At 38.3% G+C, this 288,358-nt stretch overlaps 2 protein-coding genes and 4 non-coding genes across 9 annotated transcripts in view; 3 read left to right on the forward strand and 3 right to left on the reverse strand.

Annotated features, from left to right (window-relative positions):
* Positions 1–47,790: 47,790 nt before the first annotated feature.
* GPD2 (glycerol-3-phosphate dehydrogenase 2) lies at positions 47,791–195,702 on the reverse strand. 4 transcript variants are annotated; one of them, XM_030795707.1, is made up of 17 exons: positions 195,315–195,702; positions 155,913–156,022; positions 135,756–135,927; positions 120,954–121,078; positions 119,552–119,649; positions 118,368–118,531; positions 84,567–84,731; positions 83,593–83,737; positions 76,454–76,647; positions 65,112–65,246; positions 64,534–64,709; positions 63,856–63,987; positions 62,779–62,937; positions 55,067–55,179; positions 54,905–54,983; positions 54,297–54,395; positions 47,791–51,323 (listed from the first exon to the last, which is right to left on the reverse strand). In XM_030795707.1, the coding sequence occupies exons 2-17, from the start codon at positions 156,012–156,014 to the stop codon at positions 51,198–51,200; spliced, it is 2,184 nt and encodes a 727-aa protein (XP_030651567.1). In that variant the 5' UTR covers positions 156,015–156,022; positions 195,315–195,702; the 3' UTR covers positions 47,791–51,197. The 4 variants fall into 4 exon arrangements, with proteins under 4 accessions (XP_030651567.1, XP_030651566.1, XP_030651568.1 ...); XM_030795706.1 differs by lacking the exon at positions 195,315–195,702 and adding an exon at positions 194,623–195,026; XM_030795708.1 differs by lacking the exon at positions 195,315–195,702 and adding an exon at positions 138,728–138,867 and having other exon boundaries at positions 155,913–156,001.
* Positions 195,703–208,792: 13,090 nt separating this feature from the next.
* Positions 208,793–208,896, reverse strand: LOC115831074. Its single transcript, XR_004026620.1, has one exon. It is a non-coding gene; the product is annotated as a small nucleolar RNA U13 (small nucleolar RNA).
* Positions 208,897–223,198: 14,302 nt separating this feature from the next.
* Positions 223,199–223,301, forward strand: LOC115831081. Its single transcript, XR_004026626.1, has one exon. It is a non-coding gene; the product is annotated as a small nucleolar RNA U13 (small nucleolar RNA).
* Positions 223,302–232,352: 9,051 nt separating this feature from the next.
* On the forward strand, positions 232,353–232,423 carry TRNAG-GCC. The gene has a single exon. It is a non-coding gene; the product is annotated as a tRNA-Gly (tRNA).
* A 306-nt stretch (positions 232,424–232,729) lies between these two features.
* Positions 232,730–232,801, reverse strand: TRNAA-CGC. The gene has a single exon. It is a non-coding gene; the product is annotated as a tRNA-Ala (tRNA).
* A 55,257-nt stretch (positions 232,802–288,058) lies between these two features.
* Positions 288,059–288,358, forward strand: part of NR4A2 (nuclear receptor subfamily 4 group A member 2) — a 17,644-nt gene continuing 17,344 nt past the window's right edge. The window contains exon 1 of the mRNA XM_030795710.1: positions 288,059–288,108. The gene's annotated coding sequence lies outside the window, so the exon portion shown is untranslated. The remainder of the gene's footprint in view (positions 288,109–288,358) is intronic.

A 288,358-nucleotide genomic window follows, 5' to 3' on the forward strand; every position in this document is an offset into this window, starting at 1 on the left:
ACAAACAAGGATCAGCCCACAAACAGCAGCATTCACAAATGCTTTACATAAACTGAGTGTAAAATGAACACATGATACAAAATGTGAATGGGAATTCCCATATTGCAGCATCATCTCCAAAGCTAAGGACCACAGAGCTACACTATAAATCACAAAGGTCGCCTGTAATCTCAGCACTTTGGGAGGCCGAGTTGGGCAGATCATGAGGTCAGGAGTTTGAGACCAGCCTGACCAACATGGTGAAACCCCATCTCTACTAAAAAGGCAAAAATTAGCTGGGCATGGTGGCGTGCACCTGTAATACCAGCTACTCAGGAGGCTGAGGTAGGAGAATCGCTTGAACCCAGGAGATGGAGGTTGCAGTGAGCCGAGATCGTGCCACTGCATTCCAGCCTGGGCGACAGAACGAGACTCCGTCTCAAAAAAAAAAAAAAAAAAAAAAAAAACTCAAAGGGCGAGTCAAATTACCAGGTTGTCATCTTGAATAGATAATGGGATCAACTTCAAGGTAAGAATTTCTCACTTTCAAAGTTAGAATTTGTGAAGCTAAGCACACACACACACACACACACACAATATAACCATGGTTAAACAAAATACCAAGTTATAAATTTTTTGAGGCCAAAGATCCCAGTAAAATGTGCTTTAAGTCTCCATGACAGAGAGCTTAAAAGATATTTTTAAGTGAATTAAAAAGCTGTACCTGGCTTTGAAGAAAAAACATGGAAAAACAATATGATTTACACAACTTTTTATACCTTTATGATTCCACAAGAAACTTCCCAAAATTTGTCCCAGTTTTCTTTAATATTATTCTGTTTCTCATTAAAATAGAACTGGCAAGAATCTCTTGAGGATAGCTCTTTTGCAATTTAAATGATTCTTATTAAACAAACCTGGAGAAGAAAAGGTGTTTTATCTTAATATTTTTTAGAGATAACTGAATCATAGTATTTAATCAATGACCCATTCTGTCAAACAAATATTTAAAAGTGTTAAGTGACTCAATGGAATACAATATCAATTCATGACAACATTACTTAGGATTTTAGAAAGATGTCACTGATTAAGGAATCGTTTCAAAGATCTTTCCTCTTTGTATAGAGAGTGACGATGAGGAAGAAGAATTAATACAGTTTGGAGTTATAAATGACTCCCTTTTAAAAATGAGTTTCACCAGGCTCACAGGGCAAGGTAATCCTAGCACTTTGAGAGGCTGAGGCAGGTGGATCACTTGAGGTCAGGAGTTCGAGAACAGCCTTGCCAACATGGTGAAACCCCGTCTCTACTAAAATTACAAAAATTAGCCAGGTATGGTGGCTGGTGCCTGTAGTCCCAGCTACTCAGGAGGCTGAGGCAGGAGAATCACTTGAACCCGGGAGGCAGAGATTGCAGTGGGCCAAGATAGTGCCACTGCACTCCAGCCTGGGTGATAGCGCAAGACTGTCTCAAAAAATAAAAAAATAAAAAAATGGATTTCTTTGAAAGAACTATGATACATATGAAGAGAGCCAGAGACTGGCATCAAAACCAGCTATTGTACATTACCTATCAGGAGGATGCTTCAAAAGGAAGGCATTTGCCGCCACAATATCCAGTTGCCAGTTGAAAAGGTTAATATTCTTTTAAGCAAACTACCCATCAGAGGAAAAAAAAAAAAACCCATGAACTTACTAATAAAATCAATCTGAGCTTCAAAATCAATTTAATACTGTATATTAGGAGGAAACTATATTCGTTATTTTTAAATATTTAGCTGACAGATTGTTTATCTTCAATCACAGATCTGTATCTGCTGTTTAACTCGTAGAACTAAAAATATTCACTTATTTGGCACATTCTCCTGGTGAAATTATTGGCAGAAATTTTAAATTAGGTAGAAATCTTATGTTGAGAATGCAAAAGTGGGTTGGGTGTTTTTTTTTTTTTTATTGTTGTTGTTTGTTTCTTCATAATAGGAAGTTTATAAAGACACCAGCAAAGGTTAAATGTAAGTATTGAGAATAGAGGAAATCTAATAATTCTCAGCTTAACAAATCATTTCACAAACCTGTGTGTATATATATTTTTCACTTTAAGAAGTAGGTCTAAGCCAAGAACTTTGGTATTCTTTATACTTAAAAGAAATAGCCCTTTAGCTACTTTGCAGTCATATGAATTAAGCAAATGAAAATTACAAAGAGGCATGATTTTTTTGGTGGTTTTCTTATCATCATAGCAAATTGAAGCCCACACATAAATGATCAGTGAGCCGGTTTTCAAGCTTACTGTCTTCAAGAGAAAGACAGATTCTAGCTGTCACTTCAAGAGTCATCTAGTTCACAGCAACCAGCAACAGGTAGCCAGCAACCCTGATGAGGGATAGAAACAGCACCCATAGAGGACCCCTTTCCTAGCAGAATTTTTTGACACCACTGAATCCCAGAGGAATGGCTTCACAGAGCCAAAGACAACTTCAGGGTGACTCAGCTGTCTGTAGGTTTTCTCTAGCAAATCTGGAAGATGTATTTTGCATTTTGTTGTTATCTAAATTAACGAATTCCTTATACTTTGATTTAGATATTCAGATGTCCCATCCTTCCCCCTGTATCCATGCTGGCACTGGTTAATGTAATCTTCATAGGACACAATCCTTAGATACATGTTAGGTTGATTGTTCCTATAACTTCATGGCACTATTCCATTTACAAAGCACCCACCCATAAAAATGGCAGCTGTTACCCTCTCTCTTTGCCCCCCCTTGAGAGTCCCCTGTCCCTACCATGGGAACTACAAAAGCTTGGCTTTCTTAGAAAATATGTAGATTTAGAATTAGAAAAAGAGAAGACATTATAAAAAATAGAGATAGTATTGGGGACTTGACCGAAGCATAGTTAGGCTGATTTCTTTACTGCAGAATTTCTTAGAGCCTTGATAAATTAATGTACAAAGTTATTGCATGAGGGGGTATTAGAGAAGGAATTGTTTATAAGTCACTGTGCCTACTGGATAGTTCTCTGTTTAAAAATTGTATCAGCCCATATACACTTGATATTGTCACATTGATGAAGATACACACCTCTCCCCTGCCCTCCATTGCAGTTTTATTTAGAACACAAGCATCTTTTTAAAAGTCAGATGCTTGGGGAGGGTAAGGAGATTGATTGGTCATATTTTATACCTTAATGTGATTTACTTGGAGAAGTTCTCATTGTGTGAAATTACACTGGTATGCTGAACTACACCAGTCTTCTTTTAGAAAGAAAGGGGAGAAGATGGTCTTAGAGCACTGTGCAGTTGGATGGGTACATTTGTGGGTGGAGGAACAGCAGGAGGGACTGGGGGCATGGGGAGGTAAGAACTGTGTGTGTGGTTTTGTTTTCCTTGGGTCGGATTAACTGGGGTTGGAGTTTGTGGGGGAAGTGATAGGAGAGTAAATATAAAACCTAACTCTGCTTATTTCATAAATAGGCATATTTTCCACAAATATATCCATCTTTTTCCCGTACAACAAACATTCCAACTCTCAAAATTTTAGCTAATTGAATTATAGGATCCCTGAATTCAAAATTTAGCTACATTTGGGTTAAATATACTAAAGATGGCTAAGTGAGACCCTTTCATTTTTTTGAAATATTATATCTTTATTTATGGCATATAAACAAAAACAAAACCTTTTCCCAAAAGGCTACATAAACACCTTACTTCAAGTATTATAAAACTTGTTATTATATCTTTTCCCTGATTTGACTTAGTTTCAATAAATATTTTGTTGGAAAACCCTTTTTCCCTAACTATAATAGTGATGCAAACTCATTATAGAAAACTGGGAAGCTATAAACATGTTTAAAGTTGAAACTGAAAATCACCTAGCATTTGTTTCTATGACAAAAGATCTTCTAAATTTCAAAACATGAACTTATAGGTAGGTGCACTTTTCCAATATAATCTATTGTAATATGTAGTCTACTTAGTTTTTTTTCCACTCAGAATCATTTTTCCCAAACTCAGGTAAAAAATCCATCCTCCTAAGTGTGGGAATATAATTACTAGTCAGAGAGATGTGCATCTGAAAAGTTTATATCAGCATTTTTCATTTGGAAAGCTCAAGCTATTGCCAAAGTTCAAAAGACATGAAGCTCCAGAAATATTTAGTATCTTGTCTATCAGATTATAATAATATCTTGAGATAATATTATATAATGATACTCTAGCTTAAGTAAAAACAAACTAAAAACTTCATCATAGGCAGTTATAAATATTGATAATTGGAGCTGATTCTATTAAGGGGCAACCCTCCTCCCTAGTCAACACAAAATGCATGTTTCTTGTTAGAAGACTGTGTTGACTTTATTTTCTTATTTTCTGTATTCCTGATGCTCTGGCATCTGGGGTCTCTCTAACTGGGCAGAGACTGCCCTCTCTCCCCAAGGACAGCCAATTCAAAGAGATTAGCAAATGACTAACCTTGGAGCACAGCTTTCACTTGCAAATTCACCAATCCAAAGCCCACAACTTCCCCACACCTCTTCTATTTGGCTCTGAAACTCCAGGCCAATATTCCCCTATCCTAATCACTGCAGGGCCAGTTACCAAACAACTCAGGACAGCCTCCTACCCCAAAACCCACTGAAATTATTCAAACAAACTCATCCTAAACCTGCTTACCTTGCCTCACCCATTCTTTCTTGCAGAAACCACAATAATGCCTCTTGCCCATGCTTTCCTCCCACTCCCTCTGCCTCTTGACTGCCCTGGTGCTTCCCCTTGTGGACCTGCATGGAGTTCTGTGCCCCCTTCTCTTGAGAACTGTGAATAACAACTGTTTTTTTCAATGACAATTGTCTCCTGATCTGTTAGTCTCACCATACTTGAATAATAGCAAAACACAGTTTAAAACAAAGACTTTAAATTCATGCCAATTAGTGAACACATAAGGTTGTTTTCAATTCAAAATGCCTAGAAATAATAAGAGGGTGACATACACATCTGTAGATGGAGATCGAATTCACCCTTTTTTTCAAGTACCTCTTCTTGCAATAAAATATTAGGATGTATGAAAATTTCAATCCTTTGCCAGGTTAGCTACACACTGTGAGGTCTGAGCTGTAATGCCCTTATTGGTGAAATGAGGGATTTGAACTAGATAATCTCCATAAGTCCTTCTAGATAGAGCATATAATCTCTTAGTGTTTCTGCTAATGTATTTTTATTAACAAAATCCCCTTTGTTAGATGACTCCACCCAATCTAAAGCACAGTGGTAATGTTATTTCTCTATTGCCAATGCACTTGAATTTCTCCACGGCAGTTACTGGATTTTACTAATTCTTCTATTTCTTACGCCTATTATGGTCCAACAGCAGAAGCTCAACAACAAGAAACACAATGACTGACTGAATCAAATTACAGTGAGCTTCATTTTGGGTAGAAATAGATAGACATGAGAATAAGATTATGAAAACTGTCATTTTCACTGTAGCCTTGAATAAGAAAACTCTACACCCAAATATTTAATCCAAGTCTTTTTTGCTAATAAATGATTGGATACTTGTAAAATGAAAGAATCAGTCAACTGTCACTAGAAATATTCTCAACAACTAAGATAGGTCAAATGAAAAGCTTTTTAGGGATTTTTATTTCTGGTTGTTTTAGGGTTTTTTGGGTTTTTCTCAACATGACTGTTACTGGTTTGCAGTATTATTTCAGAGACTGATTTGAAATTTTTTTATCGACTAAAAATCAACAATTGGCATTTTTAATTTTATAGAAAAATGAAAAAAATATTAATCTGCAGCCATGCCAAAAAGGCAAACAAAAAGAGCAGCTTTTAATTAAATCTAAGGGATAGAAGTCTTAGTACATTTTTCATTTCTCTCTTCATTCCTCTCCCAGCCACTAGCTGAATGTTGCATTGTAGCTGTTCCTCTCCTGATTTACATTTTTCTCTCTTCAGAAGGAAGAATATTAAAAGTCACAATAATATACATTTTAGAAGAAAATTTTAATTACTAATTCATAAGAAGTAATATTCATGTGCCAAGTATGTTACATGATCTAAATTAAAATACTAAGTTGAATTTGCTCTGGGGGATTTTAATACCAGGTAATATAGGTAAAAGCATATGTGGATGTTTTTGATGTCCTGTAAGAGAAAATTCTGAGTTTCAACAGGTAAATACATTTCAGTATCTGAATAAGGGGCCCTCTGTAATCTTCGTTTTGGGGAGGCCCTTATCCTTGAAATGAGATCTAAGTAACTGAAGTCAATCTCAGATTGTTCCTGATCCTGGCCACCAACCAGCTTTAGGGTACTTTGAACCTGTCTTTCTTGGAGAAACTCTTCCCCTGATTTGTCATTAGGAGTTTAGGTGCACAAGTTAAAAGGAGACTAGAAAAATTGGTTAAGTAAATTGGTTAAAACTGAGTCTGAATTATTGCTTTGCTCTCTGAGTCTTCTAATCACTAGACTCCATTTAACAATTTTAATAAGGATGGCAGTTATTAAAATAAGAGATCAGTGTCCAGCCCAGCTTTAGAAACACACCATGAAAATTAGAAATTCTCAGATGAGTATTCCTAAGATGCACAACTCAAGCAACTTGAACAGAATCAAAACTCACAGAGAACCTTTAAGAATAATACCATAACTGTTTCTATATAAGTAAAGTGGATGATTAATAATTTTATTTAAATGAGTTACAGTTAAATAACTGAAAAATACATACAATAAAAAGAAATGAGAGATCGTGTGGCAAGAACATCTCTTTAAAATGAAAGGAAGCAATCTCCCTAATTGTAATCATGTCATCAACGTGATCATTTTCAATTACCAGGTAATACAAATGCATTACTTTTTACTCTTCCCTAATCCACCTAATGCCTTACAGAATAAATTCTCAATAAATATTTTAAAACTGATATTGTCTACTCTTCAAATTCAAGATAAGAAAATCTGTGTATATAATATACTAACAGGCTAAACTAAAAGAAAATCATATAATCTTTTTAATACAGGGTAAAAGGTAAAAATATACATGCTTTATTTTGTTTATATATAAAATTGGAGATGGAATGACTGCCGTATAATTTAAAATATCTATTTTGAAGTAAAAATTGTCATCATAGTCAATGAAAAATTTCTAGAACTATTTTTTAATAGATATTATAGATCTGGCATAATAAAACAAAACTGATACTGCATAAATACAAATGAGACCAATTTTTAGTAATCAACATGTTTCTGGTTCACCCCACCCTGTAATGCTTTAGCTTATCCCCTATCAAAAGTTTCCGTATTCATCCCATCTATGAGTGTGGGATGTAAGCTTTGGCTTCCATGACTACCAACATCTCCCTGATCATTGGTTACATCCACTGAGGAGCAGCTTCCCTCTACTGCTGGATCCCCTGCACTTACCCTTGGAAGTCTCTCTCAGTAGGCATGGATATCACCTCAGGGTCTCCTCACTCAGTTCTAGGGGCACAGTTGCCCATGGCAGCTCATGATAATGTCAGACCTATCACCACTCACCGGTGCTGGTATCACCATGTCCAAAGCAAGCATGGCTACTGCCTTGGGTCACAGAGCACCAGCACCCCGCTGCACAGGAGTTGCAAGAACTTCTCCTTGCAACCTTTTCAATACACCATTACTTGATTTACACTATCCTGACCTGTATAGATCGTAGAGGTTTCTGTAAGAAACAATTTTTAATAGTCATCAATTTTTTGTAGTACTAATGGGAGATGCAAATTTAAAAAATGAGATGCTCTTTTCCTAACAAAATAATAATAAAATTGTAAATTGATGAATTTCTTTTGGAGCTTAGATATCTTTCAAAAATCACAGCATTCATACTTTTAAACTAGTAATTTCACCTCTGGGAAGTTCCTGAAAAAGTAATGCAAGATGTAGAAAAGCTTGTGTAATGGAAATATTTATCCCAGCATTATTGATAATCATGAAAACAAAAACAATTAAATACTTAAAAGTAGGAGAATGAGGCCTTGTGCAGAGGCTGACACCTATAACCCCAGCACTTTGGAAGGCCCAGGGAGAGGGATCACTTGAGCCCGGGAGTTCAAGGCCAGCCTGGGCAACATAGTGGGACCCTATCTTAAAAAAAAAAAAAAAAAAAAATTAGTTGGGTGTGGTGGTGCATGCCTGTAGTCCCACTTACTTGGGAGGCTGAGGTGAGAGGATTGCTTGAGCCTGAGAAGTCAAGGCTACAGTGAGCTGTGATTGCACCACTGCACTACAGCCTTGACAACAGAGTATGATCCTGTCTCAAAAATAAATAAACAAGAGAATAAGTACATTAATTCTGAGTGAATGATTGCAGCAACATGGCATATAAGCAACTGAAGAAATAAATAATAGCAAATCTCTATTAATGTCCATATAAAAATATGAAAAGTTTAAAAAGGAATATATAAAAATTGTATTTGTTATTGTGACAGGGTTGTAGAAATCATTTTTTCTCTCGTTTCATCTTAGAGGAATTGCTGTTTTACTTTCTAAATTATGACTTCAAAATATGGTGAAGGATAAATAATGATGACTTATGATTTTTTAATTAGAGAAATTACATAGCTCCTACACTGAGAGTTAGCCTTAGTACCCTGAAGCTAGTATACTATCAAATGGCAAATTGCCAACTGCTATATTAATAAAAAGTTCAAATTGCTCCTAACCTAGCATCATGGAAGTCCAGCTGAGTGTCTTTCAAGCCCCCTGCTGAATTTCCTGGCATTTTTACCAATTGCATTTCATTCAATAAGACCAGCCAGGGCTCTTGGTCAATAAGGAGACGCACAGATCCTCCTCCATGGCCTTTGTCTAATGTCTCTGCATCTCAGCCAGAAGACAACAGCCCCTGTAATTGTGAATCACCTTCTAAGCTTCTGATGAAAAGTCAGCTTGAAATACTACTGTTGTCAACCATATCACAGAGGTGCTGGAGATATTTAAATCACACTACACCAAAGCAATGAAAGAGCATGGAAGAGAGGAGCTATAATGTAATGTTTCAGATGACATCAGGATCGTGTGACAAGGTGATATGTGGCTTTGGCTTCAGAGTGGCTTTAGCAGAGCCCCAGGAGTTGAAAACTGAGAGATGGGGCAAGGTTATGCACAAAGAAGCATCAGCCATCGTGACCATGGAGGTCAATGTGAAAAGCAGTGTCAAGGCCACAGGTCACATTCCTTGAGTACTGTGCTTCATTCAAACATATACAGACCCCAGAGGGTCTTTATGGATGAAGAATTGTCCCCAAGAGTTGACACCTTGTGGCACAGTGAAAATCAGTGCGGTTATAGACTTCTAAGTCTTGTCCCCTCCTTCAAGGTCCAGTTATTATTTCAGCTTTGTGATTTGAAAAGATGGAGTCACTTGGTCTGTCTGGGATTCCATTTCCATCTTCAACAGAGGCCTAGGACTAGAACATTTCTAAGATTATGTCCAATTCCAAAATTCTCTGAATCTGATTTAAAAATTTCACAAATATTCCAGGCCATACTATTGCTGTCTTCTCTTGAGCTTTCAAAGCACTTACACTACCAGCAACTGGCAACTTGCCATAAAGCTACCTTTAGCACTATTTGAATGTTTTTACTGGGTTATTTGTTACAAATTGATCAGAAACTTGCCCTCAGTGTCAGGTTTTCTGTCTGTCCCAAGGATGTGACATTACAGGTTAAATATACTCACTTGAGGGAAGAATAAATGGGTTATTACAGCTTATTGCTTCCAGATGCACTCAATTCTTAAAGATGAAAAGAAAAGAGGAAAAAAATCACATCTGAAAAGCTGAGTCTTTCTTTGTCTGAATGGGAAATGATACTGGGACCCCAAGGAAGCAGATTCAGAGACAGAGATTACTGTGAATAAAGTATATTAGGGCATGTTCTTGGACTTAATACCATTGAGTTCAAGGAAGGAAGTGGGATGGGGCAGAGGGAGAAAGAAGATGGGCTGTTGTGTGGTCACAACAGAGGACGCAGCCCATGCCACTGGGAAGACCTAGAAGTGGGATGACCCCTTAGAATTGTTCCAAGTTGGGCAAGGAGCATTTCTACCCCCCTCCCTCCCTACCCCCCCACATAGCTCAGCCACTGGATGCAGGCTGCCCTCGCAAAGTGAATTGTGACCTTGGGAGAGGCTTTCCAAAGAGCAATTCCCAGAGAGGGCTAACAGCTGAAGGACTTCAGTCAGCAGAATTCCCAGCCACTGGGAGAAAAAGAGATTTAGTGCTGTGTGGGCAGGACAGATTCCGGCAGGGCAGTCCAGCATCTACTCTTCAAACAGCCCATTTTATGCCACACTAATTGTTTATTTGTACAGAACTTAACTGTTTACTAATGCTTTTATACAACCTACCCCTCAATTCAGACAACAACCCTGCGAAATGTGAATATTGTTGCCTCTAATTAATAGATGACAGATGAGTGTTGCCAGTTGTAAAGTGTCCCAGGGAAACTCTCAAAGGTAGTGGAAAGAATTTGAAAGTCCACGGATATAGGAGATTTGGATTCTCACAATTATGGGGTAGGTGAACCCATAAGATAAACTATTGATGACTACTATCATTGTGATCATTATTACCCTGAACCTGCTGTGACCTGAAAAAACTAAACCACATTAATATTGTGTTTATTTTTCTAACGTCCACTTCATTTAAGACTATGATTGTCTAATGCCTTGACACTTATACATATGAATAGCTATGAAGTCCTGTGCTTGTGCAAATCATTTTTTTCTATAATGGCAGAAATTTTATGCTTATCCGTTGTTATGGACTGAATGTTTGTATTCCCCCAAAATTCATATGTTGAAGTCCTAATACCCAGCTTGATGGTATTTAAAGGTGTGACCATTTGGAGATAATTAGGTTTGAATGAGGTCATGAGGGTGAGGCCCCCATGATAAAATTAGTGCCCTTATAAGAAGAAAAAAATATACCAGACTGCTCCCTCTGCCTTGTGAAAATGTAGCAAGGAGGTGGCCATTTGCTAGCTTGTTGATCTTGGACTTCCCAGTCTCCAGAACTGTGAGGAATAAGTGTCTATTGCTTACTCCACCCATACTGTGGTATTTTGTTATAGCAGCCTGAGAAGACTAATACATCCCTTAAAAAAATCATCTCTTGGTTGGATCTATCATTCTCATCTGATGTGGTTATTTTATTCTTGATTCTGAAATCTAGATGACTCTCCACTGTTCTAGCTTCACTGTAAGCACACCTTTGTAAGCACACCTTCAATGTTTTCATCAGAGTTTTTAATAAAAGGATAGCAGACTATGAAGATTCTCCTTTAGTTTCACATCAACACAGGGTCATATCTGTTTAATGAATGAATATTACCTTATAGCATATGACATTGGTGTCTGCATCTTGTTATCTAAAATAGAAGTTTCCAAATTGTTTTTAGTATAAAACTTTATTAAAATAAAATCTGTTTCAAAATAGTGAAATAAAAATAAATGGAAGCAGAGTTGCTCTGGTTCCAGGTAGATGGTGTGGTGAGGGGCCTTACTTCTTTGTCTTCCCTGTAGCAAAGAGAAGGCAATAAAGGAAGGGAAGGCTTTTGAGAGACCCCTGAGGTATCTATATGGACATCCAAAGCTTTTCACATTGCACCAGAAAACCCCTGCACAAAAATCTTATAAGGCACTTTGTCAAATGCACTGCTGAAATCAAGGCATGGACTTTCCCCTGAATTAGCTATAAAATACACACAAACGCACACACACACACAGTGAGTTTCTCTTGATTTGTCCTTGGTAAGTCCATGCTGATCCAAAGTAATAATTGCTTTCTTTTATAAATGCTCACAGGACATTTTTTCCAGATTATATTAAGGGAGAGTGTCAGGCTTGTTGTTCTATAGCTTCCAGGGTCTACATTTCTGCATTAAAAAAAAAATAACGTCTCCAGTCTCTGACATCTCTTCTGTTCTCCACCTGTAACACCTGTGAGTTCTTTGTGAATTCTGGTGTATAATTAATTTATCCAGGGCAATGGTTCTCAAAAATGACTGCATATTAGAATCCCCCTGGGAGATTTTAAAAAATGCCCCTGCCTGGGTCCTCACCTTAGACCAATTAAATCAGAATCTCTGCAAGTATTTTTAAAAGCTTCTCTTGTGATTCTAATATGCAGCCAGGGTTGAGAACCAGTGATCTAAACCTGGCTTAAATTAATTTTAAATACTTACATGTTCTTTTACCATTCATTTCCTTTCCATAAGCCTCAATCTCTCTGTTCTTCATTTTCTCATTGAAGATCCTTCTTTATAATTCAGAAGTTAAAAGTAAAACCTAAGTTAGCAGTTTTACTTCGTTTTTGTCTAAGGAACAAACCCAGCCCAACCCTAAGTTATAGCCTATGCTTTCTGAATACTTTGGCTGCAAATATAGTTTAAAACCCTCTTTAAGTTCTTTGCATCTTTTCTCAAATCTGTTAAATAACAATTTCAACAGATTTTTAAAAATCGTGTGACTTTTATTTATCTTTTAACCTCACCCACTTGCTTTTTGTCATGTTTCCACTTCTGGTTTTATAGATTCCATACCTAGCAAGAAAATTCCCTTGCTGTATTCCAGCCATTATAGAAGCAGTTTCCAATAACAACTATTGCATTATCTTTTCTTCCTTGCATTACAAATCTGAGTTCACTTTGTGTTTGTTCTCTAGTATCGTCTTATCAATATCGTACTCCACTAATATTATTTCTAATTCTGTTTACTGCATTTTCTCTTTAAGAATGGCTGGGTACCACTTGTGCTATTGGAAGATTCTATATGATAGTTTGCAATTTATAAAATCCATTCATGTGTATAATTCCATTTGTGTTTTGTTTTTGCAGTTCCATCTGGACAATATTCTACTTTTTCCTAGAACTTAATTGGTAATCCTTTTTATTCAATTATACACATTATTATGAGAAATGCTCTACTTTCTCAGGAGCCTATTCATCTGAAAATTTAAGCTATACTCCAAAAAACACTATCCTTTTTTCAACATCATCTTGATAGCCAGCTATTCCCATAACAAGTCTGCTCTTCTCTTTAAAACCATGACCCCCCAAATAGAACAAATGACCAAAAATCTTTTCATGTCCAACAATGTAAAAGATCACAAAGTCCTTAAAAATTTATCCCCCCACCTCATGCTAACTGTGGCTTTCTTATTTACTTCCCTGTGAAAGATCAGAAGTAAGATGTGGTTTCTTCCCAAAGTACATATTCTAGGAAAACAATGCGCTTCCCACTGAGCCCTGCTAAGCACCCACACTATGAAATTAGGTGCCAAACAACACAATGGGGTTCCAGCACTAGTGAGGAGATTTCTTACCTTGGGAATAACTGTCTGTCATCCTGACTATAGTTAGTTTTGGTTTACTGCTTTTTTCTATTCCAAAGGTCTGACTTTCTTCCCAGGAAGATGCTCTAACTTGATGCTTAAAATGGTGTCCACATTTTCTTTTCCTTTGTCACATTTCTATTTGTAAACTTTGAAACTCCAATTTTGAGCCACATTTACATCCCCAAAATTCTTTTCATACTGATTTTTTTCCTTCTTGTCTCCATACCATTCTTTTGCTCAAAAAGCCAAAAATCACAGAAAAAAGTTCTTGGTGTACACAGCCCTTGGGGCTCCAGAAGAACTTCTCTAGCAAACTGCACTCCATGCCCCATTCCCTTTCATGTCATATACACGTTGTCTTAGTCTGTTTTCAGATGCTATAACACAGTACCACATACTGGGTAATTTTTAAAATAAGTTTATTTGGCTCACTGTTCTGGAGACTGGGAAGTCCAAGGGCATGGCACTGGCATCTGCTTGACCATCTGGTGAGAGCCATCCCATGGCAGAAAACAGAAAGAAGCGAACTTGAGACAAAAATGGGGCTGAATTTATCCTTCTATCAAGAGCCTACTCCCAAGATAACTAATCCATTCCTGTGGTAACAGCATTAATCCATTCATGAGGGTAGAGCCCTCATGGCCTAATCACCTCTTAAAGGTCCCACCTTTCAACACTGCTGCATTGAGGATTAAGTTTTCAAAACATGAACATTTGGGAGACACATTCAAACCATAGCACACTGACTGACTGCTGCCTTTTATCTTCTATTTGTGTTGGGCCTTTTGGGGAAATTTACCAACTATGCATGTTCACATTCTTTGTCTTTATTTTTAAGAGCTGCTATTCTGAAAGTTAGCAATTGGTGCCTGTAGTATGGTGACAGGGAAACAGCCCAAAGTTTGGGAAGCCAAGGGTTCCAGTTCTCATCACTCCCATTAAACTGGATTATCTTGAAAAAAAGAACATTCCATTATCTCTGAGTCTTAGTATCTGACTCTATAAAGTGGGTGGAGAGGAAATTGAACTAGGCTGGATTTTCAACTTTATTTATTTATTTTTTTAATCTGTAGGACCCTTCACATTAAATCTTATTGAAAACCTCAAAATATAAAGGAGAAAGTCAGAGGAACTAAAGTTGAACTAGGGGTGAGCCTCACCTGTTAAGTGCTGACCACCTTCCCATCCCACTTACTTCATTCCTCCTTATGGCTGCTCAGTGCCATCACAGCACCTCCTAGGCTGCATACAGAACCATGTGAAAACAAATCAGAGGTTCTCAAAATTTAGTGCATGCAGGAATCATCTCAAAACTTGGTAAAAGAGCAAATTAGGCCAGGCACAGTGGCTCATGCCTGTGATTCCAGTACTCTGGGAGGCTGAGGCGGTGGATCACCTGAGGTCAGGAGTTTGAGACCAACCTGGCCAACATAGTGAAACCTCATCTCTACCAAAAATACAAAATTAGCTGAGTATGGTGGCACACACCTGTAATCCCAGCTACTTGGGAAGCTGAGGCAGGAGAATCGCTTGAACCTAGGAGGCAGAGATTACAGTGAGCTGAGATCGCACCACTGCACTTTAGCCTGGGTGACAGAGAGAGTTTCCGTCTCAAAAATAAATAAATAAGCAATTTAATATGCAATCTCCCTCAAAAAAATAAAAAGCCTAGGAGTTTGCCATTTATCATTTTTAGATTAGGATTAGGGATACGGAATTGTACAATCATAACATCCTGAAAAATATTAAACCAGGTGAATTCTGAAGTCTCTTCAACTCCCTTTGGAAACAAATCAGTAAGAAGTCAAGAAAATCCATCACGTATTCTGATTTGATAGCTTTTCACCTGTCCCATTGTGATCCTGGACAAGTTACTTTTTCTGTCTCATCTGTAAAATGAGGATATTCATTATAATCACCACCTCAAAGGACTATCACCAGGACTAAGTAATCCAGTTTATGTCAAATGCTTAGAACAATGCCTACAACATGTGTAAAATTCAACAAATATTAGTTATTATTCATTAAGCAAAGTAGAATACAAACTATACAAACAATCTAAAATCCAATATATCAGTGTATTCCATACACCACTTAGCCACTTCCTTTCTTGCTACATGTTCTATGACTTGCCTCTCTACCACTGGGCTACAGGTTGCCAATTTCTTTTTGAGCCTTAGTTTTCCCATCTATAAAATGGGATTAATACTATTGATTTACTCTAGCTAAGAGGACTGTCAATACAGAAACAAAATGTTTAAATGTTGCTTGCAGACCTTTAGAAAAAAGATGCTTTGTTATACACCAATAATTATTTTGGTATTTAGTATGTTAATATAATTTTCTTCAGCATCTTAGACTGTCTTATTTATGTACACAATTAGTGGAATGGAATGTGGAAAATGGTAGGCAGTGGTAAAACACAGGCCATTTTCCTGAGTGAAAAAAGGCCCGTAACTCACAGGAGATGGATTGAGATGTGAAGGTCATTCACTTATTCACAGGAATAAATTATATTATACCATCAAGTAAGTTTCTTCAGCCAGTCGTAAAGAAGAATACGGCTAAGTAATTTACTCGCAAATGATGGTTGTAAGCCACTCACATTCTAACAAATCAAATTACATCATACAGACCACCTAATCATGCTCACAGGGTTTCCAAATTGGGAGTGGGGAGCAGAGACATAGCCACTTTTGTTGTCTTCTCAATTCATACAAAGACCACTCCTGTTCATGACTGAAGATCAACACAGCATATTTAAATTGCTCTTCAAACAGAAACCACTCCACTTTGATTCCCTTCTTGAATATCAAGTATCATACCCCTAAAGCTGAGTGCACAGATGAGGTATCTGCAAGGTCTGTGCAAAGCCCTTGTGTATTGGCATTGAGACTGAAGCCTTGAATAGTATAGTCTATCTTTGCTGAACTAACTGGGATGAAGAAATAGATTTTGACAGATGTAAGCATTTTTAGTTTGAGGAGCTGAGAGGAGGCAGCTCCTAACAGGGCACACAACAACAAAAATAGATAATGGCCTTAGTCTGTTAGTGTGGCTATAACAGAATACTGAGATTGAGTAATTTATAAAGAACACAAGTCCATTTCTCACAGTTCTGGAAGCTATGAAGTTCAAGATCAAGGTGCCAGCACTTGGTCTGTTGAGGGCATTCTTGATAAGACCTTACATGGCAGAAAGCAGAAGCGCAAGCTAGCCAAATGCTTTGTGAAGGCTCTCTAATAAGCGATTTAATCCCATTAACAAAGAAGGTGTCCTCATGGCCTAATCACCTCCTTCAGGCCCCACTTCTTAATACCTTTTTTTAAATCTGAGTGTAATTAAATTCTCCTGTTAATACTATCAAAATGGCAACACCTGAATTTTGGAGGGGACACATTCAAACTACTGAGGTAGGAAGTATTGTATCTATTTTACAGATGAAAGAACTGAAGCTCAGAGAGGTTAATTCATTTGTTGAATTTACACAGCTCAGTAAATGGCACTGAAAAATGTAATCCAGGTTTGCCTGTCTCCAAGGCCTATGATCTTTCTAACAGTCTATTATGCCTCTGCAGGTAATCTGTGATCTGTGATGACAAATACCTTTCTTCTAGGGTGCCAACTCCAATTGGTAGATCTCGTCTCAGCAGAAAGAGAGCAATGATGGGTTAGAAATACCTACCAACCAGGAGGCAGAGCTTGCAGTGAGCCGAGATCGTGCCACTGCACTCCAGCCTGGGCGACAGAGCGAGACTCCATCTCAAAAAAAAAAGAAGAAGAAAAAAAAAAAAAAGAAATACCTACCAACAGTGAGAGTTTGGAGAATGGGGGCCATGCTAATTGGCTTGCCATCCCTGATTTAGCCTGACCTTCTATTGTAACAGATAAGGAACTGAGAACCTGAGGATGAATTGAGTGGCCCAGAGTCCTGTGATATCAAGCAGCATGGTAACAGTTAGAATCCACGTCCACTGCCTGAGCACAGACCTTCTCTCTCTATCCCAGGTTGCTAGTAATAAGAAATAATGTAATCATTTGCACACCTCTGACCTTACCAATGTGCCTGGCACTTACTTACACCAGTTGTCCAAGACATTTAGTATATTGTCTTTCACCAAAGACAATAAGACAACAAGACAACTTTATATCAGTCTTTTTGTTCTGTTTTAACTGTAGATATATATGTTTTACTCTTAAGAATTCAAACAATACAGAGGTATAGATGGTAATTAAGATGGTAATTAAATTAAGCCACCTTCATTAACTCCCATTCCTTTCTTCTCCCCAATATAACCACTTTTAACAGTTTCAAGTCTCCTTTAAGAACTTTTCTATGTATATCACAGATGTCCATGTGCAAATACAGAGCTTTAGGGCTTAAATTAAATGTGGTCATACCATAGAAACTGCATTACAACTTGCATTTTTTAACTTCGCAATTGTATCATCTTTCTACTTTATTATGTAGTGCCTCTTGGAGCTCTTAAAACACCTGTTGAGGGAACATAATTTGCAAAAATCCAAATCTGTGCCCTCTAAAGTTGTCTTTACTTGAAGAGAATACACCTGGCAATTTACCCACATTTATGAGAACATTAAGACTATCTACGAGGAAAAACATTTTTTAAAGCATCATTTATTAGAGTTAAGCCAAAATCCTGAGAGTAACTTTTGACATGACCCTCCTCACGTATCTTTCTCCACTCATCATCAATTTCCTTCCATTTCATCTGTCAGATAGCTCTTAAACCTTTCCATTCTCCCTGTTCTCCACTGCCACACCCTAGACTAAACTATCATCACCCCTTGTCTAGACTACAGCAGTTCCTTCCAACAGCCTTCTTGTTTCTTCTGTGGCTGCTTATAGTTCACTTTTCATTCTGCCACTAGTATAATCCAATTTACATAACCAACTTATTGTATTGTTTCTTTCTTTTGAAGTATTTAACAATTTGCAGTTTACAATCTGGTCTTGCCCCACATTTCCAAACTGAATGTTTTAATTTCTAGAGAAATCAAGACTCAGAAAAAGTACATTATAATGTTGCAAGCTGTAGATTCTTCTCTTTTCAGGAGTATTTCTGGGAGTTGCATTTTATGGAAACACTAACTCAGGCAACTGATTGTAACATTCGTTATGAGACAACTTTTTTTCCCTTAAATTGGAAGAGTGTTGTTAATCCTCAAGGATTACCTGTTTATCTTAAAACATTTTGCCTAGCCATATGAATTTTAATTCTTCTTCTGACGTGTTATAAATACATTGCCCAAGATAGCTAAGAGGGTAGTATGTGTATTTATAGCAATTATTATTTACACAAGTCATTTATTGTTGATTTTCTTCTCTATAAACATTATATTCTTTCATTTAGTCCCAGAAATTGACATGTTGAGCAGCAGGTCATTATTGACTTTTTATTTCCAACCCAGAGATTTTGAAAGTAACTTTCTCTTGTTTACAACCTGGTTCCAGTAACACCCTGCTCTCAGACTTCAGAGTGCTGCCCATTTGCCCCCCCAAAACTGGTATTGTAGTGATTGATAAATCGAGCTAGGCTGTCACTCTAAAACTAAAAGTGGCAACAGGAAACTAGCAACTAGCAACCCATAACTAGCAAGAACAAGTGTGACAAAGCTGCATTTAGAGAGAAAGCAGTTTATTACATCCAGCTGAAATGACTAAAAGTAGAAAATGAATCCATATTCTGCCCACCCATTGATGAATTATGCTCTCGCATCCTTCAATACAGGTTTAGATCAGCTTGGACTCCCTTGAAAGTTTCATGATAGGGATTTTCTTTTGTTTTATCATGAGATTACTGCAATATATTATTACTAGAGCCAGATTTTTTAAATATTAGAAGAAATGACTTAACTGCCAAGCAGAAACCATCCTTTAGAACAGAGGCTTCCAATGTTTTGCTCTAATATCATCAAATGAATGTTGTTTAATTATGCACACCTTAGCACATGTATAACATATATTTTATATAACTAATTAATTTTAAAAGATGCCAATTTCTGGAATGTTATAAATATGCACATGTATACATACGTAACAAACCTGCACATTGTGCACATGTACCCTAGAACTTAAAGTATAATAAAAAAATTAAAATAAATAAATAAAATTAAATGTTACACCACTCTGTTAAATGTCTTTAATGAGATAAAAATACTATAACAAGTTGACACTCATTATTCATTAAAAAACAAAGTTACAAATTTTTGTCCTTGAAATTGTATTTTCATTCCACTTCCCCTATAGAAAGTTACCCTAAAGTAATATACTTTTATGCTTGAAAATCTTTATTGATCACCCTATCATAATTCTTTGCAGCAATATATACGTAAATTTAGTTTAAAATTTTCCTGTGCCCATAATGCTCAGGTTAAAATAATAATGTTATTACAATGCACACAATGCATTGTTAAAATATTTCTTTTGGTTTTAGTTGTCATTACTTTTATTAGTAGTAAACAATTGATCAAAACTTCAAAAATAGATTATATTGATAAAAAGTAATCCTAAGAAATAGAATTTAACTGTAAATTTATCTCTGAGTAAACAGTTGCTTGTGATTCCTTGATTAAAGGAACGGTCCATCTGCCTCTTGTTTGGTATCAGAAGTGGGAGTGGGTTGTACTTATGGAAGCTCACCATTGTACAATTTCAGCTCCGGGGTAAGTATGAGAGGGAAACGAGGGAGATGGGCAAAGGCAAACCAGGCAATTGATAACTTCTCAGGCAGTTTAGGGAGAACATATTGAATATTAAGAACTGAAAATGGCCGGACGTGGTGGTGGCTCATGCCTGTAATCTCAGCACTTTGGGACACCAAGGCAGCCATATCACTTGAGGTCAGGAGTTCAAGACCAGCCTAGCCAACATGTTGAAACCCTGTCTCTACAAAAAATACAAAAATTAGCCCGATGATGTGGCATACACCTATGGTCCCAGCTACTTGGGTGGCTGAGGCCCAAGAATCGCTTGAGCCCGGGAGGCAGAGGCTGCAGTGAGCCGAGATCACGCCACAGCACTATAGCCTGGGCAACAGAGGGAGCCTCTGTCTCAAAAAACAAACAGAAAAAAAAAAACTGAAAATGGATTCCCTTCAAACTATTTATATTTATGTACCTCCCCTTGGAAAGTCTTTGTGTGCCCCCGTTTGAAGACCACTGTTTTAAAACACTGATAGTTCTTCTCCAATAAACCTCTTCAACTAGGCAATGATGACCAGAAAGTAGTGTGATCAGAATTTATCCTCACGACTCCATGTATCTACTTGAATCAGATTGAACATGCTCCCCAAGAAACATATCTTCTCTTCATTGTTGTGATTCTTCCACACTCTTCATACAAGGCTATGAACCTTGTAGATAAGAAATAATGATTCATTAATAATGATTATTTCTGAGATTATTTTACTATTTAAAAATGTAGCTTCACAGAAATCCATACAGTTAAAAAGAAAACCACCACCACCACTAAAAACAGAGTAAGAAAGAATTTTTTGGATTGTGACAGTGTAAAAGAAAGAAAAGGTTGATATTTAATATGTTTTAAATTACTTATCTGCTCTATTGTATCACATCATATTTCACACACCTCTTTTGATTATATCCTAACTATAGCTCAGTGCTAAGCAAAGTGAGAAAGTCAGAAAATAACAGGGCAGAGATTACAGCAAGGTTACAGTTGGGGGAGGGGGAAAAGCAGCTCCTGCGGAATAATCGGTTTTAAATTGGAGGTCTTTGCTTAAAACCCTCAGGAAATAAAAAGGGTCAAAAAAAAAAAAAGAAAATTGCACAGGGGTTATATTACTTAAAAAGACAATCTCGTTTCTCTTTCAAAAATTGCTATATTTTTGGAAGATGTCTTTGACAATAGATGTCATCACTTAAGGACCATTGCTCAATAAAAGAGTAGTCAAGAACTCTGAGTTTTATGGCATTTAAACGTTTCTGCCTGTTGTTAAAAAAAAAAAGATATAGTTTTGATCAATTCGGTTTAAGCAATTGAAAACTTGGGAATGTAAATTAAGAAATTAAGCTAATTCATAGTTTTATTTTCAATCAGGAATACATTTTAAAAATCATTATTAGTTTGAAGAAAGAGCTGGGTTAAAACTTTATTGATTCCATGATCCTGAATTAAGTCATGTTATATATGTTTTTTAGAAAATGGTCTACTGTCTACAGTGGTAGAAAAAACAAACAACTCTGTACCTGGGGCAAGTCCCCCCATATCATTTTGTTTTAATGCATTTGCTAATGAAAATCCTCTTGCTATTGATAACATGAGCTAAAATCATGTTTAAAGTTTTCTAATGTCAATCAGAAAGTAATAATGTGTTTTTTTAATTTCTCATTTATGTATGAATTAAATAGGTATTTCATTAATATACAGGAACTCAATCTCAGTCAATGCTTCTTTCATGATAATTGTAATGAAGGCATGGGACTTCCAAAGCATGTGCATTGTTTCCTAAATAGATGTACAAATTGAAACTTGTTTTATAAATATCTTATTTCTTAAACCACATGCCCAGTCCACAGTAGCCTCTCAATTATTTTAATTAATAAATTAGTTTTTCGTGGCTGGGCATGGTGGTGGCTTTCACCGAGTTGCCTGGGTAACATGGTGAAACCCTGTTTCTACAAAAAATACAAAAGTTAGCCTGACATGGTGGCTCGTGCCTAGAGTCCCAGCACTCAGGAGGCTGAGGCAGGAGGATTGCTTAAGTCTGAGGGTTCAAGGCTGCAGTGAGCCATGATCATGCCACTGCACTCCAGCCTGGGTGACATAGTGAGACCCTGTTTCAAATAAATAAATAAATAAATAAATAATTTTTTCCTATAGTCATTAGCCCATTTAGTCTATAGCTGTCACATACGCATTGAAATGAGGTTACAAAATTCAGTAGACACTAAAGACATGGTTTCTTGGGAATTCATGATTAAGGACTTTACAAAATAAAAACAAAAGATAGAGTAAAGATATTGAACTTAGAATGGCCACAGCTAACCTAGGATTAACGTGCCCATGTTTCAGCCAGTTTTATGACACTTTATACATTGCTCTCTGGTTAGTCAAAATTGGAATAAGTGAAAGATAAATACAAGACTGGAAAGGGACAAGATGCTGAGTCCAAGGAAAAAAAGCCAAAGAGGTGCAGGAAGAATTAGGCAAAGACCATAGATGATGCACAAAGAGAATCAAAGAACTTCACTGTTATTTTTAGCGAATATTCAAAGTGGGAAACAAGTTAAACAAATTCAGACTGTTTTCCACTGTTTGTATGTTACTAAACTTTATTTGGGAGAAGGCCTATGAATTGCATTGAAATCTTGGTGCTACCTTATGCTAGATTGAAATAATAGCTGACATTTTTGGGGCGCTTACTATGAACCAGGCACTGGAATTATTATTTTTACACATCATCTCATTTAATCCTAACAACAACCCTAAGAGGTAGGCAGTATTATCATCTTCATTTTATGGTGAGGCAATTGGGCTTAGAGAAGTTACTTAACTCTAAGTTTACTAATTGCTTTAAAGTCATGTAGCCATTGAAGTGTCTGAGGCAAGACATCAGACTGAGATTTGTTTCAGTTCAAAGCCCTTAAACCTCTAGGCTACTGAAACTGCAAGATTCATGAGATTAAAATATGTCCTTGAAATCCAAGAGCAAATTTTGTTTATTAATAAATCACCAATTGATTAAGGTACAAGCTCCTAATTAAACAGTTAAATGTATATAATGTAAAATGGAAGGATATTTTGTGATGTTTTTCCCCATTTTATTTTTTCTGATAATGACATTTAGTTAGAATTTTAGCCTTGACAAATGTCATATAAGCATATAAATATCTAAACATACATCTATGTATTTTCGAATAAATGTATACCAATATCTATAGACACATTTAGATAGATACATGTAGACAAATAATATGGGGATATACTTACAGATACATGTGTAAACTTACATGTAAAAAAGTTTTACATCTTTTATATCTGTCAGTCTCCAAATCAATGAACAGATTTAACGCAAACCAAGTTTTAAAAACTCAACATAATCTTACAGAAATCATCAAAATGATTTAAAATCTCATCTGGATGAATAAATAAAGAGAAAGGGATTACTTGTTTTATTAGACATTAAAATGTTACAGAGCTTAAATAATTAAAACACTATGATGTGAGACTGATCAACGGAAGAAAGTAGTAAGGCACAGTCACTGGTGAGTATGTAATATATGACAAAGAAAACACTATATACTGGTGAACACCTAAATTATTTGTTAAATAATATAGGGTAAATTTAACTGTTTCATTAATGAGGATATAAAAGGGTTAGAAAATTCAGAAAATGCCACTGCAATAGCTCTGAAAGATGATAAAAAAAACTTTCAAATAATCACAAAATTGATTAAAACTTCCTTTGTAACTAAATTTCCATTAGAGCATCTAATATAGTATTCTGTGTAAATCTTGGACTCACGAAACAATGTTGACTATATAAGAATTAAGGAGTGGTTTTTTAATGTTACAATCTTTTCCACTTGCAATAGTCTTTAAATATGTATATATTTAAACATATATCCCATATTTTCTTCATTTCCTCTGATACTGTTGGAGAGGAGGTGGCTTCTTTTCTGCTTTCTTAGAGGAAAGGCTACTCGGGTTGAAAACTGGGATGTTAGTAAACAATGCTGGATGTCTAGCTACCTTTAGCCAAACACTGTGCAAGGCACTAGACTTCTGGGTCCATCATTCCTGCTACAGATACAGACAAAGCAGAGGGTACAAAATGCAGGCACTGAGTTTGGTCTTATATTGTTATTAGATAGGTATAAACCTTTAAAATACCAATAAGAGAAATCTTTTATTATTTTGAGTTCTGTGGAGTTTATTATTCTATAGAGATATACTCATCCTTCCCTATTGAAACATGGTTATTTGATTTACTGGATTAGGGGAAGAGATGATTTTGCCTAAACCTTCATGCTTCCCCTATCTCCTACAGAAACGTTTCATAATAAGGCTGGTAATTTTAATTGCGGTTTTGAAATATGGAAAGCATGTGTTATAAAAGTTTGTCTCTTTAACTCAAGTAACCATCTTTATAATTTTATTTTCTGCTTGTTGGCATGATGGCAATTTTTTTAATTATGAAAAATTTCAAACATATGGAAAAGATGAGATAATTGTATAATGAACACCCATATAACCATAATCTAATATATTCTAGGTTTTAAAATTATTAACAGTCTGCTTTGCTTGTTGTTGACATATTTTACATCATTCCTCCTAAATGTATTAGCACATTCTCTCGGGGGTTCTGTGGCTACCCTCAAAGATGGTTTCTACTGCAAAAGCAAGATATGTGCTTGAATCTTTCCCTTAAATTACCATATTTCAGAGTAAGAAAATGGTTTTGAAGTCACCTCCAATAGTAGCAATAAGGAGATTTTTTTAATTGTTCACTAAAAATGCATCACTATAGGATTATAGATTTTTATATTTTAAGTTATATAAACCAATTACAATTCTTATTCTTTTTGATGTTTGTATTGTTCAAGTTTAACCAGTAGCAGCCCACCAATTTTCTTCTGGTTTGATTATCTGTTTCTCATGGGTGAAAGGCATGATTTGCTGGGAAGGGCTGCAGTAACTGGGAGTAGGAAATTGGGCATGAATTGAAGGCTTAGAGGTGAAATGATATCAAACGTAGTCACATTTACCAAACAGATGGCAAGGAGAAAAAGCTGAAATTAGATCAGAAGGGAAATATGCAGCTTTATTTTGACATGCTACTTTCTTTTCTAGATACTAAGTGTGATTTTTAATGGATACCTGTAATTATTTTTCTTCTGTTACCTATTAAGTTGGGCAGAGCTCAGTTCTTCATTCACATTTCTACCTGGATGAAGAGGTATTAGCACTGTCAAGAGCTATTTGGTTTCTCAAAGTAAGACGTTTTGCAATGAAAAAAATGTCTCAAGATAATGTTAACTATTTTCTAATAAATGCCAAAGGATTTCCTGGATATTGCCAAATAAATGCTAATGAAAAATATAAGTACAATTTTTTGTTTCTCATTAAAAATTTTATTTATGTGGAGTTTCAAACTCTCTACAAGAATGATTAGTTTTCAATACTTAGGCAAGAGGAAATCAAGCTATTTGGGTCATTTAGCATGTGAATATGAGAGGAGTGGATCTTTTCAGATCCATAAGAGAAATGTAAACCATTTGCACAATTCAATTAAACTGTAAGACTAAAAACTGAAAACTAAATTTCAATAAGCTGAAAACTAAGTACTAAAATATTCTAAACCTTCAGAGAACTATGAAATTAAAAATATGTAATACTCATTAAATTTCCTTTGATTATGTGTGTATTTTCTTTTATCAGGCATAGGAGATGCGGTTGCTATAATGATATCCTACAACAGGTAACAGCAATTTCCCAATTTACCTATATAAGATTGGGAGAAGGTAAACCTAGAAAGAGAGGCTGACACTGGTATAAATGAAGACGGAAAAATTTGGTAACTTATAGCATTGACTGCTGGTAGATTATTATTTCCCCAGTGAAGATTCAGGAGATGTGGATTTGAGCCTTGGAAGAGAGGCTTGCATTCATTATTAGCATCAATAGTAATTTTTTTTAAAGTGTCAACACATTGTACCACTACATTCTGTTCCTAACATTTATAAATACAGTCTCTAAAGTACAAATAATTTATCCTACATCAAATAAAGCAACACCAAACAAAAACAAAAAAATTATTTATATTTTATTTCTTGCCTTTTAAAATTCTTTCCTCTGTTAAATAATACATGTGTGTAAAAGGATTAAGTGAATAAGATGTAGTAAGATGGATTTGTATACACAATATGCTTCTTTTGACAGAAATGGGATGAGGGAGAATGAGAAAAGGAAGAAAGAAAAAAGGCGAGAACTGCCTGCCAAAGGTCAAGCAGAAGGGGCTGCACTGTATTACTTGATTCAATAATACCTCAATAAAGTTCACCATTACTTTTTTATTATAGCATATTGGTGCTTCTAAGAGCACTAACAGTGAGAAATAAATGAATATGGCTTCAGATGCTGCCAATGACAGTGGGAGGCCCTGTTTACTTCACTCTTATGAAGTCTTCTTGAATTGTGTCACTTGTAGAATTTGTACTTGACTTTTGGAAACATAAAATGTTCTTGCCACTGAGAACTAATTAAGAAATCTGGCCCTCTGTGGCTGAGCTCATTTTGTTCAGGTTGACTGCATATTCAAGTTTGATTCAAGATGCTCATCTAATGTATACTGTGACCAACTATTTCAGTTGGATTAAGATAATTACCTAGCTCAACTCTCCTGATACATTCCACAAGAATGGCATTCAAAGCCCTTAAATGAGACTGCCACCAAATCGGCACTCCAGGTTTTTAAGAAGCTTAAAGTACAAAAGTTAACATTGTGCTTTGGAATGAACCCAAAGTAATCCCAGGCTACCATCAGCAAATAAAGAGGAGGATGGACCTCATAGCAGTTAACACATGGATGAATCTCACAGACATTGGGTTAAGTAAAAGAAGACAGACTCAAACAGTAGGTACTTATGATTCTACTTATAGGAAGCTCAAGAACAGGTCAATGTAATCTACAGTGACAGAAATCAGAATAGCAACTACCTCTGGGAGATGGGTATTGACATAGAAGAGGAATGAGGCAAGGATGATGGGAATGTTCTATCTCTTGATCTACAATGGCTACATACGGCATTATATGTCTATACAAATTTACTGAGCTGTAGACTTTGTGATTTTACCGTATGCAATACCTCTGTATTGCACATACGGTATACTGCATATACTTCTCTATTGCTTAATACCATATACTTCAATGAAAACAACCAAAAGAATTCTGAAAAAGTACCCAATTATGCTTAAAATGATTAAAAACAAAGAAACTTTCATATTTTCCAGTCAAATCCCCCAAATATATAGTTTTACCTTCACAATGCTGTTATTTGACTGTCATAAACGGATATGAGCTCTAGATTATAGACCTAATTTGCCTTCCTGCTATACAAGTTTAACAAAGGCATTTAAGCCTAGGCTAGCTGAGCAAAGTTAGCACACTCAGATTCCAGTGTCTCATTGTGTCAAGTGTGTTTACAGAAAAGTGGGAAAGTTAGGTCTTCCGTGAGGGCCATGACCACAAGCCTGGGCCTAACGAAATTATTCATTAAATATTTATTGAGTGCTTTCTGAGTGTCAAATGCTATTATGGGCACAGAAGATACATAGGTGAACAAGAAAAGGTCCTGTTCTCATAGATCATACTTTCTAGGATTAGGAAAGAGAGAGCGACAAGCAATTTAAACATAAATGCACAAAATATTCTTAGCTAGTGGTAAGTGCTACACGGGGAGGACCCATTGTAGATGGGGTGGTCAGAGAAAGCCTCTTTGAAGATGTGACATTTGATCTGTGTCCTGAATGATGAGAGAGAGTCAGTCATGAAGAAAGCAAGGAAAACAATGAAGCTGGTAGACAGAATGGCAAGCCAAAGCCCTGGAGGATGGAAAAATCTTGACATATTTGAGAAATACAAAGAAGGCCAGCATGTTCCAACTAGAGGGAACTAGTGGAGAAATTATGCCGGAAAAAATAATAGACAGGCTTGGAGGCCATTTTACAAAGTATGAATTTTGTTCTAAAGACAAGAGCAAGCCACTGGAGATTTTTAAGCAAAGGGATAGTACAAATGGAAAGAATTTAGACTTGAGACATGTTTGGAGGTAGATTTAATCTGATATATATAGATTAAAAAGTGGCGAAGAGGGAAAAGGAGGAAATAAAAATAACTGCCTGGTTTTAGGCTGAGACAGCTGATGGTGGGCATGATAAGGGTGCCATTCCCCAAGATGAAGGAGTTTTGGGGGATTAATATATTTGAGAAAAAACAGATTCATTGTGGACAGGTTGAGTTTCAGCTACCTTTAAAAGCCATCTCACAGATGAACACATTTGACTTCAACAGAAGAAATTATATGACCTGATGAAGCTCAAAATCGTCATTGAGGTAGAAAAACAACTTCAGGCTTATGCTTCAAAATGGTGGACTCATTGTATTTTCTTTCAATAATAAGGACAGAATATTGAGTATTAACAGGGATATTTCCAACATCATCCTGCTGATTTCCTAAGACAGAAACCATTAGAAGGAGTTATTGAACATTTGTGCTATCGTTCTATCATCTATGGCAACACATGTCCTACTGTTTGGAGGATTGCTAAGGGCAAAGTTCTGGAGTTTTTCAAAACCTGGAACTAATGATGATACTATAAAACAGGTCTTTTAATACACTGTTGGTAGAGATCTCTGCCAATTTAAAGGCCAATTTCATAATATCAATTAAAAATTTAAATATGTAGGCCCTTTGGCAAAGTATTATCATTTTTATTGCTGTATTCAAAAATTTTGCACAATTACATAGGATATTTGTTTAAGCATTGATTTGGAAATCATTCTAATATACATAACTAGAAGTTATGTATGTATATGGTTACTTATACATAATGAAATAGTACACAGCCATTAAAAATAAGAAAGATCTGTATGTACTGCCATAATATATATATATAAAGTAAGTAGGTAAGCGAAAGTGCAAGTTATAGCAAGTATAGTCTAATCTCATTTTGAATGAAAAAACTTCAGAAAAAACTTCTGAAAGAAAATATCAAATTGTGGCTTTTTTTCATGTCTGGGATATTTCTATGACATTTAGATTTTTGTAATAATCATATACTACTTTTATAATAGAAAAGAATCATAACAATATTTTTCAAAGCCATCTAGTGCAGAATTCATACCAAACAGAGTATATGAAACTAAGGCTTCCAGTGTTAGAAATGATGAAGTCAAAAAGTCAGCCAGGCATGGTGGCTCAAGCCTGTAATTCCAGCACTTTGGGAGGCCAAGGCAGGCAGATGGCTTGAGCCCAGGAGTTCAAGACCACCCTGGGCAAATATGGCAAGATCGTGTCTCTACAAAAAATACACACACAAAAAAAAAATTAGCCAGGCATGGTGGCACGTGCCTATAGTCCCAGCTACTCGGGAGGCTGAGGTGACAGGATCATTTGAGTCCAGGAGGGGGAGGTTGCAGTGAGTGATGATCATGCCACTGCACTCCAGCCTGGGTGACAGAGCAAGATGCTATTTCAAAAAAAAAAAAGTCACAAGACCAAGTATAGTTTTGGGATAATTGTGGCTTTTGCTAAACAAACAGACAAACAAACAAAAAGCAGTTTTGAGTATAAGTTCTAATCTTGGAACTATAATAGGAGGAAATATAGGCACAGATCTATGCTTAATATCTGAACATCTGAGTATCTTTCTTGTCTGTTGTCCTAGCTAAGATATCGCAGGAGCTGTTGTTTCTCTCAAGTATTCAAAGGCTTTGAGAAGGAGACTGCTAGTTTTCCGGTTCTAATTGTTTTATAGAAGATTATATGAATCTTCTAGGAAAAGGTTATACCACTTAACATGAAGGGCTCACATCAACAAAATTATTTTGAAGAGAAAATGAATTATAGAATTGTCAATTCTCTCAAAGTTGTTGTATACATCTCATGCAATTCCACTTAGAATTTCAAAAGAGCTTCTTTTAACTAAATTTCTTTTGGAAGAGTAGATGTCTGAAAACATTAGAGTTAATTGTGTAAAAGTAGAATAGTGAATGAGGACTTACTTTTCTAGATAATAAAATATACTATAAAGCTATTATATTCAAAAGAGAATTTTCTTGACCTGAAAATAGAAAAACTAGATCACAGGAATTAAATAAACTCCAAATAGGTTAAAGACTTAAATGTAAAACATAAAACAATAACAAGCATGAAAAAATTTAGTGTATATGTATTAAGTAAGGGTTGGAGAGCTTTGTAAAAAAGACAAAAGACCAGAAACTATAAAAGACATGTTTGACTTCATAAAATTATACTTGTACTGCAAAAAAAACTAATAAAGCCAAAAGAATATTTAAAGGCATATAAAGGATTACTTTACAAATTAATTTTTTATACCACAAAATCCCAATTTAAAAATGGGCAAAGGATATAAATAGGCAATTCAAACTGGAGTAAACTCAAATAGGTGGTGAGTCCATGAGCGATGTTTTAACATTCAAGCTAAAGAAGAAATAACCTGCCACTTGGCTACAAAGTGATAACAAGTACTTTGAGAAATATAATAGGTAGACTCATACATTGCATTAGATATGTAAGGAGTAGAATTAGTAAAAAAATAAAAATAAAAGAGCAAATGTATTCATGATAAGGACAGGATTATGATATACCATCAACATACATGTACGTGCAAAAAAGTGATGTGTTGAAAGGATGGTCATCAAAACACTAATTGTGGTTATCCCCAAATAGTAAGATTTCAGGTGAGTTTAGCATGCTTCTTATACTTTTTGAAATTTTTTTTGTTTTTCTACTTTGTATAACACTGTATTTTCAATTAAAATTTGTGAAAAAATGAATTCTTACGAAACTCAAAAACCCTAAAAATATCCTCTTCACTCAACCCCTCCTTCCCTGCTTTTACTTCTAATTCAAGCTTGTTTTTTATTTTAGTGGGAATGGGAGTGGGGTAAGAGTAGGGGATTAGAAATTAGAAAACATGCTCACCAAGGAACAAGGGCTATTGGCTGTTCCTGAATGAGATTCAGATAGAATGACACAATACAGCACTTCTAAAAGTTTCCATTTCATCTCTTCTCATTCCTATTTTAGTAACCTTTGACATTTGCAGGAACAAAAGCCTACATTCATTTTTGTACTTCTCTCTCCCTAGGGCCTTATTCAACAATTGTCAGAGAATATTTTGTACCACTGATAGCAACAACAGCCTCTAACCTGCCTTCTCTTCTATCACTTTGAGTCCAAGACAAGGCAACAGAATGCAGGGATAAGTGAGTCTTGTCTTTGCCAGTTTATTTGAGATTCATCCTTCTTGTTGTATTTTAGATTTACAGTCCCACTCCCCACCCCGGTGTCATCTGCAAGCTGAAATCTGAACTGACACCATCTACTCTGCTAGCTGCTTATAAAGACTAGTTGTAATTAGGCACAACGTGGGCTACAATGTAAGCCTGTGTTGCTAATAACAAGTGGGATGTACAGCACTGAGAGACAAGAAGTGCCCTTTATTCCCATCTATGTTACCGGAAAAATAGACATACATAAAGCCAGTGCCACGTTAAGTTTTTTAAGGCAATAAAAGTGTTTTGAATTCCTAGACATCCTACGAGTTTCAGTTTTATAAAATGTGCCATCTATTTTCTTTCTTTTCCCTCAAATCTTTTAGCATCACACATTTAGCCTGGCTCTTTCCCTTGTCTAGAGGCCAGGGAGGGTTCCCAGCATATGCTTATGCAAGAAAAGGGATGTTTGCCTTCTTTCCAACCTTGCCCCCGCACTCTCCTCATCATGCAAAGCTGAGAAACAGAAACACTATACAGATCCTTTGGAACCTCCTGTGTGCAAATTCCAAAGGAGTTTAGAGTTCTAGGGAGGAGTTGGAAGTACACAGAGAACCAAGAAGTGTGTTCCTTCCCTAGCCAAGAGTTCCTGAGGGCAAATCCCTCTGGTCTCCATGTGTACCTTTCACTACGCCCAGAATGTAACCCACTGGCTTCTCTCCTAATTGTTGTACAAAGAAGCTCATGCATTCAACAACCAGGACTGTGCTCAGTAATACTGCTGAGCAGACACCTAGTGACCCAGGAGACAACTGGCTTTAGTTTTAGATTAGTAGGCGTTTATTGAGTGCTCATTGCTTGCGAGGCTCTTGACTGGGGATAAATAGATGAATAAGCCCATGTCACTGACCAGGAAGGGATGATTTTCTATCAGAATAGTTAGGTGGATGACAAGATAATAGGACATTGTAATCACTATAGTAGAAGTATAATCAAGGTTTATATCATAAAAGTATAATCAAGGGAAGAAAGTATGGGGAAGGTGATTTAGTTATTTTTCCTGGGACAGGAAGCTAGAGAAAAGGAAGGAGAAAAGAATTTTAGAGATGGAGTTAACATTGAGCTTGGGTCTTAAAATATAAGAATTGGATCGGTGTGGTGGCTCAAGCCTGTAATCCCAGCACTTGGGGAGGCCGAGGAAGGAGGACCTCTTGAGCCTATGAGTCCAAGACCAGCCTGGGCAACATAGGAAGACCCTCTCTCCACAAAAAATAAAGATAAAATAATAAAATACAGGAAAATATGTATAAGAGAAATAGAACTAAAAGGAGGCTGTCTACGCTGCAAAAAATATTTGCAAAGACAACAAGCATGACCACAGTGTGGCTCAATGGTGAGTAGTTCTGTGTCATTAAGGTGTAGGGCAAACATGGGGAGTGCCTGGAACTGTAGACAGGTCCCAGGTTGTGAATTGTCTCTTCACCTTGTATGAGTTGTTACAGGCTTTTTAGGAAGGAACAAACATAAGCAGATTTTTAGAAATAAGAGAATGGCCTCAACAGAGAAGACCAAATCAGAATGACAATGGTGGTGGGTGCTTAGTTATTGGTTGGTGTTGAGGCCAGAGAAAAAAGTTTAAGAGACAGCAGATTTCCATCAGGTGGAAATGATGCAATCCCAAATCACCTCTGGATGAAGACGATGGGACAAGTGAGAAAAATATTTATAGACAGAGTTGGTTTAATTTGGCAACTGACTAATTAGGTAGGGGTAAAAAGGGATGGGAGGAGAAAGTACCTGCCTTTGTTGGATTGCCAATGTTTGAAAAACATTGTGATGATTTCCTCGGCTCATGATACAATAAGGTTTATGTTGTATGCATCTTAGGATCTGAGACCTTATGCTGAAATAGATTGATTTTGATAATTCAGTCTATTTCATTCTTTAGTTGTACCCTTCACTCTTTAGTTGATGTAGATAATATTTATAACTTTTGGCATTTTGCATTATAATTGGTGTGAATATTTTATGGAAAATTGTACCCCAGTGTGAAAACAGCAAGTCCAACTTGCAAAACTGTGTAGCATTCCGACGTAAGATATCTCTAAGCAGCAGCACCATTTCCAGGACTGCTTATGATACCATGTCAAGATTCAGACACCCCATCCAGAAATAAGGCATAAATTTCACTAACACATATTAAAGATAAACACAACAGGGATAGGAATGCAGCAATAATATCAAAATAAATGTAGTGCTCTGAGACTAAAATTCTTCATCTAACAGCAACACGTTAAAAGGGGGAAAGAACCAACCAACCAAATGAAACAAAAACCATGCCTTATTTCCTGATTTCTTTTCCCTTCACAGTCAAAAAGGTATCTAAGAGAAATTATATAGAATTTAAAATAATGGCTCTAGGGATTCCTAACAGAAGGACAATATTAGGTCACAGCCATCATATTTCTGGTAAAATCAAGTATGCTTTTGGAAGAGGCTTAAATTTTTTAATTTGTAAGGTCACAATAGTCTGTCTCCTTTTTCATTCTCACCTGATGCCTTGCTAATGCCTATCATTTTTGCTATGGGGCTTTCCTTAGGTAAACTGGTGTGACTTGTGGTGGGTGGTATACTTACTAAGTTAGTGAAGAATACTTAAAACTAGAATTTTCACACTTAGGACCAGACAGGCTGTGGGCCACTATTCCTTATTCTTATCTCTCTACAACAGGAAGAACAAAGGAGGCCATTCAAACTCCAGGCTCCACACAAACCCAACCCTTCCACTTAACCACATTTGTGACCTTGAGAGAGTCCTTCAATCCCTTTTTACCTCAGTTTCTTCACCTTTAAAAAGGGATAGTAACAGTACCCAATTGTGGAGTTGTTATGAATATTAAGTGAATTAATCTATGCAAAACACTTAGACCAGCCTCTGATACACATGAAGCTGCATATAACAGTTGTTGCTCTTGGGACAGTTATTGGTGCTGCTGATCATTCTGAACTTTTCTCCTTTAAATGCACAATAAGACCCATTGCATTCAAATCCACAGTAGGACCTTACTGAGCTGCAATAATTGAATAATAAATTGCTACCATTTTATTTAAAGATGCTTTTCCCCCAATTTTTAATTCCATCCATTGGTATCTGGTTTTTGCCTGCATACACCTTGGCCCTGCGCTCCTAGGAGACAAAAACTCACTATACAAAGAAGTACATTAAAGCAGCCCCCAGCCACTGTTTCATTTTAGTTTCTCTTAATTTCCTTTAACTTCATTATGTAACTTTGTAATTATTGAAAATAATAGAAAGGAAACATCTTTAAAATACACAAAAGGGTATTTGATGTTGATTCCTAGAACTGAGGAAAAGTATCCTGCCCCAACTGTTAAAAAAGATTTATCTTTCTATGCTAAAATGAAAATTCTGAAACAAAGAGATATTACATGAGCTATGTTGATGCATCATAACGACAGTAAGAAAGCCTTATTCTTTGGGTGTAAATTTATGTTTCTGTTTTACAGTTCCAAAAATCTATGCATTTGAAAAGTACAGCAACAGAAACTTGTTATAAGTCAAGTTTGCATTGCTGTTGGTTGATTTTGTACATGTTTCCATTTCTTTCACCCTGAGTTCCCTGCAGCTTTCTGACAAGTAAATGAAGATATTTGGAGCCTGCTGAAGAATTACAAACATTTGAGGTGGCAGGAGCAAGGGCCTGAGGTCATGTCCAAGATGCAGGTGGTCAGAATTCCAATCCCTGCCTTAGCAAGGGCTTGCTGAGTGCCCTTGAGCAAGTCACTTTGCTTCCCTGGACTTCTCTCCTCCCTGCTAGGGTGAGGATATTAATGCTCAGCTCCCGCACGGGGGGATCAAGTGCATTAAGTAATTAGAAAACAAGATTCCCATAGAACTCTGTAGGAAATGAGAATTTAGTCAGATGATTCTTAAGTGTTCTGGAAAACAAAAATCAAACATTAGACTGAGAGTTACACAAAGCAAAATTTAGTTGTCAATACATAAGATTGGTGGAGGCTACCTCTTCATTTTACCTAAGCAGGAAAACATAATATTTAAGGACATATATTATTTCCAAATAAAATTCCACTCTTCTCTCTCTGTCTCTCACACACACACACACACGCACACACACACACACGAGATACCCTTCCTCATTCTTTTTTTATTTTAAAGTACTGCACCTATTTGGTTTCAAAATAGGAGACTTCTACATAAAATTACCAGCTTTAAAACAATGTTTGAAATAATTAGGTCACAAATTCTGGAGCCCTTTAATGTGGTTGCAATTGTATAACTATCTGTGCATTCCATGTATGGCCCTATTAAATGTACCAGGCACCAATGTTGCCGGCTGTCAAGAAGCAAAATGAAAAATAGTTTTAATAGCTGCTTTTTGACCTGTTTTATATTTTATGTCAATTATAACAGCACACAACCATGCATAATTATGAAGCATAGATGCATTAAAATGTACACATAATTTGTGTTCTTATGGCAACCATTGCATTAGGCTCTAGAAAACAAACCTATTGTTATAAGTCATTTGCACATTAATATATTAGTATTAAATATCGAAGACAGATTTGTCTATCCATCTGTTTTGAGTCATTGTAAGTAAATATATCTTTTTGGAGGGGTGGACAAAATCTCTACATAAATGCACTGTAGGTGCCATCTGCACCATATATTATAATACAGAGTTTAGCACCATCGTGCATAGCAACTCCAGCAAAGACGGTGCCATGTGATTGTCATTTGAATGTCATTTTTAAAAAATGATCTGGTATATGGACAGAAGGAGGATTTTTTTTTCTGGCACTGCCATGAAAATTCCTTCATTTGACTATCCTGTGGCTTTTGGATTTCTTTCTTAAAAGCTTACATTTTTCCAAGGATAAAAGGAAAATAATTATTTTAATGCTGGGTAAATGAACAAAAAAGTATGTTTTCTCTATGGCAAAATTAGTAAAATACCACAGAAAAATTGCTTTAAAATATCTGATAATTGTAACAATGACCTGAGAAGCAGGCAATAAACCCAGAAAATGACCTTTCTATGCTACAGATGAGGAAACCAGGGATTTTTCTACTAGATGACGAAACAGAGTTATCAAAGAATAATCAGATAACTCCAATTTTAACTTTTCAGCATGCTCATAATTTTATGGAGAGTGAAGCTACTGGAGTGGAGGGCACAGGAGAGAGATACCAAATAAGAAACAGAAATCAGACTTCCTAGCCCCAAGTTTTTCCATTTAATACCTTCATGTTCATAAATTTAATGGAAGTAAGACTCCACTATCCTGTCAGTTTTGACCCTATTTCTCTTATCTCTGAGCAATTGCTTTAGATATCCATCTGACCTTACTTCATCTGAAAGCTCATATGTAGAATCTATAACAGTCGAACTGATAGAAACAGAGTAGAATGGTGGTTTCCACGGGCTGGTGGGTAGGGAGAACACGGAGATGTTGGTCAAAGGGTATAGAGTTGCAGTTAGACAGAAGGAATAAATGATAAGTATTTAAGGTGATGGATAGTTAATTAGCTTGAGTCAATCATCCCACACTGTATAATATAACATAACTCTGTACCCCATAATTATATAGGATTATAATTTGCCAAAAAATTAAAATAAAAAGTAGAAATAAGTTGGCAAAATAATGAACATTTCAGCAAGGAAAAAAAATCAAGGCAGGAGGTTGAGGGATGGGAGGCAGAGGCAGCAATGAACTGTTTCCCCAAAGTCCTGACTGAAACAGATGACTATTTGAATTTCTACTTAATTCACTTTAAGTGATCACATTTTTATTTGGGTGAGCAGAGAGAATCAGAACAATTTCAACATGCCTTTCTGAAGCTTCATCTAAGGTGTTTTTCACTTCTCTGTTCTTTGCTTCTTTTGTTAGATGTCAGTAAATGTAGATGTAAAGAATGTTTATTCCATTTCCACATAACCAGACTTTGAATTCAGGCATTTCTGGGATGATTTTAATCTACAATGACTACTTAATTCACTCATATATTTACAGGTGTAATATATATTACACCTATATAATTCACCATATATTTACAGTTTACAGGTATTACATCCGTTGCCAAAGTATCACTCAGATATTATTTAAAGCTTTAATTTGTTTCAATTCCAAGAAGTTTCTCTAGGATCTTTAAAATACTTGTCTCTAAATTCAGTATCTCTATCTTTAAATAATCATGAAAATGTAAAGTGTTTGGAAGAGGACTAGAAATATCTGGCTTTGATGGACTTTTTTTTTTTTTAACTTGTGGCACTATGGAAAGAAAATTGCCCTGTACTAGCATAGCCCATTCCTATCTAAGATTAGCCAGATAAAGGGAATAATTTTCTGAAGAGAAATGGGTACTAATGGAAGAAAATAAAATCAGGGGAGAAATAACTGATGAAGAAGGAAGAAAATATGTACCTGAGTAATTGAAGGCAAAAACACAATGAGGAAGGTTGTAGTAGTGAATCTCTATCTCAAATTTCTAGAAAGAGCTATCAAAATTCAGACAAACGGCCGGGCGCGGTGGCTCACGCTTGTAATCCCAGCACTTTGGGAGGCCGAGGCGGGCGGATCACGAGGTCAGGAGATCGAGACCACGGTGAAACCCCGTCTCTACTAAAAAATACAAAAAATTAGCCGGGCGTGGTGGCGGGCGCCTGTAGTCCCAGCTACTCGGAGACGCTGAGGCAGGAGAATGGCGTGAACCCGGGAGGCGGAGCTTGCAGTGAGCCGAGACTGCGCCACTGCACTCCAGCCTGGGCGACAGAGCGAGACGCCGTCTCAAAAAAAAAAAAAAAAAAAAAAAATTCAGACAAACACATTGGAACTCATGCCTCTGAAGCTCAACACTGAACAATTTCAGATAGTTCTGGAGTGTGTCATGGAGTCACCCATGAGACTACCTGGCTGGCTTCATACCGCACCGTGTTTTGTGGGATAAGATTTTGAGTCTCACAGGCACTGAGAATGGACTGGGGATGAAGAGGTGAAGGAGACACAAAGCCGAATCCGACAGAAAGAGGTCTCCCTTTTGAGAATGTTGAGGTACACTTAATTTAAAATTATATGCTTTTCAAATTTTAAATGCTAAAGGATTACCAATTTAAAGAAAATGGCAGAGTTAGTTCCTCACAGGGCAACTTACCAAATATTGTCTTCAGAATGAAAATAATATAGTCGATCCTATAGTATTTACTCATTGTTTTAAGCACTGTTTCCTCAAATCCATTTTTACAACACAAAATTGATATTTGTTTAGCTCACAGACATTTGACAAGTATATCTGTAGTTTGCTTACTCTCATGTACTAAGATGGAGTTTTTACGCTTTTTAAAAATTGTTATTATTGATTCATTTTACCCATTTAAATTCTTACAGTATTTTTTTCCTTCTATTATGCCTGTATGTGTTATGTGCTGATTTGACAACATAATTCACTGACTTCCAAGGCTGCTTCATTTTTCTACACTTAATTATCCAACCCAACTAAAATTAACTTTTCAAAATAGCATTCTTTCACATGCCAGTTATAAAACTGACTACAAAGAAAGTTCTATACATTTCGGTGGATAATACTTCCAGCCAAACTGTCTAAACTGATGGAGACTCTTTACCATTATATTTAAACATCTTAGATTTTTCTCCAGTTTGTCTTCTTTACATAACTTCTTTTTCCTTAGTAAAGTCTACTAGTTTTATTCCTATGTCACCATCTTTACACTCATTTTCCAGGAAATGGGACAAAGCAACTTCTGTTGAAATACAAAACCCCTTACTTGTCACAAGTGTCAATCGAAACATTGCTTTGTTGATCTCTGCTTGGCTTTGGTTTTCTTTACATTCTAAGGAACATCTTTATTAAGACATTTTTATTTTAAAACATTATTAATTGATATATATATTAAGAAATCACCAATTAGACTCATCCATTCAACACTGGCTTATTCATTCATCCATTGCATACTACCAGGGCTAATAGGCAATATTTACACATTTGGCAAAAGTTACCATCCCAGGAGCCTCCTGGCTTCCTCTGGATATTATAAGGTATCCAACACTAATGACAATGCTTCTGGGTTCTGTACTCGGAGAGGCACAGCTGCCAATCTGTGTAGTACTAAACTTTGGGGTGGGACCAGGGCCCCTTATCAAATGGACAGGACCAATCTTTAAGTATACAGCACACAGCAGCATTTCTCAGTACTTCAAACTTGGGAGTAGGAGACTGGTGCAGCATTATAATGGATATCCTAATTTAATTAAAGAATAATTATCATAGAGCTACAGATCAGAACATATGTAAGATTTCAGAAAAAGATGATATTTCATTCTATCTTTAAACATTTAAAAATTATGTGAAGCCCCTAGAGGATTTTTGATTTGATAAAGAAAAAAACTTTTGTAAAATCACATGCAATTTGGCCTTCAAATGATTTTAATATTTATCATAGAAACAATACATGCATTAGTATATAGATTTTTAAAAGGTGTAGGTAATTTCCTATGCATCTTCAAGTTTACTTAATGGAAGTCTAGATGTCCATGTAAAGTCATGTTGGATCTGATGACATATTTTTAATGGCATTACTTACTTGTCCTAACAACTGAAAGCCTTTTTTTTGTGGAGGGGGGGTGGTGGAAGTCTATCTGGTACTCAACTAGAAACATCCTGGGGGTGGTAGGAGTTTTCATTTTCAAAGCTGTCACAAGCCAAAAAGACTTACTGAATGCCACTATGTGTCAAACCTGTTTAGATTCAAAATATTAACTCCCCCCAAAAGTTATTGAGTTTTATATTGACAAGATGTTCCACTTAGTTGCCTACCTTGAAGAAGAAAATGAGAGGCTTGCATTGATTTGAGAACTATCTCTCTGGTTAGACGTGCTTTTGTGATTTTATAAAGATTGAACTTCCTGGGGTTGGCTAAAGAATAATATGGCCCTGATAAATCACTGATATGCAGAAAAAGACCAAATCTCTGCATTTCTGAACCACCAACAGGTAAAGAAAACAGGGCAAGCCTTGTCTTACCCACATGCCAAAAATCAGGTTACTCAAACTATGTAGTGATAATGACTGCTGAATGTAGTAAATATTTGTTATGGGGCCTACATGATAAGAATGAAAAGGACTTATTCATTTTACTTTGGGCCCTTCCTTGGGTTTGAACAGAAAGTCAGACTGATGAAATCTCAACACTTGGTTCTAGCCCAGCAGACTGCTCAAGGAAGAAAGCACTAGCTCTTGGAAGGTCAGACCGGGTTTGGGCCAATCAGTTGCAGAGAGGTTGTTCTTCGAAGCACTGCTGGCATTTGGGAGTGGCTGTGACAGGCTACAGGAAGAGATTTCATTCTTCTTTAACTTGGTGGCCAGCCTGCAAGCTACTGTGTGAGTCCTTTCCCCCTAATCCATACTGTTCAATTGTCATGAAAGCTTGTAAACAGGAGCCTCCATCAGTTACCTCAGAGTGGTCTGAACAAACTAACATCATAACAAGAGTGTTTATGGAAAAATGCTTAAGCACTGAAGCAGAAAGGGCTTAGCACTGATCAGACCTCTCTTCCACCTTTATTCTTCACTGTTCACATTGAAATGCAAATATCAGCGCAGGGTTTCCACTGGCGTGCCACTCACAAATTGAAAAGCAGTTTTTATCTATGCAAATGTAAGCATGGTAATTGAAGTTAATCAATCAATGCTAGCTTTCACTAAAACCTTGAACATGATTGAATAAAGTAATTATCATTCAGCAGAAAATGATGAAGTTGTAGACAGCATGAACCTTATTAAAGGAGGATTTTGAGTCACAATGGCTTAATTTAGCTAACAGCCCAGCCTTAGCCCAAGCAACATACTACTCTTGCTGCCTAGAATTGTTTTACGATTAAAAAACAACAACAACAACAACAATAATAATGGGGGTGGGGGAAGGCGAAGGTAAGGATAAAGTAGGGGCTTTATTATTTTTATAGTGCTTACATTAATAAAAAGTACTTGTCATGCTAAAAAAGAGAAGCCATAATTAACATCTTTAAAAATGCTCTAAACAGATCAGTGAACAAAGATTGCTATGACATTTTTGATATGCCCAACAGCAATAACAGCCTCTTAATGCTATTATTATATTTCTAACATAAATGGGTGAAATAAAGTGAGCATCTCTGAAGTTTTAGTAAAAGAAACACAAAATTACAAAAATATTTTCACGTGCAGAAGTAACCTATTGAGATTTTGCAAATCGAATGCTAATCTCTTAAAAGCATGACGTCGAACATGTGTATTGTTTTTATCGGTTTACAGGAGTTTCAATAATAAAACATATGCTATGTTTTGCACAGCCTTTCAAATATTTCATTTTTTTTCCAGAGTGCCATATATTCAATTACTTGCTTTGATTTATAAAAACCAGTCCACCAGAAGGTGTTTTACCTTTAATTCTAGGCTACTTTTTTTTTCCAGTTTCTCTAAACTCTTATCTTTTTTTACTTATGACTTAAATGCTTTTCTTTAAAAACAAAATTATTTTATTTAAGTCAAAGTTTAGTGTTATTGTTGAAAAATCATTTCGGGTAGTGTAAGGGAAATAATGCATCTCTGGAAAATGTAATCACCAGTTAGTGTGTAACATAATGTAAACTGATTATGGAAAGAGGTTCCATTTAGCTTTTTCCAATGTATTTTTGAAAAACAAGGTTAACTAGCAATATTTAGATTAGAGTCGCCCAGCAGGATATGGTGACTCTAAAGAACCTACAGTAATTCTATTGGATTCAATTAGATTGAAAAAATTAAAGGTCTGTAATCTTGCTAATATTATTGTACACCCTTAGGGAAGTCATTCCCTCCCCCAACTCCATTTTGGTTGATGCATTTCACATTTAGTGTATTTTGAATAACAATTTATGGGATTAAAGCGGCATTCCCAATTGTATTGCAAAAAAATTCCCCCTCCCTTTTTTGGCGGTGGGGGGATATATAGTGCTAGGTATTTTCTTCTAACATACAATGTCTCCATGTATCCAAATCTCCTAAAGCTTCAGTAAGTTCTTATATCATCACTTGTATCATTAATAAATAAGTAGGTGACAAAAATAAATTCCAAAGTTTAAATAAGTAGTGAATGGATTATAGTAAAAACAGTTACAGGATTTTTCCAGTACATGTTTTCCCTGAATGTAATTGTCCTTTCTCCTACTATTTAAGTAAAAGCAATCTGCTTATTTACTATCTTCTATGCCATCCAGAAAGTACTTAAGTATCACGCTGTGGCTACTGTGGTAAAGTGACATTAGAATGCTATATGCAAATAGTTAAATAGAATCAAAATATCATTTTTACTTGGATAATAATGTGCATTAAAAGTATGATATTGATTATTTACCTTAAATGCCCTAATAGCAGCAAATTATTCATTTCTGACCTTTTATGGTTATTTCCCACTGCAGGACCAACCCAGGACATAAGTTAATACATCTCATTTTCTTATTTCTACTTAGGTGTGTCAAACTAACAGTAGCAAGAAAGACCACAGGATAGGGGTGAGACTGTCTTTATTCTTGACCCTTCATTTTCTGCAACAGTCCAGGAGTTCATATATTTTGGATGAAAAAGAAGAAAAAAATTAAGCAATCATGCAAATCAATTACCAATATATTCACAAAAGATCCAAAGTATATAGAATATTTACTTTATTATTCCTAGGATTCATATAGACTAATAAAAAGGATCTGTATATAAACAGTAAATATTCTATCATGAATGCACCATTTGCAGAACTGCAGAGTATCAAATAACTGGATGGCTAGGAAGTTAAGGTGCTGTAAAGATTACAGCTACTGTTTTTCTAACTGCTGAAAGCACCAAGACAATACAAAGTTTTGTTAGGGAACAGTTTTTCCCTTGCTACCTTGAGAATCAAAGGAAACTCTGAAAGCCCAAATGCTTGCAATTTAAAATCTATTTGAAACAAATCAACACTTTGTATTTTTATTCCAAGATGTGTTGCTCTCCCAAGCTTTCCCTGCTGAAGGTTTTCTATTAATTGTACTCTCAGTCCAATAGTGGGTTCTCTGACTCTAGCCTTCACTTGTCTACCATAGCTGTGATGGTTAAAAGCTTCTCCGGTTTGTCACAGAGTTTAATATGCACCCTACATAATTATGCAGGATTCACTGTGCTATCAAACTGCAATTCAAATTAGTTCAGGATTAAAGGCACAGAACAGTACTGCTTCCTTAATTGCATTGTACTGTGCTGATCACATTCAAATACCCATTACTCATTCCCTCTGTGGAGCAATAAGTCAGGGGGATTAATATTCAGGCAGGTGACAGGGCCAAGCCATTAAAAGGCAGTTATGCAGAAAGCATGGCTGGTTTTATTCACGTTAATGAAATCAGTGAAATGAAACTGTAATAGATTTATCAAAGCTCAGATGGATTTGCTGTAAATCAGTTTGATTCAAGCAATCAAACTGGACAATAGAGATAGTTTTCAGCTCCAGCAATGGGTGTCAGAAAGCAGCATGTGAAAAGTGCTGATATTCTTCATGTATGGATTTGATATCCACCTCGTGCACCGGCCTATTCCCAAACCACTGCTGCTAATTTTTTTGTCTTTTGAACTAGGTGCCAGTGGCTGATAAAACATACAGCATATCGTCTTAATACAGCACTTACACTGTTTTTATTCCTCATTTTTAAGTCCCCCAGAACATCAATTCTTTCCAATTGCTGGCAGAGAAAAAAGGAAAGTTCGATAGTGCACAAATTGGCATCGCTGTCCCTCTACTTCCCAGAACAAGAATGCAACTTTGGCCAGGGTGACTCCGCACAATTAGTACGAGCTGTGCTACACCAACATGTATGCAAAGGGGAAAATGGTCAGATGACAATTTCCAACAGTAATGGGATGATGCAGGAGCCCTGAGAAGCTGAAAATTTACTTTTGTTCTGGGTTTAATGAAATAATTTGGTATCCATTAGAGGGCAGCATAAGAACAAAAACTAAGCACAGCACGAGAAGTATCCCCTGCAGATAGATAAGCACCTTTCCTGAGGTAAACTTTTTCGATGCACTAATATTTTACAAGTGTAAAGCCAATGAATGGAGAAAACTAAGTAATGAAGAAGATGGGAACGAATCCTACTGTTAGAGAAAAATGACACCAAGGACAGCACATGCCAATTTAGCTTTAGGGAGTTTTCAGGCCATACATTAACTCCCTCCACACCCCACCCGTTTTTAGGGTTAAAATAGAAATGCTCCTTTCTGGAGCTTAATGATCTTGTATTTTGCAGACAATGTTTCTGATGGAATTACGATGATTTGGGAAATAGTGATCACGTTTTTGTGTTCATAAGAAGTGTATCATGAACTGTGGCTTATACTAAAACTACTCTGGTCCAATTTTTATTTATTGGAAACAAATTGTTGAAGAACTAACGCCAGTTTTTAATGATCCAAAACGGAAATAAATGTTCTAGTCTATTACCGTCCTATATGGAATAAGTCAATATTAAAGCTAATTAACCCTTTTCAAAGGCATTTTGTCCCAGGTTTTTATTTAATGGTTCAGTGCTGCTTCAAGCATGGATCAAGCTGGATAAGCTCCATTTAAAAAATGGCCCATTTTGAAAACAGTTGAGCAGCTCACTATGACAAATATATTTATCAGGATAAACTTGACTTTTTCAACTGTATAAATAAGTGACCACAGTTTCTTAAAAGATCCAACAATAAAAGAGATGATGCTTTCTTAAAAGATCTGACAATAAAATAGAGATTAAGGAAAATAGCCAAATCTCTTTAGTAACATTATAACATTATAGAAACTGATTTCATTTATTGCTTTTTAAAAATATTTAACTTTAGAAATATTTTCAGGTTTTTACTTTTGGGGGTATTCCTAATGGGGGTTCAGGGTGGTCCCTGTATAAAAGTTATTTCATTCTAGGTCACACGTGAAATGAAAACCTAAGATTTGTCCTTTTTGGAAGAAGCCATGATTTTTTAATAGTGTTCAAACACACAGTGCGAAGCACATACTTTTCAAGACATAAATGACTACTTTGACATATGAAATCCTATGAAAATTATATACATTATTTAAAGAATTTGGCACTCTTCCCCTTTGCTATACTAGCAAATCACAGAATGTACTTTAATATCAAGCTATTTTTGACTTATAAAATAGATGATATATTTTGTACATGAATTAAATTCTTCACAGTACCAGAGGAATTAATTTGTAATGTTATGAAATTTTGATTAGCCTGCTGTAAAATCAGAATTGTTTACCACAAGTGTCTGGGTTCTGACTCTTACAGTCTTTCCAAACAGATAATGAAATGAACTGGGAATGGGGGTTGGGGGGGCGGCAGAGTAATTTATGAAAACATGGTACACCATAATTTTGCCATTTGTCTGCAATAAGGATGGCAAATGATTCATGGGATAAAATGAAATATTTCTCACTGTCATTTCAATGGATCTAAGATTTACAGCTTCTTAACTTGGATAGGAAAAACTCTGTATGCAGAAAAATGAACTGTAAATCAACTAATGATGGAGATGAAAAACAAAAAAATGATATTGAAGCAAAGGTGAGAAAAATCTAAGCAAGAAATTAAAAGGGAAGAAGTGACTATTTACTTTGAATCTTTGGAGGCAGGAGGTAGCAGAGAGGGAAGCCTCTGCTTAAGAGGGCATTAAGGTCAGGTTAAAGAATAGTGATATGTTGATTGAGGTCATTACATTTAGATCACTTAGACAAACAATAAGATAGCTTTTAAAGCAAAATCAGATATGCCTAAATTGGATTTAAATAATAAATTTAGACCTAGTTTTATAGTATAAGACTAAAACAAATAAAGAAATTCTGTGGTTATGAAAGATTTGCCTCCAATTCAAGATTGTCCTTAACCAAACTATTATTTTATAGGCACCAGGGCCAAAGTATATACATATGTATGTATTTTACACCTCCCAACTGGTTGGTACAATGAAGGAAAGCTAGCAGCAGCAAATGAAAAAACTGAACCTAGGCTCTATAGGAGTCACTGTACTTGGAAAAGGAGAGCAGGGATGTCTGCTGTAGGCACAGACCATAGGCATGAATGGCTCAGAAGCTGGTAGAACTAGTTGTAGTCTGGGCCATGCACTAATAATCAAGGTAGGTACTATGAAACTCAATCCTCCCACCTCCTCTACTGAAAGATGATATATTACCTATGACTACAGCATACAAACCTTAACCTCCCTAGATTGAAGCAACTCCAATGTGAATACAATTAACAGGGAACCGACGGTAGGGTATGCTGAGCAATGCAATTCAAATGCCAAATGTGGAGAACAAAGATCGTCCTGAAAATTCTGCTAAAATAGTATTTTGCTTAGATCACATGGATCTTATTATAGTGGACCAGATATTTAACAAAATATAAAGATATCTATTACTTTTTGCAAAGAGCCCAGGACCCACAGGACTACCTCTGGTATCATCAAGGCTCAAATATATCATGTTCTGTGCCTGTATTTCACAAGTTAGGCAGCTAATTAGAGACCTAAAATACAAAACACATGCACAAAAAGCTCATCATCTCTGTCTCCTATATAGAATTTGTTTCACTATGAGGGTGCCAGATCAATTTAAAACTTTTGTTGTTTCCTTCCTTCATAAGTCAAATGTCATCAGGTGAAATCTGACACCAGGGACAGTACAATGTTGACAAAGATAGTAAAATATTGATGCTAGTATCATATTTTTTGATGACTATAAATTTTTTACACTTGGGAGCAATATTTTGATAAATTATATATTAAAAAATTTTAAAGCACTATCAGATTTGATAAGCTAGATCAACAAAAAATGTTTAAGCTGCCACGTATTTTTTTCCAGGCACTGAACAAACAGTTTATTGTTCCAAGTCTGTCTGGGAGCCATTGCTTTGGGGTATTCTATACGATTTCAAAGAACCTTCAGAAGCTCACACATGCCTTTGGGCATGCAGAACCAGGAGGCAGCACATCTAAACCACAAATGGAGAATATACTCCCTCTACGTGTGTAAATTAAACCCCATAAAATAACATGGGCATTATACAATTTGTGTTAAAACTGGTAACAGCTTTACTGATTTACTGACAATGAAAATATATAGCATTTTTTTCTGTCAGAGCATTTATCAACACTTGGCAACCCTGCACTAACTTGACATATAAGATGATCAAAATGGATTATGTAATCTTTCCCATTCATTTCTATTGATTTTAGTTATGATAAAATTCATCAGTGTGCCTGGGAACGCTTAGGCTGAAAGGCTCTGGTAGATTAAAATAAATAAATAAATAAGGAAAGAAAAGGAAAAAAGAATTCAACTGAGCTGTAATAGGATGAATGTAATTGTAGAATAGGATTGCACAAATATAGAAGTCATGCCCTAAAGGCTACAGCAACAAATTAATACAAATAATTCTGGCAGTCTTACAAAATTACATCTATCTCTGTAGATATTTCACTTTTGTGTCATCAAAAATACAGTTTGTAAAAATATTTTCAAACTTTTTTTAAACTTCAACAGTAATCAAAGTTATCTGTCTGACTGCAAGTAACATCAAAATGCTAGCAAATAGACCATTTTAATCAGTTTTATTGATTCATGCTTCCAGTTCTTATTCAGTTAAAAACAAGGCACATTAAATACATCCTCTTATTGCTCTATAAATGCATGCAGCTCATTCTGTATATCGAAAGTAATAAATAATGGCCATAAAACACCAAGACAGTTATAAAAATGACAACCCAGCCTCAAACATAGTATTTAACAGTCCAATCTAGAACAATAACCCAACACGATACATAAAAGTGCCACATATGAAAACATGCAGTGTGTATATCCGCTCTAGTACTGAGCTTACACTTGCTATTCTTTAAAAACACAGTAGGGCTTTTTCACTCCTTCAAAAAGGTTGACATGATGCAAACACTGCAAGTTATAGCATCATTGACTTTAATATTACATTCATATGCCAAAAATCTTTACAGATACATAAGAAAGAGAAAAATAACATCAATGATGACTCTTACAGTATATTTAGTAAAAGTGAGAATGAGTTTTTTGTTGTACAAAAGAGGAAGCTACATATTTTGAAACAGACAAAGCAACGCCAGAAACTGAAGCAGAATAGAGGGCATGCATTTAATAGCAGAAATCCTAAAGTTACACTCAGTATAAATTGATTGAAAGCAAGAATATTGCAAACAGCATGATGGATATGAGGCAGACAACCTTGGCTTAACAAATAATCCAGCATTATCATTATTGTTATGACTGTGGTGGGGGCTATTTAAAGGAGTATCCAACTCTCCAACACAGATGGGGGTTCCTTCACCTGAATCCCCTCAAAGGCTCTTGAAATAAATCACTTGATAATAAAAGGCAATCCCTGCATACCCACCCCGACCCCAACAGAATCAACTGATGTCAAGTTTATATGCAAAGGGAAAAAATTTCTTTTCTGCTTGGAATGAATTTTGAAGAAGCTTATTCCCATTTCTTGTCTCCCTTTCTTAAATGAGGTAAAGAAGCTGTACAGGTTTCATTAAGAACTTATACAAAATGCTGGGGTGCCTTATTCACAGTAACGGCTTGAAATCAGTTCATTTCCAAATTGAGTCTCTGGGATTGGTGAAGGACTCTATGTTTTAGAAATTAGCAGATTTAAAGTAAAAGCAGATATGCTCAAAAGAAGAAAAGTATGCTTTTCTTTGTCCTTAAAGGAACTTCATTCATAGCAAAGCATGCACAAACGAGGCCTGTTTAACAAACACAGATCTGCCCGGGCCCTACTGTAACAGAATCAGGGAGGGCACAAGTCATCATTATCTTGATCTAACTAGAAAGAGAAAGAGAAAAACAGAGAGAGAGAGCACAAATGTACCATATTGTGTATATCATCTGGGATATTTTAAAGGACAATTTATCTACCTATTCAGTGTCACTGGGTTCTAAACAATGAAACTTGTTATCTGGATAGCAAAAAACACCAAGTTGTAAAGCCACAAGCTTCAATTACTTTAAAAAAATGAAAAAGCCAGTGTAAAAATTCACACTTTGAAAGAAAGAAGTTCACAGTGATACCTGGGAGCATCACTTGCTCTGTTTTAGGATTTCCCTTAGGAAGTGGCAAGCGTCTAAAACCTCATTTAAAAACAAAATGAGCTAAGATGCTGTCTTTCTCTGCAGTTTCTGTTTGTTTCAGAGGTGGTGGGTGAGTGTGTAGGTGAGTGAACCTCCAGTGTTTACATTGTCACATACAGGCTCAGAATCCACTTGAATAAGGCGTAAAGATACTCTGCAGTATTGACATAAATAAAAATAACGGCAAAAAGTGTTTTATGTGCCAGTTTAAAAACTAAGACTTCAAGTCTCTGCAATAAAAACCTGCTGTGAAATAAAGTGTTACATCCCCTATTAGATACAGAACCTGATGTTAAAAAAACAACAACAAAATAAGTAGTTAACTTTACAAGAGGAAGTACGACTAATAAATATTCAACTAGTTAAAATGTCACCAAAATGTAGCGAAAGCATCCCAAACTGCATTACTTGTTAAATTCAATACACACTGACTTTTGCTTTGGACTGTGTGTGTGTCGGGATGGGGGTTGGTGATTATTTTTCCATTTTTGTTTTTGGTTTACTGAGAATATTTCCATGGAGTACAGAAGGGGAAAGACTTTAAGCAACCATGATGACCTTGGAAACTGGTTTTGTGCCTTATTTAACATGTAATTATAATTAAAGTTAACTAAACTCTATTCTATCCTCCTTTACTATGGTTGCAAGTACCCCCCCAAAATATGGTAAGCTAGATTTGACAATACCACACGCTTCAAAATTTAGGCTTGGGAATTGAATCTTTTATCTTATGTGGATATATAAAAACACATTTTTAACACTTAAATGTATTACTACTGTAATAATTAGATAAATTTGGTCTCATCCTATTACATCCAAATTGCCATTTAAATGCTGGTTTTAAAGGAAGAAGAGCAAGGATCTTCCTGGCAACTATAATAGTCAAGAAAACCAGCAGTGACTGAAGAAAAAAATGAACTGCTGAGATGAAACTATCACTGTAACTCCCAGCAAATGTCAATGCTATCCTTGTCTTATACCTGTGATTCTGGAAGCTTTCAGAGTTTCTCTTTGAGACTTGCTCCAGTAACCAGATCTAAACTTCTCCTTCCCTCTCCAGTTAGCCAGTCATGCTCTAGATATAAAAATGTGGAATATTGTTTGCATGAGGAAGGTAGACAAGTTGGAGGAAGATGGGGCTGAGAAATCTCCAGAAACACTATCATTTCAATAGGTAACTCTTTTTAATAACACATGCTATCTGTATGCATGTCACAAAATTTCTCCAGCTTTTTTCAATTTTTGCCAAAATATTCTGTTTTTAGAACTCATTTAGAATAAAGGAATAAACAAAAAGAGAATGTGTCACATCTAACAGGTCACAAAATAGATGCAAAACTAATGTGCATTGAAAATGGGAAAAAGAATAAAATACACTTAAAAGCTAGACTGAATGGCAAATACAAATAAAGTACAGCAAATAAAGCTGGCAAATACACCAACACCCTAAAGTTTTGGAATGTTTTCTAGTGTTAAAAAAGGCAGCTATCCACATTCATTATTTTAGAGTGGTTTCAGTCATCTCTGGTTGTTACATGGTGATTTGTCGTTTCTATGTTTGTTGGCTGTGGATTTACTGCCCAGACTCACAATCCTCCACAACTACGGTCCACTGGAATTGGAACTCTTCTGTCGAGGTTCTCTTCTGCAGTTTTCATTAGTATAGCAAGCCGGCTTCCAGATACCCTTCCTTTTTGAATAGCACTCATCAGCTTAAAGAGAAAATATGCAACAGATTCAGAACGCAGCCAACTTACTCTCTTCTTCATGGCATTATAATCGTTAGAATTGCAGCAGACAGAGGTAACTAAGTGCTCCATCAAAGACCTTAACAAGTACTACAGCTCAGACAAGAAGAGTCTAATTTTTAAACGCTTCCAAAAGAGGGGAAGAGGCAGGTATTTCACCACTGCCGCAAAAACTACATCCATCTAGTAAATCAGCCTGCCTCTAAAAGCAAATCTTAATGCATCATTTTTTGTCCTTTAATGTGCTCAAGGCACTTTTTTTTTTTTTTTAAGCAACTTCAAATATTGGATCTTTAATTCCATTTAAAATCTTAAAAAGGAATCTCAGGGATTGAACAAAGACAAATCATGACCTATATTTATCTACCCTTTTTTTTAATGTTACTGTACTTGACAACTTCAATTCCCCTAAATCCAAATTCCTTAAAGACTTTTTAACATAATTTACATTTAATTCCTTGAAAATGGACCCAGAGACCTACCTTAAGAATTAAAAGCACTCTACAGCCCAGATTTTAGCTAATTCATTTTTATCCAATGGATAAAATCAGAATTAGTCTTGAAATTACATGCAGGCAGCGGGCATAGGCCTTTAATCTGGAAGGCACTTTGCAATTATGAGCATAGGGATTTTTTTCCTTTTCAAGTTTGATGTGGTTTCAACTATTTGCTTTTCTTGATCTCACTTCCCTGATCTTTTTATTTGTTTTAAAAAGAAAAGATTTAGCTATTCATCATATATATATATATATATATATATACACAAACATGCACACACATCATATATATACACACACATTATATATATATATATATATGTGATGTATCTATGTATGTATGTAAATTCTCAAAATATTTTTAGGGTTATAGCTTTTAGCCTATGGAGACACGTTGCTTAAAAAGAGCTCTGAGTAAGAGTGAGAGACATCTGCCAAGGGGCTGGATCAGAATTTCATGACCTTATTAAAAGCTGTTTCACAAGCTATTGCTTATTAGAGATGGACTCCTACATGCAAAAGTGTCATTAAAACCCAGACTTAGAAATAAAGTCATATAACCATGAGATATCTATAGTGATCGTTCCGTGAAGATTATTCAAAAACCGTATCTACATTCAAAAAATATATTTAATGGGATAAACATGGGCTCTTAGTCTGCAGAAGAGCAAAATATTTAAAAAAAACTAAAAAAACCCTGCAAATATACTTTGCATCTGAGGAATGATGTAATATAAGGAATGCTGACATCTAAAGATGGAACAATTTATTGTTTATTGCTTTGTCTCTGATTCCAGGAAGACCTGCAAAGTTTATCAGAGCTAACACAACTGACAAAGCTAGAGGTTTTTTAAGCCATAGACAGTATATGATGTGCCAGCTTCTAAAAACTCAAAGTTTTCTTTAAACACTACATGTATCTAGAAACCATATTACAAGAAAAAAATAACATTTGGATGTGAATATATTTCATGAGGAATATGGTCAGCATTTTAAAGTTGAAAATTACACTGTGTATTTGTTCTTAGTAGAAGCATGAATAGTCCCTTTCATTTGGAATTGGACAAAAAATACTCAATTATTTTAAAAAAAACTCTACAAGGAAACCTGCAGATAGTTTAAATTATCTCCTGCTTTTAACTCAACTGCATTCAAGAAAATTACTTAAAATCTAAACCACATAGCATATTCATAAAATCAGATTCTTATTGTTTCTAAAGTGCCATGTCTTTCAACCTTAAATTCTGCTGTTTATTTACAACACATGAAATGAAGCACAGGCCATTTCTTTGAAGAAAAGTTTTCTAACATTGTGAGGGCAACAATAAAATATTCTCCAGAAAAACTACACAAAAAATGCATTAAATGGTGTTTTAATTCCCAAGCATAAATTTTAAATTCAATTTAAAATGTGTATTTAGTTAAACAGTAAGCTAAAGAACCAAACATTCTTTTTTGTAATGCTGGACACAACCTGTGAAAATTTTCTGCATTTAGATTCAACAATGCTCTTATCTGCAGCTCATCTCCAGAGAGACAATTACCATTTCCTTTGCCTTGATCTTGTTTGTTTAACTTGACACAGTGAAGAAAGGGCTGACATTGACCAAAATCCCCAGCATTAATTTATTTCATGTTCAGCATTCATCATTGCCATGGTGCAAGCAAGACCTGGCATTCATTTGAAATACCTGCCCAAGAAGCACTACAGAAAAAAACCTAGCTGCTTGGAAACCTAATACATTCTTCATATGATCAGAGTCATATGGACAGCTAGAAATAATGTATGGGTTTGTTGAAATTTCTTTCAAGAAACAATATGTAGCATCCAGTTTGAAGTTAAAGTAACAAAATTTATTTCCTGCATGATCACAAAGATTAAACAACAGAGCCTTGAATAAATTAACAATTGGAAATGGAAATACTTAAAATTATATGGTCTTGACCCCAAAGTACAAGTTTCCTTCCTTATGTTTTTCTAGTTCTTTATAATGCCAGAATCTAATAACTAAATTCTCAAATGCATATGATTCATTAGTGAACAGAACCATACATTTTAAAAATTTTCTACATAAAAGATTAGAAATCTTGTGTTGCCTCTTATGAAGTAGAGGAAAAGAAAAAGTAAGTAAAGAAAAAGGTCCAGCCTTGATATGCCATGGCATATGTCTTTAAAAAGCATGCTTCATATTCAACCCTTTATGATAAATAACTTGGATTTAATCTAAATTGCCCAACATAATGGAATGTTTCTTATACAAAAAAAGGAAAAGAATATGCACCACAGTAGAGCCTTACACTTGAGGGCAGATATATCAACCTCTGCTGGCTTCGAGCTTTCTTCTTCTTCAGAATAATCTGACAATTGTTTTAAATATCCATTCTTGAACATGCATTTATGATCATGACAAACAGAAGATAAAAGCACACCACAACTCACCTGCAAAAATTCATTGAGTTCAACCTGTCCATTTTTATTCAAATCAACTTCATTTAGAATTTCATGGAGTGTATTTTCATCCATTTGGACATTGATACTCTAAGTAAAAGAAAAGCATAGAATAATACAGTTTCATTAAAAATTATGCATATGCTTTGGCTGGGCAAGGAGGTTCACAACTGTAATCCCAGCACTTTGGGAGGCCAAGGCAGGCAGATTAGTTGAGGTCAGGAGTTCGAGACCAGCCTGGCCAACATGGAGAAACCCCATCTCTGCAAAAAATATTTTAAAAATTAGCCGGGCATGGTGGTGCGCACTTGTAGTCCCAGCTACTCTGGAGACTGAGGCAGTAGAATCGCTTGAATCCGGGAGGCGGAGGTTGCAGTGAGCCGAGATCGCGCAACACTGCACTCCAGCCTGGGCGACAGAGTGAGACTCTGTCTCAAAAAAAAAAAAGAAAAAATTATGCATATGCTTTTACTAATGTTACTAATCTTTTAAAAATTATAACAAAAATATTACTTGTAGAAAACCCTAGATGAGAAAAACATCTAATATCTTTATATTCTTCTAGTATCAGAGGCTGACATCGAACCAAAGAAAATTACCTCTAATACACGCTGAACATCAACAATGGTAATAAAGCCTTTCTGGTCTGCATCGAACTTATGAAATCTCTTCTTATACCTGGAACACAAGATTAAATAATGGAAAAATATATTTACATAGGCCAAAAAAAAGAGAGAAAGATAGACACTTATTATAAGTACCTGTCAATGTCTGAAGGCAGTAGGCTAATTTCAGAGCGATCTGTTAACTGTTCTGATCGAGATTTATAGCCCATTTCATAATATAGAAACTTCCTGGCTGTTTCAAGTTGTTCCTAAAACAGAGATACACACAAAGTTCATATATGGAAATAATTATTGATTTTTTTCCTCCTCTTTTTACTGTTGATCTTCATAAACTGAAGTTGATCCTTACTTATCTAACCAGCACAATTTTTTATTTCTTCCAGTTTCTTTGAAGTAAAATTTATATTGAATAAAATGTACCTACTACCATGATTAAGATCTACAGCATCTCTATCACCCTAAAACTTTCCTCATGTCCATTTGCAGCTGATCCCTTCCCATGATCTCTAGCCACAGGCAAACACTGACTGGCTTCTTGTCACCAGAGTTTGCCTTTTCTGGAATTTCTTATAAAAGGTTTCATATAGAATGTAGTCTTTTGTGTTTGACTGCTTTCACATACGATAATAATTCTGAGATTCATTCATGTTGCTGCATGTTTCAGTATTTTGTTTCTTTTTACTGCTGAGTATTCTTACACAGAAACTGACCGACAAAATCTACAGGATCAAATTCTTGTAGTTGGTGACAAAAAAAAAAAGTAATTAAAGGTGAAGATATCTTGGATTTGAACAACTTGGATTTGTCACTATAATGTGACATGAAGTGCGAAGGTATATATCATGAGATTAGCTGTGCTGAGATTTTGCCACTGAGATTCTGATACTTAGGTGAAGTTATAGAGTCATGAGAAGAAATAAGCTATCCTCAAGTTACTCTTCCTGTTTTCAATGTCCTCAGTGTCAATACTAGCTGTTGCTGCAAATATTGTCTTTCTTAGTTTTCATCATGTCATTCTCCCATCTAAAAACTTCTGAAATGACTTTATTGTAGCATATATTGTTCACAAATCTCTTTCCTCATATATATATTGTGCTACACACACACACACACACACATATACACACATATACTTCTCAACTGTACTGATGTGAGTTGGCCATGTGACTTACTTTGGATTGTGGAACATGAATAGGTATGATATATGCTACTTTTGAGTAAAAGCTTTCATGGTAACTTTATAGTTTTGCTTAGCCTCTCTTACTCCTATGCCATAAGAAGGGCACATTTCAGATGAGATCTGAAGCCAGTCTAGAATGCGGAGAAGAGCCACAGCAGCTAACATGCAGCCTTCATGTAATGTGAGGGAAAAAGAAATGCTTGCTGCGATGAACCACTGAGATTTTGAAACTGACCGTTATTGAGTATAACCTAGAACAAGTCTTAAATTCCCCAACTTCCCATCAAAGGATCTTGTGAACTCAATGGTTCCCAAATTCTGGTCTGAAGAACAGTGCCAGTGTGAAGTGAAATGAAGAAAATGAAGCAATGACACATACACTTGCATGAAATGTGTTTATATGTGTTTGGTTATGTTGGTGATAAGACCCCTTATTGATTTTTCTTGAGAAGACAAACTTTTTATTTCCGAGACAGTGTCTTGCTCAGTCGTCCAGACTGGAGTGTAGTAGCACAATCATGGCTCACTGCAGCTTCTACCTTGCAGGCTCAATCCTCCCACTTCAGCCTGCCAAGTGGCTGGGATTACAGGCACATGCCACTATGCCTGGCTAATTTTTTATTATTATTATTATTACTTATAGAGATGAGGGTCTCCCTATGTTGCCTAGGATGGTCTCGAACTACTGGGCTCCAGTGATTGATTCTCCCACCTCAGCTTTCCAAAGTGCTGGGATTACAGGCATGAAGCACTGTGCCCAGCCATCAGTTGTTTTTTCTGACATGATTCCTTTCCTGCTTTCCTTTTCTTAGGAAATAGATACTAGAAACATTCTTTCTTCATGTTCTTAAATAACAAAATAAAAAATTATCAACATGAAATAATTCTCTCAGCTTAAAAAAATAAATTTAAAATGTGTGTGTTTGTGTGTGTGTATGTGTGCATGTGTATCTCATATACAAAACTTGTCTGTGAAGTCTCCATCTCCAATGGCATTTTTCACTGGCAGATTTTTCACAAGAAAACCCACCAGTGGTCATAAATAAAATTATTTTGCTGTTCCACCACTTTTACCCAGCCATTTTCTACACAACTTGTTCAAAATCCATCTCCTTGGAAATGCCACCTCTGATGCTTCCCTGCAACAACAATTTCTTTCTCGATTTATGGCCCTTCATTGCATGTGTAATTTATCTATACTCCATCAAGCAAGGAATTATGGAATTTCAAAGCTGGAAGATATTTTTTCATAAATGGTACTCAATGTACTTCCCTTACCCCACATTCCCTTTATAACATTCCAAAAATGGAAGAACAAAGCCTTTGTCTAAACAACTCTAGCATTGGGGAGGTAACTTAATACTGCTGAAAGTTGCTTCCAATTATTAGAAGGTTTTACAGTGAGATTAAATCCACCTCCTTGAAATTCTTCCAGTTTTGGGGGGATTAACAAATCTTTCCTACAGTAGAACAAACCTAATGTTTTTTTTTTTTTTTGTATCACAGCTTAATAAGTATTTAAAGATAGTATCATGTGCTTTCCTCCTTAGAGTTTTCTTTTAGTCTAGAACTACTATATAAAACATTATTTCAAATCCCTATACCATGTTGTATAATTTCTTCCAGACCACAACCGGTTTGTCATATAATACAATTATCAGAACAAAATACAACACTGCAACAGAGATCTGGCAAGTACCTAGAAGGGAGTAACTATCAGCATCATCAATCTAGATATATGATTTCTATTAATGCAGCTTAAGATTGCAATTGGATTTGGGGGCAGCCATGGTCCACTGTTAATGGCTATGCATTCACAGTTAACTAAAACCATATTTCTTTTTCACATGTGCTATTGTTAAGCCTTGTCAAATCTATCTTGAACGGATGGAGTTGTTTTTCTACCTAATGTAAGGTTTGCCATTTATCTCTATTAAATTATATCTAATGAAATTTCACCCATTGTTTCAATCCATCATCAAGCATTCACTCTCCCTCTGGTATCTTGTTATTGGTACATCAAAGATGCATGCCATCAACATTGTAATTTAACCATTTGAATCAAGGTAGACTAGGTCAAGATCTAGGACAAGGTGCTTATGACTTACTACCAGAAACCTCTTCTGAGGCCATTGTCATTTAACTGGTTATAAATCTACCAGCTTTACAGATATCATATGGGGCTTTCTAAAATGCTTTATAGAATCAAAATTCCCTAATCTAGCCATCTGCTTGCTCTATCTAAAAAGGAAATGAGGACTGGGTGTGGTGGCTCATGCCTAAGATCCCAGCACTTTGGGAGGCTAAGGCAGGTGGATCGCATGAGCCCAGGAGTTTGAGACCAGCCTGGACGGCATGGCAAAACCCTGTCTCTACAAAAAATATTTAAAAAATTAGCTGGGCATGGTGGTGTGTGCCTGTAGTCCCAGCTACTTGGGAGGCTGAGGTGGGAGAATCACCTGAGCCTGGGAATTTGAGGCTGTAGTGAGCCATGATCACATTGCTGCACTCCAGACTGGGCAACATAGCAAGACCTTGTCTCAAAAAAAAAAAAGAAAAGAAAAGAAAATCATATCTAAAATGATTTTGCCTGAGTGATTCCTTACTAGCTTCCGTGATTACTATTTCTTGATAAATGCTGATAAAACAAACTTAAAATGTCACAATCTAGAAAACTACGCAAGATCAATGCCAAGACCATTAGTTTCTAGGTTGCAAACTATATTTTTCTTTCCTCTCGTTTTTGAAATTTGGTATTACATTTGCCCATTCTGTCTTCTGGTCCCATTCCTATTTGCTACAGTATTTTAAAGTTCAACAGTAAGCTGATCCCAAGCAAGAGAATCTTAACTGCAAATTCTCTGAGTACTCTAAAGTATAATTTTTCTGGACTGGCATAAAACTCATTCAGAGTAGCCTCCTATTTCAATATCTATTCATTCTTACCAACATTTATATTTTGCTCTTTTCACACATAAAAACAGGGAGAGAGAAGGAAAAAGACATTGGTAGTAAATTATAAATTGAATAGTTCTCCTTACTCTCCAGCATTCAAGAATATGATGCCTGCCACCTTAAGCAATGATCTAGATTAGGTCTTATTTGCTTGTTTTTTTCTTCAATTTTTAAACATTACATTTGGTGCCCTGAGTATTTTTTCCCCAACACTCAAACAATACCTGACACTACTCATATACATCCACATTATTCCTGATACTGCTCCTTTCATTGTTGAGCACTTGGCTTCTATCTGTTTTACATTTGGTATTTATCAGCTTGCTTTAATCAGTCACTCAAAGTCTTCACATGCCTCCCATTTTTCCTCCTCATTGGAATCAATTTTGAAAAAAAATGTATTTTTGTGAGACTCTCAGTCTACTTAAATGTCTTCTCTTTATAGTCTGTGAATGAAAAATGGATCTTTCGTCTGAACATGATCAAATCCACCGTATCAAATCCTATGGGGCAGCATTTCACAAAATATGTTCTAAGTACTAGCCCCCTTCCTACCCAGCTCTCCCAAAAAGTGAGAGTTGAGTCTGTCTCCAAGTAAGTTCCTTTTTGGAAACTGAAAACATGCATAACCATTCTAAAGGTTCTAATTGCAATTGCACTAAAGGAAGTGGTTTTACTTGTTTAACTCAGAATTTCTCACACTCTTTTGACCATGTAGTCATTTTTTCACGTATATTAATTTGTACCCTTCAGAACACCATTTGGCAATTTTATTTTTTTTTTTCTCTAAATGTTCCTGCCAACTCCTCTAACAATCCCCAACTCCCCGAGACATTGCCTTCTTCCCTAATCAGTTCTTCCAAGTTGGTTGGATTTTGGTCTTGAGTAACAGTTTCTCGAAATATTTTTCCAAATTTTGGAAACTATGTATAAATGCCAGAGCTATACATGTGTTATAACAACCCAAATAGATTTTAAGATCTTAAAACTATGAGCTATTTAGTATTCTCCTAAAATATTTGGTACAACATTCAGTATACAAGTCACTCATTAAGTATTGACTGGTAAAAACAAGCACAATTCATCTACAGAGAGTTATTTATCACCTTCTTCCTCTTTCACTTTTGCAGGTTAAATAATCCCAATGCTTTTAACCTTTTCTCAGAAGTCCAACTTTCTAACCTTTTAATTCTTTTTCCCCCCTCCTTTGTTCTCTCTAGACTGTCCATAGCTCTCATTAATACTCCTACATATCAGATACTGAGTAATAGCTTTAGGTCTTTATTTATGTTACTTTGTTAAGGGGGATTGGAGAGCATTTCTGAGCACGTAAATCTGTTCATAAAATATGAACTGAAGTTAAATCTAGCTTCCTTAGTAGGGCCAAACACAACCAGTTTACAGAATTTTCTTCCTCCTTCCTACCTCCTACAGCCTGAATTCCTAGCATAAAATATGTTCCTGCATATTCAAATCATTCCAACCACAATTTTTGGAAGAACACATTATCCCCAATCCTTCTATGTGGTAAAAAGGACTGACAGTAGCACAGGAGTAAGTTTCATTCCTGTGTTGCCTCTGTACGGAGCTTTAGCTAATCAAACTAAAGCTCAAGACTTCAACAGCTATAAACCAGTACAGCTAATGCAGACACAGCAAGACAGGATGGAGAAAGCTTATGCTCTAGGATCAGAATACCTGGTTTCAATCCCTGCTCTACAATTGACTGTTGATATAAACTCTGAAAAGAGTCCTACTCTGTGAACCTGTTTTCTCAGCCATAAAATGGGGGTAAATTTTATCCCTGTCAGAGGCATGATCAGGATTAAGGAACTCCTAAAATCAAACCCTTTCCTCCCACATTTCCCAGGTGACTCTGATATGTAATCATCTTTGGAAATCTATACCATAATGAGAATACTTTAAAAACAGGCCATGTGACTAATTCTTTCCTTGCACTGTCAGCACGTATCATAGATGCCCAATAATGTTCATTCACTCATGCCATGTGAGAACACAGCAATACAATGTCTGTCTATAAACTAGGACACAGGCCCCCACCAGATCCCAAATCTACTGATGCCTTGATCTTGGACTTCCCAGCCTCCAGAACCATGAGAAATAAGTGTTTGTTGTTTAAGCCATCCAGTCTATGGTATTTCTGTTATAGCAGCCCAAATGAACTAAGATACACGTTCTTACCTTCTAGGTCAAAATTCCCTCTTGCATCTTCTTACACCTCCTCCAATCTCACTAGCTATTATTTTCTCTTTTTCCTGGATTTTTCCTTATATCCTATGCTTCTAAACTTTGGTGTGCTCCAGTGCTTGGCCTTTGGACTGTTTTTGTCACCTGACTACATTAACTCCCTATATAATCTCATCCAGTCTGATGGCTTAAATATCAACTCAAATTTATATCTCTAGCCCAAGCCTTCCCTTTGAATTTCACACAGACATATCCAATGATCTGGATTTGTATTAATAAACTGAACTCTGAAGTTGTTAAAGAAGGGACACCAGTTAAGGGGAGGGAAGCTATTGCGGTAATCCATGTGACAGATACCGGTGACCTCAATCAGGGTGATGGAAGTTGGATGTGTTAAGAAATGGTTGAATTCACTTCAACACAAGTGTTTGTTAAAAAAAATTAAAAATAAAATAATTTTTTTAAATGAAAGGGTTGAATTCAAACAGTTATTTAAACATAAATATGGGATGATTTGCTGATGGATTTAGATAGGGTGTAAGAGAATGCATAAAGTATGATACTAATGTTTAGGCTTGAGTAACTGAAGGATAGCTATTTATGACATGGAAAAGTCTATAGGAGTAGTAGTTTTGGGAAGGTAAAAGGAGATCCAAGAGAGGTGGTGTTCCAGAAAGCAAAATATTGTTCAAGAAGGAAGGGGGAATCAATTGTGTCAAATGCTGCTAATTGGCCAAGTAAAACAAGGACTGCAAGTTAACAAATTTATTGAGTAACGTGGAGGTTACTAGTGAGATTGACCAGAGCTAACACAGCAAAGTGATGGCAAAAGTGCCTAAATGAAATGGGTTCAAGAGATCCTGGGGGAAAGGAACAGAACCCAATGAATATAGAAAGTATTTTATGAATATATAAAAATGCTTCATTACCCTCTGCATATCACAAGAGTTTGGATTAATTAAAAAACATAAGGATCTACTTAGCCTAACCCTGTATGTGTGTTTGTGTGTGTGTATATGTATGTATGTATGTGTTGTGCGTGTGTGTGTGTGTATGCATCTGAGCATCACTAGCTTTTAAAATTTGGAATATAAATATAAAATCTCAAATGACACAAATGATAAGCATTTAGTGCTCAGGCAGAAAAACCACATTTCTTACCAAAGGCACACTAGCAGGAGTGTGCATTTCACTGATTATGTTCCAAGAGTGTTTTCAATGAAAACCAGAAAAGTTTCCATACTACAATCATTATTATCTTTCTTTTTCAGGAATTATGACCACAAATTTATGAGCATTTTCTATAAGAGATTTTCCATAAACAACTAAATTTAAATGGAATATCTTTCCATTTTTCTAAGGCCTAACAATATTAAACACACACACAGAAAAACTGGTAAGAAATCTAAGGTTATCATAAAAAATTATGCTAGCTTCTACTAACAAATTAAGCCATTCCACGTTTACAATAGGAATCGTGGTTTTAAAGACTTCTATATAATACCTGCTTCTTATAATCATCCCAATTCAGTTCCCTGCCCATCAGTTCAACAATCCTGGGTAGGGCTTCCTCTGCTGCCTGGACATTTAGAAAGGCCAGGCGAGTACGACGTGAAATCATATCCACAGCAGTGCAGGCATACTCCTTAATCCCATATTTCACCTGAGTTTGAATTAAAGAAAAATTATTAGTTGAGACTCTTCTTTAGAAAATGGGAAATAAAGTTTCACTTAAAAAAAAATGTGTGCTTCAGAAAGGTAATATTTTTCTTTATACTCTCTGGTCCTCCAGTAGGCATGAGACAAATAGTGGCATCACACAAGTTTTCCATCTGCCTGCCAAAGGAGGTTTGGAAAATGGAAAAAATTGGACAAGAGTTAATGCCTTTTTCCTGAATAGAACCTGACATAAACATGCAAACTGCATCACTTCTCATTAACCACCCACAGTCATCACTTACCTCTCTATGCTTATACATAATGTGGATTTTAGTTTACATAGCTGACTAGGAAAAGGACGAGTGTCAAAAAGTTATGATCTCACCTCTTTAGTCTGTGTAGTTTTTTGTCTTAGAGTAACCAGAATATAGGAACCCTGAATTCAATCAACAAGTAAATGTTCACTGGACATCGATATTTTAAGGCACAGTGAATTACAAATAAATACAAAGCCTGGTCTCTGATTGCACAAAACTGGAAAGCTTGATGGGAAACAAGACCTAAATCTTTGAGAAACTGTCACAACAAGATATATAGGTAGGACATGAGTGGTACAAACTTAAAGAGCTGCAAATGCACAAAAGGGACAACTGTGAGTTAACATGTTTAGAGACAGTTTGATGGAGAAAAAAGAAATCTATATTTTATGTTGTTATTATTACCACTATCAATGTCACTTCAGAATTAAGATTAAAATTTTATAAATAAAAGGATCTGTATTGGAAAGACACAGTAGTCATGGTTTTAGCTGACATATGTGCATTAAAACTTAGCTACATATAATTTCTAAAGAAGATGACAAATGAACAGATAAATGGTATCCCATGGCAGACATGAAATTCCTATGTGACCATTCACATACCTCTGCTTCAATATATGGAAATTCTGACACAAGACGTACTCCAACAATAGGCCATCTTTTGCCAGTCACACTTGCCATTTTGGCCACCTCAAAGGCCTTATCACCATAGGTGGCGGCAAGATGCTGTGCCACCTAGAGAAACAAAGCTGCGTTAGGCAGGCACTTTGAATATCAATAGCTTCTAGGCACAAAGCAAAAAGCACACATGCTTATCTTGTCAGTTTTCTTACAGCCTGTAACTAATAGCTCTCAGAGAGTATTAGATTTTGATTTTGTGGGAGGAAACCACTTGGGCTTCAAATGCTTAGGCCAGCACTAACTCTCTTACACATGTATCACTGTATCAGTGACTGATGAAGCTTCAGCTTCATTTTGCTCCTGATATTACTTCTGAAGAACAGCCTTCTTCATGCCTGAGACAGAATTTGGGATGCCCCATACACTAGAAACAAACCAAATAAACTCCACTTTTTAATAAAATACATTTCATAAAGTGTACATTGTTTGTTGGGCAAGTAAAGCAAAGTAAGATCATCTTTTTTTCCTTCCACAGTAGACTGGCAGAAATGTATTCAGCAAAAGGAAATCACAGTCAGAGAGACCTGATTGCTGCCAGTTCTGTTACTGGCAACAGTGAGAGATTAGGTAGAGTAAGATGATGTGGCAATGCACACTCACCTCACTTTCAAGTCCATAATCCTGGACAAGCCTAATGTAGAGTGTGGGGCTCCAATCTTTACCCCCTTGAAGGAAAAGCCCAACTGTTCTACTTGGTCCTGCTTTTAAATTATGAGTTTTGATAGCAGCATTTATGGTATCTTCTGCCATAGACCGATAAGTTGTCCACTTTCCACCTACAAAGAAATTGATAGACAATTCATCAGGTTGCCACCCCTTATTTTTCTTATAATTAACCATTTATCAACTTACCAATAACAGAATTTTCCTGTTGTTTGTAACAAACATGGGATTGTGTAAAACTTTACTCAGAATAAAAAAAATGCTTGTTCAATCAAGTTAAAAGAGATTCTGGCAGGACAATTTAAGTCACACTTATATCTAAAGCACATCCAAATTAAAAGACAGAAAGCCAGGTGTAGTGGCTCATGCCTGTAATCTCAACACTTTAGGAGGCTGAGGTGGGAGGATCACCTTAGTCCAGGAGTTCAAGACCCTCCTGGGCAACATGGTGAGACCCTGTCCCTATAACAAAAAAAAAAAGAAAGAAAAGAAAATAACAAGGTAGTATCTCATACCTGCTATAGTAATAAGCCCACTCTCACTGATATCAACAACATGATTTCGGGAGATAGACTGAGTATCTGCAGATTTGGGGTCTGTAACAAGAGGACGGATTCCACTCCATGCTGCCAGGACGTCCCCTCTTCTCACTGGTAGGAATCAATGCCAAGCGTTATGCACATTGCTCAAAAATATTTTGATAAAAATATTAAACAGTTAATAAAAAGAGTTCAGTGACAGGAATACACGTGTGCACTTTAAAAAGGAGAGAAAGCCTAAAGATGAGAACTAAATTTGTGGACAGGTGCAAGAAAAACTCATAAAGAATTATTCTGTTACAAAGATAATTTCCGTGAAAAAGGAAGAACTTTGGAAATCACTGACATCGATACCACAGAGGAAGCAAAAGAGGCAAATGTTAGCAGCCTTCCAGCTGAAGCAACCTGGAGCAGTTAGAAAAACAAGAAAGAAAAAAAGCAGAAACAATCAAAACCAATCCTAACAATGCATGAATTGTTAAATTTCCTTCTAGAATACATCTTCCTATCTCTTCTCAGGGAAGACAAAGATCCTTAATAAATTAAACAAACCTGTAACAGGATATTATATTTTCTCCCCTCACCAATACCACCCTCTTCCTGAGTGTTTACAGCAGGCCTACCACTGTGCGAAGCACTTGACATAGACATCTCATTTAATCTCACAAAGCCCTATAGCATTGGTTATTATTATTCTCACCATACAGATCAGAAAGCAGATGAATGCAAACATTTAACAAACCAACTTGGGCAACAAACCTGGCCAAGGCAAAAATATCTTATATATGGTAAAACAGCATCAGAACCTTCTTCTTTCTGAGTTTAAGGTCCATATTCTTACCTCTTGAATTGTACTGTCTCTCAACTTCTGACAACTTCCATACTCTGCCTTTTTTCTTTTCTCATTCCATTATTTTTAGCACTGACACAGAAACAGGTATACTGGCTTCTCCCAGTAGGTACATTATACTTGAGTTATATTGTATGGAAGTTCTTTCAATACTCAAGATGCCATGAAAATATCTTTACTATCTCTGTCAAAATACAATGCCCAGCTATACCCAGGCTGATTAAGTTTATCATTAGAATTAGACAGCTGTTGAACAGCACTCATTACTAATCTAAAAATGACTGAAGAGAGAAGGTAAGCTATGGTTCTCGTCTATCAGGTACAAGGGCAAGACCCAAGGGCAGAATTTTCGGAATCTGCCCTTCTTCATGTAGATCAGCTTCAGGAATGGCTTAGCTATGGGAGCTGACTATGGGCACCAGACTGAAAGTTGCCTGATGATATAGACTGCTGGGAAAATAATGCCTACCTGGTCCTGCTGCATTTATCATGGTAAATCAGCTAATCCATCGCTGGACAACAGAAACATGAGTATAATTTTGCTTCAACTGTGACTTGGGGTCATGTGTGCCCTCCTTCTTTATCATACTCCCAGCAATTACCCATATTGATAAAAAATTGACTGTATATAGTCTTGAAAACTTCAAGATAATGGAAAAACTGGATCTCCACATGTGAAAGAATGAAGGTGGACCCTTATCTTATATCATATACAAAAATTTACTCATAATGCCTCAAAGACCTAAACATAAGAGCTAAAACTATAAAACTCAGAAGAAAACATATAAGAAGAGCTTTATGACACTAGATTTGTCAATAATTTCTTGGATGTGACATCAAAAGCACAGGCAACAAAAGAAAAAAATAGATAAAACACATTTCATCAATATTAAAAAGACACTAATAACAGAATGAAGAGGTATCTCATAGAATAGAGAAAATATCTGTAAATCATATACTGATAAGAATATATCATATATGCAGAACATATGAGAAATCCCTAAAATGCAACAACAAAAAGCAAACAACTTGAATTAAAAAATGAAAGAAAGACTTCAATAAATATTTCTCCAAAAAAGATATACAAATGCCCAATAAGCACATTAAAAGATAGTAAACATCACTAATGATTCGGGAAATGCAAATGAAAACCACAATGAGATACCACTTCACACCCATTAAAATGGATATTATCAAACAAAAACAAAACGAAACAGAAGATAACAAATACTGGTGAAGATGTGGAGAAATTGAACTCCCTGTACACTGCTGGTTAGAAGGTAAAATGGTGCAGCTACTATCAAAAATGTATGGCGATTCCTCAAAAATTAAACATTTAGAATTACCATGAGATCTAGCAATTGCACTTCTGAGTATATACTCCAAAGAAATGGAGCAGAGAAAAGTTTTACAACCTTGTTCATAGCATTATTAACAATAGCCAAAAAGTGGAAGCAAACCAAGTGTCCATCAACAGATGAATAAACAAAATGTAACATACACTTACAATGAACTATTATCTAGCCTTAAAAAGGAAGAAAATTCTGACACATGCAACAGGGATGAACCTTGAAGACATTGTGCTAAATGAATAATCCAGTCACAAGAGGACAAATATTGTACAATTGCACTTATATGAGGTACTTGGCGTACTCAAACTCATAGGAGCAGAAAGTAGAATGGTAGTTGCCAAGGGGTTGGGAGAGGGAGAATAAGAGTTAGTATTGAATGGTTACAGAATTTCAGTTGAGGAAGACAAAAATGTTCTGGAGATGGAAGGTGGTGATGGTTGCATGACAATGTGAATGTACGTAATGCCACAGAACTGTACACTTAAAAATGGTTAAAATGGTAAATTTTATGTTCTGCATATTTAACCATAATCTAAAAATCAAGATAAAAGGATAAACTGATATAATTCAAGTCTCAAATTATGAAAGGGTTAAGGAAATATTTTACATAGAATACAGAAGTATCAGGATCTTTATTAGCCCATACCATGTCCATGGTTTAGTTCAAATCCATAAATCCCATTCAGGGATCACAGTTTTGTGAGCACAGGGCAGGGCTGGATTTCAGTTCCCACTCAACCCTTGGTCATGTGCCTTTGTACAGTAAACATCCTGTATATTTATATACAACACCACCTGAAAAGTAGTTAGGTATATATCTAGCAGACTTTTTGTGTAAAAAGTCACAAAGACTCCTTGAAATGATTGGAATAGTTCTTACTGAAGCAAAACAAAATAAAACAAAACCATGCCTTACCAAGTATAAGCAAAACAAGCTATGTTGGATGACAGATAATTTCTCCATCTTGATCTAAAATGAGTAATAGGTTTCTGCTAAAAATAAATTCAACTCAAGTTAATCTGGCATATTTTACTATAGATTCTTAAAGGCTACACTCTTGACATGACGTAACTATAATCTGAAAGAATAGATACGCATCACCTCTACAGGATGTTCAATCAAACCCATAATCCAAACACTGTAACTGAAACACTAACATAATTAACTGGCGAGGAAAGCCTAAGCCTTCTCAGTCTTACTAATTGGAGACAATACAGGATCTCAATGCTGGGATTCCATCTCTAGCTGTGCCCCCTCTGATGTGTGCATTCTCTTAAATAGATTTAATCTGGATGGCTTCTGTGGAATGGGGATTAATTCCCGCTTTACACAATTTTACCAGTCATATAAAACCTCAAAACAAGTTGTAAAAAGTGTTTTAATCGTTACCAAAAACCTAACGAGGAAATTACCACTATTTTCCATTAGCGTTCGCATCACCCTCTGAGATAAAAATAAAACTTAGCAAACCCACTTACAACGTCATTGTGGTCACCCCACAGTCCCTCTAGTGTCTGTGAAATTCCTTAGGTAGCCACACTGATCAGGAATTTGGTTCCAACTCTTGAAGCTCTCTGACTAATTTTAAAGTTATTTGATGGAAAATTAGGCTTTGCAGAGTAAATTTGAGGCATATGCAAATAATCTGTGGCAAATGCCTTACCTTTTCTGTTATAACAGGCAGAAAAGCACATCTATGAAATTGTATTGTCTGAAACAGAAACATTCAAGTTTTTCATTCATCCAGGAATACTATGTAAAACATTATCTATATTGATACCATTTTTAATACTCACTCCTGGAGTTGATACTCAAAAATAAAAAAGAGTTAAGAAAACATTCCGAGTCACAAAGAGTCCATAATGTGTTAAGAACTTTAATTTACTTTGCTTGACATCTTAGGGTTCAGCTTTTTAGCCTGAGAATTATATCAGTTGAATGTTGGGAATAAATTTATTAAAAATAATACATTTAAGGACGATCAAATTTCCTTATTTAAAATATGAATTAGTCTTTATGGCCTATAGGATTTATGCAGTATTAGACCAGAAGGTGGTTGGATCAGGTTACCTACAACAGTTCCCCTCCCAACCTTGAGATGTAATGGTTTTTATGGATGATTCAAAACTCTATTTGCCACTGAAGTATTAAGAGCTTACACCTCCTCACCACTCATTCAGTAATGACTGCTCAGGACCTTGGGTATAATCCATGTCTGAGGGGCACAGCACAGCTAAACATGTGAGACATTAATTCCAACTTCTTGAATAAAAGACAGCAACTGACGAAGCTAAAGGTTCCTCTCCATATCACCTGTTTACCCACAGTGGAAATCTTGTACACTGGTAAACCCTAACGAAAGTTTTTTCAAGAAAGATTTAAGGTAGTAGATGCTAGTCTGAATAAAGTATCATTAGGATATCTATAAATTCTGCATGGTGCTATTGCAGCCATGAAGCAACCACAGGGGAAACAACCTTAGGATGAAACCACCTTGGAGGATGGTACAGTGAAGATAAATAAGGGTAATGTATCTTAGACCCTGACAAATCATTATTCACCTCTTGAGGCTTGTATCTGGAGTTCTTGTTTTACAAGATAATGAATTTCTTTATTTTACTTAACAAACAAACAAACCCAAATTCAACGATTCTATTAAATTGAGTATGTCTTTCTCTAAGTGTATATTTAAACACCTCTAGATTCTCAAGATCAGCACTGTCCCATGGACTTTACTGCAGAGATGGAGACATTCTGTACATAGCTCCACGATCCAATTCACTAGCCGTTAGCAGCATGTGGTTATTAAGCGCTTGAAATGTGGTTCACCTGACTGAGCAACTGAATTTCAAATTTCAGTTAATTGTAACTAATTTAAATTTAAATGACTACAAGTGGCTAATGGCTATCATATAGCACAGAGCAGCTGTACAGTAAAAAGCCTCCAAGCAGTAGATCTCAGACTTGTCTGGTAGATTAAGCTAGTTATTTCTGCTGGCCACCTTGCCTACATCTCCAGTGGAGCATCCTTTCACTGAAATTGGACTGTACTTCCTTTGCTCATGAGAATAAAATAAAATCTGCTGTAATAGCTCCTAAACACTTTGTCATTCATGTCAATATGTACTATTTCAACCTTTCCTCCTCTCTTGCTAATTTCATAAATTCAAACAAATGAAACACATTTTCATTCAATTAAGTACTGCCACCCTCAAGTTCTCACCTAGAAACCAATTCTGCCATACAGGTTACAGTCAAGATTAATAAGTGACCATCACCCACTTTAACTCTCCATGGTATAACATGTGAAGAAAATAACATAACTCATGGCCTCTATGCTTTACAGCTCAAAGTTTTTCTAGTTCTCATACTGCCAGGATAGCTTAACAAAATTTCATTATTGCTTCATCTCTTTCTCACCATGCTGAAAGTCTCCAGCAGTGTCAATTATAATATTTTTCAATGCCCCAAATACTGTATCTAGTAAAGGGTCATATATAGTTCTCAGTAAATATTAAGCGGAATATTAAAGCATTCTCTAAACTTTTTATATCAAACTATAAGAGCTGGCATTACCAAAACCAACAAGAACGCTTGGGCCTCTGAGATAATATGCTAGGCTTCACGTAGGTTTCTAGTGACTATATACATTGAACAACTGGATATTCCCTTCCAAATCACATGAATGCTTTAAATAAAACAAGATGAAATAAAAAAAACTACTATTAAATAAAGTTGAGAAAAATCCGTCATTAAAGACCACTTACTAGACTGGCTCACCTAGAGGGCACCCAGTTAATTTTTTAAGTGACAACTATAAAAGTACTTGGCAATATTAAAGTAAAATACTCTTACCATCATGTTAAAGAATCATTTGTATTACATTCCCAAAAAATAACTCATTCAGGTTTTAGTATATGTAATATGTAAAGGGTAAAATATAAATAGAAAAGTTGAACAGACAATTTTCACAGCTAGTTGAAAAAATTAAGTAAGATGTGATTATTTCAAACTATAATTCATATTTTTACTCTTATACTTGGTAAGATAAGTGTTTGTTTTAAAAATTAGTAGAAAATAAAGCTCACAGGAAGTGACAATTAAGAGCTAAATGTGCGGTTTAGCTTCACATTAGTTATTTAGGCATACGTTTTGGGGTTTTTTTTTTCATGTTTGCCACTTTCAAAAAATAATCAATAAAAGGCATGTGAAAATATCTAAATGAACACAAGGGAAATAGTGTCAGAAATCAATACTTCTCTACCAGCATGTTTAACCTGCTGAAATGAAGTGTTAATCACAGAAATAAGATACCATATTACATTTATAAACTAATGAAACTAGAAAAAGCAAAGCGTGTGACACTATAATTAAACAGCTGGAAGACATCCAAGCCTGTGTAAGTTGATAACCCTGGTACAATCTCTGGCAATGAAAAGGCAGGTCTGCAGTGAGTTGATATGGCCAGCTCAGTTGTTAATTGAATAACAGGCAATCTATAAACACTACTAATTGCCTATGTGAAAACCTGTGTACAAGTAGAGAAGCTGCCTAAAGAAGGACTCCAGGAAAAACTACATGGAGAAAGCACTCAGCAAATCTTCTGTCTCTCTCAATCCTGTTAAGTCATAGCTTAGTTGTGTCACTGCATCCTTCTGATTAACCTCTACACAGCAGACTTAATGATACATTTTTCAAAAGATCATTTTTCTTCCTAACTCAATACGAAACGCAGAACTATCAATTACCCATTTCAGAAAAGAACAAACAAGTAATCTAGAAAATTCAGCCTGTGAATGGAAAGCTTTCTAAATTGTAAAAGAAGACATGGTCTTATTCCCAACAGGCAAAATGCTTTTCAGAATTGTTCCGACGCATTTTGCAGAAGTGTGGCAGCTGCTGTGAATAGCATGGAGTGTTAAGATTTGACACTTTTTTTTTCTTGAGGATATAGCCATTTGGGGAGGCTCAGAAACTGTTGTTGGAATTTTACTTACCCATTTAATAAATCCTTTTAGAATGATTATTTCAACCCTGGTGAATGTAAAACATTTCAAAACTATTGCTCTAGGATCTAAATCATACTTTATTTTTTAAATCTGTAAAGACTGGCCCAAGGGATTAGTTATGAGACAGGAAACCTCCTCTAGTTTAACATTCTAATTCAAATAAAGTCAGTGCAGAGCAAAGGTCATTGTCATGCTAAAGGTATCTAGCAGCTTCCATGAAATGAATTCATAAGCTTACCACTCCCTAGTGCACATAGTATCCCATCAGGAAACCCAGAACCAACAATCAGAGTACTGCACAATATGTAAAAGCACAAGTATTAGAGCCAGACTTACTTATACTCAAATTATGGCTCCAATACTAACTAGCTATAGGCAAAAAGCTTAGGCTGGGCGCGGTGGCTCACGCCTGTAATCCCAGCACTTTGGGAGGCCAAGGCAGGTGGATCACGAGGTCAGGAGTTCGAGACCAGCCTGACCAACATGGTGAAACACAGTCTGTACTAAAAATACAAAAATTAGCCGGGTGTGGTAGCACGCACCTGTAATCCCAGCTACTCAGGAGGCTGAGGCAGGAGAATTGCTTGAACCCAGGAGGCGGAAGTTGCAGTGAGCCGAGATCACACCACTGCACACCAGCCTGAGCTACAGAGTGAGAGTCCGTCTCAAAAAAAGCTTAATGTCACTGGGCCTCAGTTTCTTCAACTAGAAAGTGGGACTTATTAAATAAATCTCGTAAGGTTGTTAAGGAGGAATCAAAGATCTAACAGGTAACATGCTTGCTTAGCACTGTCTCACATAAGAAGTGCTCAATAATAGGAAAAGTTTTTTAAAATGAGGCATATAACTATAAATATTAAAATATGTTTAACAGTAGCATGTAATTGAATAACTGAATGGTGGCTGAAGCTGAGGTTCTCTTTCACATTTCATCCACCTAGAAAAGAATAGCAGCTTTCACCAAATTTCCTTGAGAAAAAATATGGATTTGACTGGCCTCACTTTAAGATACAGACATACTTCAGCTAATTAATACTCTTTATTAAGACCAGGCATAATTCCTCAAATATGAATACTTCAGTCAATTAGAAATAAGAATGAAAAGAAGCTATAAAGAATCACTGTTAATTATTTTTTGAAGAGTAAGTTTATAAGTAGAAAAGTTGTGACAGGTGCTGCACACAGGGAAATCAATAAAGTCTAGGAAAGGGCTGTCATTTCTGCTTTTTACCCTGGAGGACTCTTAATCTCAAGATGTCCCCAGATCACCAGGAGAAAGACCTGATTTGCAATGTTTAGATATTAATTTCAAACACTCTTATCAAACATCAGAATTAACGATAACTGTTTGTTAGTTTTCACCTATTCGCTGACTACAAAATGGTATGTTAATTGAAAAGACTTTTATGGACCAACCAGGTATGCCAAGTCTTCCATGTATTTATAGGTAGAACATAAGTGATCCAGTCTCCGTTAAAGCCCCACGCTCACTTCACGGGTAGCGATCCCCACCCACAATATGGGCACGGCAGCCTTCTGGAACCCACACCTGCTTCCAGCACATCCAGCTTCTTAGCAGGATAAGGAGTTACATTTCTCATCCTTGCTGCATTTGAACTTTAAGATTTTGGAAACTGTCAACATTGAGTTCTCTGCTCTTGAATTAATTTTATATCTTGCTCCAACAATCTAAACTTCCTGATCTTCAGGCCCAGATATAAACCCACTTTCAACAAATATTATATACAGATAAATTACAAATGAAGCAAGATTCATTAACAATAATGAATATGTTAAAATATAATCCAATGTTGAAGCTCCTCCTAGAACACAAAATGAAAAAAAAGTACCAAGCTAAAATTGTAATGCAGTTTCAGTATTTAAACATGGATGTTAAACAAGTCAAACTATTTTTCAAATACCATGTATGAGTGTGTATGTGTGTGAGTATAAACCTTAACCACACATGGATTTCAATGATATGTATTTAGTATACTTTATACAATTATTGTAGATATCCAAAGAGACTCTATTAAGAATGAAATTACATCTATTACTTTAGATTAAAAGCAATTAATACCATACAATATGGATTCATCAATTAAACTAGGAGTCACCTGAACCATTTTTGAAGCAGTTCGTTTTGTTTACAAATGCAGGATCACATAACCAAAAAAAATCCTTTAGGGAAAAAGGATACACAGATGCTAGTGAGTTGCATTCAGACTAACATAGTGCTTTTCCATGTCCTTCACTGACATCAACATTATAAGATTTCTGATATAAATATATGAAGATTATTTTTAATATAGATTTTCAAATGGCTACCATATCAAAAACCATGAATCCATAACTAACTTATTTTAATTCAAAACAATCATAAGTAGCATATGAATAAGATGATCAAGATTTGCAGCTAAATACAAATAAAGAATCCTTACCCTCAAGGAGCTTCAAGTGAGAATACATCTTGGACTATTACCTATAATATAATGTTGAGATATACAAACGATATGACCAACATCCCACAGGAATACAAAGAATAGGTGGTTTCTCCAGTATAAAAATTTTGCCAAAATGAAGAGTTGGAGAAAAGGGTGTCCCAGAGCAAAGCTTCAACCTAAATCAGACATGAAGGTTCAATCTAATAAGACATGAAATCTAATAAGACAACATTAACCCTAATAAGACATGATTAGACCACAGAATGCAGGGATGGGGAGTAGTTGAATATAAACACGCAAAGACAAGTTGTAAAAAGCCTTATGTTTCGGCCAGGCACGGTGGCTCACTCCTGTAATCCCAGCACTTTGGGAGGCCGAGGCCGGTGGATCATGAGGTCAGGAGTTTGAGACCAACCTGGCCAACATAGTGAAACCCCGTCTCTACTAAAAAAAAAAAAAAAAAAAAAAAAAAAAAAAGTTAGCTGGGCATGGTGGCGGGCACCTGTAATCCCAGCTACTTGGGAGGCTGAGGCAGGAGAATCGCTTGAACCTGGGAGGCAGAGATTGCAATGAGCTGAGATCATACCATTGCACTCCAGCCTGGGTGACAGAGTGAGACTCCATCTCAAACAAAACAAAACAAAACAAAAAGCTCTATGTTTCATGCAAGAGAATTTAGCATTTTTCCTAAAGTCAATGAGAAGATATCTAAAGCATATATTTGCGCAGAGAAGTGATGATCAGAATTGTGTTTTGGAAAGAAAGTTCTGGTAGAGGGATTAGACTGGAGAGGGATAGAGACCTGACCTAAGGAGGCCATTGTGGGGCCAATGCAACTGTTCAAGTGAGAAATGGCACAGATGTGAACCAGAGCAATGAAGTGGCTGAGGGACCTGCCTGGTATTCAGAGTGAGCATAGATTGGCATTAGACTGGATACGGAAAGAGAATGGATACCAAAAATAAGCATACCATTTCTAGTTTGAGTGACTAGATGCATGGTGAGACTCAACTAAGAGAAGAAATATAGAAGCACAATGTTGGGGAACTTCTGAGACTGGCCTGAATGAAAAAAAAAACAAACAACTACACAAATCACCAAGCAAAATGCTCTGACAGTCAAGTTGAAATGCCCCAGTAAGAATAGGAAGGAAGTAAACTTTGGCTTTTTCCATTAAAATAAGTAACTTATCCTTCTTTGCTAAACCCACTGATCAACATTATACTTTCCATGTAGTAACAGACCATTAAGCATTTTACAAATACAGTTCCAGCCTCTCGTTTATTTGCTTAATTATTTCTATTGATATCCTGCATCTGTAAATTAGACCTTCCTAAGCTGCAGAAATTAAACTGTGAAGTACACATTTCATCCTTTTCTGGAAGCACATGAGTGTTCAGAGCTAGAGGGGCTACTCTGATCTTGCCATTAGAAATTATCAGAAAAGGACTGCATAAGTTTCATGTGGGTATAGAAAGTAGAGGAGAAAAGGCAATTTCTCCCCATTATGTTAAAATTTGGCCCTCATAAATGTTCTAAGAGGCATAGGAGGACAAGTGCGAAGATGAGTCAGACTGGAGACATAGCAGTTATCCAGTGAGAGCTGGAATGGCTTGGAAGATATGGACACAGAGAGACAAACTTTAAGGAATGCTTAGTTACCTTCAACATCACAACTCAGGTAATTACGCACTTCATTCAAAATGAAGTTGATATCTTCTTCTGAAGGAATTGGATGGTGTGTAACATCAGTTGGAGTATCAGTAGTGCCAGCGATTGTCATCTTTTGCCAGGGTAAGAAGAAAATAACTCTCCCATCACTGGTCGCTGGGTCAAGAAGTCCCATGCTCTCTGGGCTGAGGTACAAAGAAGGATTATTTATTTCTGAAAATTCCAGAAGTTTAACATTAATCTGCATTCAAAAAACTATTTATTCATTAATTCTCAAATAAGCAAACAAAAAAGATATGAACTATTACTTGCACTTCCCCTACCCTAATCTAGAAACTCCTAAAAGAAAAAAATAACTTAGGTAACAAAACAATGAAACAAATGTGATGATAATAATATTCCATAGCAGAGCTACCCTTTCCTTCCCCACTTCAACAATGCAAGGCTAATTAAGAAAGTGGGCTTCGCCGGGCTTGGTGGCTCACACTTGTAATCCCAGCACTTTGGGAGGCCGAGGCGGGCAGATCACGAGGTCAGGAGATCGAGACCACGGTGAAACCCTGTCTCTACTAAAAATACAAAAAAAAAATTAGCCGGGCGTGGTGGCAGACGCCTGTAGTCCCAGCTACTCGGAGAGGCTGAGGCAGGAGAATGGCATGAACCCGGGAGGCGGAGCTTGCAGTGAGCCGAGATTGTGCCACTGCACTCCAGCCTGGGCGACAGAGCGAGACTCCGTCTCAAAAAAAAAAAAAAAAAAAAAGAAAGTGGGCTTCAATTTCCAACTGTTTGAGTTTCATACTCCTTGGACCATTCACATCAGATAATGTCAGCAGGATAAATGTCTATAATTTCCTTTATAATGGTAAATTAAGGATATGTCTTCAACCTTTTTTCAAGAATAGCCAAAGTATTTTCCTGAGACATTTGACATTTCATTGCTCAGTAGAAATTCTCAGGAGTACATAAGAAAGTGAAGGGTCTACCTTTCTAGAAACTAAAATGTAATCACAAAGTTCTTTACTACTTTATGCCTAGATGAACTTGTGCCACTTCACCAAATATGAGATTTCCTACTTTATTTCGAGGTTACAAAAATCTCAAGAAGTGCATCTAGAAGAAAAGAGCTCCATTTTTTACTATTCCCTAAATAACAATGTCCTAGGATAAGGTCAAACAGGAGAGGAACACTTTAGCAATGAAAATCTTTTACATAAAAGACACTAGTAGTGTACTATGCTAAATCAAGGTACAACGCTGCCTCTACTGAAAGACTACATAAAATCTCCCAAAACTATAGTCAAAAATATTTACTGACATTTACTATTCTAAAATCAAATAATAAAACATATTTGAAAGAAGAGGCAACTGTAAACAAACATTAACAAAACCCATCATTTTGTTTTTAAATCACTAAAAGCTGATGTTTTATTTCATTCCTTAGCCATTCAAAGAAATTTGGAGATGTTGTTAAAAGAGTGAGAGGAATCTTAAAGCGTCCTACTCAAGTAGAACACTACAAATCTTCAGATAGCTGCTTCAATTTGACTGGATTCTTGTATCAAGCCAGTGTTACTGGTATTTTCTATAAATATGTTTTTAGCCTCTATTAACATTATTTTTTAAATAGGAAACATAATTCTATTTGGTTTGAACAAATTTCAAGAAACTCCTCTTACACATAAATTTAAAAAGACGTACAGTCAGATTTTTATCTTTATCATCATTCCCTTAACATTTTTTTAAAATGATGTATCCCAATGTGAAAAATGAGAGGCTAACAACTGCGTCAAAAATAATAATATTTTATATTTAAAAAGAAACATATAGGCAGCTTAACTTATGCATCTCCTTTATTTAAACCACAACGAGTATGAGTCTTTCTCTTCAAAAAACCCTCGGCCGCATGAAACACTTGCCATGTCTACCCAGCCTTAGCAGAAAGAAGTCACTGTTCACAGCCTATCTGAGACACACCGGAGAGAGTGGGTAGAAGTTCTTCTATTTAACTAATCCAAAAAGCACCCTGGAAGTCTGCAATCATTTAAACCTCAGCTCAGAGTCCCACCTTCACTCAGGGTTACTTGGAGAAAATAATTTTACTTTTACTCTAATATATTGAAAACTACAAATATCAAGTATTTTTGTTCTCTAAATATGATCATTTTTGCTTTGTATTTATCATAAAACTATCTAAAAATCCCAGAACAAACTAGTCACATGTTTGTAAGTATATTTTTTGATCCTGGATTGATATGCCCTTAGATTACATCAGTCACTTTGAGATTAGAAATGAGATTAGAAGATTCAGAGTTCATTCTATTTGATAAACAGAACTATATTGAAACAAAAAAAAATTCCATATTCTAACAATTGATAAACAAATTATATGCTAACATGTTTTATATGACTATATCAAGGACCAGACATCATATGATGTGTCTAAAATAATAAACCTGATAAATTTAATCATAAAATTATAATATTCATCAACCTAAAAAGGAAATACCATTAGAAATGCACAACTATTGAATCTTTTAAAAACTTTCAATGCAATAAATTAGTTTAAAAGGTGAACATGATGGTTACCAACACACATGTAACCGGAACCTGTAGAGAATCAACTGCTTAAGTGAAGACATATGTGACAAACATAAATTTAACAAGCACAGAGGGAAGACAAAGCTATTAACGAATGGTATAAAAATTTAAGAATCCACTTGGAAATATCTTTCATCAGTTCTAAATTACCTAATTCATACTTTCCCTTAGGGAAAAGTTTGTTTTCTCATGAAGGATTAATTTTGTAAGTTCACACTAAAGTTTGAGAATGGATATCAACTATAGCGATAGTATACACAATGCAACAAGGCATAGGTCTTTTTTCAATATATATGATTCATTTGACATCAGGAGGAAAAGCTTGCTACTAATTTATGTGTGTGTCTAGGATTAAATGTAATGAATATTTTTCTCATGCAGACCATCACTTTCCTGAAGTGCCCTTAGTTAAACTGAAATCAATTTATTGTTAACTACTTAGCAATCAGTGTTAGAGCTAACAGTATGTACACACATTATAGGAAAAAAATTGACCTCTTGTCAGTAGTAAAAAGCATCAGTAGGCTAAACAGAGATGATTATTTTCATGTATTTCAGTCATTTGGTGTATTACCGTTGCTTTTGGAAGACCATCTAGCCATAACTCTCATGGAAATTCCAGATTTGTTCTTAATATACAGAGCAGCTTTAAAAATAATTTCTGTGTTGTGTTTTCTGAAATTAAAACAATTTTTCCTTCTTCCCCTCTTCCCCCAAAAAGCTGCTATCATGGTGTAAGATAATTCCACAACTGGAGCATTAGTTAAGGTTACAACAAAATTAACAAATGCTATAAAGATACTTCTGAAAACAGCCTAAGAAGATACACTGCACATATGGTTCCTTACTCTTCCTTTACCAGCCTACACACAATAAATCAATGCTTACTGAACTCACTGCATTTCCAAATGGATCATGTTCTAACTGAAACATGCTTGGTCTTAAATTATCATTAGCCAGTGTGGGGCAGCCCCAGAAGCTTTGGTTCATCCCTGAAGACCTAGTCAAAACTGTTGAGTGACAGCTGCTAAGTATGATTGACTGATGATACCACAGAGACATTTCAGTTTGGGATCTCCTAATATCACCCAAGAGAATGACTTGATAGGAAGAGGAAAACCAACCCTTTGGGATGCCAGAAGTACAGTTGCCTCAAGGTCAGTCCTGAATGAGGGAATGAACCCTTAATCTAGGTCACAATTCAAAGAGAAGGGGCTCATCTGCAAGACAGCCTGAATGGGAACTAGGCTGCAGACCATTCCTTCAAAGCTTCCAACAGGATGTGTAGTGGTTATAGCTCACAGTGCTAAAAATGGGGATATTAATTTCTCCCAACATAGAATGAGGTCACTTACTGCATCTTAGCCTGAGACAGACCTAGCTGTAACTAACACCTTCATGCCTCAGGAGACCTAAAGCTAATGCTGAATTTTTAGGATTCAGAATTTTTAAAATATTACTTCTGGGTAATATACACCTTTATTTTTAAAAGACACCAAATCTACTCTGTTACTAAGTGTATAAAGCATAATATAGAACAACATATGCAACATGACCACTTTCACACAACATTTTTAACAGAATACACATTTGTGCTTGTAAAAACATGATTTTACGGACGGAATTGGAAGAAGAGGTTATTAATTACCAGAGAAGAACTAGGGGAGGGAACAAAAGGTAGGGGGAATAAGAGTCAGGCTTTCAATTTTCATTTTCATATTTCTATTTTTTTCTATGATGACTGAAATTTCTAGTTATGTACTTACATTATTTATTTATTTTTGTCTACAGGGGTTACCTGGGCAGTAAGTTGAAGAATCATGTTTTATTTTCATATTTTAAATTCTCTACATTAAAAAATCTCATAAATGTTACATTAAAGTTTTAATATAAATAAAGCAACAGTCTCAATGTAAGCAAGTTAACATAAAAAATGTAGTAGGATTCATTCAAAAAATATTTACTGGGCACTATTATGTGCCAGACACTGTACCAATAGCTGGGGATACAGCACTCTATAAAACAGAGAAAAAATAATCCAAGAATCATTGTCAAACATTATACCAGTTAGGTATTATCAATATATAAGGGGCCAGGCACAGTGGCTCACGCCTGTAATCCCGGCACTTTGGGAGGTGAGGCAGGCGGATAACTTGAGGCCAGGAGTTCGAGACCAGCCTAGCCAACATGGTGAAACCCTGTCTCTACTAAAAATATGAAAATTAGCTGGGTGTGGTGGCGGGCCAGCTACTCGGGAGGCTGAGGCAGGAGAATCACTTAACCTCAGGAGGCGAAGGTTGCAGTGGGCCAAGATGGCGCCACTGCACTCCAGCCTAGGTGACACAGCAAAACTTCATCTCAAACAACAACAACAACAACAACAAAAAGATAGAAGGAAACAGAAGCTGAAAGAAGTAGCTTGCCCAGGCCACACAGCCCAAGGAAAAGTGATGAACAAACCCCAGAAGTCCTATAGCAAGGTATCACTTTAATTCTGCGTACAATCTCCTCGTCTCTACACTCTGAAAGAGCAGAATGTTTGCCCATTTTAATGACCGGAAAACTAATGTTCACAAAATAAAGTGGCTTGTCCCAAATTATTTAATTATTTAATGACAGAATTAACATAAGGCCCGTGGGGAATAATATGTGTCTTCTGACATCATGGGATGACAGTGAAGAAAATATAAGGCACACAACACATGAGAATATGTTGAATCTAGTAAAAGCTAAACAAATATAAGACGTATGATGATTACATCTACACTCCATTCTTAGAGATACTTAAAAACAAACAAACAAAAACTCATAAACTAGCTGGCCTTAGATATTTTTAATTGAACACAAAAGCATATACAATTGCATCTGGAACTAATGTTGAAAACTTCTCTATATACAAGAAACATATGGGACATTTACATATATTTATTTTTCTCCTTTTCATTTGAACTAAGCTTCTGGTTAACAGTTTTAAAAACTCAATTAGGTACCACTGCATACATTTCTATTATCTTATGCAGTGGTGCTTTAAGAGGCACCTTGATATCTCCAGTCCAAAGTAAAAATCCTAAAGACTATTATTTCTCTCACATACGCATTCTGAAAACACAAAGGAAATCTTGGAAGTTGGTGGATAAGAAATTCTCTTTAATGATTTTCTCAGAAGTGTATCTGGTACCAATTAGGTGCATCTTGGACTCTTCAGGAAGATTTAGTTACCGGACAACCAACAACTAAAAAGGCAGCATGATCTATAGCATAGCAGGATAGCATTCTAGGAGAATAGAAGTATTAAACAAAATATCATAGGTTCAACACATCTACTTAATCAAATATTAAAAGCTGTATATTCCCTTTATGGAAAATTATTAAAACATGGAAAGAAAGAACTCTCACTCATAATCACATTACCTAGAAATAATCACCATTCACATTTAACATATTTCCTTCCAGTCTTTTTCTATATACATTGTTAGAACCTACAGCACATAAAATATCAAGTCCTATACTCTAAATTAACATTGTATCATTAGTGTTTTCCTAGGGCATTAAAATTGTTTATAATTATAATTCTTAATGACTATATAATATGCCCTTGTGTGGTTATGCCATAATTTATTTATTACCCTAAGGTGAGGAACTGAAGTAGCTTCTAATATTTCTCAACTACAAACAATGCCATAATGAATACTGTTGCACATAAGTCATTATTTCATATAGAATTACTACTTTGCCTACTAGGTTCACCACATACGGAAATACAAACAGTACACATGCTCTATACCCTTAGCATGGCCATATGAATTTTTTCTATAAATACCTTAAAATGTACGTTATGGGTAATTATTTTTTAGCCAGAACCACACAAATGTTTCTTTTGTAATTTATTAAAAATTTCAAACATATATAAAAAGAGTTTAATGACGCTCCATGTACCCATCACCCAGCTTAAATGATTTTCATTTAACAGCTATTCTTATTTTATTTCTACTCTTGCCCATTTCTTCATCCTCAATTATCTTTGTTAATCTGATAGGTTAGATATATCTGGTTTTTGCTTGCTACAATATTTTTTAAAAATGTATTTCAAAAGTTATAAACCTAAGAATACTTGGGTGGCCTACATCTTCAGATTCTTCATAAGCAAATTTGGGTATTCTGCAAAATTCATGTCTTATTGTTTTAACTAAAATACGTCCTTTACAAAATATTTTGCACAATTAATTTTGCTAATGACTTAAGTAAAAGTTTAATTCAAAAATACGAATGCTTAGTCTCTGAAGGTGACTACACTGAACAAAGAAAAATAGATCCCAAAGGATTAATCCTTAGAAACGAGTATTGCCATAAGTGGCTAAAACTTCCCAAGTCTGGTTTGTATTTTGTGTTTTGGAAGAGTTCCTTTACTTATTTCTCCTGATTCTGAACAGCAAGTTAGACCATCTATTGTTATGCTAGAAGAAGAAATAAACCAGACAATCTCTCCTGACCCTCTTTCTCGGGTGACAACTGCCACATTGGAAGACAATTACCTGTAATAACCAGGCATCACAATATGGACACCAGCACTTGGCTGGCAGATAGCTGCTGCGTCTTTATCATCCATTTTGCGCACAGAGTCCGTGAAAGGTCCCGTGGCATTGATAACACATTTGGCTCTCACGTCAAATTCCTGCCCTGTGAAAGAAAGTGGCATTAATCACACACCCCATTTGTTTCTCTGTTAACAGATGTTATGTATTACTAATTCATCTATTAACTTAACCTATGGTGAAGTATACTGCATATCACACTAAGTGACCTGAGCAGCTCAAGTTATTGAAGAGCCAAACAAAAGGCTCTCATCTGAGTGAATTTACCAAAAACAAGTCCGAATTGAAGAAAGAAAAGCATTCCACTTTCTCATTATGGATTTTAGTCGATCTTGTAAGTGCTCAGCGTCAAAGCACCAAACATGAAAAAGTAGAATGAGTAAATAAGCCGCTTTCTCCTGAAAACTCAAATGTGTGAGCAGCATTGCTGTGAGAAAATGTACATCATAGAGCTTTTGTTCAAGAAATGATATAATTTGGAAACTGCCTATCTATATGACGCTAGAGCCAGGGCAATAATGAAAATCTAAATAAAGTTAAAGATGATTCACTTTAACAACATGTAACAATGCCTGTGTCACCCAAATGATACTTTGAAACTTGGCACATTTATTTAATTTTATTAATAACATGTTTTTGTAAAGAAAAAGGAATCCATTCATAGCTGTGGGAATTTGGTGGGCATTTTATTATTATCATTATCATTATTACAACTATAATACAAAGGGGAAAGCCAAGTCCCACAAGGGAAATTTTCATGTTAAACCAATCATTGTTGACAATAACTAATATAATTAATATGACCCTGAAGCATGGCTTAAATGAAAGAGAAGTGACAGAAAAATTATAATTCAGTCATTATATAAGCTAGGCAAGATACTAAGAAATACCTCCCTCCCAGAGACCTGGCATACCTGTGAGGACATCCTTGCACCGTGCGCCGCTCACACGCGCTTTCCCTGTCTGGGGGTCTGTCTTCTTGAGCAAGCTCACTACCTCCATGTAATTGGCTGTGGCAGCCCCATACCTGGCAGCAGTCAGAGCAATGGCAAGGTTCATCCGTGCATCATTATGTTGTCCTGCAGCAGGGAAAGCATCAGGGGAGGGACAGGAGTCACCTCGAGCCACGGACTGGTGGTACAAAAGTGTGTCACAACAGATATGTCACATCTGTCCCTGTCACCCAGGATATACATGATGGCTGGGCAGCTCGACAGGGCACAATTTAAAAATACACGATCATTCTCAGCCAGGCATCTACCTGCCGCTTCAGCAAGTGCATTTCGTGTACCGTAAAAATAGTGAAAATATCTCTTTCCTACAGAGCTGACATCAATTATCTGAAAGTTAAGAAATAAGTAATTATTCTCTCAGTGTTGGAACATATGTATATGTCAGGCTTTTCCTAATACAGACAAATCGTAAGCATGAAAGTGAAGCAATTCAAAACTTTAGAATATTTGACACCCCAACTGGTGTTGATGAACCATTTTTATGAGTATTTTTATGTGTATGTGCTCTATCTAATATTCAAAATCAAGAGCTTAATCTTCCATAGAGCATTTCTCAGTATTCTGTAAAAGGATTTTTCTTGGTTTGAATTTTGATCAGGGCTCCTTAAAATGTAACATTTTTTTTAATCACACATAAAAGGTAAGAAATTAAGCAGGGCAAAATTTAATTACAGAACAATTCCTACCTGTATTGTTAAAGATTTATTGCTGAAAAATCCTAGTTAAAGAAAACTAAGGGGGAGGAGAAGGGGGGAAAGATGATTAATCACTTTAAAATACTGGCATCACTAGAGACTTTTTCTATTTATTATTGCCAGTGGAGTTAACGCTGACCAGGAAGAATTACTCTACATTGCAGGGGCCAGGTTCTCTGTGCCCTGAATAATTAATTATCTAGGGCTAGATGTATTGAAGCAGGGTTCAAATTCCCACACATTGGGATCAGTTCTATCAAGATAATACTGATAAAGGGATGAATTTGTAATGGATATTGTTGTTGATTTATGTTGCCAGCATACCAAACACTTAGTATAAATGGTTTATGTAAAGTTTCTTCCTTGTGATTCAGTCTGTGCAGGGCTAGCAGCACTACAGAAGTAATCTGTTCCAGCTAAAAGGGCAAGGTTATAAAGAGAGAATCAATGAATGAAGATTCTGCTGCCCCTCCCCACAAATGTCTTATTCTAAAACCACTGAACTAATATAATCGGCTAAGAACCGTCCCCCCAAAATTAAATGCTCTATCAAGTGGAGAACATGTTAAACATCAACATGCAAAATAAGGAGTTATTTTGTCTAACAATTAATAGAATGAAAGTAGAAGAAAAAAACAACAATGACAATAGCAGTAGTTGAGCTATAAGTGGGAAAGGTAGCAGTTCCATAGTTTCAACTCAGCATGATCCTATAGTTGCTTAAAATCATAAGTATATTTGAAGTTAAGCTTAAGAAATCAATTTTTATTAATGTACGGTTGCTTGCTTAAAATTGGAATACATTTTATAAAACAGTCCAAAGAAACCACATAAAATTTCCATTATAAATCTTCTCCTTAAATTAAGAAAATAACACAGTACCTATCCCACCCAATCTTTCTGGTTAATTTATATATCTAACAAGGAAACACCCTGCCCCACAAAGGCACATACCTGGTAGTACAAGAAATCTAAGTCATGCTTGCTCTCACCATAGGCATAGAGAAACGCTCACCCATTCAGGTGTGCCTTGAAGCCTCTGGAAAGCCATGTGTAAATGAAATATTTTAAATCCTAAATGAAGTCACTATTTAAAGGAACCAGGCAGAAATTCCATTTATGAAATGATAGTTCCTTTAGAAAATAGTTACACATTCATCTGACTCTAAGGTGACTTTAAAAAGATAAAATTTTCTTTTAATATGTGTTTAAAATATAAAATCTCATTGGAGCAGTATATAGTTCTTCAAGCTCTGTTGCTTCCATACTAACAAATCTTCCCTAATTAGCATCTAAATCTGAATACGACTGCAGGTAAGCAAGGATAACTTCAGTTTAAAATGTGAGGTGGAAACAAGTTCCTATGGTCCTTGTTTTTCTATGTCCACTCCCCGGTTCCCAGCAGCAGCTGTCTTGACTCAAATCTGAGATGTCACTTACACAAAAAGGCCATTCATGATATGATCCTCGTCTGCCATGGTTCATACTACCTAGAATTGTGAAATTATTTGTAGCTCCCTGAACATTCATGTCATTTCCCACCGTGCCTTTCCACATACTTATTCTTCTGGCCGGATACCATCCTGGAAATTCTGAGAAACTTCTGTTCATCTCTCATGATCGAGTTCAAATGTCTAGTTCTGCATCTCCTGGAGGGATGCAGAAAGTCTCCCTTTATCTGCACCTTTCCAGGGCAAAATTATTCACTGCTTCCTCTGGGTCAACATTTTATCTTGTATATACCTTTTTAAATAGTCTTTATGATACTAGAATCATCCATGTGTCCATCTACTTACAAAAATGGAAATCCTTTGTTATGAGTCAGGCACTGTGACAAATGCAAGGAATATAACTGAGAAAGATACAGGGTGATCTCTACCTTCATGAAACTTACATCCCATTGTAATTACTGTACAATTCCCACATCTCAAGAGAAATCAGAAAGGCTTACTTGTTTCTCTTTGTTTTTTTTTCTAGTTATTATCAGGTACAGAATTACTGTTTTCCAATTACTGTTAAGTTTAGCCTAATCCCATTCACTGTGTTAAACAAAAAGGTATTGAAATTCTTATATCTCTAACTATGGGATGGAATACTTTCTCTTGTTAAAGAAATTTCAGACTTCAGTAAGTTGGTGGCAAGAAATGTGACAGAGACATAAATGTGTAAAATCTGAATTTAACCCCAAACTAGGCCCTAGATTTATGTTGAATAAGTGGGAGGGAAGCAGAAATAGTTATGAGTGATTCCCTCGGGACTTATCCCAGAAGGTATCCCTTGCTTTGCAGGGAAATGCAAGCACAGGTATTATTAGCTCCCAAAACTTGAGGAGCAAGTAATCTGATGGTACCCCCAAGCCCTGGGCCTCACAACTCCACCCAGCAATCCTCGTCTTCCCAGACATTCGGCTTAATCCATTTGCCTCCTTGGATGCAGGGTAAACCTCCTCCTCCCTTACCCACACGAAATCTACCCCTTACCCTGAGATACCCAGATGCTCACAGTGTATGCTTCCTGAGATATAAGTGATATATTTTCATTATTCCTAACTAATTTCCCCAACCCCCAACCCTCTTTCCTGACATTTTGAAAGGTAACTCTATGCCTCCTGTAATTTTTATTCTGGAGAAAAAAGTTTTTGACAACACTGCATGCCATTGGAATGTGATACAATAATCCCAAACCCCCACCTAACTGATCTGCTTATTAAGTTTAGATTTTCAAAACTGTTTCCTTAGAGCCAGGCAACATTATACTGTTTTTCACTAATCACCGAATAGCTTTACATTGGCACTTACACAAGGACCCAGACGGGAACTGTGAAAATCTGTTTCCGACTCTGTTCTCTTTTGCACTTGAAATCTTGCATATGTGCAGATACTGAGCTTACAACTTATAGGAGAGGAAGCACACAAGAGGTGGAACTATAACTGTTTTCCCTTGTTTAGAGAAACAAAATATAAAATCTACCCACCAAAAAGAATGAAGGTTGATGGTGGTAGAGAAAACTTTGTCTTAATCCTCAATGACCTTGCACAGAGCAGAATAAGAGATATTTTAAGTGAAAAATGCAGGACCACACACATTTTAGAATGTAACTGTCTAAAAGATAGGCCTCAAATATAAATATTTTGGAGACAGCAATATTGCTCTCCTCAGAGTCAAAGTTTGGCAACTATGTTAACATGCAAAATAGCTCAAAAAAAGAAAAATAATCACTGATGTATAGAGTATGAAGAATGAGTAAATATGAAAAAAAAACAGGTATAAAACTATCTGGGATTTTCTTGTTTCTTCAGGTCTAAAACTCTGATGCATGACAGTCTACATACAAGCTTCCTTTTAATATAGCATACTTTTAAATGGTATGCTTATCACAGACTTATTGATCTGAGATCTACCTACCAGTATAGAAACTCTATTTGTTAGAAAAAGTGGTTCTCAATTAGAATAGCATCTGTCCATAACTTCATCAATTAAAAACTGCCACTGTTGAAATGTTGAGAATATTTCCTTCCATGTCCCTGTGCCCTGACCTGAGTCTTGTGCAATCACTTTGACTACTTCAATAAAGGGGAAAAATGATGCTGGTAAGAAACAATACCTCCCTAAAGCTTTAATCCCATTTCTAACTAAATTTATACCACATGCTTCATTGTCTCAGACTGAGAGTGTCACAGTGATCTCTCTGGCAGCTCCCCCTTAGAGGTCTAGCAAAGATAATTCAAAGGCTAACCTACTAAACTCAAGATGATTTAATATAACCACTATATTCAAAATGTCCCTTTCTGATTGGAAATACTCAGGTAAAGGCAGGGCAAAATAGGGAATACTATACTATAAATACTCAGGTAAAGGCAGGGCAAAATACTCAGGTAAAGGCAGGGCAAAATAGTGTGTGGTGTGTGTGTGTGTGAATGATTGTGTGTAGGCATGCATGTGTGTGTATGCACGTGTGTGTGCACATGAACACGTACTCACATGCACACACATAAGGGGATTATTTTGCTTTAAGGTATGATGTGTAAACTTAAAAAGGAAAACTCAAAATAAGAACCCACTCTTCATGGTGAATTGTGATAACAATGCAATTTTCAAACATAAACCATTTACAAAAGTGATTGTTTGTGTGAGGAGTGACGGGGTCAGGGAGGCATACGAGGCCGTTTAGGGAGAATGTACCTTAAAAGATATTGTGGAGAATGGCTCTGGGCTTAGAATGATTGAGTTGCAACTTTTGGTTGTGTCATTAACATGGCGGGGGGAATGTGGGTGATACACTGTACTGCTTTGGGCTTCAGTGTCCTATAAAAGGAGATGAGCTGGGTACCTCTGAAATTATACAATGCATGCAATAGCTAATAGTTAATAATTATCCATCCCTTTCAAGATCTCACTTCAACCTTTTCCCATCTCTGGTTTCTCTGACTTTCCCCCAGCCTATCAAAAAGAGACTGGGCATCAGTAAAGCCCAAAAGGTAAGTGTTTCATGAAGGAAATCAGAAATCATATGCTTCCATTAGATCTATAAACTTTGAGTTGATTAGCTTGTATGGGCTATATAATATATTGCAAAAAATTGTCCCAATCCTTCACCCCTCCCTGTAGCCATGCCCTTTGCCTTGAGTCCTCACAGTGCCCCACTCTGACTCTCGACTCACCCCTGTGAAATTGTTTTAGCCAACGGAATGTTGGTAAACGTGACAAAAACAGAGGCTCAAAAGAGCACTTGTATGTTTCTGCTTGTGCCCTTGCCCTCCGCCAATGTCATTAAAAGGACATGCCCAGGTTAGCCTAATGGTACCAGGAGGAAGATGACAGCAAATGTTGAGTAGCCCCGAGTTAAAGCCATCCTACTTCAGCTGACAGACAGCCAATACCTCCACAGAGGAATGCAAGTTCAATGGAGAACAGAAAATCACCCTGCCCACCCAGACTATATCAGAAGAGCCACCTGATGAGCATTCCAATGCATGTACAATAAACCCTAATTATTTTTAATTTTTATGCTATTCACGTTTGTGGTTATCTGTATGAAGAATTATAGCAATAGATAACATATAGGCAATGTAGCCAATTTTCTACTAAAGTTAATCCCCATTTACAAACAGGTTCTATCTTCAAAACTGTATATTTGGAACTCAATTCTTTTTTCTATAGAAATACTATAAATAAAAGGTGATTCATTTGTGCCACAAGAGCTACTTAGTGCATAGGGTACCTGAATAAGCGAATAAATAATGATTCCAACAGCCTCAATGCCCACCATTCAAATATGAATGAATTACAGTTCAGAGGCTGATCAAATAAAGGAAATGTGCTCAAGGCTTAAAGAGTCTAAGAATAGTCCCCAACCCCTCAACCTCCATTCAACTATGGTCATGGGATCAAGGGGGACTATTATCTCTCTACCTAGCTACCAAATAGACAATGGAAATAGAATGTCTTCAACCACAAAATCTTTGGTGAAAACATAAGCAAAGGGAGGAGGCTAGTGATAAAGTTAAGGTAGCAAGCAGGGTTTTTGGTATATGACTAAGACGGTAAATGGCAGATTAACGAATATCTTTAACAAATATTTTTGGGGGTATACATTATGAGCCAGGCATGGTCAAGGTACTAGGGAACCACTGATTTAGGGAGAATAAGATTACATTGGTCTCTGTCCTACGGAACCTCATTCTAATGAGGAAGACAGATAAAATCAAACAGATTAATAAGAACATTGTTATTGCAATAATGGCAATAAAGGGAAAAACAGAGGACAGGGAGAACAAATCCCTAGGGAAGGGGCTATATTTTGGACAGGCAGTTACAGAAAGTGTTCAAGTTAAGCAAGAATTAGAGAAAATTCATAAAGGAGGCAATTAAGTTCTAACAGAAAGACCACTTACATCACTGCTAATTTACATTACATTCAAAGCTTATATAAAATATAAAGAACTAGAAATGTGACTATGGTATTAATACAACCTCAATGTGTTAAGTGCCTGGCAAAGTTGATTTTTTCTTTCATTTATATTTTAAAATATTCACCTATGTTTTATGTATATTTATCAGGGGCTAAGTTTAAAAATCTTCCTGGGTTGATGTACATTTTGGCAGAAAATGTCTTCTAGTATAGACTGGTGAAACTCAAAATAAAATCATAATGTTCCAAGTTTATGAATTGGAGTAATTTGCTGTCACCTATCCATACTACAGTTCTGAAGCAGGGACACCTGTTAGCAGTGAGCATGTAATCATTTTTATTATTAAATACAAAGGTACAATTAAATGCAGGCACAGGATGTGACCTGCATCATAATTCTACAGGCCTTTCCCTTCACAATATCCTTTTCATTATCCTGGGCCTTTTGTTCCTTCATGTTTCTTTTGTCTCACCCTAAGTTCTGAAATAAGCTATTTGCAATCTCAATAATTAGCAATCGGGGTGGATCTGTGGTCTTTGGCCCCATATAAACGAAACATTGTGAAGTTCCTTAACATGATATATTTAAGTACATAAAGTTTCTATACCCTTAGGACTTTCCTCTCTTGAGAAAGTTTTAAATGAATCTAATGAAAAGTAAGTTTTCTCCTTTTAAGACACTTAGAAGCCAGAGCTGAACAAAAATGAAACCACATTTAAACTGCAAGCAACAGCATGCTTTGGGTATTCATTAGCTATTTCTGTACAAAAATGTTCTACACATTAGTTTACAATGAAGATTCCTTGTGCCTTTCCCAGGACAATCCATTCTCTCTCGACCACAGCCAAAAAAAAAAAAAAAAACACAGCATTTAATACGTTTAAGGAAGAAAAAGGAAAAGGGAGCAGTGTGACAAAATTAATTGAAGTGAAGTTGGAAAGTCAGGAAGCAAGACATGCGATAGAGATCTTTCACAGGCTATCCAGTTATACGGCCTAAAAACCCCTGGTAAGCTTCCTTGTTTGTGAAATGCACTAAATTCATTGATAAACCTTCTTGGAATGCCTGGCTTCGAGGGTAAAGTTATTTCTTTACTGAGAGCAGCAGTCTAAATTGCATGGCATCTTAAGCCCAGGAACCTGTCCTGAGGATGCTTGAGATTAATTATTTTTGTAAATATTTATTGAACACCCACTATGCACCAGGCACTAAGCTAAGTACTACGGTGGGGAACAGAAATTGAAAGAGATCAGAATGGCTTAGCTGTCCTGGAGCAGAGATACAAGAGCAAATTTACAAGTCTAATGTGGAGGAGTCACATGCTCCCAAAAGTCTTTTGATTTTTTAGCACACCTCCTTTCTCCTTCCTCTGCAGTTTTCTTAAAATATTACCAAACAGCATTCTACACATACCTTATTTTCTCTCTTAAGTTAAAGGAAGATTTACAAAGCTTCTTTCACAGGTGTATATGTTTAAGTTCAAGTCCCACATCTATGAACTATGAAATCTCATGCTAGTTGCTTAATCTAAGGTTTGATCTCTCAGCTATGGAAGGAGAATAGTAATGAGATTAACACAGAGTTATTGTGAGGAAGAAGTGAGATAGGTAATGATGCTGTGACAAAATAGTTCTCAATAAATATTAGCTTTTATTATTAAAAGGTAAAAAGGAATTGCTGGAAAGCAAAGACTATAATGACAAGATGTGGTTATTGCCTAAAATAACTTTTAAAAACAAAAGCCCTGAAGATTTCCCAGTTCTAAATGGTTTTATTGCTCATCAATCTGGCAAACTTTCCCTGTAACAACTAACCTCTAATCTCTGCACTTCATGAATACTGTTTGTTCTTCTTTTACTCCTTTTCTCTCTCTCCACTTTTTACCACTGAAAAATAAGATTCTTTTTTTCTGTATGTCACGAAGGATAGGAAGATGGGGAATGGTTTTTAATCCAGAGGAAAACGGTGTTGACAGGAAAATGGATTGTTTCAAAATATTAGAATTATTAAATCTTACTACAGAGGACTTCATTTTCTCTTACAAACCACAGAGCCTCTGTCACTTTTCAAAAAGGAAATCTATATTAGCTATAAATTTGGCATCCTGAGAAAATTCAGAAAACTCAAGTTTTAACCTCTTAAATAGCCAACAGTGGGTGTGTTTCCATAGCAGATAACTGTCTCATGTTTTGGTGTGGTTTGGTTTTGCCTACTAGCGTCTAAACCCCTCCTCCTATCTTGTAAGCCTTGCAGAAAGGCATTCTACCATCCCATAGGAGAGGAAGAATAGTCCCCTGGGATACAGGCCTTTAACCTGGCTTTGCCAGTCAGATGCTCTCAACACAGACTTCAATCTAGAGGTAGTGACCCAAAGAACCTCTAATCCAGAGGCAGATGCAATGATAGCAGTACCATCCCATTTCTAGGGGCAGCAGCAATAGAGATGTCAGCAGTGGTGGCACAGCAAGACGTGACGTGATCAGCAATCAAGTCTTCGGTGCACTGGTTGTGGGTCAGGATTTTGCCTGTGGCTGTGGTTGCTACAAATCATATTTAGTACCTTATTTTTCAAGCTAGGTCTCTGTCTTCCCAGTATTTCTGCCTGCTGCTCAATGTCCTATCAGAGAATTTCCTTTCTCTTTAAGTCAACCAGATTTTTTTTATTTTTCCTGTCTGCAACAAAAACCTGAGCAAGCCCTAACCCCTCATCTCAGTATCCTCATTACTTGGGCCACAAGGTGGAATTTGATCTCCCAGGGCCCTCCAATGTTATAAACTGCAATTTACAAAATTTCAAATAAGCCAACTGAAAACTCAAGAACCGAATTATATAACAAGTCAAAAGAAGCCCTTTGATATAACTAAACCATCTTTCATAATACGACTGGGAAAAGCAAGTGAATCCTTTCACTTTCACAGAACCATCTTTTCAGTCCTCTTTTCCTCATTTGTGTGTGAGTACATGCACATAACTTTTTACAAAATGCTGGAATGGCTCAACCTGCCCCAGGGGTGATTTCGAGTGTGAGCTACATAATAAACACACGGAACCACGTGCCAAGGACCAGCTGGGGAATTCTAACTGGAGGCAGCCTTTTGAGCGAACCTTTATCTGTTCCATGGTAAGTCTTGTACCTTATCAGATTTCTCTCTTTAATCACAAGAAGATTCCACACCTTATCAAATTGTTATCAAATCAGTCTGACCTGAACCCAACGTCCTGATTGTCTGAAAGGAATGTGTACTAGGGCATTTACATGAAAAGCAGGCTAACTCTTGGCCCCCATCAGAGAGCACTGATGCTGGAGACTCCGAATGTGTGAGTTCAGGACCCAGCCTGCCACTAACTCAGGTTCTGGGGACATCCCTGTCCTCATCAGAGTCTGTTTCATCTATAAAGTAGGTCTAACAACAGCCTCTCTACCAATCCCCTAGAGCCGCTGAAATAATCAGATTCCAGCATATGTGAAAGCATTTGTAAAGTGTAAAGCATTATAAGAATGAAGCTAATATTGTTAACAGATTGCCTTCTACTACATTTACCTTCCTTCTCCTTTTGTTAAGATAACCTTTTATTTAATACCTCAATCATAAACATTCCTCAGTTATCAGAATAACATCTCTCAGCAACCCAGATTCAATGTTTATTTGGAAACTTTATATGGGGCTTGAGACTCTGAAAGATGAAATGAAAAAGTCAGAATTTAATTATCTTTTTAACTATAAAAGCAAAATATTCAGACTTACTTGACAAAGATATTTTTAACAGATATTGTTTTTTAAGCTATAGTTTAGACCATTTCACTGCCTCTGCTTGAACTCTATAGTTACTAGGCAAAATCCTGATCTTTTTTTTATTTTTTTGAGATGGAGTCTCACTCCGTTGCACAGGCTGGAGTGCAGTGGTGCGATCTCAGCTCACTGCAAGCTCCGCCTCCTGGGTTCACGCCATTCTCCTGCCTCAGCCTCCTGAGTAGCTGGGACTACAGGCGCCCACCACCATGCCCAGCTAATTTTTTTGTACTTTTAGTTTCACCATGTTAGCCAGGATGGTCTCGATCTCCTGACTTCATGATCCACCCACCTCGGCCTCCCAAAGTGCTGGGATTACAGGTGTGAGCCACCGCACCAGGCCAATCTTGATCTTAATTTGATTATTCAAATAGGTTTGCTCTACTGGATTATTTTTTTTTTAACAGCAATCTGAGTCATCTGTTTTACATGAATGTTTCACTTCTCAAAGGAATGAATAAATTAAGGGCAGGAACTTGGTTCTATCCCCCACCATCATCTCCAAGAGTTTATCTCCTGCAAGGACAACAATGTATGGCATGTAGGAAGGTGTTAAACTATTTGTTGTCTAAAGTAATCAATTCATGATTCAATAGGCTGTGAGTTGGGCTAATGCTAATCAATTTACCAGAGCCCGATCACCCTAAGGGAAATAATAAAACAGCTATTCTGAACCTTCACAGGCAAGGTCACATGCTGAGGCAGAAGACTGAGGTGCAAATACTGTGAGAATCAACTTAATTTCACTACCTCCTAACAGCTAGTAGAATATCTGATGTCTCCCACATAAAAAGACATGAAAAGAAAGTTTATACACAATATAGTTATCAATAAAATAATGTCAAATTGCAACCACATACATCAAGTACTATGCTGGATGCTATTGCCATATTTTTTAAGCCAACAAATGTGTCAATATAAAACACATAAACATTTAAAACAAAACTTCCCCTCGGGGGTTTGGGGGAACTACCTACAGATATAATCTCTGCCCTTTGTACTTGAAAAAGACTTTTCTAATATTCTAAACAGTTTGATTCTAATCTGTACTCAATAAATGAGAGTTTCAAAATAAGATAATTCAATAAATAGGCTCTAATCTCATTTCTGACAAACTATTATAAAAATTAAATAGTACCATAATACAGCTCTTTCACCAAAACAGTTTCAATGAATGTCGAAAATATTTCCTTTGTCTCTGAAATGCTGGACAATGGTGACATGTAGTAAGACTCAAATGTGAAAAACAAACAACAGAAGAACCACACCCTCATACTTCTAATCATTTCCTATAATTTTAAAATAATAATAAATTTAGAAATTACACAATGTCACACCAAATTGAAAATGTATTACTTAGTTTTACTTTCAACTATACAAGGCTGGGACATACCATGTCTATTACTAACGTTTTTCCTTCTGTTTTATAATGAATCAAATACTATGCTTTTAGTGAGTCGAGTTTCTTGCCCAGACTCCCAGCAATTTTCAAAGTCTTCCTGGAAATGCTCGCCAGTGGCTATTGTCAAAGAAAGATTCTATTAGCTTCCGAGACAGTCAAGGTGCCCTTGCCCTGTTGTAATCACTGACAGCATTCAACCTGCAGGGTCAGCCCCACGCAGTCCCTGAGTCAATCCTGAGTCAATCCTGGCAGCCCCTAGCATTATACAGGGAGCCCCATCCCTCTGGAAACTGTTATCTGCCCATAAACGGTTATCTGTCTTTAAGGAACCCCTACACAAAGGAATCCCTGTGCTCACCAGTGTGCAGTCTCTCCCACCGTAGACATCAAACAGAAGAGTTCCTGCCCCAATATCTGGTTCTCATTCTGTGCTCCTAGTTGAACTAGAACTCTGCTCACATCTGTTTGCTTAGCCAAAGCTCTGACATTTTGCTTAGCTCTTCCCTCAAGTAATGGCCTCTGTCTCTCTTTTCAAGGGGATGACCTACTGTCCTCCATAGACCCCCTCCTCTTCCCAAAGAATCCTGAAGATACTGTCATGCATTTGACTCCATGGATCACTTCACTAAGAAAACTATTAGTCTGCTTAGACCTGTGCTCAGATCCCATGCACTGATGAGGAGTGGGATGGCTATTAAGATTGCCTAGTCAGCAGAGACAGGTGGTTTGGACTGCTGCCACTCCTTGGTTTGTAAGCCTGATCAGACAGGCTAGATCTTGAGCCCTACTTGTTGCTGGTTTACTTCTCTGCCTCTACCTTAGGAGAAGCCCTGACCTCAAATATTGAAGAGTATCCACATTTTAAAGTCAAGAAACCTTTTAGCAGATATAGTCAAGGTTAAGTGCTGTCACATATAGCTGTAAATAGATTCTGTGAATTTCTTACTGCCTATAGAAAACAAGAAAAAGAGTTACTCATCGACTTTCAATCAATATCATAGCTGAGGATACAAATTCAAAGGCAATTTAACTTTTTGAGTTTTGAATTCATCCGGTCACAAACAATTTACATGTCAACAATGTTGAATTCTAATTAAGAACCAAAGCCTAAGAATCAAAGACTCAGACTAAAATAGTCTACTCACCTTAAGGAGAGGGCAAAATTATAATACATTACTCCATTAAAATACAACTTAAAATACAGCATATTAATCTTCAACTTAATACACATCTCAAAACTTCTGAGGAGCACTACACAAAGATGCTTTTGTAAAACAACCTCGCAGCACTTTGATGTGACCGTATGTTCATTAAAAGGAAGTATTACTACTTACATACATAAGGTACATAATGAATTCAGTATGTGTCTAGAGTTGGCTAATGCCATTAAAGCACATGCCAAAAGCACAGACTATAAATCAAAATGCGATTTGTCAAAGAGCTTAATATGATACAGGTTAAAAATAAATAAATAAGCCACTAATATCCTGATAGGGGATTGGTGAGAAGAGCTAAGCCTAAACTGAGACCAGGTTGCAATTGACATGCCTTTGTTCTATCTATAGCTTTGGCTATTCCTCTCTCTCTTCCACCTGGATAAGTACAAAATTAGCATGCACCAGGCATTCTTCACTCCCCAGAGGGTTTATATCTCTAACACCGCTTTAAAGACTGATATTCTTTCCAAAATGCTGACATAAACCAGTTGGGGAATCACAGATTTTTTAAAGCCCACATTACCGAAGCTTTAAAAGATCTAGATTATTCTTAAAACAGAATTTGGGAACACTTGACATTCATTTATTAATTCACTTCCAAATCAAAGATGTAACAAAAGACAAGAAAGGGCGGCTACACAAATAAAGAGGTAAGCCACAAAGACAACTAACAAAAAAAAAAAAAAAAAAAAAAAAGAAAGAAAATCTGGGTAGTAGATGCTGGAGTTGTCCAAGAAATTTAAGCAAGCAGATGGATAATGTCCCATGTAATATGCCTTCTCTTCCCAGGTCTTTCTTTCTCTCTTTCTTTCTTTCTCTCTCTCTCTCTCCACCCCCCTCTCTTTCCCAGGTCTCTCTCTCTCTCTGTCTCTTCCCCCCTCTGCCAGGTCTTTTTCTCTTTCTCTCCCTTTCTTTCTTTCTCTCTTCTCTCTCTCTTTCTCTCTCTCTCTCTCTCTCTCCCAGGTCTTTTTCTCTTTCTTTCTCTCTCTTTCTCTCTCCTCTCTCACCTAGGATTCCTTCCCATCAGCATAAAATCTCATCCAATGCCCTCCTATTAATCATTCAGTTTTCTGCACCCTGAGTACCTGTATCAAATGCTGTTCGCATTCACTGGATGCCCATTGCCTAGAGAATTCAAACTAAACTCCTCATCCTGGCATACCTTGTCCTCCATGATTCAGGACCTACACCACACTACACTCAAGCTCTACACAACTGCTTCCTGTAATTCCATGGGCCTGCATGCTTTGGCCAGTGTTCCCTGTCAACTTCCTCCCCCACTGACTTTACCTGGCCATACTACCCTTTCTTAAAATTTAGCAAAGCATTACTAAATTTTCCTTAAAGCTTCCTTAAGGAAGCTTTCCTAGATTCTCCCATACACATACCCATATTAAGTATATGCTTGTCACAGAACTGCTCACAGGCAACCATAAATCAATGGTTTCCTTGTCTGTATCCTCTGTTAAAGAGTTTTTTTTTTTTTTTAAGAAAAAGCAATTCATGTTATTCTGTTCATCTCCATTACCTATCACATTAGCTGACTTATAGATGGTATTCATATAATTACTGAATAGATACATAAATAAATGTAAATGCTAGTCATGTGAAAAAACAACTGAGAATACTATCTTACTTAGAAAGCTATAAATCTACAGATTCTCTCAACTTACTATACAAAATGCTGCTTCCTTTATAGTCATTCCAATCCCAAGACTAATACATTAAATCTAATCTTGAAGAATAGAGTACAGAATTAAACAAAAGAAAATCTTATAGAGTATTGATACTCATTTTGATATGGACAGGAGAAAAGGAAATACTGGGTAGAAGAAGGTAGTTCCCTGGCAAAGGCCCACCCTCAAGCCTGGAAACCCATGGCCCTAAATGGGAACAGGCATTCCTGTTTTTGCACCCAAACATTTCCTTTTGGCCTGCCGCACCCCCGCATCGTGTACCATTATAAACCCCAAACCCCAGGCTCCTTGAGCAGATGAGCAGATAACAGATAAGCAGAAGAGCAAAGAAGCAGAAGAGTGGCACAGTAGAGAAGGAGAGAAGAGAAAGAGCATTTAAACGTCAAGAAGAGTTTGGCTGTGGATGGTCACAGAGGAGATCGGCCACAGGACGGCCAAACTCCAGGCAAAGATCATATTCCCACTCCATCCCCTTTCCAGCTCCCCATCCATCTGCTGAGAGCCACCTCCACGTGGAAATAAAACACCCTGCATTTACCATCCTTCAATTTGTCTGTGACCTGATTCTTCCTGGATACCAGACAAGAACCTGGGTACCAAGAGGGCACTGAGCTAGTTAATGCTTTAGCTTTCTGCAAATGGCAGAGCTAAAGGAGCACTGTGACATGCCCACTGGGGCTTCAGGAGTTCACAGACACCCACCCCTAGATGCTACCGTGGGCTGGAGCCCAAAAGCGCTCACCCTGGCACCTGCACCTGCCCATCTGTGTGCTCCCCCTCCCATAAGGGGTTTGAGCATGGTGGCCGAACAGATGAGCCACACCCATTGCACGTCCTGCGAGGGGAGGTCAGAGAACTCTCCCATTCCAATTTTAAGAGTTTACATACATGCAGCAACAGTATAATGTATGCCTAGACCTACATTGGGCACACCTCAATTCAGAAGTATCACATATCAACATTCAGTCAACTTCTTCCCAATAATCACACACCATGAAATTCAGCACTGTTGACAGGAAGTTTTCTCTTATCTGGGACTTTCTGCAAATTTCTGGAGGGCAGATTTTTAAAAAACTATCTAGAGCTAATAAGATCTAAACCTGAGGCCTTGCTGACAGAATCAGATCCTTTAATGGACTAAAAGGCTGAATGGTGAGACGCAGGCTGGTCAAGAAGCCCTGCAATTTTGGAAGCTGCAGCTTCAGCAACAGAAACACAAGGGAGAATTCAAATACTGCTGTCAAGGGTTTCTCCAACATTTCTCCAGAACTCATAGCTCATGAGTTGATGGAGGAGAAAAAGACTGCTCAGCTTTTCATTATTTCTCTTCAACAGATTAACCAAATACACATATAGAAACCACCACAATCTAGCTAAGTGCTCTTCAGGGCTACATGCTATGAAATTTCTGAAGGATGCCTGTTTTACTCTGGACAGAAAGAAAACGACAATGAGAGTGGTCACAACCCACTGCACCGAGAGAAACATCCTGCACTCAGTGACTGCTACTTCCTTCAGCCTTAGGAAACTTCCTTTCTTGTGAAGGGTGAGGAACAATTTGAAAGTCTGGAGTAACTTCATTCCCTCCCACCTCCGACTACCCCTCAGGCCTTTAGGCTTTAGGCCTCACCTGCAGACATAGATCTTCTAGCAAACAGAGACTCCTTTCTGATGCAGCACTACAGCTCTTTCACAATATAAATTAGAAAAACTTTTATGGCAACTAATCCTTATTTGTGATTCTGTCCAACACTAGACAAATCATGATTTCTACATCAAATGTGGGTCACAGAGGAGGAAATTAGGGAATTTACTTTTTCCCAAGCCCTCTACTACCCAATGTCCTTCTAAATTCCTATAAAGCATTTGTCAGTTATACTCAGAATTTCTGACTTGGTTTCATCCAGTTTCTGGGTGGCAGTGCCCTCCAGTAACTCCTATTGCCACCAATAGAATAATTTCAATAAAAGAGCTGCTAGGATCAGCCCCTCCTGACGGCTCTAAAATTTCAAGTTCAATATTTGTGAAAAATGGTTACAATGCCATAATTCAAAGCGAATTTACAGGGGTAAGTTGTCTGAAACCTATTGTTCAAAAACTGCAGATAACAAGGAAAAAGTACCTCCTTAAAATTTAATGGTGGGGGAGCACATGGGGAGAAGAGAAAAAGTCCAATCATAGATAACCACTTGGCACACAGAAGGCCCTCAGTTATACCTAGATGTAACTAAAGGCTTGTTGAACTGAGATACATAATCACAAAAAGGTAGCAGATAAAACTAAATTAAAATTTGGGGGCTGGACGCAGTGGCTTACACCTATAATCCCAGTACTTCTGGGAGGCCGAGGTGGGAGGACCACTTGAAGCCAGGTGTTCATCACCAGCCTGGGCAACAAAGCAAGACCTTGTCTCTGCAAAGAGTTATTAAAAAATAAAAACTAGCCAGATGTGTTGGTGTACAACTGTAGTCTTAGCTAGTCGGAGGCTGAGGAGATTTGCTTAAACTCAAGAGGTCAAGACTGCAGTGAGCTGTGATCACTCCACTGTACTCCAGCCTAGCAACTGAACGAGACTTTGTCACTTAAAAAAGTAAAAATAAAAATAAAATTACATATACCTATGTATTATATATTTATTAACATAAATCTATAACCCCCATCTTTGGACTGCCTCCCCAGCCCTTTTGGTGGAGTAGGCAGGGGCCTGAGAAGTGACAAGATGGGATATTCAAGGCCCAAGTGGGCTCCAGGCATTGCTGGAACCTGTGGCCCTCCATTTGTCCTATGGAGGGAGGGAAAGCACCACAGTGGTCCATGCCCAGGCTGAAGGCCCCATTGTGTTGTGGAGGGCCCTCAGATTACCATTCTGGGACTGAGAAGGGTAGTGCCCTTCCTGGTCAGGTGGGAACATTGCAGCTGGCCTCCAGGAGTGAGGTCCGTGGTGCAGACTCAGTGGCCTCAGCCCAGATCCGGTTAATGGACCACTCGTGGCCTCCACATGCAGGTGCCACATGACATCTGTGGCCTCAGCCTGGCTCTTAAGAGAAGGCCCTGCTTTGCTACAGACATCTGGTTTTGCAAATGAGAGACCTCGGTTTTTGTTAGAACCATTTTAAAGTAAATGAAAAGAAATTATCTACTGTCAGCGCCAGTGCTGATGTGCAGAAAATACCCTTGCATCTTCTGGAGAGAAGTGCCACAAAGCCTGGGGTTGCTACAGTTGCCACTTACTCTCCTGTCTGTGTTCTCCTGACCTCAAGGGGTGAGAACATCAAAAGCATCAACCAGCAGTAAGGAGCACATGTGGAGTTTCAGCAGAAATCCCCCTTCCCAACACTGACCCCAATCTGTGGATTTTAAATATATATATTTTTAAAGGGGGCAGGGGTGAATAAATACTATTCATATTTGGGATGGGATGGGGAGAAGAGAAGACCAAGGTAACATTAAACAGCAAATGTAGCAAATTAAAATAATTTAACTTCAGTGAGTGAAGTGTTTAATTGCATCTAGGTATTTAAGTCACTTTAAATATTACTCTAAATTGTATATGTATTTCATTATGTTTGTGTCAGTAATGTTTATGCTTGGTTTTTTAAAAATAGAGTCTTAAGCAAAGCACTGTGGTGCATGTCCACAGTCCCAGCTACTTGGGAGACTGAGGTGGGAGAATCACTTGAGCCCAGGAGTTCAAGTCCAGCCCAGTAAACAAAGTGAGGCACTGTCTCTAAAAACATAAAAAGTAAACAAACAGGGTTGTTTGCTACTTTAAAAAATTGACATAATTGAATGGAGAAATATGTTTCTCTCTCTTTGCTCATACTTAAGGATAATGAAAATACCAATTTTACCAAAATCTGTGATGAGAAAAAGAAATATACAAGTAGAAGGCAGAGGAAAAAGGCAAAAATATACATATCAATCTGGCTTTATATAATAGACATGTTTCAATCTTGTTTTATACAATAGACATGTTTCTTACAATTAGCATGGACTATTATCTATTTATTTAAATGCTGTTGGAAGAGGCAACTATTGAAAATAATAAATTGAGTTTATTTTATTCTTTTATTAGAATGAGAGTAGTTTATCTGATTTGTAAATCCTGACTATATTCAGATTAGTTTTTTAATGATAATGTATTTTTACCTTCTTTTTCACTAAAATGGTTCTGAGGTAACTATTGAAGTACAACGCTTTGCACACAGGGAATTATTAAAAGAGAGAACGGCCTGTGAGCCACTTCTCAGTTACCTTTCGGACTTCAACCTTCTTAAGGAAAATAAAACACAAATCACCAAATCCATTATTTGTAGGATTTCTCGGGTTAAAAACTAAGAAAATTTTAAATTCCTGGGAAATACGAAGTTTCTGGCGTACTGATTTACCTGATCTATCCCAGGTAAATCAGTTACATGTTAATCATCTTTGACATAAAAATATTAAGTATAAATTATTTGATATTGCTTTCAATTTGGTAGTTGCTTTCATTATTATATACTTTTATATTTTATTCTCAAATATTATTCATCTGAATAGATAGCAAATCATATACTAGTAACACTTTCCAGTGAATGCAAGAGTATATATTTGGTTTTGAACAGAAAAGGAGCAATAGTTATTTAACTTCTGTGGGAGGTTAGTTGCATGTGCCTATATGTTTTTTAATGTGCAAAGACGAGTTAAAAAAAATAGGTGTTGTGTGGTCCATGCTTGTGAGTGGATATAGTGATCTACAGAGGGTTTTACTAATATAAGTGTGATATGAGTAAGTATTAATAGTAATAATGAAACTAGTTTGAAAATTCACATTCTAAAATAGTAATCTATTTGGCTCCAGAGAATATAATCTGCACCAAGGTGTTAGTTATATTTATAAAAACTATGTACCGAAGACTTTTTTTCACAGTTTTTTTTTATTACATTTCCAAGGCTTGGTAGTTGAAACTAAAGTGTGGGGCCTTTTAATTGAAGAGATATTTTTATTACTGCCATTCTTTGTGAGGTTAGATGCTTAATACCAGGCTGGCTTTCCATTACACTAAGAAAGCTGCTGTGTGTCATCTGCAGAATAACTCCAAAATTGATTTAATTATTAATTTTTTACTCTCTTTCTTCCTTTTCCCAAACAGATATCTGGGAAAAGACTCCTGATCCTCTTGAAAAAATGCTAGAAAATATGTGAAGAATGGGTACAGCAGTGAGAAACTAGGGACTATGCCAACAGATACGTGAGGCATTATATTGTCCACACAATAAAGTAGCAAGAAAAATTAGTTCCTGAAGAACAATCCTTACAGCTTCCTGAAGACCAATCATCATGGCCTTTTATTTCCCATTTATTTCCCCATATTGCAATGTTTTGTTATAATTGCAATAATTGCAATTATTTCCTTCTCTCCTTGTTTCCAAATGTGACCTATAAGATTTTGTTTCTGAAGGAGAATTACTCTGAGACGAATTCATTAGATAGTTACTGCAAGCTTCAAAATGCAGTATTTTTAAGCACGGCTTACATTTCTTGGGCATGTGTTCTCCGAATGTCTTTGAAACAAAAGCAGAAAGTCCCTCAAACTTTTATATCTTAAACTACAATTAATTAGCTTTATCTCTAAATTTTAAAAAATGCACCATTAATATAAAGCAGATCAACACAAATTTTACCAAGAAGTATAATTTCACATATTAGTATAAGACAGACTCATCTATTTAAAAGACTATAATTGACAGAAGCACTTAGTCTGACTAAGCATATTAGCATTCAATGCAAGCAAATGTTATGAACCAGATTTTAGCAAATTTGAACAAATCACAGCATATTTTACATAATGATAATAACAGCATTTGAGATTCTCTGATTAATTTTAAGCTCTCTATACAGATCAGACTAGTGGATGTGTCATTGTTTTGTGGTATCCAAAGAAAGGAAATAAGATTTTATTTTCACTTATAAAAAGAAAAATAATTTGAAAGTGTGGTTTATTGATGGCTAAGGCTATATGAGCAGGTATATTTTGATCTAAGCAGTTAACATGGCTATGAAATGTAATTCCATAAAAGTTGGTCCCTGCTTTTAAATTCACCTTTTAAAATTTTGTGGCCTCTTATACTTATGGAAAGCAATATCTACTCTATCAGGTGAAAAAAGCAAGGCACTACTACCACCTACAAAATGGTAGGGAGAGCAAAAACAAGTGTACATACAATAAACACATATGCATACATACATTAAAAGAATATACCAAAAGCCTAAAAAAAATTTTAAGTTAATTTAAAAGGAGAAGGAGGGAATAGGGTAGATAGAACAAGGGAAGAAGCTAGCCTTGTTTGAATTGTCTTTGTTTACATTTTTTACTTTAAAACCCTTTATTTACATAATTTATAAAACAAAAGCACAGTTTAAAAAAATAAATTCCTGGCCAGGCGCAGTGGCTCGCACCTGTAATCCCAGCACTTTGGGAGGCCAAGGAGGGTGGATCATGAGGTCAGGAGATAGCAACCATCCTGGCTAACAAGGTGAAACCCCGTCTCTACTAAAAAAATACAAAAAAATTAGCTGGCTGTGGTGGCGGGTGCCTGTAGTCCCAGCTACTCGGGAGGCTGAGGCAGGAGAATGGCATGAACCCAGGAGGCGGAGCTTGCAGTGAGCCAAGATGGCACCACCGCACTCCAGCCTGGGTGACTGAGTGAGACTCCATCTCAAAAAAAAAAATAAATAATAAATAAATAAATTCCTAATCATCTAAAGCAAAATGAAATTATCTGTTGTATTAAATGGTTGCATAACCACATTTATAGGAAATAAACATGTCACTTTAAAAGACAGTAATTTGTCTGTATGTCCCCATTCAACAACAAAACTGAAAAATAAACTGTTTTGGAAGTCTGATTGATAAGGTTAAACAAAAATGATGTAATAATAAATTTGAAGTGGAACTGTATCTAAAAACTCATCATGTTTTTCTTCTTCACATAATTTTTTCCCTAATTTTTTCTATTGAAAGGCCTAGAAATAATGACCAACCAGTAGCAATGAACCTTCATAGCAAATAGACTATGGTCCCTAGTTACCATTTTCCACACGAGGGAGTCAAGTGTTACTGAAGAAATGGCTGCTTCCAAAACTAGGGCAGGAAAGTTTCAAGATGAAACTGGAGTATCTTGTCACAGCAAACAGCACAGAAATCATCATAGACCACTGACAGGGTATCAAAAGGGCTCAGGGGCCAACTGGAGGAAGTGCCCTGGGCCAGAGATGGGCAATATGAACATCAATAATTCTAATGGATTGACATGTATCTATCGAATACTTCAAATTCACGAGTTTATGTTGACAATCTTCCCCTCAGAAAAGGATCTCATTACATTTGGAGGACACTAAAAAAGCTAACTCATTATTTTTGAAGACAAATAAATGAAAAGAATCAAGCATTTATCCAGACTTTCCTATATTCAATATACCTTAAGGTAGGCAGATAGCTGATACAGGGAAATTATAAGTAATCCAACTAACCCATAAAGAAGGAAAAATAGAATTATAAAAGTAACATTTTATAACCCCTTAACCTAGGCAATAATTATAATTACTAATTTAAAAAAATAAAAAAGAGGTAAACAGATGTGTGATGGAAATTTATATCACCCATAAAGTATTTTTGACAAAACAATTTCATCTAGCCTTTTTGCTGCTAGTCACCAAAGATGTCCCACCTCTCCTCAGTAAACTATGCCTTCTGCTTTTCTTACTTTTGTAATCCCCTCTCCTTTAAGTTTGGCTGCTTTTGTGATTTACTTTAATTAACAGAATGTGGTGAAAATGCCACTGTGTGATTTCTAAGGCTAGGTCAAAAGAAGCCCTCCGTTTCTGCCTTGGTCTCCTGGTGGGCTCATGGGGTAAGCCAGCCACCACATAAGAAGTCTGTACCCTGTGAAAAAGTCCAAGCTAGCCATACAGAGAAGCCATGGTGAAAGAGGTGCCAGACCAAGTCGTGGCCACTCCAGCCTTCCAAGTCCAGGCACCAAACGGGTAAGTAAAGAAGCCTTTAGAAGACTTCAGCCCCAGCTGCCATCTCACTATCACTATATAGAAGGACCCCAAGTGAGAACCACCCAGCTGAGCCCATCCATCCTCAGAACTATGAGAAATAACCAATCATTGTTTTATGCCACTGAGCTTAGGTGTTCCTTCTTATGCAGCAACAGATTAATGAGACAAGTCTACCAATTTACATCAAAGGGAAACTGTTATATAAAACCACGAGGAAACAAAAAAAGGGACTGGAAACCTATCAGTTAAAAAAGAATGAATCCACACTGGGGGCTCCAAAATGTGGGAGGGTGGAAAGGGGGTGAGAGTTAAAAAACTACCTATTGAGTATAATGTTCACTATTTGGGTGATGGGTTCACTAGAAGCCCCAAAGTCACCATTAAGCAATAATATATCCATGTAACAAACCTGTACATGTACCCCTGAATCTAAAATATAATAACGACAATAAAAAGAATGAATCAACTTATATGTAAGGTTTTGTCTATTTTTTATGAGTTGGTTTTTAAAATCAGGAGCCTAATAAAGTTATGAGATTATAAGGGACATGTGAACATAACCAGACATTTGATATTAAGAAATTATTGTTGGCTGGGTATAGTGGCTCATTCCTGGAATCCCAGCACTTCGGGAGGCCAAGGTGGGAGGATCACTTGAGCCCAGGAGTTCAAGACCAGCCTGGGCAACAGAGCAAGACCCCATCTCCATAAAATATCTATCTATCTATCTATCTATCTATCTATCTATCTATCTATCCATCCATCCATCCATCTATCTTAAAAAGAAATTATTGTTGAACAATTTAGGTGTGGCTGTGCTTGAAAGAGAGTTCTTAACTTTAAAGATACAGACTAAATATCCATGGATAAAACGTTTGTTGTAGTGGGGAGTGGGGGAAGGGGGAAATGAGAGTATAGACTGGCCATGAGTTTATAAGTGTTTGGTCATGAGTTTATAAGTGTTAAAATTGAAAGTTAATTTTATTATTCTCATTACTTTTGCATATATTCGAGTTTTCCCTAATAAAATTGGATAGCCTTTGTTGAACTACTTGGCTACTTTTTAAAAGTGTATAACGAACTTAAAAATCAATGGTAGCTGACATACTGTAGGATTCCAACTACATGACATTCTGGGAAAGGCACAACTCTGGAGACAGTGAAAAAATCATTGGTTGCCAGGGGTTAGGGGAGGGGGAAGGATGACTAGACAGAGCACAGAAGATTTTTAGGCCAGTGAAACTATTCAGTATGATATGGCAGTGGTGGATACATATCATTATATATTTATCAAAGCCGACAGAATGTACACCAAGAGTGAAACTTCATGTAGACTATGGACTCTGGGTGATAATGATGTGTCAATGTAGATTCAGTGACTGTAACGAATGCTTCACTGCGGTGAGGGATGTTGATAGTGGGAGAGTCTAAACATGTGTGGGCGCAGTGGGGAAAGAGGAAGTCCCTGTACCTTTCTCTCAAATTTTGTTGTGAACCTAAAATTTCTCTAAAAAAGTAAAGTCTTTAAAAAGAAAAAAAAAAATCAATGGTAGTTAAAAGAAGCCATGATGCTATAATCTTCATTTTGTAAAGTCCTTCTTTTAGCTAAAAAATAAAATTATATTCACATCCCCATGTATCTAAAATATCAATATAGATTTTTAGCTATGATTCCTCTTCCTTCCTGTAAAATAGAGATCATAATATCCTATCCCAGCATACATACAAAGTTGGCTCAAAGATAATTTCTGAAAAAAAAAAAAAAAAAAAAAAAAAAAAAGTTTAAAAAACCACACTCTGCTACACAAATGTAAAACATTGCTGGTAGTAGGGACCATGTATTTGGCAAAATATATGGCATATATGCACAATGCCTGGCAAATAGTAGAGGTTCCATAAATATTTTTTGGATGAATGAGTAAATCAAGAGAAGAGTAGACAAAGATTTTTGATACAATAGCTTCTGCCTTTGATCCTGAATCTTTTTAAAATGGGTCAACTGAACCACAGAGTGGGAGAGGTAAATAGCTTACTATGAACCCACTAGAACTCTGTTCAAACAACTTACATACATCGTACTACTGGAGAACTTTTAGCACTGTCTTTAAGCTTTATATACAGAGTACAAATATGGATGACTACTATCTTGGCTTGCTATACCTGATCAAATCTACTTTGGTGGATTTTAATTTTAAAAAAAGCAAGTTATAAGAGAATGAAAGCCTGGTATTTAATACATGCCGGGCAAGTGAGCAATAAACAATTGCAAGTTTCCTGGGGGCTATTTTGCTCTGTCTCATCATCAGGAAGCTAAAACATATGCTGGATGTTAGCCTGGGTGGACACAGTGTGTCCTATTTATTCAAGGTTTCCTTTGAAGCCACCATTTATAAGTTTTGTTTCTTAGGGGTACATGTCAAACTTCATTTAGCATTAGTTGGTATCCAGATACACTGAATAGCAAAAAGGCAGCATTTGGGGGCAAAAAAAATATGCCTGCTATATGAGCAGTGATGTCAGTTTCATTTATGTAACTCACAGAAAACAAGGAGAAACACAACAGGAAAGCTGACAGTAGGAAATCGAGATTAAAACCATTTAATTTAGAAGTGTAAAATTGCATATGAACAAGGAGAAATATTAAAAGCAAGTATGTTTTAAATCAATGTCTAAGAGGAGGGAATCTTTAGAGGAAGTTCTAATAAAATGCTATGGTTTTTAATTCTTAAACTTTAAAGATTATACTTACCTGGAGCACGTTCATATGTGCAATATTTTCCCCTTTTATGCTAAGAATGTTTAGCAAATTTTTCTATAAGAATCTTCCAATTTTAAACATACAAGGGGATGCTTGTGGAACTGATGCTTCACTTTGGAATATTTTCACAAAAAGTAGAAATTTGGTGGACTATAGAGTATCCATGAAATAGACCCCCCCAAAAAAATAATATGGGAGTAATGTTTTATACTTATAAATTATTTTGCATTTATTATAGTAGTTCATTTAAATATCAAAACAGCCTATGAATTAGGTGTCATAAGCCTAAATTTATAGATGTGTAACGCAGAGCTCGAAGTGCAGTTAAGTTTGTAAACCTAAGTCATCTCCTTCCATATTGCTGATTGATTTAAAGACCCTACAATACTTTGAAAAGTAGCTTTCTAGTATGATTGCAATGTTTACAGTTCCAAAACAATTTATCATGCCATTTTCAACATTATTTTTCTAAGATTCATCTGTGTTGTTCAGTTTATAGTTCACGCACTTTCAACGCTGTGTTTTACTCCATTATGTGAACAGACTGTATATTAAATATTCATTTTCCTCTTGATGGATATTTGCATTACTTCCCTTTTTGAAATTATACCCAGTGCTTCTATGAATTTTTTGTAAATATACCCTGGTAGACACATGCAACAGTTCCCCTAAGGCATATACCTACTAATAAAATTACTAGATCACAAGGTACCCCAAACTTTTCTAGGCATGTCCAACTGCTCTACAAAATTTATATCACCTTAGGTAACCATCATATAATACTTTTACAAAGTTTAAAAATAAAACTGAACAGCCGGGCATGGTGGCTTACGCCTGCAATCCCAGCACTATGAGAGACTGAGGCAGGCAGATTGCCAGAGCTCAGGTGTTCGAAACCACCCTGGCAACATGGTGAAACCCCATCTCTAATAAAATACAAAAAAATTAGCTGGGCATGGTGGCACGTGCCTGCAGTCCCAGCTACTCAGGAGACCAAGGTAGGAGAATGGCTAGAGCCTTGGAGGCAGACGTTGCAATAAGCCAAGATCGTGCCACTGGACCCTGCTTGAGCGACAGAGTGAGACTCCATCTCAAAATAAATAAATAAATAAATAACAATAAAAATAATTTTAAAAATAAATAAATAAAACTAAACAATACATTACTTTAGAAATACATGTACATGTAATAAGATTATTAAAAAGAAAGACCAGGAACCCTAATAATACAATTTAGCATAGCAGTTATTTCTAGGGAAGATGAGAAAATGAAATGGTGAATAGTCACAGTTGGCTTCAATGTCTTGGTAATATCCTAGTGATATGGACAGGAGGCAGGGAAATACTGGATAGGAGAGGGCAGTTCCCCGGCAATGGCCCCATCCACAAGCCTGGGCCCATGGCCCTAAATGAGAACTTCACATCCCTGTTTTCCCACCCGAATGTTGTTTTTTCAAAAACCACCCTGACCCACAACACCCCCATCCTGTACCTATAAAAACCCCAAATTCCACTGGCAGAGGAGTGGAGTGGCGTGGCAGAGAATGAGAGAAAAGAAGAGGCAGCTGGATGGTTGGAGAGAGGGAGGTTATCTTCCCACTCCATCCCCTTTCCGGCTTCCCATCCCACTGAGGGCCACCTCCACCACTCAATAAAACCTCTGCATTCACCATCCTCCAAGTCTGTATGACCTGATTCTTCCCAGATGCTGGGCAAGAACCTGGGTACCAAGAGGGCAAGGTGTAAAAGACTGTCACCCTGATTCTCCACTGAGCTGCTTAACACTTAGCCATCTTGGATGGCAACTGCTAAAAGAGCATTAATCATAACACACCCCTAGATGCTGCCATGGGGCCGGAGCCCAAAGGCACTCACCTTGGCCCAGGCACCTGTTTGCCTAGGTGCTCCCCCACTCACAAGGGGTTTGAGCACCCGGCCAGGTAATCAAGCCACATCCCTGTTGCAAGTCCCACGAAGGGTCCAGGCAACTCTCCTATCTCACTAGGTTTTAAGGACAGTTGTGGATCCCACAATCTTAATGACTAACTTTACAACTTACATATGTGCCACACATGTTCTTTTATGTGTATCAATATTTACATAATTTTAAACCTTGGTTGTACAATAATAAGGATACAAAAAGGGTTAGGAGCCCTGGAAATTGTTGGCAAATAGAACTTTACATTTTAAAATAAATGCATTATGTTAAGATGAAAATTTTTTTAAAATACACATTTTTAATGCATCATGCCAATACCTCCTCTTATTCAATAGTTCTTTGTTTTTATGTTTTCAGCCACCTCAATTAAATTTCATAGAAATTAAACACTGGGAGATGAAGAAAGGGATTTAGTTATGTTTACTTTTCCAAAGCAATGTGTCCTCTCACTAAACACATCTATCTTGAAAATATTTAAATAGCCAATTATCAAAGAAATAAAATAATGACAAATTACTAGTGGCCACCCCCCAAAAAATTAAATCGAGTATTCCAAAAGTAAATATCAGTATGTATCTCCAATATGTATATTTATTTATAAATTACATAATGTACATACTACTGTTTTTATAATTATAGACATTTGAACCATTTCAAATTTATAAGGACTTTAACTTTAAAAACATATCTAAGTAGAAGTTCTAGTGTGTTCTTCCTATACCCTAGTGGATGGTTGTATGCACCTCATGAGGTTCACACCCTTCACTTTGGAGATTATGGAGATTACCACTCCAATTCACAAGAATTGCATTAAGAAGCAAGTAGCCCAAACTTGCTTAAAGGACTTGCTATTAATATTCTGTTTGTAAATCCACATTGTTCAGTTATCTGTTCAATCTATTTCTATTGTTTTGAAGAAATTCATATCTGTCTGATTTAAAGTAGATAACACCCAATTCATTCAACAACTCTGTTTACATATAGTGTAAATGAGGATTAAAGACACCATTTTAAGATTTTACTTATGTTCCAGGAACTCAATGAAAAAACAAACAACAAAAAGACCAAAAAAATCACTTTTGTGATACTGGTAATTGATTTTTTTAGCTTTCCAAGTAGATAAAATCAACACCTTAAAAGACTTGTCTTTAACCCGGGCTTTCTTTTATTAAAGTGTACAATTGCGGGTGCATGCCTAGAGGAGTAATAGCTTGCTCCTAACAAAAGAACCTGGATTCCACAATATGCCTTTTGCCAGAGGCATCGTTCCCCAAAGCATACAGCTAACTGCGTCTCCTGCTGTACCTGTAACAATTTAATTGTATAAGTCAGCCTAGTCAAGCATCTCTAGCTTGTGACTGGGAGACATGAAATTCATTGTCATTATTGTCCCTGTCATTTTGGATCATTATATCCTGCTGCAGAATTTTCCTCACTTCAGTGCATTTTTACCTCCAGGAGCCAGGGATTATAGCTGAGGTTGGGGTGGGGGCAGGACCGTGAACTACATTTACCTCAGGGGAGCCAGAGATTAAATTGGCTTTGCTCTCTCACGAGCTGAATTCATCTATTTGTATGCTGTGAGTTTTAGGCTGGAATAAAAATGAATATTCTAGTGAAACCTGGGCTTTAATTCCCTCTTTGAAACATGGATGTAACCAACTTTTATTTACATGAAGAAAAGGCAATGTAATTTCTTATAGTTGCTATTTTCATATGTGCATAAGGAATACTTAGAAACATCATCGGGTATGAAACAACAGACATCTCTGTCAATGTCTTGACTCTCAGAAAGGAAGAATTTAAAGCTGTAATTTTGTTCTTCAGTTTCATTTTATAATGGCTTAATGGAGGTATTTAATGGTTTTTAATATTTAATGATTTTTAATTATAGCTCATTTTCTGTGTACTAGATTGGATGACTGGAGTCTAACTAAAATAGCCACAGAGATCCACTCTGGGAACAAATAGAGGAAAAAAAAATAAGTTCCTGAGAAAACTGGCTACCCCTAACAGCTGGTTCACATAATCTCACAGCCTGTCAAGTCACCCAAGCATGCCATGCCCTAAACACTTTCTTCTGACTTGAGAAAGTTGGCCTGGTCACCATACTCTCTACTTGATAACTCCCTTCTCAGCAGTAATGGCCAGCTGTGAGTCTCTACTAGGCAAGTTAGAAAATACTAGGACATGTCTCAGTCAGAAAACCAGTGAGTTGACTATATGATTACTCTAACAGAATATAAGAAGGAAATACAACTGGAGAAAAAACTGGCATGTCATTTACTATCCCAACTTTCATTTCATATGGATTTCACTGAGAAATTTGAGATGCTCTCTGTCTGCATTTAAAAAGATGACAGTTATTCCTCCATTTATGTGAATTTGTTTTTCAGTGGTTAACAATAAAATATGGCACAGATCATACTTATGCCATGCACAGAACAGTAACTATAATTACTACATCAAAAAGTATGAAGGGCCAGATGAAGTGGCTCATGCCTGTAATCCCAACACTTTGGGAGGCCAAGGCGGGAGGATCACTTGAGGCCAGGAGTTCAAGACCAGCCTGTCTCTACAAAAAATAAAAATTTTAAAAAATTTATAAAATGTTGGAGGGAAAAGTGCATGGAACTTATTTATTACCTTTACGAACTTTTGTGGGAGAACAAACTTTGCCTTCATCATATGCAATGGCCATCAGAATTTAATTAGGATGAACTGTGTTTATGAAAAATTAAAATTTTTATCTTTGTACATTTTGTACTTCAGAGGAAACCTCTTACAGCCCTAACATCTCTGCGTTGAAGATACCTTACAGATCTTCTCAGTGCCTGGTCCACATTAATGGCAACATTTACTAGTTTGTCCCACTATATTTTCACACCATTATATTTCACTTTTCATGGGTGCTGAAGTAAGTGTATAAGTTATTACCAATAACAGTTTTTAGTTAGCAAAACTTCTTGCAGCATTAAAAGTTCACTTGATTATCTGGTCACAGTGGCTCACACCTATAATTCCAACACTTTGGAAGTCCAGGGAGGGAGAATCCCTTGAGCTCTGGAGTTCAAGACTAGCCTAGGCAATACAGGGAGACCTTGTCTCTACCAAAAGTAAAAAACAACTAGCCAGGCATAGTGGCACATGCTAACTGTAATCCCAGCTACTTGGGAGACTGAGGCAGGAGGATTGCTTGAGCCCCGGAGATTAGAGGCTGTGGGAAGCTATGATCATGCTACTGCACTCCAGCCTGGGTGACAGGGCAAGACCCTGTCTCAAAAAACTTAATTAATTAAAATTAAAAGTTCATTTGATTACTTACGCCACTTTTTCATCAGATTCAAAATTCTCCCTTGGTGGGAGTTATAAAAATTATTTCTGTTCACTTTAAAATGGCTAATTTTAATTGAATTTTATTGAATTTCACCTCAATACATTATTTTTAAAGTAAATTCAACATTATTTCAAGAAGCCTGAATGCAACTTGAAATCACTTCAGTGACTGTTGTTATATTCTCATCATGGTGATTTATGAAGAGTATGTATTTTCCTTGTTAAGAAAAGCTTATCTTATAAACTACAATGTTTAGACTTGGGTTTGCAATGATAAAAGTTCACATTGAAGTATTTTCCTCTCTGAAATACCTTAGTAGCAGGATGATACTGTAATAACATTTTTCCAGTCAAAGGGAAAAAAGGCATTCATTCCTTTTGTTGAGCATGGATTTACTCATTTAATTCCTTTACCTACATGCTCCTCGTCACCTTATTTCCATGTCAATATTCAATTTGATCATCACACCATATTATGTAAAACAAGAGTTGCCCACATGTAAATATAGTTGTAAAACCACAGAACTGCACTGTTGCACATGCTTGTTTTGCCTCACCTCAAGTATGATACAGTTGGGCCTGTACCATTTCAGAACAAGGTCAAAAGACAAATTATTTATATCAAATGAGTAGAATATACTTATTTTTACTCCTTTGGCTCAAGACTTAAGATTTTACAACCGATTTCCAAAGAGCAATTTGAAAATATTTTAAATACTTTTTAAATTTTTCAGGAATTTTTGCTAAGCTCATAATTTTGCAACCTATAACAGGCTATAAAGTTCAATTCTAGATTAAAGAATTCTTTTTCCTCATGATTCTAAGAGAATAATCTTTCTTCTGCCTTGTGTAACAAAGGTTTCCCTTGGCTTCTCCATGTAGAATCAATAAGAATCTATAATTCACAACAATACCAAATAAGAATCCATAATTCACAACAATACCAAACCAATGTAAAACAGGATGTCACAAATTCAGACATGACATTTGCTAATATTTCTTTTCTTCTTCTTTTTTTTTTTTTTTTTTTTTTTTGAAATAGGGTCTCATGCTGTCGCCCAGGCTGGAGTGTAATGGCGGGATATCAGTTCACTGCGGCCACCTCAGCCCCCCAAGTAGCTGGGAATACAAGTGCATGCCACCACACCTGGCTAATTTTTTTTGTATTTTTAGTAGAGATGAGGATTCGCCATGTTGGTCTCGAACTGGGGTCAAGTGATCTGGCTGCCTTGGCCTCTTAAAGTGCTAGGATTACAGGCGTGAGCCAACATGCCCAGCCCACTAATACTTATTTTTAAAAGATTCAGATATTGACAAGCTTACAAATAAAATTGGTTAGTGCCCAATAGATCATGAAGTATAGAAAATGAGTAAGTATGTGAGAGGGTTTGTGCAGGAGGGATTAGTAATAAGAGGGAAAGGCCACAAACATTTCCATGTCAGGATGGGGAGGATGCTATTTACAGAATGCCTTCATACTCCTCCTGGACCAAAAACCTCTTTACTATAATCACCCAATAAACTACAATGGATTAACATTAAGGGTCTGATGCAGAGAAAGCAAATTCACAGTTAAAGTTGTCCTTTAACATGTAGACTCAATCAAGGGCACCAAAAAATAGTTAAGTGGCCCCCCTGTGGTGTTCAGATGCTGGGAAGCACTGCAAACTGTGAATTTTCTAGCTTTTAATGTTTGCCTAAGACCCTTAACATTTTTCCAGTATTGTTGATCCTAGGACATTTTCTTGAGTTTGGTCCCCTTTTCCCTCTCTGTACATATACTTTTTGCATTTATATATGAAAGCCTGACAGCTTAATTGGTTCAGAAATGTAACACTGGAAAGAAGAAAAAAACACAGGGATAGCCTTTGGGACATCCAAAGTATTCAGTATAAATATCAAAGTATCCTGAAAAAAATAAAACAACAACAACAAATTCTTCTTGCTAAGAGTTTAGATATCTAATACTAAATAGAAAAGATAATACAATGGGGGTGGGGGGCTCACTGAGGTATCAAATCTAAGCTGTCCTCTGCATCACAAAATTTTTAGGACTTTTTGAACATGTATAATTATCTGTGTTCAGCTATTTCCTTATAAATGGACACCCTTGGACTATATTCCAATCTCACACACTCTTTAAAAATACCAGTAAAATTTTACAAATCGCTTTGCCTGTTTTGTTTTATATTGTTTTGTGGTCCATCTGGAGATATATTAAGTGTTCCTTCAAATAAAAGTGTACAAAATTATATTGCACACATGCAAAAAAAAAAAAAAGAATGAACATTGAACACATGGCAAATGGCCACTAGGTAATGTCACTATTAGAAAACATCTAACAACAATAAAATAAGCAATAAAAACTCAGAGCAGTTTAACAGATGCAATGGTCATCTACCTTCATCATATAAATTATACATTCAAGAATTGTGTCCTGTGCAAAATACAAACATGTCAATTTCAGCCCACAGGGCATGTTTCCCCCTAGGTTTATAACCCTTGAAAATGGAGGTTTCATTTAGAAAACCTAACATATCCTCAGCTGCTTTCAACATTATAATATATTCATAAGGCAAATATTCACTAGCAAACACATAACAAATTACATGGCATGAGGGCGGGGAACAAATTCATAATGATGAGAAATGGACCAAACCAACCATGAGACACAAAGTAGAAATCAAAGAAGAAAACAAATACGTAAAATAAACAGTATTAAAGGTAAAATGTTATGGTTAGTTTTTCAGCCACTGTTAGAGAAAATGATGAATATGTGCATGCACGTGCGTTTGTGTGTTGTGTAAGATTAGTATTTAAAGATGCAAAACTATCTCCTTAAGAATACACTATAGGGGTCATGAGTGAGAGAAAAGCATCTTGTGAGAAAAAAAAATATATCACATACCGTCATAGTAGACAATTGCTCCTACCAGTTTGTCCTTCTGGAGCATTGGGAAATGTTCAAGGGCTCTTGATTTGCTGAGGACATAACTGCTTTTCAGGCAATTGCTTCCTGCAACCAAATCATACAGCTTGATTCCTACCCAGTAGTAAGGTAACTGCCACCACCTACAGCATAAATAGGGGGGAAAGTTCTTTAGAAACAGAGTATAGCATTATAGAATATTACCTTACACTACAAGACACTTTTCATTTAAGAAAAACAAAGCATACCTAGAAGTGGACTGCAAAAGAAACAGACTTATGCAACTGTTTTTGACACCAACCTAGCTGAAGTCTATAAGTAAAATAAATCAATGAGGTTTTAAATGAATCTTCTCTGAGGCAGTTGTTCTCAACCTGGCTGAATATTAGAATTCTCTGGAGAACATTAAAAATAAATACTGATGCCTAAGCCTCATACATCCAGAAACTGATTTAACTAGACTAGGGTGGGGACCTGGATGATGACAATGTGCACCCAGGATTAAGAATCACCAGTTCAGGAAGTCCTAAGCGATCTATGATGAAGGATGAACAAAATTATAAAAAATCTGTTTCCAGCCCCCTACAACATTAATGTAGCTAAAAGAGTTACATAATCTATTTGTTCATACTACCTGAATTCCAGCGTAAGGCAACTTCATGGATAGCTCTAACAACATTAGGAAAATTAAGTTTTATAATTTATAATCTGACACTTCCTAACCAAATTTCAGCCTTGGTTAACTCAGACACATAACATGACTCAAAATGGCTTGGGTTTCAAGTGGTACATGGTATGTTTACATTTTACAACAGGATACTTTAGCTCAGCTATTTACAGTCTGCACATGATCCTCTTATGTTCCTTAATGCAAACGCAGTTGCTCATCTATATACTCTCAGAAACTGGAGTAAGAAACTACTAATTACAAATACAGAATACGACCTCCTTTGCCTTTAAAATCTAGAGATAGGCCAGTAGAGAGTAATTTAAGAAAAGCCATACTTTTAAATACAACAAAGGAAAATATTTGAAAAGGATTAAAGATTAGGACCAATTAAAACCACATTATGAAATATGCATTGGGGGATTATTTCCATTAAAACTGTTGTTCTATTGACCGCAGAGAAGCAAATGCATACAGGTGATATCAAAAGGCTTACTTGTAAACTGGAAGCATTATAGGCAATGGAGCTGATAAATGGGGAGCAATTTCTAGCAGGTTGGCACGCTCATGAAGGGCTTCTTTTACCATCCTATACTGAAAGGCAAAACAGAGAAAATTAGTTTGGCAGTAACAGATCATAATATTTTCAAATGGCAAATAGACACCCTGCCAACTGATTGATACACAGAAACCTTCTACCTCTGAGTGAGGATAGCTCCCTCCTAATCAAATTTCTAATAATACATCATGCTGTCAACCTCAAAGATTTTTTAGAAACCTTAACTGTATTTGCATAGGAGAAAAACATGCTGTCAGAGTTCCCAGGTGTAAGATATTTTCCTGACTTGAGTTACAAGATTATTGTAGCCATTTATCTTGCATCCTCTGGACTGTCTCCCTTTCCCAGTTCCCCATAATATTTTTTCTTTGTAGGAGATAACAGATTGTTCAAATTCATGCTAAAAGTTTGCATCTTGCCTTCACGAAACCAAGCAATGATGCTTCTTAACAGTTGCACAGTATTTTACAGATTATAAAAAGGCTTTTGTCTTAACTGCTGTAGTCCTCATTATGCCTCTCTAAAAAGCCAGCATTGCTATTATAACACTAATTTTACAAATAAGATAACAGACTCATAGATTTTGAGTAAATAAGCCTGAACACATCACAAGTTAGCTGATTCTAAATCCTATGCTGTTTTCTTTGCATCCATCACGATGCTGAAGAGAAATATAAGAAAAGGGGACAGATTCAAAACTGACTTGTCAAGAAAAAAAAAGAGACAGATTCAAAACTTGACAATGTCAAGCCAGTGCCACTGTGTTCTTCATGTACAAAAAGAGATAGGAAGTTCAGCTGATTTTTTTTACCCCTCTGGGAAATGTCATCTTCCACACTGCCTTGGCAGTTTCCAAATGGTGGCAGGCTGGACACAATAAAGTGTGACATAAGAAAAGCATGACTCAGATCATCTTTTCCTTCAGAATATGTCAGTGACAATATAAGCCTATCACTGCAGTTATAGTTAAGAGGATCAATTTCGCACTCCCCCTGCATTACAACATAGCTCCCCTGAAAGTGCTTGCAAAGTAGCAATTTGGTAGCCATGGGCAAAAACCCAATCACAATTGTTAAAAGGCAACACATCCAAAAGTGATTTTGTAAATCTGCTACTTCAACATGCTTGTGAAGAAAAAGCCCCTGATTACCCATAAACATAATGCTACAGGAAAGAACTGACACACCTCTCCTGAAAGATATTCCAGTAGAATACACTAAATAGGTATTTCCAACAGGAAATGCTAAAAGCCATTAAAGAAAAAAAAAAAAACCTGATTTAATTGGGTAGAAAAAAGCATAGTTGCAATTTTTGTTTAACAACCAGCATACACAATTACCTGCTCAATATCCAACTTCATGATGGCCTTCTGCAGATATCTCACACCACCATGGATCAATTTAGTGCTTCTGCTGCTGGTCCCTGATGAGAAATCGTCTCTTTCTACAAGGGCTGTTTTTAGTCCTGTGTAACCAGAAAACCAAATTAACTTCTTAAATTACACAATTTGTATGTAATTCATTAAAGGCACTTCTCCAGGGTAGAGACAATGACAAGAAAAATTACTCTGAACATGGATAAATTTGTATTCAAAGTGCAGTACACTGTCTATATTATAATGAAGAGATTTTAGGCTCTTCCTGAGGGAAAAGTCAAGCCAGAACTAGAAGCATATTAAGCTGTGAATGAATCACAACTAGAAAATATTACAGTGCAATTTCATGGCAGTAACATACTCTGGTGCACTTAGAAGGTCAAAGGACAGACTAGCACCCAACTCTGCCCACGTAGAGTTAACTGAATGTTGTTGCAAAGCCTTCTAGAACTCTCGTTCATCTCTCACAACAGTACAGACCTGATGCAGCCCCTCATCTCTGATGTACTCTAATGCATGCATCATGAATAAATCTAGACTAGACTTCCTTCTGTGTGTTGACTTCTGTTGAGAAATGCGTCTGAAGTGGTATTATGGTGGATATACAATGGGGAAAGATAGCAAAGAAAGGAAAGAAAGAAAAAGAAAGAAAGAAAGAAAGAGAAAGAGGAAGGGAAAGAAAGAAAGAGAGAGAATAAGTTCTGATATTGAGGTGTTTATAGTCTAATTTAAAACCTTTGAACATGAAAATATTTTAGAATTACAAAGAAATACAAGCCAGTAAAAATGAACACTGTGCAGAGTAACCATGAGTAAAGAATATATTCTTGCCAGGCGTAGTGGCTTATGCCTGTAATCCCAGCACTTAGAGAGGCGGAGGCAGGCAGATCACTTGAGGTCAGGAGTCCAAGACCAACCTTGCCAACATGGTGAAACCCTGTCTCTACTAAAAATACAAAAACTTAGCTGGGCATGGTGGCATGCACCTGTAATCCCAGCTACTCGGGAGGCTGAGGCAGGAGAATCGCTTGAACCCAGGAGGCAGAGGTTGCAGTGAGCCAAGATCGTGCCACTGCACTCCAGCGTGGGTGACAGGGTGAGACTCCATCTCAGGAAAAAAAAAAAAAAAAAAAAGAAGAAGAACACATTCTTGATAAGGAAAGGCTGAGCAAAGATAGGTTAGTTCTAGAAGTTGCCCATGCCCTCTTTACTTGAGGGCTGTTATAGATCTCCTAGGGGTAACTAGTTTTGTTTTGCTGCAGAGACACCCTGCCTCTTCAGGACTGGGGATGACCATCAGTACTACAGGTGTCACACAGGAGTTGAGAGATGAAAGCCAATACCCCAAAAGACCCAAAATATACATCGACACCAAGCCATGAGGAATTTTCATGGCCTGGAAGACTCTTGGAGGATGAAAGAATGTCATAGAATCCAATTACAATGAGAATACATAACTAGAGCAGTTTGGACTCACAAAGTTCATTTAGGAGAACCTGTGCATGTATTCAATTCAAAGCCACTTATTACATTTAATACCAAAGGGTCGTTTTTATAACTTTTAACAGTTTAAATATCGTACCCAAATGTCATCATAAAATCAGGGCAATTCCCTTGACTCAAAAGGACAAAATATTTAGAAGCTGTGGAGAGAAAAGTAGAGAACTTTGATTCAAGGGCAAAAACTGTTAATGCTTTAACTACCTAGAAAAATAACACAAAAGTTACAGGTATCACAGCCCCAGGTCACTCCTTTCAAGTATATATGCCAGAGAAAGACCTGTAAAATTCTCAGCTATTAAAACCCTAGCAATGCCTAGCAAATTTAGTACTGAATATACTAAGAACACAGAAAAATATTGGTACATATTTTTAAGAATATTGAGAGCCAAAATCCTGATATTAGAAGTGAATTAGGCATGGACTAGGCTGTCAGGTATCTCCCTGCTCAAAGAAAAGCAAGTACACAAAGTGCAGCAGTTTAATAGAGGCCAAGTTTGAAAATCCAGAAGACTCTCATCATACTCCAGGTTACAAGGTAAATTCAGGATATAAACCCAGAAAAATTAAATTTGCAAATCTCTTAAGAATGCACTATCTCAGTGAGCTATATCACCTTTTCTTAGTAAGTCCAACACAGAGTTCTTCTTCTAGCACTAAAATAGACCATTTTTTCTTCAGCTGAAGATCAGACGAGGGAGTTGACTTTCAAATGATATTTAAGAGCCAGATTATTTAAAATATACCTCTCTTTAAACCCTGGAATCACTGTCATGGCATCAAGATGCCCACACCATGACAGGCAGGGAAACAAGGTTGAGAGAGGACAAGGAACCTCCCCCACAGCCCACAGCTTGCTCACCTGGGCCTATTCCTAGGGATAGCTACCCTAAGGTATCCTACAGGCTATGGTAGACAGACTACTTAGACAGTCTCCAGTAATTCCCAACTGCCTAGTATGTCACCCCCTGCCCTGGAGTGTGGGCTAGACTAGCACCTTTCTTCTAATGAGCAGGTGACATGGCACTACTGTGATTAGGTCATTAAAGACTGGGAAGTGCTCTCTCTCTTTCCAGTATTCTCTATTGCCCTCCTGCTTGCTTGCTCTGGTGAAGCAAGCTGTCATGTTGTGAGTTCAGGAACAAAGGGAGGCTCCTGGTCAACAAGTGGTGAGGAACAGAGACCTCAGTCCAACAACCATGCGAGTTATTAGAAAGCACTGTCCACTATGAGAGATGCAGAGCCACAGTACCCAGCTAAGGCTCACCCAGATTCCTGACCCACTGAAACTGGCTGATGATAATTGTTGTTTTATACCACCAAATTTTGGGGATAGTTTTGTAGTGACACAATTCCCTGTGTGAAGATTAACTATAGCCAAGATGGGAGAGATGGGAGTTTTCCTTGTACTTGGGGATGGAGTCGTCAGGAAAGAAGAGTCTACAGAGAAGTATGTGTTCAGGGCAGGTGGAGTGAAGAAAGGGAAAGATCATTGACAAAACCCAGCTTAAGAAAGACAAGGCAAACGCTTGATGTGGCCTAGCTTATCCAGGGGCTGCTTGTTACTCAGGGGCTGGAGTACAGGTACAAAGAATGGGCAAGGCAGATCTCAGAGGGCTCTTCTTACACATTCGGGTATTTGGATCTTGTCCTGTTAACCACTGTTTCTCACAAGTAAGTAATATCCAGATCTCCTCAAAAGGAAAATGCCTCTGAGAACAGAGCTATGTGTCCTGGATCAGCTTAAGAAACAAATGTTTCATCAGAAAAAAGCAAGATGTGGCCAGATGCGAGTGGCTCACATCTTTAATCCTAGCACTTTGGAGGCCAAGGCGGGAGGATGATCACTTGATCCCAGGAGTTCAAGACCAGCCTAGACATCATGACAAAACCCTGTATCAACCAAAAAATACAAAAATTAGCCGGGCATAGTGGCATGTGCCTGTATTCTCAGCTACTTGGGAGGCTGAGGTGGGAGAATCGCTTGAGCCCAAAAGACGGAAGTTGCAGTGAGCCAAGATTGCACTGCTGCACTTCAGCCTGAATGACATAATGAGACCCTATCTCAAAAAAAAAAAAAAAAAGAAAAGAAAAGAAAAACAAAAAGTGGCTGGGCACGGTGGCTCATGACTGTAATCCCAGCACTTTGGGAGGGGTGGGAGGATCACTTGAGGTCAGGAGTTCAAGACCAGGCTGGTCAACCTGGCAAAACCCCATCTCTACTTAAAAAAAAAAATACAAAAATTAGTCAGGCACGGTGGTGCATGCCTGTAATCCCAGCTACTCGGGAGGCTGAGGCAGGAGAATCACTTGAACCCGGGAGGTGGAGGTTGCAGTGAGCCAAGATCATGCCATTGCACTCCAGCCTAGGTGATACAGTGAGAATCCGTCTCAAGGGAAAAAAACAAAAAGATGTAGCATGCACAGGCAAGCACTAATATTAGTATTTTTGGTATTTTACACAGTTACAAGGTATCCATTCTGGGAAACCAGGGTGTGCTTGTTAATTTATTATTATAAAAAAGGAGTAACATTTAAATTTTTTCTAGAAGTTCTCAGATACTGTTTTGAGAAATACTATTATGCTGACTGTCAGGAGAACTATCAAGATGTTTTCAGCTGAGAAATCAGATTAAGGTTCAGAAAAGATTTCTCTGACTGCAGGAATGAGAGGCAGAGGTAGGACTGGAGGCAGGAGACCTTTTGGAGGACCAGTGTCATATAACAGGAGTTGGGGCAATGAAGAATCCGGCCTCACAAGGCAGAGATGGTATTGAAGAGTGATATAAAGAGAAAATTTTATGGGCTGTGTTGTCAGGATGGATTTTTTTTTTTTAATTTCCCAAATTGACAGAGTGTGAGGCAGGGAACTACTCTAGGAATTAGCAAGCCCTCTCAGGAGGATATTTCAGGATATTTAAGTGAGAGCTAACACTTTAAAGCTCTCAAAACTGCTTTTTCCAGTATTGGACATTTTAAAAGTTATCACATGTACTTATGTGAGAAACCCTAGTGAATACCAACAAAAGTTAAAATGGGCCTCTCTGTCAAACCAGGCTTTTTTCTTGTCCCATTATTTCTAGTGTCAAATCATCAAGTTACCCACCAGAATTTCTGGAAAGAAAGGATACTGCTCCTTCCAGAGCAAAAAACTTAAAATTTTAGTTTCCAAAGTTATAGCTAAATTGATATATTAAAATGCCACATAACATAAAAGTATTACTGAAAGTTTTCCAAACCACAAAAAAACTCTAAAAATTTTATTTAATTTTCAACTGCTATTATATGCTAAATGTTTTAAATCTCTCATTTTTGTTGAATGAAAAGTAGAAAGGAGGAAAATAAAATCAAGACATTATTAGAAGTCATAGCTGCAACTCAACTATTTCTTAACTAATTAACCAACCAACTGCAATGAAGACAATAACATTTTTAAAAGCCTTTTGAGGTTCTTCTGTGGTTCTGTTATCTAATCTGTCCCTTTCTGTTTCAATTCTCAAAAATCCAAATTGTTTCCTCACCTCAAAAATTACTGAAATCAAATTAAGAGTTCAGTTTTCTGGTATGTTAAGTAAAGGCAAGGAAGTGAAAAGAGGGAGGTGTTTTATCTTCTCAGAGAGTAAATAGTATTAAGTGATATTCAATGCTAGGATTTTGTGTTCTTAGGTAAAATAATTAAGTCTGAAGGGCATAAAAAATAATGCACCCAGGATTCAAGCAACTACTCCTTACTATGGATTTGAGGAGGCTGGGGAGAGATCTTCCTTCAGAGTAGGAAGAGTGACCTCCTTACATTACAGGCAGGGAAGGGCTGGCCTCTCTATGTATTGAAGGTAATTCACTAAATTAGTTCAAGATTTTATAATAAGTTTTTTTTCTTTTTCTTTTTTCTTGTTAGCAGCTACTTTTTATGGAAGGCAATAAGCTCTATCTCTATTAAGATGAAACAGAACATTTAGTGGGAGTGGTAGTATTATTATTTAAGGCTTTGTTTTTATTATTGATTACTTTTAGTAGGTAGTCTGGGGAATTTTGCGACAGTTATAAAATATTAATATTTGGAGTAAAATTACCTGAAATCTTAGGCAGAATAATAAGATTAGTTAGAGTAGAAGAATAAAGTCAACTTGAAATCTATATTCCATTTACCATCTCATCTGTTAGCAAGCTGAAATTGTATCTTCGAGGTGGGGCAAGGGGTATGAACTAACACAGCTCTTTACAGCTTTGTCTTTTCTGACCTGAGTGAGAATGTCTAATTACTTCCAACTAAACCAATTCATGGATCAAAACAGTTGGATGAATATAGAAGGATAATTACAATCTAAGAGGAAAAATGGTACGACATTTAACTTTCACAACACGAAATAGAACAGAAGTATATTTTAATACCTTTTACTGATTATCTTATTATGCATGAAAACATGCTCAATATAATAAATGCAGAGAAGCAAAGAGAACAAAATAAAACTCTCCTGTAATCACACCACTCAGAGATAACCACAGTTGACATTTGGGTATTTAAACGTTCACATTTTCTATGCATGTATATAATCACATATGTACATTTTTGTAAAAATAGGATCATATGGTATATTTGATTTTTTTCATTTACCACTGTTTATTGTAAACATTTACCCATGTCAATAAATATTTTTCTATAATTTCATTTTTAACATGTGGATAGTATTCTATTAATTTTTATAATTTATTCAATTTCTTATTTTTGAACATTTGGATTATCTCATTGTTTCACTATTACAGATAGTACTGCAAGATTATATTTTCATTTAAACTCCTTGTATCTTTAATTATATCATTAAAATAAATTTTAAGAAATGTCACTATTAAGATATTTCTAAACAGAAAGGTGAGAATAATCACTCTGAAATAAGTATCAGAGACACCAAGATAATAGCACAAAAAATCAAAAAATTTAAGATGCTTTGTATGTTAGCACCATAAGAACAGGTATTAAAGCCACATGCTGCACGAAGGAAAAATTATATAGTTTTTTTTTTTTAAAGGTGAGTTTATCTTTCTTTAGAAAAGCTTTGGGCACTTAACTTTGGATTTCAGACAGCCATTGCCATTAATAAGAAAAGGGACTAACCCGAAGGCTGAACATTTTATGGGAAGGATCAATTCCTCTAAAATATCATCCTCTTGTAAAGCTGCAAAGTAATCCTGACTTGTTAATCCTCACGATCAGGATACTATGCTTTGGCCTGGTATTTTCTAAAAGTGAATGTTAGCATTTTATATAAATATATGATATTGAATTGGTTATTTAATATCTATTTCTATGTTTATATTAGAAAACAGATAAATTATATTAGAAAACAGATTAATAGAGATATGATGTTGTTAGAACACATCATTAACATACTTTCTAGTTTGTTAAGTACACACATGATTATGGAGTCACAAAACTGTACTAGGCTGTAACAACTGCAATAACACAATTTTGAGGAATAAGGGAGTTGCTGCTGTTGCTTTTTATTTTTACTTTGGTATTATCAAACATACCCAATGTTCAAAGAGAGGAAGAATATCCAAATAATATAGAAAGGCAAAAAAAGAAAATGATGTAAAAAACTATACTAATGGCCTCCTGGTTTCCTAGTTACAAAATCCACAGATAAACAATGTTAACTATTAAAACTGTCTTATATATTTTATCAGAAACTTTTCTATGCTTACTAAAGAACACAATCTGATACCATCTTGCTTTAAAAACGAATAAAAATTAGCACTCATTCTTCACAACTTGCTTTTTTTAAATTTGTAACACATCTTAGCCATTTTCCCTGTAAAAACTTATACATCTATCTCTTTTCAATAACTGAATATCCAATTTATTAAGCCAGACTCCAATTTTTTGCCATTATAAATATTGTCATAAATAAAATTCTGACCAGTATGACGTTGTGAGCTCAGCTTTGAACTCTTCTTTTTCTCTAAACACAGAAAATTATATATGCATATATTTTAAAGGACATAATTGACTCAAAAATAAGATTAAAACTCAATGGACTTGAAATGCAGCAGAAACTCAGAGCAGAATGTTTAGACCAAAAGCTTCTCTCTTGCCAGGTTCAAGGTCTAAAAATGGGCAAAGGCAATCAAGATCTCAGTTCCAAAAGGGTAAGAGGAATATAATTATCCATTACAAGGAAAGGTAAAAAAGCCAGAGGAGCATTTGATTGTCGGGACTGAAGAAAGTCTCTGCCTCTTGTGCAAGGAGGTTGACAAGCTTCTCTTGACCACTCTCTGGGCCCAGGAAGCAGAAAGACAGATACAGCCTTGGCACCAGCACCACAGCCAAGGCACCACTTGTCTCAGCAGCTAGTCTGCAAGGTCCCCAAAATCAACAAGGGCAGGAGTCTTTTGGTTCCACAAAAAGTCTCTGATGGTACTTAAGGATGGTCATTACTATACTTACAGAGTTGAGGGTATGGAAAAACAGCATGAAACAAAACTGATCTAATAAGGGCAGAAAAGGGGGAAAAAAAGCAAAATAAAAAGCATGAAAGATTAAAAAAATACAAAGCAGATGCACATGGCATCAAAGAAATGTAAATGGATTCCATTTACTGATTAAAAGACATAGTCTATTAAGTGTAAAAAGAAATAAATAAATATAATCTAGCTATATACTATTTATCACAGATATAACATAACAAAAGGATTTAGAAAAGTGTAGAATGGCCAGGTACAGAGGCTCATGCCTGTAATCCCAACACTTTGGGGAGAACCACTTGATTTCAGGAGTTCTAGACCAGCCTGGCAATGTAGCAAGACCTCATCTCTACAAAAAATTTAAAAACTTATCAGGCCTGGTGGCGCACACTTTTAGATCCAGCTACTCAGGAGGCTGAGGTGGTAGGGTCTCTTGAACCCAGGAGGTTGAGTCTGCAGTGAGCTATGACAGAGCCACTGCACTCCAGCCTGGGCAATAGAGTGAGACTCTGTCTCCAAAAACAAAACAAAACAAAACTTGAAAAAAAAAAAACCTGAGATAAACCCTGTCTGTTTGCTATTTTGTAAATATTTCCCAAATTTCACCTTTTTGCTTTTACATCTTTTGCCATGGATACATTTTAATTTTTATAAAATCAAAAGCAGGCTTTTCCTTTATGGCTTTTTGGTGTCATACTTAAAAACACCTTTCCTGCCCCATTTTTTAAAAAAATTTACATATACTTGCTTCTAATAGTTTTATGATGTTTTAATGTTACATCCTTGATTCACATGGAGTATGATAAAACAGAATATATATGCATGCATACATACACAGACACACACACACACACACACACACACACACACACACGCATATATATAAATTGGGGGGAGTGGATACTCCAACATCATTTATTAAGTAACTAATGATGACAGTTTTGAAATGCTGCCTTTACCATATTCTAAACTTCATGTATTTAAAGTTAGACTAATTTATAGACTCCATGACTGATTCTCTATTCCTTTACCAGATTACTTTAATTACAGTAGTTTTAGAATACGCTTTAGTATCTGATAGGTCTCTACTTCCCTTTTCACTAGTCTTTTTCAAAATCAGTCTAGTAAATCTCACAGGTGTAGTTCTCTTCTTAAAGTTTTAGTTTCTTAAGTCCATTCCCCGACCCTGGCCAAAGGAAAGCACTACATTAATTAAAATTATGTTAAATTTCCAGATTAATTTTAAGAGAAATTTGCAATCTAGTCTAATTAGCTGTGTCCAGCAAAGAGCAAACTTTCACTTCCTGCAATTCTAGCTTCTGAAGTAGAATTTTCTCCTACCTTCATGGTGGAGGGGTGGAGACCATAATTCTCAGAATGCACTGTCTCTAAGGGTCTCCCTTTTCTGCATTTATCCTGCAATGCACACACCTCCTTCCTTTCCCAAATGTTTATTTATAGAGAAGAATGTTATTGTTATCCTCCATTTATGCCTGAGAAACTTAAGGCTCTCTGTAAGGTTAAGCCACTTGTCGAAGGTCACAGAGGTAGTAAGCAATGAAGCCAAGACATGACCCAAGTTCATTCTAATTCCATAATACGTGTCCTTAATCACTGCACTATACTGCCTTAGGAATTAGAGTGGGAATTCAAGAATTTCTAGCCAAATACCATTTATAAAAGTCTGCATTTGTAAACAAGAGAACTACAATTAATATTTTCCTCCAGAAAGAGGCAGTCTTCTCTGGAATTTGAACTGAAGACATAAAGGTTAAATTTTACACATCAGATCTTATTTTATTTTATTTTCTACAGGCCCACCAAGAATGCAAATGCATCAGATTTTAAACCAAAAATGTACTAGGTAATCCCAGATACATACAGGTAAAGTTACATAAAAGAACATAAAAAGCTAAAGAGAACACCTTGAAGAATCTGTGGGAGTGAATATATTTATCAGATTCTCCTTTTCCAGCTTCCTTTGGGAGCAAAGTGCCCACAACTGGACTTTTGGGACATGCTTCTGTCCTAGAGCGGGACATAGAGGTGTTAAAGAGTGAAGCAATTTCTATTGATCCTAGAGACCTGCAGGAGAACGTGAGGAGAAGTCTGCATATTGTGTTTATAAAATAATATTCCCAAATGAAACAAATGAAAATTGATTCCCAAGAAAATGCAGATGATAAGAATGCAAATAAATGTTCATTACGAAGACTCCATGACTTCTTGTCTTTCCTCTATAGTCTTTGTTTATCCATTACTAAAACTGCATTTGGGCCAGGGTACTTTATCAAAAAGCTCATGCAAACATTTTTGTACAAGTCCTTGAACATCTAGTGGTTCCCCCAAAAACTTCGATGTCCTGAAAAATCTAATTATTACTGGTAACTTTAAAAGATCACAGTAATTTATTTTTGTCAAATGTGACTAAAGATTAATGGATACAATCAGGAATAATTTGGTGAAAACATATCAAATGCAGAGAAAGCAAAATTTGTTGTTAAGTGAAGCATCAAATATGATAAAAGAGCAAATTCCATGAATGAACAGCAACAATGCACAATTCATTAACCAAATGCCCATGATTATTTCACACTTCAGAGGGCCACTGATATGATCAGGAATTGTAGTAAAAGGATAAATTTAGATTACCTTCAGCCATCTCTTTATAAATTTTAATTATAAACACTACCCCCAGAGGGCTACCAGCATAATAAAAGAAATACAAGCTAAAGTTTGCCCATCCTTTTTATAAATCATAATTCCACATATATAAAATAAGGCAATTATTTTAAGACCACAATTAATACGTCAAGATATATTAAAAATACATCATTTTCTTAGCTACTACTAACTGTAAAAATTAAAAACCTGATCAACTTTCAGGCTCTGGAAACTCTTAACTATTCAAAATTGTCATCCTTATCATCACCACCACAACTATTATCACCCACAATCACCTGCTAATATACTAGCTAATACCTTGATCACTATGGAATGCCCTTCACTGCCAGAAGAAAAAGTTTATTTGTTCAATAAATAGTAATAAACTGCTAAGTTGTTCCTTGAAATCAAGGCCACATCTTACTAGTCTTACTATTCTCAGAGCTGGTTCAGAACTTGATTGACAAATAGTATTGTTTTAAATAGAAAAAAAAACACCCAAAAACAACCTAAAGAATAATTAATAAGAACATCAATGCAATGAGTTTTTCCATAAAGTCATTAAATGAAAATAAATAAAATGGAATTTTGCCATTAAAAATAATGAATACTATATAAATGTAAAGATTGATATAAACACACTACTATTTGAAAGAAATACACTGCAAAAAATACAATCTTGTCTTTTTTTTAGAAACTATAAATATACAAAGTGCACAGAGGCAAACATAGTAAGACTTTTCAGAAGGTGAAAAAGAGTAAAAGTCACTTAGTGATTGCCTTATTATTACTGCACTTGAAGTCTTGCAATCCGACCTTTAACTCTTCCAGGGAAGCCTGGCTTTGTAACTTCATGACCCCTTATTAGCTCCAGGCCTACATTTCAACAATTTCCTCTGCTTTCATAGAATCTTGTCTCATTTTTTCTTTTCATCATTGATATCCAGTCAATTCTCCATTCCAGATTCTATGTGACTGTCTATTTTCTGTACCTCTACTCTCAGTAATACTGGACACACACACACACACACACACATATAAATACACACATACACACATAAATGTCCCATGTGGATAATAAATTTAAATTTTCGAACAGCAAAGAAACCCCTATTTTCCTGTCATATTCTCTGCAATGACATCCCTTACTCCCACCCATAAGTAGAACATCTCACCTCATATTTGTTTAAGAGTAGCTCTTCATACTCACACAAACTCTTTATGTCTTAGAATTTACCCTTTGTTTCTATCCCTGAGAAACAAGTCTCTTACCTTCCTGCTAAAATCAAGATACATCTCTGATATCTCTTTCCTTGTATTTTCACAAGACCTTGTTCCTTATATTTCCCTTCTGCTATTAGGTTGGTACATGACATTTAAAAGTAATGAGAAAAGCCGCAACTACTTTTGCACCAACCTAATACTTGCATATTAAGGTTCTTCTCCCCTAGCACTGACTTTTCTCCCCTGAGTCTACAGAAATATTCAGATTACTCTTATCTTTATAAAAAGAAAAGATAAGAGTAAAACTCTTTGAAAAAATTTGAAGTGGAATTGAAAACATTCTTGAAACATACTGTCTCCCTTCTTTATATCCTACCATACCATCGTTACCTCCTTTCTATTTTCTTTTTCTCTTGAAAGCCTATGCTCATGACTCTTCCTTCAGTATCGTGTATCCATTCCCCATCACCAAACCTAAGGCAGTATCTCCCAAGTGGTCTATTCAATAAAGCCCAAAGGCTTTCCCCTAGCATACCATACCCAGCCCTGCCTTTCCACTCTTCTCTCATGTTCTCTCATATATAGCCTCAATGCTCCAAAGTACAACACATGCTGTCTCCCATATACACTGATTCCATGCTGTTCCTCCTGCACATTTTCTCAGACTGGAACACTGAGCAAGCAATATTTGCCTGTTAAAATGTTACCTATGCCAAATAGCATGAGTAAAGTTTCCCATTCCTGACCACTCTATGTAGATATGACTACCCTCATCTTTCAGTGTCCATAATGGCCCTGAGCCTCTTAAACGGCTCACATATTCTCTATCACGTAATCTGGTCTGTGCAAACAAGCACTATAGAACTGTGGGCATCCTAACGGTACCAACTCTATCAATCATCTTTGTACGCTCATTGTAGCACCTTGCATATCGCCATGCAGACAGCAGGCACTCAGCATATATTTGTAAAACTAAAATAAAAAGAATGGCTATATATTTTAGTACATAGCATGAAAATGCCTGCAGATACCAAGAAATACACTTTCCTGAATCCTACTGGGGAAATGATCCTCTTTGATATACAAAATTATCACCTAGTAAAGTCTAATTTCTAGGAGGAGTAGTTCCAAACAAGACCTCCATTATGTTGAGAATGTGTCCCCTCTTTCCACCTTCTTTCCCAGGCCTTCAAGGGGAAAAAAGCTGAATTCAAATTATCTATTCTCAAAAACTATTCTCAAACTGTTCTTCCTTTAGGCCTTAGTGTATCAAGGTTAATTTGGCTCAAATTATATTTCCTGGTTGGAGACAGAAAATTTTACGAAAATTGGGGTCAATTTTGTAACAGAGTAGACTTCCTGTGCCTGTATTTTGAACTTGCCATTATTTAGCATTGACAAAAACGACTTAGGCTGTGAGGTCTGCATGGACCAAAACCTGAGTGTGGGTCCTGTGAAATCAGTCATCTAGGGTACTTTTGTGTGTGTGTGTGTGTGTAGACCTCATTAAATTCTTTTTATTTCCATAAGGGTAGATTCTGCCAGGTACATAAAGTAACTAAATCAAGAGTGGCTGCAGTAGTAATTTAATTGATCTGAGAAGAATTATTCCATCTAATAAATCATTCCCATTCAGTTAAAATATAATAAATATTGAACTTTATATAGCAACCAAAATAATCCACAGTCAAAGTTCCTTGCAGCAGTATCCTACCCAATTCGAGACATCTGAGGATACCACAATGGAGTCCTTCTCCAGGACAATTGGTTCTGAAAGTCTTTTACATTCATGTTAGTAATAGCAGCTATAATACTATCTATAATTTACTATCTATATTTCTACTTTGTGTGACAAGCACCGTTCTAAGTCTCTTCATGATTAACATGTAACTCTCACAACAATCATTCAGAGAAGGTATTTTTTCCTCATTTGAAAGATAAGGAACCTTAGACAAATTAAGTGCTTTGCCCCCCGTCCCCCAACACATACACATCTGTTAAAGAAGTTAAGCCAGGATAAGTACCCAGATTTCCCTGACTCCAAATTCCACACTAATATCCACAGGCAAAACAAACATGGTATTTTATTAAATACAACATATCCAAGAGCATTGGTGTTCTATACTAAAATTTCTTTCATTACATGTCACGTTTCCATTTTCATCATGCCTTTCCACTAATAGAATGACTGAGACAGAACTATAGATTAGCAATATTTTCCATTATTTATTCGCATGACCTAAAGTTTCGCAAACTGCAGTCCATATTTCACTGGAAGAGATGATTTTAAGAGACACATGAACAAAGATAATGATTTTAATAAATTACTTCGGTTTAATAAATTTTTCTACCATTGACTGATATGTGATTTCAAGTGATATAAAAATGTTTTATTTTATATAAATACAAATATGTGCTTTAAAAAAAACCAGAACATCAAATTAATAAACTCATAAAATATAAAGTTTTCTTTTTAAATAAATTCATTAACGTGAAATGAGTTATATTTCATTTTAAAGTTGTGCAGTGCCTATATTTCAAAAACTGTGAAGGTGCTTCATTAAGGATGGAAAATCTGGAAACACAGAGAGAAATGTGGCCTCACTATTATAGACTGCATATTGTGTATTTACTGGGGAGAAGGGATGAAGTGTTATCCACATCAGGACCTACCTCTGAGCTGAACAATGGGAACACATGGACACATGGAGGGGAACAACACACACTGGGGCCTTTGGGGTGGGGCAGGGGGAGGGAGAGCATCAGGATAAATAGCTAATGCATGCTGAGCTTGTACCTAGGTAATGGGTTGATAGGTGCAGCAAACCACCATGGCACACGCTTACCTATGTAACAAACCTGCACATCCTGCACATGTACCCCAGAACTTAAAATTAAAAAAAAAAAAAGACTTACCTCTGGTGACAGCATCTAGCGCACAGCCACTTCCTGTTGCTCCTCCTCCAATAACAAGGATATCAAATTCAGATGTATTTTGCAAAGTCAGTAGCTGAGCTTCTCTGGAAGGAGGCTCCCTGTTAACTGGTTCTGAAATGCAGTCTGCTGCTTTAACATAGGCCAGGTTCATCTGATGTAAAAGCAGATCACTTTCAGTTGTCCATTTGGAATGTCAATTTAACAAATTTTACAATATACTAAAAGGAGATTTCTAATAGAAATAAGGAATATAAGAGCTAAAGAGAGTCCACAGTCCACATAGAGTTATAGGACCAACTGCCTTGGGGGAAAACAATCCTTAAATTTCTCGGTGTATTTCTTTTCATGAATCACAACTATTTAGCCATAGGACACCTAGTTTCAGATTCAATGTCTCAACTGCTTCATATACAGCCAAGTTCAATTATTCACAACACTGTATAGCAATTCCCAAATACCTTATCTAAGGCAATTTATAAGGGAACATAAGATTTTTTTACCCAGTACTAGCAATTCATTCAGATAACATTACAGTGGTGAAGGAGGAGGAAAAAGGACTTCATGTCTTTCCACACTTTCTCAGAAGCATACATTCTTCATTCCTCAGTTCTCCTGACAAAACTATATTTTAGAGTTTGGGGGTATATAAGTTAAAGTCAGTACAATTAAAAAGAATTTATTAACAGAAGGTACTAAATAATGAGCTATGTTTAATGAGAATTATATTTTTCAGAAAAATTTAGTCAAAGACTTCCATATTAAATATTTTAATATACAACTATAGATTTTATATATTGAAAGTAATATAAATATACTATTACAGTTTGTTGGATTTTTTTGATATGGGGCTTCATTCTGTTGCCCAGCCTGGGGTGCGGTGGCACTATCACAGCTTACTGCAACCTCAGCCTCCCCAGGTTCAGGTGATTCTGCCACCTCAGCCTACGGAGTACCTGGGACTACAGGTGTGCACCACCAAGCCTAGCTAATTTTCGTATTTTTTGCAGAGATGGGGTTTCACCATGTTGCCCAGCGTGGTCTTGAACTCCTAGAATCAAGCAATCCATCTGCCTCGGCCTTCCAAAGTGCTGAGATTACAGGCATGAGCCACTGCACCCAGCCCATTATTACAGTTTTTATGAAACTTCAACAATAATATAATTAAAGGCCCTGACATAGTCCTCCTAAAAAATAATGACCTTCCATATTTCTAGTTTCTTAAAGAATGTAGCTTATCATCCTAAATCAAAAATGATCCTGGACTTTAAAAATAAGTAGTTGCCAGAAGGCAGAGTCAAAAACACAGGAAAATGGTGTCTGGTTTTTTTCCAAAATGCTAATACTAGGTTTGTTCACTATAGCAAACAGTACTGGCCAGCATTGCTCTATTAGTATTCCACAGATATGTGACTTCCATTTTCTTTTCTTCAAATCACAGCATCATTGCAATCCATGATGGTGGTGTTTTTCCCATTCTGCTGCAGAAGCCCCATATGAAGCTCTAGACCAACAGGCCAAAGCATGTGCAAGAGGAGGTAATCTCAGGTGTTACCAAGAGATTATCCTAATCACCCAAAATAAGTGATTTTTAAAATTCATTCAAATAAAGGAAACCCACTTACCCCCTGCAGTTGCATTTAATTATTATCAGGCCAATTGGATTTCTATGAAAGTAAATCTAGAAGCCATTGGGTAAACTGAAAGAAACCCAGATTAGAATCAGAAGATCCCAGCCTGGGATTTAGCACCCAGTTACCAGCAATGTAACTGTTGACTCATTATCTCTGGTTTCTTCACTTGTAAAATGGTGACAAAAACCCCTGTGATTTCTCCTTGTATCTTTGTATTATCCTCAGTCTGAGTGGAATAATAATCTGAAAGTCATTGGTAAATGACAAAGTAACCACCAGAGTTGTTGCTGTTATCACTCTTTTAAATAATTTGATCTTTTAGTCACATATAATTAGGAATTTTCAAAACATGTTTTACTAAATTTCGTAAAAACAAAAACTTATTATCAGGCTGCAAATTCTGACACCAAACCACAAAAATCTTATTTTTCATATAGCTTCTTTTAATTATCTGCTAATAATCATGTCCCCATTTTTTACCTTTATGTACATTTAGTTTGTTAACTAAATAAATGTAACCAGTAGGTACTATAAAGAACATATTTCAATTATGGTCTTTGCCTTCCATCTGATGAGAAAAAAAATAATATGTATACATATACATACACACACACACACACACACACACACACACACACATACATACATATATATAACAAGTACATAGAAAGAATAAATGCCACACTAGAGGGAAAAAACGCCAGGCTATGGCCATTCAGATGAGGGAGGGAGAGTCTTTCATTTGAGGGTTTCAATTGCGCCAGGACAGATGGGTAGGACTTGGACATGAGACTGACAAGTGACTAAACCGCCAGAGCATTTTCACACATCAAAAAGATTGCTGACATTTTCTGCTTGGTAAGTTTTTGAGAAATACTTGAGAAATAAGTTTAAAGACCATATTATGATATAGTTCATTAGAACTCGGTAATACTAAAAGTCCTCTATTCTACTCTAAATGTGAACGTTAATCTTGACTGAGTTTTCCCTTCATCAAGTTTGCTGGATCTAAAAGGCATCACTAGTGTGTGAGGATCTCATTCCATTAACAACACTGTTTCTCCTATATTCACTCCCTCCCTTGTCCTTCTCATCACCAAGCTCTAACCTATCTCAGTCTCAACGATAATAAACACCTCTTACATATATCTCTAACAATTATCCTAAAAATTCCCGAAAGAACTGCCTCACTCCTTCCTCCTCACACTCACTCTAATCTGAATTTTCACATACACCCAATCACTACCAACAACCACAAAACTGACTAAATGCCAACTATGCCACCAAATCCAATAAATGCACAAATGATTGTTCACTCACCTGGGCATCTGGGGACAACTCTTTCTCTCTCCAGCCTCTTTGAATCACTCTCTCTTAGCTTCCTTTGTATGTCACTCTACTGCCCAAAATTAAACACCAAATTTCCTCTTAGGTCTATCCAATTCACTCTCCTCAAATCACTAAACTCAACAGAGAGAGAGAAAGAGAGAGAGAGAGAATCTTACGTACCCCATATCATCAAATATCCTTTATACCACAATAATTTCTAATTTTGTTCCACCATTCAGGAACCCAGATCTCACACTGCCTACTTGAGACCTCCATTTGGATGTCTTACATATATCTCAAAATTGGCCCAATTACTTTATCTTCTCAAACCTTTTTCTCTGTCAATGTTCCTCATCTCAGTAAGGGTGTCATTATACATGTAGTTGCTGGTGCCAGAAATGTGGAAACAACCTTGAGAGCTCCCAGTCTCTTAAGTCCTGTATCTGCTCAATCACTGAGTTTATCAATTCCACCTTCTAAAAAATTTCCATATCTAGTCACTTCATCTCCACTGCTACCTCTCAAATCAAGGTATCTTCCCTCTCCCCTATACTAACATGATATTCTCCCAAAGGCCTTCACACATTTACCCAGCCTCCTTCCATATCATTTTTCTATATTAAAACTGGAGTGATCATTTAAAAACCCAAATAATGTCATTTCCATGCATAAAACCCTTCAAGAGCTTCCAAATGAGTATATCTTTACTCAGGTTTCCAAGAAACTTCATGGTCTTTTACAATGGATAAAATTTAAAAAAAAAAAAAAAAAAAAAAAAAAGGCCAGGTGCAGTGGCTCACTCCCAGCACTTTGGGAGGCCGAAGCAGGAGGATCACCTGAGGTCAGGAGTTCAAGACCAGCCTGGCCAATGTGGCAAAACCCATCTCTACTAAAAATACAAAAATCAGTCGGGCATGGTGGCACACGCCTATAGTTCCAGCTACTCAGGAGGCTGAGATAGGAGAATCTCTTGAATCCAGGAGAAGGAGGCTGCAGTGAGCCAAGATCACGCCACTGCACTCCAGCCTAGGTGACAGAGGATATTCTGTCTCAAAAAAAGAAAAAGGCAGGGAGGGCAATACCAAGTGCTGGTGAGGATGCCACACAATTGAAACTCTCTTACACTGCTTATAGAAATGCAAAATTATACAGCTATTTTGGAAAACAGTTTGGGAGTGTCTTTTTTTTTTTTTTAGATGGAGTCTCACTCTGTTGCTCAGGCTGGAGTGCAGTGGCACAATCTCGGCTCACTCTAACCTCTGCCACCCAGGTTCAAGCGATTCTCCTGCCTCAGCCTCCCGAGTAGCTGGGATTACAGGTGCCTGCCACCACGCCTGGCTAATTTTTGTAGTTTTAGTAGAGACAGGTTTCACTATCTTGGCCAGGCTGGTCTTGAACTCCTGACCTCGTGATCCACCAGCCTCGGCCTCCCAAAGTGCTGGGATTACAGGTGTGAGCCACCGTGCCTGGCCGGGAGTGTCTTATAAAGGTAAACACATACTACACAACCAAGCAATCCCTCTCCTGGATAGTTACCCAAAAGAAATGAAAATCTGTGTTCACACAGAAGCCTGTAGGCAAATATTTACAATGTCTTTATTCATAATTGTCCTCAACTGGAAAAAAAAAACTAAAACATCCTTCATCTGGTGAATGACTAAACAAACTGTGTATGCAATGGAATAATAAACGGAAATAAAAGAGAACAAGCTACTGCTACATACAGCAACACGAACGAACCTCAAATGCAATATGCTAAATCAGGGGTCAGCAAATTATGGTCTTCAGCCCAAATCTGGCTGCTCCCTGTTGTTGTAAACAAAGTTTCACTGGAAGATAGCCACATCCAATCATTTATGTGTTGTCCATGACTGTAATAGCAGAGCTGAATAGTTGCATCAGAGACTGTATGGACTGCAAGCCTAAAACATTTACTATCTGGCTCTTTACAGAAAAGTCTACTAATCCCTGCACTAAGCAAAAGAAGCCAGATTCAGAAGTCTACATACTACATGATTCCAGTGCTTCTGTTTATATCATGTTCTGTACAAGCAAAGCACAGAATCTAAAAACAGATCAGTGGTTGCCAGGGTCTGGGAATGGGGGTACAAGGACTGACTACAAAGGGCATGAAAGAATGGTGAGGCTGATAGGAATATTCTACAGCTTGATCACAGTGCTCATTACATAACTGTATGTACTTATCAAAACTCATAGAATTATAAATTATAAAGGGTAAATTTTCCTGCACTTTATACTACAAATTGTATCTCAATACACTTGACTTCAAAAAAAAAATAAGTGAATTATGTAAAGAGCATTTATGTGCCAGACATTATTTTAAGGGTTTTGCTTTTTTTCTACTCATTTAATCCTCACAATAACTATATGAGTTAGGTACTACTAAGATCTGCATTTTACAGAACTATCTGAGACATACAGAAGTTAAGCAATTGGTCCATAAGTACACAGCGGGTTCATGGTAGAGCTGAAAATTGAACTTAGCCTGGCAACAGAGACTGTTACAGTACTATACCACTCTGACACCACATATAATTTGAGAAAAAAATTTAAAAAGCATACTAAATAGTTATAATAGAGTGAGATATGACCAGCTGCCAAATCTAGAAAGTAGTTTGTTTGGTGTAGTTTTGTTTTGAAGGTTTTACTGAACAGTCCCTCCAAAATATTTTTTTAAAATATACAGCACTATTAAGGGTAATTTATTTACTTTCTGACACTACTTTTTAAAATAACATTTTATTTTTGTTTATTTTTTTCATAAAAGCTGGAAAGTGTTGCAACTGAGAAGCTAAGTACCACGTTTATTTTAGAGGCAGTAAACACAGCCTAAGGCCCTACTTATAATTATGACAGGAAAAAGACTCATTTTGGCTTCATATGGTTTTGAGTCACAAAAACACATCTGCACTCTACCTTTCCTAGAATATGTTGATTGAGGGGAAATAAAAAGGAGAAAAGCAGCAAGAATAAAACAGGTAACAACACGCTTTAAGACAAGAGGGCTTTGGGTTCCAAATCTTCCTAGACCTGCCCTCCCGTTGTTCACCCTCCTTTCTAAGGCAGTTTGATTACACAGGAATTTGGGATACAGATTTTATTGAAGGATTGATCTGGAGGTTCTAGGAGAAGCCTTGGAATGGCCACAGGCCCTATATTAACTGGGAGACCAAAACCTTGTGTCAGGGAGAGGGGGTGGTGGGAGGGAAGAAAGGAGGGGAGGGGAGAGAAGGAAGGAGGGTAGTGAAGGAAGGAGGGGAGGGGAGGGGAGGGAAGGAAGGAAGGGAGGGAAGAGGAAGGGAGGGGAGGGGAAGAAACAGGAAAGAGGGAAGGGAAGGGGAGGGGAGGAAGGAGGGAAGAGGAGGGGGGAGGAGGGAAGGGAGGGAGGAAGGGAGGAAGGGAGGAAGGAAGGAAGAAAGGAAGGAAGGAAGGAAGGAAGGAAGGAAGGAAGGAAGGAAGGAAAAAACTCTATGTCCTGAGGAAACCCTGGGCCCACCATCATTTATTCATCAAACTTATTCATCCAATCAGTATTTTGTGGAGGCCTTCGAGGATTCTATAGCCCAGGGAACAAAACAAAAAGATAAAGAAGCAATTATAACATTGTTTAAAAAGTGGATATAGGCATAGAAAAGAGGCTACAACAGCCACAGGAGGCACCTCTTATACAGACCCAAGAAGGCTTCTTGGAACATGTAGCTAAATCAAGTAGAGAAAAAGTAATAGGCATTAGCTGGGTGACAAAAACCAGGAAAGGAAGTGGGAAGAGCATGTGTTAAAACTAGAAGTCGCACTAGAATGTTTTCTCTGCTTAGCACACTACTTTCTTAAAAACCAAATCATACATCCAATATTTTTAAATTGCTATATTTCACATCTAAATCAGAATTTCTATCTGAGATAAATCTGCTAAAACTGAGTAGCAGCTGCCATCCTTAGGCAGGGCTTGTGTGCTCTTGTTAGTCCAGGATTCCTGCTCACTGGCTTCACACTTGTACCTCATCACTGTATCCCCTATAGACACATGAGTTCACCAACCTTGGCTTAAAGACAGGAACAACTCCAGCTCTATCAAATTCAGGATCAATTCCCTAATTCAGCCATTGAAGCCAGAAGAGAGGACAGCCCAACACACAAAACAAACTGCCTTTTGCCTAGCATAATTCCAACCACAGCTCCCAAACACAAAATTTTTATCTTAGTGGAATTGGGAGAATATCTAATAAGTAATAATACTTTGATGTTATTTCTATTATATTTAATTATGGGAGAAGTAGATTTTTTTCAACTTGTTAACCAATTTTCATCTATATTTTAGAAAGATAAAATTCCTTCAGCATTCTGATAGCAAACATACAGGTTTTGTCAAGAGACTCACATGAACACCTACAAAGAACTGAAAGCCAAGTTCACAATCTTTGATAGTTTACATCCCAGAGAACGTTCACCCTGAACAGGATTCAGAATGAGATCAGTTTTACTATGTCTGTATATCATTAGACTTGCAAATTAAAAAAAAAAATCCTAGACACTTGCAACTTCGGGTGAGACCAAAAACAAGATCTAATAATTAGTGTCTATTTCTGAAAGAAGTGCATATTTAAGACCACAGGCAATTAACAACCAGGTTGTCCTGTAATCATGTACAGTAATAATTGGAGTATAAAGTAGGGTCTCATGCAAATCACCTCAGACTGCAACCGTCACCCTCTCCCATAATATATGATTCGATCAATGGAATCGTTAGATTTAAGAGAAACTGCTTCCTGCTTTTTGTCACTAAAAAAGACTAACCATATTTATATATTCCTAAAAGGAAAATCCAACAAGCATATCCTCACAGTGAATCTTAAGATGTTTTAATGGCCTTTATTCACTTCCTGAATCACTTTGTGATTCTAAAAACTGACATTTTTTTTCTTGCACTTACATGAGAGTAAGCAACATTTCTCAGTGTAAACATATTCGGTGAGGGATTCATGATCACTCTGTAGATAGAGTTGCCAATGGTTACACTGTCATCTCCACTGGGGTCCACACACACAAAAAAAGAGGAGCCCATCCTTCTGGGGTATATGAGAATGAAGGTCTAGTTCACCTTGAAGGTACTGTCCAGATTTTAAGTGACTGTGATTCCTTTGAGAAATCACACAGAAGTTCTTTTAATAGCAATTAGAAAATATCCAAACACTTAAATTATCAAACTTTTTATAGCTAAAAATTGAGGAAAACCCCTTGGTTATGTCTGAATATATGTACTTCAAACAAGTTAACAACATAATTGACTATATGAGCTGAGATTTGGGAGATAGGTTTTCAAATATTTTAAAAACAGAATATATGCTTGCTTTTCAACTCTGATGGCTCACTGAAAGTCAGAGGACCTGGAGAGTAAGCCTGAGGTTGGGGTAGATAGAGAAGGAAGAAGAAATAGAACCATTAGTTCCCTAGAAGCTGCCAGCTCACACCCCTAACATTAGCTCCTTAGGTATCACTCACACTTCCCATAGAAAGGAGGAATCTTTTGACCAGTGAGGAAACCTTTAGTTATCCCTTGAGCAAGTAATTCAAAGAAGCAAAATTTGATCCCAGGTTTGACTCCAAATCTCATGTCCTCAGCTCTGCTAGGTCATCTTTGCCTATATGTATGGGTCACTTGGGCCTCTAGATCTGCCCGCCTTTCTGGCATCAGCAGTGCAGAACTGTTAATAGCAGTTAGTGAGATCAGAAGTCCTAGGGCATCTGCCTCGCCTAAAGCCAACCACATTGGGCAGTTAAGTTGTCACACAGAATTCTATGAAATAGCACTTTTTTCTTTTTTTATTTTAGACATAGTCTCACTGTGTTGCCCAGGCTGGAGTGCAGTGGCACGATCTTAGCTCCAAGGTGCAACTTTCACCTTGCGGGTTTGTGCCATTCTCCTGTCTCAGCCTCCCCAGTAGCTGGGATTACAGGTGCCCCCCACCACACCTGGCTAATTTTTGTATTTTTAGTAGAGGTGGGGTTTCGCCATGTTGGCCAAACTGGTCTCAAGCTCCTGACCTCAGGTGATCTGCCCGTCTTGGCATCCTAAAGTGCTGGGATTACAAGCATGAGCCAATGCACCCAGTCAGCACTTTTTCTTAATAATCTCCCCAAAGCATCTGGAAGTAGATCCATCCCTCTCAGGTGAATAAAATGATGCCCAACTGAGCCAACCAGCTGGTTCCAAGCTTTATAATCTAGATGGCCTTCAGCTACACTTTAACCTATGTTCAAAAATAAATTTTGGCCAAATTTATAATGCATACTCATCATTTCTCTGTGAATTATTTCATCAAATATAATTTTTCTAGTTGGTACTCACTATCGTACAATTAGTTTACAGAATTACAAAACAAATAAAGTAAAATTGGAATTGCCTAACTTCTATTTAAATCATCTATTTCTAAAACTACCTAGAAGATGCTTTCCTAGCACAAACATAATTTAACTATTAAGCTGAAGGATGGGGAGTGGGGAGAGGGAAGCTAAAGGACTCTCCCCAAAGCATTTATAGAAAGTTTCCTCCGTCTACAACATCCCTAAAAAGTTTTTAAAAAGGCCTTAAAATGAATAGATAGTTGAAAATGAAATGCAAAGTCAAATCAAAATGAATGTCAATGTTGCTCAGTTAGCAACAGCCTAGCAGCTCACCAGCTGTCAACGTTAATCATAGCTCAGTCGTTGACTCACTGAGTGACCTATAGAAGTACAGTTAACCTCACTGATTTTGTATGCCAGCAACAAAATAGCATCACAAACTCCTCGAAGGCCTGATGTGAGTTATAACTCAAAGATATTGCCATGGCCCCACTTTGGGGGCTAAGTGTTAAATAAAAACCAAAATTATAAGGAAGATGATAGGATGCTCTTCAGAGAACATTTCCAGCTCTGTCTGCATAATTTTAGTGCTTTGATGAAACATGTCTCTGAAAAAACAGTTAACCATATAGAGTAGTTAAGAATAGTTTCAACTGGCCTTATCTAAAATACAGATTATTCAGAATCCTCATCAAGCTTTAGATATCAGACACATTCGCACAAATTTAGTTATATTTCTAAGAGAAAAACAGTTCTTCCAGGAATCCATGCAAAGGGTTCTAAATAAGAGAGGCAAATGAATGATACAGTCTTTGGCATAACCCTAACAATAAAATTCTCATCGAAAGAAATATAGCTCATTTGTCCACCAGATTAGAAACTAAATTCAAGACACATACGTAATGGCTAAATGCTTAACAAAACTTTTTCTCTTCTTCCAGAGAACACTCCCATATAGTGGAGTATAAATGATCCAGTGGGGTGAGACCCCTATAGCATGGCAGACCCACTAGAATAAAGAGACATAGGTCCCTGGATAATTGCAGGAAATAGGGTCCCCACCTATCCACATTGAACTGTAATGTGAGCAACAAATAATCGTGCATTATGATAAGCCACTGAGCTTTGAGGATTGGTTATTATACCAATTAGCTTACTTCAATTAATACACAAGTTTGAGATGTGCTTAGTTTTACAAACCAATATTTACAACTCGCCTACATTGCATACAGTCCATACACAATAGAGAATGGACTATGAATGGATGAGGCATCATCATTTACAAAATTAAAAATTAGGAAATAAATCCATACAGACAACACCTCAAAAGGACAGATCATCACATGCAAGCCCTAGAAAGCCATGGTGCAGAGACATTTCTACCTTCACATTTGACATAACGCTGATGGCTCCTTATGCAAACAGGTAGCTTATGACTCAACCATGAGTTCCTTCTTCCACCATCAGAAATGGCCATTTTAGTTGATTTTAACATTTAGGTGGGAACTACAGTGTTAGATATCCTATGAAGAATGTATTCACAATAGCCAAGATATGGAAACAACCTAAACGCCATTCATCAACAGATGGATGAATAAAGAAATGTAGTATATATATAAAATGGTATGTTTTTCAGCCTTAAAGAAGAAGGAAGTCCTGACATTGCTGACAACATGGATAGCCCTGGAAGACATTATGCTAAGTGAAATAAGCCAGACACTGAAAGACAAATACCGTATGATCTCACTTATAGGTGAGAGTTAAAATAGTCACACTCATAGAAGCAGAGAGTAAAATAGTGGTAAGCAGAGGATGGGCAGGCGGATGTTGAACAAGGGGTACAGAGTTTCAGTTATGCTAAAGGAAAGAATTGGGCTTTGTTTTTGTTTGTTTGTTTGTTTTGAGATGGAGTCTCACTGTGTTGCCCAGGCTGGAGTGCAATGGTGCGATCTCGGCTCACTGCAGCCTCCACCTCCCAGGTTCAAGCAATTCTCCTGTCTCAGCCTACTGAGTAGCTGGGATTATAGGCATCCACCACCATGTCCGGCCAATTTTTGTATTTTTAGTAGAGATAGGGCTTTGCCATGTTGGCCAAGCTGGTCTCAAACTTCTGACTTCAGGTGATCCACCTGCCTCAGCCTCCCAAAGTGCTGGGATTACAGGCATGAGCCACCACACCCGGCCATCAAGGAAAGAATTTTTAAAAAGCAACATTATTCTGCCATCAACAGGTACAGGAAAAAAACAATAATAAAGACTATTTAGGAACATTCGTTTTATAGCACTTCCTAAGGTTTTTTTAAAGAGAAAGATTGGGACTGGGCTCATGCCTGTAATCCCAGCTCTTTGGCAGGCCGAGGCGGGTGGATCACCCTAGGTCAGGCGTTCAAGACCAGCCTGGCCAACATGGCGAAACCCCGTCTCTACTAAAAATTACAAAAATTAGCTGGCCATGGTGGCGGGCGACTGTAATCCCAGCTAGTTGGGGGGCTGAGGCAGGAAGAATTGCTTGAACCTGGGAGGCAGAGGTTGCAGTGAGCCGAGATCGTGCCACTGCACTCCAGCCTGGGTGAGTGAGACACTGTCTCAAAAAAAAAAGTTGGGGGTGGAGGGGGGTGGAAAGATTGCTTACAAACCTATGCAAAATGCCTCTGCAGATAGAATATTGTTTACTCAGGGAGAACAAGAAAGTCTAGTAGCCTGAATTGACTTACAAAGTTAAAAGCAATCTGATTAAAAAAAAAAAAAAAAAAAAGCAAGCAAATGTGTCATGTGATAGTTTCAGCTACAGCTACATCAATGCTCAGGAAGAGTTACACTGATTTCAAACCCACAGATCCTCCTTAGTTCAAGAACCTAAAGAATGTTTCTAATTGAGGTTAAATGATGGAAAATGTCAAGGTGTTCAAAAGATAAACAAATTGTTATATTCAAACAAAGAAACTGCTGAAAAGCAATGCTTAAGTGGAATTTTTGTAATTTAAATTGTTTCTTTATTTTCTTTTTTTCCTGCAGATGCCACAAGATTAAATTGTTTCCTAACTGACATCATATCTTAGATACTATGCTTATGATTTTGATTTCTCTTCAACCAATACTCACTTGAACTTCAAGTTTCTCTACCCGTTTATCTGTTTAGTCATCAATATAAGCAAAAGTGTGCCAACCAAAAGTTCAGCTATTTTTTTTAAACTCTGATGTTATATCTTTCTTATTATGCCTGACAAGGCTAGGTCTATTTCAAATGTTCATATCCTACCTCAGGGGAAGGGAAAGAAGTAAAGCAGATACTGAAGCCCTGCTATGTGCCAGGTACTGTGATCACTGATTTGTATGTATTGACTTAGTGCTTGGCAAAGAAAAAAGCCTGTGAGTAAAGTTACATTATCTTTATGAAGAAATTGGAATTCTGAAATTTTTTATAACCTACACACACAACAACAGGTTCACCAAAACCCAGCCACACTCATATAACAGACACATTCAGAAAGCTAAATGTTGCTTTATTTGGGGTCTATTCAAATAAATCCTAAAGTAGATCTTATTTTGACTAGAGTTGATCATTCTTTTTTGTTATTTTTGTTTTTTTGTTATTGTTGTTGTTTTTTGCTTCTTGTCCAATCTTATCTTTTGCTACTGACTTTAAAACTTCTGAGTCATTGGTACTACTAATCAAAAAGTACTACTTTGTTAGAACTCTTACAAATAAGGTATGGCGAGGGAGAGACTGAAATTACAAGTTAAAACAATGTTCTCAAAATTCCTGCTGATTTTAATTATCCATGCATCACTTTGCCTCTCATTAGCATAAATATTTTTCCTCCTGGGTTTTGCTGACACTAACAAAGGTAGTATAGGCTTACCTGTATTTCAACTCACCTAACACGTCACTGTTATCAGAGTTTTTTTTTTAATATTCCCTTAATTAACACATATAACAAAGTGAACTATAGTATTTCCTAAGCCACGCACAAGCACAGAGAATTGATGTCTCTTACAAAGTGAGAGGTTATTTTGCAAATCATGAAGATCCTGTCATCAACACCTATTACAATATCAACATGCTTGAACATCACTGACTTTGGGAAAGAAGAAATTAGTTTAATTGCATTCCATTTCAAGCTACAATGATACATAAAAATTCAGATTTATTCCCCCCAAAAAAGTTAGAGGTTTTTTCCCTAATATTGCCTGTTTTTAAAGAATGTTTCACCACAGAATTTCAATAAATGGCATTGATATTAATTTATCAAAGGGACTATATTCTTGTAACTTTTTAGCAACATATCAGTTATATAAATCAAGTATGCCATAATTTTTTTTTTTTTTTTTTTTTTTTTTTTTTTTGAGACGGAGTCTTGCTCTGTCACCCAGGCTGGAGTGCAGTGGCGCAATCTCGGCTCACTGCAAGCTCCGCCTCCCGGGTTCACGCCATTCTCCTGCCTCAGCCTCCCGAGTAGCTGGGACTACAGGCGCCCGCCAACACACCCGGCTAATTTTTTGTATTTTTAGTAGAGACGGGGTTTCACTGTGTTAGCCAGGATGGTCTCGATCTCCTGACCTCGTGATCCGCCCGCCTCGGCCTCCCAAAGTGCTGGGATTACAGGCTTGAGCCACCGCACCCGGCAAGTATGCCATAATTCACATAAGCCTACATAGAAAAAAAGAAAGAAACAGTGGGAAATTCAAGGAACTTATTATAACAGTTAGAGAGGTTAAGTCAACAATTGGGGTTGATATTCTTGCTCATCCTCAGATCAGGAAGCAAGCAGAAAGGAAAACAGAAGAGTGTTGGTACCCCTGTCTTTGAGCCATTCTCCTATAACCTAAAATGAAGGATATACCATTTGCTACTAATCCCAAAAGTTTTAACAAAGTGTCTGTGAATTCAAGGTCTCTAGTGACAAGAACAACTTGTTTGCTGACTACAATCGCACTTTATATTCATATCTCTTGGGAATCTCATAAGAGGTAACACTTTTTGCAAGCTTCCTATGTTCCAGGAACTCTCCCAGGCTTCACTGCTTTTTAATAAACCTGTGCAGGAAGTACCACTGTTATCCCTGTTTTATAGAAGGGAGAAAATGAGGCTGACAGAATTTAAGAAAATCACCTACAGTCACTCAGCTATTAAGATATAGAACTAGCTGTTCACAATAGCCAAGATATGGAATCAACTAAATGTCCATCAACAGATGACTGGATAAAGAAAATGTGGTATATGTATACACGATGGAATACTATTCAGTTATTAAAAAGAACGAAATAGGCCAGACACAATGACTCACGTCTGTGATCCCAGCACTTTGGGAGGCCGAGGTGGGTGAGCTTGAGCTCAGGAGTTCAAGACCAGCTGAGCAACATGGCGAGACCCTATCTCTATTTAAAAAAAAAAAGAAAAAGAAAAAGAATGAAATCCTGTCATTTGCAACTACACAGATGAGCCTGGAGGACATTATGTTAAGTGAAATAAGTCAGGCACAGAAAGATAAATACTTCATGTTCTGACTCATATCTAGGAGCTAAAATAAACTGAGCTCATAGAAATAGAGAGTAGAACTGTTGGTATTAAAAGCTGGAAAGAGGAGGGGAGGGGGAAGACAGGGAGAGGTTGGTTAATACACACAAAGTTACAGCTAGATGGAATAAGTTCTAGGGCTTTGTAACACTATATGCTGAATATGGTTAACAATAATTTAGTGTATATTTTCAAAAAGCTAGAAGAGAGGATTTTTAATGTTCACAACACAAAGAAATGATCAATGTTTGAGGTGATGGATATGCTAATTACCCTGATTTGATCGTTACATGTTGTATACATGCACAGAAATATCATTCTGCATTCCATAAATATGTACAATTATAACATGTCAAACAAAAATAAAGGGATAAATACGTAAATAAATAAAGGTAAGGAAACATACCTCAAAAAAGAAAAGTACAGCTAGGCAGTCTGCAGAGACTGCTCTAAAGATCACACTCTTGGCCTTTTTATGCTGTTGCTTATGAATGGCACACTAATCAATGAGAATTTCTTACTTCCCTGATTCTAAGAAGATCATTCCTCCCATTAAAAAGAGACCTTGGGAGGAATGATCTTCTTAGAATCAGGGTGCTTGTAATCCCAGCTACTTGGGAGGCTGAGGCAGGAGAATCGCTCGAACCCAGGAGGCAGAGGTTGCAATGAGCTGAGATCATGCCCCTGCACTCCAGCCTGGGCAAGAAGAGTGAAACTCCATCTCAGGAAAAAAAAAAAAAAAGAGAGAGAGAGATCTTGATTTCCATATTCTGAAGCCCACTCCTTGCCTATTTATGGTGCGGGGGGAAAAAAATTTTCACATCCGGGCTTTGAGAAAGCTCTCAGTGGTTCTCAAGTTTTACCTCGGCTCACAAAGCCTCCACACCTTCAGACCAGTCATGGAACGAACAAACCTAGAATGTGTTATGTGAGAAAGACCACTCTTCTGACCCGAATAGATTCTTGTCATATCAACCACATCACTGGGGTTAAAGAAAAGCCCACATCATCACATCAATTTTTCCAGTTAGGACCTAGAAGGTATGAAATAAATGTTAACTTTAAAAAAAAAGTGTTAAACAGTGCCGTTGGGCTATAATGAAAAGAAAAAAGACTAGGGTAGCCCTGTGTGAAATCCCTGTACTCCTTCCCACTCTATTCTTGTTTCATTCTCCCTGGCCACTCCCATCCCAACCTTCCCATCGTCCTGAGGACTCCTCATGGATCCCTGACTTTAATGCTGTCTACTTCTGTTGCTCGAAAAGGTTTGCTTGCTCTAAAAGTATCCCATGACCCCTTTTCCTAATTTAAATTTCCCTCTTCATCTACTTCATTCTCCCACCAGCCTGGAATTAGAAAAAGGAGACTCCTCTACGAAGTGCTACTTCCTTTCACTAGACCTTAGACTGGATAAGATGACCTCCAAGTTTCATCCAACTAAAAGTGTATTATTAAACCAACCTATACTAAATAGTGAATCACAATCAACTTGATCTAAAAAATTGCTACACCACCACAGAGTGTCTGCTTGCTCCATTCCCAGTGGGGTTGGTTTCTTTGAGTGGTAAAATGCTTATATCGCAGTACTAAGACTCTCGTTCCTTGGCATACAGCTGGTCTGGGGAGAAGAAAACTCAAGCTCCCTTTGTGGAAATTTTGTCACCTGCTTATGGGTGGAAAATAAAGAAAAGGGGACAAGAAAATGAAGAGGAAGCCACTTTAAGACCATGCTAAAACCCCTCAGATGCTTAACTGAGGAAGGCCTGGAAGGTGGACGTTATCTGTGGCCACAAACCTCCTTCCCTGCAGGTGGACACAAGCAAAAGAAGTCAGCCAACCTTCATCTCCTTTCCTCATCAACTTCCTTGATTGGAATTGAAGATTTAGGCTGCCCAGCTCCGAAAGAATAATAATAATAATAATAATTGCCCTCTCCTTAGGCTATAACAACCCTCGCATTCCTCTATCTCTTCTAAATCTGACCTGTTTCCCTTAGAAAATAAAAATAATAAACCTCTAGAGTTCACTTGGCTCAACAGTGGGCACTATTCATCATTGATAAACCTAAGTAATAGCATTGTTAATAATATGCTTGTATGAAGAAAAGCCGTACCATGAAGTAGGGTGAGACAAAAACATCATTGCTACCACCTCTAACCCCTAACCTGCTCCCAGAAACACCAGTCTCCATGGAGGCCTCTATTCTCCCACTTACAATGGCTCTGATTCAAGCAACTGCATTAAAGGTAAGTGAAACCACGTCTTATTCAATTTCAATCTGTCTTATGTTTAATTAATTTTTAAAGAATATACAATTGTTTTCTTTACAAATATAAGGTAATTTAACTATAGAATTGACTCAAAGGTTTTCAGGAGCTGACCTGGCACCTAAACACTCATAGTACTATCTTATCACCAAACATGTTCTAACTGTACCAACTTTTATATTCAATCCATTTGTATTTAGAATATAGCCCCTTCTTGTATTTCAGGGAAGAAGCTTTGTCCTGGGAGTATCAAATGGCACAAGCCAGGGGCCAGGAAGACAGAGCATGCAAGAACACAGCAAAATGTGCCAGAACCAAAGTCAATAGGTGGCTCTCTAGGACATCAGGAACTTGGGGTTTCAAAACTAACTTATTCTTAATAAAAGGCAGTTTATCAATTGGAATCTTCTTAGGAAACTAGAAAAAATACAAAAATACAGTAGGTAAATATACCTGTAACAAGCCAATACTTTAAGCATCATTCTGCAGAAAAATGGAGCATACCTAGTCACATTTAAGGCCCCAGCTTCTACAAACAAAAGTGCAGCCAATTAATGTATCTCAAAGGGCAGATTTTTTTTGACTATTGAAGTCAAGAAAACTCCCCCCTAGAATGGCTCTGATTGGCAGATATTTTCTGAGAGAGGACAGCTGAGTTAATGGAGGCCTGTGGTCATTTTATGTCAATGTCTGGAATAGGTTGTTTCCTCTTCTCATTCTTGCTTTTATTTTTTATTATTATTATTTTTTTGCCAGTCCCTACGGCTACATCACATCTGCTACCCCCCAAATACATGCTAATGGCAGTATCTTAAAGGGACAGGAATCACCAGAAAAGAAATGCACATAGTTGGATTTCTTATGCAACTCATTGATTGCATATGCCTGTAGTAATTTTTTTCAACAGAACTTGTCAGGTTAAAATTATAAATGACTTCAAGCTGCTGCTATCCATTTCATTTGGCTATTAGGGTGGTCAGGATGTCTAACTTAGGAAAGATAAAATGACAAAATGTCCCAGGAATCAATAGGTCTTTACTTTGCCTTGATTTTACTGAATAAAATCCACCTATAACTTGACTGCTTGGGGCCAGAGTCTCTTCTGTTTATTCTATCCTTTAAGATCAATTATTAGAGAGAAATCAAACCACAAAAAGGGATAGAACAGTGTTACCTAGGTACAAATTTAAGCTATAAACTCTGAAGTAGAACATGCTTACTGTGGTTAAAAGATATAAACCACATATAAATTTAGCAACAACTCATCATATTAGATATCGTGACCTTTAGCATTGGCATTTTTCAGTATCGTTTCAGATAGCACCAGTAAAGATGGCAGAAGTAATCTAATCCCTTAATGCCCATGTCCCAAACAGAAGTGCACTTCTGAAATAGCCTCAGCAGAAGCCACATCTTTTCACATTTGCTTTTAAGGAACGAAGGCAATCTTTTAAAAGAAAAGCATGATCAATGGATGAGGAAGAGTTTCAATACCAAGTCAGTGAATTAATAATACCATTGTACGTATCAAAACTCCACTATGAACCCAATCAATATGTATAATGATTATGTGTCAATTAGAAAAATAAAAACTGCAACATACATGCATTGAGAGTGATGTCCTCACAGTTCAGAAGGCAGAAAAAGACTAACACTAATCAAAAGACTATTACTGATCAAAAGACTATTCGATATCACCCATCTTTAGCAGGAATCACATAAAAATTTGGCTTGTTGGGTTTTTTAATGATAGGCCAGCATACTAATTCTTCCTAATATGTGTTTTTATTTATATATTTTATTGATTGATTGAGACAGGGTCTCACTTTGTCACCCAGGCTGAAGTCCAGTGGCATGATCTCAGCTCACTACAGCCTCCACCTTCCAGGCTCAAGCAATCCTCCAACCTCAGCCTCCAGAGTAGCTGGGACTACAGGTGTACACCATCATGCCTGGCTAATTTTTGTATTTTTTTGTAGAGATAGGGTTTCACCATATTGTCCAGGCTGGTCTCAAACTTCTGGGCTCAAGGGAGTTGCCTGCCCTGGCCTCCCAAAGTGCTGGGATTACAGGTTTGAGTCAGTGAACCTGGCCATAATAATGTGTTTTTAAAGTGATCCTCATTCAGGATATGGGGTTGCAAGCAATGAACCTGGTCCACCACCTTGTAGCACAAAGAAACAGAAACAAGAAGTATAAGACAAACCATGGCTTAAAGGCAGCCACAAAAATGTGAAAAATGAATCACTCAGTTACAAATTGTTTGCCAAATTCCTTCACCTTCATCTTTGAGAAAGAAATGCACTACACAGCTAGTATCACAAAATGTCCTAATGACATGGGACGGAGGAACAAGAGACTGATACTAACTACTAAGGTGGTTGCCAGCATTTCAAGCCTGAAAAGAACAAAGCCATTCAGCAAAATTATTTCCTGGAATCAATTTGAACTATGGGAAGTCACAGTTGTAAGGTAAAGAAAAAAAAAAAGAAACTGAACATTTATAATATTTGGAAACTTCTTACCAATCTCATTTTCCTGGCTTTCCTTCATTTAAACTTTACCTAATACAAAGTAATACTTCATAAGTAACTAAACCTTGAAGAAATAAAACCAGGATTCAGTTGAGCCTTTTCTTTTCCATTTCCTTTCTCAGCTGCCTGCCTTCTAATAAGACAAACTTTTGGCAGGAACATAGAAGGTATCCAGACATTTCGATGAATTAGACAAGGAAAGTCTAAATGAAGAAACCCTGGCACTCATAAATGAAGCAGTCTTTTAAAAACCAAACAGCCAAAACACAGGCTAAATAATGCTTCCTGAAAAAGAAATTCACTTTTTAAAAAAGGAGATACACACAGTTCTCCAGGATCATTAAGGCAGTGTTCTAAATTAGTATCTTTCAGATCAAACTGAGAAACTTCACAAGTAATTTCTAAACAAAACCGTTAGTGCACACATTCCCCATAGACAGCTCTTTAGCAGATTTAAGTTGCATACTGTAATCAACACAAGTACAGTTACTTACTTGTTTCCTTCTGTAATGAGCAAACTGAGAAAGTCCTAAAACAGTTGCAAGAGCACCTCCTCCAACAAGAATCGTCCCTTTCACTGCCTTTTGAAATGCCATTTCTTAGCCTACAAAGAAAAATAACAAACAAAAAGAAGTTAATTGGGATGGTTATCGCATAACCATCCCAATAATAAAAAGACACTGTGATTATGAAACCATGTTAAACTAGAAAAGAAAACATAAAATAAGGAAATTACTAACAAACCAATGTGTATACTGCAACTCAAAATAAATAGCCAAAAAATTCTAGACAAGGGAATTAATTACATAAAAGTTACTTTCTGGTTCGACAGGAATTAAAGAAAGAAAAGCAAATTAAGAGAAAACTGAGGATATTTAAACAGTATAAAGTCAAGAGAACTGTGAAAAGAAATGTTATTGGGTATTTAACAAAACTGCATGCCATACTTGTAAATTTGTTCCATACCTAATCCTCTCCTCAAGGAGAACCAGCAGAAAGAAGTCTTGGGTCACTCAACAAGACAATAAACATCAGCTTGCTTCAGGTTCTTTGGCAAGTGTTTAATTCAAATTGTGGTAAGACTCCCTTCCCAAGTTTTTCCCTTTCTAATGAAGTTTTCACTACAGCCAAAAGCCAGCAGTGTTATATTTCTATTATTGAAAGAGTCGGCTGAGCACGATGGCTCACACTTGTAATCCCAGCACTTTGGGAGGCCGTGGTGGTGGACGCCTGTAATCCCAGCTACTCAGGAGACTGAGGCAGGAGAATCACCTGAACCCAGGAGGCAGAGGTTGCAGTGAGCCGAGATCATGCCACTGCACTCCAACCTGGGTGACAGAGCTAGACTCCGTCTCAAGTAAAAAGAGTATACTTTACAGGTAAGAAGTCAGAGGTATTATGCCTTAATGCTTTCACAAACTGACCCATTTAACCTGCTGTAATTCCTTTCATTAGGGGAACTTAACAAAAAAAGTTTTCTTCTAGCCAGAGTTGCATGACACCAAAATTTTAAGACAAAACCCTCCAGATCAAGCACTCACTGTATATTTGTGCTCTCTGTATTTATATTTTTTTCTTTCTCTCTTTTTGTAGAGACAGAGTCTGGCGCTGTCACCCAGGCCAGAGTGCAGTGGCTCAATCATAGCAAACTATAAAATCAAACTCCTGGGCGAGTGATTCTCCCAAGTAGCTGATACTACCAAGTGCGTGCCGCCATGCATGGCTATTTTTTTTTTCTTTCTTTTTTCTTTTTTTTTTTTTTTTTTTTCTGTAGAGACAAGGTCTTGCTATGTTGCCCAAACTGGACTCAAGCAATCTCCTACCTTGGCTTCCCAAAGTGCTAGGATTACAAACATGAGCCACCCCGCACTCGGCTCCACTGAATATTTCTCAAGTTCTGCATTGTGTTAGCTCTTAACTTTCTTTCCTCTCACTTGTTTTCCACTACTGGACTGATAATGGAATTTTCTAAAGTTTTGATGAGGACTTAAAAATTATTCTTTAACTTTTTCAGAAACTAAAATGATTGCAAAAAAATGAAAATTCCACCAAAAATCCTTTTGTCCGCTTTCACTGTTAAACGTAAAAAGATAATCCTGTGTGATCAACTAAAAAAAATTCTAGAGTTGAGTGATTTCACCTGCCTAAGACTTTACATTCACAAAAGCAGGGAAACAGGGAAGCCACTACCCTATTTCCTTGTAGGGGTGGAGCACTGGCCTGTCTGGACAACACACATTACATTCTACTGATACCTCACAACTCAAGAAAACAATTTATTATGAAGGTAGTTTCAACTTAGGATACTAAAAAAACAGTATCTCAACATAAATTATGATACAGTTAAATATTTGGGTCCATACTGAATAAACTGTATCTATTATCATACTATCCTAAATAAAGAATTGCAATATAGTTGGTAACTATGATTCTATAGAAAACTCATTTTAGGATACTATAAATTACATACTGATATGTGGTGGCATTTTTAAAACTTTTTTCTTCTGATCTCATTCTTCCTGACAAATTCCTAAATTCTAAACTTTATCTTTTTAATTAAGATTCTTCCCAGGATTAGAGCCCAGGAGTTTGAGCTTGCAGTGAGCTGCAATTGTGCCACTGCATTCCAGCCTGGGAGACAGAACAAGACCCTGTCTCTAAAAATAATTTTTAAAGATTCTAACCAGGAAAATATTTCACAAGCATATGTACTCTGCTGCTGGAGGTCTCTTCTTTACTGTCCCTTTGCTATATCAACCATCTTCTCTTTCCCAAATTATGCAGGATAGTGGGTGTATGCTGGTTAGGGGCCACCATTCATCATTCAGTCAACCCTAGGCAAAACCTTATATCCTAGGTTGCCGGGATAGTAAAAACCCTAACTTAGCAGGTACCCATTTGTCATAGCTCACTATCACCAATTGATGTACTGTTGCAAATGTTCACATGGGTGTCTATCACACAACAATGGAAGCCCTAGCAGCCAAGAGATAGCATGCCATCTGAAGGCTAACTGGGTTCCTCTGACAACTGGAGACAGAGAATAAAGTCCTAGTTCTATTTACTATCTACCTTAAACAATGCACATGCCTGACTCATAGCAGTGTGGTGGTCCCTGGGATATGAGTGTTGTGACTGACTTATCACTGCTTCTGTCTTGTTGATAATGTCATTGTTGACCTCACAAAGGATACCACACATCAACATGGCCAACTCAGGGATGTTATATACAACACAGTCAATGAAAATGTTTCATTCTCAGAGTTGTTCATTCAGCCAGTTAAGTTTGAAGCTAGTATTTCCAAATGTGTGGGTCCCTGTGTTCCCTGCCTACCTGACAGTATTGTTTTAATTTGATTTGTCAGAGACCAAAACTTGCAAAGGAGGATATGTTCATGCATTTTCCCAATGAGCCACTAATACTATCAAAAAACTACGTTCTCATGTCATCTTGCAGAGTTAGCAATAATATCAACTATAATCAGTAAAGAGTTTTCCTTTTTCAATAATTTCAAAAAATAATGTATGCTTGGGGGCTCATTATTTCTACTGTGATCAAATCCTTCTGTATAGTCATCTGGCTAACTCAAAAACAAAGGCAAGAATCAGTCAGTTTCACTTGACTGTGCTAAGATTATCATAATGATTGTTGTTATTGTTACGAATGTTACAATAACAATCACTGCCAGGTAACAGGTACTGTGCTTTTAATTCTTTATAAACATCAGCGCATTTCACCCTCACAACATCTAATTTCATAAAAGGGGCAGTGGTAGCTCAGAGGAAATGGAGGATTTCCCCAAAGTCACTGCCTACTAAGTGAGAAAACAAGACTGAGTTTATGTTCTTGAGCCCTGGGTGGTTCTGTCCTGCCTTTGGTCTCAAAAGGCAACTTCTCCCCAAAAGCTATACCATATTTTGTTGTCACTCCCAAAAGAAGGCCCTATTCTCAAACAATCATCCAAATGTTCAGGCCCTTGGCATTTGGGTTAATCTCCAAGGCAATGAAGAAGTCTCTAGCAAAGTATCTACTAGCAATCTTCTGCCAGGTAATGTAAGAACTTTGTTTTAGGGCCGGGCACAGTGGCTCACGTCTGTAATCCCAGCACTTTGGGAGGCCGAGGTGGGTGGATCATTTGAGGTCAGGAGTTCAAGACCAGCCTGGCCAACATGCTGAAACCTTGTCTCTACTAAAAATACAAAAATTAGCCAGGCGGTAGTGGCACGCACCTGTAATCCTAGCTACTCGGGAGCCTGAGGCAAGAGAATCCCTTGAGCCTGGGAGGCAGAGACTGCAGTGAGCCAAGATTGCGCCACTGCACTCCAGTCTGGGTGACAGAGTAAGACCCTGTCTCAAAAAATAAAAAATTTAAAAAAGAACTTTGTTTTAATGCTGAAAGAATGAAATTTAGAACTATATAAACCATATGCTGTGGACAACATGTACCCATTTACCACTGTAAGGAGAAACGTTTTCACAATGATTACAAAAGAAAAAAAAAGATTATTTCCTTCTAAGTAACAGTTTTACTAGAAAACTAGCAAAGAAGGGGACCAAAAATATACACAAATCTTTACTAACTTCTGCAATAAATGTTCAAGGAAACCAGAGGGGAAAAAATATTAAAAAATAGAATTAGCTTATTTATCATAGCTTCAAATCCATGTTTTATAGCCTTTTAATTAAATCACATATATGCTGACTCAGGACTGGCTGCTGCATTGACACAGACCAGAGCTAGCTCTAATTCTTGCAAGGAGAACACCAGCTAAGTTGGCAAAACCTAAACAAATGGTGCTCAACTAAATATATCTGTGAGTTTATCAACTAACTGCCCACAAGCAATTAATCTATTTGTAGGATTAAATATCAAAGTGTGTCTTGTAACTCTGAACTCTGTCTTATAACTAGTTGTGCTATACTGAGTGTTATAAGTAGTCTGATAAAAAAAAAAAGCAAGGTGCTATATCATTTAATGTTGCAAGAAATTGACTCTGACTAAAAGAATTAAAGAAGGCTTCAGTGAAGAGAGGATTTTGGAGAAGGGTCTTGAAGGGGAAAAAAAGAATTTGGAGGGGAGTGAGTAGGGAACGTTATACAGAAAGACAACTGGAGGAGAAAGGGGAGCATCATGGTATGTTCTAGGCATACAAATAGTTATCTCATTTGGCTGGAGATGATGTGCAGCTAGAAATGGGGTTTAAAAAGAAGTCCAGGGGGAAGAGAGAGGAAGACTGTGTACACGTGAAGTAAGATATTTCTATGATATCCTGTTGGCAATGGGGAGTAGAGGCTGTAGATTAAGGAAGTAAGATGTTTTGTCTAACATTCTGTAAAGACTATTCAAGTAGATTTTTGTGTTGAAGCTTACGAAGGCAGAGAGACCAATTAGAGGGCAATGCAATAGATCCCGTGTGAGAGAAGAGCCTGGTTTAAGGCAACATTAAAGAGTGCAAATCTAGAGACTGATGTTTTGCACAACTCTCTAAGGACAGCACTCAATTAGAGAGCATGACAAGACCTGACAACCAATTACAGGAGGCAGCAGGAAGAGACTGAACACAGTAAGTGGTTTTAGTTCGGGCAGCTGGAAAATGGCCCCAACATTTCCATATTAAGATCTAGAAAGAGAAGCAGGCTTAAGGAAGAAGAGAAGCTCAGCTTGCAACTAAGAAAATTTGAGATCTTGACGGAACATCTACTCACAGAAAACAGCACAGATAGATACTTGGGTCTAAAACTCCCAAGAGTAATAGGTATTACAATAAATGTACTTACTGCTAGCAAACAAAAACTAAGTTTGCCACTTCTCAAAGTTTGCTGACCTTTGTTTGTAGCTGACTGCTGCAACTTACCTGGCTCAGCTCAATTCTTAGATGTCTTTGTATGGCTCCCATTATAGACAATGACTTTTAACAAAGAACAACGCCTCACATCCTATTTCATGTAAGTCCCTAAGTGCACCCACCACTTCTGCCTCCTCCCATTCATAGGCAAGGCAACTATGCATAAGCAAATTTATTCCAGAACCAGATCGCACTTTCTGGCCTCTGAAGTCTCTTTAAAAAGTACTCACTCTCCTCCTCATCTTCTTGTCTTATCTTCTCTCTTCCAGAAGCCTTACTTATCAAAACACAAACTTAGCACAAGTAAGAATCATGCAAATGGGCTGGGCCAGTGGCTTATACCTGTAATCCCAGCAATTTGGGAGGCCAAGGCAGGAGGATTGTTTGATATCAGGAGTTCAAAACCAGCTTGGACAACAAAGCAAGACTCCATCTCTATTAAAAAAAAAATTTAAAAATTAGCTGGGCATGGTGGCACATACCTCTAGTTTCAGCTATTCAAGAGGCCAAAGTGGGAGGAATCATGTGTGTCCAGGAGTTCAAGGCTTCAATGAGCCATGATCATACCACTGCACTCCAGCCTGGGCGACAGAGCAAAACCGTGTCTTAAAAAAAAAAAAAAAAATTCAAATGTTGAAAAAAAGATTCCATGCAAATACATTTATCACTCCTCTGTGGAATAAGCCCTGGGTCCCTTTGTCAGAGGCGTGTGAACCAGAGGAACTCCACCTTGAACAGGAGCTGGGTAAAACAAGCCACCCCTTGTTTAGCATATTATCAAGAAAGAACCATAAAAATGGGCAACCAGCAGCCCTGTGTCTATGGAGTAGTCATTCTTTTATTCCTTCACTTTCACTTTATGGACTCACCCTTAACTCTTTCTTGCATGAGATCCAAGAACCCTCTCTAGGCATCTGGATGGGGACCCCTTTCCTGTAACACCTTTATGTTTACAAAAACTCTCCTATCTTTCTGGTTTCTTATATAGAAACCTCAATTACCTTTCTAATCCCCATGCTCTCCATTAGTTTAGAACTTCTCAGGGTTTTGATTCTTATGCCAGCATAGAAGTAAGCATATTTCTCTCCATCCCTTACAAGCATGACCAGTGGAGGGGCGGAGAGTACAGCTCAAAGATCAATTACAGAAGAGTAATTTCAACAACCAGCCTTGCTGTCCTCAGGGCATGTATTCTCCAGCAAGATATAAAGGCATCCCATATTGCACTCCCATGTTTATTGCAGCACTAGTCACAATAGCCAAGATTTTCAATCAACCTAAGTGTCCATCAACAGACAAATGAATAACAAAAATGTGGTACATATACACAATGAAGTAGTATTCAGCCATAAAAAAGAATGAGATCAGGCCGGGCACAGTGGCTCACGCCTGTAATCCTAGCACTTTGGGATGCCAAGGTGGGCAGATCACTTGAGGTCAGAAGTTCGAAACCAGCCTGGCCAACATGGTGAAACTCCATCTCTACTAAAAATACAAAAAAATTAGCCAGGCGTGGTGGTGGGCGCCTGTAATCCCAGCTACTCAGGAGGCTGAGACAGCAGGAAAATCACGTGAACCTGGGAGGTGGAGGTTGCAGTGAGCTGAGATCACGCCACTGCACTCCAGCCTGGGTGACAGAGTGAGACTCCATCTCAAAAAAGAAAAGAATGAGATCGTTTCATTTGCAACAACACGGGTAAAACTGGAGGACATCATGTTAAGTGAAATAAGTAAGGCACAGAAAGACAAATTTTGCATATTCTCACTCATTTGTGGAAGCTAAAAATAAAAACAAACGAACTCATGGAGACAGAGAGTCAGAGAGTAGAAGGATGGCTACCAAAGGTTGGAGATGGTTGTGAGGTTGGGATGGGGATGGTTAATGAGTATAAAAACATAGTTAGAATGAATAAGGACTAGTATTTGATAGAACAGGTGACTGCAGTCAACAATAACTTATTGTACATTTTAAAATAACGAAGAGAGTGTAATTGGAATGTTCATAACACAAAGAAATAAGAAATGCTTAAGGTAACGGATACCCCATTTACCCTGATATTACTGTTACACATTGCATGCCTGTAGCAAATTATTTCATGTACCCAAAAATATGTATACATACTATGTACCCAGAAAAGTTAAAAAGAAAAAAGAAATTAAAAATAAATAAAAGCCATCCATGCTCTTCCAATCACCTACACTGATAAATCCAGATGTACAAGGCATTTCAAACATTAAATAAAAACCCCAAGATGTAACCTAGAGGTAGCCCTTTAATTACTAAGCCCTTTACGTAAGCCTTTTGTGGTCCAAAGGTAGCAAATGCTCCTTACACTTCATCTGTGCAGTCACCTGCTTCTGTAGCTGTGCATGCAAAACCCACTCCTTCAACTATTTTGAGTTGTATCACACTGTCACACCCATGGAAGGCACAACTCAGAGGGCCAGGCCTCACACTCGCATACAAATCCAGTGACTTATTGAAGAAAAGTGCATGAGTCTTACAAAATAAGCATATAGAACCTCATCGGAGAAGGTCCTAGCAAAAGCGTCTGTAATCATGGATAGCTTGACAGCAAGTCCACAGTAAAACAGAAGGAGTGAGCTCAAAAGTGTCTTCCCTCCCAGGAGCACCCTTTTAACTATAAAAGTCAAGATCTCTGGGTGGCTTGAACTAGATGTGTTTTAGCAAGCAAACCTTTTATTATTCCAATTAATGTGATAACAAATGTTTTGTACAATTCCCTTGAAGGAGGTATCTCATAGTTCAGACACACCAAACATGCTGATAAAGTGCTTACTCAGACAAGTAACAATCAAAGCATACCATGTACTACTCTTTCTCCAAGTTTTGCTTTACTGTGGGGATCATGATTAGTACTCTGCCTGCAAACGCATTCCCCCCAGCTGAGCAGAGAAGGACTTACACACCTGTATCTTACACGTGTGATTCCTACAGAAACGCACAGAGAGCCCTCAAGTGTACTTTTTGAAAGCTGTCAGACCTAATGAACAAAATAATCAAACAGAAGAGGCACATTAGCCTGTTCTCTGGAAACAGAGAGGAGGTCTAGTCTGTAAACTGAAAGTGAATTCTCCTTTTTTGTTGTTGTTGCTTTTAAAAAGGATTTAGGCCAAGACTGGACAGGAAATTGACCCAAGGGTTCTTCACAAAAGACAATCCCTATGGAAAGAAGTGAATGTATCAAGTCCTAAGAAAACAGAAGACACTTTTATCCTTCCATCACCTTCTTTAGCCTTTCCTCTATTATATCAAAAGCAAAGACACACAAACACAACAATAACAACCTATAGTTGTAAAGAATATATACACTGAACAGGACATCAAACAACAAACAAAAAGGCTTTTCCGAAGTCACTGAGAAAAGCATTATTCTGATAACGCAAGATAAATCAAAAAACCAAGTAAAAGTCAACAGAAATGTGTGAAACATAATCCTCAGGTTCTAAATACACAAAATTCTGGACTGTGGCGGAAGAAGCTAAAGCAACACACTCACACATTGCTGGGAAGGCATCCAGACTCTAGCTTTGTCCCTGACTTCCACACCCTATGAAAAGGCCAGCCTGCTTCCAAGAAGCGCAGGTTCTTTCACTTCCAATCCATTTATTTCCCCAGGCAATTACTGCCAGAAGGGCCCACCCCACCCCAGGAGAAAGTAAACAATTTTAACAGAGGAAGAGTATTTCCATAAAGAAAAATTAGAAAAAAAAATCAGGAAACGAAGAGAAAGTAAAAGAAAATAAACACCATATTTATACCAATTCACATAGTGTAAAGCTAGAAAATTCTGTGTCTCCCTGGATCACCTTTATGTCAGTTATATCATTTTAGAAGCAAACCCACAGCTACGGATGACTGAGAAAGAGGTTGGCCCAGGACCACTTCTCAGCCTCAAAGGAGGGCAGGAGCCTGGAAGCTTGACAGGAGAAGTTGGCTAAGAGATGGGTTGAGCTGGTTTCAGGGGCAGAGTTCAAAAAATGCAAGTAAAAAGTACAAAGAAGGAGAAAATAAGGTCAATAACTATTTAAAGTGAGCCAGTTAGAAGTCTCTGTTTATAAAAAATGTATTGCAAACATTATTACATGGGGATTTCTGATGTGTGATGGGGGGGTTAAGTTTAATATATAATGTCATAACTGTTAATCAAGCATTTATTTCACAAAGTCCTCTAAAACAAAAATGCATTGAAAGGGAGGGAGCCTTAGAGGAACACAAGGATATATGTTTGCACTCTAGTAGTGATGCATTATTTAAGACCCAATTTTTTACAAAATATATGCCATTTCCAAGGCAATTGCCATATAACATACTTATGCTTTCTACCATTTCTAAAATGCACACTGGAACTATAGTCACAAATTTGACCCTTTTTCTTTATTTCATGAGGTTCACTATAGAATTACAAGAAATCAATGAAGCTCATTATATTCATTAAATGCAAATAACCACAGCTTAATTCATAATAGAATAGTTTCTATTATGTTTGCTTTCCATACAATTGCTATAAAAGTCATAAAGAACTATAGTTAGTGCATGCAAGTGAATTTGTATTCCATTTTAAATTCATTTTAAAATCAAAGTTAATATATATTCTGTATCACTCTAGATATATTCACGGATTTGTGTTTAAAGTCGTACAATCCTATCTTTAATATTCCATTAAAATCTATTTCTGCCTTCTTTGCTTACCATATACATAATTGAGGATAACCCTGAGAGCCCCAAAATAAAATGTCCCTCCCAAGTGAAAACTTGAAGCATTCCTTCACAAAAATGCCAACCCCTTGTAAAAACACAAGTCAGGATAAGGAACTGAGTAGATAACATGCCTAGTACGGAATTAAACAAACTTGCATTTAAATCAACTAACAAGAAATGGTTGACTTAGCATGAAAAAGAGATAGCACAACAGGGGGAAAAACTTTAAATCTGCCTTGAGGAGGCAGGAATGTTATCAATGAAACACATTCACTGATAACATTCAAAAGAAGTTCATTAGTCAAACAGACCATACTAGTCCTGTGCTTCTTTTAGTCTTTCTGCCCCTTTACTAACCCTTTATTGGGTTAAGATAATGGTTGACATTCCTTTGGCAGCATAAATGCTCTTTTACATTTTACATGCTGTTATAGAATCTACTTCAGTAATCAAAACAAGAAAAAGGCCTGGAGTGGTGGGTGGCTAACATCTATAATCCCAGACTTTGAGAAACCCAGGCAGGAGGATCCCTTGAGGCCAGGAGTTCAAGACCAACCTGGGAAGCGAGACCCTGTCTCTACAAAAAAAATCTTTTTAATTAGCTGGGCATGATGGCACATGCCTATAGTACCAGTTACTCAGGAGACTGAAGTGGGAGGATTGTTTGAACCCAGGAATTCAAGGCTGTGGTGAGCTGTGAGGGCACCACTGCACTCCAGCACAGGTGATAGAATGAGATCCTGTCTCTAAAAAGAAAAAGAAAGAAAGAAAGAAAAGTCCTTTACCTTGCAATAAAATAAGCTGCAAATCAAAGAGTTTTAAATGTCTGTCTTAAGATTAAAACATATCAAGCCTTCCCTCAAAATTTATTAAAACTAACAAAGCCTTACAGAGTAATGACAATCATGGCTGTTGAATACATACTGTAAAATGTTTCATAAGAAAACAAAGTCTAGACTGGGCATGGTGGGTCATGCCTGTAATCCCAGCACTTTGGGAGGCTGTGGCGGGTGGATCACTTGAGGTCAGGAGTTCAAGACCAGCCTGGCCAACATGGTGAAGCTCCATCTCTACTAAAACTACAAAAATTAGCCAGGCATTGTGATGGGTGCCTGTAGTCCCAGCTACTCAGGAGGCTGAGGCAGGAGAATCACTTGAACCCAGGATGTGGAGGCTTTAGTGAGCCAAGATCATGCCACTGCACACCAGCCTGGTCAACAAAGCAAGACTCTGTCTCGAAAAGAAAAAAAAGAAAATGTACCAATTCTTTCAAAATTTCCTGTTGAAATTGCATTATATGCCATTAGAAATGTATTTGGGGAAATATCTGTTGAAGATGGTTTAAGAAATCCTGATCTTATTTCTTTTAACTATGACTGAATTTTTAATAATAATTAGTTATAGCACAATAACTTCAGCTAATTTACTTATACATTGTAAAAGAAAGTTCTCAATTTGAATACAGCTCTATTACAAACATCACTACACATATATTTAATGTATAAGTGGTGACTGAGAGTTACAAGAGATCAAGAAGTGCGCTGGGGTGGGAAGACCAGTCACTCTGTTTCCTTGACAGAGAGAAGATCCCTAGGAAACAAAGCTGACTACTTTTTCCATCCTGTAGTCTTTTTCCTCCTGTAACGTGTTGAAATTTACATTTAAAATTTACTCCTTTGTACATCTAATAATCCACAAGTATAAATGGAACTACAACAAAGAGCCAAAGTACAGATACAAAATGCATATATGAAAAAGAAAACCTGAGATGTACTGTAGTGAAAATAATCATGTATTAGAATATTTAGCTTACTGATTACACTTCCTAAAAATGTCTGACTCACAAGGAAATAAGAATCAGAGGAGAGAAACAGATTGAAGTAATTCATACTGCTAACAAAATTCCCATTTAAAGTAAGTGAAAACAATGTATTTCCTAAATGCTCCATCCCCACTCCAAAAAAAGTGAAGAAAATATACTACATTTTCCTTCACCTATGCAAAAATAATGAGGAAAGCTGTATTTCTCTCTCAGTCATTTTGGCTAAAATGGTCTTGGTCATAAGATCTTACTCTCCCTACTTGAATGAGGCATCCTTTCCAAACTAAAGAAAAAGATATTTCTTTTCTTCTTTAAAAGGGCTGGCACACATCCTCATGAGAAGCATTCAAGTACTATAGTCTAGTCATTCTGCATAAGATGCTGGGTATCAACATTACAGAGCTAATACCATAGAGGTGACAGGTCTAAAATTTAAATAGCATAAATAGAGAAAATAAAGGGTTCGACTCAATATTCCTTTTAAAGCTGTCATTTATATTTTTTTTAAAAAGAACTCTATAGCCTTTCCCAAAAATATATAATTCTCTACATTGTATTCCCAAAACTCTAAATTAAAAAAGAAAATCATCAGGGGGTATTCTGGAAGGAAAGACTCCCTTGTAATTCTGTCTCTTCCACTAACTTGCTCTGTGATTTCAGGCAAATCATTTGAACTTGCCGATCCTCACTCCAACTGTGTATGAGTTAGCCTTCAAAATGTCCAAAGCTATTTTAACTTTAAAAGTTTATTACTTTATGGTTTTTCTTCATTCAATAGATGCAGAGGGGAAAACAACCCTCATGCATTAAATGTGGCATTCTCTTAATGTCCTATTTATTTAGCACTGTTAGATAATTAAAACTTGCATTCATGGTTTTATTCAATAATTATTTACTGATCATCCATCATATGTCAGGCACTGAGCAAACAGAGAACACATACAAAAAAATCCCTGCATTCCAAGAGTTTACATCTGAGTGGAGTATACAGTTAAAAAAAAAAAATTCTGTATTCTTTTGGATTAAAATACTATATTTCAAAAATGTAAGTCACACTTTGGCTTCTTAAATAAATAATATTAACCATGAATTCAATTATTGATGACTTACAGCCATCCACATGTACATACTATGATACGGTGATGGCCTCAGGAATAACAGGAGTGACAACACTATTAACCCCTCTACTTTGTGGTCCCAGGTCCCAGTCTGTTCCTGTATGAATTCTTCCTCTCTCTGCTTTATACAATTTTCCTATTTCTTCCAAACTATCAGGCTGATGATAATCTTCCCTGTTTATCTTTGAGCTCTCTTCTTTTTTTTTAAAATACTTTAAGTTCTAGGGTATATGTGCACAACGTGCAGGTTTGTTACGTATGTATACATGTGCCATGTTGGTGTGCTGCACCTATTAACTCGTCATTGTTACCACTGTGGTTAGAAAAGTGAGAGCCAAGTTAGTTTAACTGTGCTTCAAATACAAGTAAATAGCTCTAAGCAAGGCTAAAGGAGCTACTTACTAGAATTTTTAACACTAGGTTTTCAATGTTCTGGCTCTAACTTTTCAGGGATCTTTTTACCCCCTTCTTTTATGTGTTTCAGGTTAGTGGAGCTTACCAGAAAACATCTGGATTTTGCTATACACGCTGTGAATGAAACAAACTACCCAAGCCTCTTACATAGAGTTAAGAATGTCAGGCTAGGTGCAGTGGCTCATGCCTGTAATCCCAGCACTTTGGGAAGCCAAAGCAGGCAGATCACCTGAGGTCGGGGGTTTGAGACCAGCCTGACCAATATGGAGAAACCCCATCTCTACTAAAAATACAAACAAAAAAAGATTTATCCGGGTTTGGCGGTACATGCCTGGAATCAGCTACTTGGGAGGCTGAGGCAGGAGAATTGCTTGAACCTGGGAGGCGGAGGTTGCAGTGAGCCGAGATCACGCCACTGGACTCCAGCCTGGGCAACAAGAGCGAAACTCCGTCTCAAACAAGTAAAAAAAAAAAAAAAGAATGTCAAACCAGGTACAATGCACAGAGTCTAGGCCTTAGAAAATGAAAATTCTTATTCCAATTCTACCTCATCTGAACAGATCCACATTATCTTGAAAAAACATGGCAACACTCTCTGCTTCTGTGCTAGAAACAATTAGTATATTTTTCTGTGCTCTCCTGGATTTAAAGAAATGTTTGCAGATAAATGGACCAAAAAAATCCATCTGCTGCTTCTAAAAAACTCGAAAATTCCTTGAGAACTGGCTTATTGAAAACATACCATTAGCAAAGGAAAGATTAAAATTGTAATTTCTTAGAATATAACCAAAGCAAGAGTTCCATCAAATAATCAGGAAAGTATCCCTGAAGGACCTACCCAAGTGAAGAGGACAGGAAGAGGAGCATTGGTTCAGGTAACATACATTCAACTGGGATTGACTGAATGCCTGGCAGATCCCCCAGCACTGTTCCAGGGGCTGGGAATTCCTCTACTCTCATGGATTGGAAGAGACAAAAATAAATGTGTAAACAAACATAAAAATTAAGTATTTTGAACGTGAGAATTACTAGGAAAAAATAAAGATGAAATAATAGGTTAGAGGATAACTGGGATAGGCTGGACATGGTGGCTCATGCCTGTAATCCCAACACTTGGGGAGGCTGAGGTGGGAGGATCGCTTGAGGTCAGGAGTTTGAGACTAGCCTGGATAACATAGTGAGACCCTGTCCCTACAAAAAATAGAAAAAATGAGCTGGGCATGGTAACATGCACCTATAGTCCCAGCCACTCAGAAGGCTGAGGCAGGAGGATTGCTTGAGCACAGGAGTTGGAGGCTATAGTGAGCCATGATCACACCAACCTGGGTGACAAAGTGAGACCCTGTCTCAAAAACAAACAAACAAAAAAGTCAGTGGAGGATTTTAATCAGTACAATGATACGATGAAACTTATATTTCAGAAAGAAAGGAAGAAATGCCCTAGCTGCAGTATAGAGGATGCCTTTTAGGGTAATAAAAGTAAAAGTAGAGCCTGTAAGGTCAAGGCTACAGCAAGCTGAGATCCCACCACTGCACTCCACCCTGGGCAACAGAGTGAGACCCTGTCTAAAAAAAAAAAAAAAGAGAGAGAGAGAGAGAGAGAGAGATAATGTGATAATTTAGTGCTTGCCTGCAGGAACACAGCTACTCCTATAGGCACAGCCAGGGACCTGTTAGTCATAGGATGCTGTCCTTGGCATATTCAAATGACACCAATGACCCCCAGGTGAGAGAGAGGGTTGCTTTTTCATTAGGATACCATTAGCCATGTTCATAATGAGTAGATGCAAGTATAGAAAAAAGGACACAATGGAAGAGGGGGAAAGAGTTAACAAATTATATGAGAAAACAGGCAAAAATACCAACTGCAATCAACAAGATTCTATAATAGGGAAACAAATACTTTAGGGATAAACTTGAATGTAAATATGTATTGAACTTACATACTTGAAAGACTGTTCATCTCACTCAGGCTAACAGGCTAGTAACAATGAACAGACAGTGTCAACTAAGAGAGCCTCTTAAATGCCAACAGAAGTCTTTTTTATATTTCTATTTCCCCTTGGGCTGGGGTTGTTTGCAGGTGACTTTTCTCACCCCACAACTCTTTATAATTTGCACTGATTTTGGACCCATATTGGAAAAGAACCCTAGGTCACATCTCAAAAGGCTGAGGCACCCAGAACATTTCCCACCAACCACAGGCCAGGAAGTTAAGAACTGTGTGAAGCTTATTGACCCAGCTGAGTATAGATTTAATAGGCAAGAGAAACTGCATACGATTAATTGCAGTTATTTATATTTATGGATTTGAATCTTGAGGATGCCTGGCCTATCCCCATTTTATTTCATAATTTTCCCCCTGTTGGAGACTGAAGAGCAAAAGTCAATTGCCTGAGTGTTGGCATCACACTGGAAACCAAAGGGCCATGCATTTCAATTCCAGCTCAAGGAACACTCTAGCTGAGCAGATGCAATTCACCAGACCCCAGTGGGCTAGGATCGTACTGTTCTCAGTCAAATCACATAGCTGATGGAATTCAGCAGAGTACATTAGCAATTTATACTCAACAGCCTCTCTGCAACCATAAATTTTGAAATAATTTCGAGATAATGTCTGAGATAAAATTGGGATAATATTAAGTAAAACTTAATCCAAAATATTTAGGCCATAGTTTGAGCCTCTGTTCCTACCATGAAGCAGTCAGGAGGCAACTGACTAAGTGGCATTTCTAATAGGATTCATGTCAAAACGCCAGGTTCAGTAACAATCCAATGACCTTCAGGCCTGACCTCACCTAGTGCACTTGAGTTTACTCCTTCCGTCACTCGTCTGGCAGCTGCCAGCAACATGGTGTGTTTTTCAGATTATTTTATGTGGCAGTCAAATGCTCTGCAGAGATCACAGAATGGGCAGTCAGCAACCTGAGGTGTCAGTCTACCCTACGATAGTCTCAGCCTAAACAAAGCCATCAGACTTCCCTGGACTTCAGTGTCCTCACATAAAAGATTGAGATCGTCTACATATTCCCTTTTTCTTTCTTTTTTTTTTTTTTTTTGAGACGGAGTCTTGCTCTGTCACCAGGCTGGAATGCAGTGGCATGATCTCAGTTAACTGCAACCTCTGACTCCCTGGTTCAAGCGATTCTACTGCATCAGGCTCCTGAATAGCTGGGATTACAGGCATGCGCCACCACGCCCAGCTAATTTTTGTATTTTTAGTCGTTTTTAGTAGGTTTCACCATGTTGACCAGGATGGTCTGGATCTCCTGACCTCGTGATCTGCCCACCTCGGCCTCCCAAAGTGCTGGGATTACAGGCGTGAGCCACCACGCCCAGCCTATATTCCCTTTTTCATGGCACTGCTGGACCCATAACCTTTGCCTTTGGCACTCCAAGGCCTTCTGCCATTTTTCCCACCTAAACTGGACAGTAGGGGTAAGTCACTCACCATGCCAAATGACTGCCATCAACATCCCCTTAACCCACTCTGACTTGAAAAAGCAACACTTTCATACTGAAAAGAATCATAATAAAGAAAAGTCTAAAAAAAAAATGGTACCCTTAAATAAGTTAGACATTCTAGAATTTCTTTACCTTGTAGGAATTAATCCTTTCTGGGTTAAGTACACTCTGGATAGAGATGGGGTAACGGACAAGTAGAACATTAATTATGAAGGGAACAAAAGTAAATAAAACAGTATCTCTCTGTGTGTGTATACATATATATATATATTTCTGTTTTAAAGTATATGTGCATACACACACATACACACTCACAAGTGAAGGCTAGAAGAATATACCCCAAAATGTTAAAAATCTCATCTTTGAATGGTAGTATTATGAATCATTTTTATTTTCTTCCTTGTGTGCATTATTTTCTAGATGTCTAAAATCAGCATGAATTATTCTTGTAATTAGAAAAAAAATGTGGAATATATGTGTGCATGCATATAAGAGAAAGAGATCTGACAAAAAAGAATTCCAAAGAGCACCATGCAGATGGATAGCTGACATTTGACCAAATCCCATATCATCTGACCATTACTTGAGTGATTTTCCTGTTATACAACTTTTCTTATCTTTAATGAACTACAGTAAAAGACCCATATAGAAAAAGAAAAAGAATAGTTTGCCTTTACAATTTATTAGGAATCTTTGAGTAAGAACTGGAAAATGTCACAGAATTATCTACCTCATTCTAAAAAAATCTCCACCCTAACTAAAATGAATTTGCCTTGAGCATGGGACACAATAACCATTTAAGCTTGAGTTAAGCTGCACCTAAACTTGCCCTACATTTTTAGTTATTGCACATTACAGCCCCTCGGGGATTTGCAGTTTTAATGCAACACTGGAAATCCCAACAACAAATCAAACCAGAAACTGCAAAGCTGATCAACCTTCCCGGAATTGGGTGTTTCCCAAATTTCAACTCCATAACTACAGAATCTCTTTAGTTAATACACCCAGGGGGCCCCTCCACTGTGCCAGGCCCTAAAGGAAGTCCACAGATGCGCAGAGAAGAGACAGACCACCCTAAAATGGGGGCCAACATTCCCTCTCTCTCCCCACCCCGTGATAATTTAGTGCTTGCCTGCAGGAACACAGCTACTCCTATAGGCACAGCCAGGGACCTGCTAGTCATAGGCTGCTGTCCTTGGCATATTCAAATGACACCAACGACACCCAGGAGAAAATTCAGTGCAGGAGGCAGCCAGTGTAGGAGACAGAAGACACAGACAGCCCTGGGTGAATTCCAACTTAGCCACTTACTAGCTGTGTGACTATGAGCTTTAGCTTCCTCATTTATAAAATCTCCTTTGTCACAAGTTATACTGAGAATTCGAGGTAATGTAAGTAAAGCATAAAAACACATCTGCTATCCAACAACTCCCACTGCTAATACATAACATTACTGAGCATCTACAATAAGCTCTGGCCTTTTCACACATTGTCCACATTTGCACGTGGAATTGGGGTATAGAAGACTATTGTTACGAGAGAGCAAAAGCAACCAACCAATTTCCATCGGGCCACAACCGTGCTTTGGCCTAACCAGCACTTTGTTCTGAACAACCAAGTACACTTAACACTCACAGGTTGGGGAAATAAATCCCATTGTTTCCCTGAAAAGACACAGGCAGGCAGCCTCTTCTGGCATATCTCTAGCATCTTTCCCCCAAATAAACATTCACTCAAATAGAATGGACACTCTTATTTCAGAGTGTTCTATCAAAAATAAATTCATATGAAACCCAGCATCTAATGCAGATCTATTTCCGAGTCACAGGTTACCTGTTACAGAGGTCAGAAGGAGGCAAGGGGATTTTCACTTCAGGTCAGGCTCTAATCACATGGAGTCCAATGTTCATACCTCTATCTCTAGTAGTCTGTCAATTGGCAGATTAAAAATATTCCCTGTAAGGGCCGGGCGCGGTGGCTCACGCTTGTAATCCCAACACTTTGGGAGGCCGAGGCGGGCGGACAACGAGGTCAGGAGATCAAGACCACGGTGAAACCCCGTCTCTACTAAAAATACAAAAAAATAGCCGGGCGTGGTGGCGGGCGCCTGTAGTCCCAGCTACTCGGAGAGGCTGAGGCGGGAGAATGGCGTGAACCCGGGAGGCGGAGCTTGCAGTGAGCCGAGATCGCGCCACTGCACTCCAGCCTGGGTGACACAGCGAGGCTCCGTCTCAAAAAAAAAAAAAAAAAATTCCCTGTAAGAAGCCTGAGCAAAGGTTTGTGGCCTGAGTTAACCCAAGTCATTGGGACAACTTTGACCTATATGAGTAGTTTCTGGTCCTCTATTTAGAATAGTACTTCTTGGTATTTATTTTTATTTCAGAGAAGGTGGGGAGTTGCTTTCTGGCTCTATCACAAACTCTGGACACCATCTAAGTACCTTAGGAAAAAATACTAATAAAAAATTAAAATGCCATGGAAACAGTCTATGAGTCAATTTTTTTTAAAGAAATCAAGCTATTTCTCAAGAATGTGTCCCTTCTAGAATGATACCCTAATCTCAAAATATAAAAGCATACACTGCATCTTTGTTTAACCTTACAATGAGAACTGGGGAACGAGGGTCAGTGACCCCATCTCAAGTGCCAAAAAGGGCCTTGCTTGGTCACTCATGCAGAGCATGCTAACCACAGAGCATGCTAACCACAGAGCATGCTAACCACTGTGTCGCCCAAACCACCTTTACCCATGCTACACCATCTCCTTATTGCTCAGACTCTCCCACAGTCCCCAACCCACCTTCCCCTCCCCTTTCCAGCATTCCCTATCCATCTACACTAAAGAGTGACTCACTCCTGCCCCCTCATTTCACATTTGCCCTTCCCACTCTTACTTGATTCATTCTGCTGCCATCTTATTTGCATTATCTTAATTCTTTGGAATACAGAATTAATTAGTTCATGTAGGATAAAGAAGACCAACTTTTTTTTTTTTTTTTTTTTTTGAGACAGAGTCGCACTCCATTGCCCAGACTGGAGCGCAGTGGCATGATCTCTGCAACCTCCACCTTCCAAGTTCAAGCAATTCTCCCACCTCAGCCTCCCGAGAAGCTGGGATTACAGTCGTGCGCCACCACATGCAACTAATTTTTGTATTTTTGTAGAGACAAGGTTTTGCCATATTGGCCAGACTGACTGGTCTCAAACTCCTGACCTCAGGTGATCTGCCCACCTCAGGCCTCCCAAAGTGTTAGGGTTATAGATGCGAGCCACCGCACCTAGCCCAAGAAGACCAACATTTGAAGAGACCTAAAGGACTAGACTTTTCACCAATATTCTAGAAGGCTCCATACCCCAATCCTACAATTGTAAGTGGGCACTAGAAAATGCCCAATTAAAAAACCAGAAAATCACATTTGTTTGCATTTCTTTGGTGTACCACTGAAAACGTTAATGATTACAATTCACCAAAAAACAATGGCAATGGTGAGCAAAATCACTGGATAAATCAAGCAGTAAAAGTCATTCAGTAGAAGGAAAAGAACACAGGATGAAGTCTGTTTCCCATCCTAAATAACTAAATGGACATCAGTTTTTTTCTGCACTCATCTACTACTTCATCAGAAAAATTTCCTGCACTGTTAAAAAAAAAAGAAGTAAAAAATATGTAATTTAGATTTCACCAAAGGCAATATGGAAACTCAAATATGCAGTGAGTTTTCATTTACTCAACAAACATTTGTGGGCACCTACTGTATTAGACCATGGGTAAACAAAGATGAATCACTTACTGGTTTCTGCCTTTAAAAAACTAATAGCTTAGAGAGGAGCATTCTAACACAAATACAAATGATAAAAATAAGGACAAGAGGCTAAGGGATTACTTACCCCTGAAGGAAAGAGAAGGCAGGAAGCATCAGGGGAGGTTTCTAGAGAAGGCAATATGTAACTTTAACGGTGAAGGTTTACTATGTCCAGAGTGACTATGAGCAAAGACATAATGGTATAAAACAACACATCATTTTCAAGAACAAGAGGGTGTGGACTGACTAGGGCATAGGGTGGAATGAGTAATCCTAAGTAAGGAGGCAATGAAACTCAATAGAGCAAGGCAGAAAAATCACTGGAAATTTTATATACGAGTCAAAGGAATTTGGACTTTGTCATTAGACAAAGGATTGTCAAGAAGGCTTTTAAGCATATGCTTTGGCTACATACTGTGTTATAAGGACTGTGCTAGTCAATTTATATGTGTTACATTCATCTTCACAACATTCCTAGTAGGATTAGATAGAACCATGTTTGAACTTAAAAGACCATTCTCTCATTCCTAATTTTCCAGAGCAGTCTTGAGAGATAAACTAAAAGAACATGAATCTGGGAGTAAGGAAATCAGAAGACTGGATTCAGGGCAGTCAGGAGACTGGATGCAACTCCTGAGAGTCCATACTAAGACAACGATAGTCATTACAGAGGGGACAGCACAAAGTCCAAATCCATTTTGGAGGGAGAGTTGCTAAGATGAGTGTTCCCTGGGAACGGCAGTCCTTAGTCCTTCAAACAGAAGACCCCTCCCTCTCCCCCAGGGGTTACACCACCATCATGGCTGAGAAGAGGCCGTAAGAGCACCTCATGCTATTGGCCACTGAAGGGCAGCTGGTCCCCAAGGAGGCCTTTATACTCCAACTGGCCACTACGTCTTCAGGAGATGACCTAGGCTACAGACACACTAAGAAGGCTTTTGCTCACCCCTGGCCACTAAGCAACAGGAGCTGCCATATGGTCCCTACCCAATTTCCCCCAAGACATCACCAGGACTAACCCTAGCATACTCCACAGCCCTCTTTTCCTCAGTCATCACCAGAAGACCAATCTTCCCCATCTCTCACCTTCCCAGGCCTCCCTCCCTCCCACTCTGCCCTCTGGTACTTAAACTCTATCCCAGCAAACTGCATTGTATTCTCTTCTCTGAGTGTTCCTTTCACCAAACTAAACCTTGAAAACACAAAGAAAGTAAGATTTAACCTGAATTTCAGAGGTTGAACCCTAATAACACTGTTTTCCCAATATCATATAAGAGAAGCTTGGTTATATTATCACTTTTTTTTTTTTCGTAGAGATAGGGTCTCACTATGTTGCCCTGGCTGGTCTAGAACTCCTGGCCTCAAGTAATCCTCCCATTTGGCCTACCAACGCACTGAGATTACAGGCCTGAGACACCACACATGACCCTATATTCTCATACTTAAGTCTAGTTTCAGCCAGTATAAACAAGGATGGCTATGGCATTTGCTAAAGTATCAAAATACCTCTCAACCAGTTCACAACTAGCTATGATCAAGAGATTAAAGAGTTAATATCTAGCATCACAAAAGGCCCCCAGAACCCTGCTCCTGATGGAAGACCAACATCAGCTGGTTACCATTTCATATGAGTTGTCAAACACTTTGAGTAACGACTCTGTTCATAACCCCAAGATCCCCTAACCTAGAGGTGGATTAAGTGTCTCTCCAGCTCAACTTCCAATTTCTCTTCTATCCTCTTTCAAAAGTCTTACCTGTCTGAAGTTTATGCCATTAGACTTTACCACCCATTATCCCTTCTTGCTGTCATCTACCCAAGTACTGCTATTTCCCCTTATTTGCTGATGACCTTCACACCTATTTCCCTTTCCAAACTCATCTGTCTTCATCATTGCAGTTTTCTTTTTTGTTTTTTGTTTTTGAGACAGAGTCTCGCTCTGTCACCCAGGCTGCAGTGAAGTGGCGTGATCTCAGCTCACTGCAACCTCCACCTCCCAGGTTCAAGCGATTCTCCTGCCTCAGCCTCCCAAGTAGCTGGGATTACAGGCATGTGCCATCATGCCCAGCTAATTTTTGTATTTTTAATACAGACAGGGTTTTGCCATGTTAGCCAGGCTGGTCTCGAACTCCTGACCTCAGGTGATCCACCCACCTCAGCCTCCCAAAGTGCTGGGATTACAGGCCCGGCCATCATTGCTGTTTTCTACAACTACATGAAGCCTCCAATTCCTCAACCACCTCACCTCTGATGACCTTTGCTTTGACCCTACCTCATTATCATAACCTCTGATTTGGGCATCCCCACTATTTATAGCAACTCCGCAGACTCCAGCCTCAAGCACCCCACACTGTAAACACCACCTTCTCTTTCTTCAGTTTATCTATTGTAATCTGGAATTTCCATTCCACCATCTTGGCATTATCTGGCCCTTCAGTCCATTGACCCTACTATTTGCTTCACTATCAGTCACTTCTCCTGCTGTCTAGCTGAGAATTAAATTAGGTCCATCACTGTAATTTCTCCCTTCCAAGCATCCTTAACTCCCTTGCTCCTCTCTTCATGCTTCATTCTTACTTGGCAAATCCCCAAACCAGTTAAACCCAACTATCTGCCTGTTTCACATCTCCACCCAAACAGCTGAAGAAACTGCCTGGGAAAAAAAACACGCAACCACAACTGGCCTCAATTTAAATTCATAGCTGCAAATCATTAACGTGCAATCCACACTGACCCACAATCCTATTACATTTCCCCAGGATGTTTCAAAATAGCCATTTCAAATCTCTTTTTCCAAACCTGTTTCACCCCTCCACACCCCAATATCATCACACTTCACTGGGAAAGTAGATGCAACTAGGTAAAAATTTCACCTTCCCACCACCCAAACGATTACTTATCCACCTCTGTACTCATTCTCTCTGCAGTCCTTCCTTTTACTAATAAAATGTGCCTGTTTCAAGTAAAAACCAATCATTCTATTTGTACACTAGATCCCCTTCCTTCCTGGTTCTTCAGAAATTTTACTCGTACAATTACCCATCACTCTCTCCTACCTTCATCAGCTCCTCTTCTCTACTTAATCATTTTGTCAGCATAGAAATCCACTGTATTATCCTCTAGTTCTAACAAACCCTCCCTTGACCAATGTCCTCTTCCAAGAACTTTCCCACTTCTCTGCTTTCCTTCATAATGAAACTTCTTGAAAGAGTTGTCTGTAAGCACTGTCTCCACTTCCACAATTCAATCCAATAAGCTTTGTCTCAGCCTCTCCTTAAACTATATGTCAAATTGTCAAAATAACAAACGACCTCATTTCACCAAATGTGATCTCTATAATTAACACAGTAGAACCATCTCTTTTTTAATATGTTTTGAACTCTTTTTTTTTTTTTTTTTTTTGAGACAGAGTCTCGCTCTGTCGCCCAGGCTGGAGTGCAGTGGCGCAATCTCGGCTCACTGCAAGCTCCGCCTCCCGGGTTCACGCCATTCTCCTGCCTCAGCCTCTCCGAGTAGCTGGGACTACAGGCGCCCGCCACCACGCCCGGCTAATTTTTTTGTATTTTTAGTAGAGACGGGGTTTCACTGTGGTCTCGATCTCCTGACCTCGTTGTCTGCCCACCTCGGCCTCCCAAAGTGCTGGGATTACAGGCGTGAGCCACCGCGCCCGGCCTTGTTTTGAACTCTTAGCCTCGGAGACACCATGCTCTTCTGCTTTCCTTCCTATCCCACTGGCAACTCCTCCTTCTCTTCTATATAATAGTTGCTCAATGGCCTGCTTCTCTCTATATACATTCTCTGTAGGTAACTCCATCCAGTATCAAATATAACCTATATGCAAATAATTCCTAAGTCTGTATTCTCAGCCAAACCCCTCTCAGAATCTCCAAACCCCATTCACCCAATTGTCTGACATCTCCAAAGGAATATCTAATAATCACTTCAAACTTAGCCAAAGCAGAACACTTTCTATCTTCCGTCAGGTCTGCCTCTCTCCCAGCTCTCCCCTTCTCAGTAAGTGGAACAGCTCTCAAATAGAAAATGGAAGCCTTTGTTTTATTTTTCTTCGTTTCCTCCAAATAATCTAGCAGCCAAGTTCACCCAACTAATTCTATCTCAAAAATATACCCTGAATCTATCCACTTCTTTCTATGCTTTTTCTCTTTGAGACAGAGTCTCACTCTGTCACCCAGGCTGGAGTGCAGTGGCACAATCTTGGCTCACTGCAACCTCCACCTCCCAGGTTCAAAGCTCCTGCCTCAGCCTCCCTAGTAGCTGGGATTACAGGCATGTGCCACCATGCCCAGCTTTTTTTTTTCTTTTTTTTCCTTTTTTTTTTTTTTTTTTATATTTAGTAGAGATGGAGTTTCGCCATATTGGCCAGGCTGGTCTCAAACTCCTGGCCTCATGTGATTCACCCGCCTCAGCCTCCCAAAGTGCTGGGATTACAGGCATAAGCCACCACGCCCAGCCCACTTTTTTCTATCTTTAATACAATGGTTGTCCATTCAATAATAAGTTCTCAGTTAGGCAACCAAAATAGACTAACTAACCCCCACTTCCCATATTCTGTTTACTTGTAGCAGCCAGCATAGTCTTTGATAGCATGTATTCTCAATGAGAGCAATATCACCCACAGTTGCTTCTTGGCAGGTGAAAAAATATTGCATATCACAATTGTTTGTGGCCCTCCAAACTTCAACTCTACCCAACAAAACCTTCTTAGCATTTAAGCAGTACTCTCTTGTTGGGGAGAAATTAAGATTTTAATTAATTAATTTTAATTTAATTTTTCTTCTTGGAAAGGTACAGTGAGAAGAAATTAAGAAAGACTATTTTATAGCAAAACCACACAGTTTCTCTTGCCTGCATATAATCCTCTAATGGTTTCTAGCACCCTAGAATGAAATCTAAACATCTCACCTTGGATTATAAAGACCTATAGGATCCAGCCCTACTGCAGTAGGTTAAATAATGACGCCCACAACATATCCTCATCTGAATCCCTGGAACCTGTGAACGTTATAAGGAAAAAAAAATTCACCAATGTGATTAAATTAAGACCTTAAGAGGGAAAGGTTATTCTGAATTACCAGGGGGAACCCTAAATGTAATCACTTTACATCTTTGTAAGAAGAAGACAGGGTGATTTGATACAGATGAGAATGCAATGATGTGACCACAGAAGTAAAGACTGGAGTGATGCAGCCACAGCCAAGGAATGCCAGAAGCCACCAGAACCTGAAGGAGTTAAGGACCATATTCACTCCTCAGAAGGGAGCACATCCTGCTAACTCCTTAATTTTGGCACAGTGAAAGTGACTTCAGATTTCTGGCCTCCTGAATGATAAAAGAATAAATTTCTGTTGTTTTAAGCCACCAAGTTTGTGGTCATTTGTTACAGCAGCCACAGGACACCAATACAGACACCTCTCACTCTTACCCACTAAGTTCCAGATTTATTTGCCTTCTGATGTCTGTCAGATCAGGATTGCTATTAGTGTTTTGGGGCCAGCTGCCTCTACCTGGACTGCTCTGCTCCTCAACTTTGCATGGCAAGCTCCTTCCAGTCATTCACGACTCAGCTTAAATGTCAAGTCCTCAGAGAGGCCTTCCCAAATGATTCAAATCCAAAGTATGCATACAGCTCTTATCTTCTCATGTCTCTCCTTTATTTAAGCATTATTATTTCTTTGTTCCCCACTAAAACGTAATTCTACAAGAACAGAAACTGTGTTTGTTTTGTATACCACTATAATCTTATTTGTAGAAAAATTCCTGACATAGGCCGGGCGCGGTGGCTCACGCCTGTAATCCCATCCCAGCACTTTGGGAGGCCAAGGTGGTGGATCAAGAGGTCAGCAGCTCAAGACCAGCCTGGCCAAGATGGCGAAACCCCGTCTCTACTAAAAATACAAAACAATTAGCCAGGCATGGTGGCAGGTGCTTGTAATCCCAGCTACTCGGGAGGCTGAGGCAGAGAATTGCTTGTACCTGGGAGGCGGAGGTTGCAATGAGCCGAGATCGTGCCACTGCACTCCAGCCTGGGCAACAGAGCGAGAGTCAAAAAAAAAAAGGGAGAAAATTGCTGACACATACTAGGTGATTGATAGACCTAACAAACAAATGGATGGATGATGTAGGCAGTGAGAGAAAAGATGATGGCATTTGTCAAAAAGGAAAGAATAGCATGGGAAAGAAGGAAGAAATTATGGGTCCTGACCCAACTGTGGGACATGCAAGTGGAAATGCCTGAGTTCAGCGAATAAGTCTGCCTAAGAATGTTGATTTGGGATTGACTGAAATCAGGGATATTGATGAACTTGGTGCAAAAAGCATCAACAGAGAAAAGAGAGTGAACTAAAGACAGACCCTGGGAATTCCAATATCAAGGCAAAGAACCTGCAAAGAGATCCATAAGGAGTAATCCAAGAGAAGATGTCACAGTAGCCTAGTGAAAACTCAGTTTCACAGAAAAGAGAATGAGAAGAATCAGGGAAATTTCAAGTAATAAAACCTCATTGATTTGTCAGTCAAGAGGACACTCATAATCATAACAAGAACAGATTTGGGCCAGGCTCACACCTGTAATCCCAGCACTTTGGGAGGCTAAGGAGGGAGAATCGCTCAAGTACAAGAGTTCAAGACCAGCCTGGGCCACATGGCAAGGCTCCATTTCTATAAAAAAATGTAAAAATCAATCAGGTATGATGGCCTGAACCTGGGGTCCCAGCCACTCAGGAGGCTGACGTAGGAGGATCGCTTGAGCCCCGGAGTTCGAGGCTGCCATGAACTATGACTGTCCTACTGCAATCCAGCCTGAGTGACAGGATAAGACCCTGTCTCAGGAAAAAAAAAAAAGACAGAGAGAGATTCATCTGAGATCGAAGACAGATTCCAACAGTGTGGAGGGAATGGAAGGTGAAGAAGTAGAAAAATAATGCACAAAAAGTACTTTAAGGACGAACAGCTTAAAGGAAAGGAGAAAGAGAGCAGGTAGCAAGAGGGCAGAATGGTGCACAGGGGCAATGTTTGTTATTGGTCTTGTTTGTTTTTGTAATGGGAGAATCTTGAGCATTCTTGTAAATGTTTGAAATGCATCTCAGCATCTCCAACACAAACAAACAAATAAATACATGCAGGTAAGCACAGAAAAATTTCATAGAATAAGGCATCTGAAGGGAATGGGGGATCCAGAGTACGGGGGAAAGCATCAACTTTGGATAACCACCCCTAAGTCAAGAATTAACGAGGGGTTGATGGATTCAGATATAAAAATGATGTGGAAAGGAGAAAAATATTAAGATTGGACATGTTATTTCAATTCTCTCAGAATAATAGAAGGCAAAGGCCAGGTGCTGTGGCTCATGCCTGTGATCCCAGCACTTTGGGAGACCAAGGCAGGCAAATCACAAGTTCGACCTGGCCAACATGGTGAAACCTCGTCTCTACTAAAAATATAAAAATTAGCGAGGCGTGGTGGCACGTACCTGTAATCCCAGCTACTCTGGAGGCTGAGGCTTAAACTCAGGAGGCAGAGGTTGCAGTGAGCCAAGATCGTGCCACTGCATTCCAGCCTGGGTGCCAGAGCCAGACTCCATCTTAAAAAAAAAAAAAAGGCAAGGACACTGTGAAGGAGACAGCTAAGTCGTTATCAAAAATGCATATTCTCTTCTTCCTGGACTTGCAGCTAGACTACATGTGCCAATCTCCCTTTCAGCTAAGTATCACTACACAACAGACTTCCAGCCAATGGTATATGAGCAGAACTAATGCATTCATTTCAAGATTATGTGTTTAAGGCCAGGCACAGTGGCTCACACCTGTAATCCCAGCACTTGGAGAGGTTGAGGCGGGCAGATTGTCTGAGGTCAGGAGTTCAAGACCAGCCTGGTCAACACGGCAAAACCCCATCTCTACTAAAAATACAAAAATTAGCCAGGCATGGTGGCACATGCCTATAATCCCAGCTACTCGGGAGGCTGAGGCAGGAGAATCACTCGAGCCCAGGAGGCAGAGGTTGCAGTGAGCTGAGATCGTGCCACTGCACTCCAACCTGGGCAACAGAGCAAGACTCATCTCAAAAAAAATAAGATTGTGTGTTTAGAAAGTAGATATGCTCCCTGCCTTTCCCTTTCACCATCCACTGGCTGGCTGTAGTTGAAAAGAAAGCCCTAAGGAATTGCTGAGTCATAAAATGGAAGAATCCAGAGTGCCTGAATCATTGAGGAAAGTGATCCACCAACAAAGACCATGATATAAGCAAAAATTAAACTTGTGCTTGAGCTTGTATCTATTTTCAGGCCTTTCAGTTATGACAGTTGAGCCTACCCTAACCACTAACCATCATCTTTTAATAAAGAAATGCCTGGGTGACATAAAAGACTCAAAGAAAATGCTGAAAGTTTGAAAAAAAAACTACAGCAAGAAATAGAAAAGGTATTGTGTAGAAAAAGGTAAAATAACTCTCTCATGACTAAGGCTGGAGAACACACATTTTTATACATCTCCAATACACACAATCATTTTTTTTTTCACAATAACCATCAGAAACCCAAGTATAGGAGTAGAAAAGAAGACTGATAACAAGTTGCACATTGCTTCTACATCCATTAAGACTAAGAAAATTTTAACATCGTGGATTCCTACAAGTCAAATAATAGGCAATGTCATTATAGGCATGCTGTGCTATGTATGCAACTATTTAAACAAGTTCAGCATCATTGGTGAAAACTGGTGAACTACAAGGTAAAGCATTAGGAAGTGTAAGTGTTAAATGGCAAAGTTCAATGAGTTGGGCAGTGGAATACAATGTTGCAAAAGTCAGGAAATACATTACAGAAATAGGAATAGGATTATCTCTCGATTCTATTGTTTTTAAAACAGTTTTTAAGGGAGTTTCTGCCATACCAGAAAATAGCTACATGCATGGCTTTAAGTCCCTTAACTTCTCTGTGCCTGTTTGCTCCCTGATATGACAGGGTTCACTGTTGATACATTTAAAAATGTGCACAAAGTACTCGCACAGTGCCTAGAAAATGGCAACTGCTTAATAAATACTTGTCATTGCTGTTTATTATTAATAAGAAAAAGACCACGTTAGGTTAAATTGCTAAATTCCTTCCTATTTTAAAATTCTGTGAATCTGGCCAGGCACAGGGGCTCATGCCTGTAATCCCAGCACTTCTGAGGCAAAGGCAGAAGGATCACTTGAGGCCAGGAGTTCAAGACCAGCCTGGGCAACACAGTGAGACACTGTCTCTAAGAATTTTTTTTTAAATTAGCCAGGCATGGTGGCACACACCTGTCATTCTAGCTACTCAGGAGGTTGAGGCAGAAGAATCACATGAAGTAGGAGTTCAAAGCTGCAGTGAGCTATAAATGTGCCACTGCACTCCTGCCTAGGCAGCAGAGCAAGACTCTGTCTTTAAAAATAATAATAAATAAAATTATGTTAGTGTGTGTGTGTGTGTGTGTGTGTATTTGTTTTTGAGACAGTCTTGTTCTGTTGCCCAGGCTGGAGTGCAGTGGCGTGGTCTCGGCTCACTGCAACCTCCACCTCCCAGGTTCAAGCAATTCTCATGCCTCAGCCTCCCGAGTAGCTAGGAATACAGGCACCCGCCACCACGCCTAGCTTATTTTGGTATTTTTAGTAGAGACAGAGTTTTGCCATGTTGGCCAGGCTGGTCTCAAATCCCTGGCCTCAAGCAATCCACCTGCCTCGGCCTCCCAAAGTGCTGGGATTACAGGCATGAGCCACTGCCCCCTGCGGAATCTATATTTTTTAGATAAGTATCCCAGCTACTTAATGGTGGGTGGCGATGGGGAAAAGGGGTTAATACTAGCAAACATAATGAAAGAAAAAAGTGAAAATATACTTGTTATGATAGGTCCTATGAGCATAATCCTGAAGAGAGATAAAAGGAATGTGGCAGCCTCTAGATGTGAATGCTATACCTGGAGAGGCTGAGAGCAAGGAAACCCCAAACTCCAGGCAATAAAAGGAAAATCTAGGCCAGGGTCCAGAGGCAAACAGAACCCAGTGGCCATGACTGGCTTCCTTTTAGGCAGGACAAGAGAAATAAACATTTCATGCTCTCCATGGACTTCAAATTCATCCAGTCCAGCCACCTTGACAGAGGAGAAAAGTGAAAGGTCCAGACACTGACCAAAGCCACACTTGAGTGGCTATAATGTGGCTGCAGGGATGCTCAGAAGTAGGCACTGCCCACCTTTGACCTAGCCCACATAAATGGTCCCCAACGCATTGTCCCCATAGAATCCAACACCTTTGATAAGGGGGACAAGGTAATTTTTATGTCATCTTTTTATGAATTCATTTTCCAGATTCTTTCTTAAGAGATTGGATTAGGTGGGTAAGTAGGGGGAAGGGAGAAATTGGTGAAGAGAAGGAAGCCCTGGTGTCCTGACAGAGGTGCTGAGTCCTCAGTGGACATTAAGAGGCCTCCACTGAGTCCTCAGTGGACATTAAGTGGCCTCAGTGGACATTAAGTGGCCTCACATTAAGTGGCCTCCTGTTCTTATTTGTAGATTCCTCCACTGATTTTCTTCAAGGATTCCTTTTATAATGTCACTTCGCCCCTTCCCTCTCCTAAATATCCTTAAGATATTAAACCTCTCAGCACCTTAAGAGAGGGAAAAAAATTTTGAAATAAAAATAAAAAGATTAAAACTGCCAAATATGTAGGGAGGGAGATGCCTAAAAAAAGATAAAGCTTAAAGTATCCAGTTGAATAGATTACCTGAAATACACCTGCCTGTGTGGTATCTGGCATCCAATCACACCCAGCACACTCATCACTTATTGCTTGAATTAGGGATAACTGAATTATTGGGCAACCATTAATGAACAACTACTTACTAGGTGTCACCCACATGAAAGGCACTTGGATTAGGCATGTGAGGTCTGTAAAACTGTGTAAGATCCAGCATGATCTTCCATAGGAAAGAAAATTATGCATGTGTGCAAATAATTACAGGAGACAAGCATCTATAAGGGAATTATGAGTAGCATAAAAAGAGTAGCTAAAGGGTTTAGAAAATATACAAGACATTTCTGACTGGGGCTGTGAGGGAAAATGTCATAAAACTAGTAGCCAGGGGTCAGGGTACTCAAGGTTTGTTAGGATTTCAAAAAGTGAAATAGAAGGAAAAACATCAGAATAGGGACAGCAGTAGGAATAATATATATTTAGGGAATTCCAATTAGTCCAATGTGACTGGATCACAGAGAAGATAAGGACAGCACCTTAATATTAGGGTGAGAATGAAGGAATCTCTGAATTAATTCCAAGACAAATATTTAGAACGTGATCAAATAGGGCAGAGTAATCCATGGAAGCGTGGAGCAGAGAGAGTGACATGATCAAAGCAGTCTGGGCATTACCACAATGAAATAAAACATCTTTTCTTTTTATTATTTTTTATTTTTTTATTTTTTTATTTTTTTGAGACAGGGTCTTGCTCTGTTGCCCAAGCTGGAGTGCAGTAATGCAATCATGGCTCACTGCAGCCTCGGCCTCCTGGGCTCAAAGGATCCTCCCGCCTCAGCCTCCTAAGTAGGAGGCATGCACCACCAGACGCAGCTTATTTTTTATTTTTTGTAGAGGCAGGGTCTCACATGTTGCCCAGGCTGGTCTCAAACTCCTGGGCTCAAGTGATCCTCCTACCTTGGCCTCCCAAAGTGCTGGGATTACAGGCATGAGCCAACACTTAGCCAATATCCTTTCTTTCATTCAGTTAAAATTAAAGGAAAACAACTTTTGAGAACCTAGTACTCTGAACTGTATTATTTTCATCACTTTTGAAGTACATTTAGAAGCTTATTTTATGTTTTCTTGAAATCTTGACCAAAGTTTTTCCTAATAAGTTTACCTTGAACATAAACTTTTGTTCCACATATGTATATGGCTATCTAAAGTTTCTACTTGGCCTTGGTAGTCATCAGCAGATACAAGTAGCAAAGTATTCTAAGCATGTCACCCCACTGTCACCAAGTAATACTCAGAGGTTATCTCATTTGACAGTAGCAGCTTCTAGAAATCTTGATTTCAGAAAACAGTCTCTCTGTCATAGCTTATCAGGTTTGTTGTTCCCACTATATTAAACCCTTTTATAGAAGGATATATGTGGACAATCAAATATGAGATTCCACAGAGGACATATTAGTATTCAAAAAATATAAGGCTTGAAAAATCTAAATCAAACAATCATTGTTCTAAAGTACCCAGATTTTGACAGTATCTCACTGTCAAAAATACAGTACATAAGTAATTCTTTCATTTTGCCTGAAAAATTAAAAGATGTCCCCAAATAATGTCTTTAAGTTTTGTCAATACATATGTAAAGAAAAATTATTCCTCTAGTCACAATACTTCTGACACCAAATGTATGGGTTTTCCACACCAAGAAACTATCTAGGGACACCAACTGAATGTTTTACCATTTAACTCAATCTCACACTAACTGCCCAGAGTTTGTGCAGAAGCCACAGGGTAAGGGCTCAGTCCTATGAGACTGCCCTCCACTTCAGATGCCAGTCAAAAATAGTGGGCCCCGGGATATCCACACTTCTGTTAGACTTAGCTACAAATCAGGGGTTCCTACAACCCCATCCTTAGATTTGATAATTTGCTATAATGGCTAACAGAACTTTACTTACTTTTTTTTGTTCTTTTTTTTTTTTTTTTTTTTTTTGAGACAAGGTCTCACTCTGTCACTCAGGCTGGAGCGTAGTGGCACTAACACAGCTCACTGCAGCCTTTACCTCCTGGCCCCAAGAGATCCTCTTGCCTCAGCCTCCAGAGTAGTGAGGACTACAAGCATGGACCACCACACCTGGCTAGTTGTTTTTTTGTTTGTTTGTTTGTTTGTTTTTTAATTTTTTGTAGAGACAGGGTCTCTCCACGTGGCCCAGGCTGATCTCAAACACCTGAGCTCAAGTTATCCTCCTGTCTTGGCCTCCCAAAGTACTGGGCTTACAGGTGTGAGCCACCACAACAGGCCTACTTACATATACCAGTTTATTACAAAAGGTATTAAAAAAGACACAAATCAACAGCCAGATGAAGAAGTACACAGGGCAAGAAATGCGAGAAGGGGTGCCCTCTCTGGGCATGCCTTCCTTCCAGCACTTCCATGTATTCACCAACTCAGAAGCTTTCCAAAATTTAAGGTTTTTATGAAGGCTCCATGATGTGGGCACGATTGATTAAATTATTGTCCACTGGTGACTGACTGGATTTCCAGCCCCTCTCCTCTCCCCAGAGGTCTGGAGTGAGGCTGAAATTCTAACCCTCTAATTACGTAGTTGGTTCCTCTGGCACCAGCTCCCATCCCCATCCTGAAGCTATCTAGGCTTCTACCAAGAGTCACCTGTCATCTCAGCAGTGTAGAAAAAGACACTCATCATTCCAGAGATTCGAAGGGTCATAAAAGTTCTTTAGTCAGAACTGGGGACAAGTATCTTTCTTACTATATCACAATATGTCACAATACATTTGTACTTGAGAAGGAGAGACATCTATTAACCAATTTTTCCCACTAATTTTGTGAACTAATTGAACCGAAGGAATCATGTTTTTGCTGCATGAATCAGAAATCTGGTTTTGAAAGAACATAAAATTCTCTACTGAAAAATAGGAAATAAGAGCACAGAAATGATATAGAAAGAAATACACAACTCAAAGAACTAGTAAGAGCCTCTAACGAGAGATCAAATCCCAGAACACAAGCCAAAGGGAAAACAAAAACAAACAAACAAACCAACATGGTCACATTCACATCAGGACACAAATTAGAATTCTGGATACATTCTGACCATAATCGTTATCTAAACATCCTCAGGTATTCAAACCATCAACATCTCTTCCTTTCTTTTTCTTAAATGTTCCTGAGATCACTCCCTGGTCATATATTACAGGAAGAAGTCTATTCTAAAATTGTTAGAGATTTCCTGGCTTGCAGTCACATTGGCCCTTGTCTTTCTCACTTGGAGTTGAGTTTGATCTTCCTCATACATTTCTTTCATGCATCATGTCAACAATTCTAAAACAAAGAAAAGTAAAACACACTTTATTAGTTTCCTCTTCCCCTAACATACCACTTCCAAGTTTTCTTCTTATCTCAAAAGTCTTAAGACATGATGGAATTATTTAAGTATTTTGATGAGCAACTAAAACTTACTTAATAATATCTTCTTAGTTTAGTTCCATTCAGTTCTTCTCTATCTCCCAAGTAACAATTTTGAATTTAGCGGGTTGAAAGGGGTCTCAACCCTGATGACTAATAATTTTCTCCTTATACTCCAAGTAAAAAATATATAAAATATACCCCATTGTCAAAACTGAATAGAGTAACTGGCAGGCCATCTGACACTTATTTATTTATTTTTATTTTTTATTTTTTTATTTTTATTTTATTTTTTGAGACAGAGTCTCCTTCTGTCACCCAGGCTGGAGTGCAATGGCACAATCTTGACTCACTTCAACCTCTGCCTCCTGGGTTCAGGCAATTCTCCTGCTGGGATTACAGGTGCCCACGATCATGCCTGGCTAATTTTTGTATTTTTAGTAGAGAAAGGGTTTTGCCATGTTGGCCAGGCTGGTCTCCAATTCCTGACCTCAGGTGATCTGCCTGCCTAGGCCTCCCAGCCCAAAGTGCTGGGATTATAGGTGTGAGCCACTGTGTCTGCCTGGCTTGCTTTTTTTTTTTTTTTTTTTTCTGAGACAGCCTCAAGCAATTCTCATGTTTCGGCCTCCTGAGTAGCTGGGACTACAGGCACGTGCCACCATGCCTCGTTAATTTTTGTATTTTTTGTAAAGATGAGGTTTCCATGTTGTCCAGGCTGGTCTCAAAATCCTGGGCTCAAGTGATCTGCCTACCTTGGCCTCCCAAAGCAAAGTCCTGGGATTACAGGTGTGATCCATTGCACCTGGCCTATCTGACACATTTTTAAGCAAGTGTGTTAAAGGTGGACAAGAATGAGGAGTTACCATTTTAACGCCAATCCTTAGCTTTAAACTTCAGCCATAGTGACAAGTATTCATTTCTTGCATATGCAAAATTTTACTGAAGATTTCCCATATAATTTTCAACAGAAAGATCATTTTTGAAAGTACACGATTATGTTGGCTTTTTCGTACAATGAAGTACACAATAGCAAACATTCCTAAAACAAAGGTGATCTTTTCCATAGTCTTCAGGAAATGTTAAGTCTCTCTGTTACTGAAGGGGCATTCCCTTCACCAGGAAGCTGTCTCCAACCACTTGAGCCAATATTAACCTTTTCCTTCATAATCACATCAGTTCTGGCCAACATCCTACCACTGGAAAAATGATGGTACAAGGTCTTATGTTGGTCTCCAATTGTTTTCCATCTATGTTTTACCTTGTTAAACAACTGTAAGCTTCTCAAAAGAGGATAACTATTTTTTTATTTAGCACTTATTACACAATACAATGCTGCACAAGAATACAGAAAATTTCGTTTAAGAAGACTAGTGTTCATATATTTGATTTCTAGTCCTCTTTCTGAAGTGTTGTTTCTGCACTTAGGATAGCCCCCATGAGTCCAGGTGTTGACAAACAGAAAGAATCAAGCTTTGGAAAACCTAAACAGAAACATCATCACATTCAAAAACTAAAACTGAGAAATTAGATACTGATCTGAAAATTGCTTCCCTTCTCTAATAACCATAGCTACCACTAACTCGCCTCTCCTCTCCCCATCCCAACACACTAAACTAACCGAAAAAAGTGTACGGATAATTCATGCACAACATGCAAGAATTCTTTGCCCAAATTTTCAAGCTAACTATATTCTTTGCCCATATTTTCCTACTTGAGTATAAGAAGGAAAAATATAGGATGGAAGCTAGTCTTTTGAAGTCTACTACTTGCCAGGTACATTGCTAGCAATTTTACACACGTCACAGCATTTATTATCCATATTTTGCCAATGAGACAATTGAGGCTGAGTTTTAAAAGATGACCTAAGGCCAAAAGTCTTTGGCTCCCCGCTCCGCAACTACCCTCAGCTGGAGTTTGTTCCACAGTTCAGTCGCTCATTGAGAAAACATTTATTGAGGGTGTATTACAAGCTAGTCACCCCTCCAGGCATTGGAGGTCACTCATTGAGAAAACATTTATTGAGGGTGTATTACAAGCTAGTCACCACTCCAGGCATTAGAGTTTTGAAAGTATGCAAGACAGAACAAGCCCTGCTACTCTCATAGAACTTACATGCTAGAGATGAAAGAAAACAACCAAACAGGATAAGTTCAGAGTTATAATAGTTTGCCAACGAGTTATGCACAATAATCATCAAATCTTTTAAAATATCTACAATGAGATTAAATAGTTACAATAAAAACTAAAAGGGGGTGGTAACACTAACAATTGGTAACACTGTGGCCCTTTTGTCAATTCCTGAACCAAGCCATTGCATCTTTGAATGAATCACGAGGGAGAGAGAAGGAAGCAGAGCTCTAATCCTGCTTAGAATTTCTTTTTTTTTGAGACGGAGTCTTGCTGTGTCGCCCAGGCTGGAGTGCAGCGGCGCAATCTCGGCTCACTGCAAGCTCCGCCTCCCGGGTTCACGCCATTCTCTCGCCTCAGCCTCTCCGAGCAGCTGGGACTACAGGCGCCCGCCACCACGCCCGGCTAATTTTTTTGTATTTTTAGTAGAGACGGGGTTTCACCGTGGTCTCGATCTCCTGACCTCGTGATCCGCCCGCCTCGGCCTCCCAAAGTGCTGGGATTACAAGAGTGAGCCACCGCGCCCGGCCGCATTTCTTTATAAAATAAAGTGACTCTATAAACTATGAGAATGGACTGTTGCAATGAATCCAGTGTTGGTTCTCAAACCCAAAACCCCGTATTTATCCATTTATTCATTAAGATATTGCTGTATTATTTGACGAGTTGATTTGTAAAAGTCAAGGGAGTGTTGTAATTTGACATAACACCCCTGTGAGAAACAGAGGAGGGTTTCAACATCCACATCACAAGGTTCCCCAGGCTGCACACGGTCTCCATTGGGCAATGGCATCCAGATGTCATGTGGTGGCCAGCAAGAACTGTAGGACTGGGACTAGAGTGGTCAGTAGCTACCAAGAAGTGCCTGGGCCCAGTGTGACAGCTGCCAGCACCCTCCACACGCCAAAAAGAAACTTCACATCTCTTTAAACTTGGAACACATGCAAAATACTAACAGTTTTGTTTTAGCAATAAAGACTCCCTGTCACTAACTTCCTTCCCTCACCTATTTATACAAGTATAAGTTGACTAGCTGCTATTTCTATAGCTGCCTCCTATGATATTTATAATGTGTTGTGTGATTTGGGTTGCCCATGTCACTAACACTTTGCAAGAATTTGTGTTTGTAAATTACTCTGGAACTCTTCTGGGAGTGAATATTCCACTGCACAAGGTGGAAGCCAGACTAGAGACCATCTGCTAAGAGCAGCACTTCATTCACCCAGCTACACCTTCCTGCCAAAGCACTCTTTGCAAATCTATTTTTGCTGGTAGAAGTTACTACATAGGGAGTGGAGGCTGTTTTAAGTTATCAGTGTGCACCTTCCATTTCCTCCTAGGACGGTCACACGCCAGCAGCTGAGTTTCTCAAAGAAGCCTCAGCCCTCCTCCAGACTCGTTCTCACTCTTGCTTCGGAAGGAAGCAACAATCCTTATCAGACTAGCCGCATCTACAAGCTAAAAGTTTGCATGAACTTTCAATGGGGTACCAACCCTCGCCCCAAAAGTCCTGCCACTTTACTATTTTACAAATGCCGCCTCCAAAATATAAACAACAAAACCCTAGAGAAGAGCGAATCCATCTTCTGCTGGTAGGAAGAAATTCTAAATCTTTCCCGTTTCCCGCCACTACCTACCGCAAGACTGGAGTCTCAGAACACTCGCCCGGGTCAGAAAGGGACCACTCCCCGCTAGAATCCTAGGGGCGGGGGAAGGGGTCTCCCAGGAAGCACACACCTGAGATAGATCCTCACGCGCGAGGGGCCAGCGGGAAGGAGCACCCAGTTCCTCCAGCCGGGGTGGAGTCGGCCTCCCCCCAGAATCAGAGCCTCGGCCCGGGTGCTCGCAGCGAGGCGGGCTGGGCGGGTGTAACTGGAGCGCCTGGCGGGCCGCGCCCCCGCCTTCCCTCTTCCCGACTTCCTCCTCCCGCTCCCGCGCCTGCTCCCTCCCGGAGGGCTGGCCAGGGCGGCGAGGCCGCCACCGCCTGCCCTGATACCTCGGGCCCAGGCTCCTCCGGCCCAGCGGGGAAACGCGGAAGTGCGGGCGGGAACCGGGGCCGGGGTTGGCGCGGGTGTGGGAGGGAAAAGCGCTGCGAACAGCGGGCGGCGAGCGAGGAGGTCTCCGCGGCCCAATGAACGTGACTAGACGGGGACGCGGGTCTTGCCGCCGGGTGGGGTCGCGCAGCGCCACACGCAAGGGCCCTCGCCCCTGGCTGCAGTTCCTGCTTTGTGCCTCGGCGGTGCCGGACTCCAGACCTCCGCCCCGCCTTGCCAGCGGGCTGGCGGACTGGAAAGCCTGAGCTAGGCCAGGCTGGGGAAGACGCTGGCGGTGTCCGATTTCCTGTGCCCTCGCCCATGCGGGCCGCCCTGGCCATCTGCCTGCGGGAGAGGAGACACTCGTCCGCTGGCACGCTGGCGGGGCTGGCTTACCTGATGACTTCTCGTTGTCCGCCCCGGGATCTGGCTTCTCCTACTCTGTACCTCCCGGCCGGCAGGCTTCCCTAGGCCTACAGACGTGTCCAGGAGGCGGGCGACCCTGCGACCCCGCCGTCAGAGCCCAGAACCCTCGCCCGGCTCCCCGGGCGGGCTCTGGAGGCGCGCCAGGCCTCCTGGCTCCCCGCCTGAATGTCAGCGCAGGGACCCGCAGGGGAGACCAAGCCCAAGCTCCAGGGGGTGGAATGCTGAGCACAGGTTCCCCAGACCCAGCCTCATACAGGTGGGGGGAGGCAGAGAGCCCCGGCGCAGGCTTCCCACTTGCAACCCCCCGCCACCCAAAAAAAAAAAACGACCCTGCCCACTGAGCATGCCCAGCTCACTTGTTGGAACTACTAGGGCTAGACAAGCCCAAGGGGACCTAAGGAAGGCAGAGTTGGGGCTCAGATGGACCCCACTTCTTTAAGAGCTTTGCTCCGAAGACCCCTGGGTGCTGTACTAATAACCTTTCTATCGTGGTATTGGAAAATATCCAGGAGATGGACGGAAATGCCTTTCCAAAAGAAGGAAGAGAATTAGTGTGAACCAAAAACGCAGTGGTATTTTTTTAAGTAAAGTATTAAGTCACTCATTTAATATCCTTAAATACCGCAGAATTCCTGTAGTTGACCCAGAGGAATGCATATATTTATTAAATCCCCAACTCAGTAACTTCAGGGAACCATCCATAGTCCACAGAGGAGCAATGATTCTCACCCTTGGACACATTAAAATTGGGGGGAGGGGGCGGGGAGGGGTGGAATGCCAGATTTCCATCCCCAAGTCCAATGAATCAGTCTGGACGTGGGATCTGCAAGCCCTTGTATTTTAAAACTGGCTCTAAAAGTGTAGTCACTGGAGCCCGCAGCATGAGCATCACCTGAGAACTTGATAGAAACTGTACTCCAGTGACCTGATTCATAGACTCTGGGGCTGGGGCTGAGCTACCCAGATTTAACAAGCCCTTGGGATAGTTCTGATGCACATTAAAGTTTGAGAACCACGGTTTAAAAGCTCCCCCCAGTTGAATCTAATGAGCAACCAGAAAAAAGAAATTGTAATTGAGAAAAGAAAAATAGTTCAGAGCATTTGAGCAATGTGAGGTATGCAAAATTTATCAGGGCCAGAGAGACCTCGAGTATGGGCATAAGTTGCACCCCCACACTCATGCTCAGGGGCGATTGTTTAAAGGCATTTTGTTCATGACTGACTACCCAACCATATCTTCATATTCCTGGAATTCGTGATACGAAGAACAATCTATAGGCAATCAATAGTTTGTTGTTTTTATGTAAATTATTGGTAAACAACTTGGAAACCGCCTCTTCTTTTCCTTTAAAAACTTTCTTGTGGCCAGGCGGGCGCAGTGGCTCGCGCCTGTAATCTCAGCACTTTGGGAGGCTGAGGTGGGCAAATCACAAGATCAAGAGTTCGAGACCAGCCTAACCAATATGGTGAAACCCTATCTCTACTAAAAATACAAAAATTAGCCGGGCGTGGTGGCGAACGCCTGTAATCCCAGCTACTCAGGAAGCTGAGGCAGGAGAATCACTTGAACCCGGGAGGCGGAGGTTACAGTGAGCTGAGATGGCACCACTTAACTCCAGCCTGGGCGACAGAGCTAGACTCCATCTCAAAAAAAAAAAAAAAAAAAAAAATTAAATAAATAAAAACTTACTTGTGACTGGGCAACATCATGAGGCTGGTTATATTAAGTATGCCTCAGTTTTTTCTTTAGTTTGATAAATCAAACCAATATTTTTATCATTTTTTTTCAAACCCTAATCATTTATCTAGAAATGCAACATGTTACCCAGAAAAGGAATAATCTGGTTGAATTGGGTGCCAGTCCTGGATTTCCTTCCCACCGATTATCCCAGATCAGTTCAGTGCTTGGGAAATGGGACCATCAGTTACTCACTTTTGTACTCTAGTGCCTAGCATAGTGCCTGAATATAACCGATGTTTAAGTGTTTCTTGATTTGAAAAGAATGCTTAGGTGAGCGATCTGGTCTAATCCATACTATGTCAGCTGATTATTTTCCCCACTAGTCCTAGTCACGCTGCTAGCTAATGTAACCGCCCAAGGGGTTCACCTTGCCCGCTGCCTAGACAGAGTCGATTCATCAAGACAAGGGAATTGCAAGAGTAATTCGCGCAAAGCCAGCTGTGCAGAAGACCAGAGTTTTATTATTACTCAAATCAGACTCCGGAGCATTCATGGAGCAGATTTTTTAAGGACATTTTGGTAGGTTGGGGGAAGCCCCTGAGCCAGGAGTGCTGATTGGTCAGGGATGAAATCACAAGGAGCTGGAGTTGTCTTCTTGCACTAAGTCAGTTCCTGGGTGGAGGGCCACAAGGTCAGAGGAGTCAGTTTATTGATCTAGGTGGTACCAGCTGATCCGTCAAGTGCAAGGTCTGCAAAATATCTCAAGCACTGATCTTAGGAGCAGTTTAGGGAGGGTCAGAATGACTCCTTAACCATAGTTTCTAATCTTTTATGGCTGTTAGTCTTACAAAGGCAATCTAGTCCCCAGGCAAGAGGGAGGTCTGCTTTGGGAAGGGCTGTTACCATCTTTGTTAAAACTATAAGCTGTAAACTAAGTTTTTCCCAAAGTTAGTTCAGCCTACGCCCAGGAATGAACAAAGACAGTTTGTAGGTTAGAAACAAGTTGGAGTCGGTTAAGTTAGATCTCTTTCACTGTCTAGGTCATAATTTTGCAAAGGCGGCTTCACTAACAAGCCAAGAACTGATATAAGATTCAGTTCTTATATCAATAACCCATGACCATCAGCCCCTGGGTCTGATTTGGATACAGGGGGAGGTAGAGAATAGGAGGTAGGACATAGTTGGAGATAGAGAAAAGTCAGGAGCACTGGACATGATTCCTCTTGCCAAATTTGGGGCCCACAACAACCAAAGGACAGCAGAAGGATGTTGGCATCTGGTGGGATTCAGGAAGGACACAGAAGGAAAAAGGTGTGCATGGGAGTGGGGTCAATGGGCACAGACAAGGAAGGAAGCTTCACCTGATCAGCATACAATTTACTCTGAATCTTCTTTTTCAAGACTGTGCACCTCTGCTCTATAGTTCCCACTCTCCCACTCTTCATACACACATCTAATCTCAACTATTGACTTGAATAAAATAAATAGGAAACTGTTGTATAGTAGATAATTTTCTCCAATAAAACATTGCTGACTTGCAATTAGAGCATAAGTTATTTAGAGCATATTTTCAAAGTTGTTAATTCTTAAAAATGCACAGCCCTAAAAAAGAACAAAATCACTTTGTAGCAACATGGATGCAGCTGCAGCATATGGATGCAGCTGCAGGCCGTTACCCTAAGCAAACTAATGTAGGAACAGAAAACCAAGTATCACATGTTCTCACTTGTAAGTGTGAGCTAAATCATGGTTTCACTCAGACATATAGATGGGAATAGGCACTGGGGAATCCAAAAAGAGGGAGGGGGACAGGGGCTGAAAAACTTCCAGCTGGGTACTACATTCAGTATGTGGGTGATGGTATCAGTAGAAGTCCAAACCTCAGCACCACACAATCTACCCTTGAAACAAACCTACACATGTAGCCCCTGAATCTAAAATAAAAATGGAAATTTAAAAATTTTTAATGAATATTAACTTCAAAATGTAGAGGTTTATGATCATTCTTTTAAGATTTTACAGATACTGGCCAGGCACGTTGGCTCACGCCTGTAATCCCAGCACTTTGGGAGGCCAAGGCAGGAGGATCACTGAGGTCAGGAGTTCAAGACCAGCCGGGCCAACATGGTAAAACCTCATCTCTACTAAAAAATACAAAAATTAGCCGGGTCTGGTGGCACACGCCTATAGTCCCAGCTACTCGGGAGGCTGAGGTGGGAGAATTGCTTGAACCCGGGAGGCAGAGGTTGCAGTGAGCTGAGATTGCACTCCAGCCTGGGCAACAGAGCGAGACTCTATCTCCAAAAAAAAAAAAAAAAACACAGATTTCACAGACACTTATAAAATAAAACACTATGCCCTATTTATTCCATGAATCTTTTCTAAAGAGAATAAAATATAATAACAAATTTTTCTTTCTAGCCTAATACATAACACTTTAAAGCCATTTTGACAATTCTTTTTATAAGTATCTAAGTAGCTTTCTGCCTCCCTATCTCTAGCCCTGTGTCTTTCTCCTAATATAACAAGAATTCCACTGAAAGGGTTTGGTTGCTGATTAGACAATGTAACAGAAACACAATTTCCTATATGCCTAAGCATTTTCTTTTCATTATTAAGATACTTTCATGGGGAAGTGGGAGATAATCATTAATTTAGGAATTGCTCTCAATAATTACTATGCTAGCTCAACAGACAATATTAAAAAAAAAACAAAACAAAAACCTTCCCTTCTCAACAAACACTTGCTACTGCTTCCTTTTTGCTTATAGTATTAAAACCAAATCAAACAAATACAGAGATTTAAAACTAAAAGTGTAGGAAGACTAAGTGGGGGTATGAGAAAGGAAACAATGACCATAACCAAATCTTAAAACATGAAGTAATTATTTCAGCAGAAGGCAATCTAGTGAAGACTAAGGCCTCAGGGAAGTGAGAGTCTTAAGTGTTTCTCTTCTTCCCCATAAGAATGACTCAGCATTTGGAATGAAACTATGTTTACTGTCTTTCAGATTTTTGGTGTCAAATAACTTTGGTGCCACCTAACTCCTTTCTCCTGTGCCTAAGAAAACTCAAGGACAGTCATGGGTTTTCATCCTCATATGGCCACAAAAATCTGAAACGCTTTCCCTTTTTCACCCATTCCTGTCTTACAGAAGCCTAAGTTGGTCCACCATTCATTTATCTTGTTTTTGTTGTGTTGTCAGACAAATTTAGGTTGTCACCTATATCCTAGTGTAACAAAATGAACAAGAAGTTTTTTCCTTCCCAAACTTGGAGAGTAGGCTACTTGCTACTAAGACATCTTAAACGCAGCTTCTGGGATTGACATTTTCCCACTATGTGGGCACCTTCCAGTGATGAGTCTACCATGTACTTTTAATGCCCACCACATGTCTAGAGCCAATTATTTTAGTCCTTACCCACTTCTAGAGAAAAACAAATTTTCCCCATAGCCAGGTAAGTGTTCATTGGTTACCAAAGCTCAAAGTAAAATGTATGGAATACTAGAATTGAACTGGGCTATTAATGTTAACCCCACACTTTCATTTTCTAAAAAACGAAACCAAAGCTCAGCGGTATTACAACATTAGCTAAACATGAAGCCAAGACTAAAATGAGAAACTGCTTGGTATAGAGAACACTGTGTGAGCTCAAGTCATCTCTTATAAGTTCTTCAGCCATGGTCTGGTTCTCTAGCTTTCCAGAACCTCGGTATCCTTATCAGTGAAGGATGTTAATATCAAACATTCATATGGTGTTTACTTTATCTCAGGCACTAGTCTTAACAAGGTGATGTAATCCTTAATCCTCAGCATAGCTATGTAAGTATTTTGTTTTTCTGGGTTTCTTTTTCTTTTGTTTCATTCCACCAAATGGGGAAATTAAGGTACAAAACTATTAAGTAATATGCTGAAGACACCACACCTACCAGATGGCCAAACTGGGATTGAGTGGGATAATATTTGTAAAATGCCTGGTATATAAGTTGTCAATAGAACTATTACCAATGTCAGTTTTCCTCCCTAAATCACAAGCATATCCTGCCAAAACACTTTGTTCTGAGCTTTGTATGTTCACATATTTTTTTCATTATATTCTTTAATTTGGGTAAAGTTTAAGTAGTTTACGTGAATTAGAAAGTTATGTTATATATGCATCTAACATAATCGTATCCGTTGTTAACAATAGTTGCAAACACGAAGAAGTTAACCAAAAATTAAAGACTACAAGTTTATTACTTACCAATAAACAAAACGAATATAGAGTATCTGAAAGATTAGCAGTGCTGTCCAAGAAAATCTTAAATCCTTGAGCAGGATCAGACCAATCACTTTAGGATCTTAAGATAAGAACAGCTCATTTGGTAGATCTCCACCTACTTGATACATGAATTATTAACAGCAGAGTTATAGACATCTAAAAATATCCAACAGAAAATCTTTCCATGTCAGTGATTCTGAAAGAGTTAGGATCAAGAATGAAGTGAAAATATATGATCCTTGAAAAGATGAAATAAAAATACTAAATATATTTTTAAATGGGTACTTTAAGTTTTATTTCTGCTTTATAAGAACTGGGAATGTATTCTTAAAATAAATGTCTAAAGCATCAATATAAAGTGGCACCAAGAAACTTACTTAGATTTAAAGGTTCTGAGGGTAAAGGAAATGTGTATTCCTTCCCTAAACAGGAATCCACTTTGTCCCTGGGACAGGGCAGCACTAAAAACTAGCTTTTATAAATTTTGATGATGTAAACTCAATAATGTTGTCTCTGGAACATAGCCTCCTATTTAATAACAGCAGGAAAGTGTGGGTAAGCAGAAATGTCCCAAGAAACTCTTGCAGAGAGCGTGAATAAGTATTAAATTCTGATGTGGGAGCTGAAACAAAATAGAGAATTGAGCTTTTCAGAGTAAAGCTTAGTTATCATCCTAGTGAAAGAGGTAACTGAACCAACAGTAAATAACCCAAGAAGCTGGAGATTTGTTCAGTCCCACATCTGAATACATTTTATATAACCTGGAAATGGTTTAAATCTCAGCAGTAAATGCTTAAAATAAACTTCACCACTGTTTATAATGTTATAATATGATTTTAAAAAAAGAAAATGAATGAATTTAAATAGCAAAAACAGCATAACAATAGCAACAGACAGGATTTATGTCTGTACATGATTAGCTTTAAAGTGAGGATGTTGTATCTTACCGTTGAAACAGGTAGGCATTGACCTAATTTCTGCTAAGCCAAGAGGAGAGTATTTTACACACACGGAGCATAGGCCAGAGGGTAACAGGTGCTGTTCCTCAGCCTGAAAAGCAAATCTCCTTCATTCCTCCTCTATCAGCAAAATCATCATATAAAGCCTGAAAATAGAAGACAAGAAAGTAGAGAATCTTTGTTCTGTTATCCTTCAGTTACAAATTAAAGTTCATTTTTGAAAGAGCTCTTTAGGGAAGCATAAAGTAGAAGGAGAGAATGGTTAAATGTAACATCCATCAAGGAGAAATTTTACAATTTACTGGGAAGTGTATTATTTAAAAATTCTCTAGACCACACTATAAATAAATAATCCTGTTCCCTTCCTGCCTAACTCTTAGCCAAGTTTCTGAGAATGAGACAATTTGACATATGAGAGATAGCTACAAACTGGTGTCAGGGCATCTAGAAACTTTTTTATTCTAGTAAATCTAGAGTAATGTGTATTCTAAAAAATATCTTTCAATAGTCAAATGTGGTACAAGGCAATTTTTATTGTGTTCTTCACTGTCAACCTGGTGCTCTTATAGTATTGAAATACAGCAAAAGTCCTGCCCTCACAAAGGTGGCCTTCCTAAAGTGGGTCTCAAAATGCTGGAGGTTGAAATTCTAGTTTTTTCACCATGAGGCCTACCCTGGACATAGGGTATCCTTTCACTTTACATAGGGTGTCCTTTTGGTTCCTGCTGTTGCAGTAGGTAGAAAGCAAATAGTCTGCAGCCTAATGAGAGCTAAAGCAAAGACTGAGAAGCTACACTGTGGTAGACTGAATAATGGCCTCCCCAAAGTTATTCAAATTCCGATCACTGGAACCTGTCAATTTTACCTTATTTGGCCCAGCAGTGGGGAGAAGGGGGGGAGTTGCAGATGTGATTAAGTATCTTGAAATGGAGAGATTACCCTGAATTATGGGTGTGGGCCCTAAATGCAATCATACATATCCTTAAAAGAGAAAAGTAATAGGAAGATTGTATGCACACAGCAGAATAGAAGACAGAGTGACCATGAATACAGAGATTGGAGTAATGCAGACACAAGCCAAGAAAGGCCTGCAGCCACCAGAAACTGGAAGAAACACAGAATGGATTCTCCCTAGAGTCTCCAGAAGGAGTGCAGCCCTGCTGACCCCTTGATTTCAGCCTAGGGATGCTGATTTTCAAATTCTGGCCTCCAGAACTCTCAACCAATAAATTCCCATTGCTTTAACAACCAAGTTTGTGGCACTTTGTTATAACAGCAATAGGAAACTAATACAGCTTTCTCCATTTATTTCCCTTTGGCACTAATGCCAATCTATCTTTCTAGAGCAAGATCTTCAGTACATCACTGACATTTGTAGGATGTTTTTAATTCAGAATGCCAAAGCAATTTACAACCATGTAAATGGGCTCAATTTTGTATCCTGTGGGACATTCAAGCAATACCAGAGCCTTGTAAAATTTGAGAGATACCTGGACCATTTTGTTTTGTACTTTTTGAGATTCCTAACAAATAAATACTAAAACAAGGTTGAAAAAAATTACAGTATAATTTGAGTGTTTACAATTAGTCAACTAATTAATCTTAGCAAAAGAATACTTCGGTAACTATTTCCACAGCCTCATTTAGAGATAAGAGTAGAATTTTAAATGTGGGGTCCGAGGCAGACAGATGGCTATACCACTCAGTTCCTCTTTCAAGCAGAACTTATATCTCCAGCTCCTGGAAGCATCTTCAGTAAGTGGCTTTCAGCAGCCAGCTCCTTCAGAATTTGTCTGGACTGCTGAAAGCTGCCTCAGTCAAGGTCATTCCTTTGCTGAGTTAGTTCTTATCCTTGACTGAATGAGGCTGGGATATAGAGACTCAGCCAGATAATTGGAAAATAACTCTGATGGGCCATATATGCTCTAGAACTCCCTCAGGGGTTGATTGAGATTGCATCACAATCCAATTTCTCCCTCTGCCCAATTCTGCTTCTGCCCTCTTCCTTTCAGAAGTATTAATCCTAATAAATCACCTGCATGTCATATTCCATCTCAATATCTGCTCTGGAAAGCCCAATCTGCATTGGGCCATTCATAACAAAAACCTTTGACTGCCACAGAATCTTAAATTTATTCTTCCTCTTTTTTAAAAAAAATTTCTCCACTGGGATTGTACCTTTCTTTCCAGTTCAAAGAAAAAAAACATTCCCTAGAGCTGGCAGCCTCTCCAGTTTGCTCTCTCTATATAAGGACAAAAGGCTTCTCTGAGCTACATGTAGTTCAGGAACATGGGTTGCAAAATCTTCCACACATCCTGTTTCCTTCCAGGTGTTTCTAATTTAGATGGTTCTAACATCAGTCTTTCAATGGGTATTTGTTGAGCACCACTTGTGTACCAGGCACTATTCTATTGTTCTAGGGATACAGGAGTGATATGGTTAAGCTTTGTGTCCCTACCCAAATCTCATTTTGAATTATAATTCCCATGTGATAAGGGAGAAACCAGGCGAAGGTAATTGAATCATGTGGGCAGTTTCCCCCATGCTGTTCTCACGACAGTGAGTGAGCTCTCATGAGATCTGGTGGTTTTATAAAGGACTCTTACCCCTTTGCTGGGCACTTCTTCCTGCTGCCTTGTGAAGAAGGTGTCTTGCTTCCCCCTCACCTTCTGCCGTGATTGTAAGTTTCCTGAGGCCTCCCTGGCCATGCTGAACAGTGAGTCAATTAAACCTCTTTCTTTTATAAAGTACCCAGACTCAGGCAGTTCTTTACACTAGTATGAAAATGAACTAATACAAGGAGTATATACTTTTATCACACACCCAGACTATAGTATTCACTGTCAGATTTCACATATGCCTCCCAGGCAAGGTAAAGTGAGTTCATTAGGCTATTGTAAAACAAATAAGGAGTGGTGGGGACTGTGGCAAATTGGAGAAAGCATGCCACATCCAGAGGGGTTGGCTCTCAACCTTAACCTGGTATCAAACTTTTTGTGACCAGCTAGGAAAACCAGAAATTACCCACCTCTTTATGCGATGTAATATGAAGTCTGCACCATCATTTCTAGATGATTTTTGCCCCAAATACTTAACCTGAGTTAATTAACCCATTAGGTATAAATTCTAGTCAACAAAACAACTGATTCCTCTTCAATGACATTGTCACAGAAGAAAAGAAAAGGGAGAGAGGGTCTGATCTGGGGTAAAACTGACTTAAGTGACATAATCAAATACAAAGTATGTGTTTTAATTGAATAATGGCTTGAAAAGAAGATAAATGCAGGTCAGGCATGGTGGCTCTTTCCTGTAACCCCAGCACTTTGGGAGATCAAAGCAAGATGATCCTGAGCAACACAGTGAAACTCTGTCTCTACAAAATGTAAAATAAAAAAATTAGCCAAGTCTGGTGGTATGCACCTGTAATCCCAGCTCCACAGGAGGCTGAGGCTGGAGGATCACTTGAGCCCAGGAGTTTGAGGTTACAGCGAGGCAGGATTACACCACTGCACTCCAGACTGAGTGACAGGCAAGAGCCTATCTCCAGAAAAACAAAAACAAAAACAAAAAATGAATATAAGAGACATTTTAGGAACAATGGGGAAATTTGAATATGAACTGAGTAAACATGGCATTAGGAAATTACAGTGTTTTTTTTCAGTGTGTTAATATCGGTGTTATGTAGGAAACTGTTCTTAATAAATATGGCAGTGTATTAAGTTATTGAATTTAGAGGTAGATGAATAGATATTTTTCTTTCTAATTTACAATAAGCTTTAAGATGTTCATAATCAAAATTTTTAGCATAAATAAAAGTAGCAGCCTCTACAAAGCTTTTGTCCATTGTTGTCATGAGAGAATTAAGCCCAGTGTTACTAAATACTCTGAATTCTCAAAATAAACTGGAAATCTGGGATTTTTGTGTAAGATACTTTTTCGACTTTAAGAAATTATTAGCAGCCAAACCTTAAAAAGGCAACAAAACAAAAACAAAAAACAGTGCAGTTTTGATATAATGCATTTGGATGCTAAAGCTCACATCTAGTCTTCAAATTTGCCATCTGTGATCTAAGTCCTTTCATTTTAATCTGTTTCCTTAGCTCTATGACCCTTTATCCTTGATTTTCTTCTTCCTTTCTCTCTTTTTTTTTTGAGACGGAGTCTCACTCTGTCACCCAGACTGGAGTGCAGTGGCGTGATCTTGGCTCACTGCAAGCTCCACCTCTCGGGTTCACGCCATTCTCCTGCCTCAGCCTCCTGAGTAGCTGGGACTACAGGCACCTGCCACCACGCCCGGCTAATTTTTTTGTATTTTTAGTAGAGACGGGGTTTCACCGTGTTGGCGAGGATGATCTTGAACTCCTGACCTCGTGATCCGCCCGCCTCGGCCTCCCAAAGTGCTGGGATTACAGGCTTGAGCCACCGTGCCCGGCCTTCCTCTCTCTCTTTTCCTGACTGGCCTCTACCACTTTAAGGTGTCCTTGAGCAGTTGCAGGATAATATGAGAAATAACCAAGCTATGGATTTGTCTGGAGTATCAGATGATTTAACAAACTGAGAATTGTTTAATAATTATCCTAGAACACTAAACATTATCCTGATGATCTAAAATAGTTATTAAACCTCCTCACTTAAGATTATTAAATTGCAACATCTGTCTTCAGGAAACATTACTATTGCATGTAATATTTGCAAAACATTTACAACTGCTTTTACTTATATCTCATATTCTATGATAGGTTTATAGTTTTTTTTTCCCCTTATTTAATGGCTGCAAAGTCCTGAAGGTAACCTGAGTCCTTCGTATGAGAAGGTATTAGACATAGGCGAGCTTCCTGGATGATGGGCTGCTGCTTATCCAACTGCGCCACGTTCTCTCCAGCCCTTGTTTGCTTTATTAGCTAATTATCAAGCTGCATATTCAACCTGGGTTCCAACTATATTAAGGGCTATTTACTGGCTAAAATCAATACCCTTTCGATTAGCCACCTGGCGTGGCTTTTGGTAACTAAGCATTATTTGGGCTTCACTGCTTTTACTCCATTGGAGAGATAGGAAAATGCTTTGTTTTGATTTTTTACACTTACTGGCTATTTTACACTTACTGGCTACTGCTCTTAGCGGTAGGAGATAAAGGGCAGTGGAGATCGGCTCTGCCTTGGCGGAACCTGGGAACAAACACAAAATATTTTACTGCACGAGGAATGGGGCAAAGAAAAATGGAATGACAAACACTGATTTTACTATTTTAAGATTCTTTTTTAATTAAATAAATCTTTTTGGATATATATCTGATGCTCCAGGCATTGTATTAGCCCTAAAAATACAGAGATAAATAAAATATATTCTCCAACTTAGTCAAGTTGGAGAGAACAGCATTGAAACAATAATTACCATAAGAGAGTAAAAAGAGCAGAAAATAGATGTGGAACAGTGTTTTGAGATAGCATGGCAAGGAAATGATTCATTCTTTCCAGAAAGAAAAATCCCATAAATGTCTTTTTGTCAGTGGTGGTGAAACTAACCAAAAATGCTCTTTTTAATGTAGGTATTTTATTACAGAAAGAACTCATGTTCATTTTGGAAACATGAAAATCTATATACAAAAGAGGAAAAAGGAAACCCAGCCCCTATAATCTGATCACTTAGGTCACAATTAGCCAGCGTTATTACTTTTAATGGCAAAAACTGCAATTACTTTTGCACCAACCTAATAACTTGCTATAGACATTTTATGCACAACTTATAAAAATAATAGAAAACAAAAATACGTGAAAACATGGGCTTTGAATCAGATCATTCAAAACCAAATCTTGTCACTTACTACCTTTATGACCTTAGGCAATCTGCCTAATCTCTCTGAGCATCAGTCTCCTCATCTATAATATATGGGTAATGGGACCTACCTCCGTGGAGTACTGTAAAGATAAATTAGAAGATAAAAATACAGTTCTTAGAACAATCCCTGGGGCATATAAAGCAATCAATATATTCATTCACCTAACAAATATTTATTGGGCTCTCCATTCTAAGCACTTAGACCGCATCGGTGAACTAAATATGGTATTTATTTTTAATATTAGAACTATTATTAATATAATGTCCTATAAATCCTCTTTCAACAAAATATTGAGAACACCTTTCAGTGACAAGAAATGTGAACCTATATCTTTGTTTTTACTGCCTGCATAGTTTTTTGTTTGTTTGTTTTCTTCTGAGTCTCGCTCTGTCCACTACAGGTGCCCACTACCATGCCCCGCTAATTTTTTGTATTTTTAGTAGAGACGGGGTTTCACCATGTTAGCCAGGATGGTCTCGATCTCCTGACCTCATGATTCACCCACCTCAGCCTCCAAAAGTGCTGGGATTACAGGCGTGAGCCACTGTGCCCAGCCTGCCTGCATAGTATTTTAATGGAAAGGTATATGCTAATTTATTCTGCTTACTGCCTATTCAACAACCTACAAAGACAATTTCCAATCTGTATTACAGATAACATTACTTTGAATATCTTTGTTTCCTTGTCCAGTTGATTCTTTTTTAACATCAGATGGGTAATGTGCCAACATCATGACAAGGTTTGAGGGAGGGGGATCACACACAACAGCATAAAAACCCAATCATCACACTTATGAACTATAAAAAGATAACTTGTCAAATTGATTCTTAAGGATATACCCTTAAAGTGAAATTGAGTCAAAGTTGATGAACATTTTAAATACTTTCCTCACTCTGTCATCCAGGCTAGAGTGCAGTGGCCCAATCATAGCTAACTATAGACTCAAACTCCTGTACTCAAGCAATCCTCCCACCTCCACCTCCCAAGTAGCTGGGACCACAGGCATGCACCACCATGCCTGGCTAATTTTTTATTGTTGCTGTAGAGGTGGGTTCTCACTATGTTGCCCAGGCTGGTCTTAAACTCCAGGGCTCAAGCCTTCCTCCCTCTTCAGAGTATCAAAGTGCTGGGATTACAGGCATGAGCCCATGCACCTGACTTAAATACTTTTTAATACTTTTTAGCACTCTTAAGGAAAATCAGGTGAAGGGGATACCAGAGCTGGGTATTGAAGGATAAGCAGAAGAGAGGCAGAAAGAAAAGTGAGAGAAAAACATCAAGAGGAAGAAGTTCATTGCCTTCAAGTTGATCTTACATCATACTCCAAGGCAAGACATACTTTGGGTTAGTAGATTATAAAGATGAGTAGTTTCAAAAGAGAACTTTGGGGATAATCTAAGATAAAAGATTGAAGGATAAGAGTTGAGGATTTTTTTTTTTTTCAACTCTTTAGCAGACTCTAAAGAGTTGGAGCACCTAAAATGTTAACATGCACATTTTCGTGATCCACATACCAGACAGAATTTTCAAGTAAGCCAAACAACTATTACCTTTTATCCTACTCTTCTAATATCTACTCAACCTCTTTCTGCCCCCAGGAAAAGTACAGAACTGCAAGCTACTTAATGCAAAGTTGTCATTGTTTTTAATTTAGAGTATGGAAAAATAACCTGCAATGATTACATAAAAGACTTATTCCTAGGAGTAAAGAGTAGGTACACAGATTTCAGCTCTGTAAAAACAGTTTGGGGACAGAGGATCTGCATTCTAATGAGCACCTCAGCTAATTCAGATGTAGGTAGTCCTCAGACTACAGCATATTGAACAACCTATTCTAGATCTTTGCTTCTCAAAGGGTGGTTCCTGTATTAGTGATAAAAGCTTCACCTGGGAACTTATTTGAAATGTAGAATCTCAGACCTTACCACAGACCTACTGTATAGAATCTGCAGTTTAAGAAGTTTCCTGGATGATTTGCATGCACATTAATTGTGAATAAACTCTATTCTGTAGGCTGTCAATAAAGAATCTGTGAGTAGATTCAACAAGGAAAAAACATTCCATGAAAAATACATGTCCCATCCATTTGTTTTTTGGAGCATTATTTGGGCTTCACTGCTTTTATAGTGAATATGCAGCAAGGAGCCTTGTATCTTAAATTCTTTCTAGCATCCTGTGGCATATAAAACTCATTCACTAACATTCCAGGAGATGTAATGAGAAAAAAATGAGATCTAAATGATGTCTTAGTAGTTCTCTAGGTATCTCCTTCTTAAATACCAATTTCTATTTTCAATGTGTAAATGACTTTATAGGAGGTTGCAGCAAAAAAGATTTAAACAGCTCAAAGTATGATCAATAGATGCCAAATGAAATAAAATTAGTTTTGGTTTTATATCATGTTAGTTTCTATTGACCAACCTTTTAAATTATAAAATTATGCAGCTGAAACCAAAATAGGAGAAATTATGGCACTTTTATTTAACATTATCTAGTTGATATTTTAAGAGATGCAAAATAGGTAGAAATACATCTGATGGGCCAGGAGCGGTGGCTTATGCCTGTAATCCCAGCAGTTTGGGAGGTCAAGGCGAGCTGATCACAAGGTCAGGAGATTGAGATCATCCTGGCTAACACAGTGAAACCCTGTCTCTACTAAAAATACAAAAAATTAGCCGGGCCTGGTGGCACGCACCTGTAGTCCCAGCTACTCAGGAGGCTGAGGCAGAAGAATCGCTTGAACTGGGGAGGCAGAGGTTGCAGTGAGTTGAGATCATGCCACTGCACTCCACAGAGTGAGACTTCGCCTCAAAAAGAAAAAAAAGGAAAGAAATACATCTGATAGAGATGTATTTCATTGTATTAGTCTCTTAAAAGAATCTGACTAGAGATAACCACCTTGCAATAAAATCTGAGCAATTGTTAGGATGCCAAACATTTCATTAAATAGTTAAATAATTTTTTCAGATAGGTATAGTAGGATTTGGAATAAACCCAAAGGGAAAAATACATTTTGGACCAAGTGACATTTGTGTATTCTACAATTTTCTGTATTCCAAATATACTTAGAGAGCTAAGTTTCAAAGTTTGTTAGACCTTAAAAATGCTGTGTAACTTTAGTCAGCATCACCTTTTGTTTTAAATAAGAAAATGGTTTTGGTTAAGAAAAACAGGATTAGCCACAGAGCACTTACAAGTTTTTGATTGGTACCTAAAATTATATGTTTTGATAATCATTTCACTATAAAAACACTTAGGTGAAAATTTAAGGAGATGGTAGACCAGTCTCCTCTACTTGTAAATGCAAACTCAACCACATTCTGTCTCTTCAACCTTGTTCTTGTTGATGGTAAGGAGGATGATGATTATGAAAGAAAACAAAAGAGGCTAAGAAAAGAAGAAAACCAGAAGAGAAAATGCGGGGAGTGGAAGAGATCCCGATGAGACCTATCAGTAAGGAGGCTTTATGCCATTCAGACAGATAAATGTAAAGCCGCCAGAAACAACACCAACAACAAAAGAAGAACTGGAATGTTGAAGCTTTTCTCCTTAAAACTAAAAATAAATGCCATTTCTTTATAAAACTAAGCTTCATTATTAGTGATCATACTTCACAGTTGTTGGAGTTTAGAAAACCGTACTCCGGGCTGGGCGCGGTGGCTCACGCCTGTAATCCCAGCACTTGGGGAGGCCTAGGTGGGCCGATCACCTGAGGTTGGGAGTTCGAGACCAGCCTGACTGACATGGAGAACTTCGTCTCTTCTAAAAATACAAAATCAGCCGGGCGTGGTGGTGCATGCTTGTAATCCCAGCTGCTCGGGAGGCTGAGGCAGGAGAATCTCGTGAACCCGGGAGGCGGAGGTCGCGATAAGCTGAGATTGCGCCATTGCACTCCAGCCTGGGCAACAAGAGTGAAACTCCGTCCCCCCCCTCAAAAAAAAAAAAGAAGGAAAGAAAACAGTACCCCGAAATATGGCATGTTGACATGCTGAATTGAAGAAGCCTACGGGCCTCCCTGACCTCCCCCTACTTCACACCCCAGTCTCACCCTAAGCCTTTATCCGCCTACAATCCAGATCCATCTAAAGGAATAATTGTTTTTTCTTTCCCTCCCTGTAAGGCCAAGAATGAACCCACACCTGAATAGAACCTTTTACAAGACAATGTACAAATTAATCTGTTCTCCGATCCACTCATTCTCCCTAATAATGCCCTCAACAGAATTCCCTTTCTTCCCCCTCCCATAACATACACCAGGATGGTATGAAAGCTTCGGAATCACAGTGCTTGGGTAATCACTGTGATTCTCCCCGTGTAAACATGTTAAATAAATCTGAATGCCTTTTCTCCTATTAATCTGTCTTATGTCAGTGATTTTCAGTGAACCTTCAGATGGCCCAGGGGAAACTTTCACCTTGGCCCGTACACAGTCCATTTGGCTGGTCAGGGAAAATGGGTAGAAGTCCCATGGTTGCTATAGCATAATTCATGGTATATTATTTCTCAAACTTGTAACATTTATACATACCTCTCACTATTTTTGGACCTTTTTTTTTATTATTAATGTAACATTTTTCTTTTTCTCTCTCTCTTTTTTTTTTTTGAAACGTTGTCTCGTTCTGTCGCCCAGGCTGGAGTGTAGTGGCACGATCTTGGCTCACTGCAACCTCTGCCTCCCAGGTTCAAGCAATTCTCCTGCCTCAGCCGAGTAGCTGGGATTACAGGCGCCCACCACCACGTCCGGCTAATTTTTGTGGGTTTTTTTTTTTCCTTTTGAGACGGGTCTCGCTCTGTCACTCAGGCTAGGATGCAGTGGCTCTATCTCGGCGCATTGCAACCTCTTCCTCCCGAGTTCAAGCAATTCTCCTGCCCCAGCCTCCCAAGTAGCTGGGACTACAGGCACGTGCCACCATGCCCAGCTAATTATTGTATTTTTAGTAGAGGTGGGGTTTCACCATATTGGCCAGGCTGGTCTCGAACTCCTGACCTCGTGATCCGCCCACCTTGGCCTCTCAAAGTGTTCAGATTAGAGGCGTGAGCCACGGCACCCAGCCTAATGTAACATTTTTCTTCAAATCAATTTACTTGTTATTCTCTATTTTTATTTTTAGAGATGGGGTCTCTGTTGCCCAGGCTGAAGAGTAGTGATACAATCATAGCTCACTGCAACCTGGAACTCCTGGGCTCAAGCAATCCTCCTACCTCAGCCTCCCAAGTAGCTGAGACTACAGGCATGTGCCAATATGCCTGACTAGGAAATCAACTTACTTTTCATAAAATATAACTTTTTCCTAGGAAAAAGTTTCCATGAATTACCCTTGAATATATGTAAAATAAAGAAAAATTGTAAAATGCCCATATGCCACCAAAAGCATCTCACGAACTAACAGTGTTTGGAAAATCCAAACATAATAGGTGCTCAATAAATATGTGGTAAATTAAGGAATAAATTGACTTATTTTTAGTAGCTTGTTCAGGAACTGGAATACACAAGATACAAATAAGAAATCATTGCCTATTAAGACTTTGCCTCTCCTGGCATATGTTTAATTGTAATAATCAAAGTCTCAGGGTTTACCTAATGACTGGTATTAATCAAATAAAATTTGGTAACTTTTCAGTGATCCTTTTTTATTGATCACTCACCTTGCAAAGAATGAGATCAAAGACAAAGCAGAAAGTGGTCCCAAACAGATTCTTCTGAATAAAATTGATCAAATCACTCTTCAACGAACACCTACAATATGAGAGACACTGTGCTAGCTTCTGAAAATGTAAAGATAAATAATCCTTAATCCTGAACTAAACTGCTGTAGTTCAGTTTAGTTTAATTTAATGAGGAAACCAGACAGTTAAACAAATAAATGCAATGCAGAGTGGTAAGTATGACAGGTATGTTTCAGTGCCACAGGATTACAAAGGAATAACTGACCAAAAGTGCCTGAGTAAAGCCAAGGTGAGGTTTCAGCAGAGTCAGGTAGCAGCTAACATCCAGGTCCTGTAACCTTAATAGCATTCAAGAATCTTTTTTTAAATACATGAATAAAGACAGTCATGCCACTGCATTCCAGTCTGGGTGACAGAGTGAGACTGCAATCTTAAGAAAGCCAAAAACCAAAAAACATGAATAAGTGAAGGAATCAAGTCTGACGTTAACCATTTTGATAAACAGGAAAAAAATCAAAGTTTACCTTTCCTGTATGCCAGGCAAATGAGTTTGAACTTCAGGATAAAGTAATATAAACTATAAGGAGACTTTGAAATAGTTTCATTTAGTTTTAAATCATGCATCCTGATACATTCACTTAAGTAATATTTTTCATTTTCCATTGTGATTTCAGAGGACGAATTATGTCAGCTTTTATACAGGTAAGATTATTGGGGAATATATGATTGGGTGGAAGACCTGCAATCTATTGCCAGCTCTGCCAATAATAACAGGCTGCATTGGTCAAGTCATAGCCTCTCTGGTCCTAAATTCTTCTCAGCTTTGGATATCTACTTGCAAAATATATTCAGTCTAAACACCTCTCACTATCAGCACTCCTGCCATCATGGTCCCAGCCTCCATCTTTTGCATGGATTATTGAAATAACTTCTTAATTTACCTCATTGCTTTCTTCTTTGCCCCAGTTCACTCTGTTTTCTACTCAGCAGCCAGAGTATACTTGTGAAGTAAAATTAGGCCATTTCTCTGGTCAAAATCTTCTAATGGCTTCTCATATTATTCTGAGCAAAAGCCAACATCCTTTCCATGGCCACCAGTGGATTCTTGTTGCTCACTGCACAGAAAAGCCAATACACTGAGACAGTGGTGTTGCAGCAAAGATTTGATTATTGTAAGGCAGCCAAGTGAAATGATGGGAGAGATTTTTCAAGGCTACCTCCTGGAGAGCTTTGAGGCTAGGGTTTTTAAAGTATAATTTGGCAGGCAGAGGCTTAGGAATGGATGCTGCTGACTGGTTGGAGATGAAATCATAGGCATGTCGGAACTGTCTTCGTATGCTGAGTCAGTTTCTGGATGGGGTCACAGGACCAGTTGAGTCAGTTTGTTGGTATGAGTCACAGGTCTGAGAAGCCTCAGTCTGTTTACCAGTAACAAATATCACAGGTGGGTCACAGTGACTCACACCTGTAATGCCAGCACTTTGGGAGGCCAAGGTGGGAGGATCACTTGAGGTCAGGAATTTGAGACCAGCCTGGCCAACATGGTGAAACCACATCTCTACTAACAATACAAAAATTAGCCAGGTGTGGTGGCAGACACCTGTAATCCCAGCTACTTGGGAGGCCAAGGCAGGAGAATTGCTTGAACCTGGGAGGCACTGGTTGCAGTGAGCAGAGATCATGCTACTGAACTCCAGCCTGGGCGATAGAGAGAGGCTCAGTCTCAAAAACTAACTAAATAAAAAATATCACAAAGACCACTCCTTGGTTTTATAACAGTGATGTTATCTATAGGAACAATTGGGGAAGTTACAAATCTTGTGACCTGCAGCTACATGACTCCTGAACACTAAACAAGATAGGGAACAATGGCTAGTTATCTCTTAACTATGCTTATGGCTTAGAAGAATTCAGGCCCTCCGATAATTCTAACCTTGGGGCCTCTCTTTAGTTTTACAAAGATGGGTTCAGTCCCCAAACAACTAGGGCGTTAGTTTTGGGAAGGGACTATTATCATCCTTGCTTTGTAGTTAAACTTTAAATTCCTCCTATACTATGCCCAGGAAAGAGCAAGGACAGGACAGTTAGCTTGTGAGGTTAGAAGCAAGATAGAGTCAGTTATGATAGATTTCTCTCACTGTTACAGTTTTTGCAAACATGGTTTCACCACCTACCAACCTATCTCCCTAACCTCGTCTCCTATCACTTACCCCCTACTTTACTTCATTTCAACCACAGGGCCTTGCTGTTTCTTTAAAAATCACCTTTTACCTCAAGGACGTTGAACTTTGCACCTGATATTCTCTCTGCTTAGAATACTCTTCACCCCTTTGCAGGTTTCACTAAAATGTCACTTACTCAGTGAGGCCTTCTCTTACCACTCTATTTAAATGTTTTTATTTTATTTTATTTTAGAGAGAGTCTCACTCTGTCACCTAGGCTGCAGTGCAGCAGCACAATCATAGCTCACTGCAACCTCAACCTCCTGGGCTCAACTGATCCTCCCACCTCAGCCTCCCGAGTAGCTGGAATTACAGGAGTGTGCCACCTTGCTGGCAATTTTTTTTTTTCTTTTGAGACGGAGTCTCACTCTGTCACTCAGCCTAGAGTGCAGTGGCTCTATCTCGGCTCACTGTAACCTCTTCCTCCTGGGTTCAAGCAATTCTCCTGCCTCAGCCTCCCAAATAGCTGGGATTACAGGCATGTGCCACCACACCCAGTTAATTTTTGTATTTTTAGTAGAGATAGGGTTTCACCATGTTAGTTAGGCTGGTCTCAAACTTCTGACCTCAGGCGATCCACCTACCTCGGCCTCCCAAAGTGCTGGGATTATGGGTGTGAGCCACCGTGCCAGGCCTGCATGGCAATTTTTAAAAATTTTTGCAGAGACAGAATCTCACCATGTTGCCCAGGCTGGTTTTGAACTCCTGGCCTCAAGCAATCTTCCTGCCCTGGCCTCCTGCAGTGCTAGGATTATAGGCATGAGCCTTCACCACTCTTCCTCACCAACATTTTCTAACCTCTTATTTGTTTTGTTTTTTATCCACAGCACTTATCATGATTTAGCATACTATATATTTTGTCTTATTTATTGTGTCTATTGCCAGTCACCCCATATTAGAATGTGAGTGTCACAAGGGCAGGGATATTTGTCTATTTTGTTCACTGATGTATCATCAGTGTCTGAAAGAGTGACACATGAAAGTTCTAAATGAAATATTTAAAAGGTGGACAAAGCTCACACCTATAATCCCAGCACTTTGGGAGGCCAAGGTGGGAGCAGTGCTTGAGCCCAGGAGTTTGAGGCCAGCCTGGGCAACATAGTGAAACCCTGTCTCCATAAAAAAAAAGAAAAAAAAGAAAAAAAAAAAAAAAAACTAGCTGGGCATGATGACTCATGCCTGTAGTCCTAGCTTCTCAGGAGGCTGAGGCAAGGGGATACCTGGAGCCTGAGAAGTCAAGGTTACAATGATCTGTGATCCCACCACTGCACTCTGGCCTGAGTGACAAGGTGAGATGTGGTCTCAAAAAAAGAAAAGAAATATTTAAAAATAACCTAAATAGTTAATGAAAAGTAAAGAGTTTGGATTAGACTTCCCTTCTTCTACTCTTCCACAGTTTAATAAAAACACATGCTGTCTGCAATTGCAAAATCATGGAACCAACCCAAATGCCCATCAACCAACGAGTGGATAAAGAACTGTGGTATATACATATATGATAGAATACTACTCAAGATAAAAAAGAATGAATTAACTGCATTTGCAGAGACCTGGATGAGACTAGAGGCTATTTTTTTGTTTTATTTTATTTTATTTTATTTTATTTTATTTTATTTTATTTATTTTTTTGGAGACAGAGTTTTGCTATTGTTGCCCAGGCTGGAATGCAATGGCACACTCTTGGCTCACCGCAACCTCCATCTCCTGAGTTCAAGTGATTCTCCTGCCTCAGCCTCCTGAGTAGCTGGGATTACAGGCATGTGCCACCACACCCGGCTAATTTTGTATTTTTAGTAGAGACAGGGTTTTTCCACGTTGGTCAGGCTGGTCTCAAACTCCCGACCTCAGTTAATCCACCTGTCTTGGCCTCCCAAAGTGCTGGGATTATAGGCATGAGCCACAGTGCCTGGCCCTGGAGGCTATTATTCAAAGTGAAGTAACTCAGGAATGGAAAACCAAACATTGTATGTTTTCACTGATATGTGGGAGCTAAGCTATGAGGACACAAAGGCATAAGAATGATACAACGGCTGGGCGCGGTGGCTCATGCCTGTAATCCCAGCACTTTGGAAGGCCGAGGTGGGCGGATCACGAGGTCAAGAGATCGAGACCATCCTAGGCCAACATGGTGAAACCCCGTCTCTACTAAAAATACGAAAAAATAGCCAGGCGTGGTGGCTGGCGCGTGTAATCCCAGCTACTCAGGAGGCTGAGGCAGGAGAATGGCGTGAACCTAGGAGGTGGAGCTTGCAGTGAGCAGAGATCGTGCCACTGCACTCCAGCCTGGGCCACTGAGCAAGACTCCGTCTCAAAAAAAAAAAAAAAGAATGATACAATGGACTTTAGGGATTTGGGGGAAAAGGGTGGGAGGGAGTGAGGGATAAAAAACTACAAATATGGTGCAGTGTATACTGCTCGGGTGATGGGTGCACCAGAATCTCAGAAATCACCACTAAAGAACTTACGTAACCCCAATAACCTCCGGAAAAAAAAAAAACATGTTGTCATTATATTGTCTGAAAGAGGAAATAGGAGCCCATTAACTCATCATATAATTTCTGAATCTAGTTATATATTATATGATATTTTATATCCTTATTTAACAATATATATTAAAGGTCTATGTATCCCTTTTAGAGCTGTTATTGTTATTTAGAATATTTATGGAATAATTGATGACATCTCCATTTGAAAAATGTAAATGGGAATGATATAATAATCATTGTAAAGGCAAGTTTTTGTTAAAGTAATGCTAGTCCCAATAACATTTGAAAATATATTTAGAACTCATCCACTTTGAATGTAAAAAGTTTATTTCTTTTTTAATAACGTTCACTAATATTAATAATATGCTGCAAAAGCCGTTGAAGTGTCACAGAATTACAGAGCTAGAAAGTAACTTAGATCATTTGATTCACATCTTTTCCATAAAGCATGTAAATATCTAAGCTACTCAGGATTCAAATATTTCTTAGTACAAAAACACATTTAGATATATCTATAAGAAGCATTATGAATCCTTTCAGATAATAGACCTATTCTTTAAATTTTAATGTGAACATTTGACCTCACATTGATTCTCTCCCCTTGTGCTTCACATCAATTATCACAGAACTGTTGGGTTTAACCTGCAGTTTATATACAATTTAAAGAATGGAGAAACATAGGTTGATAGTCACTTATACGTTATTTATGTTCAACAACAATACTCTGCTTTAAAACATCAATTCTGAAAGCAATATTCTAATTTCACTTAGAATATTGAAATAAGAATACATTGATGACATTTGTTCTTTATTTATATTCCAATTTTTAAATGGAAAAGTGAGAATAACATCAAGACCCTATTCTTTAATAATAAGGAAAATCAAACTTTGTCCCCAGGTGATATGTGCATTTGCATCAACTCTTCTTAATTTAACCTTAAAGTTATTTAAGCAGAAGTGACTGAATTTTTGAAGCAAACTAAATTCAATTCAATACTTCTGCTTATTCATTAATTATATTGAGCATATAAATCACTTTATCTGTATTTTCCACACTCCCACGGAAAAAGATTCAGGAATTATTTATTTATTTATTTGAGATGGAGTTTCACTCTTGTTGCCCAGGCTGGAGGTCAATGGCACTATCTTGGCTCACTGCAACCTCTGCCTCCTGGGTTCAAGCGATTCTCCTGCCTCAGCCTCCCAAGTAGTTGGGATTACAGGCATGTGCCACCATGCCCGGCTAATTTTGTATTTTTAGTAGAGACAGGGTCTCACCTTGTTGGCCAGGCTGGTCTTGGACTCCCAACCTCAGGTGATCCGCCCACCTCTGCCTCCCAAAGTGCTGGGATTACAGGTGTGAGCCACCGGGCCAGGCCTTATTTTTTTATTTTTATTTATTTATTTATTTTTTGTGGTGGAGTCTCACTCTGTCACACCCAGGCTGGAGTCCAGTGGCACGATCTCCAATCACTGCAACCTCTGCCTCCTGGGTTCAAGTGATTCTCCTGCCTCAGCCTCCCAAGTAGCTGGCACTACAGGCACGAACCACCACGCCTGGCTAATTTTTTTGTATTTTTAGTAGAGATGGGATTTCGTCATGTTTGCCAGGCTGGTCTCAAACTCCTGACCTCAGGTGATCCACCTGCCTCGGCCTCCTAAAGTGCTGGAATTGCAGGCATGAGCCACCTCGCCTGGCTGATTATTACTTTCAATATCACCCCCACCAAGATAGCTCTAAAAAGAATAAGCAAAGGTTATGGAATATTGATGAAATAAAGAGTTGCCATTTTTACAAGCTCAGGGAAAATATATTTTGGCTATATGCAGTTTCTTCTCTCAGTTTTATAATTACTTGTCCTCTTAACACGTTGCTCATCTTTTCCCCCAACCCCACCCACCCTCAGACAGTGTCTTGCTCTGTCACCCAGGCTGGAGTGTAGTGGCATGATTACAGCTTACTGCAGCCTCAACCTCCAGGGCTCATGTGATCCTCCTGCCTCAGCCTCCCAAGTAGCTGGGACTGCAGGCACACACGATCATGCCAGACTAATTTTTGTATTTTTTGTAGAGACGGGGTTTCGCTATGTTGCCCAGGCTGATCTCAAACTCCTGAGTTTAACTGATCCACCTGTCTCAGCCTCTCAGAGTGCTGAGATTACAAGCATGAGCCACTCACTGCTCCTGGCGTCATGGTTTTAAAAGGTATAATTTTCTGCTTACTGTTTTTTCTTTAGAATAATCCAAAGCCAAATGTTGCTCATCTTTATACTGGTTAGAAGCAGGTTTTACAATATTGGTTCTCATTTGTTACATGTAGCTAATATTTATTGAGCTAATCTTATTATGTGCCAGACACTGTGGAAGAGCTTTATGTGCATTAGCCCATTTAATTCTCACAGCAACCCTATGAGATACATACAATTGTATGCCCTTTTTACCAAGAAGAAAACTGAGACAGAGGGACTAAATGCCCGCATCAAAATTACAGAACTAGTAAAACATGGAGATGGAATTGAAACCTTGGCAGTCTGACCAAATCCTGTATTTTTTTTTTTTTCAGCCAAAGTCTCGCTCTGTGCCAGGCTGGAGTGCAGTGGCACGATCTCGGCTCACTGCAACCTCCGCCTCCCAGGTTCAAGCAATTCTCCTGCCTCAACCTTCCGAGTAGCTGGGACTACAGGCATGCACCACCATGCCAGGCTAATTTTTTTGTATTTTTAGTACAGACAGGGTTTCACCATGTTGACCAGGCTAGTCTCGAACTCCTGACCTCAAATGATCCACCCACCTTGGCCTCCCAAAGTGGCGTGAGCCACCACTCCTGGCCAAATCCTATACTCCTAAGGATTGTACAATGCAGCAAGTTTTTCATACAGTTGTCTGCAGATATTTTTAAAGGCTGACTAATAAATCCTACATCTTTGCGACTCAATACTACTAAGAGAAGCTTTGCATGGTTTCAGTGTTTTCAAATGACGTGGCCAAGCACTTTTGCTCCAGATGGTAAACTGAAACAAAGAAGTGACTTCGTATCTGAGTGAGGTTGGTTTTCCTGGCTAGGCATATATTCCTAAAGCCCATGAAAGATTCTGTAGGAAGAATTCTTATCAATGATTCAAACATTTTAAATGCTATTTTTATAGTTTGTATTGATTCTGTAATACAGGATCTTAAATTCAGATAATGACCATTATTTTTTGGAATTCCTTACCCTTCTGAAGAACAACTTTAGGTTTAATGACCCTTAAGGTCATAGCAGAAAACATTTTATTAGTTCAATGTCTTTCAGCTACTGGGTGCTAATGGAAAAATTGCTAGAAATTTTCATTGCTGCTTTGTTTAATATACAGAATTTATGGCCAGGCACAGTGGCTCACGCCTGTAATCCCAGCCCTTTGGGAGGCCGAGGCAGGTGGATCACATGAGGTCAGGAGTTTAAGATAAGCCTGGCCAACATTGTAAAACCCTGTCTCTACTAAAAATACAAAAATTAGCTGGGCAGGGTGGTGGGTGCCTGTAATACCAGCTACTTGGGAGGCTGAGGCAAGAGAATTGCTTAAATCCAGGAGGTGGAGGTTGCAGTGAGCCAAGATCACACCATTGCACTCTGGCCTGGGTGACAAGAGTGAAACTCCATCTCAAAAAACTTTAAAAATAAAAAGAGAGAGAGAGAGAGAGAGAACTTACGTGACTGGAAAGTTATAGAAATGAAGTACACAGACAATCTGTTATGGAGCCCAGACAAGTTGTCAAGAATATAAGCTCTAGAGTCAGAATTCCAGCCCTCTACTTACTTTTTGAAGGATTTTAAATAAGCTACTTACTCCCTTGTTTTTTCATCTGTTAACTAGAAGTATTCTAGTTTATGGTAATTATTTTGCTGTTCAAGTTAGACAACATCTAGTTTCTTATAACACTATATGTAGTATTATTTATTTTCACTAAGCCTATTATTTTTTTCCCATAACATAAAATTTGTCTTAGAAGTGGGGAAAAAAATCATGTTAAAGTGGAAGTAATTTGTCTATGTTAGACATTCTGTTAATTGACCAAATGGAGTGTTCCTTTTACCAGTGCAATATCCTTTTGTGGCAAACGCTGTATATATATATAAAATTGAGGAAAGGGGAAAAGTGAAGAGGTCTCCAAGTAACTAACAGCAGTATTTACCTTTAAAGCATAAAATCTAGATAAGGTAGTCATTAATTCTAAGGAGCAAAACAGAGTCAAATGGTATATGACTTTGTAATGCAGCACTTTGCCATACATGAGCAAAACTAAAAAATAAAGACAAATGTGTTAATGGTTCAACCAAAGTTAAGCCTGGAAGCTCCTATCAGGGTATCTTATTTAGGTGAGATGGGAGGGTTGCTTGAGCCTAGGAGTTCAAGATCAACCCAGGCAATACAGCAAGACCCCGTCTCTAGAAAAATATACGGTTATCTTTTTTAAAAAGAGCAAATCAGAAAATTCACAAAGCTAAGATGACTAGTAAAAATATTATGTGCCAAAACAAATATATAGATTTTGCAATGATATTTATAGGATTGAATGTGAAAATAAAAGTATGTTATTGCCTCCCTGAGGTTTTGTGTCCTCCTTGCTTTGTGTTATGCCTGTGTCTGCAACTCTTCACAACCATTAATTACATTTAATGCTTCTAGCTCCTAAAATAGTCATGAAAATAGAGCTACAAACCTTTAGACTAGGAATTATTCTAGAAACTCATTCAGATCCTTCTGTAGTTTATAAGCATGATGACTGAGTATTCACCTACATGTGTGAGATGTGCTGCCCTTAAACTTTGTTATGGTGTCACACACTCCCCATTTGAAATGGAAGAAAAATACATAAATAAAAGCAAAAAGCTAATTTTTAAAAAGTGGCTGTCAATTACTTTTATCATCTATAAGCCTTCCTTTTTTCTTCTTTTTGGGATGGGATATTGGTCTGTTGCCCAGGCTGGAGTGCAGTGGCACAATCATAGCTCACTGTAGCCTCAAATTCCTGGGTTCAAGGGATCCTCTGCCTCAACACGCCTGGCTAATTTTTTTATTAGCTGGTGTCTCACTGTGTTGACCCAGGCTGGTGTCAAACTCCTGGCCTCAAGGGATCCTCCTGCCTCAACCTCCCAAAATGTTGGGATTACAGGCATGAACCACCACACCTGGTCCAGGATGTTAACTTTGGCGAATAGTTTATTTATGGAATATAGGTCCTCTCTCCTAACTATGCTGAATTGTTCCTTGACTTTCTAGGTTTTTTGTTTTTGTTTTTTAAAGATGGAATCTCCCTCTGTCATTCAGTTTGGAGTACAGTGGTGCAATCATAGCTCACTGCAACCTCAAACTCCCAGGCTCAAGTGATCCTCCCACCTCAGCCTCTTGAGTAGCTAGGATTACAGGCATGCACCACCACGCCTGGCTAATTATTTTTTTATTTTTTGTGGAGTTGGGGGTCTGCCTATGTTGGCCAGGCTGGTCTTGAACACCTGGCCCTGAAAAATCCTCCCATCTCAGCTTCCCAGAGAACTGGGATTATGATGTCAGCCACCACACTCAGCAGACTTTCTACTATTATTGTTGTATTTAGCTTTGTGTTGCTTAAATTTTCAAGAACTAATATTAAGAATGAAGTTAATGGTATTACTGCACAAATATACTGGTCTCTGCCAAGTCAAAAATGTAAGACTATAGTATCCTAACTGCTGAGTTACTTCTTGATAACCTAATGCATTAGTTTGCTAGAGCTGCCAATAACAAGTATCAGCAACTGTGTGGCTTAGAAATTTATTGTCTCCGTTTTGGATGCTACAGATCCAAGATCAAGGTGTTGGCAGAAATGATTTTTTCTGTGGGCAGAGAGGGAAAATCTGCTGCATATCTCTTTCTGGCTTCTGGTGATTTGTTTCTTAGTTTATAGAAGCATCAACCTGAACCACAGTCTTCATCTTCAGATGGTGTGCGTGTTTCTCTGTCCAAACTTTCCCTTTTATAAGGACACCAGTCCTATTGGATTAGGGTCCACCCTAATGACCTCATCTTTACTTGGTCACCTGCAAAGACCTTATTTCCAAATAAGGTCACATTTCGAGGGGTTAGGACTTCAACATGCAAATTTTTGGGCAGCACAATTTAACTCATAACACAATAGCCTACCTGGCCTCACCCAAACTTCACCCAGCAGCCAAGATCCTTCAGGAACTGGCTGCATTTGCCTTTCTTGTCTTTTTTTTTTTTTTTTTTTTTTTTAGCAGGTGCAGTGGGGCAATCACAGCTCACTGCAGCCTCAACCTTCTGGGCTCAAGAGATTCTCCCACCTCAGCCTCCCCTGTAGCTGGGACTACAGAGGTTCACGCCACCATGCCTGGCTAGTGTTTTTATTTTTTGTAGAGATGATCGGCGGGGGTGGTCTCCCTATGTTGCCCAGACTGGTCTCAAACTCCTGGGCTCAAGCCATGCACCCAGCTTGGCCTCCCAAAGTGCTGGGATCACAGGCCAGAGCCACTGCACCCATCCTGTAGTCGGCATTTCTAACCAATTCGCAGGTGATGCTTTCAAGACCTCTTTTAGCACTACATGTTTTCAGCTTAATCAAACTTATTTATTTTCTCCTAAACTGAAAACTTTTCATATTTCAAAACAATATAAAAAGTTCACAGACTATTAATGCTGAGAAGAATCTTGATAATTTAGAACACTACCTTTGGCCAGGCTTGGTGTCTCATGCCTGTAATCCTAGCAGTTTGGGAGGCCAAGGTGAGCAGATTACTGGAGCCCAGGAGTTCGAGACCCGCCTGGGCAACATAGCAAAGCCCCATGTCTACAAAAAATACAAAAATTAGCCGGTGTGGTGGCGCATGCCTGTAGTCTCAGCTCCTCGGGAGACGGAGGTGGGAGGATCATCTGAGCCTGGGGACCTCAAGGCAACAGTGAGGCGTGATTGCACCCCTACACTCCAGACTGGGTGACAGAGCAAGACCCTGTCTCAAAAAAAAAAAAAAAAAAAATTACAACATGGAGACAGCAGAAGATTAAATAAGTGCAAGGATCCACTAATGTTTGGGAGCAAAAGAGTAATATAATAAATGCAATGATTAAGAAAAATAGACATTTTTGGAGAGTAATTTTGCAATATTTAAAATGTACTCACCCTTTGATTTAGCAATTTTTCTCCCAGGAATTTATCCTGCAGGTGTTCTCATACATGAACAAAATGGCATTCATTCAAGGCATTCACTGTAGCATTGTTCCTACTAGCAAAAGATTAGAAACAGTCTAAATGTCCTCTGCTAAAGAACTGGCTCAGGTAATTATGGTACCTCCATGCCATGGACTTGCTCACTGTCTTCATGCATCTTACAATTACAGCTAGGTTCTTTTTTTCCATGCTTTGATTCTAATCCTTAGGAAACTTGGCCTTGGGGTACTGCTTGTTATTGTGAGATAGAAAAAATAATGTTTTAATTCCTAGTCCATAAAAGACAGTTTAAAAAATGAACATGGAGCCACTAAAAAGATAAAGTTAGCTCTATGTGCTCTAAGGATAATATTCCAAGATGTATATTTCTGGGGGGAGAAAAGGATATGAGCATAACAGTATGTATAGTATGTACCATTCGTGCTTAAAAATAAATTGCATGTCTCTCAAAAAAAGATTAAAAAATTCTTTTAATAAAAGTTGCAATGTTTATATCCACATAGGAATATTTGTGAAGGGAAACACAGGACACTGGTAACAATGGTTTCCTCTAGGAAAGGAAACCTGGGATCTGTTGCCAAGGCTGGAGTGCAGTGGTGTAATCTCAGCTCACTGCAACCTCCACCTCCCAGGTTCAAGAGATTCTCCTGCCTCAGCCTTCCGAGTAGCTGGGATTACAGGCATGAGCCACCATGCCCGGCTAATTTTTGTATTTTTTAGTAGCGACAGGGTTTCACCATGTTAGCCAGGCTGGTCTCAAACTCGTGACCTCAGGTGATCCGCCCGTCTTGGCCTCCCAAAGTGCTGGGATTACAGGCTGAGCTACTGTGCCAGGCCAGGCATACTTTTCAATGAATACTCTCTCATACCTTTTGAATTTTGCACCATACATGTGGGTTTCTTATGAAAAAACATATATTTTAAAAGACCCAAATAACTTGGGAAGAAGAAGAAGAGAGAGCTTTAGGAAGGGAAGTGAAAGCTATTTCTGCCAAGCGGCACAGCTCTGAAGTATTTGAATAAATGCTTCACCCAGAGATGAGAGTCGAGAAAGGTAAAGAATTCCCACTCACATTTCCTCCACCATGAGGACTCTGTATGGATTTAAAATTAATTCAGTTTTGGAATAAAGAAATGACTGAATTTTCCAAAATTAAGGAAGAAAGAAAGAAAAGGAGGGAGAGAGAGAAGTAGGGGAGGGAAAGGAAAAAATGCAATTGGTAGCAGAATGCAGGATGGCAGAGGAAATCTGAGGTTTCCTGGGTAGCCCAGGGAGTGAACTGATAATTGTCTACACTGTGTAGGAGAGATTGGCATGAGGAGGGAGAACAAGAGTCAATGCCATTTTAAAAGGAGAAATCAGACTTGTTGACTAATTGGACATGCTTGAGGACTAGGAATGAGCATATTGTGAGCAGGATGATTTTGCAGTGACAGCTTTCCAGGAAAAATTGCTGCATTCTCAACATCTGCATGCATCTGAGAATTACACCTGGATTCTTCATTTCCATGCCTTGATTTTAATCCTTAGGAAAGTAGGCCTTAGGGTACTACTTGTGATTCTAAAATGGAATAAGTAATGATTTAATTCCCAGCCAGTAAAGGGCAATCCAAATGACTGGCTCCACCATTTCCCTAGGGCTAGTTTGTAACCTGGGACAGAAATAAGCTGTGTGTATTAAATCAATACAATCACTCACAGGTGAAAAAAAAAAAAAAGAAAGGCATTGCTTTGGTGACTTTGTATTGTATGAACTATTTCTGTTTCTGAACGGTTTACTTTCTTCAGATGATATAAGCCTGGCCACTTTTCTATGATGAGCTAACACCAGCTAGGAACTTGGTACCTTGAGCAAGTGCTCCAAGGTGCTATGACGCAACTTACAAGCCTCTGCCTGTCACACTGGGTGTCACAATGGCCAGGGTTGCCTAAAAGAGAAGATTGTGTAACACTTCATGGTGCTCAAGTGCTTTCTTTCTCTCTACCAGCTTCAATGGGAGCCTCTTATCTGAGCATGGGAACAGAGCAGACCAGGGGAAGTGTTAGTGTGTACCACCCAGAAGGCACTGTTGGCCATCCTCTGATCTCTTCAAGCTTGACCACGCAGATAATGAAATCACTGCCTACTACAGCATTCCCGATGTGAAACAGGATTACTACACAGTATATCTATGAAACACTCTGACATATGTGTTTGTCATGTTGTATTATTCAGAATTAGCAGAAGAAGTGGGGGTCTGCCTGCCTCCACAGATGCCACTGTCCTGCTTCTCCAACTTTGGCTCCTAAATTCCTGTCATTCCCTAAGGCTGCGTCCTCAGCACTCTTTTCTCTGTGTGATATTCTCCATTTCCACATTTTTGCATTTCACCTCTCAGGTGATTGACTTCCAAATCCACTTCTGTAGGCTTGATTTCTCCAGGGGTTGATCTTACCACCTAGTAGGCACTTCTTCCTATTTACTTCAAAGTCAGAATTTCCAAAAATGAGTGCTTTACCCCACCTCTTTCCTCCCAGTATTTTCTCTTCCTTACTTTTCTGCACTACACCACAAGTCTACCAATGACGTAAGGTAGATTCCTAGATTAATTTTTCTTCCTCCTTCTGTCTTGCCACAAACCTCATGCTAGAGCCTTCACCTTGGTTCAAGACCTCACCACCTCTCTACTCCTAACTACCTCCTGAATGGATTTCTCTATTTTTAGTTTCTCCTCTTTCTACTTCTCTGTCACACTGTTGCCTGAATATTCCTTCAAATGCTCCAAAACTTCTTTGCAACAGAATTTACCTTATTCCAACAAGCTGGGAATGTGTCCTAAAAATTTTCTCATGGTTTTTGTTGTCTCCTTGTAGTGTTATCATCGACTAATTTCTCTAAATTTTTCTTTTCCTTTTTTTTTTTTGGAGATGGAGTCTCACTCTGTTTCCTAGGCTGGAGTGCAATGGCACAATCTTGGCTCACCACAATCTCTGCCTCCTGGGTTCAAGGGATTCTCCTGCCTCAGCCTCCTGAATAGTGGGATTACAGCCACACCACCATGCCCACCTTTTTTTTTTTTTGTATTTTTATTTTATTTATTTATTTATTTATTTATTTATTTATTTATTTATTGTATTTTTAGTAGAGACGGGGTTTCACCGTAGTCTCGATCTCCTGACCTCGTGATCCGCCCGCCTCGGCCTCCCAAAGTGCTGGGATTACAAGCATGAGCCACCGTGCCCGGCCTTTTTTTGTATTTTTAATAGAGACAGGGTTTCACACATTGGCCAGGCTGGTCTTGAACTTCTGACCCCAGGTGATCCACTCACCTCGGCCTCCCAAAGTGCTGGGATTACAGGGATGAGGCACCACGCTTGGCCTAAATTTTTCTTAAACTTTAATATTATTAGTCTATATCACACCCTGGGTAATGAGTTCTCTAAGTTTACCATGTTTGGGGTAAAAGTGTTTCTCAATTTGTGTTAAGATTCTAGCAAAATACTGCTCAAACTAACTTTAAAGGCTAATTTTGTTGTTGTTGTATGTTTTTTTAGAGACAGGGTCTTGCTCTGTTGCAAAGGCTGAAGTGCAGTGGCACAGTTATAGCTCACTGCAGCCAGCCTCAAACTCCCAGGCTCAAGCAACCCTCCAACCTTAGTCTCCCAAGTAGCTGGAACTACAGGTGTGTACCACCACACCTGGGTAATTTACTTTTTTATTTTTTGTAGAGACAAGGTCTCACTATGTTGCCCAGGCTGGTGTCAAACTCCTGGCCTCAGGTGATCCTTCTGTCTCAGCCTCTCAAAGTGCTAGGATTACTGGTGTGAATTACTACACTTAGGCCACCACTTATTGTTTAAGGGCAATTTACTGACTCATATAAACACAAAATCCAGAATTTTTTCTAGTCAGGCATGGCTGCTTCTAGTGGCTCAATATCATATTAGGAATATGTTTGTCTCTTTCTTCTGGACAACCCAAACTATACACTCAAGCTGTCTGAACAACCCAGCAAAAAGACAGTTTTTACTTAAAACTTCTGCAAGAGAGTTTTGGCAAGGACTTTTCATTGTCCCAGATTTAGTCACATACCCATCTCTAAAAAAGTACAGTGCCAAGGGAAAATATTTAATGAGACCTGTTTTACACACCTGCTACTGTGACAGAGAAATACAGAAAAAGAGGCAAGTTAACCTAACCCACATCTCAAAGTATTGATTATCTATAGAACAGAAGGTTTCTTGTACCAGAAGGAGTTGGATGGACTGCTGGATGCACACACGTGCAGGCACACACACACACACACACACACACACACCCCTTGAATGCTTTTGGCTACATGTAACAAAATGCTCAACTCAAACGTACTTAAACAATGGAGGACTTTACCTAACCAAAAGTCTACATAAAAAAAATTTCAGGATGGCGTAGAGCCTTTTTCTATTTTCCTGCCGGATCACCCTCTGTCTCCCTTCAAGTCATAGGATGGTTGGGGCAGCTCCAAGCATTACACCCTCATACAAGGAGAATGGGTAAGAGAGATCTTCCATATCATCTTTCCCAGAAACTCCTAGCTGACTATTCTTGCCCTCATTGGCAGGGATTCAGTGAAAAGCACACCTCAGATCAATTTGGAAAGAAAAATGAGATAATTGGCTTAGAGCACCACATTTGTCCCTTGGGCTAGGTAAACTAGAATGGACTTCTAGCAAGAAAAAATAAATAAAAAGGCTTTTAGGTAGGCCACTAGTAATGTTTTACATAAGACTTTTTTCCTTGTGTTCTGAGGGTTTTTTTTTTTTTTTTTTTTTTTTTGAGACAGGGGCTCACTTTGTCGCCCAGGCTGGAGTGCAGTGGCACGATCTTGGCTCTCTGCAGCTTCGACCTCAGGCCTCCCACTTGAGCTTCACCATTGGCTGGTGAGGCCTCATTTTTATTGCCCTGCTCCCTCAGTTCCACCAGCTCATTTTTAAATGCCCTATTTATTTGCCTTTGTTAGGTTACACGTTCAAAATAAAAACTTCGAGAAGGCCTGAACTAAATAATTTAAGATTCTTTAGATTTCTGAAGTTAGGATTCAAAATTAAAAACAGTATTTAAGAATCTCGGGGGCCAGGCACAATGGCTTACCCCTGTAATCCCAACACTTTGGGAGACAGAGCAGGGAGGATTGCCTGAGCTCAAGAGTTTGAAGCCAGCCTGGCTAACATAGCGAGACACCTCTCCCTTCTCTCCAAAAAATAAATATATATATATATATATATATATAAAATTAGCCGTGCATAGTGGTGCACACCTGTAGTCCCCGCCATGAAAGTGAGGCCTTACCAGCCAATGGCCCTGAAGCACTTCTGGAAAGGTACATCACTTCAGAATGGGATTTTAAAACCCCATTTCTCCCCCATTTCTTTCATTTTAAAGAATTAACTAAAGTTAGAAGAAGTAAAATGAGTTGACCTTGTTCTTCCACAGGTTATTTAGGATTATAATCTGATTCTCTAATTCCCTAATGCCTTCATATCTTTTATGTCTTTATAATTCTGTATTTGTCTTCAGATTTTGCTCTTTACCCACACACTAAGAAGTCCTTAAAGATGAATCTTAATGGAGAAGTCACTACCTTATTTCAGTAGCCTTTTATGATCTTTCTCTAACACCATTTGATTATTCTTAATATATAATGTCCTAAACTACATGCAGCATTTGAGTTTCAATACACAGTGACCTATTCTGTTGTAGGCTGAACGGGCAGTGCTAAGCACTCCAACACTGAACATAATACTGTGTGTTCCAATCTTGCCTCTACGAGCCTCAGCTTCCTACCTCACGGGGTTGAAGTCCGTGTGTAGTGTACTTACATAGCCTGGCACACAGTTACTGCTATGTGTTAGCTGTTATTTTCTCATAACTTTTCCCCAAATTCTTCTTGACCAAAGACTCTGGAAATTGTTAGGTATTTCCCTCCCAGAGATAAAAAGCCAATGTTGCCTATATCCACAGCCTTTTATCTCGTATTTAGAATAATTTCCATAAATTCATTTCCTTCACTTTATTTTTTTCCCCTCCTATATCTTTTGTTGTATCATTCACAATTTCACTTTCCTTGGAAACTAAGGGTGAAGGATCAGACTCATACTATTAGAGTTAAAAAGGCTCTTAAATGACGGAAGGGGCAGCTTAGAGAATTCAGGTCACTTGGCTTGAATCATCAATATTTCAAGTTCCCTATGCAAATCACATAGTTTCAATTTACCAATTTCCAAATTATAAATTTGGGTCAGTGTTCAAATTTCTGTTCCCTGTTTCTTTGCCTCTGTTCCCAATTTCTAGCAAATCTCCATTATGTATTTGTCTGAATAGGCAAAATAATAAAAGAAAAAAATGGCAGGGGGTTGGAGGGAGAGTTGTTATAAATTATCTAAGTGTCTGAAGATAGGCTAGGTGATTGTGTAATCCTGTGCATATATAACAAAATCTTCATTTGCCTCCTTCACCAGAGAGTTTCAGAAGAAAGAATCTCATAAAGTTCTAAAGAAGTTAGTATAATGAAAATTTTTGTAAATGTTAATGTTTTTCTAATATTTTATGATAATTATGTGATTAAAAATTTGATTGCTTTGAATACACAAATACACAATTGTTTACAGTAGAATTACCAGGGTGTAAATCTCTTCTAGTAAAGAATAGAAAACTCTGTGCGTTACAAGCATTGGTGGTTCAGTGGTAGAATTCTCGCCTGCCACGCGGGAGGCCCGGGTTCGATTCCCGGCCAATGCAAACTTTGACTTCCAGTTTTTTTCTGTGGGTATCACAGGAGCCTCAAAGTTCAATAACAGGGCCTTTAAACCCTGGACTCATGCAAACAAAGAAATATTAATGAGAGCTAATTCCCTAGTTCACTTTTACTTCGAGCAGTCAAAAAGGTAGTTTCCCTGAGCTTCGCTGATTTTTTTCAGCCCTCCTTTTATATTGTTTTTGGGCGGCCTAGATGTGAGCAAAATGTATGTAGAAGTAATGGGGTAAGTGTTCTAAGATATCAACAGGAAAGGAGGAAAAGGAAAAAAACGCAAACACGGGCTGTTTTGGAGATGCCGGGGATTGAACCCGGGACCTCACACATGCGAAGCGCGCGCTCTACCACTGAGCTACATCCCCCAGCCGAGAAGTTGTTTCTGGTATCCATACTCATTCAGTCTGTTACCTCTAGTCAAATTATTGTATTAAGATCTTTATTTTTAAGAATTTATATTGGTGAGTGCTTCTGAAATGTGTTTCTTCTTTTCCCATACTCACCCTAAGTTGTTTCCCCTGTGCATTCACACCTCGCGCAACGAGCTGGCCAACGAAACGCTCAGCTGGGACCAATGAGGCCTCACCCCAGAGCACTTCTGCTGGACGTCCGGATAGATCCGGTGCCCTGCGCGGCCAGAGCGGCGGGACTCCCCGGTGCCCAGTGCCTGCCGGAGCTGACGCCTCCCCAGGCTTATTGCGCAGGCGCCGCAGATCCAGGAGGCCGTGGTGTGTCCGGCCTCTGGCTTTGCTGCCGGGTAGAACCCCGGTCCAAACCTCGAGCCCGGGCCCAGCGCTCGGGCCGTGCCGCGAGCCTCGCGTCTGCTACCCATGGAGGCTGGTTCATGGAGCAGAAAGGTGGAGACCTTCTCTTCGCACACGAAAACATTATGGATTTACCTGAACACTCTTCACCCCCGAAAATAAATGCACATCTCAGGAAAACCACGTGTTCACGCCAAATCCCCATACCTTGCTTATGTAGGGGTTACAGCCAGATGACCCCTTGCAGATAAAAATGATTTGCAGCTTGCTCTTCATTTTCATGAGGCTCAAACTGAAAGAAAGAATATGATACCACCACCCTCCCTGTAGCTTAATTATATATAAACTATGATAATATCGGGGCAGGGGACTTGCTCCAGGTAGATTTTTTTTTTCTCCTTTTGATATTCACACCCTGGGCCAGTCTTAACGGATTGGTAAGTGGTGATCGTAGTGTAAGTCATTGAACATCTCCTTTAATGTCCTCTGAACCCTCTCTAACCACTAATGGTACCCAAGCTCCAAATTAAAAGACCTACCCTGAGTCCTGTTCCCTCTGAAATTGCCTCTCCAGTTGGCTGAGTGCTAGGTAAATCGATGTGCTGACTTGCAGTATAGTGAGATGAGGTGTGTTTGACTTTTTCAGGTACAGTTTAAGCTGATACCACCCCAGCCTGGTGAAAGCTGAGTGGTGGAAGCCTCAGACACTCCGATGGGAGCAGGGTAGAGATCTGGTGTCGAGGTAGCTGGGTCACCGTCACTTCCAGCTGACCTGTAAGGCTGGCCCCAACAGGTAGCACCGTGAAGGCCTAGAATTTCCACTTCCTTCAGTTGCAGAGCACTCTCGATAAATGACCACTTGGTCAGCAAGCCGAGAACTAGAGCAGAAAACAGAGATTTCAAAATGACTCTGAGCAAACCACAAGTTTCACAATCAACTTCTGAATTAAAAATAAATAAACCATTGTGTTTGCTTACAGTAATTTAAGCAAATAATGGCTCATAATTGAATTTCGGTTTAAACTAGAACAGGACACAGGCTGATCTAATTCAAATATAATACAGAATGTCCAAGAGGACAGTCATTGAAGAGCTCTGCTCTACCAAGCCTGAACATGTCCAAATCACCCTCTGCATTCCACCCTCAGGCACTAGAACATGAGCATCTTCAATTGATTCTGAATCAGGAAATGGGGACACAGCCATTTCTCCACCCAATGCAAATTTAAACTATACCATTCAGTTCACTATGAGGGAAATATGGCCTCTGGCGTCTTCAACTTTATCATCTTTTTGGGGGATCCTCTTCCTCATGTTATGGTTATTTCTCCATCACCTGAGGCCTTCCATTTTGGGGGCTTTTTTTTCTCAAGCAATTCGGAAATTTCAGAGCCCAGAGAAGATCCCTCTTAAATGTTCACTCCTCCCATTTCAAGAGTTCAGGCTATGTAGGTGCATCTGATAAAGCAAATGAGGCTGATCTCTAAAACCAACATAGGACGTAAAGTTGATTTAGAGCTCTAAAGCCAACAGGGGATGTGAAATTGCTTTACTGGCCTACCTTAATCAAAAAGGTTCTCACTTAGTGGGTTTTTTCAGCCACTATGGCTGATGGGAGAGGTGAAGCAGCGGGTGCATTTCTGGATTGGGGGCCTTTTCAAGAAAGCTTGTTGGATCCAGCTCTGCTCAAATATGTAAAGAGGATGACCAAATGATATGGTTTGGATCTGTGTCCTCACCCAAATCTCATGTCCAGTTGTAATCTCCAGTGTTGGAATGGGGCCTTGTGGGAGGTGATTAGGTCACAGGGTGCTTTCTCATGAATGGTTTAGTACCATCCTCTTGGTACTGTCTTCAGCGATAGTGAATGAGTTCTCGTGAGATCTGTTTAAAAGTGTGTGGCACCTTCCCCCACACTCTCTTGTTGCTGCTCTGACCATGTGAAGTGCCTGCTCCTGCTTTGCCTTTCACCATGAATGTTGGTTTCCTGAGGCCCATCCCCAGAAGCTGAGCAGATGCCAGCATCATGCTTCCTGTACAGCCTGCATAACCGTAAGCCAATCAAACCTCTTCTCTTTAAAAATTACCGTCTCTGGCCAGGCAAGGTGGCTCATGCCTGTAATCCCAGCATTTTAGGAGGCTGAGGAGGGTGGATCACCTGAGGTCAGGAGTTCAAGACCAGCCTGGCCAACATGGTGAAGCCCTATCTCTACTAAAAATACAAAAATTAGCGGTGTGTGTTGGTGCGTGCCCGTAATTCCAGCTACTCAGGAGGCTGAGGCAAGAAAATCACTTGAGCCCAGGAGGCAGAGGTTGCAATGAGCAGGGATGGTGCCACTGCACTCCAGCCTGGGCGACAGAGCAAGACTCCATCTCAAAAAAATAAAAATAAAAATAAAACAACAACAACAAAAAATACCGTCTGTCAGGTATTTCTTTATAGCAATGCAAGAATAGCCTAATACACCAAATGTCGAAAATTAGGAATATTTAAAATCCAGTTCTATCATCTATGCTCCCCACATCTCTCTTGGTTAGAGACAGTCCCCTATTCTCAGTCTGTGTCACACACATATAATTCACAAGGTGTGATGATTAATATTAGGTGTCAACTTGATTGGACTGAAGGATGCCTAGATAGCTGGTAAAGTATTGTTTCTGGGTGTCTCTGTGAGGGTGTTGCCAGAGGAGATTAACATTTGAGTCAGTGAACTGAGAGAGGGTGACCCACTCTCAATGTGGTTGGGCACCTTCCAGTTGGTGGAAGAAGGTGGGATAAGCTGGCTTGCTGAGTCTTCTGGCTTTCATCTTTCTCCCATGCTGGATTGGACTTCAGACTCCAGGTTCTTCGGCCTATGGACTCTTGGACTTACATCAGTGGTTTGCTGGTGGCTATCGGGTCTTCAGTCACAGACTGAAGGCTGCACTGTCAGCTTCCCTGCTTTTGAGGCTTTTAGACTTGGACTGAGCCACTGCTGGCTTCTTTCTTCCTCAGCTTGCACCCAGCCTATTGTGGGACTTTGCTTTGTGATTGGTGTGAGTCAATACTCCTTAATACACTTATATATATATATATATATATATATATATATATATATGATATATATACATAGGATATATATATATATGATATATACATAGGATATATATAGGACATATATACATAGGATATATATATAGAGGACATATATACATAGGATATATATAGAGGACATATATACATAGGATATATATAGAGGACATATATACATAGGATATATATATAGAGGACATATATACATAGGATATATATATAGAGGACATATATACATAGGATATATATATAGAGGACATATATACATAGGATATATATAGAGGACATATATACATAGGATATATATAGAGGACATATATACATAGGATATATATAGAGGACATATATACATAGGATATATATAGAGGACATATATATAGGATATATGTATAGGACATATATATAGGATACATATATAGGAGATATATAGGACATATATATAGGAGATATATAGGACATATATATAGGAGATATATATAGGAGATATATATAGGATATATATATAGGAGATATATATAGGATATATATATAGGAGATATATATAGGATATATATATAGGAGATATATAGGATATATATATATCGGATATATATCGGATATATATATCGGATATATATATCCTATATATATCTCCTATATATATCTCCTATATATATGTCCTATATATCTCCTATATATATGTCCTATATATGTCCTATATATGTCCTCTATATATATATGTCCCGATATATATATATCCGATATATATATAGAGGATATATATAGGATATATATATATATATCGAGTATATATATAGAGAGGATATATAGATCGAGTATATATATCGGATATATATATAGATCGAGTATACATATATAGGATATATATATAGATCGAGTATATATATAGGATATATATATATATAGATCGAGTATATATATAGGAGATATATAGATCGAGTATATATATATATAGGAGATATATAGATCGAGTATATATATATATAGGAGATATATAGATCGAGTATATATATATAGGAGATATATATATATCCTATTTGTTCTGTCCCTCTGGAAAACCCTGACCGATACACAAGGATTGACCTTAAACCCCCTTTTGAAGCAGGTGACATCTACCTCTGGCACTCTTTTCACATTTCTTGCTTCAGCTCCTGGCACTTTTTGTCCAGGAGGTGTTGAGCGTCCTTCCCTCAGAGCTGGGTACAAGCCAAAATGTTTTTTCCCAGTCCAGTGGTGGTTTTTACTCTGACTGTACATTAGACTCACTGAGGAAGGCTTTGAAAAATGCCGATACTTGCTTGAGCCTAAACCAAGACCAATTAGATCAGGATCTCTAGGGGTGAGTCCAGGCATCAGCATCTTTTTAAATATATATATATATGTATACATAATTGACAAATATTTAATGCATTCAGGTGTTCAAAATGATGATTTGATATCTGTGTTCACCGTGTAATGATTACCACAATCAAGTTAACACATCCATCACCACCTATGCTATACACTAAGTCCCAGAACTTGTTCATCTTATAACTGAAAGTTTGTACCCTTTGACCAACATTTCCCCATTTCCCCCACATCAATAGTTTTTAAACCCTCAGGTGATTCCAATGTGCAGCTAAGGCTGAGAGCCACTGCCTGAGAGCTGTTAGCATGTCCACATAAGAAACTTATTATTAAGCCAGTGCGTCTCAGCCTTGGCTGCACATTAGAGGTAGCTGGCAAGCTTTAAAAAAAATACTGATGCCTAGATCCCACTGCAAATATACTTACTTAATTGGTAGCTGTTTTGAAAGGCTACCCAGGTGATTCTAATATGCAGACAAGGTACAGAATCACTGCATTTGAGCACATACTTTCTCAAGTTCTTCATTGAATGCATGAGCACTCGAGGCTGCCATAATTCTGAAAGTGGAAGACTTCTGCCCAGAGCTCTTTGCACTCAGGAATTTGCAGTGCTAGAGGGTGAAAGAAGCTTACTCACTCCAACTTCTCCTCTCTCTTTTTTTTTTTTTTCACATAAAATGAAACTGGTGGAGGCAGGTGTTCAAGTGCTAAAAACAAGTATTTCTTAACCTCATGCATTCTGTCTCCCCCACCCCATAATCATATTACATGAATGAGTTCCTCAAGTAGTCTCTCCCTGATGATTTGCTGGCCATTAAAAAGGCTCAAGAAGAGGCCAGGCATGGTGGCTTATGCCTGTAATCCCAGCACTTTGAGAGGCCAAGGTGGGCTGATCACCTGAGGTCAGGAGTTCAAGACCAGCCTGGCCAATATAACAAACCCCGTCTCTACTGAAAAACAAAACAAAACAAAACAAAAAAAAACCCTGGTATGGTGCTGGGTGCTTGTAGTTTCAGCTACTTGGGAGGCTGAGGCAGAAGAATCACTTGAACCCAGGAAGCAGAGGTTGCAGTGAGCCAAAATCGTACCACTGCACTCCAGCCTGGGTGACAGAGTGAGACTCCATCTCAAAAATAAAAAAATAAAAAAAAAAAAAGGCGGGGGGGCGCTCAAGAAGAAAGAAGGAGATGGGTGGGGAGGAGAGTCATCTACACCTGGTCTCAGGGAATTCCAGTACTTGTGGCTTGCTGAATGAAAAAGGACTGGATTGCTTTACTCATTACCTATAGGAACAAGTAGCTTTTTGAAATACATTATTTTGCTCCTCAGGGCCATAACTTAATAATTCTTCATAATCACAGCTAATAATCATTAATACCAACCCGAGGGCCAAAAAGCTACTGGTTACATTTAATTCAGAGAAAGTTAATAAACATTACTCTTTTCAGAAAGTACCCCAATGTGAAAAATTATAGTGATCATAATTTGCTTTTAGAAGTATTTATTGAGTAGTAAGTTAGAGTCTACTTGGAAATATGCAAATTCCATAATTTAGATGCTGTTTACAAATAGATGGAAACAGAAGGAGGTACATATTTGCTATAGCTTGAGTATGTCCCCCAAAAGTTCGTATGTTGGGAACTTAGTTGCCATTGTGACAGGATTAAGAGGCAAAGCCCCATCTCTACGAAAAATACAAAAATTACACAGGAGTGATGGCATGCACCTGTAGTCCCAGATACTTGGGAGGCTGAGGTAGGAGGATTCACTAAACCTGGGAGTTCAAGGCTGCAGTGAGCCAAGATCGCACCACTGCACTTCAACCTGAGTGAAGAATGAGACCTTGTCTCAAAAAAAAAAAAAAAAAAAGTGTTTTAAAACTGGAAAGAGAAAAAAAAATAGCTACCTTTATGAGGCAGGAAAGATTTTTCAAGATTTAGGTGATCTGCTCAACTATAGGAGTTTCTGGAGTCTAATGGTACTACCCTATTCACAAAAGCCAAGAATAGGATATGTATTTTCTTATGGTGATCGCTGACTGAGGTCTCGTTTTATCAACTAGCTATACTCCGCTGAGATTAGCTATTGTATTTTATTCTGTGAATTCCTCACAGCACTAAGTATTCACTGGGTTCTCAATAATCATGCTGGCTCACAATTTCATGTGGGAGATTGGTTAAAAGGGTGTTTAAGGGTAAATGGGCAAAAGGAATTCTACTGTGGTAATGATGATATTCTAAAACTGGATTATGGTGATGTTTGTACAATTCAATAAACTTACTATCACTTAATTGTACAGTTAAAATGGGTACATTACCCCGTCTCTACTAAAAATACAAAAATTAGCGTGGTGGAGCACGCCTGTAATTCCAGCTACTCAAGAGGCTGAGGCCGGAGAATCGCCTGAACCCGGGAGGCGGAGCTTGCAGTGAGCCGAGATTGCACCACTGCACTCCAGCCTGGGCGACAGAGCGAGACTCCGTCTCAAAAAAAAAAAAAAAAAAAACAACAAAAAAAAAGCGGGCGGTCGGGGGGACATTTTATAATATGTAAATTATAACAAGTAAAAGAGGGGGGATATGGAAAGGAACGTGTTAACAATGGGATGGGATTCATGTGACTGAGAGGTTACTTGTCCAGAGTGTGTAACTCAGGGGTCTCTGACCCTCCCCAGGCCGCAGGAACCCGGCTGCGTAACAGGAGGTGAGCGGCGGGCAAGCCAGCGTTACTGCCTGAGCCCCGCCCCCTGTCAGATCAGCGGTAGCAACAGATTCTCTAATAGGTTTTCTAATAGGTATCTTATTGTCAACCGCCCACGCTAAGGATCTAGGATCTAGGTTGCCGGCTCCTTATGAGAATCTAATGCCTGATAATCTGAGGTGGAACAGTTTCATCCAGAAACCATACCAGTCCCTGCCCCTGCCCGCGTCCCCACCCCCTTCGCGCCCCCACCACCTTCCCGCCCCGGCCCGTGGAAACATTGTCTTCCACGAAACCAATCCCTGGGGCTGAAAGGTTTGGGACCACTGGTGTAACTGATGTGAAAAAGAAAAAGGATCAAAGACAATGGTTTCTTCTGAATGTATAGCGAAAGGAGAAAGCTGTTATAGAGGTGGGGGAACAACTACTAAGTAAAAGCCCGTAACTGTTAACAGGGAGTGCTATGTGTAGGGTGATGAACCAAGCAGAGGCGAACACAAAGATAAACTGCAGTACAACATGACGAACTCTATAGTGTGGAGCTTTGCATAGAGTATTAAAGGAAGAAACAAACACTCGAAAACATTGTGACTTGCCCAAGTTCACACAAGTAGAGACGTTCAAAGCAGAAATCAAACCAAGGTTATCTCACCCTTAAATTTGTACCCCAGGGCTGTATCATTAGCATTAAGTCTGAAGAAATGCTAAGGCTGTGTTAAAGACTGCTACTTGTCTCCAATATCTGTTCTACCTTTTATTGTAGTAACACATTTGCTCCAAAGAATTAAAAAAAGAAAAAGACATTTTTTGTTTGTTTTTGTTTTGAGACGGAGTCCCGCTTTGTCATCCAGGCTGGAGTACAGTGGTGTGATCTCCGCTCATTGCAACCTCTACCTTCCCGGCTCAAGTGATCTTCCCACCTCAGCCACCCGAGTAGCTGGAACTGCAAGCATGGGCCACCAAGCCTGGCTAATTTTTTTTTTTGAGACACGATCTCGCACTGTCACCCAGGCTGAAGTGCAGTGGCCCTATCTCGGCTCACTGAAACCTCTGCCTCCCAGGTTCCAGTGATTCTCCTGCCTCAGCCTCCCAAATAGCTGGGATTACAAGCATGCGCCACCACGCTCAGCTAATTTTTGTATTTTTTCGGTAGAGACGGGGTTTCACCATGTTGTCCAGGCCAGTCTCCAACTACTGACCTCAAGTGATCCGCCTGCCTCAGCCTCCCTAAGTGCTGGGATTACAGGCATGAGCCACCATGCCGGCCACATTTTTGTATTCTTTGTAGAGACGGGGTGTTGCCATGTTGCCCAGGCTGGTCTCGAACTTCTGGGCTCAAGTGATCCACCCATCTTTGCCTCCCAACGTGCTGAGATTACAACTCAGGCGTGAACCATTGAGCCTAGCCCACATCTCCTTCCTTAGGGACACATCCCGGAAGTTGTGAGCCTTATTTCCCCTCAGATCCCATTAGCCAGAACTTAGTCTAGTGATTCAATCTAGCTGCAAAGTGAGGGATGAAACTCAAAAAGGAAGGCCACATCTGGGCAGGTGGTGGCAACTTGGGTGGTAGACAGCTGTGGAGCCACCATGCCAGCACTGAGCTGTCTGCATCTGGACTTCTATGAGAGAGAAATAAACTTTCTTCATGTTTAAGTCACTTGATTTGGGATCTCAATTTCCCACAACAGAACCTAAATTCTAATTATTAAAAAGAATAATTTTCTCTGGGACAAAAATAAGCATATAGACATATGTTGCCCTTGCAACCCAAACAGACATACTTTGATGAGAAGCAGTGTCGTCAGAGTTATCACACTAGTTGAGGGCTCTCTCGCTTTGAGTAACACTCACCTTTAAAGGCTGAGAAAGAAGAGTGAACAGGTACAGCCAAATTGAGAAAAAAGAAAAAGCAGAACAGTTTCAGGAATCCCAACGGGAAATGTCTGGCACCTAAGTCAGGTTAGATACCCAAGATTTAAAATTCCTATTAGACTGAGTGACATGGAACTCATCAGTTACCTTTAATAAGTTATTTTGCTACAAAATTGAATGTTAATTCTTCTAATGTATGCTGTGCAATTCAGTCATTCTCTTTGGCAAGATTTCTTGTCTTTGCTTATCTTGTCTATTTCATGCTCTTTACCATTTCAAACCTACCTTAAGCTATTTTTTTAAAGGAAATTTATTTGGAAATTTATGAGATCCAAGAAATCAAGAAATAACAAGAGACACACATACTTTTAAACCAAAGAAAATTTGCAAATCAGAAAAGTTCCCTTTCTTCTTTTCTGGTCCTGAAAAATAAGACATTTATTCATTTACTCAGTGAACATCTATTGAAAACCTACTGTGTGCTAGGCATTATGCTTGGGACTGGGGATAAAAAAGTTACAAAGTTAGAGCTGTCCCTACCCTCACTACACTTAGGGTCAAGCGGGGAGGCAACCAAATATAAAGAAAGTATCAATGGTGTGACAAAGCCTAGCATGGTAGCTCATGCCTGTAGTCCCAACATTTTGGGAGGCTGAACAGGAAGATTGCCTGAGGCCAGGAGTTAGAGACCAGCCCGGCCAACATAGTGAGATCCCATCTCTAAAAAAAAAAAAGTGTTGATAAAGGATATGGTAGAAGGAGTTAAGAGTTCCATGTGAGCACACAGAAAGAATACTTAATCCAGACCTAGGGGATCAGAGAAGGTTTCTGAGGAGAGTTGAAGTATGAGCAGCAGTTAGCCTATTGAGGATGAACAGAGATAAGAGGGATGAAGAGGAGAATTCTAAATAGAAGCAACAGAATATGCAATGACCCAGAATACAAAAAGATCATAATGGTTTTAAAAAGCAAAAATAAATTGTGTGTGTGCATGTGCTATGTTGTGGACTATGAAAAGGAAGAGATGAAGCTGGAAGGTAGACAAGGTTCAGTTTATGCAGATCCTTGTAAATACCATAAGAGCTCACAGAACTGTGAGAAACATGCTGAGTTCTATGGAGGAAAACAACATGAAATTTTATTTTTAGCAAAATCATTCTGGCTGTAGTATGTAAAATATATAAGGGGCGCCCTTGTAAGGGTCTATGTTGTAGAACATCTAAGGGGGGGCCCCAACAAGAAGCAAGGAGACCACTGGAAGCTTCCTCCTGGCATCCCATAAAGTTATGATGGATATGGGTAAGAGATGATGATGTCCAATATGGTGTCCACTAGCAACAAATATCTATTAAAATATGACTAATTCAAATTGAAGATGTAAAATATCTCACTAATATTTTTTAGACATGTTAAAATGACTATATATGTTTAAAATATATTTTATGTTATATAAAATTATATGCATGTTAAAATATATACATATAGTTTATATATATTTATATATACATGTATATATAAATATATATACACGTTAAAATATACATATATTTTATGACATGTTAAAATGACTATAGTCATTTTATAGTCTTGGCTATAAATGTCTTGGCTCACTGCAACCTCTGTCTCCTGGGTTCAAGAGATTCTCCTGCCTCAGCCTCCCGAGTAATTGGGATTACAGGCGTGCACCACCATATCCATCTCATTTTTCTATTTTTAGTAGAGACAGGGTTTCACCATGTTGGCCAGGCTAGTCTCAAACTCCTGACCTCAGGTGATCTGCCCACCTCAGCCTCTTGCAGTGCTGGGATTACAGGCATGTGCCACCGTGCCTGGTCTAAAATGACAATTTTTTTTTTTTTTTTTTTGAGACGGAGTCTCACTGTCGCCCAGGCTGGAGTGCAGTGGCGCGATTTGGGCTCACAGCAGGCTCCGCCCCCCAGGGTTCACGCCATTGTCCTGCCTCAGCCTCCGGAGTAGGGTAAAATATACATAACATAAAATTTATCATCTGAAACATTTTTAAGTGTGCAGTTCAGTGATATTAAGTACATTCATAATGTTGTGCAACCATCGCCACCATCCATCTCCAGAACTCAGAACTTTTTTCATCTTGTAAAACTGAAAATCTATACCCATTAAACAATAATTCCCAATTTTCCCCTTCCTTCAGCCCCTGAAACTACCATTCTACTTTCTGTGTCTATGCATTTGATTACTCTAGGTACCTCGTATAAGTGGAATCAACAGTATTTGTCTTTTCATGACTAGCTTATTTCGTTTAGCATAATGCCCTCAAATTTCATCCATATTGTAGCATGTAAAATGACAATATGTTTGACATATTGGATTAAATAAAATATATTGTTAAAATTAATCTTAGGGTTTCTTTTTACTTTTTGTGGCTCCTAAAACATTAAAAGATTTTACATAAATGTATTTCTAGTATTTTCCATTAAAAAAGAAAACAATTTACATATGTGATTCACTATATATATATAATTTTTATTTTTTTGAGACAGAGTCTTGCTCCATCATCCAGGCTGGAGTGCAGTGACGTAATCTCAGCTCACTGGAACCTCTGCCGTCTGGGTTCGAGTGATTCTCCTGCTTCAGCCTCCTGAGTAGCTAGGATTACAGGCACACGCCACCATGCCCAGATAATTTTTGTATTTTTAGTACAGATGGAGTTTCACCAAGTTGGCTAGGCTGGTCTCGAACTCCTGACCTCAAGTGATCCACCCACCTCGGCCTCCCAAAGTGCTAGGATTACAGGCATGAGCCACTGTGCCTGGCCCTCACATTATATTTTTATTGGACAGCACAGATTTACAGCCTTTGCATTAGAAAACAGAGAAAAATGCATGAATAAAGAGATACTGAGGCGATGGATTTGATAGAACTTGTTTATCAGTTGCATATAAAGGATAAAAAAGAGGGAAGAATAAATAATGATTCCTAAGCTGCTAACTTGAGCAACTAAATAAAAGGATAATAGATTCTGGAAAGCTTGAGGAAAGAAAGGTTTTTTTTTGTTTGTTTGTTTGTTTGTTTTTTTGAGACGGAGTCTCGCTCTGTCACCCAGGCTGGAGTGCAGTGGTGCAGTCTCGGCTCACTGCAAGCTCCGCCTCCCGGGTTCACGCCATTCTCCTGCCTCAGCCTCTCCGAGTAGCTGGGACTACAGGCGCCCGCCACCACGCCCGGCTAATTTTTTTGTATTTTTAGTAGAGACGGTGTTTCACCGTGGTCTCGATCTCCTGACCTCGTGATCCGCCCACCTCGGCCTCCCAAAGTGCTGGGATTACAAGCGTGAGCCACCGCGCCCGGCCAAGAAAGGTTTTTTTATTGTTTTCTTTTTATTTTAAGACAGAAGAGGATTCAGTATGTTTAAAAGAAAATATGATGGAATCAGAGAGAGGAAGACAATAAAGATATGTGAAAAGCACTTTGTCTCCCTTAAGCAGAAGGGAGACACACCTATCTCAATGTAGAAAAAGAAAAGCAGGAGCAGCTGGGTTCTGGTATACAGTTAATTTTATAGATTTATACATAGTAAATTGAAACTTTCCCCCCCAAAAAAGGCTTCTGGCTGGGCACAGTGGCTCACACCTTTAATCCCAACACTTTGGGAGGCCGAGGCGGGTGGATCACCTGATGTCAGGAGTTTGAGACTAGCCTGGCCAACATTGTGAAACCCCGTCCCTACTAAAAATACAAAAGTTACTCAAGTGTGGTTGTGCATGTCCGTAGTCCCAGCTACTTGGGAGGCTGAGGCAGGAGAATTGCTTAAACCCAGGAGGTGGAGGTTGCTGGGAGCTGAGATTGTGCCACTGCATTCCAGCCTGGGCGACAGAGCGAGACTCTATTTCAAAAAAAAAAAAAAAAAATGCTTACTGGCCTTAAGGTCAGCTTATTGTGTTGAAAGACCTCAAGAAAGTGGAAAAACTCTAAAGACTGAAAGGGTTTCTAGGCAGCATTGAGACTCCATGAGGCTCGAGGGAGGACTGTGGAGAACCACCAGCCCTGGAGGTAGGCACAGAGGAAGGAGATCACAAGGTTGCCTGGGCAGAGATTCTTTCAGGTGTTTGTGGAAAAAGGACAATGGTGCCAGGAGGTTTGGGAATTGACAAGAGTATTAATTAAGAGAAGAACATAGAATCTAAGAGTTTCTTGAAAGAAGTATAGAGAAAAATGGGTTGGCCAGATGCTTGGAGAATTCCTTGAAGTCATATTAGAGAGCTGTGGCCAGTGGGATATTTAGAATAAATATTTCAAAGATGGGGAAGCTCAGGGTGATGACGTGGTCCAGAGTGGATACCTAAAGTGGAATGGAGGTGAAGGTTAATAAAGATGAGATCAAGGAATTGAGAGGCCTGCGATATTGAGAAGGACATTTAATTCACCTCACGAGAATGGAGAGATCTGAGCGGAGCAGGCAGTGAGCCAGATGCCTATATCTTCAAGAAATTGGGGAAGAGTTTGGTGACAGGAGGAAAGTAGATTTACAGCACAGTAGTTATCCAGTAAATGTTAGTTGTATTTAACAGTTCACATACACAAAGAGATACAATATGTCTCTCTCTGTCTCTCAATATATACACACACACACTCACATATGCTCTTCCCTACTGATATACAAGAATCCAGTTTTTTACACAAGCATGTCACAGAGAATTTGGGGTAAATGTGTCAAATTGTGCCTTTTCTTTTTGTGTTGCAGATAGAAAAAAAAAGATGTGCAATTTGTTAGCACCATTAACAATAGAACTTTACAAATGTGCTCAAACAATAGCTTCTAAAGGTTAGGGGCAGACCATGCTGGTACATGCTGAAAAAGCATTTTTAAAGGCAGATTTTTATAGCGAAGAGTGCTGAACTATGTGTCAGAAGAACTGGTTTCCAAACCAATTGTTCAATTATCACTTGGGTATTTTGAGGCAAAACAGTTAACCTTGGTGAATCCATCTTCCCATCTGTAGAAGATGGGTGGTTTTTATAGCTCTTACAACTCTACAAGGTCTTTGTGAAGATTCAGTAAGAAAATGTTCACAAAATTTATTTGCAGTCTGTTAAGTGCTCATATTAATTATTATCTGAGAAGACTCCTGACGTGGCGCTAGTGAAAATTTTTTTATCATGGTTCCTATTATCCTGGTAATATTCACATTCATAATGGAAAAAAATGGGAATTAGAGCAAATTATGATTTCTGAAGGATTTTTTTTAAATTGATTATTCTACACTTTTGTGGAGTTTGTTTAGTTGCTTTAGGGGACATACCAAAATAAATCATCTTTTTTTTTATTTCCTTAAAAGTGTGGATAATCTCATTAGGATCACCAGAGATGTTTGTTTAAAATATAGTTGCCTGTACCCAGTGACTAGAGATTCTGTCCTTTGACCTGAGACTCAAGAACCTGTATTTTAAACAAGCATCCTAGTTGACTACACACACTAAAAATTTTTATAACAACGTTGTTGAGATAGAATTCACATACTATGCAATTCACCCATTTAAAGTATAAAATTCAGTGGTTTTTAGTATACCCACAAAGTTCTGCAACCATCACCATAACATTTGAAATCTACTGGTTTAGTAAAAGTTTTATGGAGGCTGAGGTTGCTTTCTGATCATCACCGCATAAAGAATTTCCTACCTCAACCCCAAGTACAAATGTAGATAGAAGACAAAATGTTGCAAGCCATGCAGCTCATCTGTTTCCTAAGCACTGGTGGCCTTTTTCTAAACAAATTTTCTTCATTTTACAAAAGGGTTAGGAAGTACTGTAGAGAGAATATAAGGGCCACATGGCCAGAAGAGTGTGAGATTTTCTTCCTCCCTGAAAATCTGGCAAGACTTACCCTTCTTTTGCCAGCCAATGGATCAGAAAGAGTTTGTAAAAGTAAAGAATCATGATTAGGCTAATGTTCCTTTGCTCCTCCTAAGGCCTATTTTTTAATCTAAAGGTCTTTTTCTCTTCTTAAGAATTCAGGATCAATGCAATTTCATAATAGCTTTGGACAGAGCATGTCTTTTGACAGCTTATCGACATTTTAGTTTGTCAGCTTCCGGAAATCCATTGTTGACTCAAGTTCCACCTCTGTTTAATTAGAGAGGGAACACTTTTAAAGAAAAACACTTTTTTCCCCATAAATGGTAAGATGTGAGTCAGAAACAGCCAAAGCTTTAGAAAGAGTCACAACTATTTAGGTTGATGTTTTAGATATTTTACAAAGTGCTTTTCTTACTTTCATGGGGAGAAAAATGTTTTGGAGAGAGCATGTTGGGAAAACTAGACAAGTTTCTTTCCTAGTTTTTTATTTTATAGGGATGAGGTTTCACCATGCTACCCAGGTTGGTCTTGAACTCCTGGGCTCAAGTGCTCCTCCCAAAGTGGTGGGATTACTGGAGTGAGCCACTACACCCAGCCCTTTTCTAGTTTTCAGAGAGGGTTTCTTATTTTGTTTACAGTGTGGTAAATTTCTCAAGCACCGTATTCATTTGTGAGTACAATTTCTATAAGTATATATGTTAGTATTGTGGTTGTGTCTGATACACACACACACACACACACACACACACACACCTCTAGGCTCCTCTTCTATTGGAACTAATAGCCAATCTAGAAAATATCAACATCTCAGTTTGATTACAAAGGAGGGTTAAAAAAAAGCTCCATAAACTCTTATAGACAGTTTAGACCAATCCTTCCTTTCTACAAATGAGAAAACTAAGGCCCAGAGAGGTTTGGTAACCTTAAAATAGAACACACTTTCCTGCCTGACTTAGAGTACATGGTCACACCTTTAGACAAAGTTATCTTTGATTAAAATTAAGTACTGAATTAAATATGATTTTCAGGGAGAGACACTAAAGCTACAACAAAGTTACTCCTTTGTTAATAGATAGGGATTATATTTTCAAGACCGTAACATTAAATGAGAGCAGAGTGCAACTTATATTTTCAAACTGGTTCTTTTCCATGATGCAAAAATAAAAGTAGAGTATAAGTTATGTTTTAAAGTTGGTTATTTTTCCCTGCTGTATAAAAAGATTGTCAATTCAGTATACAGCTCAAACTATCTGTTAATGGTTTCCAAATTCCAGAGAGCTCTGTCTGACATTGTTCAAACTGCTGGTAATATCACCACATATAGATCCTATGTTGGTTTAAAGCACATGCCCCCACAACATGACCCTTGTTTATATGTCTTGAAGCAGCCCCTAGTTCCAGGAAATACTTTGTCATCATGCACTTGACAATTTTTGGTTGCCATCAACCACGTCACAAACTTAACACTCAGCTTTCCCAGTCAGTCTTTCCAGGGACCCAACTCACCTCTTTCTGTTTGGGTTTCCATGCTGACATTTAGAAAAACAACAGTCACTCGACTCATAAAGCCCTTTCTCTATGTTCCGTACTAATTTTAATATTGACTTTCTCCTAAAAGCTCCAAAATATTTTAAGGAATTTTTTTCCATTTTTGCAAGATTGAGCTTCCAAGCTTGTATTTTTTAAGTGCTTCCAATTTTTTTTCTTAACATATGTTGCACGAAGTCTGTCCTATTAACAGAACCTACTCCTTTTCCAAATAGTATGAAAATCCAAAGATTTAGCCTTTCAGAGAGCATTTCTAGGTTATACAATTAATTTGAGCTTTGTGTTTAGCTCAAATGATTTTGTTTAGATTAGGTTCTCCCATGTCTGTTATCTATAATTATCAAAGATTTTGAATTCAAATCCATTTCTGGAACATCCAATTTAGTGTGTATCTGGGTGGTGACACATTTCTTTGTACCCATGAGGACAGTAAAAGATTTTTTTTTAAATGAACACAGCAGTATAACATTTGATTCTTGCATTTTTTTTAGCAGTTCTCCTTTGCTTCCCCCTCCCAGTCGAAACTCTATTTAAAATCATAGGATTTGATAAATGTGTGTAGCAAATTAAGAATTTTAATTTGCTACATTACTGTATGTAATTAAGCACTTCGATGCTGGAATCAGACTGCCTGGGATTGGATCTTGGTTATGCTACTTCCTACCTGTGCAACCTTGAGAAAGTTATTTTTTTCTTCGTGCCTTAGTTTTTAAATAGAAATAACAAAAGGTAAATGGAGATTGAGTAGTAAATATACACAAATCACTTAGAATAATAGTGCCTGATACATAGAAATAATAAATATTAGCTATTTCTAAACTGCATTAAACAGGCTATATAGATCAGTTACCAGGAATATATAGATATCATAGAGCTTAGAAGCTTACATACATGAGATCCCCAGGATATATAGGTAGGATAATTTTGAAGGAATTTGAGATAAGTGCCTTATTTTTTTTTTACTTATTGCCTTGAATTTTTACTATATTTTATTGTTTTATTTATTTTATTTGTTGGCTTGAAGAATTTTACTTCTTGCCTTGAATTTCAATTTGCATCATAAAGAAATAATTCTACAATGAGAGGTATTTAAAAATTCTTCTGTGGCTGATAGTTGTGATGATATATAGTTTTGATATCCATGTCATGATGGTTTTGGGATTTGAATGAAAACTTTTCTGAATGATTTTGACTAATCTGAGCCATCATGATCGTGGAATTCTATCAGACAAAGGTACCAGAAAATATTGGAATAGTTTGCCAGTGAACAATGTGAGAGAGGGCAAGAGTATTGCTTCTACTCACCATTAAGACCATTCATCAACTCTAACCAGATCTGTCACAGACAAGTGGCAAGGCCAGAAGCTGAAACATACATCCAGAGTGAAACTCAAGATAATGAATTCTTGATTTACCTTGTTTTGATGAGGAAAAGAAGTTCCATTCTACTGGCCATGACCCAGCAATAATAATAAGAGAAGTTTCTGCTTATGAGTGCACTTGACAGTTGTTGAAATATTTAACTTACTGACAGGACTTTACCTGTTCATTAAAGGAATAGTCAGGAGCACAATTTAAAAGTTCTCCATTGGAGAATGAAGATTAAATAGATTTAATTTAAATGGGAGTAAACTATAGTGCAATTTACTATGTATATATGTGTGTGTATATATATGTGTGTGTGTATATATATATATATATGTATATATATATATATATATATATATATATATATATATATATATATATATATCTGAGGCTATGGAGATAATAGTGGTGTCCCTAAACATTTCAGAGCCTATTTCAGTCAGTACTGAGACTCCCTTGGGTTATATATGAGACCAAATTCCTTATGTTCTGTGCAAAAATTTAGCAATTAATTGTTTGATGTGTTATGTTGTTCTCTAGTCCTGCCATCGAGGCAAATCTCTTCCTGGGCAGGTTTCAGGACTTGCATTCCTTTCTCATCTCCTGCAACATTTTCACTGTATTCACTGTTGATTCAACTGCACTACAGCTTCACAACAGGGATCCTCTCCCTGACCTCAAACTCTCAAGATTTTGTCAAATAATGCTGTTGACAGTACCATTCCTCAATTAATCTGCATGGGTGCTGTGGCCAACAGGTCTCCCAAAGGCAAATATCCTGTGTATGTTCAATTCCAACCCATTGCCTCCAGATGGGAAGTTCATAATTAAAACCAGAGGTTAAACTGCCTGATACAGGAGACCCAGAGGAGCGTAGAGTGATGGGGGTTGGGTTGTGACTCCTTTCTTAAATACAGGTTTGTTATAAATACACACCACCCACATTTTGCCCCCACTCAGCTCCTTGCAAGTTTATTGTTGGGCTTGGCTTTTCAAATATAGAAATGAATAATATCTGGCCCTACAAAAATGACACCCTGAGACAACGGGTTAGAAATACACAAAACGATGCTTGTAATTTGAATAGAGAATTTATCTAAAGTGAAAAAGTAAAGTGAAAAATTAAAATGATAATTAAATCTATGAAAGTTTTTTTTTTTTGCCTCCAAAATGACCAAGTCAGACTATAACAATGTACACTCTGTAATAAAAGCTAAAGCTCTACATACATGTTAGCACCTACAAAGAGGGTAAACACTAGCCTTTATGGCTTTGATATTCTGAAATAAGAAGGTGAAAGTAGTTATATAGATTCACATAGATTTTAAAGTAAGAAATTTCCAGACAATTAAGTTATCCTGCTTATTACAGAATTTTAATTTATAATCCCAGTTGTGGACCCACAGAAAATCTGATTTAAAACTTAAGACAGCTTTTAATTAGGACAGATAATTAAGCAGGACTATATTTGATTCCAAGAGCTCTTGATTGTAACATTATTCCTTATTTTACCCTAATCTCAGAAATGTGTCAATACATATATCTGTTAGAGCAATTTTGCTGTTATTTTTAGACTATTAATAGCATCGAGCTCAAATTGTCTACATTTATGGTTTCAAAACCTACAAGATAAAAGAAAAAATGTCTCAGAAACATACAAAACAGGCTGTTAGGAACAAAAATCAAACTGGCCTCACAGTTCTACACAATACCTTCCCAAGACAATGGAGAAACATCTAAAGACCTCGAGAAAAAACTTTAAAAAATGTATAGTTGAACAAACAGTCTTTCTTTCGGGTAGAAGGGCAAAAAGAAAACACTCTCAGATAAACATTGTCTGAGAAAATAGTACGTCCTGGAGTTATAATCTGGATAACTCAGAGGTGATTAAAAATTAGAATTCAAAAATGCAGAAGTAGTGATACGAATGAACTTGCATAGCATTTCTCATTTACTCTGAACCCCCTTGTTAATCCAGTTGAAAACGTGATAGATGAATTCTGCAGCTTTGAAAAATTCTTAATCTGCAATGCTTCCCTAATCTGTTCTTTCTTCTTCTTCTTTTTTTTTTGAGATGGAGACTTGCTCTGTCACCAGGCTGGAGTGCAGTGGCATGATCTCGGCTCACTGCAACCTCCACCTCCCGGGTTCAAGCAATTCTCCTGCCTCAGCCTCCCGAGTAACTGGGACTACAGGCGAGTGCCACCGCGCCCAGCTAATTTTTTGCATTTTTAGTAGAGACAGGGTTTCACCACGTTGGCCAGGATGGTCGATGGTCTTGATCTCTTGACCTTGTGATCCGCCTGCCTCGACTTCCCAAAGTGCTGGGATTACAGGCATAAGCCACTGTGCCTAGCCTCTTCTTTTTTATTTTTTACTTTACTTGTTTACTTTTGCAATTGCTAAACATATATGTTTGTTTGCAAATCTGTACCTCTCAATTTATATGGAAGCTTTCTCCGGGTTTAGTGACAACTGAAAATAATATCTGTTGTTCTCTGGTTTTATCACTGTTAAAAAATGATAACTTCTGGTTAATGATCACATTAGTTCATCTCTGATCCAGAAATACCAGTAAAATAAAAATAAAGGAATAAAATAAAGTATAAAACCACTAAGGGGAAAAATAATGTGAGAATAAATTATAGGAGGGGTCTAATTTGTGGAAAGATGGAAAACAGATGGATGAATCCTAGAAGGTTCAGGCTCACCAGGAATCTAAAAAGGTGGGAGTGTTGGCTGGAATTGAAAATGGAAGGATTATTCAAATGTCTAAATGTCTGAAAAGGGAGCTGTTAGCCTCCAGCAGCCTCTTATCCCACACTACCCAGCCCAGCAGCTACCCATACAGCATGAGTACCCCTCATGCCAACCCTTGGGAACTATCAGATCACCTTCTAAAGCAGATTTCAAGCTTCTGGTTGGATTTCTTTTTATCTCTGGAAAGAGCCAAATTCATTTTCTAGATAAATTAAACCATAGGGAATCCACACTTGGGGAAACAACACACATCAGAGAAACAGAAGTGAGCCCCCACAGAAAACAGGGAATGTGTGAAATTCCCACAAAATATTGAAACATCTCAGCTGTATACCCTGCTCTGCTCCTAGAAGAGATCATCAGACAGGAGATTTTACTGTGTGATAGGCAGAAGGGTAACCCCTTAAAGACGTCCACATCCTAATCCCCCAAACCTGTGAATATGTTATGTTACATGGCAAGCGGGAGTCAGGGTTGTAGAAGAAATTAAGTTTGCTTATCAGCTGATGTAGAAAGAAGACGATTATCCTGGATTATCTAAGTGACTCAATGTAGTCATAGAGACTCTTAAATGTGGAAGAAGGAGGCAGAAATGTTAGTGTCAGAGGAATGAGATGTGAGACAGACTCCACAGCCGTTGCTGGCTTTGAAACTGGAGGGAGCCATGAGTGAAAGAATGTGGTCAGCCTCTGACCACTAGAAAAACAAGAAAACAGATTCTCTTACATACTCTCTGCAAAGGAAACAGAGTCATGCCCACACTTTCATTTTAGCCCAGTGAGATCCATTGTTGGACTTGAACTATGCAACTGTAAGACACATTCGTGTTGGTTTAAACCACTGAGTTTGTGGTAATTTGTTATAGAAAACTAGTATAAAAAGACTGGCTGAAATAAAAGGCCAGCAAATACTGAGACTGCACAACCAGGTGCCTTTCCTTTCACCCTACTGTAGTAAAGCCTCAAGTCAGCAAACCTCCCTCTCACTTCAAATTCCCTCCCCCGCCTCCCCTTTCCATGAGTGTGCTCATGCACACATAGCCTCTAATCAGCATCCAGAGCTTCTATCTTGAATGTGAACAGACTGCCAAATAGCCCAGGAATGTGAGTGAAACCTCCAAAATAGAAACTAGAAAAAAAAGATTTAAAAAGAGATAAGATTGAATGCAGAAGAAACAAAAATGGCAGGGTAGGGGGAGTTAAATTTAAGTTAAATTTAGTTTAAAAGAAAATTGTGTTTTAAAAAACCTATAATTAATATAATCAGAAATCTAAGAGATCTATCTGTAAATCAAGAACAATATGCTATTAAAGAAAAAGAAGTGGAGAAGAAAAGGGAAAAAATCAGTTTCTAGAAATTAAAAAATATGTCAGCAGAAATTTTAAAGATTAATAGAATGTTCGGAATATGAAGTTGGGGAAATCACCCAGAGAAAATACTAGCAAAGGCAAAAAGGCCAGCCACAGGAGAGGAAAAATAAGATAATCAATTATGCTAACAAAAGAGGTTGAAAATCAGATCAATAAGACTTCCAGAGTAGAGGAAGAAAAAATGGATAGGAAAAATGACAAAAGAAATAATATAAGAAAATATTGTTACCAAAGAACACATTCTCATGAGTTCTTGGTACAATGGATAAAAAGAGACCGACATCAAAGCACATGATAACATTTTAGAACACCTGTGATAAAAGTAAGTGGAAGCAGACATCATATTCAAAGAATATATCCAAACTCAGGATGCCGGAAGAGTGAAAAAATGTTTTTAATGATCCAAGAGAAAATAATGTTTAGCCTTGAATTATTTACCCACCCACACTATCGAGTGTAAGTAACAATTGAAAAACTGATCAGACAAGGAACTTCTCAAGAAAAAAAAAAAGCCCTCCAATGTATGATTTGTTTTACAAAAGTGAAGGAGTACATCAAAAAAGGAGAAGTCTTAGGTCTAGAAAATAGTCAACATAGAGTGTTGCAAGGGGAATTCCCAAGACAACAGCTATGCAGAAAGTCTAGAAAGTAGTTGGTCTTTGATACTGCAACGATGGGGTTGAAGTGATATCACTAAAAAAAAAACCAAAAAAACAAAAAAACAAAAAAAACAAATCAACCAAACCAAAAAGAAATAGGAACTTGATATATTTGACTCTATTGATACATTTCTCCTGTCAGTGGGGTAGTTGATTTTAAACTATCAATGTAAAGATTTTTGGAGGAATTCTGAACATCAGCCTTGGGAACTAATTTATGACTAAGTCCTCAAAAGCAACTGCAATGAAACAAAAATTGACAAGTGGGACCTAACTAAATTAAAGAGCTTCTGCACAGCAAGAAAAAGGAAAAAACTATCAACTGAGTAAACAGACAATCTACAGAATGGAAGAAAATATTCAGAAACTATGCATCCAGTAAAGGTCTAATATCCAGAATCTATAGGGAACTTAACTGAACAAACAAAAAACAAATAACCCCACTAAAAAATGGGCAAAGAATATGAACAGACACTTATCAAAAAAAGACATACAAATAGCCAACACACATTTGAAAAAATGCTCAACATGCCTAATCATTAGAGAAATGCAAATCAAACCCACAGTAAGATACCATCTCACACCAGTCAGAATGGCTGTTATTAAAATGTCAAAGAAACAGCGGATGCTGTTGAGGTTGTGAATAAAAGGGAATGCTTATACACTGTTGGTGGGAATGTGAATTAGTTCAGCCACTGTGGAAAGCAGTTTGGAGATTTCCCAAAGAACTGAGAACTACCATTTGACCTAGCAATCCCATTACTGTGTATATATCCAAAAGAAAATAAATTGTTCTACCAAAAAGACACATGCACTTGTATGGTCATGGAAGCACTATTCACAAAAGCAAAGACATGGAATCAACCTAGGTGCTCATCAATGGTGGATTGAATAAAAACAAGTGGGTACATATACACCGTGGAATACTACACAGCCATAAACAAGAATGAAATAATGTTCTTTGCAGCAACATAGATGCCCCTGGAGGTGATTATCGTAGGTGAATTAACACAGGAACAGAAAACCAAATACTGCATGTTGTCACCTGTAAGTGGGAGCTAAACATTGGATACTCATGAACATAAAAATGTCTACGGGGGGACTATTGGAGCAGGGAGGGAGGCAAGGAGGCAAGAGTTGAAAAACTATTGGGTACTATGCTCAGTACCTGGGTGATGGGATCATTCACACCCCAAACCTCAATGTCACACAATATACCAAGATAACAAACTTGCACGTGTACCCCATGAATCTAAAATAAAAGTTGAAATTATTTTGAAAAAAGATTTTTGGAGGGTGAATAATATTAGATATAAAGAAAGTAAAGCAAACATAACTATAATGACAAGAAGAATAAACAATAATTAGCTCAAGAAATCAAAGTCATAGAAGAAAGGAAATGTAAATCATAATAAATTACATACTGATTTATAAATAATGTTTATGTGGTAAGTTGTAGCAATATAAACAAATTTGTATTCATTTAACCAAAAATTGGGGGTAGAAGAATGCTAGATCTTTATCTTTCAGATTTAGGATGCGAAAGGTTAAGTCTCAAATCAGTACCTCTATAAATGGCATTAAATTGATCAAGAGCTATGACAGTAGTCTTTTTTCTTTTTTGAGAGAGGGTCTCACTCTTTTGCCCAGGCTAAAGTACAGTGGCATGATTCATAGCTCACTGCAGCCTCCATCTCCCAGGCACAAGTGATCCTTCCACCTCAGCCTCCTGAGTAGTTAGGACTACAGGCATGGGCCTCCACACCCACCTAAGACAGTAGAGTCTAGAAGAGATAGCTAAAAGAATGGAAAGTGTTTATCTCTGGGGAAATGAACTAAGAACTACTACGAGAGGTAGAATGGAGGACTTCTGTGTTTGCATTTGTTTTTTTAAAATTGTATGGTCTCTTAGTTTATTTTGGCTGCTATAACAGAGTACCATAAACTGGATGGCTTATAAATGACAGAAATGTATTTCTCAGAGTTCTGGAGGCTGAGAAGTCCAAGATCAAGCCCGCAGCAGATTCAGTGTCTGGTGAGGTCCTATTTCCTGGTTCACAGACCAGCACCACCAGTTGTATCCTTACAGGTGGAAGGGGCAATGAGCTCCCCAGGGCCTCTTTTATAAGGAGACTAATATCATCCATTGAGACCTCCACTCTCATGACCCAATCCCTTCCAAAGCCTCCACTCCCTAATATTGTCACCTTGTGGGGTAGGATTTCACCATATAAATTTAGAGGACACAAACATTTAGGGCATAACATATACATGTACTACTTTGATAAAATTCTAAAATAAAGGCTAAACTATTTACAAATTTGTGAGCCACACTCCAAGAATTATTATAGTCTCTTTCTTCCATTCTAGAAAATAGATCTACATACAGCAATATAGTGATCATTTTTATTGCTAAGAAACTTGAATTATAAGTTCCCACATCTTTAAACTTCATATTGATTAACTGAGTCATTTTTTTAATTGGGAAAGACTAATAAACCATCCAGTGGTAGATATTATCTGTCATCTAAGACAAATGAATGTTTGTTAATTATGCTTAAAACACAAGTATAAATAACTTTACCTCAACTACATAAAACAAATATTTGATGCATACTGAAAAACAGAGATGATATCTCAATAAGATTTCTATATTCCTTCCCTCCCTCCTTTCTTCTTTTCTTCCTCCCTCCCTCTTTCCCTTTCTCATTTCCTTTCTTTTTTGTTTCACATGTCTAAATTTTCCTATTTTTAAAAGTTGACTGGATATTTCCCTTATAATAAAGAAACATCTATTAGCTTAAAACTTGATTTAAAATAAAATATAGGAGGGAGTGGTTCCAAGATGGCTGAATAGGAGCAGCTCCAGTCTACAGCTCCCAGCATGAGTGATGCAGAAGATGGGTGATTTCTGCATTTCCAACTGAGGTACCGGGTTCATCTCACTGGGGCTTGTCGGACAGTGGGTGCAGCCCACGGAGTGTGAGCTGAAGCAGGGCGGGGCATCGCCTCACCCGAGAAGCACAAGGGGTCAGAGAATTCCCTTTCCTAGCCAAGAGAAGCTGTGACAGACAGTACCTGGCAAATTGGGACACTCCCACCCTAATACTGTGCTTTTCCAATGGTCTTAGCAAATGGCACACCAAGAGATTGTATCCCGTGCCTAGCTCAGAGGATCTCATGCCCACAGAACCTCACTCACTGCTAGCACAGCAGTCTGAGATTGAACTGCAAAGCAGCAGCAAGGCTGGGGTAGGGGCGTCTGCCATTGCTGAGGCTTGAGTAGGTAAACAAAGCCACCAGGAAGCTCGAACTGGGTGGAGCCCACCACACCTCAAGGAGGCCTGCCTGCCTCTGTAGACTCCACCTCTGGGGGCAGGGCATAGCTGAACAAAAGGCAGCAGAAACTTCTGCAGACTTAAACGTCCCTGTCTGACAGCTTTGAAGAGAGTAGTGGTTCTTGCAGCACGGAGTTTGAGATCTGAGAATGGACACACTGCCTCCACAAGTGGGTCCCTGACCCCCGAGTAGCCTACTGGGAGACATCTCCCAGTAGGGGCCAACTGACACCTCATACAGCCAGGTGCCTCTCTGAGACGAAGCTTCCAGAGGAAGGGTCAGGCAGCAACATTTGCCGTTCTGCAATATTTGCTGTTCTATAGCCTCCGCTGGTGATAACCCTGGCAAACAGGGTCTGGAGTGGAACTCCAGCAAACTCCAACAGACATGCAGCTGATGGTCCTGACTGTTAGAAGGAAAACTAACAAACAGAAAGGACATCCACACCAAAACCCCATCTGTACGTCACCATCATCAAAGACCAAAGGTAGATAAAACCACAAAGATGGGGAGAAACCAGAGCAGAAAAGCTGAAAATTCTAAAAATCAGACTGCCTGTTCTCCTCCAAAGGAATGCAGCTCCTTGCCACCAATGGAACAAAGTTGGACGGAGAATGACTTTGATGAGTTCAGAGAAGAAGGCTTCAGATGATCGGTAACAACAAACTTCTCCAAGCTAAAGGAGGATGTTCGAACCCTTCGCAAAGAAGCTAAAAACCTTGAAAAAAGATTAAACGAATGGCTAACTAGAATAAACAGCATAGAGAAGACCTTAAATGACCTGATGGAGCTGAAAACCGTGGCATGAGAACTATGTGACACATGCACAAGCTTCAGTAGCCGATTCGATCAAGTGGAAGAAAGGGTATCAGTGATTGAAGATCAAATGAATGAAATAAAGCAAGAATAGAAGTTTAGAGAAAAAAGAATAAAAAGAAATGAACAAAGCCTCCAAGAAATATGGGACCATGTGAAAAGACCAAATCTACGTCTGATTGGTGTACCTGAAAGTGACGGGGAGAATGGAACCAAGTTGGAAAACACTCTGCAGGATATTATCCAGGAGAACTTCCCCAACTTAGCAAGGCAGGCCAAAATTCAAATTCAGGAAATACAGAGAACACCACAAAGATACTCCACAAGAAGAGCAACTCCAAGACACATAATTGTCAGATTCACCAAAGTTAAAATGAAAGAAAAAATGTTAAGGGCAGCCAGAGAGAAAGGTGGGTTACCCACAAAGGGAAGCCCATCAGACTAACAGCTGATCTCTTGGCAGAAACTCCACAAGCCAGAAGAGAGTGGGGGCCAATATTCAACATTCTTAAAGAAAAGAATTTTCAACCCAGAATTTCATATCCAGCCAAACTAGGCTTCATAAGTGAAGGAGAAATAAAATCCTTTACAGACAAGCAAATGCTGAGAGATTTTGTCATCACCAGGCCCACCTTACAAGAGTTCCTGAAGGAAGCACTAAACATGGAAAGGAAAAACCGGTACCAGCCACTGCAAAAACATGCCAAATTGTAAAGACCATCAATACTAGGAAGAAGCTGCATCAACTAATGAGCAAAATAACCAGCTAACTTCATAATGACAGAATCAAACTCACACATAACAATATTAACCTTAAATGTAAATGGGCTAAATGCTCCAATTAAAAGACACAGACTGGCAAATTGGATAAAGAGTCAAGATCCACCAGTGTGCTGTATTCGGGAGACCCATCTCATGTGCAGAGACACACATAGGCTCAAAATAAAGGAATGGAGGAAGATCTACCAAGCAAATGGAAAACAAAAAAAAAGTAGGTGTTGCAATCCTAGTCTCTGCTAAAACAAACTTTAAACCAACAAAGATAAAAAAAAGAGACAAAGAAGGCCATTACATAATGGTAAAGGGATCAATTCAACAAGAAGAGCTAACTATCCTAAATATATATACACCCAATACAGAAGCACCCAGATTCATAAAGCAAGTCCTTAGAGACATACAAAGAGACTTAGACTCCTACACAATAACAATGGGAGACGTTAACACCCCACTGTCAACATTAGACAGATCAATGAGACAGAAAGTTAACAAGGATATCCAGGAATTGAACTCAGCTCTGCACCATGTGGACCTAATAGACATCTACAGAACTCTCCACCCCAAATCAACAGAATATACATTCTTCTCAGCACCACATCACACTTATTCCCAAATTGACCACATACTTGGAAGTAAAGCACACCTCACCAAATGTAAAAGAACAGAAATTATAACAAACTGTCTCTCAGACCACAGTGCAATCAAACTAGAATTCAGAATTAAGAAACTCACTCAAAACCGCTCAATTACATGGAAACTGAAGAACCTGCTCCTGAATGACTACTGGGTACATAATGAAATGAAGGCAAAAATAAAGATGTTCTTTGAAACCAATGAGAACAAAGACGCAACATACCAAAATCTCTGGGACACATTTAAAGCAGTGTGTAGAGGGAAATTTATAGCACTAAATGCCGACAAGAGAAAGCAGGAAAGATCTAAAATTGACCCTAACAACACAATCAAAAGAATTAGAAAAGCAAGAGCAAACACATTCGAAAACTAGCAGAAGGCAAGAAATAACTAAGATCCAAGCAGAACTGAAGGAGATAGAGACATAAAAAAAACCCTTCAAAAAATCAATGAATCCAGGAGCTGGTTTTTTGAAAAGATCAACAAAACTGATAGACCGCTAGCAAGACTAATAAAGAAGAAAAGAGAGAAGAATAATATAGATGCAATAAAAAATGATAAAGGGGATATCACCACCGATCCCACAGAAATACAAACTACCATCAGAGAATACTATAAACACTTCTATGTAAATAAACCAGAAAATCTAGAAGAAATGGATAAATTCCTGGACACATACACCTTCCCAACACTAAACCACGAAGAAGTTGAATCCCTGAATAGACCAATAACAGGCTCTGAAACTGAGGCAATAAAAGTCCAGGACCAGACAGATTCATAGCCGAATTCTACCAGAGGAACAAACAGGAGCTGGTACCATTCCTTCTGAAACTATTCCAATCAATAGAAAACAGGGAATCCTTCCTAACTCATTTTATGAGGCCAGCATCATCCTGATACCAAAGCGTGGCAGAGACACAACAAAAAAGGAGAATTTTAGACCAATATCCCTGATGAACATTGATGGAAAAATCCTCAATAAAATACTGGCAAACCGAATCCAGTGGCACGTCCACATCAAAAAGCTTATCCACCATGATCAAATTGGCTTCATCCCTGGGATGCAAGGCTGGTTCAACATATGCAAATCAATAAACGTAATCCAACATATAAACAGAACCAAAGACAAAAGCCACATGATTATCTCAAAAGATGCCAAAAAGGCCTTCAACAAAATTCAACAGCCCTTTTTGCTGAAAACTCTCAATAAACTAGGTATTGATGGGATGTACCTCAAAATAATAAGAGCTATTTATGACAAACCCACAGCCAATATCATACTGAATGGGCAAAAATTGGAAGCATTCTCTTTGAAAACTGGCACAAGACAGGGACACCCTCTCACCACTCCTATTCAACATAATGTTGGAAGTTCTGGCCAGGGCAATCGGGCAGGAGAAAGAAATAAAGAGCATTCAATTAGGCAAAAAGGAAGTCAAATTGTCCCTTTTTCCAGATGACATGATTGTATAATTAGAAAACCCCAGCGTCTCGGCCCACAATCTCCTTAAGCTGATAAGCAACTTCAGCAAAGTCTCAGGATACAAAATCAATGTGCAAAAAACACAAGCATTCCTATACACCAAGAACAGACAAAGAGAGAGCCAAATCATGAGTGAACTCCCATTCATAATTGCTTCAAAGAGAATCAAATACCTAGGAATCAAACTTACAAAGGATGTGAAGGACCTCTTCAAGCAGAACTACAAACCACTGCTCAACAAAATAAAAGAGGACACAAACAAATGGAAGAACATTCCATGCTCATGGGTAGGAAGAACCAATATCGTGAAAATGGCCATACTGCCCAAGGTAATTTATAGATTCAATGCCATCCCTATCAAGCTACCAATGACTTTCTTCACAGAATTGGAAAAAACTACTTTAAAGTTCATACGGAACCAAAAAGGAGCCCGCATTGCCAAGACAATCCTAAGCCAAAATAACAAACCTGGAGGCATCAGGCTACCTGACCTCAAACTACACTACAAGGTTATGGTAACCAAAACAGCATGGTACTGGTATCAAAACAGAGACATAGATCAATGGAACAGAACAGAGCCATCAGAAATAATACCACACATCCACAACCATCTGATCTTTGACAAATCTGACAAAAACAAGCAATGGGGAAAGGATTCCCTATTTAATAAATGGTGCTGGGAAAACTGGCTAGCCATATGTAGAAAGCTGAAACTGGATCCCTTCCTTACATCTTATACAAAAATTAATTCAAGATGGATTAAAGACTTAAATGTTAGACCTAAAACCATAAAAACCCTAGAAGAAAACCTAGGCAATATCATTGAGGACACAGGCATGGGCAACGACTTCATGACTAAAACACCAAAAGCAATGGCAACAAAAGCCGAAATTGACAAATGGGATCTAACTAAACAGAAGAGCTTCTGTACAGCAAGCAAAAGAAACTACCATCAGAGTGAAAAGGCAACCTACAGAATGGGAGAAAATTTTTACAATCTACCCATCTGACAAAGGGCTAATATCCAGAATCTACAAAGAACTTAAACAAATTTACAAGAAAAAAACAACCCCATCAAAAAGTGGGCAAAGGATACGAACAGACAATTCTCAAAAGAAGACATTTATGCAGCCAAAAGACACATGAAAAAATGCTCATCATCACTGGCCATCAGAGAAATGCAAATCAAAACCACAATGAGATACCATCTCACACCAGTTAGAATGGCAATCATTAAGAAGTCAGGAAACAACAGGTGCTGGAGAGGATGTGGAGAAATAGAAACACTTTTACACTGTTGGTGGGACTGTAAACTATTTCAACCATTGTGGAAGACAGTGTGGTGATTCCTCAGGGATCTAGAACTAGAAATACCATTTGACCCAGCCATCCCATTATTGGGTATACACCCAAAGGATTATAAATCATGCTGCTATAAAGACACATGCACACGTATGTTTATTGTGGCACTATTCACAATAGCAAAGACTTGGAACCAACCCTAATGTCCATCAATGATAGATTGGATTAAGAAAATGTGGCACATATACACCATGGAGTACTATGCAGCCATAAAAAAAGGATGAGTTCATGTCCTTTGTAGGGACATGGATGAAGCTGGAAACCATCATTCTCAGCAAACTATCGCAAGGACAGAAAACCAAACACCACGTTCTCACTCATTGGTGGGAATTGAACAATGAGAACACTTGGACACAGGGTGGGGAACAACACACTCCAGGGCCTGTCATGGGGTTGGGGGAGGGAGGAGGGATAGCATTAGGAGAAACGCCTAATGTAAGTGACGAGTTAATGGGTGCAGCACACCAACGTGGCACATGTATACATATGTAACAACCTGTACATTGTGCACATGTACCCTAGAACTTAAACTATAATAAATAAATAAAATAAAATATAAACATATGCAATTTTATATGTAACATAATATACATGCACACAATGCAAAGAAGACAAGAATATATTAAATTTTAATAATCATTTACCCTTTCTGGTGGAATAAGAGGCTTCTTCCCCTTCTAATTTTCTTTATTCTTTCCTTTTCTTTTATTATTTATCCATTTATTCAATTTTTTGTAGAGACAAAGCCTTGCTATGTTGCCCAAGTCTCAAACTCCTGGCCTCCAGCAGTCTTCTGCCTTGGCCTCCTAACGCGTAGGGACTGCAGGTGTAAGCCACTACACCCAGCCATTCTGCTTCTAATTTTCTATATTTTTCAAACATCAGTAACAAATTTTTAGTACTTCTATGCATTAAGTGCTGGCAGCTTCTTTAAATGTAACCCAAATTACTTTATGACAGGCAGTAAAAATATGTGAAGGGGCTGCTGTATGCAGGTAGTCCATAGTAAGTATATTTGGGAATAAGTCTAGGAAGGGAATTGTGGCAATTCCTACAACTTAAATTCTTTTAAGCCCTACAGTTTTGATGGTGTTTACAGCATCTCCAGCTTCAGGAATGAGTCCTGGTGTGTTAAATTGTTTAGGGTAACCCTATTTCCTTTAGCACCTTGATTGGTTGAGAAGTAGACTGATCCAGGGTTGAGCCAATCAGTGCATGACCTCCCTGGCCAAACTCATTGGTCGGGAGTGGTCCAATCTCCTTAGGGCTGGAATTTTGTTCCTGGTTTAGGGAAAAGCATCCTGTCTCACTCTGTGCATCTTGGAGGCTACCTTGAGAAAATAGACCAGCGGCAAATACAAAACATAGTGGAGGGTACAACAGAAAGAAATATAGAAAAGCAGAGTCCTGTTTGAACAAGAATGGACGCCAATCACAATGTCAAGACGTTTCAATTACCTGAAACAATAAATCATCCTATCATTTGAGTAACAAGAGTCAAACCAAAGTATTTTACCTGATAACACAGAGAACATATTTGGTGTTTCTTATGTACCAGCCGTATTATACATGTTATTTCCTATAATCTACACAAACCAATGCTGTTAGGTTTTACTACTCTTTTTTTTTTTTTTTTTTTTTTTTTTTGTGAAACGGAGTTTTGCTCTTGTTACCCAGGCTAGAGTGCAATGGCGCGATCTCGGCTCACTGCAACCTCCGCCTCCCGGGTTCAAGTGATTCTCCTGCCTCAGCCTCCGGAGTAGCTGGGATTACAGGTGCTTGCCACCACGCCAGGCTACTTTTTATACTTTTAGTAGAGATAGGGTTTTACCATGTTAGGCCAGGTTAGTCTCCAGCTCCTGACCTTAGGCGATCCACCTGCCTTGGCTTCCCAAAGTGCTCGAATTACAGGTATGAGCCACTGCGCCCAGCCAGGTTATTTTAAAATCAGGAACTAGTGACGGTGATGTTGGTGAACATCCAAGGTCATAGACCTAGCAATAGTTTTGCTAATTTTTATTTTGCTAAGTAAGAACATTAAAAAAAAACCTCATCATGTTTTGTCAAAACAATTTCATAAAAGGAAGAATATTATAATAAAAAATTAAGATGACCTTAGTCCAAGAATAAAAGACGGCTCTCAAGAAAGGACTTTTGCCATCATCATGGATATTTTCCTCTGGACAGGAAAAAGTTCATCATTTGTGTGTGCCAGGCGAGCTGCATAAAAAGTCATATTTTGATTCAGCAGGAATTGAGCAAGTTCTGGAAATGTGTTTTTTGAAATGAACTGCAGGTAATTCTGACAGGAAGCCAGGATGGGGAACTACTATTCTGGGAGACATAAAGTGTGCTTCCACTGGAACAGGTCCCTTTGCCTGCTTTCTCCAGAAGTTTCTTTCCTGTTCTCCAATCTGCTTCTATTTGCATTTCAGGCTGTATTCCTCACCTTGGCAGATCCATGAATCCTGTGTCTTCCGGTCTGCAGTTCTGTTAACTAAACATTACTTTTCTTTATCTTGTTGCCTCAGTGATTACATTCAAGTTTGACTATTGTTTTCTTATTCAGAACTACCCAGGGAAGAAAAGACTTCTCTCCGAGCCATTAACCATAAACTCAAAGAGGAAACAGTGGCATGACTATTTCCAAAGACCTCAACCTGAGACTTCTCTGGAAGGTGGGGAGTAATTCAACCTGATAAATAATTTACGATTGTAACCTTTGTCAACAATTTTATTTGAATATATTATATTCTTTGGGAGAATATTAGATTGCATTTTGGGAATAGATTTAATGATTCCTATGAGCTGATGATAATCATGATAATATGGTCCATGTCACTAAAGAATTGTCTGAGAGTTGATTGACACTTTCTGTGTTCTTTTTTCCTCCTCACTTTCCAATAGCCAGAGACTTATTATGTTAATTTCCAGAGCCCAGCTGTTGTTCACTTTCCCCTTTTTCTTTTTCTCTCTAGCTCTTTCCCTCTGCCCTCTCTCCTCCCTCCTCTGCACCTTGCTTCTGCTACTGACATTTCTAGCATCCATCTCTCATTCAGTTTCCCTTCTCAAGGTGAGGAGATCTAATTTTGTTGGTTTGTCATTACCCAATATGGTGAGTTGTTATGGGGACAAATTTGGGTTCAGGTACTGGTTTCTTGGCCTGATCAACAATGATTAGGGTAGCAGGACTAGTTTCACTGCAAGCATTCAGCCTGTTTTCTCGAAAGGTTTTAGTGGGCAAAGTGTAGCTGAAAAATCTTCTGGGGCTCTATAACCCATTGAGTACAATCTAGCTTAGCAAAATGCAGAAAACTCCCCAGGCAAGGTTTAGCTAAGGGGACAGAGAGAGAGAGAGCACGTGCGCACAAGCACGAAAAGACATTCTAAGTAATGACTGCTCTCTCCTTTTTCTTTAATATAGAGAAATGTCTGGATTTTCTCAGTCATGTATGGCGGGAAAGCCCAGACAGATATTTATTTGCTCCTTTAGCAATTTCAGAATGAATGCCCAAAGGTATGAGAACTTGACTCCCTGCTTCCATGTTGTCTTTATGGCACGAGGTCTGCTGACCTCTGCAGTCATCTCTCACTAATCTACATGTACAGAATGCCCAGCTGTAATGAACTATTTGCCTCTGATTGTTCAATACACTTGCAGAAGCAGCTGTCTCTCTCTGCCTTTTCAATCTTTCTCAACTTTTTTACCTGTCAGCTTCTGTTGAATTCAACATAAGCATGATCTCCTCCATGAAACCTCATGAGTGTGGTTGTTAGCCTGCTGTGGCAGGCTCTATTCCTCGCCATCACAAAAACCATTCCCCTATCCACTCTTTCAAGTGGAGCCCCCATTTGTTCAGAAATCAGGCAAGGATTTTAGTTCTCAGGAAAGGTAGCTTCAGCAGCTGGTCTAGGAACTGTCATGGGACAAATTGAGAGGCAATAAGATGTAAAGGAAAGTTTGTTAGAGGAGTTTGTTGGAGGATAAATGTTTTTATCTCCTTGATAAGAGAATATCAGCACAAAGAGAAACTCACCTGTCCACACCACCTCCTGCTTCTAGCACACCTGTCCTAGCAAAAGCACACTTGCTAGGACAGGTGTGCTAGGACACTTTTGCACTGCAGCCATCATTCGACTTTGACAGGAAGGTCAATGGAATTGCAGAGATGGCACTCCTTATGTCATTGAGCCACTGGGCCCCAATTTGTTGAAGCACTGCTAATTATTTTGTTGCTTACAACTGAAAGCATTCCTAACTGTTAACCTCCTCTGTGTGCATAAATGCAATCACTGAAGTATCCCTGTTGTGTCCTCAGAATCAGTTTTGCCTGAGAGTGAAAACGTCTTCACTCTTAAACAGTACCATATTACTGACAACAGGAAAACATCTATAATTGGTGTATATTTGGACACATAGTTACTATGCCAATAAAAATAAGACAGCTACACTGGCAAAAGGATCTCATCCTATCTTTGAGTTGTAGAGTTTAGTATAAACCCATATTGACCAAGCAAATTGTCTTTGCAGTATGCCTGCATACAGAAATACTAGAAGGAAAACTTCTTTCAGCTGAGTAGAAATAAAAATAATTTCTGATCTAATGATTTTCATAGTCTCCCAATAAGAAGACCAAACCTCACATTATGAGAGCCAAAAATCATCCATCATCAGCTATATATGTTTCTTGGTCTACATTATTTCTGTCCCAGACACTGGAAGTCTGGACTTCTCCCAGAGAAGAGAACTGTCATCCTGTCACATGATTGCAATTGGCAAGTCTTACCAAGAAAGTTTGGCAGATCCTTAGAACAGGACTAACATATGTTTTATATATGTGTGGGTAGGTGTATATATAGCCATCCATCTACATACATATATGTATACTTATTTATTTATAAGCTCTAGTTAAAGTTAGAAAAATTAATTTAGATGCATATGGATAAGTCACACAAATTAGCACTAGTTTAAAAGGAATTAGTATAATCCTAAAAGAAATCATTTTGATTTTGTTAAAGTAAAAATGCCAATGCAAATTTTAAAAGCGGAACATCATGTTAATAACTTTTATCTTTAGATTATTGCTCATTTAGAGCAATGATTCACTCACTCATGCAACAAGTGTTTATTAAACACCAACTACAAAGACTTAAAAGACACAAAGTCCTTGCCCTGGTGAATCCTATGGTCTAGTTGTAGACACACACACACACACACACACACACACACAGAGTCATTCATTCATTCATTCGTTCATTCACTCAAAGATTATTATTGAGGACCTTCTTCGCCTATCATGTATGTTGAGATTACAGACGTGAAAAGACAGAAGTCACTAATATGGGGGGAGGTGGAGAAAAACAGTAAACAAACATTAACATATATACACATAAGAGAGTGATAAATGCAATGTAGAGACTTCAAATTGAATAATATGATAAAAAGTAACTGAGCTGCTACTTTTAAATGGGTGGACAAGGAAGACCCCTCTGGGAAAACATTTAAGCTGAGACACAGGAGACCACTGGAAGAGGATGGAAGGTGAAGTGAGGGTCTTTATGATGCTCTTTTTGCTATTATTATTGTTTTAATTGTCAGTGTGTGTGTGTGTGTGTGTGTGTGTGTAAGAAAGGAATTATTAGAACTGGTATATGACAGTGGGAGTGATTGCGGAAAGAAGTGATGATTCAGGGAAGAATGAGCAGAGAATTGAGAAACAAAACCTTTAATAAGGTGAGGGGGGCATGAATTCCAGAGTAAAACCAGAGGGTGTACCAGTGACAGCAGCAGAGACAGTTGCTCTACAATAAATTGAGCAGGCAGAAAATAGGTATAGAGTGAGGAGGATAGATAATATTTGATTGGAAAGGTGAGGGAATTCTTGTCAAGCTACTTCTATTTTCTCAACGATTTATGAAGCAATGTTATAAGCTGAGAGTATGAACAGTAAAATGGGTCAGGAGATTTAAGGAGTTAAGACATGAGGTGAAATTATCATTTTGGAAAGTGGGAATGCAAAAGTCCTACAGGTTTAATAATATTGCTCTTGACTACCACTTGAGATTTATAGCCAGAATTTAAAGTGATGCTAGCAAGCATAATTTTTTGTCTTCACCAGTGTTCAGTTGTGTTGTTGCATGGGGACCATTGGGTATAAGAGGGCTGCAGCTCAGCTAAGGTGAAGGAGGGTGGCAGAGGCAAGGGAGTGAAGGGTGTTATCAAACAGTGGCTTAATAATGTATTATAGAGTCTAAGGTGAGTGAATAAGGAAGGGAGTAACTGAAAAGGACAAATTGATAGTGATTCAGTCATAGACTCACCAGATTAGAGAGTCTTAATAAAGGCAAGATATTGTTTGTATAGATATTCTTGGTTTAGTGAGCTTTTAGGATAGAAGACAATAGTCAAAGAATGGGACGCTTGTACCAGAGATATTGGAGATCATGGACTTATTGATGATTACAAGGTCAGAAGTATGACCTTAGACAGGAGTGGATAGCTGATGGTGGGTGAAGAATAATATCATTCTATTGTAATGTGGGAGGATCTGGAAACTGGAGTCTAAGGTATTAGATGTATTATTTGAGTGGGCATTGAAATCAGAAAGAAGGAAGTGAGTAAGAATAACATCAGAATAATAACGAAAAAAGCCCCAACGAGCCAGGTGCTAAATTTATCAAAGAATGAATTAACTGAATTCTCTAGATGACAGCAACAAGGAAGGGGAATAGGTACCAAAGTCTGATGGCACAGGGCCAGGTGTGATGGCTCATGTCTGTAATCTCAGCACTTTGAGAGTCCAAGGCAGGAGGATTGCTTGAGCCCAGGAGTTCAAGACCAGCCTGGACAACATAGTGAGATCTCATCTTTACAGAAATCCAAAAAACTCTGATGGCACAACTTTAACAGATCCTGGGGTTTGGAAGGATGTAGGAAGACAATAGGTCTGAAAATGGCACTGGAGAACAAGAAAAGCACTCACCCCAGAGCTGGGTCTGGTTAGGTAGGATGCAAAAGAAGAACAGATTCCACCGCATATGACTGCAACAGAATTGATTTCAACAGCGCACAGCCAGGTTTTACCTAGAGCAAGAAAGGAAAGGGAACATTCAAGATGATGTTGAGGATGCAGTCACACATGTTGATGATGGATTGTCAGCTGTAGATGGCTGAGTGGAAGGGGTTGGGATGGCAGATGTGAAAGAGTAGGTCAGATGAGTAGATATACATAGTAGTGCAAGAACGAATATCTAGGCTAGGGGTCAGCATATTGTTTAAATAAAGGGACAGATAGTAAATATTTTAAGCTTTGTGGGTCACATGGCCTCCATTTCAAGTACTCAACTCTGCCTTTTACTTTTCAAATTTTTATTTATTAATTAATTTTTTAAAGAGTCAGTAAGCATCTGTGGGTCTTGGACCCCAGCAGGGAGATTGGACAGATGGAGAGTCTAGCATGAGGAGAGTCTAACTGCTTGAGCTAAAGCCAACCCTCTGCGTTTTTAGAGTGAAAGCAGCCATAGACGATATGTAAAGAAGTGGATATAGTTGTGTTCCAGTAAAACTTTATTTACAAAAATGGGGAGTGGACTCAATTTGGCTGATTTGACTCTGTAATAAACAGAGCTGGTAATAGAGTTTGGGCTTGTGATGATCAGTGAGGGAAAAAGCAGAAACATGGTTAAAATGGGAGTATTTGATACTCTCCTGGAGAAGGAGGATTGCCCATTTAAGAAAGAAGCTGTGAAGCTACCAAACATCTGCTGCTCCCAGATGTCGTAGCCAGGGATAAAAAAAAAGACCTTGACATGGAACTGCTGTGACTTCTTGACCAGGAGCAGAAATTTTGGTGAGAATATCTGCTTTTGAGAGGCCCCAGTGTAACACAAGATGTGGCTCTCATCTAGAGGCTTGGGACCATCTCTTTCCCAGGATGCTCAGTATTGTTGACTCCAATCAGTTGACTACAATTAAGAGGGAAAGGGCAAGGTACAAACACTTGGAGTTTCTAAAGAAGCAAGACACAAGCACTGGTGAATATGGAAACAGGAAAGATTTTCTTACTCAGTCCATGTCTATATCCTAAAATGCAGTCGCTAAGGAGGTTAATTTGGCTTTCTCTAATATTTAAAAATGATTATACAGCTTTCAATCAAACGACTTTTAGATTTTGTGAGACATCAAATTGTCCCTTTGAGAGACTGGTGTTTTGCACCAGACAAACTTAGAGTCACTAGTCCATCATTATGACAGAGGCGTGAACTCAACCTGTATTAACAGTTTTAAAGATCCCTGGATTGAATTTACCTCAAATGCTAAGTTAGCTTTGCACTTGAAGATGGCTTCTTGGATGCCCATTTTTAATGATTCCTAAATAACAGGTATTCACCCCCATTTCTGAAAGATTTTTAACTCCCACGTCATTAATTATCCCCTACCAAATTGGTCCACACTTTTGGTCCAATTTGATATTTTGTTGATATTATTAAAACAGCTTAATAGTAAGCTGTTGATATTATAAAAACTGCTGTTTAATGATATTGTTTTATTGATATTATTAAAACAGCTTCTTCAAATGTTTAAATTATTTCCTGATAATAAGCAAGGTTGTAATTTATAGGAAGACATGAAGTCTTTTAGACCCCTGGGGTACAATTTGGCACACTTTACTAGTAATCTGAAGGTATCTAATATTCTTCCTGATAGTAAATTAGGCCCTAGGATACTGGTTTATTGCTTATAACTTGTGAGATTTCTGCTATAGAGATGACAAAAGAAATGGACCCATCTTTCAAGAGAATACTTCATTTGATTTTAACTGAAGAAAAACACAAGACTGGTTTAATACAACTGAAGTACATTAGTGTGCAAATCTTTTTTCTTTGTTGGAGCTATTTTTGCTTTATAGGAAATATATATTCTATTAAACACATTTCATGGTGATTGAATAAAACTCTACATTGATTTAGCAATGATTATATACAAAGTCTGTGCTACACACTGTTTGGAAAACAAAGCTGAATAAAGCTTGATGCTTTACATATCCTTGGTTTACTTAGGTTTACATTTCCTTTGTATAGGGTGCAAGTATTCCTATATGTAAATGTATGTGACCTATATTTGAGACCAATAAAAAGCAATGTTTCAATTATACAAATGTTTGAATTATATAATTTCAATTACATAAATAATCATAGCAGTTCATAGTTATTGGACCCTTCACATTACTTAACATTAATGAATTTATTTCTCACAACAACCCAATGAAGTGGGTACCACTGTCCCATCTTAGAGGTAAGTAAATCATCACTGACAGCCAGTAAGGGATAGAGTTTAGTTTCAAAACTACGTCTGTCTGACTGCAAAGCCCTTGATCTTAATCTCTATCTCATTATGCTTCAGAAACACATTTTAAGCTGGGTAGAATCAATAAGTAAAAGCCAGTTATCGTAAAATATGGATTTTTGCCATTCTTGACAGACAGAAAGATGTGACATTTTGACTGCTAACAATAGGTCTTCAAGAGTTCTTCTTAAAAATGCAAATCTATATTCCTAAAAGGAAAACATATTTTAAAAAGTAAATACTTTTAGGCTCTTAACTTGTGTGCCCTTGCAAAATCTTAAAAGAATGGGATAAAGAACAGGGAAGTTTTGAGAAGGTTAAGGAGTAACAGGTACGGAATAAGGGAGAGGCAAACTTGAGTAGGAGGTGGGTAGGGAGTAATACCTTCAAGAAACAGGCAGCACAAAAAAACTGAGTATCTGTGGTGGGAACTCCGAAATAGAGACAAGATGAAAAAAAGCTAAGACAAGATTTTATAGCTATATAATTTTGCATAAGGCCAATATTGCTGCCTCTAAAAAAAAATCCAATGGTATACCATTAGCAAGTGCAATCAAATAAACTTGTATGAATTTTAAAATGTAGTAGCTTTCCTAAGCAGGGACTGAGATGTAATATCTATTGTCAAAGAGTTTATAATCAAGGAAGCATTTTTTCTCTCCTTCACACCTATTTGTTCCACCATTCTTTACATAATGTTAGATTTTACCCATGATCACCTGTAACACGGCTCTGAATTAGCATTATACCCAGAACAGGGCTGCTAATATAATCAATTACTAATTAGTTCTGTTGCTCCTTTTCATTGCAATCACATTCTTAAGAGTATAATAGTTATCAATATATGACTCATTCATAAAACATGAATGCAATTTTAGTTAAATGTTTAGTTGCCATCATTGTAATGCTAATAATTGTAGGAATGATGAAGATATAATAATAAACCTAAATGGTTTTAGGGTTAAAGATGAGTTTAAAAATGGTATCTTCATGATCTGCGTTTATCCTACATCAATAATTTTGCATGAAATTTGTTCAATTTACATATCAAAAATAGATTTTTCTGTCAGCAAAGTAAGATCAGTCTTGTATCTGAAAATCAAGCACAGCTTGTACATCATCATTAACCATAAAGACTCTGAAATCAGAACTTAGCTGCCAATTTTGTTGATGATGCATAAGACGAAATCGAGTACAGCTGGCTCTTCTGTCCTGTGCTAGCTCTGCAGTACTGACATTAGTGAAAAATCTGTTTGTTTTTTGTTTCAGGAAATTAAATAGCTATGACTAAAATGAAGCAGAGAGAACAGATATATCTGGGTAATAACCAGGTGCCATTTTATTTTTATTTTTTTCTTGCAGGTTCATTTGATTATTGCAACACTACTTGAGTTTGACCAATTGTAATGATCTCAAATAATACATTTTTCAAAATGACCTCCTAGAGGAGTCCTTTTTTAATAAATGGGGACCAAACAATCCAAATCATTTATCTTTTTTTAATTAATTTTTTTGAGACAGAGTCTTGCTCTGTTGCTCATGTTGGGGTGCAGTGATGCTCACTGCACCACTGTGGCTCACTGCAGCCTTGATCTCCTGGGCTCAAGCAATTCTCCCACCTCAGCCTCCTGAGTAGCTGGGACTACAGGCAAAACCCACCACATTTGGCTAATTTTTAATTTTTTTTTTGTAGAGACAGGGTTTCTGTAGGTTGCCCAAGCTAGTCTTGAACTCCTGACTTCAAGCCATCTTCCCACCTTGGCCTCCCAAAGTGTTCGGATTATAGGCATGAACCACCTTGCATGGCCCTCCTTTATAATTTAAAGTCCATCATAAGTAACTACAATTTTCTCAGTGATTCCTTCTAGTAGAGTATCTATAAGCAAATTTTACATTAAAAAATAGATTTAACTTCTGACATGTCAATTGGCTTTTCAGGATGGTACTTTATATGATTTAAGGCCGAAGTTTAAAGTCTTCCTTGTAGAGAAACAAGCCAATTTCTAGATATTGCCTTCAGATGAGGAAATGAGAAAATTTTCAATAAGGCAACATTAAGTTAATGGCATAAAACTAAATTCTAAATCCTTAAATCTATTGGAAGTTTGTTGAATCAAGAAGATCCTTACCTCTTTTCCCACCAAGCATGTACTATGCTATACTAGCTCAGTTAGAGTGAGGATTGCACAATATTCACCACCACCACTTCGGGAAATTCTGTTAAAGCAACCTTGAAATTTTTTTTGAAGACGCAAAAAGATGAGAGCAAGAGGAGATAACAGCAACAGAGTTTTGAAAACTGAAAAGGAGATGAATGAAACCTGACTGCCTTTGCAGACCCCAGACAGTGGAAACCAAGTTGATAATGGCGAAAGCTGAGAAGCATCTCCATTAATACAAGAGAATCCTCAAAAGTTTCAAGAAATCGTAAGACAAGATAATTCTGGAACTGAAAATGTAGCAAGGATGACCACTGCTAAAATAGGAAGGAGTAGGTGAAAGCTGACTCAGATGTAGTCATCTCTTTATTGTCTTTCCCAGCTCCATGCCACTAGGAGATTAACTCTCCCAGTTTGATCATAAGTCTGTGGTTTTATTTTCTGGAGAAGTGTACAGTACTGCTTCTGGAGTGAGGAAGGATACAAATGTCTGAAGACCTGAATATTCTATTGAAAACATTCTCTTATTCCCCTTTCCACACTCGGAACCCAGGACACTCCGTCTCTAGAGCGGGATCTCTACCCTTGAGGGAGGAGATAGGTAGATTTTTCTTTGGTAAACTGAACAGACTGTGGAAAGACATCAACATACTGTTAACAAGGATACCCAACGCTCTTCCCAGTTCATCTTGCAGTAAAGCTCAAGGTTACTGAGCTTCATAGGCTTGCAGAACTCCCAATCAGATTTTTAGTTTTCATTATGAAGAGCAGAAAATCAAGAATTACAAGAAATCTGATGAAAACTTCTAACATGGAAAGGGAGACCAAAGTAAACAAATGCAACTTGAGGAAATGGCTACCATGCAGAGAAAAATAGATTTTAAAAATGTGCACATACATATTTTAATATACATATATATGTACATACATACCATTCATATCCTTAGAGAACTAAGAAAAGATATTACAGCTTTGATAAAAGAAAAAAAGTATAAAAATGGAACACAGAACAAGAGAACTCTCAAAAAACAAAAATATATACAATAGTACAAATAAAACTATGATACATCAATGTTAATTGCAGCATTATTTACAATAGCCAAAACGCAGAAGCAACCCAAGGGTCTATCAACAAATGAATTAATAAAAAAACGTGATATAGTTGTCCCTTGGTATCCATGGGGGAATTGGTTACCAGGGATCTCTCAAGGATTCCAAAGTCCATGGATTCCCAAGCCCTTTATATAAAATGGTGTAAGTCAAATGCAGTGGTACACACCTGTAGCTACAGCTACTTGGACTGGAGGCCGAGGCTGGAGGATCACTTGAGCCTAAGAGTTAAGGCTATAGTAAACTTTTTTTTTTTTTTTGAGACTGAGTCTCATTCTGTCTCCCAGGCTGGAGTGCAGTGGTACGATCTCAGCTCACTGCAACCTCCACTCCCCCGGTTCAAGCAATTCCCCTGCCTCAGCCTCCCGAGTAGCTGGGATTACAGGCACATGTCACCACGCCCGGCTATTTCTTTTTTATTTTTTTATTTTTAGTAGAGACGGGGTTTCACCATGTTGGCCAGACTGCTCTCGAACTTCTGACCTCAGGCAATCTGCCCGCCTCCCAAACTGCTGGGATTACAGGCTTGAGCCACTGCGCCTGGCCTATAGTAAACTATTAATATGATTGTTTCACTGTGCTCCAGCCTGGGCAACAGAGAGGGACCTCGTTTCTAAATAAATAAATAAATAAATAAAAATTAAAATAAAAAATAAAATGGCATAGTATTTGCATATAAACTACACAATCTTCCAATATACTTTAAACAACTTCTAGATTACTTTTAATACCTAATACAATGTAAATGCTATGTAATTCGTTGCTATACTGTATTGTTTAGGGAACAGAGACAAGAAAAAAAGTCTTTACGTGTTCAGTACAGATGTCATTGTTCTTTGAATATTTTTTATGTGGGGTTGGTTGAATCTAGATGTGGAACCCACAGATATGGAAGGCCAACTGTACACACAGTGGAATATTATTCAGCCTTTAAAAAGGGAGAAAATTCTGACACATGCTACAACATCGATGCATCTTAAAGACATTATGCTAAATGAAATGAGCCAGTCACAGGAGGGCAAAAAGTGTATGATTTCACTTACATGAGTTACATACAGTAGTAATCAAATTCATAGAGGCAGAACATGTTGGTTGCCAGGGGCTGAGGAAGAGGGGAATTTGAAGTTTTTGTTCAACTGGTAGAGAGTTTCAGTTTGGGAAGATTAAAAAGTTCTGGAGATGCATGGTAGTGATGGTTGCACAACAATGTGAGTATACTTAATAAGCCACTGAGTCAAAAATGATTAAAATGGTAAATTTTATGTGTATTTTGCCACATTAAAAATAAATAAAATTTTGAATATATAAGAATGTAAGTTGGAAAATAAAATTGAGAAAATTTCTCAGCAAAAACAAAATGAGATGAAAAAGAATAGAGAAGAAATAGAAAAACTGGAGGCCCAGTCCAGGAGGTCCATCATTTAAAAAAAAAAAAAAAAAGGAATTTCAGAAAGGGAAAAAAATAAAATATACAGACACTGGGGACAAAGAGAAGATCGTGAAATTTTCCAGAGAGAAAAAAAATTGAGTCAGAAATCACAATGAGGGCCAGCCAGGGTGGCTCACATCTGTAATGCCAGCATTCTGGGAGGCTGAGGTGGTCGGATCACTTGAGGTCAGGCGTTCAAGACCAGCCTGGGCAACATGGAGAAACCTTGTCTCTTACAGAAAATGCAAAAAATTGCCAAGCCTGGTGATGCAGGCCTGCAGTCCCAGCTACCCAGAGGGCTGATGTAGGAGCATTGCTTGATCCCAGGAGGTCAAGACTGCAGTGAGCCATGATCATGCCACTGCACTCCAGCCTGGGTGACAAACTGAAAAAAAAAAAAAGAAGGAGATCACAGATCACAATGTCATTGGATGTGACAGGAAGACGGGAGTAATGCCTATAAATTTCCCACCTAGAACTCTTATTATTGGCCAAATTATTAATCAGATGGCAGTTGGGAGGTGGGAGTGGTAGGTTGGGAGAATAAAGAGATTTTCAGCAATGCAAGATCTCAAAAAATGTACTTCCCAGACACTCTTGCTTACTTTGAGGTTATTGGAAGATATATTCTGAGAGTGAGAATGCATGTAAGGGGGTGTAGGGAGCCAGAGAGCCAGAAAGAACATTAAGAAAAAGAGGGTTACATGGGTTGGAGGAAACAAGATATCCTGCACAAGAGAAAGGGGAAGGGAATGCTTAGAGGAAGGTTAGGATTACAGGGCGCCTGTTCTTCACCAGGCATACAGGAGAAAATCTAGATTGGATCTTGTCAGAAATTTTGGGGCTAAGTACAGTGGAGGGCTATTTTTCTACAGCTCCCTTTCCTCCACACAGAACAGATGTGTATAGAGAAAATTGGTGGAATTTATTTTATCACATTAAATGATGATGACACATGAGGCAATAAGAGTACATTTCTGTCTTAAGTGGTTACAATGAAGCATTTCAGCCAGCAACTTGGGAATAATCTTCTGATTTTTGTAGACTGCAATATAGAAGAAAACACAAATTTGCACAAACAAATTAAATTATCCTATATGAACTTTCATGTGTGCACATGGGCATATGTGTAAGCTTGTGTGTGTGTGTGTGTGTGTGTGTGTATGTGTGTGTATAAAATCTCTGCAAGGATATAGATGAAGTGGCAACATATTTGTTCCTGGGGAAAGGAAAAGTGTAGTTGGGCAAAGGGAGTATGAGGAAGACTGATTTTTCCAAATTTTATCCTTTCCTCGCTTTGAATTTTCAAAATCACAGTTAAAAAGGAATAAATTACATTCCTTAAAAATGACAATAATACCCTTAATAAAAATATTTTACTTCTAAGAAGGTATTCCAAAGAAATACCTACCCATAAGCAAAATGATATAGGTGCAAGGATACCTTTGTCCTAGCAAAATATTGGAAACAACTTAAGTGTCCATCTACTTGGTACCGAAATAAATTATGTACATTCTTGCAGTGGAATAGTATGTAACCACAAAAAAATTTAAAAGCTCTTCTTCTGCACAGCGAAAGAAACTACCATCAGGGTGAACAGGCAACCTACAGAATGGGAGAAAATTTTTGCAACCTACTCATCTGACAAAGGGCTAATATCCAGAATCTACAATGAACTCAAACAAATTTACAAGAAAAAAACAAACAACCCCATCAAAAAGTGGGCAAAGAACATGAACAGACACTTCTCTAAAGAAGACATTTATGCAGCCAAAAAACACATGAAAAATGGTCATCATCACTGGCCATCAGAGAAATGCAAATCAAAACCACAATGAGATACCATCTCACACCAGTTAGAATGGCCATCATTAAAAAATCAGGAAACAACAGGTGCTGGAGAGGATGTGGAGAAATAGGAACACTTTTACACTGTTGGTGGGACTGTAAACTAGTTCAACCATTGTGGAAGTCAGTGTGGCGATTCCTCAGGGATCTAGAACTAGAAATACCATTTGACCCAGCCATCCCATTACTGGATATATACCCAAAGGACTATAAATCATGCTGCTATAAAGACACATGCACATGTATGTTTATTGTGGCACTATTCACAATAGCAAAGACTTGGAACCAACCCAAATGTCCAACAACGATAGACTGGATTAAGAAAATGTAGCACATATACATCATGGAATACTATGCAGCCACAAAAAATGATGAGTTCATGTCCTTTGTAGGGACATGGATGAAACTGGAAAACATCATTCTCAGTAAACTATCGCAAGGACAAAAAACCAAACACCGCGTGTTCTCACTCATAGGTGGGAATTGAACAATGAGAGCTCATGGACACAGGAAGGGGAACATTACATTCCGGGGACTGTTGTGGGGTGGGGGGAAGGGGGAGAAACAGCATTAGGAGATATACCTAATGCTAAATGACGAGTTAATGGGTGCAGCAAACCAACACGGCACATGTATACCTATGTGACAAACCTGCACATTGTGCACATGTACCCTAAAACCTAAAGTATAATAAAAAAAAATTTTAAAGCTCTTTATGTGCTCATACTATCCCCAAGAGAAGTTGTTTAAAGAAAATAGACAAGATACATACTCAAACATATATGTGCTTCTATATACATAGACTATCTCTGTGAGAAAATACAAACATTTTATAACATTGGTTTAGACTGGAAAGAGCTGGATGGCAGGGGAACAAAGATACCATAGAAATTACTCTCTGTATAAAATTTTGTATCATTTGAATTTTGAGCATTTGAATATGTTGCCTTTGAAAATCAAATTCAGTTACAATTTTGAAAATGTGGGGCATTTTTAAATAGCCTAGATTATTTTCATCTCAATTCTTTCTTTTTTCTCTATTGCAAAGCCAGTATGAGGATCTTTCATCTAATAATAACACTCTGGTCGTAGTTCTGCAATGCTTAAGAAATAAAATCTGTTACTCCTGCTGGGATCAGAACAGTTGTTAGCATATGTGGGCATCAGTGGGTGAAGAGCTCTTGAATGTAAGGCATGTAAACTAAATACCAAAGTTGAATGTATTAAAAGTCATTGTTGATATAGGAGAAATCTTATATCAATGATATTTATGAAGACATGAAGACATCTGTCATGTAGTTCTCTATGATACAGATGAGGACAAGACTCTATATACCAGCCTTATGCTATCCATTCGATCAACATAGACCAGAGATACGAAAAGAGAGGGGTAATAGGAATTCCAATTAGATTTCAAAGCTATATCTGGGTCCCTTTACAATGGCATGGTTACAGGGGTATGTTGTTACGTTCTTCATTTCTCTTCTATGTATTTATAACTCTGCCCATTATGTGTATTAGAAATTCAGGCATAAACTTAACTTCATAGAAGATTTTTGAAAATGCCATAAATAACTACTTTTCAGAAAATTAAGTGGGCTGTGTGTGCCATAAAGACCGTGATGTAACTATGATGATATGGTGCAGAGATGAAGAGTCCTGCCTATGAATTCTACAACTAATGTGTCAAGACAAATCCATTTGTATCCAAAATTTGCATTCATGAACCTCACCATGCTCTCTATCAGATGCCATATTACCATCTCTCCTCACCCAGATTCATCTAGGACCAGAAATATCTGACAGAATCATAGAATTATTAAAGATGCATATCCTACAACCCTTATTGATCACTATATGAACATTTTCTTTCCCAAACAAAATTAACAGCTTTTCAAGGACATCACTGCTTTTACTGTGGTACCATCTGTCTCAATACTGAAAACCTGGGTAATCTTTAAATGGGTAAATCTTTAAATGGAATCCTCTTAGCATGACAAATGACTTTAACGGCACTTCTTAATTGAACAAAATAACACATCTTTAATGGTTCTACAAAAGGCCTAATTCACTAGCTTTGAATACCTAAATCTTCAAATGAGAGGAGCAGCTTTCAGTGGAAATCCTGAGGCCAATAAACAGGCAGAAAGGTTTTTACAGGTATATTAGCAGAACACTGGGAAGGGAAATGAGCCAGGGCTCTTTGTTTTTGTTTCGTTTTGTTTTGTTTTTGAGACAAGGTCTTGCTCTGTTGCTCAGGCTGGAGTGCAGTGGTGAGATCATGGCTGACTGCAGCCTCGACCTCCCCGGCTCAAGCAATCCTCCTACAACAGCATGTAGCTGGGACTACAGGCACAGGCCATCACACCCAGCTAATTTTTGTATTTTTTGTAGCGATGGGGGTTTCTCCATGTTGCCCAGGCTGATCTAGAATTCCTTGCTCAAGCAATCTGCCCTCTTAAGCCCCTCAAACTGCTGGGATTTACAGGTGTGAGCCACTGCAACTGTCCTCAGGGCTCCTTAGAAAGACAACCATAAAGAAGGTGTTCAGCAGGCACAGGCCACAGCAAGGAGGGAGAGACTGATGATAAGAGGCAACATAGGCATTGTTGCCAAAGTCCAGGTAAGAAACAATGAAAGTTAAAGGAAGAGGAAAGAAACAGCCACTTTTTTTTCCCTTTGGCAGAAGTGGCAGGTGTGGGTGGTGTTTAAAGGTAGAATTGACAGGAAGCTCTGATACCCTTGAGAACAAACTTTTTTTTTTTTCTTGTTTTGCTTTCCCTGCCTGCTCCTGAGTTATCTGAGCATCCACCGCTCAATTATAGTCCACATTTTCCTCCATGCTCCTCTGCAGCCTGCTGTACATTTCCCTGCTACTCGCCAGAATTCTCCCCAGTAGGACATTGGGGTCACAACATTGTGCAGAAGATTACACTTCCCTATGTTGGTAAAAACTGTCCACTAAGTTTCCCTCAGGAAACCTAATCATTCTGTCTCTCTCCCCTTGTATGTGCCCATGGGAATCCTTTTAACAGTTTCAGAAAAATATTTTCCCCTTTGAAGCTTCTTCCAGATACTTTGGATTATTTTTCTTAAGAATTTAGGATTTAAAAAAAAAAAGAATTTAAGATTTTATAAAACAAAGCCAGAAATATTTATAGATCATTTTTGTTTGCATTTCCTTTTACCTCTTCTTGGGACAATGAACACCCAGTAGGAGATCTGCTTACAGGGGTGGAGAGGGAGGAGAGAAGCAATAGCAGAAAATACACGGAGAAGAAAAATACAGACATGATGTAGATTTCAAAATATTATTCCAAGGAATCACATATATAATAAGGTTTCAAATTAGTAATGTAGGTGTTTTCTTCTTTCTCTCTCTCCTCTCGTTTAAGATCTGAGGAGGCGGAGACCATTGGCAAACAAGCTAGTGAATGAGTAGGCCTCACAAATGTGTGATGTAAATTAAGCCTTGACAGGTATTATATGCCACCCTTCTTATTGGCGTGGAATTTATGTCTCAGCCTCAGCTATGTATTTGCCCTGTTCTGACTTACGTGAAGTTAATATTTTGTGTTTATAATTTTTAATATTATGCCCATGGGAAATTGATTTTTTAAAGTGTATTAGGTTTTATCCTGCTTTTCTGAGGACTGAACACTTTATTAGCACTTCTAAGTAGCACATTTTAAAAAAGAATTCCTAGCAAAAGAAATTCAAGGAATAATTGAATTTTCCGTGTATACGGTCCAGTAATTCCTGTCAAAGGGATATATGGATTCAGGCTCCAACCAGAAAAACAGAAACTGCTCTGAGTATTTAACATAGGGAGAATTTAATTCAATTAATTTGTAAAACAGGTGAGAAGAGAGCTAAGAAACCAAAAAAGGGACAGTTATTTTTCAAAAGGATGAAGCCACTATGACTCCAAAATGGAAGAATAAAGGCTGTGATACCCGGGCACAGGGTCAGAGGTCATGGGTCACTTGGCCGAAGCTGGAGTGTGACAGTGTGGTGGGGAACACCCTAGCTTTTCCTACCCTCCAGTTCTCCACCGTCCTCCTCCAGCTTCCCATTCAAACCCAGCTGGCAACCAGCTCTCAAGGAAACTTGGAAATGCAGCTTGCAGGGATTACTGTCCCTGTAATATGGACCAGAGGAGGGGAAAGAAGAACCAGGAATGAACCCAAGGGCAAACAAGTGTAGGACCCTAAACCCACACAAAGGATTTTAAAAAATTCATAGTTAACAAATCCTAGTTGGAGGTTGATAATTTATACTAGAACAACAAAGTTGTTTGCAGTGGCTCCCATCAATGGGATACCAAAGTCTGGGCAGCTTGAGGCATTACCCATTAAAATCAGGACAGCCTCATCAGAAGGGCCGGTTATGTGTGTTTATGTCCACATTTTTAACTGATGTTGGGAGCCCTATAATTTTCCTAAATTTAGTCACCCTTATTTTTAAGACACTGTCTGCCTGAATTTCTTGGCCTTTTAAATGAAGAAGGCTCCTACCTCTAAATCTGAGTTGTCCCTTTTCTTTCATTTGGAATACTGAGAATCCCTCATCACTTTTCTTGTTAACCTTCTATTTATCCATTGAAGGTTGCTGAGATTTGCTTATACTATAACTTCAGTGATATTTTCCAAGATGAATTTTCATTTCAATCACCAAAACTCTACTGCACAGGATACGGTAAATATTTGTGCTCATTCCTTTGAAGCCTCAACCTGGCTGGCACCACTCTCTAAATATAGATCAGGATTAACTGAGTAATAAGGCAAGAGTTCACTGTAGTTTCTCTAATAAATTCTTCAATACTGTTGCTGTAGAGGAGTCTTTCAAAGGATTTAACCTCAGGTAGACAGAAACTTCAGAAGATTGGGAAATGTTCACATTCTAAAACATTCACTATGTTTGAAAAATTGTAACAAGCTTTATGTTATCAATGAGATCCAGATAAAATATTTTCCATATTTTCAGTCCCCTATTTCACGAATTTTGTTATGATTTTTTTATTTTTGTTAGTTTTGAGGAAACTGGTTGTTTTACTGTATTTCTACTGGTTCTAAAGCTAATCTTGTTTCCTCCCTCCCCTCTAAAATCGGGCATGTTTCAAATTTCGCCAATATATGCTAGTTCTCATCCTATTAAATTTTTAAGGGCAGGGATAATGGAAAATGGAACTCATCACGTTAAAAAGGGATAAGAAGTAAGCAAAGGGCTTTAATTTAAAATTATGAGAGAAGCTCAGTGTTTCAGGAAAATAGCAGTGAAAGAAAAATACCTCTTTATAAGGAGCAGAAGAAAGAACCTTAAGGCTAAGTTAAATTAGACATATCAAACATTTTATGGGAAAGAGAGACAGATGTGCTTTTGGAACTGGAAAAATATTGGTTAACTTTTAGTTGTGATCACACTTTGGCGGTGTCTATATGAAGCAAACGTTTTGGCTCTAAACTTGTTTTGCCACTTTTATGTTTTCTGATTCACCAACCTGAAGAAAGAATAATAAAGCATATTCTGACTGGTAAGGTAAATCAGAAAACTTTCCCTTGTCTCAATAACACCACTTAGTGATAAACAATTCAGTGTCTTTCAACGGAAACATTCCTTTTAAAAACCACACAAACCAGAAATGGGAGCAAAATTGGAGAAAGTGATCTCATTGCATTTTGCTACCCATAATCCATTTGCTCACATGAGAAAACGTGGTGTTGAAAAGGGCCTGTGACATCATTAGACTGTAAATATGTCTGCTGTCCTGTAAATGAGGCAGACTGTGACAACTGTTTTTTCCTCTTAAAATAGTTTTAATGGTATATTTTAATTCATTATTTTCCTGAAGTGGTCCTAATATAAGATGTACAAAATTTTGGCCGGGCGCGGTGGCTCACGCTTGTAATCCCAGCACTTTGGGAGGCCGAGGCGGGCGGATAATGAGGTCAGGAGATCGAGACCACGGTGAAACCCCGTCTCTACCAAAAATACAAAAAATTAGCCGGGCGTGGTGGCGGGCGCCTGTAGTCCCAGCTACTCGGAGAGGCTGAGGCAGGAGAATGGCGTGAACCCTGGAGGCGGAGCTTGCAGTGAGCCGAGATCGCGCCACTGCACTCCAGCCTGGGTGACAGAGCAAGACTCCGTCTCAAAAAAAAAAAAAAAAAAAAAAAAAAAAAAAAAAAAAAAAAAAAAAAAAGATGTACAAAATTTTAAAATGTCAGAAGACCAAATTAACCTACATTTGTTACCTGTCTCCCATGAGACATTGGGTGCTTACGTTTATTTGATAACACTTTATCCCTGGACACAACAATATCCTTTAACATCCTAGAATGTTAGGGTAGAAAAGGAACTATCAGCCCTTAATGAAGAAAGTGCAGCAGAGAAAGGCCGTGGTTTCTGCAAGGTGGCACAGAAAAGTACAGTGAAGACATAATTAAAATTCAAATTTCTTTATCTTCTAAACCCCAGCTCAGAGAACCTTCTACTATACCACTTTGCCTCACTAGTGAACTAAGAACCATTTCCCCCAACACTAGTAACTCACTCTACCCATGCCAAGTCACTGCAACACCTTGCTTGCATCTGCAAATTTATATCGACATCTACACCAGCACCTCAGAAAACATGTTCACATCTGAGACATTTTACTCAAGACGAAATACAGTTTTATGGTCTATTAATTGATGGTCCCAAGAAAACGGACTACCTCCAGTTGTATATGGGTACCTTAATGAGTAGGACAAGTGTCAGGGTGTGTGACAGAATTGCCTGAGTATGGAAGGTAGCAATGAGAGTCTCCACAAAAATATTAATACTTTCCTATAAAACCCCTTTTAAGTGGGAGCCTTTATTAAAGTCCAGAGTTAAAAAGTAATCTCTTTAACGTTGAGATTATAGACTTTTAGAAAGTTCATTTATGCCATGTTTCAGGCCTACGCTAAGTTCTACGGCAAAAAGACCTGTAAATGCACCGGAGCTGACAGCCTGGGTCCTGGAACCCTTGCCCACGCTGCTACTACGGGGCACCCTTTCTATAATACAACCCCCCGAATGAAAACACTAATGCAAGCCTGGCCCCACAAAAACCCAGATAATGCTTACGTTGAAGAAGACAGGTTTTTCGCTTTTGTTTTCGGTTGAGGACTTAACCACCACAAAAACGCATCCGACCTGTACTAGAATAGGTGTGTGAGGGAGCGGGAAAAGCTCGGGTCATTTTAACTGGACTAGAAAGGAACACAGCGATCCCCTCGCTAAACTTGCCGCCAAGTTCCCTCCTCGCCATCCCGGGGTGCGGGGAAAACCCCCTCCAGCCCCGGGGCCCCGGCAGCACTCGGGGACGCCGGCACGCCTGGCTCCTTCCCACCCGCGAACGGCGCTCCCCGCAGGGCGCGCCGGGGCGGGGCGGTGAAAGAGGAGCGCGGCGCGAAGGGCCGCGGGCGGCCCAGGAAGGGAGGAGGGAAGCTTGGGAGGCTGGCGGGCGGTTTTATTGTTTCCTTTCGCCCTCCTCCTCCCGCGCCTCGGCCCCAGCGTCACTGGAAAGCCGCCCAGGCCGCCCGGCGGCAGGTTATTTATAGCGCGGGCTGCGCGCGCGTCACGGAGCCCGGCCCGGCTGACGGGGCCGCTGACGCGCTTGGCCGCGGGGCCGAGTCCGCGGGGCTGCGCGCCGGGCGCCGGTGACAATGGGCTTCTGTGTGTGCAGCTGCCGCCGCCGCTGGGGGCCGGGGGCCGGGGGCCGGGGGGGGTGGGGGGAGGGGGGCGGGCGACTCCCCGGCTCCCTTCCCTGTCGGCCGCGACCCCCCTAAAGGTAACAGGCCTATTTCGCCCCCGGCCAGGACATGGGCCCTGTGGGCTTTTTTTTTTTTTTCTATTTTATCAGTAAGTGCCCCTTGCCCCAGCCTCCGCTTTCACTTCCCGCGTTCCCTCTACCCCAAAAACCGCCCCAACATGTCGAGAGAGGGGCATCTACCCAGCCGGGGGCGGCCACTTTGTGAGCCCCGGGGAGCGGGACCCGTACCAGGCGCGCACAGCGGGGGATGCGGTGACCGAGGGGCCGGGAGCGCCGGGCAGGTAACGTATCCTGGACCTAGAGTCGGGTGACTTTGTTTGGAGCGGGAGGAGCGGAGCAGGGGTGGGTGTGAACGCCGGCCGGCCCTTCCCCGACTCCTGTCCCCCCTCCTTCGCCCCCCTCGCCTGCGCGCTGGAAGCCAATCTGGGTGTGTAGCGCGAAGAGCGAAAGAGAAACTTCTGCGTGACTGACTAGATGAGGCTCCTCCCGAGAAGCCGAGATAATAGAGGCCCCTCTCCCGCCGCCCGCCTG

The sequence above is a fragment of the Nomascus leucogenys genome, chromosome 17, assembly GCF_006542625.1.
Source record: "Nomascus leucogenys isolate Asia chromosome 17, Asia_NLE_v1, whole genome shotgun sequence".
Classification (NCBI taxonomy): Eukaryota; Metazoa; Chordata; class Mammalia; order Primates; family Hylobatidae; genus Nomascus; species Nomascus leucogenys.

Excerpts from the sequence above, each read along its gene's own strand:
- GPD2 (XM_030795707.1), bottom strand. The coding sequence starts at position 156,014 with ATGGCATTTCAAAAGGCAGTGAAAGGGACGATTCTTGTTGGAGGAGGT. Across the intron at positions 118,532-119,551 it reads ATAATGCTTCCAGTTTACAA|GTGGTGGCAGTTACCTTACT; the intron begins GTAAGCCTTTTG and ends TTTATGCTGTAG. Across the intron at positions 55,180-62,778 it reads GGGATGATTATAAGAAGCAG|GAACAACTTGAAACAGCCAG; the intron begins GTATTATATAGA and ends TCTCTGTTTTAG.